Source organism: Mustela nivalis (genome assembly GCF_964662115.1).
Source record: "Mustela nivalis genome assembly, chromosome: 1".
NCBI classification, from domain to species: domain Eukaryota; kingdom Metazoa; phylum Chordata; class Mammalia; order Carnivora; family Mustelidae; genus Mustela; species Mustela nivalis.
This window is the reverse complement of record NC_139020.1, coordinates 55,002,544-55,259,427: the sequence shown is the minus strand read 5'-3', so window position 1 is coordinate 55,259,427 and position 256,884 is coordinate 55,002,544. Positions and strand designations below refer to the sequence as shown.

General features: G+C 36.9%; 3 protein-coding genes across 27 annotated transcripts; 2 read left to right on the top strand and 1 right to left on the bottom strand.

Moving 5' to 3' along the window:
• The first annotated feature begins 41,139 nt into the window (after window positions 1-41,139).
• Window positions 41,140-43,223, top strand: RETNLB (resistin like beta). The gene is made up of 4 exons (XM_082697459.1): window positions 41,140-41,474; window positions 41,678-41,820; window positions 42,290-42,367; window positions 42,958-43,223. Exons 2-4 carry the CDS (start codon window positions 41,697-41,699, stop codon window positions 43,083-43,085), a joined length of 330 nt encoding a protein of 109 aa, XP_082553585.1. The 5' UTR covers window positions 41,140-41,474; window positions 41,678-41,696; the 3' UTR covers window positions 43,086-43,223.
• Window positions 43,224-95,472: 52,249 nt separating this feature from the next.
• DZIP3 (DAZ interacting zinc finger protein 3) lies at window positions 95,473-218,274 on the bottom strand. 24 transcript variants are annotated; one of them, XM_082697172.1, is made up of 34 exons: window positions 218,137-218,224; window positions 215,136-215,182; window positions 208,751-208,806; window positions 202,495-202,594; window positions 191,747-191,819; window positions 184,984-185,139; window positions 179,335-179,451; window positions 176,285-176,365; window positions 175,837-175,961; window positions 172,932-173,046; window positions 167,048-167,167; window positions 165,297-165,398; window positions 163,210-163,302; window positions 162,382-162,434; window positions 153,052-153,128; window positions 150,750-151,367; window positions 148,965-148,997; window positions 147,880-148,049; window positions 147,024-147,068; window positions 136,099-136,124; window positions 133,260-133,425; window positions 131,745-131,840; window positions 131,464-131,591; window positions 117,426-117,494; window positions 114,951-115,047; window positions 113,389-113,492; window positions 110,892-110,979; window positions 109,109-109,210; window positions 103,836-103,961; window positions 101,163-101,302; window positions 99,742-99,862; window positions 99,136-99,279; window positions 98,946-99,047; window positions 95,473-97,235 (listed from the first exon to the last, which is right to left on the bottom strand). In XM_082697172.1, the coding sequence occupies exons 4-34, from the start codon at window positions 202,524-202,526 to the stop codon at window positions 97,125-97,127; spliced, it is 3,630 nt and encodes a 1,209-aa protein (XP_082553298.1). In that variant the 5' UTR covers window positions 202,527-202,594; window positions 208,751-208,806; window positions 215,136-215,182; window positions 218,137-218,224; the 3' UTR covers window positions 95,473-97,124. The 24 variants fall into 24 exon arrangements, with proteins under 24 accessions (XP_082553298.1, XP_082553301.1, XP_082553304.1 ...); XM_082697175.1 differs by lacking the exon at window positions 218,137-218,224 and adding an exon at window positions 216,781-216,801; XM_082697178.1 differs by lacking the exon at window positions 208,751-208,806 and having other exon boundaries at window positions 191,747-191,816; window positions 218,137-218,274.
• CIP2A (cellular inhibitor of PP2A) lies at window positions 218,272-255,511 on the top strand. 2 transcript variants are annotated; one of them, XM_082697350.1, is made up of 21 exons: window positions 218,272-218,385; window positions 222,927-223,074; window positions 225,119-225,231; window positions 226,058-226,152; window positions 226,702-226,798; window positions 227,552-227,674; window positions 227,824-227,969; window positions 231,838-231,913; window positions 235,116-235,334; window positions 236,319-236,478; window positions 237,999-238,140; window positions 239,205-239,304; window positions 241,052-241,170; window positions 243,971-244,166; window positions 244,650-244,724; window positions 244,820-244,930; window positions 247,294-247,490; window positions 249,485-249,598; window positions 249,847-249,929; window positions 250,646-250,785; window positions 251,801-255,511. In XM_082697350.1, exons 5-21 carry the CDS (start codon window positions 226,727-226,729, stop codon window positions 251,969-251,971), a joined length of 2,244 nt encoding a protein of 747 aa, XP_082553476.1. In that variant the 5' UTR covers window positions 218,272-218,385; window positions 222,927-223,074; window positions 225,119-225,231; window positions 226,058-226,152; window positions 226,702-226,726; the 3' UTR covers window positions 251,972-255,511. The 2 variants fall into 2 exon arrangements, with proteins under 2 accessions (XP_082553476.1, XP_082553475.1); XM_082697349.1 differs by having other exon boundaries at window positions 218,339-218,748.
• The last annotated feature ends 1,373 nt before the right edge of the window (window positions 255,512-256,884 follow it).

The window sequence follows — 256,884 nt, the reverse complement described above, 5'->3', positions numbered from 1 at the left end:
GATAAAATCAGAGAGAAAATGAATAAGGATATAGAAACGTTGAACAACAGTATTAACCAAAAGGATCCTAATTGACATTTAAAGAATACTCTCCACGTGGCAACAGCAAAATACACATTTTCAAACATACACAGAATAATCTTCAGGATAGACTATATGCTATCCTATAAAGCAAGTCTTAAAAAAATTAAAAGGACTGAAATAATACAAAGTACTTTTTATCATAACAGATTTATTAAATTAGAAATATTATGTAGAAAGGTAATTGAAAATCCCCCGATATTTGGAAAATAAATCACAGACTTCCAAAAAAACCTGACGGTTAAAGAAGAACTCACAAGGGAAATTGTACAATACTTTAAACCAAATAAAAATAAAAATACAATATATCAAAATGTATGAGATGTGGCAAAAGCAATGCTTAGGAGGAAATATAGGTCATAAAGTGCTTACACAGTTAAAGATGAAAAATCTAAATCAAAACTTATCTTCTTCCCTGACAAGCAAGAAGGAAATCAAACTCAAAGTAAAAAGAAGGAAATAATGAAGACCAGAGCAGAAACCAATGGAATAGGAACAGGAAAACATGAGAAAATGTCAGTGGAACCCCAAACTGTTTCTTTGTAAAGATCTATAAAATTGATACATGTGAGTATACACCTTACAGGAATTACAAGAATTCTAAGGAAATATAAACAACTTTATATGCCTACAAATTTAACACTTTGAAGAAATAAATTCTTAGAATGATACAAATTACCAAAACTGACTTGAGAAGTAATGGAAAGTCTGAATAGACTTCTGCAAAGGAAAGAAGACAAATTAGTGATTAAAAGCAAGAGAGGAGGGAAATTGCAGTGGAGAATTTACTTTGTAAAATGCTATACATTATTTCAAGCTTTTACAATGAGAATATAGTCCTCAATTGTTTGTGTGATAACAGAATGTCTGTTTCTGCTGGCTATAGTTTTACATTTCAGCTTAGCACACATTAGGCTTGACCCAGCACCAAATTTATTTCCTTTTAAAAAAGCAAACAGGATACAGTGTAGCCCACAGAACAACCTAGCCATGGACTTGTACCTCCCAGGCACGGCTTGCAATGTTCCTGCCACACTGCTTACAGAACATGCATGATCATAAGAAACGAAGCTGAAAATGTGCATGCAGCCACAGCTCAGGGAATCGTTAGCTCTGGGAGCCTTTAAATTTTTATTCCTGGTAAATCAGCTAGCTCTCTCAGGTGTGTGCAACCACCCCCAATTCTCTAGGACAGCTCTGCCTCATAAATACCAATGATTCATTACTTGGTCGCAAGAAGGAGGTGTGATTTGGTCCTATACCTAGTCCTTGGCCAGATTCTTTTTAATACAGATTTTTTCAGTTAATAATGCAAGGAGGATCAAACATGGGTCAGATCATCAGACTGCTCTTGAGACTGAAGGAAATGTCAAAGAAACAGCTGTTAACTCCCTTTTTTAATGAACTGTTTTTCTCCTTATTTTTAAAAAATTTTTAAGTTCAATAATTAACATGTATCATTAGTTTCAGAGGTAGAGGTCAGCAGTTTATCAGTCTTACATAATACCCAGGGCTCATTACATCACGGGCTCTCCTTAATGTCCATCACACAGTTGCTGTTAACTCCTTTTAAAAGTCTGGACAGATGTCACTCAAAGATTAATAACAGATAGGTGGTAAGATTATAGGTGATTTCTTTTCTTTTCTACTTATATTTTTACTTGTTTTTATATCTTAATTTTTTTACAATGAGCAGTAATTCATTTAATATTCAGAAAAATAAACTTTTCAAAAATACATTGTTTTTACCAAGAAAATCACATATCTGTTCAACTGGGGAAATGAACAATTGAGGCAGATGGCAAATATCTTCATATTTGCATTCACTGCCGAAATAACAGAATGTCGTTGGCACGTGGTCGTCTTAAAAATTACATTTTCACTTTAAGAACTCTGATTTTTAAAATTACATCCTTTAAAAATGCCATATAAGCATCAAAAGTAAAATAGAGAAAGGAACATGTTTTGACTACATGTAATTTCCTTTTTTTTTTTTTTTTTTTTGCAGCAGGTTGGGCTCTCCAGGAAGGAGACTCGGAGACGGACCTTGGCAGGCAGGACGTTTCCTGGAGGGGCACACGGCATTGAGCACACCTGTGGAAGAGAGGCGCGGAAAGCAGGATCAGGCAGACGGGAGGGTTAAGCTGCGATGCAGTCTCCACCCAACCTTCAGCAGACCACCAGCTCTGAAGAGGAGATGCCCTTCCAGTGCGGTTGGGAATATGGGAAGAACAGCGGGAGAGAGAGGAAAGAGGTAGGAGAAGTCGTGGGGCGGGTGTGGGAGGTGGGGGCGGGGTTGAAGGGGCAGAGTTTCTGGTCGAGCCTCTGCAGGTTCATGTCCATGAAGATGGCGCTGGGAAGGGGGTGAGTCCTTGGTGAGGCGACTGTCTCAGTTGGGACGATACTTGCAGGGATCTGATCGTTTGAGGCCTGCCTGCCTTCGAGCAACTCTCCCAGCCATGGGGTGATCAGTGCTCTGTGCCGGAGGGGCGATCTGGGCAATATTTTACAGTGTGCCTTACAGTTTGAAAATGACAAATGACTTGCATGAAGTGTGTCTTATAACACAGTCTGTTGAGAAGACACTGTTAGTTACCCAGCTGAGATTCAGCTTCTTCTCCTTGTGGTCTAATTTGTTTGAAACAACAATGTGCCAAGGCCAGGGGAAATGACACCGGTGTCTAAACCAATTCTAAGAATCCTGTTTTCTGCTTTCCTAGAGCTTCCACCTGTCCCACACACTCTGCGGTGGTTAGATGTGGTCAAATAGCCTGACGATAATAAGGTAATGAAACTCTAGGAAATGTCTGCTATAGGAATTCTGAAAAATGGTTGTTTTCCTTGTTAAAAGGAAGACATGAAGCTGATGTCCTCTCACGACCTCCCAGTTCCCTCTTCCTTGGCTCATACACAGCTGTGGTACTTGTGGCTGTTGAAGTTATTTTGCACCTGAGATGGAAAGGTCAAGAGAATTTTTATGAGTTTGTTCTGACATTTATGAACCACTGAATAAAACCACAAACCTACCTCTGGCTTTCTTGCTCTTTAATGAAAATAACTCCTAATTGTTTAAGTAGCTAAAATTGGATATTCTGTCACTGATAGTAAAGCATAATCTAAAATGAGTTGAGTTATAAGATGGGATCACGACTCTATTGAAAATGTAGAACTGGGGCACCTGGGTGGCTCAGCGGGTTAAAGCCTCTGCCTTCAGCTCTGGTCATGATCCCAGAGTCCTGGGATGGAGCTACACATCAGGCTCTCTGCTCAGCAGGGAGCCTGCTTCCTCCTCTCTCTCTGCCTGACTCTCTGCCTACTTGTGATCGCTGTCTGTCAAATAAATAAATAAAATCTTTTAAAAAATGTAGAATTGGCACATCTAATGTATGTGTGTGCTACCAAATTGTGGTGTATTTTCAGTAAGTTTGAAAATATCAAGTACAGTACTTCCCTTCTGGGGTTGCATACCGCATATTAACATGAATGATATTATTAGCGTTAAATGGTTCTGCGATAAATCTATTTCACTTTTTAAAAAAGATTTTATTTATTTATTTGACAGAGAGAGAGAGCTCGAGCGCACAAGCAAGGGGAGGGGCAGGCAGAGGGAGAAGCAGGCTCCTGAGGGGCTGGATACCAGGACCCTGGGATCATGACCTGAGCCTAAGGCAGATGCTTAACGACTGAGCTACCCAGGTGTCCCTACCATAAATCTGTTTTAAAGTTTATCCTTCTTATATGTATTTGACCAAAAAGTACTTCTTAAAATCCCTTCACCTACTTCTGTGAAATAGATTAAGAAACAGGTAGCATGTGCTCTGACCCATGGTTCACTCCCTGTTTCTGTGATTATTTTCTGCAGCAGTATTCTTAGGAGCATCCAGTTCAAGTTGGATTAAGCAAAAGCAGTCAAACATGGTGACTCATTCCCCCCCCCCCCCCCTCGTGACTATGACTGGATTACCCAAACAGACTAGCTGGGAAATATTGGTATGTCTGTGTTTTAGGATGTGGTCAAAGCTTAGCAGAGAAACACGTGGAGCAGCACATTTGCAGGTCACAGCCAACCTGCAAACTGTTTGCTGGTCACAATTAACATCCTGTGTCTCAATGCTAATTCTTTTTTTTCCTTTTAAATTGATGGGGGTTTTTCCTATTTATTTATTTATTTATTTATTTATTTATTTTCAGCGTAACAGTATTGTTTTTGCACCACACCCAGTGCTCCATGCAATCCATGCCCTCTCTAATACCCACTACCTGGTTGCCCCATATCCCACCCCCCTGCCCCTTCAAAACCCTCAGATTGTTTTTCAGAGTCCATAGTCTTTCATGGTTCACCTCCCCTTCCAATTTCCCTCAACTCCCTTCTCCTCTCCATCTCCCCTTGTCCTCCATCTGCCTGCAATTAGCCCCCTTTCACTCCTGGGTAGGCTTGCTTAATGCAAAAACAGACATAATGTGGAGACACCCGGCTTCTTATGCTGAAGAAGGAGGGCGTTATTTTGACACAGGAAGTAAGGGTTGTGGTCACTTCAACAAATGTCCTGAGTTGCACTTGCTCATATCATTTCTCACCCCAGCCCCTCTAGAGAGGGTTGAGGGACATTCGCCACATAGTCAGTCTAGCGTAAATGACTGGAAACTGGCCTTGCTTCTCTTTGACCTGCTTCAGAATGGTCTGGCTTGCAGTTACTCAATCATTCCTCTTCTGAAGGATGACTTGATGTCTCACAGACATGTCAAGCTAAAATGTTCTAAAACTGAACTTTTGATTCCTTCTCCATCTGCCACATTTTGATAATAGCACTATCATCAGCCAGAAACCTAGAATTCCTTCTTGCTGCCTTGGCCTTCCCTTCCACCCCCACCCAACATCCAATCTGTTTTCATGTCCTGACTTGAGAAGATGTATTCATTCATTCACACCATCTTTCTGCTGCCCCCTGTAGGCCAAGCATCATGATCTCTTGCCTCCAGCACTGCCTTCCTCCTTCTACTCTGATGACATTTATGATCTATTGCCCACCCATCATCCAGGATAATATTTTAAAAACTGAATTAGACCGAGTCACTCCCTTGCTTCATGGGATCTCTCAATGACATTATATTGCACTAAGAATAAAATTCCAACTCCTTACTATGTATGCCCTCAGGCTCCACACTAGACTGTGCACGTTTTCTAACTTTAACATGTAACAACTTTCCTTTTGCGCTATAATCTAGAGCAGAGCAAATTACAACCCGTGGGGCAAATCCCCCATCACCTGTTTTTGCAAATAAAGTTTTGTTAGAACACAGCCACACTCAATAATGTAGGAACATCTGTTGCTGCTTATGTGCTGCAAAGCAGAGCTGAGTAGTTTCCACAGAGACCACATGACCCGAAAAGCCTAAAATAGTCACCGCCAGACCTATTAGAGAAAAAATGTGCCAAGCCCTCCTCCAGAGCCTCACCAGCCTTTTTTTACCCTCTTGATCAAGATAAGCTCAATATTACCTCCAGCCTTTGCACTGCTTAGAGAGGGTAAAATGTTTCTTTATAAAGCTTCTTTTATCTACTCCTCAGTGGCTCAGCTCAAATTTAAATATTCAGAACATCTTCCTTTCCAACTCTAACTGAAGTAGGCCACTCATCTCCCCAGGTCTGCTCTACTCTATGATATCCTATTTCCTGTGTGACACATTAGAAAGGAAATTACTTGGCTTATGTTTTTGTTTATGGTCTACTTTCCTCCACATGACTCTGAGCTCCAGGAAGTCGGTCCCCATGTCCATCTTCTGCACTGACTCCCCCCTACTCCCACTAGTGCCTAGAAAGGGACTGCACATGGCAAGCGCTCAGGAAATATATGTGGATTTTAAAAAAGTAACTACCATTAACCAACTTTCCTGAATGACAGTCCTCATTTAGTTTGACATCCAGTGTAAATTCCCCATGGGAAATACAAAACCGCCGGGAATGCCTGAGAGGATAACAACAGTTATTATGACTGCTGCTCCTAGAAGCAGTTCAGTTCATCTTGTACCAATTCATTCATGCATTTATTCACTCAACAAACAATTATTGATTGCCATCTGTGGGAAGTGTGAGGTGACATGGATTTAATAGGCTTGGCCAATAAGCAGAAGTGTGATTATTGCTATCTAAATTTGACTAAGAGATTTTGAAAGTTAAAGAGACACCATTCTGCGGTTTCTCCAACCTGCTACCCTCCTCATCCAGAACGGTCACTTCGAAGACTCAGCGAGCTGTTAACCCCAGAGTGAGGGCAGTCAGCATAAGGTCTTATAAGACAGGGGAAACTGTCCTGTAGAACTCAGTCTGATGGATAGATGTGGCTGAAGCATTCTATAAGCTGGGCTAAAAAGTCACTGGTGTTCCTTGCAGTGATTAGGAATCTGGTTAACGACGAAGAAAGGAGCAGTTTGAGATGGAGGACTTTTCTGGAGTTCAGTGATAATGTACTTGGATGTGGCTCTGTAGTAGGGGGCTATGGGCACTGGATATTTATGGGACTAGACAAAATGTCATCTGATAGCTAAGGATCAGGGTGGAGAAAAAAGCAAAAGCATCATTTTTCTGCATTATGACAATTGCCCCATGTCCCTCTGCCAGTCCTTTCTCTTTAGCCTTGGCCACAGCTTGCAGGTCTTGCCTTATTTGTCTTTGTACCTCTCAAAGTGCCCAACTCAAAGATTTCACACCGTATTCTCTTAGATATTTGCTAAACTGAATAGTAAGTACAGTTCAAGAGAAGGGATTTTCCCTATGATTTCACCTACAATGAATGCACCGAAAGTACTTGCGTGGTTTGTCACTAGAGTAAGGCAGGTGTTCGTGCTACTAAACCCATTCAATTTCTGAAACTCTTTGTAAACTGTATGCATAGGTGAATTTGCAATGGCAGTCCTGAAAGATAGTCCTAAGGGCTTCTGGTGTCAAGAGATAAAGCTGCCTGAAGTCAGCCATCCTGTTTGGAAACTGCAAAGGGATGGGTTTTAGGATGATTAGCAAGTTGTAATCTCGTTAACCTGCCCCTTAAAATCATTTTTACTACAAACTGCAAGATGGATTTCCTGTGGGAAACCACCACTCTGCCCCTAAGCCTCCTCGTCCCACCACCAAGTCTTAACTGGCATCATTTCCAAGAAAGCTCAGTAGAGTTAGCAAACATCAACAACAATGATGATGATGATTTTTAAGTATCCACATTTCTAGACAGAAAAATGGAGAGAAGAAGGGAGGAGCATAAAAGTGTTATGTATACAGCTGCTATTTGTTTAGTCTTACTGAAGTGCTTTGCATACATTGGTACAAACCCTTTCAACTTTAGCCTGTTCTCACTACAGAGAGGATTACAATTTTAAAAAGGCTCTTTTGCCCATTTTCACTTTCATACTTGAGAGCCATTCCTTGCTAATTATTCTAGTAAATACTCATACACATTGTTCCTATTTGCCATCATTCTTCTGTCAGTGAAGAGGTTGTATTAAAAATAGCAAAACAAATTGCTAGCAATCGATGATGATTATACAAAAAGCTCAATATTGTCCTGTCATTAATAAAAGCAAAACTATTTGGGTGGAAGAGGTTACAGCATAAGGATATCACTTTGCTCAGAATCTATGTCCTCATTTGATACCAAAAAGCTGCCAGTTTGAAGCACGTAAAACCATCCAGACAAAATAAAAGCTAATAAATCATTTTGAGAATCGTGGCTAAGGGTAAATATTGGAATTTCACAGCTGTTTCAGAAACCTCCTTGTGTTTGAATAACACTGAATTAATTATGTCCACAAGAAAAATGAGAAAATAGTTTTAGTCAGGTAAGGAAATGCAAATAAATTCTTAAAAATCAAATAGTGCTACTGATAGCTCAATGTCAACTCAACTACCATGTAGCCGAGAAGAAATCAGTATTGTTTCTCACAGGTGAAGCACACAAACTCACTGTCCAGCAAAACCCCATCAGGCCAATGTCCAACTTATTTAGTGGCTCTATTAGTATAAAAAGAATTTGGATTTTTAGGAAAGGGTAAATACTATAGAAGTTGTATGTAAAGGCCTTTAAATTGTATTATGTAAACTTCTTAGGGCAGAAGCTGTTTCTTATGCATTTTTATGATTCTCCATAATAGCTGAAATGGTTCCATACATGTCCGGTGTTCATTTCCTAACAGAATGGACTTAGTGCTAAATCAAACTAGTAAACCTAGACAGTCCTAAATCGTATGGGAACATATCCACATTTTATACTTAAGTATTGTGAAGGACTTCATATTGTTATAGACTTTTGTATTTTTATCTTTCCTAAAATTCAAATGTATATAAATGGGTAAATTAGTATCAGTTCTTGGTGAACAATAAGCAGACTGGTTTTTGAATTATATATTCTATCAGCTTGATCATTCATCATGGAGGGCGGTGTGGCAAGCTAAGAGATACCATGATCTTTAAGATGCATATTTCAGAGCAGTTTCTTTTCTTTTCTAATTCAGAGGTATTTTATTTTTATTTTTAATTTTACATTTAACTGTCTTGCCTACATTTAACACTGAACTGTACATTTAACTGTTTCTTGTCCAAAGAATTTATTATAGGCCTATTTTTTAACAAAGTTTCAATTTTTGAGGGCTTTTAGATTTCTCCATTTCTTTACTTCTGAACAATCAGTGTCTTTTTTTAAAAGCCAGTGTCTTTATATTTAAACGATTTCTCCAAGATCACATATAGTTGAGTATTGTTTTTTAATCCGCTCTGACAGTCTCTGTCTTTTAGTTAGTGCATTTATTTTTTTTAAAGATTTTATTTATTTATTTGACAGAGAGAGATCACAAGTAGGCAGAGAGAGAGGAGGAAGCAGGCTCCCTGCTGAGCAGAGAGCCCGATGCGGGACTCGATCCCAGGACCCTAAGATCATGACCTGAGCCGAAGGCAGCGGCTTAACCAACTGAGCCACCCAGGCGCCCTAGTTAGTGCATTTAAACCATTCACATTTAGGGCCACCTGAGTGGCTTAGTCAGTTAAGCATCAGACTCTTAATTTCAGCTCAGGTCATGACCTCAGTGTTGTGAGTTTGAGCCGTACATGCAGCTCCATGCTGAGCATGGAGCCTAGTTAGGATTCTCTGTCTCTGTCTCTCTCTCACGCTCTGCCCCTTCCTGCCTTCTGTTTGTGTGCATGCTCCCTCTCTCTCTCTAAAACAGCACATTTTAAATGATTATTGAGATACATAGATTAATATCAAATTTTGGAACTATTTTCTATTGATTGCCAGAGATTTCTGTTTTTGCCTTCTATGCTTCAAAACATGTATTTTACAATTATTTTCTGTTTCACTCCTCTCTTTAGCATGTCAATCATACTTTTTAAAAATAGAACATACCATTTGTCCTAGTTTGTAATATACATTTTTAACTAAATCTGCCTTCGATAAAACTATTCTACTTTATGTGTAGTGCAGGAACCTTCTGACAGAGTTCCCAGTTCCTCCCCTTCACCCCTGGTGACATTGCTGTCAACCATTTATTTATCTGTGATGTAATCATTACCCCATATGCTGTTACAATTATTGCGCTAAATAGTTATGTCTTGGGTCAATTAAGAATAAAAATATTTAACCCACATTTATTCTTTCTTTAAAACTCTTCTTTTCTTGATGTATAAATCCAAGTTTCTGATTTATATGGTTTTCCTTCTTCCTGGAAAAATTCTCTAAACATTTCTTGCACAGTAGGTATGCTGTGGAGGAATTTATCCCATTTTAACTGGTCTGAGAAAGTCTTCATTTCTCCTTCACTTGTTAACTGTAATTTCACCACATATAGAATTCTAAATTGATGGATTTTTTTTTTCTTTCAACACCTTCAATATTTCATTATACTTTCCCCTGGTTTTCCTCTTTTCTCACAAGCCTGCTGTCATTCTCATCCTTGTTCTTCCAGAGGTAAGGTGTTCTTTTGTTTGCTTTTTTCCTCCTGCCTCCTTTGAAGATTTTCAAGTTGTCTTTGGTTCTCTGAAGTCTGACTGTGATATAGCGAGGTGTATTTTTTGATATTTATCTTGCTTTGTGTTCTCTGGGCTTCCTGAATTTGTGGCTTGATATCTGTCATGAATTTTGGAGAGTTCTCCATGACATTATTTCAAATAGTTGATTCCCTTTTCTTTCTTCTTGTCTTACAGTTCTTCAACATTCTGTTTCATTTTCTTCATCTTTTATTCTCTTTAAGTTTAAGCTTGGGAATTTTCTAGTAACCTGTCTTTAGACACACCAGTTCTTTATTCAGCCATCTCTAGACTTTCTTGTATTTCCTGTTGACTCTTAGAATTTCCGTTTATCTACTTGTATTATCCATGTGCTGTTAATGTTGCCTACATTTTACATTAGAGCCTTTAACATAACCATATTTATTTATGATGTTCTGATCATTCCAACATCTGTGTCATATTTGAGTCTGGTTCTGAAAACTTATCTTTTTTAAGACTGCTTTTTCTTGGTTTTTGTCATGCCTTTTTGAAAGCCAGATATGTTGTATTGAGAAACCTACTAAATAGGCCTCCAGTGTGAGGATTTTTGTTAATTCAGCTGGGAGTTGGGCTTTGTCTAATATTTTCTGTAGCTGTCAGAGGCATCAAATTTTGCTACTGTCTTCATGTTCTGTATCCCACATTGACTCTGGGCTTGCCTAAGTACTCCACCTCAAATGGAATTTGTGACTCATAGGTCTTTCAGCTGTAATCCACTCTAGTTACACTGGAATCCATGTGGTGTGGTGGTAAGATGTTGGTGGAGAGGGCATCTCCCAATTTAGTCTCAGCCCTTCAGTGAACTGCATCTTTGGCTTATGGCTTTCACAAGTGAATCTTCTTGTGTAGCTCTCCCTAACCCTACCACCTTCCTTAGGTGAGGCAGGAGGGCTAGATGAGGCTGGAGTGAGAGGAATGTCTTCTGCCACAGTTTTGGAACAGGTTGAACAATTTTGTTTTGTTTTCCCATGAGAAGTAGGTCCTTATTAGGAGGAGGGCTCCAGACAGGTGCATTCCACAGTAATTATTCTTCCACTGCTCTCTTTTTAAGACCATTACCATAAGAACTTGTTGGGTTTCCATAAAAGTGTGGAATGCCCCCTGAAACTTTGATCCCCAGGAGTTACTCTCACATCAGTCCATAGTCAAGGATGATGACCATTAAAATTGCCATTTAAGTATCCATTTTAAACTTAGGGGATGAGTTGTTACTTTTTCTTCATTAATAAAATGAAGAGTCACCATGGCAAAGGGTAAAACTAGGAAAGGTACATGAATTTATTTCTCACTTTTAGGATAAACACTCACGAGTTTAGAGTATTCACCAGATAATTTTTTTAAAACAATCCACTAAAATTGCCATTTAAGTATTTCGATTAGTTTATGCCATCAGTGCTGTCTAGGTAAGCAAATCTTACTGTGACGCTGGATTTTCCTATCTCTCCAAATGTCAGGACAGGGTTATGTGCTGCAAACTTGTTCTCTGATGGCTCCAAGAAAAGGTGTTGATTTTCTTGGTTCTTGGAGTGATGGCCTCCAAGCTCTTTAAATGTTGGAGCTGAAGCCTGCATTGGATTTCATTGGCTATCTTTGGCAAATGAAAGTTTCATACTTAAATCTTAAAGTATTTGTGCCTTTCTTCTTGAGAAGACATCAATGGCCACTGATCTGGATTTTTATCACCAGCAATAGAAGGCCACAGAGGCATTTTGCATCTCATGCTGCATGTCTTGCATTGATAGTGCTTCCTTTTTTTTTTTTTTTAAAGATTTTATTTATTCATTTGACAGAGAGAAAGATCACAAGTAGGCAGGGGGCAGGCAGAGCGTGAGGAGGAAGCAGGCCCTCCGCGGAGCAGAGAGCCCGACACGGGGCTCGATTCCAGGACCCTGGGATCATGACCGGAGCCAAAGGCAGAGGCTTTAACCCACTGAGCCACCCAGGTGCCCCAGTGCTTCCCTTAATTTTGCTGAAAATCCCTGGCTTCATGTCCTTTGGCCACAAATCTTAAATGTACAAGTGGACATGAATTACATCAAGTAGCCTTTTTAAATGTATGTATATATGGTTTTCTTATGTTACCTTTTTTACCTTTTTATTGTAAAATGCATATTCGTAAAGGGTACAAAGTACACATGGACAATTTAGAGAATGATTATAAAAGCATTACCCCCCCGTAGCCACCCACATTAAGAAATACAATATCGCTAGTTAAAAGTCTCCAGTATAATGCTAAATAGTAATAGAAATAATGACCATCCTTGCCTTTTTCCTAACTTTATTAGGAAACCCTTTGGAGTTTCTCCATTAAATAAAATGATTACTTTAAGTACCAAAGTATATACTCTTTATCATTTTTACTATTTTATTGAGAGTTTTTATTAAAAGGATGGATGTTCATCTTTTTTTCTCCAAAGATATTTCAACATGTATGGAGATAATGAAATGATTTTTCCCTTTTGGTCCATTAATATGGTGATTTAAATTAACAAATTCCCTATTATTGATCCTTGTATTCTGGAGATAAATCATACTTGGTCATCTTGTCTTTTTTTTTTTTTTAGTATGCTAATAAATTCTGTTAATTGTAAGGGATAATGAGGCCAGATGAGTCCTGATCCAATATGATTGGTGTTTTTATGAGAAGAGATTAGGATACAAACATACACTGAAGGGACACTATGTAAAGATGCAGGAAGAAGACAGTTTTTGCAAACTAAGGAGAGAGGCCTCAGAAGAAATCAACTGTGCCAACACCTTGACTTCTAGCTCCAAAACTGTGATGAAGTAAATTTCTGTTGTTTAAGCTACCCAGACTGTGGTACTTTGTCACGAGAGCCCTAGCAACTGGTACAAGACAGTATTTACTTCAGTGCTTATAAACAGTCAGGAAAATCATTATGCTGTGATGACTCAGATTGTGAAGCACAAGGATTTCAGGCAACTGTTAACAGAAATTTAGATATGTACATTTTTCTTGAGAAGTCATTTTCTTATGTCACATGACAGGCTAACAGAGTTGCCCATTTTTGTTCCATCGATCATTCTCTTTTAACCCATCAAAGCAATATTTTTCGGTCAAGACAGATGTGACTAACCAGAGTACTGTTTTTTAATCCAACCCTGTAAATGAAGTAAGAGTCTTAAACAATCCATTTTCTCTCTTATCAAAACTCTTACCCAACTGTTAAATGTTTTCTGGTTTAAATTTGTTTTGTCTTATGCTGCTGCATAGTCACAGTGCATTGAAGTTATGTATTGAAGGTTCAACTTTTAAAAATTATCTGCTGAATAAGCTAAATTTGTGAGTGGCTGTTTATCCTAAAGTTGAGAAATAAATTCATGTATCTTTCCCAGTTTTATACTTTGCCATGGTGACTTTTTATTTTATTAATGAAGAAAAAGTAGCAATTCAGCTCCAAGTTTAAAAACTGTGACCAGCAACTTTTCCTGGTTACGAACATGTGTATCTTTGTGAAAAAATACTTTTTTAAAAAGAAGTCATGCGCAAGTCTTTTAAATTTATACTTTATATCTCTCTGTGGACTGTAGAAAGGCAGACTCTGAGGCAAAGTATCTTGAGTCTACATTCAGGATGCTCAGTGGCCATGTGAGCATCCACTCAGGGAGTTTTGTTTCTGTAGATTTGACTCCCAACTTTCCTCACACCTGTACATATGTTCCATTCAAATAACAAACTCAATAAAACTGTTGCTGAAAATTTCACCCATCATTTTACCACCAAGCACATTATAAATTAATCTGAGTTCAGATGTTACTTTATAAATGTAGTGAATAAAAGCAGTGAAGTGACCATATCACGAATGTCTATATTTTCATCCAGCCTCATGGTGAAGGCTCAAGTTCACCTTTATCTCTCAGCTACATCTTTGAATCCAGCTTTATCTACAGCACAGTGCTTTATCAGATTTTGTTTTCTTACAGGAGGCCCACCTTCCAAAGAAATCCCAAAACTGAGTTTAAGGGAAAATATCAGGCAATTTTATTCTCTTGTTTGTGCATTTCATGGGATGACTCCTTGTCAAGGTTCCTTTTCCTTTTCTTTCTCTCTTTCCCTTTCCTTATTTCTTTCTTTTTTTTTTTGTTTGTTTTGTTTTGTTTCAAAATGTAGACATTTTACTGGTGAACAAATGATTAATTCCTGAGCATTCACAATTTTAATCCTTCCTCAAGGATTCCAAGGATTTTGTGTTTTGAGTTACCTCCTGAGAACTAACTCTAAAGAAATAGATGATATTAATGGTATTAATGTAGGGATATTAAGTGGAACTAAAAGTTACATTTATTTGAGAAAAGCATCAAGCGTTGGGGAAGGGAGAAGTTTGGGAGAGTTAAAGATGGGAAAGAGAATTGAAGGGAGAAGATACTTTTGGGGTGGAAGATGTAGAGTAGAGGGTGATGAGGAAAGATTTTTAAAGATTTTGCTTTGCTTTCAAATAGAATTTCCTTTTACATGATCCATTGAGAGACTGATTAAATTATTAAATCTTTTAAATTACCTTTTAGCTATCAAAAACAGACAATGTGGACCATAGGATTGGATCGATTTATACTGGATTGATTTTTAAATGTCACCTCCAAAAGGACTGCTTCATGTTATTACTTCTCAGGGCTTCTTTCACACAAGAATCAAAAGAATAGAAAATGACAGAAGATAAACTCTTCCCAAGGACATGATTTGGCTATGGGTGTTTCTTCACCAGCTTGTTTCCCTTTGAAACAAACTACCAACTCCTTACCATTGCATTTGTGGTTCCATTAAGTTTTTTTTTTTCTTTTCTGAAAAGCCTTCCCAGAGAATCTTAGGAAAAATTCATTACAAGTAGGCCTTTTTTTTTTTTTTAATTGAGAGACAGAGATAGTGACAGAGAGCACAGAAATAGGGAGGAGAAGGAGAAGCAGGCTCCCCGCTGAGCAGGGTGCCTGATCTGGGACTCAGTCCATGTCATCTCAGGACCCTGGGATCATGACCTTAGCTGAAGGCAAATGCTTAAGCAACTGCACCACCCAGGTGCCCCCCCACCCCATTACTTCTTAGATAAATCAATTCATTAATTTTTTTGATTTTTAAATTTTTTAAAAAGATTTCATTTATTTATTTGACAGAGAGAGAGAGCACAAGCAGGGGGAGTGGCAGACAGAGGGACAGGGAGAAGCAGGCTCTCCAGTGAGCAAGGAGGCCAATGACTCCGGGATCATGACCTCCAAATCAATTAATATGAATTGATATGCATCTGCCTTTTGCTCTACCCTGTTCATTTACCATTTTTATAGGAATTTATTTTAGAATTCTTCATGAGAATTCCCATCTGTCACTCCCATGATAGAATAGAGAGGTCTGTAGGTAAGTGGGGTGCTCCCACCTAGGGACTGAATTAGACATGAAGCAGCTTAAGCAAACAAGTGTCTCCTCTCCAGCCCCCAGTGACAAACTGCTTCTCAGAAGCCTTTCCAAAACCACTGTGCCAATTTGGGCTAGAAAGTCTTCAGGAGACATTCCCCCAACCCTGTTCCAGTCACAGTCACAGTGCCCTGGTGAAAGGACAGAATCTGAGTCTAGCACATGCATAGATAGATAGACTACTCTGCTCCATTTTCTCAGAGGCAGCAGTGCTACTGGGCCAGCTGAATCTCAGTTGCACAGGACAGCTCCCAGAAAACAAGTGAAAATGAGTGTAGGTGGGAACACCTCCAACCACACTGGCATATGAGGCAGATGCTGTTTGTGCCTCTGCACCTGAGTGGCTTGTCTAGATGCTGTAGTTTGGTCAGTAGGGGAATAGCGCTATGTTTTGTAGCTGGGCCTGTATTTACCTACTCCTTGTCAACTCCAGTCTACATTCTCCCCTCAGTTGCTTTTAACTTTGCTCTCTGATGCCATTTCCTTCATAAATGGGTCGTGATAGAGTACTTCAGGTAAGTGGACAGCTTTGTTTTATTTTTTAAGAAGATTTTATTTTTAAGTAATATCTATATCCAACTTGGAGCTCGAACTTACAACCCTGAGATCAAGAATTGATGTTTTACTCACTGAGACAGCCAGGCACCGCAAATATACTATTTTAAGGAAAATTAAATTCTCCATATAATGGGTCTGCTTTAGGCTCAAAGTGTTAGCCCCTGAGTAGACTGGCTTCTACCCAGTTATGCCTCATCTTCACAGATGAACCTCCAGAGATGAGAGAATGTTTTTATTGTTGTCCCTGCTCTATACTGATAAAGAGGGTTATACCTTCACTGACACACTATCCTTTCCTTCAACAATTATTATCAGAGTACCCACAGCCACCATGTATTAGGCCAAATACTGGGGATACAAAGATGAAATTGCTGTTGCCTTTGTAATCTATCACAACCCAGACATGAAAATAATCATTCATACCAGAAAGCACAATGAAATAAGTCTAGGACAAAGACATAGGTAAGATACTATGCTTAATCCTTATGACAAGAAGGTACCACTGAAAAATCATATCTGAGGAAGAACTTAAAAATGAGTAGATGGAGAAGCAGGAAAAGACTTTCTAAACTAATGGAACATTATAATTTGAAGCAAAGAGGCATCAAAGAGCATGGCATCTAAGTACTATCAATGTAGCTATTAAATCAACTAGATTAATTATTTTTAAGTCTTTTATCATTTTGAATTCTTATCATCATCACCATTATCTGTCATTTGAAATATCAACATCTGATGGAGGAGTGTGTCTGACTTGAAATATGATGTTTTCTCCTATTTTCCTTTTATTTCTATTCATTTTTAATTATGTATTTTTATGCTATGTTAATCCGTATATGAACTTTCATCACTTTTATGTTCTTGATGGATTAAATTTTATGGATATAAATTAAATTAGCCATCTTTATCTGGTTTACCATTTTTGGCTTAAACTCCCCTTGATCTAGCTTATTAAATTACTTTCATTAAATGAAGTAGCTGAATCTGTAATAATTGGATCCCAGTCTTCTGCCTGGGCCTTGAGAAGGAATAATGCAACAAGAGATGAGCCCAATCTCCAATCTCAGTTTTGAGAATAGTAATCAGTGAAGACATGATTTTGGTATATAAGAATTAGTGAAATAGAAGAGGGAGAATCTGTAAAAGACCTGAGTCCTTGACAGATACCAGAGCCAATAAAACTAATGACATTCACTTCCTTTTCATACTTCTTTGAAACCTAATCTCACTTTTCTACCTCTTCTAAAGTTAGGAAATTTCAGGGCTTGTAAAGTTGAGTTGAGGGCCAGGATAAACCATGGATGCTTTCTGGACACCCCATAAACTACATGTTCTCTCAAAAGAAACAGTATTCTTCAGTGAAACCATTCTGCCATGGGACCAGAATGGGAAAATGGGAGAAAAGGCAATTAGTTACACTTTATCTTTGTTCATAAATAAATGTGCCTCCTTATCATTTTTGGTTGAATCATGTGGACTAAGAAGAAGTGGGAGAGGAAGAGAGAATCTTAAGCAGATTCCTCACTGAGCACAGAGCCTGATGCCGGGGCTCAAGCTCATAACACTGACATCACTACCTGAGCTGAAGTCAAAAGTCAGACACTTAACTGACTGAGCCATCCAGGCACATCATTCTTAGTACACCATGATAAGAAAAGTGCAAGCTCGTGAAGAAGAACATGAGTGTTGCAATTAACAGCTCCATCTAGCTCCCATCCAATGGCCAGCAATGCAAGTGGACCCTCCTAAGAACCTTGCCTAGTTCAGTCTTTGATGTCAACATTTGCCTGCAATTGCATGAGCAAACTCCATGTGAGAACCATCGAGCTGAATTCACAGAGTGTAGTGAACCATGAAAGATAATACTAAAGATGGTTGGTAGTCTTAAATAGACATAGTACTGACTCTGTTGTTCCATAGACAATGAAGCTGTCACAAACTTAATCTGCTTTTTCCTCTTCCTTTTCTGAACATTACAGGTGCCAAAAATAAAAATGTTTGTTCTTTTTCTATCCCTTTTCCTCCCACCTTCCTTTCTTAGAAATGTGATTTCTACCAGTCAAAGATTGTTTTCACTATCTGTGGTTTCTATTTACCTTTAGATTCATGCTTAATTCCTCCGTTTCTAAGAATTCACTGAAGAACTATATCGTTTTTCTTTTAAACTTTTCCATCATATAGCTTTGCAGTACTCAAGAAGTGAGCCCCACAAACTCACTTCTCAGTAGCACAAGTGTGAAGGGAGAGAAATTAGGTGAAAGCCAAGTGGATTTGTCCTTATATTCTATGTCCTGAATATCAAGAACTTAGAAAAGCACTACAATCAAGAAAAAATTCAAAATTATATATATACTTATATAAAAATATATATAATTATTGGATATCAGCATTGGTTTTACTAAAAAAAACTGAGAGAAGTGGAATAGAGATTAAAAGTTTTCATTCAGCAGATATTTATAAGGGTATTTTTCCATTCTGTATTAGATTTCTATTCAAACTATAATCAGTCATGGCCGTTTGGTAAGGATTCAGTACATTCACATGATTTCTGGTGACATTTTATAATGAACAACATACCAGCCTAGCTTGATGAGAAAGGATGCTTTCCTGGCAAAACTGGAATGCATTGATAAATTGAACCTTTCTCTCACTTCTTAAAAAAAATCATCTTGACAAACTGTTCAGTCTCATTTAGTGAGTTATGTGACGAACAAGTTATGTACAGTTTCCCAAATGTAGGATGAGTTTTAAACAACAGATGGAAAAATTGGAAAAAAAAAAAAAAAAAGAAGAACAACTGATTTAGGGAATGCCACCGGAGACTGAGATGTAAAGTCAGAGTAAGTGCTTTCATGATGAAAAGTAGAAAAACTATACTGAAGTATTCTCACAAGAACATATGAAAAACTTGGTACTTTCAACTTCTCAATTTTCTGCGAGTAGAAATTATGTAAGTTGAAGTACTGCCTACTAATCAAGTTTAAATCCATAATGTCCACTATTTTTGATAGAATAACCATAAACATAAAATTTAATCAATTATAAATATATCTATATATGCTATTAACTAATCATTCATAGATTTAATTTAATATAGAATACTGTAGTAGTTGCCTCACCCTTATCTTACTCAAAACTCCACTCTTTATTTTTTATGTTATTTTAATCACCATAAAATACATCATTAGTTTTCCAAAATTTAATTTAATTTATTTTTTTTCAGTGATCCAAAATTCATTGTTTATGCACCACAGCCAGTGTTCCATGCAATACATGCCTTCCTTAATACTCACCACTAGGCTCACCCATTCCCCCATCCCCATCCCCTTTAAAACCCTCAGTTTGTTTCTCAGATTCCACAGTCTCTCATGGTTCATCTCTCTCTCCGATTCCCCCCAATTCACTTGTCCTTTCCTTCTCCTAATGTTCTCCATGTTATTCCATATGTTCCACAAGTAAATGAAACCATATGATAATTGACTATCTCTGCTTGACTTATTTCACTCAGCAGAATCTCCTCCAGTCTCATCCATATTGATGCAAAAGTTGGGTATTCATCCTTTCTGATGGCTGAGTAATATTCCATTGTATATATGGACCACATCTTCTTTATCCATTCATCTATTGAAGGGCATCTCAGCTCTTTCCACAGTTTGTCTATTGTGGACATTGCTACTATGAACATTGGGGCACATATGCCTATACTTTTCACTACATCTGTATCTTTGGGGTAAATACCCAGTAGCAAAATGTAGAAGAAATTGGGTGATTTTGAAAACCTTCTTTGAAGAACTGATGCTTGGCATTTTTGGACAGTAGAAAATACATGAATTTTGCAACAAAAGCTGTCTGGTTGGGTAGATTTCATGTGGATGAGGGTAAATCACAGCTTTTTGAGACTGAGTTTCCTCATTTTAAAAATGAGAAAGAGACCTTATCTATTGTGAAAAATTATCAAAGTACATAACATGCTCCAAGTTGTAAATCTCCAACCTCTTTCACCCATCTGGGTTAGGTGTCTCTCTGTGCCCTTTTTCATCACCTTAAATCCAACTCACTGTATAGTATTCCATCTGCCTAATGAGTTATCATCTCACATGTTCCTGATGGGTAGGGGCAGTGTCTCCCCTAACATTGTGTACCCAGTGCCTATGCATATTACCTGAACCAAACTAGGCTTTCAGTGAATGAATGAGTGAATGAATGAATGAGAAAGACATTTAAGGTGGTATACTTTTGTTTGAATTTATATATTGTATATTGAGCAGTACAGATATTACAGAACATCCCCATCATCACAGAAAGTTTTATTGGACAGCAACACACTAGATGCAATAAATAATAATAAACTAGATGCAAATAAACTAGATAAATACTAAACAGTGCTACACTAGATGTAATAATAGATGTAACCAGATCTAGTTTTGGATGAAGAAAAGATTTTTTTTTACAGAAAAGGTGCAAGAATTACATGCTCTGTTTGTTTAAATATGATATAATTATCTCCTGAGAATGTGCACATTCTCAGGAGATGTGACTTAGGAAAGTCTTAGATTTTTCAGGATGTGTGACTTAGATACTTCAAAGTATGCCAACTTACCTTTTTATTATAAGTAACAATAAGTCAGCTTCATGGTGAATGTTAGAGAAGTCTTTTATGTCTGTAAAGGGTAATGTGACCAAACCAAGAGCTCCTAGAACAAGTTGACTGGTAGTACGAACACAGTGGTAAATGTAAGTGCTGAGAGAGATCCAGCTGACCTATTTGTGAATAATTTTAAATCAAGAAGAAAGTTGGCCTAAAGCTTTGAATCCTCTTTGTCCCCCCCCCCAAGATTCTGTGATTTTATAAATAGTCAAATGCTTTAACAACTATCCTCAGGGAGACCGTGTGATATTCAGCTAAGTGAGAGATACAAAGCTGGTGATATCCCAGTTATGGAAATAGATTCCCAAATATTTTTTTTTTCTAATAGAAGAGGAAGATATTGAACTTGATATTCAAATGTCATGCTAATGTTCATTCCTTTTAAACACTGAGAAAAGAATCTCACACAGATGAAAGAACATGAGATCATTTGACACTAATCCGAAATCTCTTGCAGTTTCTGGGGACATTGCTTCCAGGAGTGGGCTCTCTAACCACTCCCCCCCCTCCCCCGCCCAGCTCTTTTTCAGTACCTGTATCTCCACACAAGTCCTGCCCTGGTTAAAATCTAGGAGACAATACTAATTCAACATAAATAGTTCAATAGGTCATTATTTTATTTTCTAAGACTTGAGCTAGCAAGGAAAGAAAGTGTATGTCAGCATATAAAACATTCTTCCAATTGATTTTCCTGTCCCAAGCAATACTCTTTACCTTTTGACACCCAGCTTGTTTGCTGTTTTCACTGTTCTGCTTCTCCAGTCAAAACGAACTTTTGTATAATTTTATTAAAGGAGAGAACCAGGAATATGGTGGGGTACAAGGATCCTGACCTCACCTCATCCCACAGACACAGCAAGGCAACAACTACCCTATACAACTTACTCTGAAATTGACCGAGTGACTGGCAAAACAAACCTCCATGGCTATTCATAGAGAGAATTCCACATCCAAAAGGGTAGGAGGGTTGGGGATGTAGTTGGGAAGGGAGTAAACCCTGCCTTTTAGCACACCTAAAACTGTGACACACCAGCTAATAATCAGACAGCTGGGCTGACTGGCAGCCCTGCCCACCAACCCACCATGACAACTGCAATAGTCCTCTCAATAGATAGGGAGGAAACCCTGCCCAGTGTGCCCATAACAAGCAAAGCAGTTACAGCTCAGCCACAACAGGAAGACACACAGTTCACATGGGAACACCCCCTGTAGTGTGTGGTTGTGGTGATCACAGAGATGGCACTGTAGGACACCATAAGACTTCTACATAAGACCATTACTTTCAAAGTCAGGAAATATTGTTGAGCTATCTAATACATAAACACAGAGAAATAGAAAAGAAATGAGGAAACAGAGGAATATGTTTCAAGTGAAAGAAAAAAAATCAGTAAAAAAAACTAAGTGAAATGGAGATAAGCAATATGCCTGATAAAGAGTTCAAAGTCATGATCATTAAAAATACTCACTGGACTTGAGGAGTAGATGGACTCAGGAAGTACCTCAGCAAAGACATAGAAAATATTAAAAAGACCAGGCAGAGGTGAAGGATTCAATAAATGAAAAAATATGCTTAGAATGAATGAACAGCAGATTAGAGAATGCAGAAGAATGGATCAGCAATCTGGAAGGCCGGGTAATGGAAAGCAACTGAGCTGAAGAGAAAAAGAAAAAAAAAGAATAATAATAAAGGGAGAATAGGCTGAAGGAACTATGTAACATCATCAGGCATAATCTCATTCACTTTATAGGGATCCCAGAAGGAGAAGAGAGAGAAGGGGCCAGAAAATTACTTAAATAATACTGAACATTTCCTAATCTGGGAAAGGAAACAAACACAGACCTAGGAATCACAGAGAACACAGCAGGTTAACACAAGGAGGTCCATACCAAAACATATTATAATCAAAATGGCAAAAACGTAATGGCAAAGCATTTTAAAATCTTTGAAAGGAAACAGTTACATACAGGGGAAACTCCATAAGGTTGTTTGCTGATTTTTCAGGAAAAATTTTGCAGGCAAGAAGAGAGTAGCAATGTATACTCAAAATGGTGAAAAGAAAAAACAATAAAAACCTACAATTAACTCTATTCAGCAAGGTTATCATTTGAAATTAAAGGAGAGATAAAGATTTTTCAGACAAACAAAAGCTAAAGGAATATATCACCACTAAACCAGCCTTACAAGGAATGTTAGAGTGAATTCTTTAAGTGAAAAGAAAAGGTCATACTAAAAGAAAATTAGAAAAGGAAAAAATTTCACCAGTAAAAGCAAACACACATAGTAAAGGCAGAAGATTAATTATTGGTAAAGCCAGTATAGAGGTTAGAATTCAAAAGTAATAAAATCAATCATATCTGCAAAATTGGTCAAGAAATACACAGAATAAAAAATGCAAAATATTTCATCATATACATAAAACATGCAGAAGAGAGTAAAAATTTAGTGCTTTAGCAAGTGTTCAAATTTAGGCCACTATCAGCTTAATAGAGACTGTTATATACATAGGATGTTATAGATAACCCCAATGGTAACCACAAATCAAAATACTAGATACACAAAAATAGAGAAAGAAATCCAAGTATAACTGTTTGAAGAAAGCCAACAAATGACAGGGAAAGAGAGTAAGTGAAGAAGAAAGGAAGAGAGAAACCCCACAAAAATAACCATAAAACAATAAACAAAATGGCAATAAGTACATGCTTATCAACAAATATTTTAAATGTAAATGGAGTAAATGTTCCAATCAAAAGCGATAGGATGATTGAATGGATAAAAACAAAGACCAATATACATATTGCCTACAAGAAACTTGCTTCAGACCTAAAGACACATATAGACTAAAGTAAAATGGTGGAAAAAAATGTTTCATGCAAATAAAAGCAAAAAAAAAAAAAAAATCCACAATAGCAATGCTTATATCAGACAAAACTGACTATAAAACAAAGACTGTAACAAGAGACAAAGAAAGGCATTCTATAATAAAGGAATAAATCCAAAAAGAAGATATAATAATTATAAATTATGCATCCAACATAACAGCACTTAAATACATAAAGCAAATCTTTTTTTTTTAAGATTTTATTTATTTATTTGACAGAGATCACAAGTAGACAGAGAGGCAGGCAGAGAGAGAGGAAGAGAAGCAAGCTTCCTGCCGAGCAGAGAGCCCGATGCGGGACTCGATCCCAGGACCCTGAGATCATGACCTGAACCGAAGGCAGCAGCTTAATCCGCTGAGCCACCCAGGTGTCCCACATAAAGCAAATCTTAAACTGACAACATAAGGGTAGAAATTGATCAAGTATATTAATATATCTAAAAAGGAATTATTATCCAAAATATATAAAGAACTTATAGAAGTCAATACCAAAACAAATAATCCTATTTAAAATAGTTGGGGTCAGGGAGGCCGGCAGCACATCCTTCATTTAGCTGTAACTCAACTAGTTAGGAAAGAATTAGATGAAACTGGATTTACATGTCAAATTAAAGGGCGTCTTTGGTTATTTCTAGAGTACTCAAACAAGCTGCAGAACCTGCCCAAGACTTCATCCAAAATGGAGAATAACTAGGCACAGACAATTAGGTTTGAAGGGCCAGGGGAAGAAAGAGAATTGCATAGTAATTTTATCCTACCAAACCCTGCTCATTCAGTAAAAGAACTAGGAAAGATTTTGTTTGCTACAGATTTGCATTTAGGAAGCATTCCCTGAGTACCATGTGGGGATGAGTGAGAGAGAGCAAAGACACCCTCAAGGAGACCCTTGGGGGATCAATAAGCCTGGGGAAAGATGACAGAAATCTGGAGGACGGTTGACAGCAGGAGAGTTGAAAAGAAGTGCAAATACGCAAGGTGCAAATATAAATACATAAAAACCAAAACCTGCTTATGAATTTGGTGACATTTTTAAGTGTTTGTGTTTTTTATGCTAGCATCCTTACACAATGGGAAAATAGTAAAACACTTTGTGGTATTTTGAATAGTCTGAGCTGCTGCTGCCAAGATTGGATTCGGCACCCCCAGAGTTTTATTAGGGGGAAGGCCCAAGGAGAAGAAATGAGGGCCAAGCACCTGGGGAGCTGTGACCTGGAGTGCAAGTCTGACCCCAGGGGTGAAGGAGAGAGTTCCAGGAGTTCTGTATAAATCTGTATGGAATAATAGAATAAGTATAAGTAGGTATAGATTTTATGTATCTGTGAAGGAGGTGAGTTTAAGATCTTCTTATGTTTCCACTTTGGAGCAGCACACAAAAAGGGCCCTTCAAAGAAAGAAATTGCTTAGAAAAACTATTTTTAGCTCCTTAAAATGGTGACACTAAGGCCAAGCATGGGCTTTTACACATTATTTCTCCCCAAAAAACAGGCTCATGTGTGTGATTTGGATGAAAGATTTGGGGAACAAGAAAATCACAATATGAAATAGAAACAGCATCAGGAATGCCAGAATTCCATTTTCTCAAATCTCCATTTTCTCCATTTAAGTCCTTGACTTAAACAATAAGCATTCCTTAAAACAAAATCTCAGAGAAAAGGGAAGTGAGTGTCTTTTGTACTCTAGCCAAGGCTTTGTGAAGAAAATGGAAATTGAAGACCAAGAAATGCAAACCTGAAATGAGTACTTTCCTCTGGTAGAAGTGCTTGGAGAGAAAGCTCCAGATGGGACAGCTCCCCTACCTGAGCTGAGGGCCCACATGGTACCTCAAGAAGAGATGTAAATTTAGATTTGAATGTGAAATATCCTACAGTTTTGTGAGGACAACTAATTTGGTTTTTTAGAAAAAATAGTGACAAACTCTTCAGCCAAAATTTGCATCCTTTGTGTTATTACTCTTTCTTCTTTTGCTCCCAGTTACGCTTTTAGCCCTCATTTTGTCTCAGGGCCTGCTCAACTCCTGACTTCTTGGGTTCTGACTTCTTCTTTGACCTTAATGAAAAGTTTCTCCAAAAACAAGGGGTGAATGAGGTTACAGGTTTTCCAGTTCTTGATCTACATATTGTCCAGACCTCTAATCCTACCACCAGACCTCCAGGCCAGGCCCCAAGAACAAGTAGATACGACTTCATGCCAAAAAAAGTGACAGCCCCCAAAACAGCCTGGGGCCTTGCCAGATTTGTACAAACATAACTTATTATCTTGCTGGCAGTAGAGTGAGATAAATGAGAACTCAGAGGACCAACAAAAACTGAAGGCTGTCAGGACTAAAGCAAACCCAGACATCATGGAGCATTGGTCCAAACCTGATGCCAAAAAGAGAGTGCTGAGGTCACACCCCAGATGTCTTGGTTGGCATCAGAAAACTCCAGAAAGAGCCAGTGATTTAAATTCTTCCCTTCATTCTGGGCCAGAAGTTCTTAGTTCCAAGGAGGAAGTATAGTAGAAAGAAGGAAAAGACCTCAGAGCAGAACTAACTCCTGGACTCTTATTTATGGGCACGACTGTCATATTGGGGCATGTGGCAATAGATCACCATTCCTGTATTTGCTGACATGGTTTTGAAACCCTCATCCCCACCTCTGGGCTCCTGGCCAGGGCTCAGCTTTGAAAAGACAAAATAATAATGGGGACTGATTGTGGAAGAATATGTCAGTGAGTGTGACATTCATGAGGATTACATTTGGGGGAGATGAACTGCAAGCAATTAAATATTGAAACTAAGAGTTGTCAGAATTCTTTCCCCCAATCCACATGTTCCTGCAAAGCTTTATAATAAATCACAATTACCCAGAAGGAGAAGAGTGAGTCAATAGCCATCCCCAGACATCTGGCTTTGGAAGCACCTTTGCTGTAAAGAACACAACCTATGCAAGTGGATCTAGACAGCCTTTGTTCTTGGTGGTCTCGAACATCCTTGCCCCCAGAGAAAGGAGTCACTGGCATTTTATTTTATGGTTTCATTATATTGTTGCATAAAACATTTTGGCTCTATGACTTTCTGGACTTTCCTCTTTTACAAGCAACAATCCCACTGAAATGTGAAATGTATCTACAGTTAACAAAGGCAATGTCTCATCCCGCCTCTCTGATCTCACTTAGGGGCTTGCAGAAGTGACACATTATCATACAGAGTACAAAGCAGAGAAACAGAGAGACCTGGGTTTGCTCCCAGCTTTGTGCCCACATAGTTGCTCATTTGTGACCTAAAGTCAGCCACAACTGTTGTCTCTGTCTTAAGACGGAGTTGTTTTTTGAATGATGGGGTAGAATTAGATCATCTCTAATGGCCTGTTTGCTCTATCACTCTACTGATAAACTCAGGCTGACATCTGAGACAGACTCCTAGGACTTATCTTCAAGTTTTCATGCCTATAATGAGATGTGGATGACTGAGGGGTCGAATTGTTTGGAAGATATCTTGGAAATTTCCCCATATAGACATCAAGAGCAAAGAGTTCAGCGTCTTTTTGTACTGTTTCTGCTGAGTATTCCTTATTTCTCTGGACAAGAAATAAAGGTTTTGAGAATATCTTCAAAAATAGTATAGCACTCTCCTTCTTCTCTACCCCTGGAGTTTCCACTGGGTAACAAAGTTCTGAAAGAGATGTAGGAAGCTGGCCAAGCACTGCCTTCAGCAGCACTCAGAGGAAGGAGGATTCAAGAATCTGCTGACAGCCAGCTGGGGGTCCATTTTGAGCCATCTGCAGATATTTTAGAAAAATTGTGCTCTTTGAGTGAGGAAAAACTGCACGTATACAAAAAACATACTCACTACCTATTTCCTGACTCATTGCAGAACACCAGTCTCTTTTCACCAGTCATTCTTCCCAAGCAGAAACTGTACAATGGCAGCCATAATGGTTCCATTTCAAATTATGAGGCAATATTTTCAAGATTCATGGAAGCTAGATTGACATCCACCAGACTAAGACTTCTTCCTCTTCTTCTTCTTCTTCTTCTTCTTTTTCTTTTTTAACTAATGGTTATGTGCCTATTTCATATTTATTTCTGGGTAGCAATTTGCCCCAAAACTTAGTGCTTGAAACAATGATTTATTATTATTCTTATGGTTCTGTCTGTTGATGGGAATGTTTTTCTGCTAGGCTCATATGGCCTCACTCATTTTATTGCATTCAACTGGAGAGAGTCCCTGACTCCTTCACTGATGTCCGGCTGTTGGCCCCTGGCTGTTGACTAGAGGACTTTGGTTCTCCTCCGAAAGGCCTCTTATCTTCTAGTAGGCTATATTGGTTTCCTTACATGGTGGTTTCAGAGCAGCACTTCAAGGGAACAAAGTGGAAGCCACAGGCTTCTTAGAGCCTAACCACAGAAGTTCTCCATTATTTCTGCCACATCCATTGGTCGAAGTAAGTCACAAGTCCAGATCAGAGTTAGGAGGTGAGAAAATAGACTATCTCTTGATGGGAGGCACAGCAAAGTCAGAGACATGTGTGCAGGAATTAGAGGGCTGTTTGCTGTTTTCTTTACCTCCACCTACTGTAGATAACTTTTAAAATTATTTTAAAAAGTAAAACATTATAACTGGAAACAGTGGAAAATGTAGCAATAATTATAAATAAGGAAATAAAAATCACCCTTACTCTCACCACCCAAGAAAATGACTGGTACTATCATCAATGTATGTACATCCAGCATTTTTCTATACATCTTTATGTCAGGTAAAAAAACTCATACTGTTTTGTTCCCTGATTTTAATCCTAAACATTTTCTCATAGTGTACCTATATCTCATATTTAATGTTCATATTTCTATATTTTGCGTGTTTTTGCTACTTATAAATAATCATATAGTGAACTTCTTCATATAAATTTTTGTGCACATCTCTGATTATTTCTTTAAGGTTAAGTTCATAAAGTAGAATTGCTGGGTCAGAAGAAATATATTTCAAAACTTTGAACCATGAGAGACTGTGGACTCTGAGAAACAAACAGGTTTGTTCCCCACAAGGTGGGGGAATGGGTGAGTCTGGTGGTGGTTATTAAGGAGAGCATGTATTACATGGAGCACTGGGTGTGGTACATAAACAATGAATCTTGGAGCACTACATCAAAAACTAATGTATGGTGACTAACATAACACAATAAAAAATAAACAATTAATTGAAAAAATAAAAATAAAACAAACTGAGGGTTGCTGGGGGGAGGGGGTTTGGGAGAAGGGGGTGGGATTATGGACATTGGGGAGGGTATGTGCTTTGGTGAGTGCTGTGAAGTGTGTAAACCTGGTGATTCACAGACCTGTACCCCTGGGGATAAAAATATATGTATATAAAAAATAAAAAGTTAAAAAAAAAAAAAAAAAAAAAAAAAAAAAACCTTAAAAAAAAAAAAAAAAAAAAAAAAAATAAAAGTAAATTTTAAAATTTCAACAAACTAAAAAAAAAAAAAGACAACTTTGAGATATTTTGCCAAATGACCTCCCATAAAAAATTTAAAATAATTGTATGTTCCCAGCAAAATATAAGGATGCGAGGCTTGGGTTAGCCTTGTGGTGGGTATTAAGGAGGGCATATGTTGCATGGAGCACTGGGTGTGATGCATAACCAATGAATCTTGGAACACTGAAAAAATAAAGTTCTTGAAAAAAGAGAATATAAGGAATTCCTGTTTTCCGCTTTTCCATAATCCTGGTGAATCTGAGAGGTAAAACTGACATTCGTAGCTATCTCAATTTGTGTATCATTGTCAACAGCGTTGAACATTTTTCCCACTTTTATCAGCCATTTATATTCTCTGACCAACCCAGTCTACTGTTTGTCTCTCTGGAAATATCAAGAAGAAAAAATGAGGAAGTCATATTCCTTGCTTATTCTTAGTAGTGGTGCCATAAATGACTTAAAGTGTAAGGACCTCACTGTAGATACATTGTAAGTTCATAGTCTAATAATTAGGCATCGGTAAGTATCTCTGCCCTGCCCAGTTGCTTCTCTTCCCTGACATCTGATACCTTAATAGATTTTAAGTATTTTGGGAGAAAGAAAGAATCATTTCTTATTTCTTCTCTTTACCTCCAGCCCTTACATAGTAGCTGGCACATGGCAGATGTCAGTAGTTTTTGCTTGGCTGGTTGAACAAATGAGTGGATGAATGTTGGCCCAAGAATTTATTTTACCTTTCTATCTGGTTCTGTCCTGCTTCAAGTTGAGAGCCAAGCTAGAGTTTCTCATGCTGCTGAAATATATTATGTTACTGAAATATGCCGTGAGGATATTTCTGTTAACTTTATAAGGACAAGCACTGAGTTTTGGTGTAAAAGTATCAATCCTGGCATACCCCAAATGCAGTAGCGCATTATTTCAAGTAGTGGGTTGCCTAATGTCCCTGGCCCTTATGCCTCATGTTCTCCTCATTTAGCTCTACACCAACATCCAGAAAATATTAATTTTTCTAAGCCTTTCTGATCCATTTCTGCCATAACATTAATTCTAGTTTTCTTTCCCCACCTCTCCTCTACATTCTCTTGAGCATATAACTTTTTTTTCCTTTCTTCTTGTCCTTTCCTTTCCTTTTCCCTTCCATTTTCCTTTTCTTTCCTTCATTCTCTCCCTTCCCTGCTCTTCCCTCCCATTTCTTCTCCCCCACCAGACTTGGTCTCTTTGACTTGCGAGACATAATTATTTTATCACTTTTAAGTGCTCACATTTATAGTAAGTACTTGCCCATAGGATAAAGAGACTAATATGATGATAATTAAGGAAAGGTCTTTCCATTAAGACTCTTTCTCACAGACACAAAGAGACAAAATAACAAGTATAGAAGAAAGCACTGAGCTAGGATGGCTGCAATGACAGGTGATCCCAGGGTGAATCTAATAGTGCAGACTTGACCTATGTCACCTTTAAACCATTCCACCAAATGCTGTCTACTTTCAGGAAAATCCACAGGCCTATGCCTCCTTTACCCTCCACCATGCTCACAACCTCTTTCTTTTCACCTCCTTTTCTCCATTCTCTTCTCCAGACTCTCTCCTTTCATTATTCCCTCCAGTGTCCCTTTTGGCAACCATCTCCACCCAGAATCTCTGTCTCTCACCTCTGCTTTTGTCCACACCCATCAGTTAAGTCTGTTAGCCTAGCATTACCACAACTAACTTAACAACAAATGCCAAGAACATACTGTTACCTAGTAGACATTTCTACCATTCGAAGGACCTCGATGTTCCAGTTACTGATCCTTTGGACAGATAAATTCACAGGGCCACTCAGGGATACTTTTTTTGGACACTGGAATGTAAATTTTCTTCTTACAACTGACTTGCACTTGAGTGGAATCTTGATGAGTAAACAGATTTTGGTTTCACAGCTAATTGAAAGCATCAACACATCAAGTTTTATAGAACCATTTTTCCCCTTCTGTTTGATGATGCAGAACTCTGCACTGTTAGAGTTACCTCTATAACCCTTGAGCAGATTCCAAGATCATTTTTGAGAAATGTATTGCCCTGTCTCGAAGTAAATCTGTGACAAATCTCTGCTCAGGGTGGGTCACACTCTCAATTTTTTAAAAAGTTGTTACTTAAATTCCAGGTAGTTAACACACAGTGAAATATTATTTTTAAGTGTACAATTTAGTGATTCAACACTTACTTATAATACCCAGTGCTTCTTATGACAAGTGCCCTTCTTAATCCTCCTCACCTGTTTAACCCATCCCCTCCACACCTTCCCCCTGGTAACCATCACTTTGTACTCTATAGTTAGGAGTCTGTTTCTTGGTTTGCCTCTCTCTCTCTCTCTCTTTTATTTTTTCCCTCTATGCTCATTTGTTTTGTTTCTCAAATTCCATGTGTAAGTGAAATCATATGGTACTTGTCTTTCTCTGGCTGACTTACTTCACTTTGTATTATACTTTCTGGCTCCATCCATGTTGTTGCAAATGGCAAGATTTTATTCTTTTTTATGGCTGAATAATATACCTGTGTGTGTGTATTTCTGTGTGTGTGTGCCACATCTTTATCCGTTTATCTGTCAATGATCACTTGGGCTGCTTCCATAATTTGGCTATTATAGATAATGTTGTTATAAACAGTGGAGTGTTTTTATCACTTTGAATTAGTATTTTTATATTTTTTAGGTATTTAACTAGTAGTACAATTGCTGGATTGTAGTTCTATTTTTAGCTTTTTGAGGAATCTCCATACTGTTTTCCAGAGTCAGCATCTCAATTTTTATCTGCATTTAAGTTTTGTTTGTTTAATAGGTTCCAGGCCCTGCATGGCGCCCAATACTGGGCTTGAACTCATAACCCTGATATCAAGACCTGAGCTGAGATTAAATGCTGGATGCCCAGTGACTTAGCCACCCAGGCACCCCTGCATTTCAGTTTTTACATTTAATATTAACCTGATTAGTTTTTCACATAGTGTCTAAAGTATATGACTCCAAAAGTTGAAATAGTAGCACTTCCATACCTCATCAAAGAACTTTCCACCTCAAAAAACAAAGAGCTAGAAACTTGTGTTTGAAAGACCTGCAAACTTCCTGTAGCTATTGGTTTTTCTGATCTCCTACAATTTTTGTTTTGTCTTATGGTATCACTTATCTCTTGAATTCTTCCTTTGTGAGCCAATAGTTGTTTATCTCTTTTGCTCAGCTTCTTTATTCTCCATCATTTGGTCTTCTATATCACTAATTCTCTCTTCTACCTCATTTATCCTAGCAGTCAGAGCCTTCTTTTTTTATTACACATCATTAATAGCTTTTTTAATTTCAGCTTGGTTAGATTTTAGTTCTTTTATTTCTCCAGAAAGCGCTTTTATTTCTCCAGACAGCATTCCTCTAATATCTTCTATGCCTTTTTTTAGCCCAGCTAGCACCTTGAGAATTGTCATTCCGATCTCTAGATCGGTTATATTACCAGTGTCCATATTGACTAGGTACCTGGCCTTTGGTACTGCCTCTTGTTCTTTTTCTTTTTTTTGTGGTGAGTTTTTCTGCCTTGTCGTTTTACCCAGATGAGAATATATGAACAAGAGAATAAAATACTAAAAGAGTGGCAAAGACCCCAGAAAAATGTATGCTAAACAATTCAGAAGAGACTCCAAATTGTGGGGAGAAGAAAGGGGGTAAAAAGAAGTTAAAAAAAAATTTTTTTAAATTAAAAAAAAATAATATATATATATATACACACACATACACACACACACATATATATATATATATATGTGTGTGTATATATATTTTCTTAGACTGGTGAATAGAACAGAGCCACCCACTTGATTTTGGGTATATTTTGGTCCCTTAGAAAAAACTACTTCCCACAATTTTAAAGAAAGAAAATCATATATGTGTGTGTATATATATATATATATACACACACACAAATAAGGGTAAACATGATGAAGGGATGGAATATGACTGTAAGGATGAAAATTTAAAAAAAAATTCTAAAAAAAATGAATTGATAGGATAAGTTGGTTGGAAAAAGAAAGAAAAGAAAGTGGAGAGAATTTCCTCAGGCTGGAGACTAAAACAAAGCCCTGTGCTAGATTTAGGGTATATTTTGATCTATTAGAAGAAATTGTGTGCCAAAATTTTTTTAGAAGAAAAATCCCTATATGTTATACAAAAAATAAAGTTAGATACAATGAAGGATAAAATAGACTATAATAATGAATGTTTAAAAATATATTTTTAGAAAGATATTGTTTAAAAACGTTAAAAGAGGAGATGAAAAGTTAAAAAAATTAAAATAAGAAAATAAAATGCAAAAAATTTTATTAACTTTGCAAGATTAAACGATCATGGGGAAAAAGCCATGAATTCTAGGTGTTGCTTTCCCCTAGCTCTGGGGTTCAGCTATTCTCCTTGATTGGTGAACCTGGTCTTGGCTGGATGTTCTTGCTGATCTAATGCAGGAGGGTCCTGTTGCAGTGATTCTCAAATATCTTTGCCCGAGGAGGAACTGCACCACTCCTGCCAGGGGCCAGGCTAAGTAATCTGCTCATGTTCACTCTCGGAAACTTTTGTCCCCTGAATGTTTTCTGTAGAGCTCTGGAGGACAGGAATGAAAGTGGCAGCCTCCCAGTCTCCAGCCCAGAGGTGCCAAGAGCTCAGGGCCCCACTCCTCAGTGGGCCCTCAGAGAAAAGTGCTCAGTCACTACCATCTCCCTGGTCTCTGGCCGTGCTCTGAGCTCACCCGGCCTGTGACTGAGCATTTCTTTCTATGGCACACAATCCTGTTTGGAGTCTCCAAATCCAGCAGGTTCCTGCCTCCAGAGAAGGAAGGTGAGTGTCCCCATATCTGCCACTGGTGGAGTCCCTGCTCAAACAGCAGTAGTCTGACTGTGCCGCAGGTCACAGGTACCCCGGGCTGAGAGCTCACTCCTAGGCTCTGCCTCTGTAGTCAGCTTCCCTGCTCTGATACTTGCGAGCTCTGCTGCACTCAGACACCCCCGATCCTTCTGTGACCACGTGGGACCTGACACCACACTGTCCCCACGAGGGCTGGATCCCTGCTTAGCCTCTAGAGCAATGTCCCTCAATGGAGCAGACTTTTAAAAGTTCAGATTTTGTGCTCCATTGCTCTGCCACTTGTCAGGAGCTGGCCCCTCCCCATGCGGTCTATCTTCCCATCGCTTTGAATTCACTTCTCTGCACATCCTACCTTTCAGAAAGTGTTGGGTTTTCTGTTCTAGAATTGCTGCTCTTCTTCTTTTTGATCTCCTGTTGGGTTTGTAGGTGTTTGGAATGGTTTGATAACTATCTAGCTGAACTCCTGTGACCTGATACCATCTCAGTCTGCTACTCCTCCACCATCTTGACTCCTCTATCTCTTTTACACTCCTTTCTTAGGAAGGTTGCTTCAAGTTGTGCTCTGACAAATTCAAAAGGTAAGCCAAGAACTAATAAGCAAACAGTGGATCCAACCTGATGGTGGGGTGATCTGGAGTGGGATGTGTGAGGTCTAGAGGGTGCGTCTTGCTCCCTGACAGTGAAGAGAGGAGGAGCCATGGTGCAGGAGGAACCAAGGATGGTCTAGAGGCCATTCATGCAGGCCACACCCACTTTGGTGTAGAAATAGGGGAAGGAGAGATAGAAGAGATAAAGTGTTGTCAGAAGGCAGAGAAAGGGTTCCAGGTTTCAGAGCTCAACCTTCATTTTTTTTTTAATCAAAATATAGTTCACACAATGTTACATTAGTTTCAGGTGAACAACATAGTGATTCAACAAGTCTATACATTATGCTATGCTCACCACAAGCATAGCTACCATCTTGTCACCATGCAACACTATTATAATACCATTGACTATATTCCCTATGCTGTACTTTTTATCCCCATGACTTATTCACCCTGTAACTAGTAACCTGTATGTCCCTTTCTCCTTCACCATTTTGCACACCCTCCCCTTTCCTCTGACAACAGTTCGTTTGTTTTTTCTATTTATGGGTTTATTTCCACTTTTTGTTTGTTGGTTTATTGGTAGATTCATTTTGTTTTAAATTCTACCTTTAAGTGAAATCACATGGCATTTGTCTTCTTCTGACTGACTTGTTTCAATTAGCATTATGCCCTCTAGATCCAACCATGTTGTCACAAGTGGCAAGAGCTCATTCTTTTTTATGACTAATATTTCATACACACACATACACACACACACACACACACAGAGTACATATACACACACACCCCACATAAGCTTTATCCATTCATTTATTGATGGACATTTGGGTTACTTCCATATCTTGTTTCCTGTAAATAATGCTACAGTAGATATACAGATGCATATATCTTTTCAAATTAGTATTTTATTGCCTTTGGATAAATATCCAATAGGGGAATTACTGGATTGTTTAGCATATCTATTTTTAATTTTTTGAGGAACTTCCATACTGTTTTCCACAGTGGCTATACTGATTTACATTTCCACCAAGAGTGCACAAGAGTTCCCTATTCTCCACCTCCTTGTCAGCATTGTTATTTCTTGTGTTTTTGAGTCTAGTCATTCTGACAGGTGTGAGATGATATCTCATTGTGGTTTTGACTTGCATTTACTTAGTAATTACTGATGTTAAGCATCTTTTCATAGGTTTGTTGGCCATTTGTATGTCTGTGGAAAAATGTCTACTCAAATTCTCTGTCCATGTTTTTATTCAATTGCTCATTTTTATAATATTGAGTTGTATGAGTTCTTCATACATTTTGGATATTAGCCCTTTATCATATGTATCAATTGCAAATATCTCCTATTCAGTAGGTTTCCTTTTTGCTTTTGATTTCCTTCACTGTGTAAAATCTTTTTATTTTGGTGTACTCCCAATAGTTTATTTTTGCCTTCATTTCCCTTGCCTGAAGAAACATATTTAGAAAAACATCACTAAAGCCAATGTCAAAGAGATTACTGCCTATGTTTTCTTCTACAAGTTTTATGATTTCAGGCCTCATATTAGGTCTCTAACTCACTTGAGTTTATTTTTATGTATGTTGTTAGAAAGTGGTTCAATTTCATTCTTTTGCATGTAGCTGTCCAGTTTTCTCAACATCATTTATTGAAGAGATTATCTTTTCCCATTGTATATTATTGCCTCCTATGTCATAGGATAATTGACCAGTTGAGCATGGGTTTATTTCTGGGCTTTCTATTGTCTTCTATTGATTTGTGCATCTAGTTTTGAGTCAGTACTATATTGTTTTGATTATTATAGCTTTGTAGTATATTTGAAATCTGGGATTGTGTTACCTCCATTTCTGTTCTTCTTTCTCAAGATTGCTTTGGCTATTCAGGGTCCTTTGTGGTGCTATGCAAATTTTAGTATTATGCAGTTCTTAAAATGCTGTTGGTATTTTGATGGGGATTGCATTGAATTTGCAGATTGCTTAGGGTAGTATGGACATTTTGGCAATGTTAATTCATGAGCATGTAATATTTTTCCATTTTTGTTGTCTTCATCTTACTTCATCAATGTTTTATACTTTTTGAACTATAGATTTTTCACCTCCCTGTTTAAATGAATGCTAGGTACTTTATTCTTTTAGTTGCAGTTATAAATAGATTGTTCTCCAGATTTCTCTTTCTGCTACCTTGTTACTAGTGTGCAGAAATGCAATTGATTTCTGCAACTTAACTGCAACTTAACTGAATTTATTGATTACTTCTAACTTTTCTGGTGGAGTCTTCAGAGTTTTCTATGTATTGTGTCATGTCAACTGCTAATAGTGACAGTTTAACTTGTTTCTTACCAATTGGGATGCCTTTAATTGTGTGTGTGTGTGTGTGTGTGTGTGTGTGTGTGTGTGTCTGCATGTGTGTGATTGCTATGGCTAGGACTTTTAGCAATATGTTTAATAAAAGTGAGAGTAGACATCCTTGTCTTGTTTCTGATCTTAGAGGAACTCTCAGTTTTTCAACATTAAGTATGATATTAGATATGGGTTTATCGTATATGGTTTTTATTATGTTGAACTATGTTCCCTCTAAATTTACTTTGTTGAGAGTTCTAATCATGAATGGATGGATGTTATACTTTGTCAAATGCTTTTTCTGCATCTATGGAAATGATCATATGGTTTTATCCTTTCTCTTGTTAGTGTGGTGTATCATGTTGATTGATTTGTGAATATTGAACCAACCTTGTATCCCTGGAATAAGTCCCACTTGATTATGATGAATTATTTTTTAACGTATTGCTGAATGTGGTTTGCTAATATTTTATTGAGGATTTTTTTGCATCTATGTTTATCAGGATATTACCTGGTAGTTTTCTTTTTTCTATAGTATCTTTATCTGTTTTGGTATGAGAGTTATGTTGGCTTCATAGAATGTATTTGAAGGTTTCCTCCCTCTTCTGTCTTTTGGAATCATTTAAGAATAGGTATTGACTCTTCTTTGACTACTTGGTAGAATTCACCTGTGAAGCCATTTGGTCCTGGACTTTTGTTTGTTGTGATTAATGATTCGATTTCATTACTAGTTATCAATGTATTCAAATTTTCTATTTCATCGTGACTCAGCTTTGAAATATTATATGTTTCTAGGAAATAATAACATATATCAGTTTTTTCAAGGTAGTCCAATTTGTTGACATATAATTTGTTTTAGTAATCTCATTATCCTTTGTCATTCTGAGGTGTCAGTTGTTACTTTCCTCTTTCATTTCTGATTTTATTTATTTCGGTCCCTTCTCTACTTTTTTTTATGACTCTGACCAAAAGCTTAGCAATTTTGTTTACTTTTTCAAAGAATCAGTAATTTTTTTAAAAAGATTTATTTATTTATTTATTTGAGAGAGAGAGAGAGATAGTTAGAGGAAGAGGGAGAAGCAGACACCTTGCTGAGTGGGGAGCCTGACAGGGGTTTGATCTCCTGTGTCATGAGATCACAACCTGAACCAAAAACGAGTCAGAGGCTTAACCAACTGAGCCACCCAGGTGCTGAATAAAGAACCAGTTTATAATGTTATCGGGTTTTTTTCTATTTTTTTTTTCAGTTTTTATTTCATTTATTTCTATTCTAATCATTATTATTTCCTTCCATCTACCAACCTTGGGGTTTGTGATATGCCTTCATTTCAATCTTTACGGTAAGTTCATAACACTTCAGAAACATTCACATTTGCCTTTGTGTCTACAGCTTCTATCCTGCTATGTATTCCTGCAGTTAGTTTAATCTAAATAAGTAATGATAAACCAGTGAATGTAAAGAATAATTAATGGTATTTAAATTACATCAATTTGGTCACTGTATATAATTATGTGGAGTTTAATTGTGTTTAAAATTTTAAACCCAAAGAGTATGCAAACTGAGTGGTATAACATTTTTTTTGTTCAGTAAGTGAAAATTTTAATTCACACAAAAATATTATCCTCAATTTAAACATAAGCTTTAAAATTGACATCTGTTCTTTGAATGTTTTTTATTTGTTTTAAAACTAGAGAATGAATTAACAAATCATTATTATTGCATAATTATTACTGGAAATAATTTTGTTATGTAAGGGAGAGGAGTGTTAGAGTGATCCCCTCTGTGTATCAAATGTGCTAGGCATGGTGCTGACTACAACTGTTGCCCAGAGGTTATGTTCACTCTCCGTGTTGCCCACGCTCATTGTAACCCAAACATACTCTTTTGTGATCCTGTTCTCTTCTCTTTCCCTGCCATTCTCAACAAACCCATTAGTCAATGCAGTTCAATTCAAATCTTAAATCAATATTCTTTCGGACATCTGCCTCCCAGTCTATCACTTTCTTGACTCTCTTAAAAAAGTTTTCACTCTTAATTAAATTATCTATGCTACTATATTCATCTGTGGATTGATTTTTCTCAAATTTATATCTCTGACTCTCACCTTTCCCTCGAACCCCAGATTTATATACTCAAATCCTATGCCACAGCTCGAAGCTGGATGTCTAATAAGCATATTAAATTGACTATGACCAAATATGATTTAATGTTCTTGCCATATCTATGCTGTCCCAAGGGGTCCCCATTTCAGCAAATGGCATCATTCTTCAACAAGTTATTTAAAATATAACCTCAATCTTTCATTAGGCTCTTTCACCTATATGTCATACCCAGTGCATCAGTAAAACTGAAGAGGCTCAACCTTCTATATGTAATGAAAATTTATCCAGTTATGACTACCATTTGGTACCCAGAACTGTGCAAAACTTTGCTGCTGGGTTTCCTTGCTTACCTCTTTTCCTCTGTCTCTTCCAGAGCAGTGGCCTTAGTAAGCTTTATAAAACATAAATGATCTTATATAAATAAGCCATATCATCACTCCTTGAAGAAAATGCTCCAATAATTTCCCATCAAATTTACAATAAAACCCAGAGCCCTTATTTGGTTTACAAGTGCTGTATAACCAACCTGACCCCAGTTGTGTTTTTGACCACTTTCATCACTTCTCTTTGCTTTACTTATTTTACTCTCTTTGGCCATACTGCCTTTGTTACTATTCCTTCAACACACCAACCATCTCCCTGCCTTGGGTTCTTTATATTTGCTTGCCCCTTAGCCTGAAACATTTGTCCCAGCTTTTTCTATGGTTTACCCCACACGACTACAGGTCATTGTTTACAAGTTATCTTTTCTGAGATGTCTTCTCTGAACACACTGCATTATATGCAATAGTGCAGAAGTATATCCAATTGCCTTGACTTCATTTCTTTTTTTCAAGGCATTTTTTCAATATCTGACATATTATATATTTATCTTCCACCTTAGAGTGTAGTATCAAGGGGGCAAAAAATTCTCTACTGCTGAGTCACCAGAGCCATAATTTATATAGAGAAGAATTATAGTCACTGAATTAACAAATGGGACAACTGTACCCAACTTTTTTTTTAAATTAATTTTTTATTTTTTATAAACATATATTTTTATCTCCAGGGGTACAGGTCTGTGAATCACCAGGTTTACACACTTCACAGCACTCACCAAAGCACATACCCTCCCCAATGTCCATAATCCCACCCCCTTCTCCGAAACCCCCTCCCCCCAGCAGCCCTCAGTTTGTTTTGTGAGATTAAGAGTCACTTATGGTTTGTCTCCCTCCCAATCCCATCTTGTCCATCAACAGATGAATGGATCAAGAAGATGTACCCAACTTTTATAGTAAACACAAGTCTGTGCTCTTTCCTGCTCTTTATCACTCTTTTGTCTCCTCAGCTCCTACCTGGGCTTTAAGGAAACATCCTTGACTTTTTCTAGTGTCATGGAGCCCCATTCTCAAAGTTTCCTGAGAGAGATATGTTGAAGAAATAGCTGGTCCCTGGAGGCATCTTTAGGGAAAGAGGCAGTGAGGACCACGACGGCAGCAGCAGGGCTGGATTTCCCCACCTGACTGCCTCCAACAATGGTGATCCAACAGCCATTCTCTGCTTCATCTTGCTTTTGAATCATGGGATTCAATTCTGGTGACCATGTGCCCTATCCTAGAAAATAAATGACCTATGAGCCCAAGGGTCTTATATAAGGGATTGTAGAAATCTACTCAATTTCTCAGCCACACTAGAAAGGGAAATCATGTGACCCAGAATGGAACAATGAAATATAAGGGGAAATCTGCTCGAGTTTCTAGGGAGAAATCTTGCTTTGAAAATGAAAAGGCAAAGCCTCCAAAGAAAATGGCTTTACCCCAGTCCTTCCTTCCTTCCTGCTCAGGATTTTGGCTGAGGCTGTCATGATGCCTGCCACCTTGGGACTATCAAGAGAGTGATCAAGGATAAAAATCCAGTGAACTGAGGATTGTAGGAAAAAAGGAGTAAAGTTCAGGCTGATTAATGACCCTATTGAATGAACCTCCAACAAGAACCTTGCAATCAAAGACTATGCTTATGGTTAATTAAACAATAAACTTCCCTGTTTATAAACCAGTGCTAATCAGGTTTTCTGTTACTTTCTCACAGATGGGATTAGCCAGGGACAATAAAATGATGTTTACACAGGTAACAATTAGGGCTCTGCTGAGATCCTAAAGTCACCTCTTCCTGATGAAGAAGCAAACAAAAGCCTTTTAATATGGGGATGTTAACAGAAGGCTTAGGTGCTGGCCTTTTGGGGTTGCCAAGAAGAAAGGAAAGGGAAGAACAGAAGGAGGAAGAACAGAAAGCTCTGGCTGAGAACCAGAGCAAAAGCAGTTGGTCCTTATCATAGACACACTGAATTTATCACAGTTGTGTGTCACACCCTAGCAGGCATTTCTTTGAAGATAGTACATCTGGGGAGTGTATTTTTATGTTGTTCTTGCTTGTGTGTTGAGGTTCCAGGTCAATACCACAGGATATATAAAACCACCTTTCCTGATCAGTCTTTATAGACCATTTCTGAACTTCTCGGTGAGTGAATTTGCTCTGCAGCTACCCTCTAATTCTTCAAGCCACTTGGGAGAGATCTAAGCTCTCCCATACTGATACTGATACTGATACTGATGTTCCTCTGTCTGCTCTCTCTTGAAACTCTCCATGTGCTTTTTTCTCTTCCTTTCCAACCATAGTGGAGCTCAGAGATGTCAGCATTCTATTTTTCCTCCCATCCCCAGGACACTGCCTTTCAACAGGATGAAGTCTACCTCTTGCATTTTTCTCCTTCTCATCCTCGTCCAGCTGATGATCCCAGAGACTGCTCCGTGTTCCTTAGACTCTATCATGGATACAAAGATAAAAGAAGTTCTCAACGGCTTGGGTAATTGACTGGGGGCAGGGAGTGGGATAGAACCCCTGATTATGCCTCCTATCCCTAAACCTAACTTGTTTATTCCATCCTCAAATACTCAACTTCTATTAAGTCCATTCAAGCTTAACCTTCCTGCCCTGAGCTCTACTCCCAAATCATTTTTGGACTCCTGGTTAAAACTGCAAGTTTCCCTGATGATAATAGCTTGATGATGTTGGTGATGAAGAGGAAGATAGTTATAACTTATGAATACTCATTATGAATGGAGTATAATGCAAACGTTACCTAGATTACTTAATATTCACATTAGGAAGTAAGTACAACTGTTACTTTCATTTTACAAATGAGGAAACTAAACTTTAAAAGCTAGTGAGTAGCATGATTATGGACATTGATACCTCTCAGGTAAAAGGAGATTTGGAAGGGGATTATGGGAGATAGATATCATGGGCAATATCCCTTCTTCTCTCCTATTCAGAGATAAGTACTTCTCCAGCAAAAAAGATGACATGTGTCAGTATCCAAAGCTCAGGCAGACTGTCCTCGTGCCCTGCAGGTAAATAACTCCATGAGGAGGAATGGTGGGTAAGATGCCCTATGCTCTCCCCTGACCATCCCTTTCCCCTATCTCACGTTTGTGTTATCCTGGGGCTGGGTCGTAACTCTTGGTTCCCAGTGATCTCTTGCCCATTCTCATTTCCCTTAACAAGGCTACCAAGAGCTCTTGAGTTTCTTCCTCTTCCCTTCCCACCTCCCTTTCATGACTTCACACACCAGCCTCCCTTCCCTCAGTTGTCCTGTTATGATCTGTCACCTACCATTTCCCCCTGTCATTCATCTCCCAATCTATTCCCTTGTTTGGGTGGGTAGGGCTAGCATAGAGGTAAATAGATCATAAATCTAAGGAAAGAAATGCCCAGGCCCCTGAATTTCACAGGTCTCGTCCATGGCCCTATACCTAACTTGGTATTAGTAGTTTTTGTATTTTTTCTCCTTAAAGAGGGCTCTTAAAACTGAATTACCTTTTCAGCCCTGCAAAACTTATATCTATCATTGGGCTGCACAGAAATGAAAAATGGTAGGAGTATTCCTCCCTCACCTCAAAATCCAAGCATTCTAATTTCTGTGTCTCATGTGCCCATGTAGGGATGGTTGTCACTGGCTGTGCCTGTGGCTATGGCTGCGGTTCCTGGGATATCCGGGGAGAAAACACATGCCACTGCCAGTGCAGCACAATTGACTGGACCACTGCTCGTTGCTGCCACCTGACCTGAGGTGGAGGAGGATGAGAACCCAGCTGTGTGACCATGACTGCAATGAAACCATACGCCAAACAGGAAAACTGACTCAAACTGTCCCTTTCATTTGTTACAACCTGCTTCTTGGGTAGTAAAGACAATGTTTGCATCTCTCGTGGTTGTATTTTTGATGTTACTGCCCCGGCTTAGAATTGCTCTAGCCAGGAAATTTCTCCAGCATCCTAATTACTCCATTTCAGCAAGGATGAGGAAAAATACGGGGGAGAATGGGAAAAAGTGAGATTGATACTCCAGTCCCCTAGTTCCCTCATGTTTAACAAAAGGATGATGACTGTGCCAGGCATTTTGCTTGGCACTTGAAGTGCAGAGAAAGCAAATAACGTGCATGTACTCATGGATCTCACTGAGTAGAACACTGGGCTCCAGACTAAGTGCAGGCAGACTTTCCAAGGTGGGGACAGGTAACGACAGTTTTAAAAAGAATAAATTTCTAGATCTCTGCTTTGTGTATATACTGTTTCCTAAACTTTGTGTCAGAGAACTATTTTGATCAAAGTGATGAATTTGCCATTGTCTTTCTCTCCCATAACAAAAGAAAAATACAGCCTTTACCTAACATAGAACCTTACCACGATTCATCAGCTTAGGGTACAAATATCTGTAGGATGAAAAGGAATGATTCAAAATATTGGCATGAAGGTTGAGTGATCTGGTGACTGGGTAACAAGTCCTTTTAGAAGTTGTGAGACTTCTAGTGTTTGACACAATATTGAAGAAGGATATCATCTAGTTATCGATTGGTAGACCACCAAAAATATTTTTAATAATAAGTTGCAGTACGATTTTTAACAAATAACTCAAAAGGAATTCAATGAAGTGAATATTACTACAATATAATTTTTCCCTCCCTGCAAACTTAATTATGAAGTTGTCATCTCAAAGCTTATAACTATGAAAAGAAAAAAGAAAAATACACTTGGCTCTAAATCTCATCTCTCTCTAGGATTATTTGTGGATATAGAAACTACTCAAAGGAAAAAAAAAAGCGGTTCCATCTCTCTCATTAAGAAATACATTTCCAAAATATACCTTTTGTGTTTATTACTTATTGAAATTAGTTATAAATGTTTTGTTCAATTGTGTACTATTAGTTGGTGCAATAATAACTCAATACCCCACTATGACAAGTAGAGTGAGTTTCTTAAAATAAAAAACAAAATCATGTCATACGTCTGTCCAAATTACACATTCTAGTGGTTTCTCATTACACAGAAAATAAAATCCCAATATTTATCATGGCCAACATGATCTGCATCTAGCCACTGGAAATATATCCAACCTCATTTCTGATCCTTCACCCTGGCCACATCTGAATTCTTGGTGTTCCTATAAGCAATCGGCACCCTCCCACCTCAGGGCCTTTCTAATTCACATCCTCCAGGTAGTTACAGTTCACACACAAGGTCAATCATCTTTATTTCAGAGAAACCTTTCTGGGATGCTCTATCTCTTGTCCTTTTCTCCTCCCTCTCCTCCTCCTCCTCCTCCTCCTCCTCCTTCTTCTTAATGCTTTTTAGTCTGGACTTCAAAATACATATTTATCTGACACTGTAATCAATGAAAGATGAAACTTTGTCTAACTTGCATATCATTGAATCCCCAGTGCTTAGAATGGCACCTGGCCCATGGAAGAGCTGCCATGAACAAATGAATTAGTCTACTATCAAGTCTGAGTCAGCTCCCTCTCATGCCTTCTATCCCACTTCCTACAGTCGGTGAGGGACAGGCATTGTTTTAATGGTCCCTGGCACCCACATTCAAGGTGACTGTGGAAGAAATAATTGTACATCAGAGGGCACATTCATATGTGTTTATTTGTTTATTTGACACAGAGAGAGAAATCACAAGTAGGCAAAGAGGCAGGCAGAGAGAGAGAGGGAAGCAGGCTCCCTGCTGAGCAGAGAGCACTCGATCCCAGGACCCTGAGATCATGACCTGAGCCGAAGGCAGAGGCTTTAACCCACTGAGCCACCCAGGCACCCCAGAGGGCACATCTTTTAAAGAAAATGTCAGGTTGAAGATGGAAGCCAAAGAGGTTAGCAACAGCAGAAGCAGAAATTGGATACTGTAGCTCTGGCTGATATGGTTGCCCACTGAGTGGACAATATCCCCTTTCTCTGTGTAAAGAGCATCCTGGTTTCACTCAGAATAGTAATGTTCCCCATGCTGAGAGATGAATCACTGTTGAGGTCAATGGTGGACCCTCTGTTCCTCTTGGCCAAATATTCTCTTTCCTAGACAACTTTGCATGGGGTGGAGTTCGAACATGTGACCCAAATCAGGCCAAGAAGACAGAAGAGGACTCTGCTTGGGTCTTCTGAGAAAGAGTTTGCTTTCTGGATGAAGAGCAGAGACTCAAAACTGTCCATAAAAATTTCGTTGCTTTGGGTTTGGGTTTGAGAATGTGAGGTGTGGAGCTGTGACCATGGACTTAGTCAACTATCCTGTGATATTTGAGGAAACTGTAAGGATGATGAAGAAGGAGGGAAAGAATCTGAAGCTTCCAGAACATAGAATTTTTAAAAAGTCTAGAATCATCAAAAGCCCATTTGTTTATAAGTGAAGAAATCAGTTTGTATTCATTCATTTTTACAAGTACTTATTGAGTTCTGCTGTGTGACAGGCAGTAAGATATAGTGGTGACTGAAATGGGCAAAACTTACTACATTCATGAGCTTCCATTCTTTTTTCTTTTTTAAAATTTTTAAACATTTATTTATTTATTTAGAGAGAGAGCGCAAGCAGGTAAGCAGGGTAAGGGGCAGAGGGAGAGAGAATCTCAGATTGTCTGCTCAGTACAGAGCCCAATGTAGGGCCAGGTCTCACAACCCTGAGATCATGACCTGAGCCAAAATCAAGAGTCTGATGCTTAACTGAAGGGAGCCACCCAGGTGCCCCAGTGGAGCTTCCATTCTAATTCTAGGCTTCCACCAGCTGGGATTTTTGTTACTGTCCCAAGGACAGAATTAGTCAAGGACAATGTAATAAAAACCGGGCAGATAACAACCAGAGTCCTAAGACCACACATTTATTTATGCCTATTCCTGTTGAAAGAATAAACAAAAGGTCTGTAATGTGAGATGTTAGCAAAGACTTGGCAATTCTTGGCAAGCTAGCTGTAAGTTTGTGAGGCTGCCAAAAGAGAGGAGGTCGGTGGGGAGAGAAGGGTGGAAAGACTTACCCAGCAGAGAACCAGAGCAAAGGCAGCTAGTCCTTTCAGCCTCTTTCTGAAGGCTGGACTCTCCCCAGCTGCCTGAGATCCCAAGTACTCTCTGTGTTTGTTGGTGGCGATGGACAAATGCCCTTGACACATGCTGCCAGGGTGAAATCGTCCCTGCCCTCCCAGCTTTAGCAGACTTTCCCTAAACCTGGCTGTGTGAGTCTGAAGCAGAGCTATGTTCCCTCACATCTCTCTCAGGAGTGCTGCAAAGGCATCCAGGCTCCCCAGTCCAGTTCTTCCCTACTGTCCTTTCCCATCTCTCCGCTCTGGACCCCAAAATTGTTTCATCTTCTCTCCACATGTTCCTCATGGCAGGATGTTGTCTTCCAACAAGATGATATCGTCGTCTCACCTCCTCCTCATGACCGCTTCCACCTCATGAGCTCAGAGGATTCTTTGTGCTACTTACACTTTGGTATAGATGAAAAGGTAAGAGCTGTTCTTGGGGCGTTGACCGCCTTACACTGGAAGGGGAAATGGAAGCAGGGGCAGTCATATCCCAGATTCTCAACCCTGCTACTAGACTCCACCGCATTTACTAATCCATCTTCAGATGGCAACCTCTAACTAGAAGATTCATCCCCAAATTCTGCCTTCTCTGCCTTATGGGCTCATAGAGCTGCTGGTGGCTCAGTGATGAACTCTACACCTAACATTCTCAAGCACTTACCATGTGTTAGGCACTGTTAGGCATTCTATTATTATTTTATTAACTACTCACTACTATGAGATAAGCGCTTTTATTTCCATTGCGCAGAATACTGAGGCTTAGACAAGTTACATAATTCATCCAGCAGCACACAGCACACAACTATCATCATTCTGTGGCTCAATCCTGGATACCTTGACTCTAGCAGCAGGGTGATGTAGAATTTAGGGGAGGGGAATGGTCAGTGTAGGCCCTGTCTTAGCTCTTGATCTCTCCCAAAGAATGCAAGCCCTCAGCTCTGTTCTAATAGTGTCACTAATGAAAATAGCCTGTCCTCCTTCCTCAAATAAGCTATTATATGAAGATGGAGGTGTTTGCTCACCCCTTGCCCTTTCTCATGCACCTGGACTCAGGCTTTCAACCCCTTACTATACCAACAGCTTTTTTCCAAACTCAGGATTGTAGTGTCATTGGGTTGGGTCGCAACTCCAATACCTTCCCTCCCAAGGGGCTAATTAGGGACCTAAGGTTTCTTTCCACGCCCTTCTCTCTTCCTTAATCTTCCCTACACCAACCTTTCCTCTCATCGATGCTCTACCATATCACCTCCTTCCTCTTCGACGTCCTCCCTCTTCCCCCCCAATCTAATCCTGTGCTGTTTCTGCTGCCTCTGAAGGGAGGAGGCGAAGGATAATGGGGGAGGGTTTGCTCATGTGCCTGTGCCTGTGGCTCTTGGGATGTTCAGGGGGACACCATGTGCCCCTGTGGTACAGTCCTGCAGGGTGCATGGCCCGCTGCTACTTCCTCATCTAAGTGAAGGAGGTGAGATCTCAGCCTGGGGATGATGAAGCCAATAAAACCATGACCCCAACCAGGAAAACTCTACCACCTCTCCTTCAAACCATGACTTCTCAAGTACCCTCTGCCTGTGACATTCCTGCCTTACCAGTAGTAAAGATAGTCCTTTCACCTCTCTGCTTGTGTTTTTGGTGTTACTATACCCTACTGAGGTGCTAGGAGAGGGCAGAGAGCATAAAATTGGTGGTGGGAGAAAGACACTGTAGCTACCAACCACAGACTGTGACTAGCTACAGAGGCAGAGACATTAGAAGCTATGTTTGATGTTCGTTGTTTCTTATCTTCCCTTTTTTTCTCTCCATTAACTTTTATGGAGAGCACTGGGTGGTAGCTAATGTTTTTGGTTTTAGTTTTCAGGGAGGAGGAGAATATATAGCCAGGCTCCTTTCACATTGAGTCACTGTGTTCTACCAAGCCAGAGTTCCTATCTTAACAAATATTTCTATTTTTTTTTTCTCTCCTGGCTTCAGGATCTGCTCCTTCTTCTGAACTTTTGTTGGATTCTCCTTAGTTACACCTTACCTTGGGTGTGCATCTATCTCCTGCTGCAATTCTGACAGATAAAATCACCAGTAACAAGCCTGTCCCTCCTCCATGACTTTGTACTTCAAGGAGTACAAGGGGGTTAGAACCTTCATAGAACTTATATATTCTAGATAATCACATATTTTTGCCTTGACTGCTCTCTCTGTTGATAAAAGCTCATACTATTGGCATCATTTCTATTGCAGTGCCACAAACTAAGCCCAGGCTCCTGGTCCTTTGAGAAGCATTAGCACGTACTAACAAACCACTATTTACCAAGAGCTATGGCACGAATTTTACACACACTGTATCATTTAAATGTCACAAGAATGGCAAATCCACTCTACTCATTGCTCATGTCAACTATATTGGAGTCCTCCCTGATACCTTTCTTTTCCTTACCTGTCACATGGGGGTACTCAGTAAATGTTTTTAATGAATCAATAAACACTTCTGTGGTAAAGGTGTTACCTATATTTTGCAGTAGCAACTGAGGCTGAGGGCCACTGAGAAACTGTTTAAGTGACACAGCTAAGTCAGACCTGGGAGACTCTAACCTGTTCTGTGTGATTCTGAAGCCAGCTTTCCCCTAGACCAGGCTGTACCCCATACGGACCTCCACATTAGCCTGTGTCTGCTCTTTCTGATCCTGCCCCACCTGCTGCAACCTACTGCGCCCATTTGTGTAAGATTCTCTCCTGAAATCATCTCTTGTCAAATCACTCAAAAAAATTCATGGCTCCCCCGCCACTGCTGCCTGGTGTACCAAGTTTACAGTCTGCAGCTTAGCTCCAGTCCACTCTTCCTACCTTGTTTGCTGCTCCTCCCCAGAAGATCTTCACTTTATTCAAATGTGTCTATTCCTGGTAGCCATAATCCACTCCCCACACTTCTTCTTCCTCTATGCCTTTGTACAATCCTTTTCTTCTACCCCAACTGCCACACCACTGCCCAAGCCCAGTTCCCCATTCCCCATCCCAACACTGCTCTATAGAAAGCCTGTCTTTCCTTGAAGGCTAGGAGCAGACCTCAACTCCACTGAAGCTGTTTATGACCAACCCCATTCCACAGCGACCACAACTTCCTCTTGCTTCCAATATCTGTCTACACCTTCATTTTGCACTTGCAGATTGCTTCCTGTAGTGTTGATTATCTCTTCCTGTGTTATATCTCATTTCTTCTGCTATATTGCAAGTTATCTGTATAGCAAAGGCAATGTCATATCCATCCTCCAGAGTGCTTAGGACAGAATTTTACATAGTGTAGGAGTTTAGTATCTGTTTCTTATATGTCATAGCATGCTCTGGAATTTAAATGAAGTAAAAACTAGATCCTAGACTGATTACTCTGTAATCAGTTGTTTTATTTCAGAGATAGGAAGTACATGCTGTGTATAGAACATTGGTTTTAATTAGACAGGTGGACCTTCACACCTCATCTCTTTCACAATCTGCATGAACGTGGTTGATTCTGTTAATATCTTGGAATCTCAGCTCCCTTTTTTGTAAAATGGTGTTAATATAACCTTCCTCATAGAGTTGTCTTAATGATTAAGGGAGGTTACTGTGCTAAATGCCTAGAAGAGTGATTGGCAGATAGAAAACACTCAGTAAGTGGTATCAATTACTCTGGAACCATCAGGAGCATGTGAGCTATTATCATAGAATCAGAAAATTGTGTATCCAGGAAGCCTCCTAGCCACCATCCAGTCCAGTCAGTCCTCTACTTTCTTCAGGTGATAACTGTAGGGTGAGGGGCTTAATCAAGGTCAAAGAAATCGTTAGGAAGACGGCAAGCACCAGCAGTCAGATCTTTGATTTCCCAATCCTGGGCTCCTTCTGCTTTATATCCCGTTTCTCATGACCAAGGCATGTAGTATTTAGTAAGTACTTAAACCTCATTTAATTTTTTCCAAATAAACATTGTTTCTCCTGAAAATTTTATTTCTAAACTTTTGCATCAGTTGAAAATTAAACTCTAGAGGCTAATCTTTAAAACAAGAAAGGAACACTGGGCGTGATACATAAACAATGAATTTTGGAACACTGAAAACAAATTAATAAATAAAAATTAAAAAACAAATAAGAAAGGATATAGCATTGTGGTACTGGCTTAGGGATATAGAAAGCTGGAATGAGCATTACTCTTATACCTACAAGAAAAAGGGAAGATAAATAGCAAGTTCATGACTTTTTTGGAGTCTACCAGAGGGTAACCCAAATCTGAGGAACAACAGCTTCTGAGGGAGAAATGGTATATAAGCTGTTGTTTAACTGGGGCAGGAACGGCCAGTAAGAAGAAGTTGAATCATTTCTGTAGTCTTAAGGCTTTTCCCTCTCAAATACTTATTAAGTATAGAGGGAAATATAGTAACTGTACAGTAGATAAGCCCAGAAGACATCACCTTAAGTCCATGATCAAAGTAAACATCACCAGTATACCCTCATATGATATACTGAAGCATGTACCTCTCTTCTGTGGTATTCTCACCCAAAATGCAAAACCTCAATCTGATCATGAGAGAGCATCAGACAATCCCAAATGGAGGTACAGTCTTCAAAGGAATTGGCCAATAGTCTTAGTAGTGCCAAAGTAAAAAAAAAGGCTGAGGAATTATCACAAATTGAAGTATACTAAGGTGACATGACAAAGAGATGTAGTATGGGGTTCAATACTAGATCCTGGGAAAAACAAGATTTTAATAACAACAACAATAAAAAGCAGAGAAATCAGAGGGAAAACAGTTTATTTATTTATTATAAAACTCTTTATTTATTACATTGATGTTTATTTCTTAGCTTTCATAATTCCGATTATATAAGAAGTTAACATTTGAGGAACCTGAGTGAGGGTGTAGGAGAGCATTATTATTTTTGTAGCTTTTCTATAAGTCCAAGATATTTCAAAGTAAAAGTTTTTTTTTTTTAAAAAAACATGTAAGTCATGACAGTCATAGATTCTCAAAATTGAAAGGGAAATTTCAGTGTCATTTAGTTCACTTTTCTTTTTTTTTTTTTTTTCCCACTTTCCACCTAAACTTACATATTGCTGATTCAGGCATCTACATATATTTCTACTAACATCTATAAGCAGTCTGTTTTCAGTCTGTCTGCTTTGGGAAGAAACAAAGTAATTGTGAAATATCAGGCATCAGAATTTCATTTTAGATGGACAAAAAGGAGAAGCCCAGAATGAACCCTGAAGCCATCTCCTTTTTTCTCCTGCTGGGATGAAAATCCGTCAGACCACTTATGAATGAGTTACTTCTTATTTGGACAGAATACAAATATATTCAAATATGTTAATGTCCTATTTAGATAAACTAAAGAACAAAATACCAAATTATCAAGATGCTTACACAAACATTGATCTTGGCCCTGGATATTCCTTTTTTTTTTTTTTTAAAGATTTTATTAATTTATTTAACAGAGAGAAAGAGAGATCACAACTAGGTAGAGAGGCAGGCAGGGGGGTGGGGAAGCAGGATCCCTGCTGAGCAGAGAGCCCAACACAGGGCTTGATCCCAGGACCCTGAGATCATCACCTGAGCCAAAGGCAGAGGCTAACCCGATGAGCCACCCAGGCAACCTGGCCCTGGATATTCTACCAGAGCTAATCTATGTAACTAAATTAAAGAAAGCCATCATAAAGGGTTGATTGTCTTGCTTTTTCATGCCCAGTGAGAGAGAGAGAGAGAGGCTTTGTAAGTTAGGACCATAGTCCCCATAAAAATTTAAATGTAAGGAGTAGTCAGCAGGATGGTGGACAAGGAAGTCTCTCGGCCCTCATTGCTCCACAGAAACACCAACTTGACAATGATGTACATACCACAATACCTTATGAGAAGTCTAAAATCCAGTTAAGAAGTTGTAACACGCCAGATGACCATAGAACTGAAATGGGTAAGAAGAGCAGTTTCACTTTATGCACATCAGCCCCCTCCCAAGCCAGCACAGCCTCAGCACCAAGAGAGATGGCTTTAGTCTGCAATTTCTCCCTGCAGCAGAGGGAGGGAAGTGTGTATTCAATTTTTAGCATGCTGCCCAAAGGGCTGGTTTCTGTCTCAGCTCACCCAGACAACTGATGAACCCAGCACCTAAAAACATAGAAAAGAGAAGGATGGCTTGCTGCACCCAGCCTGGCTCCACAAATTTGGGGAGAAAAAAATTCACAAGAACTTGAGGCTTCTCCATAGGGAAAAAGAAAGGAGAGGAGTGTGGCTCCAATGTCCCAACAGCCGTCAGATACCAGAAGTAAGAGATTGTGGACTCCTGAGAAGACACCAAAAAAATCCCTGAAATTAGCAATTTACATGCAGAAGTCCAGGGAAAACATATTCATAGAAAAGGTTTGAGAGGCTCTCAGAATCTCTGTTAGGGCAGATTAGTGAAGGTTTTCTGAACCTGTCAAAGCCAGTCCATAAAGACTGGCAGAGGTGACTAGTTCTTCCAAAGCTTAGGCACCAACACAAAGCTACAAAGAACATGAAGACTCAGAAACAAAAAAAAAAAAAAAAAAAAAAAGACTCAGAAACATGAAATCAAAGGAACTGCAAATAACTCTGTGGCAACTAGTCCCAAATAAATAGAGATCCGTGAACAGCCTGACAAAGAATTCAAAATAATCATCTTAAAGAATCTCAGTGAGTAAAGGCTTTAGCTTTCCCCATTGTTACAAATAATGCAAGCAACGGTGACTCAGGCCATGCTTGGATATTTCTGCCAAATATCTCCCATAGAGTTGTTCCTGATTAAGGCTGGATTCTGACTGGCAGCAGCAAGACAAATAGTCATATAGACTCCCAGGGTAGAGGAAGAAATAAACTGCATTTTAAAAGGTAATGAGTTGAATAAGTACTTTGATGGGGAGAGACCAGGTATAAAATAGCACAGCTTTTCAGCTATGAGTTAGGGAATATGGGGGTTTGGGGGGGTGGTAAAAATCTGACCAAAATCTTTCTCTTTTTATAACCTACAACACCAAAGGCATTAGAGCACATCTAAGGTAGATGGATCTTTTTGCAAGGATCTTGCCCTTACCTTCACAGGAACTCGGAAGGACCTCCTGTATCTTGGCCTCAAGTAAGGCTGGTTCTTTAGTAGGGTAGATCTCTGTGATCATTTAAAATCTCATCATTTATGTTTAAAGGGCATAACTGGAAGATGGTCATGTGATGACAGAGCTGTCTGGAACCAGCACAGCTGGAAAGATTCATTCTCCTTGTTGCTCTTCATCAACCCTCCCCTCTACCCTGCAAAGTAGGCTGATAAACACCATGTTCATTGAGGTTATGAGTGTCTTCTAAATAAATTTATAACTTGGGTCCCAACAAATGCCAAATAATCCTGACTGAGAGAAATGCAGACTGTTAGAATGTTACAGTGGATTGGGCCTGGTTAGAATGAACGTGAACCATTACCCAGACCTAATAAATAACAGATTTATGAGGGCCCAATATATACTGCATTTAGCATATCCACTGACAGACTGCTTTACAATCTATATCACTGTTCACCATATCCATTAGCCCTTCCAGCTCAGAGGAAGGGTGACTGATGTATAAGTCTGGGGTGGTACCATCTTCCAGACACAGCAAAGGAAACTGCACCTGAGCAAGTGAGGTTGAAAGGTTACCTGGGCTCAAATATGTATAAATCATATTCTTGAGTTTGGAAATGTTTCTACTTACTGGGTATTGACCTAATGTCTTACATACATGACTAATCAGGAATTAGACTGGCTAGGTTGCCATGACAAAAAATTAAAACAAAATATAACAAAGTACCTCTTATCTAATTGCCTGAATGCTTACCTTTAAGGCTATGAAAGCATTAATCTAATATTCCTTTGTACATGGAGTAATAAGTGCCACAGAACATAAAATAGTACCAACCCCATTGATTAACGGTGTTGAGGTAGAATAAGTGTTTAGATCTCTTTCTCTATCATGAACTTGTTTGTGACAGGTAAATTTTTGATTGGATCCCAGCTTAATTACTTCAGAATAATGGTTGGCTATTCTGTAATGTTCCCAGTACCTGGGCAGCTGAAATCACCACCTGGTTGTAAATCATAACCATGTCTAGCTCTTCAGATGAAACTGGGCTCTGGTGCAAAAATTTGTCAGTCTGGGATACATGTCATACCTAAAAAGGTCTGTGACCAATAAAAACATTACCATTGTGAAAATGAACATTAAACCTCCATCCCTTGGGTAATTCTCAGTTCTATGACCAGACCACAGTTTAGATCACAGCAACAAGAATGACCATAGGACGTAATTATAACCATCTGGCAATTACAAAGAATGTCAATAAACAAAAAACACTGAGCTTAGGAGAAGCCTTGGCAAAATGTCCTATAGTACACGGGCTTAGACTGATGTTTTTTGCTTCATGTTTTGTTATGTTTTATCATATGATTTAATTATTTGTGGTGCCGCAGGTCTTTGACTTTACGCCCTATTGAAATAATTCTATTGCTGTATCATATTTTCCTGAAGAATGACCAAGGGATCATTTTCCATTGACTACTTTGAAATAAAATATAAGCAAAATTATAAGCTAGAGATAGCTGGAATGTTACAGACTTGAAGGAAAGATATTAACTGCAAATCATATACTTGATGCTCAAGACAGGGGATGTACTGTGCTTCATAGTTAGATATGCCAAACTCTTAAGTAAGAAAAATTTGAACAGGCTAAACAATAGAATCTGCCTAGCAAGTTACCAGTTTAGGTCCCATGTAGATTCCCATTTATGTCATGAAAGAGGACCAAGTCAAGGCAGAGGACAGTGAGCTGCCCATGGCATACATGCAAGTCAAATGCTATCTGAGGCAGTGATCCCAGAAGTTGATCTTACTCAACATGGAGTGTTAGCTTAGCTTGATGACCCAGAACATAAGGAGACCAATGGACAATTGTTCTTGCCTTGAATTACAGAAGAGTCTTAAGAGTTTTGTGCAGCTGTGTGGCAAGATGGGGCTGGCCTGAATAGGAATTTCTGCAAACATTAAGAATGAACTCGGGAGAAAAGGGAACTGCTCTGCCTGAAGGGAAGCTTTAGAGCCAGTGTTCATCCTTTGTGTATTCTGAAAAGGTGGCTTCCACCTGTACATCAGAATGAGGCTCCCTCTAAAAGACCAGTAGGCAAGTCTTCCTGCATTTTCTGTGGCAGCCCCCTCTGAAGCTACTCTTTGCAGAGACTATTGCACTGGTAGGAAGGTACAAAGGAGAAGAGTCTTTGTGTCTTCATCTGAAGCCATATATAGAGTCTAGGCTGCCCAAATCCTGCAACTTTTAAAAAAAGATTTATTTATTTATTTATTTATTTATTTGAGAGAAAGAGAACACAAGCAAGGAGGAGGGGCAGAAGGAGAGGGAGAAGCAGACTCCATACTTCTCAAGGAGCCCTGATGCCAGGTTCAATCCCAGGACCTTCGTACCATAACCTGAGCTGAAGGCAGATGCTTAACCAACTGAACCACCCAGGTGCCCCTATCTTGAGCCTCTTTAACAAGACCTGGTGACATTGTATTTTCTTCCCATTATTTTTTCTTCTTCCAGCTGTGTCCTGGGACCTCAACCTGCTATAATCTGGCTGCAAGCTTTCTCAGTCCCTGTTTTTCCAGGAGTATCCACATACCCAATCTCCTGGGATCTTTGTAGTTTTCTCTTCTTTTCCTGTTTTGTTCCAGAACATTATTTACTAGGCAGGAAGAGAAGGACATTTTCTCATACTAACGACAAGGACAATACCCTTAGCAATTAGAAAGAGGCCTCAGGTGTCCCTAGTTGGAGGAATGTCCTTACCTCCCCTTCTTCACTGCACTGGGATGAGGTGAAAACACCTCAAAAAAATAAGGATCCCATATTTATCCAGGAGAGTAGCATCCAGGGAGATTTCTACTCTGAACATGGTGAGGAAGCAATGGAATCCGTGTCCCCAAAGGGGCAGAAGAGTTGGGACAACTCTGATCTTTTGGTAAACAATTGATGATCAAAGGAGATCTTCCCATTTCTTGGCTTTATATAAGATGCTTACTCCACTGTAAAGTGGGTAGCCCAATAAAGAGTGAGGTTGAATTTCCTATAGGCCTGAAAGAAAGAGGACTATAAGTCAAAGTTAAGCTGACTTAGAGAACATAAAGAATTATGGAACTTCTTGCACACTCCCATTTGTGATCATGGAGGATGCTCCCAGCCACATTTCTTTCTTTTTTTATTTTTTTATATTTTTTTAATTTTTTTTTTTTTTTTTTTTTTTTTTTTTTTTAAAGATTTTATTTATTTATTTGACAGAGAGAGATCACAAGTAGGCAGAGAGGCAGGCAGAGAGAGAGAGGAGGAAGCAGGCTCCCCGCTGAGCAGAGAGCCCGATGCGGGACTCAATCCCAGGACCCTGAGATCATGACCTGAGCCAAAGGCAGTGGCTTAACCCACTGAGCCACCCAGGCACCCCCCGTCCACATTTCTTAGATCCCAAGTGTTCTCAACTCATCTCAGGGGTGATTGTGCTCTGGGAACCAAGATAGAAACCCCATGAAACCAGCCCCCTCATTATTCCAAAAGTCTTAACTGAGCTTTGTTCTGAGTACTATCTAGGCTTCAGGGGCACAAAGAGTAATATGAACCAGCAGCAGCCCCAAGGCCAGTGAGGTTCAGGGCACCAGGGCTGGTTTTACCACAGCTCACATCCTGGTTTTTTGTGTGTTGCTGGTCACACCTGCTGCCTCACCACCACCTAAGGTAAATAGGGTGTTTCTCCTTATCAAACAGTAACCCGGCCACAGCCCCACCCATATTCCTTGGGGTAACTCATTAGCCCTCACCAGTTAGGCAGACCTTTGGCAGGCCCACCTTCTCACATTATCAGGATTTTAAAGTGCAAACAATACACAGCTAAGCAAGCTGCTTTCAGTCCCAGGAATCTCCTTCAGTCCCAGGAATCAGAGCCCATCCCATCAGAGCAATGAGGGAACACTCAGAAAAGGATTGGTAGGATTTCTATATCTTAGACAAGGAAAAGGTGGGTCCAAAATAGAGATTATTTCTTCAACTTCACTTTTTCTTTTATAGGGAGTAACTGAAAGTTCAAATCAAGAAAGCTATCATGAATTTTTAAAATACTTGCTGATTATAACAAATATTTTTTAGGGGCACCTGGGTGGCTCAATCAGTTTAGCGTCCAGCTCAAGTCATGACTCAGGGTTATGAGACCAAGTCCTGCATTGGGTTTTGTGCTTAGTGCAGTCTGCTTGAGATTCCTTCCCCTTGTCTACGGCCATACCACCTTGAATGCGCCCGATCTCAGGTGGGGCCTGGTTAGTACTTGGATGGGAGATTCCTTCCCCTCCCCCACCCATGCCTCATTCCTCTCCCCCTGTTTACACATATTCTCCTTCTATCTCAAAATAAATAAATAAAACCTTAAAGTTTTTTTTAACCAACATGCATTTAGTATCTATGGTGTACTAGACATTTTGGCAAGTATTAAGTATATGACAATATGATAAAGATATGGCTGGTGCTCTTGAGTATTCATAGAGCAGTCAGGATGATAAAAATATAATCTCAAAATAATGCAGTAAGTGCTGGGTGGAAGGGGTGACCCTTGTAGGGGCCTATTTAGCCAAAGCGACTCCGTCTCGGTTAAGCAGCCATTTTGTTGTTTGTGCAGTAAAACTTAAACTGACCCTGTCCTCCCCTGCCCTCCCCCACGAGGAACTTACTTAAAAGCAAGTCTGGGAAACCAGTAAAATATGGTCGACCAGTTCCTGTTAACAGAGCCCAAATACAATGACTGGTCAGGTCAGGTGGAGATAACAGAACCCAAAAATGCAAGGATGAGTCAGGCCAGATGGAGACAATCTCACTGGCCAGGCTCAACCACATAGCCTTTGCTAGTCTGTGAAGCTGGGGTGGTCACTCTCTCCGTAAGAGACGGCCCTGACCGTTCAGTTTGATTCTCGGTGCTGGTGCGCAATAAAGCTTTGCTTGACCTTCACTTTGCATCAGTCTCACTCCATTGTTCATGGAACCCATCAACCCTGATACAAGAGAAGCACTTATTTAACCACCTGAAAGATGCTGAGAAGCTGAGAAAGAGTTGAGGTGAGGTGACTAGTAAAGCCCCTCACATAGTAAGTTCTCAGTTAGCAGGAGCTCTTACTGTTCTCTCATCAGTTCGGTGGACTTGGGGGCACATGGGCCCAGGTGTCGTGTGATGAAGCAAGTGGCATTCATACTTCCACTCTCAGGGCCTCTACTACTCGCTTGGAACATTTTTCAAAATATTTGTAAAAGATTTTCCATTTATTAAAGAAAACCTAAATGGTCTGCCTGTCTCCTGTCCGAAAGGAAATGAGAGCTTTTGCCTGTTCTTGGACATTTTGTTTTTTGCTTTGGTTTGTTTTGTTTCATTTGCAATGGAGCTGTAAACAGGCAAGCAAATGAGAAGAAATCCCATTTGCCTTAGTGACCTGGAACTGACCATTTTTTACTTTATGTTTTTTCTCATGTTTCTCTGTTCAGAACCACTACCAAAAAACTATAGTCAATGTGAGGATTAAAAAGCAAATACCTAAAGTTAAGAAAAAGCATGAACTTGAGATAGTTGTCTAATCTCTCTATGCCTCTGTCTCCTCATGCATAAAATCGGGATAGTAGTAATACACACCTCGTAAGGATGTTGAAAGATTGACTAGATATCATATATAAAACATTACATAAATCTTTGCTTTAATTGTTTATGCAATGAAAATATCTTTAAAATGGCTTATCTAAAGTACCATTTCAGAGCCTAGTACATAGTAAGTGCTCTAGAGTATTATTTGTCTTGCCAAAGGTACAACTTCAAAAACATTACTCTCTGCCATTGACATTAATCTCTTTCTTGTCTACACCAAATCATCACTTTTTCTACTGCAAACAGTAGTGAATCTGGCAGAATAGGCCTTCATCCAAAGCAAGGAGATCAAGCAAAGAGATGGGGAGCTGTGCCAAGGATCCATCCATTTATCATTCCAGAAAAGATAAAGAAGACATTTCTGAAGCATTAACTTATGAGCCTAGAATTCTAAATTATATCACCCATAAATCCAAGCTCCCTCTCAGTGAGACTTACACCTGACCTGAGAGCTGAAGAATAATGGTGTTATTTATCTGCTGGGGCCCCGTGGATGGCAGAGGTCCCAGAATTGACACTGATAATCAGGACTGCTGAAGAAGGGCTGACCACTCTAACTCAGCCCGTTTATTTAATCTGGCAACAGTCTCTGTCATAGAATTCAGACAATTAAAATTGTCATAGAATTCTCAGGAAACTAGAGCGCCATCAGCAGGAAATTCTCTGGTCATAGTTTGAACTGCTGGCTTTGGGTGGGTTTAAAAGGGGTGGTTTTTCTTTTCCTCCCGTCATGAGAAGCAACTGTAATTAGCAGGACTTTTTTTTTTTAACTCCTCACTTGTGGTTTTAACCTTCACGTTCCTCCTTCTTCAAGAATTTAACATCCCACAGTGGTTTAAATGTAGGGTTTACATTTTAGAAGAAAATTGGAATTGCTCATTAGTGTTGGTTATGGCAGAAGACATTTTTTTTCATTTTAGATTAAACTGTCTAGTTACTGACTAGAAGAGAACAAAGGACTTTTTTTAAAAAAATGCCTGCTCTCTAAGGACAAATACTATAGATTTTAATGATGTTTAAAAAAAATTTTTTTTAAATCACCAAATGAAGCTCAGACCAAATTAAGCATACTCCAAATCACCTAGGGACTATTAAAGGAATGCTCCAGAAGAAGAAAGGAGGAAAACCCATTTTTGTTTTTTTACTTCAAGTTAAACTAACAGCATATAACAAGTAATTTCCTAATGCTCTGCTTAAAAATGTATTTTATACAGTCAACAAAGGCACACCACTTCTGAGACGAGATAACTAGAAATGTGCCTTGATTTTTGATGTTCTAAAAAGCAACCTGCTGGGAGATTCGAAAGGGGTTTCAGTCTGGGAAAGATAAGAACTGTAGCCAGAGCATTGAGAGAGATATTTCTTCAACGTTCCTGGTCCTAGAAATGCCATCTTAGACACAACAATGATGCAAAGATCAACAGAGGATAGCCTGACTTCTCCGGGAGAAGAAAACTTCGACAGCTATAATCAACCCAACGGCAGAAATTCAAGTGGAAACTTAAGAGCAAGTTCAGAAACAAAAGGCAACATTTCAGTCCAGATCTGAGGTGACCAAAGTCACAGGAGATAATGATACAACGACAAGAAGAAAGAAGACAAGGAGGAGAAGAGATGGTCCTGGCTCTGCCACTAATTCGTTCTTGGCTTTGAACAAGTTCCTGAAACTCCTGGACTTCTGGTCCCTGTTGTCGAGAGGTAAAAGGTAGGGATGAAGCGTGAGCTCACCACAGGAAAGCAAATTTAGTTGTCCTGCTGGGTGCCAGGCAGCCCTCTTTTGATGCATTGCAAGATATCTCTAAGAGACTATATCTGTCTTAGAATCCAAAGAAAATCGGACTTTCTGGAGGTGAAAAGCAAAGTAAAATCTCTCCTGTCTGGGCTTTCACTGACTTACGGAGAAGAAAAACTTTTACTACTTAAGCACATAAAAGGCACATAATAAATGTCGAAGTGAACAGTTTGTTGTGATTCATGCTAGTTCATTCGCCATGATTCCTTATCATAGAGGGACATGCAAGGATGCTGCATTTATTTCCTATTAAATGGAAAAATACCTGCCTTGACAATAGCTTTCAGCCTCACTGGTAATTAAATGCAAATTAAAGTAAGATAACATTTTCATTTATCAGACTGGCAGAGATTAAAAGAATAGAATTATCCAGTGTTTGTGTGAACATATAAGGGAATGGGCACTTCCACATATTGCTGTTGGGAGTAGAACTGATTGTTCTTTCCAGAATGACAATTGGACAATGCCATTTTCAAAAGTCCTTTAAAAAAGAAAATAGTTTAAAAACCAGCATTCTCATTTCTAGGACTTTGTCCTGAGGAAACAAGAGTCCCAAAATATATACAAGATTGTTCCTGTAACACTATTTAAAATAGTGGGAAACAGACGCGCCTACCTCCCATCCTGGGTGAGTCTCCCAAGAGGAGAGTCCATTTCCAGCTCCACGTTGGATCTAGCGGATTGGCAAGGCCCGCCTCAAGACTGCCAGCTTTCCAACTGGAATTACAACATTCGCTCTCCCAGATCTCCAGCTTAACAACAGCAGCTTCTGGGGATTGTCAGCCTCTGTAATCAAGCCACATTGGGATACTGCAGCGGTGTCTGAGGAGAGATCTTTGTGAGGCATCATGGGCATCTGTGGTGACCGCAGAAGCTTGCAGGCTTCACGGTGGAGATGGAGCCGCCATTTTTGCAACCTCCGGCTGAAAGACACACTCCAAGCATGGTGGAGGAGGAAGGAAAAAGCTCTACCCCTGAACTAACCGCATCATCCTTGAGTTGTTCACCCATGGTCAGCTTGTTTTAATAAGAGAAACAATGCCCTCATGCAGTGAGTGCTTAAACCCTAACAGTCAGGTTTCTGTTATATGAAACTCATCTTATTTGTTAATGGAACTTAAATGTTAATACGCCATCTTACACGTAAGTCCTTATAAAGTCTATTTCCAACTTGTTCTGTTGAGTTGTCGTGTCAAGTACAGTAACAGTGACACTCATAAAATCATTGCACCATGCAATAAATTTCATTATTGGATGGAGCTAGTGCACCTTATTACCTCACTTTTTTTCAAAATGTCTTATCTATAAACAAATATTTATTCTTCCTGGTGAACTTTAGAATTATTTTTCAAGTTGGTCTAACCCATTTTACCTTTTGAATGTAACTGTATTAAACCTATAAAGTAACTTGGAAAGAATTCATATCTTGACATTTCATCTTTTCAGCTTGAGCATGGTATACCTTTTCATTTTTTCCAAGTCTCTATATCTCTGAATAAAGGTTTGTAGCATTCTTTATATATAATTTCTGCACAATTCTTTCTATGGTTACTGCTAAATATTTTTTTTAAGATTTTCATTTATTTATTTGACAGACCGATCACAAGTAGTCAGAGAGGTAGGCAGAGAGAGAGGAGGAAGCAGGCTCCCCGCTGAGCAGAGAGCCCGATGCAGGGCTTGATCCTACGAACCTGAGACCATGACTTGAGCCGAAGGCTGAGGCTTTAACCCACTGAACCACCCAGGCGCCCCACTGCTAAATATTTTATGGTTTTACTGCTATTGTTTATTTTCTCTTATATCGTAAAAGTGGTTAAGGGTAGCATATAGAAAAATCATTAGTTGATTCATTTGTTTTCTAGGTATGCAATTGTATAATTTGTAAATAATGATAATCTCATCTTCTCCTTTTTAATAGTTAGACCATTTATCTTTTTATGTATTTTATTGCATTGAGCAGAACAATGTAGAAAAAAATGGAAGTAGTCATGCTTGTTTTACTCTTGATTGTACAGGAATCTGTTGTGTCCACATACATACATTCTATTGTTGTTTTAAGATAAGTATTCTTATTATGTTAACCAATATTCTCTATTCCTGGTTTTTAAAGTGTTTGTAAAAATTTAAAAAATAGTGACAAATATATAAGCTAAATAGCCATTAATAAATTGCTTAAATAAATTTAAAACATATGTAACATGGAATAACACACACCCATTAAAAATAAAGATCAACATTAAATTATGTATAAACCATCCTGGGTCTGTGGATGATAAAATTTGTGGTGGTTCTAGATTTGTTTTTCTCTTTATGCATTTTTGAAATTTTCTACAGTGATTCAGTCACCTGAAAAATGCTGAAAGAATGAGAAACAGTTGAGGTGAGGTGACTAGTAAAGCCCCTCGCATAGTAGGTTCTCAGTTAGCAGGAGCTCTTACTGTTCTCTCATCAGTTCGGTGGACTTGGGGGCACATGGGCCCAGGTGTCATGTGATGAAGCAAGTGGGATTCATACTTCCAGTCTCAGAGCCTCTACTACTCGCTTGGAACATTTTTCAAAATATTCATAAAAGTTTTTCCATTTATTAATGAAAACCTAAGTGGCCTATATGACTGTTGTTTCAAAAAAATGAGTGCCTTAGCCTCTTCTTGGACTTTTTTTTTTTTTTTTCTTGCAATGGGTTTATAGGCAAGCAAATGAGAACAGCCACCATTTGCTTTAGTGACCCGGAACTAACCATTTTCCTTTGTGTTTTTTCTCAAGTCTCTGTTCAGAATTACTACCAAAACCTCCTTTACACCCAATGAGAGGATTAAATAGCAAACACCTAAACATTAGGGAAAAGCAAGGTATTTGAAAGTTATTTCCCCTAGTTTCAGAATTTGAATTAAGAAAACTGAAAAACGGGGCGCCTGGGTGGCTCAGTGGGTTAAAGCCTCTGCCTTCGGCTCGGGTCATGATCCCAGGTTCCTGGGATCGAGCCCCACATCGGGCTCTCTGCTCAGCGGGGAGCCTGCTTCCTCCTCTCTCTCCCTGCCTGCCTCTCTGCCTACTTGTGATCTCTGTCAAATAAATAAATAAAATCTTAAAAAAAAAAAGAAAGAAAACTGAAAAACCACAAGTTTCTATATGATTGTGTGAATCACATTCTAGAAGTGCAGGATCTTTTGATAAAAAATGAACTCCACTGATGCTTAATAAGGCCAATAGGTCACAGGACACCAACTCCCTGCCTTGGGCAGACTTTAATAATCTGAAGACAAATTAAAGAGGAGTATTATCTCTGTCACCATTAAGAATTCCTAAGACAGCTTGACTTTGTCTCTTGATTATTTATGTTCTCAAAGAATTGGATTCCTCCCTCCCTCACTGACTCTTTCCCTCCTTCCATTCTGTTACCTCCTTTTGTTTCTCCTCACTCCCTTCTAAGCTCCTCCTTATCTGCCCTGTGCTTGAACCTGCGTTCTCTGAGAGTCCTGTGAACAGGGGTCAGATCAGCAATGCGCATCCGTTACCTGTCAGTCTGTCTTCACATTTGAAGCAGACTCAGTCCTTCACTGTAGATTCTAAAAATAGCTTATCATTGACATTTTCTTTCTATATAAGTAAAACATGGAAATAACTAAATAAAGAACTAGAGTCAAGCAAAAAAAAAAAAAAGAAAAGAAAAAAAGAAAGAAAAGAAAATCTAAGAATCTGTAATCTACCACCCAGAAAACCACTGCTATATTTAGAATGTATATTTCCTGTGTGTTGCTACGTATACAAAACACTTTTTTTTTCAAAAACTAGATCATAATCTCTATAATTTTCAAACATGTTACCTTTTCACTTCATCAATATACAAATTTTTCCATGTCATCCAAAATTCTTTAACACTTTTTCCCATTTCAATATAACAGACATTTCTTAATCATACTTCTGAGGAAGTTTTTTTTCGGTATTTCTTTTTTTTTTTTTTTTTCCAATTTATTTGACAGACAGAGATCACAAGTAGGAAGAGAAGCAGGCAGAGAGAGAGGAAGGAAAGCAGACTCCCTGCTGAGCAGAGAGCCCGATTCAGGGTTCCATCCCTGGACCCTGGGATCATGACCCCAGCCGAAAACAGAGGCTTTAACCCACTCAGCCACCCAGGCACCCCAACAGACATTTCTTTAGAGCTGCAATATGCAACACTGTTACCCAATGCAAACCAGGGACAAGCAAGACAAACACAGCTCTATTTGCAGATATAAAACAAATACAAGTCAGGTGTTAGAAAGTAGGTAGACATGTTGTAAAAGTAAATACCCAGGAGATTAAACCTTGACCAGAGCTAAGAAAGATCTCCTGAGGGAGTGATTCCACCTTGTAATGACAGTGCAGGTATTCTGGTGTATCTCTGCTCCTATCGGAGGCTTTCTCACCTAGTTGGGTCTTCCAGATGTTCCTTTACATTTTAATATTCTTTTTCATAACTCCTATGAGCCATCTGTGTGTAGATAGGCTTGTTTCTTTGGCTTTGCCAATCAAGACTGTATTTGCTATCTAACAGGTGTCTCCTAGGCCTTCGATTAAAACAGGTTTAGAGAGGACAAACAGCAACTGAGTATTTCTCTAGTCTGGCCTGAACCTCAGAACTGCCTGCTGAATGCACTGCAGGTACATGACCTGGATTTCAACTCCAGACGAAAGACATTGGGGAAAGTTTCTCTCTAACCTTTCTGAGCTTCTTTTCTCATCTGTAAAATGAGGGCAATTATACCAATTCATTCATCTGTCATGGAGATCAAGTCAGAAAATTTATGTGATTATCTGGCTTAAAGTTAGCGTTATATTATTGATATTATCAGTAGTAGCAGTATTAACTTACCCATTTGGCTGACAGTAGCAGGAAGGGAGAGAAATGGAAGCCTGATGTCTCATACAACTTCATATTCCCCAATGACTAGTGGTTTTCAGTCACAAAAGTGGTTTCCAGATTGCCCCTAGCACCTCTGGAATGGAGTACCTCACCAGCATCACTCTCCTGCTATGCTCCCGACCACTTCATTGCCTGAAGGGTTTTCCTTCTTTCTTGTCTACTCTGCATCATATCTTCAGATTGTCCCTACTCTCTATACAACTGGAATTCACTCCCTTTAAGAAATACTCTGAGTAGGACCTCTTGGGATAAAAGCACCAAATATTTTTGACATCAAAGAAGTTCCAGAATCTCTTCCCTAAACCAGACCTCTGTTATATGCCCTATTTGGTCCCTCCCTCTTCTGCTGGCAGAATCCAGACCCATGATCTCACTTCTCCATTTCTGCTGTGTTTTGTGGGACATCTTACTTACATTATATATTTTCTCTGACTAAATTTGGAGTTCAAGTGCCCCTGTTTTTTGCTGTCTAGTAAATATCCACCTTTAATTTTATATTTAGAGAGAAAGACAGAATGAGGAAAACATATATTGAAATATGCAACTCAGGATAGCATTCAGGACTTCGAATTATGCAGGAAGTCCCCAGTCAAATATTTAGGTCAACAAATTTCTTACTTCTCCAAGAGGAAAAGGTTATATTTATAACTCTAATCATTGGAGTAAAAGGTCTTCTGCTTTGATATGGAGATGTGGGAAAGAAGAGGAGTAGTTTACTGCTTTTTAGTATTTTTGAGGGGTAGGATTTTAACTTAAGAGTCTCAGAGCCTTAATGTCCTCATCTAAAAACGGATCGAATAGGACCTGCCTACAATCACAGAAATGTCATGAGGCTCACACCGTATTTGTAAAAGTGACTTTCAAATGTCCAAAGTTTTTAAATGAGCTGGCTCTGAGTATAGTATCTTAAGAAGTTGGAGGAGATGTTGTAAATTACCCTCTAGCAAATTTCACAGGTATTTAAGAAATAAGATGTAGTCCTTTCAGATTTATTTCATGTATTCCTGTTGCCAGGTATCTCTAGGATGTTTCAAATTTGGTTGTGAAATTTCACAAAACACCTAATAATATTTAACAGACTTAATCTCATCCATCAATTGAAGAGAGTTTTTGTGTGTGTTTCGTAATTTTAATCTTTCATGCTATAACATTAGCACCTCTGATATTTATTCTCTACAGATGCAAGGCTGGACACAGAAGCAGATGGCAGGTACAATTGCTGAGATCTGATGTCTGGTTTCAGCAAAGCTGGTATTGCAGTGATATAATTTGCTTCCACTGACCTGCAAGTCTCACTGTGCAACCATTTGGGGGAGCAGAACGGGCATACCTTTTGAGACAGATTGACCTGGCTTCAAGTTTTAGCTGGGTCTTTTCACTTAAGTTATTTTCCTTCTGCATTTTTAAATTTTTTTCCGTTTTATCATTATTTTTTAGAATCTTTCAGCCATAGACAGTCCTAATTTATAGCATATTTGAGGACTAAATAAGATGAGGAGTATTTAAGTAACAAACCTGGAATTTAGAGATGTTTTTTAAAAACTGCTTCCTTTCTTCTTCCTCCACCTCTAAATTGATTCTCTGTACCTTCAGCCGCATCCCCAGCCACTTTCCTTGAGCAAAGTGAGGTTCAGGTTAGCATTGAACTCAACTGCCTCAGGTCCTCCATTTGGAAGTATTCTGCTGTACAAGAATATTTCCTAGGTAGGGTGCTAATTGGTTGGTCATATGGAATATAAATGAATTCATATCTGTGTCTGATGAATGCCTGCTCATTGAATATGCACGTATTTATTGTAGGATAGCAATGACAATTTTTCTCAGAAAGAAATGTTTCTGATTTACATATATGTGGCTGATGCATTAAGTGGGTTTTATAAATCACTATGTCATCACCACCAAAAAATGCCCTCTAGCCATATTAAAAAGAGCCCATGACAAGGGGCGTATCAAATTGAATGGAAAGGCCATAAAACCATCAGTTCATTTGACATAAAACTGATATATTATGTGATAATGCTTCAAGTAGAACGCGGGACCCCATTCATCACAGAGTCTGCTTATTGGCTAGGTTCTGAGCTGTGTGTTAATGAAACCGTCACGCTCTGCTCAAACTACAGATGGCAGGCCCCAGTCAGCACTGGGGACCTACACACCAGAAAATGTTCCCATTGAAAATATGTTTTGCTCACCAGTGAACTTTCCTGGGAGAAAGTTGTATCAGGACAGAGGTCACACAGCTTCTTGGGGTAGTGTCTTCACGTGTAAAGGGTGAGACTAGAGCCATGGTTCTCAGTAAGAGAAGTGCATCAGACTCATCTGGCAGGACCCGGACATCCCCAGCTTTGAAAAGATCTCTCAGTGATTCCAATGATCACCCTGGGTTTAGCCTTTAAAAAAAATTGGGGTACCTGGGTGTCTCAGTGGGTTAAAGCTTCTGCTTTCGGCTTGGGTCATGATCCCAGGGTCCTGGGATCGAGCTCTGCATTGGGCTCCCTGATCACGAGGGATCCTGCTTCCTCCTCTCTCTCTCTGTCTGTCTCTGCCTACTTGTGATTTCTGTCAAATAAATAAAATCTAAAAAAAAAAATCCATTTATTACCATGAGTGGTGGGGGCAAAGAGAGGGGAGGGGAGAATCATCAAGCAGTCTCCCTGTGGAGTGTGGAGCCCAATGCAGAGCTTGATTCCAGGGTCCTGAGATCATATTATGAGCCAAATCAAGAGTCCAGTACTCTTACTGAGCCACCCAGGTGGCCCTCTGGGTTTAGCCTTTTTTTTTTTTTAAGATTTTATTTATTTATTAGAGAGAGAGAGAGGGAGAACATAGAGGGAGAAGCACTGAGTGGATAGCCCGCCCAACATGGGGTTTGATACCAGGACCCTGAGATCATGACCTGAGCCAAAGGCAGACACTCAACTGACTGAGCCACCCAGGTGTCCCTGGGTTTAGATTTTTACTCAGTGTCATTATAGCACTAACAGCATCAGCATATACTGGGAGCTTATTAGAAATGTAGACTGTCAGGGTGCCTGGGTGGCTCAGTGGGTTAAAGCCTCTGCCTTTGGCTCAGGTCATGATCCCAGGGTCCTGGGATTGAGTCCCGCATCGGGCTCTCTGCTCAGCAGGGAGCCTGCTTCCTCCTCTCTCTCTCTGCCTGCCTCTCTGCCTCTCTGCCTACTTGTGATCTCTCTCTGTCAAATAAATAAAATCTTAAAAAAAAAAAAAAAAAAAACCCTCTAGGAGTGGAACCCAGGCATCAGAGTTTAACTCCCCAGGTGATTCTAATGTGTAGCCGTGCTTGAGAACTATTATAACCTCATTTAGAGTTTACACCTGAGACTTCAGTTGGTCCTGATCATGTGACCATGAGTTCACTATGCAGAATCACTGATTTAAGGAGGCAGCTCCAGGTAGCAGCAGAAAGGAGAGAGGTATTATTTTTTTTTTTACTGAGTTTCTCCTTCAGCCAGGTAATGTTTCATTATTTTATAAATATCTTCAGGAAAACAATCTATAGTAGGAATTGTTAAATATTTTTAAAATGAGAAAACTGTGGCTCTGAGAGGTAAAGTGATTTGCCCAAGGTTGTATAGCTAGTGAACGGTGTGCATCCCACGCTAAAAGTCCTGCTCACTATATTACCCCCCCCCCCAGGGTTCCATTGCTCCTCTCTCTCTGTACCTCCCAGGATATATTAGGTTTTTGTTTGTTGTTTGTTTTAATGGGAGCACAATTTCAGAAGTGATGGGTAGAAATATGATGATTGCTCTTTCCAGGATTATCACTTTTTTAAAACTATCATCAGAATGGAATGTAGAGAAATATCCAAACTCAAAGCTTTTAGGGCTAAGATAGGTAGAAACCTGGAGGAGCCCAGATACACTCAGCTAGGTGGTGGTGCCAGGTGGGACCTTATCTAAGTGTCTTTACTTCAATTGACTAATGCAATCTCCTTAGAGTGTAATGACTACACTGTTGTGTGAAATTTAGTGCTCACTTAAAAAAAAAAAAAAAACAAGAACACAGCTTGAGATATAATTGACATACAATAAGCTGCACATATTTGAAGCATATAATTTGATAAGTATGGATGTATATATACATTTGTGGAACTATCACAAGGTTATGAAAGTATCTCAAACTTTTCTGATTTTATTTATTTATTTATTTATTTGAGAGAGAGCATGCATGAGAGAGAGTGAGAGTGGGAGGAAGAAACAGAGAGAGAGGGACAAGCAGACTTTGCACTGAGAGCTGAGCCCAAAGTGGGGATAGATACTGCAAACCTGAGATCGTGACCTGAGCCAAAATCCAGAGTTGGCCATTTAACTGACTGAGCCACCCAGGTGCCCCTCTGAATTTTTCTTTGTGCTTCTTTGTAATAACTCCTTCCTGTCCCTCCCCACTTCTAGGTAACCACTTTTCTGCTGTCAGTAGAGATAAGTGTGCCTTTTCTGGAATTTTATGCAAATGGAATCATACAATGTTTACTCTTTTATTAGTCTGGCTACTTTCAATAATTATATTGAGATTCATCCAAATTGTTGCATGTATCAAGTGTTTGTTCTTTTTATCATTTACCCATTTACCTGATGAGGGGCTGTGATACACTAAGAAATATATATTTGGTTTTTGTCCCTGGTTCCTGACACAGAAATTTTTTTTAATTTTTTATTTTTTATAAACATATATTTTTATCCCTGGGGGTACAGGTCTGTGAATCGCCAGGTTTACACACTTCACAGCACTCGCCATAGCACATACCCTCCCCAATGTCCATAACTCCACCCCCCTTGTCCCAACCCCCCTCCCTCCAGCAACCCTCAGTTTGTTTTGTGAGATTAAGAGTCACTTATGGTTTGTCTCCCTCCCAATCCCATCTTGTTTCATTTATTCTTCTCCTACCCCCTTAACCCCCCATGCTGCATCTCCACTTCCTCATATCAGGGAGATCATATGATAGTTGTCTTTCTCTGCTTGACTTATTTCACTAAGCATGATACCCGCTAGTTCCATCCACGTCATTGCAAATGGCAAGATTTCATTTCTTTTGATGGCTGCATAGTATTCCATTGTGTAATATACCACTTCTTCTTGATCCATTCATCTGTAGATGGACATCTAGGTTCTTTCCATAGTTTGGCTATTGTGGACATTGCTGCTATAAACATTTGGGTGAACGTGCCCCTTCGGATCACTAGTTTGTATCTTTAGGGTAAATACCCAGTAGTGTAATTGCTGGGTTATAGGGTAGTTCTATTTTCAACTTTTTGAGGAACCTCCATGCTGTTTTCCAGAGTGGTTGCACCAGCTTGCATTCCCACCAACAGTGTAGGAGGGTTCCCCTTTCTCTGCATCCTTGCCAGCATCTGTCATTTCCTGACTTGTTAATTTTAGCCTTTCTGATTGGTGTGAGGTGATATCTCATTGTGGTTTTGATTTGTATTTCCCCGATGCCGAGTGATATGGAGCACTTTCTCATGTGTCTGTTGGCCATCTGGATGTCTTCTTTGCAGAAATGTCTGTTCATGTCCTCTGCCCATTTCTTGATTGGATTATTTGTTCTTTGGGTGTTGAGTTTTCTAAATTCTTTATAGATTTTGGACACTAGTCCTTTATCTGATATGTCCTTTACAAATATCTTCTCCCATTCTGTCAGTTGTCTTTGGTTTTGTTGACTGTTTCCTTTGCTGTGCAAAAACTTTTGATCTTGCTAAAATCCCAATAGTTCACTTTTACCCTTGCTTCCCTAGCCTTTGGCGATGTTCCTAGGAAGATGTTGCTGTGGCTGAGGTCAAAGAGGTTGCTGCCTGTGTTCTCCTCAAGGATTTTGATGGATTCCTTTCTTCCATTGAGGTCCTTCATCCATTCTGAGTCTATTTTCATGTGTGGTGTAAGGAAATGGTCCAATTTCATTTTTCTGCATGTGGCTATCCAATTTTCCCAACACCATTTATTGAAAAGGCTGTCTTTTTTCCATTGGACATTTCTTTCCTGCTTTGTCAAAGATTAGTTGACCATAGAGTTGAGTATCTATTTCTGGGCTTTCTATTCTGTTCCACTGATCTATGTGTCTGTTTTGTGCCAGTACCATGCTGTCTTGATGATGACAGCTTTGTAATAGAGCTTAAAGTCTGGAAATGCGATGCCACCAACTTTGGCTTTCTTTTTCAATATTCCTTTGGCTATTTGAGGTCTTTTCTGGTTCCATATAAATTTTAGGATTATTTGTTCCATTTCTTTGAAAAAGATGGATAATACTTTGATAGGAATTACATTAAATGTGTAGATTGCTTTAGGTAGCATAGACATTTTCACAATATTTGTTCTTCCAATCCATGAGCATGGAACATTTTTCCATTTCTTTGTGTGTTCCTCAATTTCTTTCATGAGTACTTTATAGTTTTCTGAGTATAGATTCTTTGCCTCTTTGGTTAAGTTTATTCCTAGGTATCTTATGGTTTTGGGTGCAATTGTAAATGGGATTGACTCCTTAATTTCTCTTTCTTCTGTCTTGTTGTTGGTGTAGAGAAATGCAACTGATTTCTGTGCATTGATTTTATATCCTGACACTTCACTGAATTCCTGTACAAGTTCTAGCAGTTTTGGAGTGGAGTCTTTTGGGTTTTCCACATATAGTATCATATCATCTGTGAAGAGTGATAGTTTGACTTCTTCTTTGCCGATTTGGATGCCTTTAATTTCCTTTTGTTGTCTGATTGCTGAGGCTAGGACTTCTAGTACTATGTTGAATAGCAGTGGTGATAATGGCCATCCCTGCCGTGTTCCTAACCTTAGCAGAAAAGCTTTCAGTTTTTCTCCATTGAGAATTATATTTGCGGTGGGTTTTTCATAAATGACTTTGATAATATTGTGGTATGTGCCCTCTATTTCTACACTTTGAAGACTGACACAGAAATCTTAAAACCCTTCTGAGGGATGAGTGTGTTTGGAATGCTAATGAGATGACTCTTGGCTAAAAAGATCTTGGAGAGCTTCAGGATGGAAGCTGGTCCCAGAGAGATCAAAGCATTTTGGAACATTCAGTCCTACCTTCCCTTCCATCTCCAGGGAGGGGAGAGGACCTAGAGATTGAATTAATTACCAATAACCAATGATTTAATCAATCATGCCTGTGTAAGGGAACTTCCATAAAACCTCCTGAATGATGAGGTTCAGAAAGCCTCCAAGTTGGTGAGCACATCAAGGTCCTGGAAGGGTTATATACCTAAAAAAGGAACAGAAGTTTCCTGTCCCTTCCCTATACCTTGCCTTATTCATCTCTTCCATCTTTCTGTTTGTGAGTTATGCTGTTTATATTAAATTGATCATAGTAGGTAAAGTGCTTTTCTGAGTTCTATGAGCAATTCTAGATAAGTCTCAATCCTGAGGAGAGGGTCATAAGAACCCCTTTAGTCTAGTCAGTCAGAAATACTTCCGGGGACGTTTAAAAGATTTTTATTTATTTATTTATTTGGCAGAGATCACAAGTAGTTAGAGAGGCAGGGAGAAAGAGAGAGGAGGAAGCAGGATCTGCTCCAAGCAGAGAGCCCGATGCGGGACTCAATCCCAGGACTCTGGGATCATGTCCTGAGCCAAAGGCAGAGGCTTTAACCCACTGAGCCACACAGGCACCCCTACTTCTGGGAACTTTTGAGTGGAATTTGAAGTTGGTGAAGTCTTGTAGTTCTAAGCCCCTACCTGAGAGGTCTGTGTTAACCCCAGGTAGTTAACTTAAAGTTGAACTAAATTGTAGGACACCCACTAGGTTTCCAGAGAGTTGGAAAACTCATGGTGGTATGGGAAAAAAAAAATGTCAAAAGTATTGTGAGTAGGGGCGCCTGGGTGGCTCAATGGGTTAAGCCGCTGCCTTCAGCTCAGGTCATGATCTCGGGGTCCTGGGATCGAGCCCCGCGTCAGGCTCTCTCCTTAGCGGGGAGCCTGCTTCCCTTCCTCTCTCTGCCTGCCTTTCTGCCTACTTGTGATCTCTGTCTGTCAAATAAATAAATAAAAATTATTAAAAAAAAAAAAAGTATTGTGAGTAAAACCAGCTCAAACAGCAGTGTTTGTATTACACCAAAACTGGAAAACCCAAATGAAGTTTCTGTGAACATTAGGTATGAGTCATATATTTTCATTTCTCTTTGATAAATATCTAGAAGTGGAATGCTGAGTGATATAGAAGGTGTATGTTTAACTTTATAAGAAAATTCCAAACAATTTTCCAAAGTGGTATGTTATATTCCCAAAAGAAGTACATGTGAGTTTCATATGTTCCATATATTTACCTACATTTGGTATGTTCAATCTTTTAAATTTTAAATATTCTAATAAATCTCCTTGTGGTTTTAATTAGCTTTCTCTAATGACAAATGAGCATCTTTTTCATATATTTATTGGAATATGTGTGTGATCAATTCTAATTTTTTGTGCCTTTTTCCCTTCTTATGGAGTTGTTTCCCTATTGCATTTTGAGAGTTCTCTATACATACTCGATAAATGCAATTTATGTGATCTAAAAATATTTTCTTCCAATCTATGGCTTATCTTCTTTTTAAAATTTTATTTATTTTAGAGAGAGCACATGTATGTGGAGTGCTGGAGGGGCAGAGAGAGAGGGAGAAAGAGTTTTATTTTAAAATTAACATATAATGTATTATTATGTATTATATATATATATATATATATAAATAAATTAACATATAATGTATTATTTATTTCAGGGTTACAGGTCTGTGACTCACCAGTCTTACACAATGTGTACTCACTGGAGCACATATCCTCCCCAGTGTCCATCACCCAACCACCCCATCCCTCTCCCCCACCTCCACATAGTAACCCTTAATTTGTTTCCTGATTAAGAGTCTCTTACAGTTTGTCTCCCTCTCTGGTTTCAACTTGTTTCATTTTTCCCTCCCTTTCCCTATGATCCTCTGTCTTGTTTCTCAAATTCCTCATATCAGTGAGATCATATGATAATTATCTTTCTCTGATTGACTTATTTTGTTTAGCATAATACCCTCTAGTTCCATCCACGTTGTTGTAAATGGCAAGATTTCATTTTTTGATGGCTGCATAATATTCAATTACACACACACACACACATATAATCTCCTCATCTTCTTTATCCATTCATCTGTTGATGGACATCTAGGTTCTTTCCATAGTTTGGCTTTCCATAGTTTGACATTGTTCTTATTTATAAACATTTGGGTGCATGTGCCCCTTCGGATCACTACATTTGTATCTTTAGGATAAATACCCAGTAGTGTGTTTGCTTGTCATGGGGTAGCTCTATGTTCAGCTTTTTGGGGAATCTCCATACTTTTTTCCTGAGTAGCTGCACCAGCTTGCATTCCCACCAACAGTGTAGGAGGGTTCCCCTTTCTCCCTATCCTCGCCAACACCTGTTATTTCCTGACTTGTTAATTTTAGCCATTGTGACTGGTGTGAGGTGGTATCTCATTGTGGTTTTGATTTGTATTTCCCTGATGCCCAGCGATGTGGAGCACTTTTTCATGTATCTGTTGGCCATCGGGATGTCTTCTTTGCTGGAAATATCTGTTCATGTCCTCTGCCCATTTCTTGATTGGATTATTTGTTCTTTGGGTGTTGAGTTTGATAAGTTCTTTATAGATTTTGGATACTAGCCCTAGCCCTTTATCTGATATGCTGTTGGAAATATCTTTTCCCATTATGTCAGTTGTCTTTTGGTTTTGTTGACTGTTTCCTTTGCTGTGCTTTCTTTTGATCTTGATGAAGTCCCAATAGTTCACTTTTGCCCTTGCTTCCCTTGCCTTTGGCGATGTTTCTAGGAAGAAGTTACTATAGCTGAAGTCAAAGAGATTGCTGCCTGTGTTCTCCTCAAGGATTTTGATGGATTCCTTTCTCACATTGAGGTCTTTCCTCAACTGGAGGCTATTTTCATGTGTGGTGTAAGGAAATGGTCCAATTTCATTTTTCTGCATGTGGCTATCCAATTTTCCCAACACCATTTGTTGAAGAGACTGTCTTTTTTCCATTGGACATTCTTTCCTGCTTTGTCAAAGATTGACCATAGAGTTGAGGGTCTATTTCTGGGCTCTCTATTTTGTTCCATTGATCTATGTGTCTGTTTTTGTGCTAGTACCATACTGTCTTGATGACAACAGCTTTGTAATAGAGCTTGAAGTCTGGAATTGTGATGCCACCAACTTTGGCTTTCTTTTTCAATATTCCTTTGGCTATTTGAGGTCTTTTCTGGTTCCATATAAATTTTAGGATTATTTGTTCCATTTCTTTGAAAAAAATGGATGGGATTTTGACAGGGATTGCATTAAATGTGTAGATTGCTCTAGGTAGCATAAACATTTTCACAATACTTGTTATTCTAATCCATGAGCATGGAACATTTTTCCATTTCTTTGTGTCTTCCTCAATTTCTTTCATGAGTACTTTATAGTTTTCTGAGTATAGATTCTTAACCTCTTTGGTTAGGTTTATTCCTAGGTATCTTATGGTTTTGGGTGCAATTGTAAATGGGATTGACTCCTTAATTTCTTTCTTCTGTCTTGTTGTTGGTGTAGAGAAATGCAACTGATTTCTGTGCATTGATTTTATATCCTGACACTTTACTGAATTCCTGTACAAGTTCTAGCAGATTTGGAGTGGAGTCTTTTGGGTGTTCCACAAATAGTATCATATCATCTGCGAAGAGTGAGAGTTTGACTTCTTCTTTGCCAATGGGGATACATTTTATTTCTTTTTCCTGTCTGATTGATGAGGCTAAGACTTCTAGTACTATGTTGAATAGCAGTGGTGATAGTGGACATCCTTTCTTTGTTCCTGACCTTCGGGGAGAAGCTCTCAGTTTTTCCCCATGAGAATGATATTCGCTGTGGGTTTTTCATAGATGACTTTGATGATTTGGGGGTATGTACCCTCTATTTTTACACTGTGAAGAGTTTTGATCAAGAAAGGATGCTGTACTTTGTCAAATTTTTTTCAGCAACTATAGAGAGTATTATATGGTTCTTGTTCTTTCTTTTATTAATGTATTGTATCACATTGATTGATTTGAAAATGTTGAACCAACCTTGCAGCGCAGGACTAAATCCTACTTGGTCATTGTGAATAATTCTTTTAATGTACTACTGAATCCTATTGGCTAGTATTTTCATGAGAATTTTTGAATCTGTGTTCATCAAGGATATTGGTCTGTAATTCTCCTTTTTGAGGGGGTCCTTGTCTGGTTTTGGGATCTAGGTAATGCTGACCTCATAAAATGAGTTTGGAAGTTTTTCTTCCATTTCTGCTTTATGGAGTAGTTTTAGGAGAATAGGTATTAGTTCTTCTTTAATGTTTGGTAGAATTTCCCTGGGAACCATCTGACCCTGGGCTCTTATTTGTTGGGAGATTTTTTATGATGGCTTCAATTTCCTTACTGGTTATGGGTCTATTTAAGTTTCCTATTTCTTCCTGGTTTAGTTTTGGTAGTTTATACATCTTTAGAAATGCATCCATTTCTTCCAGATTGTCTAATTTACTGGCATATAGTTGCTCATAGTATGTTATTATAATTGTTTGTATTTCTTTGGTGTTGGTTGTGATCTCTCCTCTTTCATTCATGATTTTATTAATTTAGGTTTCTTCTCTTTTCTTTTTGATAAGTCTGTCTAGGGGCTTATCAATCTTATTCTTTCAAAAACCAGCTCTTAATTTTGTTGATTTGTTCTACTGTTCCTTTGGCTTCTATTTCATTGATTTCTGCTCTGATCTTTATTATTTCTCTTCTGCTGGATTTAGGCTTTTTTGCTGTTCTTTCTCCAGCTCCTTTAAGTGTAGGGTTAGGTTGTTTATTTGAGAATTTCTTGATTCTTGAGAAAGGCTTGTATTGCTATATACTTTCCTGTCAGGACCACCTTTTCTGTGTCCAAAGATTTTGAATAGTTGTGTTTTCATTTTCATTTGTTTCCATGAATTTTTAAAATTCTTCTTTAATTTCCTTGTTGACCCATTCATTCTTTAGGAGGATGCTCTTTAGCCTCCATGTACTTGAGTTCTTTCCAAATTTCCTCTTGTGGTTGAGTTCTAGTTTCAAAGTATTGTGGTCTGAAAATATGCAAGGAATGATCCCAGTCTTTTAGTACCAGTTGAGACCTAATTTGTGGCCCAGGATGTGATCTATTCTGGAGAATGTTCCATGTGCACTAGAGAAGAATATGTATTCTGTTGCTTTGGGATGAAATGTTCTGAATATATCTGTGATGTCCATCTGGTCCCATGTGTCATTTTAAGCCTTTTTTTCCTTGTTGATCTTTTGCTTGGATGATCTGTCCATTTCAGTGAGGGGGTGTTAAAGTCCCCTACTATTATTCTATTGTTGTCAATGTATTTCTTTGATTTTGTTATTAATTGGTTTATATAGTTGGCTGCTCCCATGTTAGGGGCATTGATATTTGAAACTGATAGATCTTCTTGTTGTACAGACCTGTTAAATACGATGTAGTGTCCTTCCTCATCTCTTACTATAGTCTTCAGTTTAACATCTAATTTGTCTGATATAAGGATTGCCATCCTAGCTTTTTTTGATATCCATTAACAGGGTAAATTGTTTTCTACCATCTCTATTTATTTATTTTTTAAAGATTTATTATTTATTTATTTATTTGACAGAGAGAAATCACAAGTAGGCAGAGAGGCAGTCAGAGAGAGAGGGGGGAAGCAGGCTCCCTGCTGAGCAGAGAGCCTGATGCGGGACTCGATCCCAGGACTCTGAGATCATGACCTGAGCCGAAGGCAGCGGCTTAACCCACTGAGCCACCCAGGCACCCCTCTACCATCTCACTTTAAATCTGGAGGTGTCCTTCTGTCTAAAATGAGTCTCTTGCATATAGCATATCATTGGGTCTTGTTTTTCTATCCATTCTGATATCCTGTGTCTTTTGATTGGAGCCTTTAGCCCACTTACATCCAGGGTAACTATTGAAAGATATGAATTTAGTGCCATTGTATTGCCTGTAAGGTGACTGTTATTGTATATTGTCTGTTTCTTTCTGATCTGTTACTTTTAGGCTCTCTCTTTGCTTAGAGAACCCCTTTCAATATTTCCTGTAGGGCTGGTTTGGTGTTTGCAAATTCTTCTGTTTTTTATTTTTCCTGAAAGCTTTTTATCTCTCCTCCTATTTTCAATGACCGCCTAGCTGGATATAGTATTCTTGGCTTCATGTTTTTCTCATTTAGCACTCTGACTATGTCATGCCAGTCCCTTCTGGCCTACCAGGTCTCTGTGAATAGGTTTCCTGCCAATCTAATATTTCTACCATTGTAGGCTATAGACTTCTTGTCTCACGCTTCTTTCACGATTTTCTCTTTTTCAGAGACTTGTAAGTTTTACTGTTAATGATAGGGTGTGGACTATTTTTGGGGAGGGATCTCTGTGCCTCCTGGATTTTGATGCCATTTCCTTCCCCAAATTAGGGAATTTATCCACTATAATCTGCTCCAATATACCTTCTTGCCCCCCTATATTTTTCTTCTTCTTCTGGGATCTCAATTATTCTAATATTTTTTCATCTTATGGTATCACTTATCTCTCAAACTCTCCCTTTGTGATCCAATAGTTGTTTATCTCTCTTTTTCTTAGCTTCTTTATTCTCGATCATTTGGTCTTCTATATCACTAATTCTCTCTTCTACCTCATTTGTCCTAGCAGTAACAGCCTCAATATTTTTTTATTGCACCTCATTAATAGCTTTTTTGATTTCAACTTGGTTAGATTTTAGTTCTTTTATTTCTCTAGAAAGGGATTCTTTAGTATCTTCTATGCTTTTTTCAAGCCTAGCTAGTACCTTTATAGTCATCATTCTGAACTCTAGTTCTCACATCTTACTAATGTCCCTATTGATTTGTCCCTGGCAGTTGGAACTGCTTCTTGGTTTGTTTGTTTGTTTGTTTAAAGATTTTATTTATTTGACAGACAGATCACAAGAAGGCAGAGAGGCAGGCAGAGAGAGAGGAGGAAGCAGGTTCCCTGCTGAGCAGAGAGCCCGATGTGGGGCTTGATCCCAGGACCCTGGGATCATGACCTGAGCTGAAGGCAGAAGCTTTAACCCACTGAGCCACCCAGGCACCCCCCCCTTTTTTTGAGGTGAGTTTTTCTGCTTTATCATTTTGTCCAGAGAAGAATAAATGAATGAGAGAACCAAATGCTAAAAGGGTAATAATGACCCCAGAAAGATAGACACTAAACAAATCAGGAGAGTCCCGAAACAAGGGGGAAAAGAAAGGGGTAAAAAAAAAAAAGTGATCAAGCTGGTGAATAGAACAGAGCTACACACTTGACTTTGGGTGTATTTTGGTCTGTTAGAAGAAACTCTATCCCAAAATTTTAAAGAAAGAAAAACTTATGTGTATACAAAAAATAAAGTTAGATACTATGAAGGGATAGAATATGACTGTAAAATGAAAATTTAAAAACTTTTAAAATGGTATTGATAGGGACTCCTGGGTGGCTCAGTGGGTTAAGCCTCTGCCTTCGGCTCAGGTCATGATCTCAGGATCCTGGAATCGAGTCCCGCATCGGGCTCCCTGCTCAGCAGGGAGCCTGCTTCCCCCTCTCCCTCTGCTGCTCCCCCAACTTGTGCTCTCTCTCCTTCTCTCACTCTCTGTCAAATAAATAAATTCTTTAAAAAAAAGGTATTGATAAGATGTTGGTTAAAATATGAAAGAGGAAAAATTTCAAAAACTAGGAAATAATTTTTTTAAATTTAACTTTGAAAGACTAAAGAATCATGGGGGAAAAAAAAACCCATGAATTATGTGTGTTGCATTCACCTAGCTCTGGAGTTCCTCATTTCTTATTGATCAGTGAACTTGGTCTTGGCACGATTTTCTTGCTGATCTTCTGGGGGAGGGGCCTGTTGCAGTGATTCTTAAATGCCTTTTCCTGGAGGTGGAATTGCACTGCCCTTGCTAGGGGCTAGACTATGTAATCTGTTCCGTTTTGCTCTTGGGAGCTTTTGTTCCTTGAGTGATTTCTGCACAGTTTTGGAGGATGGGAATAAAGTTGGCAGCTTCCCAATCGCCAACCCGTAGTAGCCAAGAGCTTGGGGCCCCACTTCTCAGTACACCCTCAGAGAAAAGCAGTAAATCACTCTGTGACCTTGGTCTCCAGCTGCACTCCATGCTCACCCAGCCTGTGACTGAGTGTTTCTATCTCTAGCACATGGCCCCGTGTGGAGTCTCTAAACCAGCAGATTCCTGTGGTATGCTCCCACACTGCTCCTCCTGGTGGAGGAAGGCGGGGGGGGGGGGTGTCTCTCTCCAGATCTGCCATTCCTGAGGTCCCTTCCCAAAAAGCAGTGGCCTGGCTATACCTCAGATCATAGTTTAAGGTAACCCTGAGCTGCGAGTCCACTCTTCAGCTCCTTCTTTTCAGCTGGCTTCCCTGCTCTGATACCTGGGAGCTCTGCCACACTCAGAGACCCCTGGTCTTTATGTGTCCCCTCAGGTCCTGAGACCACACTGTCCCAGTGAGGATTCCACCCCACTTTTGGCCACTGGAACTATGTCCCTCCATAGAGCAGACTTCTAAAAGTTCCCATTTTGTGTTCTGCTGCTCTATCATTTGCTGGGAGCTGGCAGATGGGGGCTCCCTCCCACTGCGGTCTACCTTCCCATTATAGCATTGGATTCACTTCTCCACATGTCCTACCTTCCAGAAAGTGGTTACTTTTCTCTTCATAGAGTTGCTGCTATTTCTTGTTATTTAAGGTGGTCCTGTATCACTATAAACTTTCCTCTTAGAACTGTTTTTGCTATGTCCCGTAGATTTTGGAGAATTGTTTTCATATTCATTTGTCTCATGATATGTTTTTATTTCCATTTTGATTTCTTCTTTGACCCAATGATTGTTTAGTAGCATGTTATTTAGTTTCTGCTTGTGGTTTTCCTTTCTTTCTTTTTTTTTTTTTTTAATTTTCTTATAGCTGATTTCTAGTTTTATACTGTTGTGGTCAGAAAAGATGTTTAATAAGATTTTAATCTTAAATTTATTGAATTGTTCTTGTGGCCTGATATATGATTTTTGCTGGTCATTTGGGTCTTTTCTTCTTCTTCTTCTTTGAGAGAGCTCAAACAAGAGTGTACACAACTGGAGGAGGCAGGGAAGAAGTTGAAGCAGACTCCTTGCTGAGCAGGGGCCACTGATGCCGGACTCAATCCCAGGACCCCATGATCATGACCTGAGCCAAAGGTAGACACGCAACTGACTGAGCCCCCCAGGCACTCCCCGACCCTCACTTTTGTTTTTTAAAAAGGAGTTTGGAGATGGTGGTGGGGTTATGGACATTGGGAGGGTATGTGCTATGGTGAGTGCTGCGAAGTATGTAAACCTGGTGATTCACAGACCTGTAACCCTGGAGCTAATAATACATTAAATGTTTATAAAAAATTAAAAAAAAAAAAAGGAGTTTGGGGCACCTGCGTGGCTCAGTTGATTAAGTGCTCAACTCTTGATCTCAGCTCAAGTTCTGATCTCAGGGTCTTGAGTTCAAGCCCTGCATTAGGCTCCATGCCTAGCATTAAAAAAGAGGTAGGGGCAGTTTGATGTCAGGAATCTAGATTAGGATCATGGCCCTACTACTTAATAGTTGTGCAACTTGTGTAAACCACTTTCTCAGTATTCTGGTCTCCTAAGTGGAAATGGCATCTTCCCTATATACCCTTAAAATTTTTAGTTTCCTAGATCATTGTCTGTTTCTCAACTTTGATAGACAGTATTAAAAAGTATAAAAGTTCATGTAATTCAAATGAATCAATCAAATGTTATAGGGTATAATAATTTATGTAACAAAATTACTTTTTAACATTCTATTGCTATGTAAAACTGGAAGTAGAAGTAATGGTTACATTCTCTTCTCCCTTCATATCTTTTAAGAGAATTTCAACATTTTTTCTATTGAAATATATTTGACATATAACATTAGTTTCAGTCATACAATGTAATGATTTGATATTTGTACATTTTATGAAATGGTCATCACAATAAGGCTAATTAACATGTCATACTTCATAGCTACGAATTTTTACTTGTGAATTCTACTCTCTTAGCAACTTACTAATATGTAATGCAGTTTAACTATAGTCATCATGCTATACATTACATCCCCATGACTTATTTTGTAATGAAATTCATACCTTTTGACAATCTTCACCCATTTTGACACCCCCCATGCCATACACACATACTAGTACCAGTCTGTTCTCTGTAGCTATGTGTTTGTTTGTTGGCTGGTTGGTTGTTTTTTTTTTTTTTTAAGATTCCACGTAGAAGAGAGATATACAGTATTTGTCTTTCTCTAATTTCATAGCATGATACCTTCAAGGTCCATTTATTTTGCTACATGTGCCAAAACTTCATTCTTTTTAATAGCTAAGTATTTTTTTTTGTGTGTGTGTGTGTATCCTCTCATCTTTATTCATTCATCCATTGGTGGACACTTAGGTTGTTTCCATAAATAACACTTCGATGAATATGGGATGCATATATCTTTTCGAATCAGTGTTTTTATTTTCTTAAGATAAATACCCAGAGTGGAATTGCTGGATCATATGGTAGTTCTACTTTGAATTTTTTGAAGAACTTTCACACTGTTTTCCATAGTGGTTGTACCAATTTACATTTCTACCAATAGTGTACAGAGTTTTCTTAATCTCTACATGAATGCCAGCACTTATTTCTTATCTTTTTGATACTAGCTATTCCTACATGTGTGAAATATCTCACTGTGATTCTGATTTGCATTTCCCTGCTGATTAGTGATATTGACCATATCTTCATGTACCTGTTGGATATCTATATGTCTTGTTTCAAAAAGTGTCTGTTCAGATTCTCTGCCAATTTTTAATTGTTATTTTTTATTGTTTTGAGTTGTAGAAGTTCTTTATATGTTTTGAATAGTAGTTCTGTAGCAGATATGTGATTTGCAAATATCTTCTCCCATTCAGTTTGTTGCCTTTTCATTATGTTGATGGTTTCCCTTGCTCTGCAGAAGATTTCTGGTTTGATATACTCCCACTTGTTTTTACTTTTGTTGCCTTTGCTTTTGGTGTCAGAAAAAAAGGTTCATTGATAAAATCAGTGTCAAGGGGCTTATTGCCTTTGTTTTCTTAGGGTGTTTTGGTTTCAGGTCTTCAAGTCTTTAATAATTTTGAGTTAATTTTTGTGTGATGTAAGGTATGTGTGCATGTGTCTGTGCGCGCACGCATATGTGTAAGAAAACTTTTTTTTTTTTTTTTTTTTTGAGTGGGGCCTGGGGATTGAAAATAAGTCCCTTTGGGCTTTCAGACTCTTGGTGGTGATTTTGTCCTTTTCAAAAGGGTAAATGTGAACAATGACTCCCATGCCTCACATTGCATCATGGTCCACACATTCAGCATGACTTGTGATATGGTTTCAAGCAAGTGCTCTGGATTCATGTTTGACTCCATTCGTTTATTGCACATGCTGCTGTCCACAAAGTCACCATGGGGTAGCTGATGAGATGTAGAGAGCAATGAAGGGCTTAAAGATATTTGGGACCAACCCAAGGTGTAGTATTGGCCAACTGTTTCTCAGAGGGGGTTAACCACTATACTCATGAGGATATAAGGCTTGATCTGCCAACCATATCTTAGCTCATACAGGTTCATCCAGAACTTGAGGCACTGGGCAGTAGTCTGGACATTGATGGTGAGTCCAGCCAGTTTGATATATAGCCAGTCAGGCATGAGAAAGCTCTTCTGGAATGCTGTGGTCACCACCTGGGCCTGGAATTAGGACTAATAGTTATATTAGTTTTATTTGTCTTATTATTTTTTGAGGTATAATTAACACACAATGTTATATTTAGTTTCAGGTGTACAAGATTGATTCAAGAATTCTATACATGATACCCACTGTGATTGTTGCAGTCACTGTCACCATACAATGTTATTACAATATTACAATTGTAGTTTACTGTCTTGTTAAATTTGGCCATTCTAACTGGTATAAAGTGGTATTTCCATGTGGTTTTGATTTGAATCTGCCTGATGGCTAATGATGATGAACATTTTTTTCATGTGTCTGTTAGCCATTTGTATGCTTTCTTTGGAGAACTGTCTGTTCATGTCTTTTGCCCATTTTTAAAAAATTTTTTCAATTGATTTATTTTCAGAAAAACAGTATTCATTATTTTTTCACCACACCCAGTACTCCATGCAATCCGTGCCCTCTATAATACCCACCACCTGGTACCCCAACCTCCCACCCCCACGCCACTTCAAACCCCTCAGATTGTTTTTCAGAGTCCATAGTCTCTCATGATTCACCTCCCCTTCCAATTTACCCCGACTCCCTTCTCCTAACACCCCTTGTCTTCCATGATATTTGTTATGCTCCACAAATAAGTGAAACCATATGACAATTGACTATCTCTGCTTGACTTATTTCACTCAGCATAATCTCTTCTAGACCCGTCCATGTTGCTACAAAAGTTGGGTATTCATCCTTTCTGATGGAGGCATAATACTCCATAGTCTATATGGACCACATCTTCCTTATCCATTCGTCTGTTGAAGGGCATCTTGGTTCTTTCCATAGTTTGGCGACCGTGGCCATTGCTGCTATAAACATTGGGGTACAGATGGCCCTTCTTTTCACTACATCTGTATCTTTGGGGTAAATACCCAGTAGTGCAATTGCAGGGTCATAGGGAAGTTCTATTTTTAATTTCTTGAGGAATCTCCACACTGTTCTCCAAAGAGGCTGCACCAACATGCATTCCCACCAACAGTGTAAGAGGGTTCCCCTTTCACCACATCCTCTCCAACACATGTTGTTTCCCATTTTTTGACATGATTATCTGTTTTGTGTGTGTTGAGTTTGAGGAGTTCTTTATAGATCTTGATATCAGCCCTTTGTTTGTAGTGTCATTTGAGAATATCTTCTTCCATTCCGTGGGTTGCCTCTTTGTTTTGTTGACTCTTTCCTTTGCTGCTGTGCAGAAGCTTTTGATCTTGATGAAATCCCAAAAGTTCATTTTTGCTTTTGTTTCCTTTGCCTTTAGAGACATGTCTTAAAGAAGTTGCTGTGGTTGATGTCGAAGAGGTTACTGCCTATATTCTCCTCTAGGATTCTGATAGATTCCTGTCTCACCTTTTTATCTTTTATCCATTTCGAGTTTATCTTCGTGTATGGTGTAAGAGAATGGTCAAGTTTCATTCTTCTGTACATAGCTGTCCAATTTTGCCAGCACCATTTATTGAAGAGACTATCTTTTTTACACTGGATATTTTTTCCTGTTTTGTCGAAGATTATTTGACCATAGAGTGGAAGGTCCATATATGGGCTCTCTACTCTGTTCTATTGGTCTATGTATCTGTTTTTGTGCCAGTACCATGCTGTCCTGGTGATCGCAGCTTTGTAGTAAAGCTTGAAATCAGGCAAATTTTGTTGTTAGTCCCAATAGTTCATTGTTGCTTTTGTTTCCTTTGCCTTAGAGAGATGTCTAGAAAATATTGCTGAGGCTGATATCAAAGAGAAAATGCATACATTTTCTTCTACAAGTTTTATGATTTCAGGTCTCACACTTAGGTCTTTAATCTACTATGAGTTTATTTTTTGTAGGGTATAAAGAAGTGGTCCAGTTTTTTTTATTTTTATTTATTTATTTATTTATTTTGCATGTAGTTGTTCAGTTTTCCCAACACCATTTATTGAAGAAACTTTTTCTCACTGTATATTCTTGCCTCCTTTGTTGTAAATTGACCATGTAAATGTGGGTTTATTTCTAGGCTCTCTGTTCTACTGATCTATGTGTCTATGTGTGTGTGTGTGTGTGTGTGTGTGTGTGTGTGTGTGAGATACTGCTTTAACAATTATAGATTCGTAGCATATATCTTGAAATCTAGGATTGTGATATCTCTAGCATTATTGTTCTCTCTCAAGATTGCTTTGGCTATTTGGGGGTCTTTTTTGGTTTCATACAAATTTTAGTAGTATTTTGGTTCTGTGGAAAATCCTGTTGGTTTCTTCTCAAGGTTGCAATTGCTTTGGGTATTATTGATATTTTAGCAATACAAATTCTTTTAATCCATTATTATGGGATATATTTCCATTTGTGCTATCTTCAGTTTTTTTTTTCCCCCATCAATGTTTTATGATTTTGAGAGTACAGGTCTTTTACTTCCTTGGTTAAATATATTCCTAGGTATTGTATTCTTTTTGATGTAATTACAAATGGGATTATTTTCTCAATTTCTTTTTCTGCTATGATTCTGTATGTTGATTTTGTATTCTGCAAATTTACTGAATCAACTTATTCTCATTTTTAATTTTTTTCCTTTATGCTGTTCAGCTTGGTTGCTTTTGATTTTCCTGTCTTCCAGAATCCTGATTCATTCCTCTGCATACTCTAATCTGCTGTTATTCCCTCTAGTGCAGTTTTAATTTGTTGTTGAATTCATCTCTTACTTTCTCATTTTCTACTTGCTGAAGTTCTTACTGAGTATAAACATTTTTAAGTCCATTGACTATGACCATTTATGACCATTACTTTGCACTCTTTATCAGGAATATTGCTTTAAAAATTTTTTTATTTTTATTTATTAATTTATTTATTTTCAAATTTGCAGATCTTTTATTTCTTTTCTACTGGGAAAACTTTTCAAAACTTTTATGAGCCTATAAACCTCCAACATTAAAACAGTACAAAAACAACTGAGATAATAAAATTAAAATAAAATTAACACTTTCTACAGCTGAATACAATAGTAGTGTTTTGTGCAGATTTTTTAGCTGGATTGAGTTGCTAAGGAGTTTTTTTTTTTTTTTTTTAGGTTTTTAACTCATTTTTTAATTTTTTAAATTTTATTTTTCATTTCTTTTCAGCGTAACAGTATTCATTGTTTTTGCACCACACCCAGTGCTCCATGCAATACCAACCACCTGGCTCCCCCAACCTTCCACCCCCCAACCCCCTTCAAAACCCTCAGGTTGATTTTTGGAGTCCATAGTCTCTCATGGTTCACCTCCCCTTCCAATTTCCCTCAACTCCCTTCTCCTCTCCATCTCCCCATGTCTTCCATGTTATTTGTTATGCTCCACAAATAAGTGAAACCATATGATAATTATGTTCAGCTACCAACATATAGTACATCATTTGTTTTCGATGTAGTGTTCAATGATTCACTAGTTGCCTATAAGACCCAGTGCTTTCGATTTTTATTAAGTCTCAAAAGTTTATTTTCGCTTTTGTTTCCTTTGCCTTTGGAGACATATCTTGAAAGAAGTTGCTGTGGCTGATATCGAAGAGATTATTGCCTATGTTCTCTAGGATTCTGATGGATTCCTGTCTCACGTTGAGGTCTTTTATCCATTTTGAGTTTATCTTTGTGTACGGTATAAGAGAATGGTCGAGTTTCATTCTTCTACATATAGCTGTCCAGTTTTCCCAGCACCATTTGTTGAAGAGAGTATCTTTTTTCCACTGTATATTTTTTCCTGTTTTGCCGAAGATTAATTGACCATAGAGTTGAGGGTCCATATCTGGGCTCTCTACTCTGTTCCACTGGTCTATGTGTCTGTTTTTATGCCAGTACCATGCTGTCTTGGTGATCACAGCTTTGTAATAAAGCTTGAAATCAGGTAACGTGATGCCCCCAGTTTTATTTTTGTTTTTCAACATTTCCTTAGTGATTCAGGGTCTCTTCTGATTCCATATAAATTTTTGGATTATTTGCTCCAGCTCTTTGAAGAATACTGGTGGAATTTTGATTGGAATGGCATTAAAAGTATAGATTGCTCTAGGCAGTATAGACATTTTAACAATGTTTATTCTTCTGATCAAAGAGCATGGAATGGTCTTCCATCTTTTTGTGTTTTCTTCAATTTCTTTCATGAGTGTTCTGTAGATCCTCGAGTACAGATCCTTTATCTCTTTGGTTAGGTTTATTCCCCGGTATCTTATGGTTTTTGGTGCTATAGTGAATGGAATTGATTCTCTAATTTCCCTTTCTGTATTTTCATCATTAGTGTATAAGAAAGCCACTGATTTCTGTACATTGACTTTGTATCCTGCCATGTTGCTGAATTGCTGTATGAGTTCTAGTAGTTTGGGGGTGGAGTCTTTTGGGTTTTCCATATAAAGAATCATGTCATCTGTGAAGAGAGAGAGTTTGACTTCTTCATTGCCAATTTGGATACTTTTTATTTCTCTTTGTTGTCTGATTGCTGTTGCTAGGACTTCTAATACTATGTTGAACAAGAGTGGTGAAAGTGGGCATCCTTGTCTTGTTCCTGATCTCAACAGGAAGGCTGCAAGCTTTTTCCCATTGAGGATGATATTTGCTGTGGGTCTTTCATAGATAGATTTGATCCCTATACTTTGAAGCATTTTAATCAGGAACGAATGCTGGATTTTGTCAAATGCTTTTTCTGCATCAAGTGAGAGAACCATGTGGTTCTTCTCTTTTCTCATATTAATTTGTTCTATCACATTGATTGATTTGCAAATGTTGAACCATCCTTGTAGCCCAGGGATGAATCCCACCTGGTCATGGTGGATAACCTTTTTAATGTGCTATTGGATCCTGTTGGCTAGGATCTTGTTGAGAATCTTAGCATCCATATTCATCAGTGATATTGGTCTGAAATTCTCCTTTCTGGTAGGGTCTTTGCCTGGTTTGGGGATCAGCGTAATGCTGGCTTCATAGAAAGAGTCAGGAAGTTTTCCTTCGGCTTCAATTTTTTGAAACAACTTCAGGAGAATAGGTGTTATTTCTTCTTTGAAAGTTTGGTAGAATTCCCCAGGGAATTCATCAGGTCCTGGGCGCTTGTTTTTTGGGAGGTTTTTGATCACTGCTTCAATCTCGTTACTAGATATCGGTCTATTCAGGTTGTCAATTTCTTCCTGGTTCAATTTTTGGAAATGCATCTATTTCATCTACGTTGCTAAGCTTATTGGCATATAACTGTTGATAATAACTTCTGATGATTGTTTCTACTTCCTTGGTGTTAGTTGTGATCTCTCCCTTTTCATTCATAATTTTATTATTTTGGGATTTCTCTCTTTTCTTTTGGATTAGTGTAGCCAATGGTTTATCGATCTTATTGATTCTTTCAAAAAACCAGCTTCTAGTTTCATTGATACGTTCTACTGTATCTCTGGCTTCTACCTCATTGATCTCAGCTCTAATCTTGATTATTTCCCTTCTTATGTGTGGAGTTGGTTTGATTTGTTGTTGATCCTCCAGTTCTTTAAGGTGTAGAGACAACTGCTGTGTTCATCAAAATCAAAAGCTTCTGCACAGCAAAGGAAACAGTAAAAAAAAAAAAAAAAAAAAAAAAAAAAAAAAAAAAAAAAAAAAAACCAAAGAGGCAACCCATGGAATGGGAGAAGATATTTGCAAATGACAGTACAGACAAAAGGTTGATATCCAGGATCTATAATGAACTCCTCAAACTCAACACACATAAAACAATCATATCAAAAAATGGGCAGAAGATATGAAAAGAGATTTCTCCAATGAAGGCATACAAATGGCTATCAGACACATGAAAAAATGTTCATCATCACTAGCCATCAGGGAGATTCAAATTAAAACCACATTGAGATATCACCTTACACCAGTTAGAATGGCCAAAATTAACAAGACAGGAAACAACATGTGTTGGAGGGGATGTGGAGAAAGGGGAACCCTCTTACACTGTTGGTGGGAATGCAAGTTGGTGCAGCCTCTGTGGAGAACAGAATCTCAGAGAATCTTGAATTCCTCAAGAAATTAAAAATAGGGGCGCCTGAGTGGCTCAGTGGGTTAAGCCGCTGCCTTCGGCTCAGGTCATGATCTGAGGGTCCTGGGATCAAGTCCCGTATCGGGTTCTCTGCTCCACGGGGAGCCTGCTTCCTCCTCTCTCTCTCTCTCTGCCTGCCTCTCTGTCTGCTTGTGATCTCTCTGTGTCAAATGAATAAATAAAATCTTTAAAAAAAAAGAAATTAAAAATAGAACTTCCCTATGATTCTGCAATTGCACTCCTAGGTATTTACCCCAAAGATACAGGGTCGTGAAAAGAAGGGCCATCTGTATCCCAATGTTTATAGCAGCAATGGCCATGGTCGCCAAACTGTGGAAAGAACCATGATGCCCTTCAACGGGGACAAATGGATAAGGAAGATGTGGTCCATATATACTGTGGAGTATTATGCCTCCATCAGAAAGGACGAATACCCAACTTTTGTAGCAACATGGACGGGAATGGAAGAGATTATGCTGAGTTAAATAAGTCAAGCAGAGAGAGTCAATTATCATATGGTTTCACTTATTTGTGGAGCATAACAAATATCATGGAGGACAAGGGGAGTTAGAGAGGAGAAGGGAGTTGGGAGAAATTGGAAGGGGAGGTGAACCATGAGACTATGGACTCTGAAAAACAATCTGAAGGGTTTGAAGTGGCATGGGGGTGGGAGGTTGGGGTACCAGGTGGTGGGTATTATAGAGGGCACGGATTGCATGGAGCACTGGGTATGCAAAAAAATAATGAATGCTGTTATGCTGAAAACACACACACACACACACACACAACCCAGTGCTCATCACGTGTGGCCTCCTTAATACCCATCCCTATGTTACCCCATCACATCATCTCCCTCCCCTCCACAACCCTCAGTTTGTTTCCTGGAGTCCAGAGTCTCACATGGTTCATCTCCCCCTTTGATTCCCCCCCTCAATTTTCACTCCTTCCCCTAAAGTCCTCTGTGCTATTTTTTTTTCTCAACTTTGTGAAATTATAGCTTTATTTTTTATTATTTTAGTCACCATACTGTATTGTCATTAGTTTTTGATGTAGTGTTCCAAGATTCATTATTTACATATAATACCCAGTTCTCTGGGCAATACGTGCCCTCCCTAATACCCATATTGCTTATCTCAGTAACATTTTGTTCTTTTCTCCATTGTCTTGTTTTTTCAGCTGGCACATATTCCTCTCTCATTTTGCTTAACTTTGTTTCTATGTATTAGGTCATCTCCATCTCCTTGTCTTGAAGGTAGTGTCCTTGTGTAGAAGAGGTCCTGTGTTCCTAATTATCCCCAATCATTAGAACCAGGCACAGCAGTGGTGTCTCTTATGTGGGCTGCTTTTGCGGCTAATCCACTTTATCTCAGCCTGTTGCAATGAGCCAATGACTGCTGTGGGCACACTGGGCAGGGTTTGGTGCCTGTACTGATGAGAGGCCTCTTAAGGCCACCATGTTGGATAGGGTTGGCAGTCAGGGTGGCTGGCTGCAGTTAGCCTCTCTGCCAGTTGCAGGCACACCAAAAGGCAGGGCTTGCTCCCTGTAAGGCCAACTGAGAGGCTTTCATTGGTGGGTTGCGGTCAGATTAAGCAGCTGCAGTTAGCCTCTGCCACAGCTACAAGTGTAAAAGTGGTGAGTTTGCTTCCTGTGCAGCCAGCTAAGAGGATCAGTTGGTGAAACTGGGCACACTGGTGTGTGGGGTTATCTCCCCAACTCCTCAAGGCAAAAGTCACTTTGGAGTATTGCTGATCCTGGTCAGTGGGGATTACAGGGTGTGAGATGCCTACTGAGGCAGGTGGATTAGATGAGGTGAATCTACAGGGAAACCCGAAGGCAGGGTGGGCAGTGTGGTGAAGGGAGATGGAAAGTCTTAACACTGGCTCATACAAGTGTGAATTTCCTGGCTGGAGAAGAGAAAGGTGCCTGCCAGGTTTTTTTTGTTGTTGTCATTGTTGTTGTTTTTCCCTGGCAAAATCCCATGAGGATCCCTGTCCTTCCAGTGCACATTCTGAAATTAGTAATTTAATCTCCTTTACGTATACCCAAGGCTCTTTTCAAAGGCAGCTTTTCTGCTGTCTTGGGTGAGTTATTAAGCTGGTTCTTTATGGGCAGAGAATCAGTTTCCTTGCACCTCTGCTCTCCGAGACTTAAGGTGGCTAATTTTAAAAGTATGCTAAGCCCTGCTGATTTTAAAAGCTCCTGGAGTTAAACCCCACTGGTTTTTAAGACCATAGGTTATGGGCACTTGCCTTCCCAATGTGGGTCCCCTGTTCCAGGGGTGCATGGCGTGAACTCTGATTCTTTTTTCTTCTCCATGCTTGTGGTGTCCCTCCCATTTGTGGTTAGTTTCACAGGGGTTTTTGGTTCCCAACCATTTTCCCACTCCTCCCATCTACCCTTTTTCATGTGGCCTCTTTACAATTGACTATGAAAGGTCTGTTCTGCCAGTCATCAAGTCATATTCAGGGGTAGTTGCATAGGTACAGCTGCTATCTTAGCGGTCTGTGGGATGAGGTGAGCTCAGGCTCCTCCTACTCTACCATCTTCCCTGAATTTTTTCTCCTCCATTAATTTTAATAAGAGTAGTTGAAGATAAAAGAACTTTTAGGATTTTATCAAGAAGTGAATTCCAACATGTTGAATGGCTAATGGAAGGTTTGCTACTGTGGAAATGAAGACTAATAAACGTTCATTTAAGAACAATAACTCTGTCAGGCAAGTAGTCTTTTGCCCCATTTTACAAAAGTTTTGATTGGTAAAAGTAGTTCATGATTTCACACCATTCCAAAGATGGGGGTTCAACAATTCAAACATAGATCTGCCCGAGAAAGCCACTTTCTTCTACACCAACAGTTTTCAAATTTTAGCATGCTTCAGAATACCTGGCATGCTCATTCCAAATGTAGATACCCAAACGGCTTCTTGGAATATGTATTGTTTATAAACAGAGCAGGTAAATGTGATGTGGTCCAAGATCCATACTTAACAGGAGTCCATTAACTGAAAACCTGCCTACCATTATTAACTATTTGTTATTTTCATCTGGCTATACATCATATTCCTTAGCTACTGTAGTTCTAGAAGTCTTACCCAAGAGGCCATATGATTGATAAGGCATCTCAGGAAACTTTTATAAATGTAGAGAATTCTTACTAAAAATATTAAGCTCATCTTCCCTGAATTAACTGTAATATATAATTCATCATCAAGACTGGGGCACTGCTGTGAGAGGGGGCACTATTATGTCAAAACAATAGGCATTAATTGGAACCACCCCAAACAAACCAAGAATCTGAAGGAAAAGTCAGTATATATTTTTTATATACTCAATACCATGTTCCTACTCCAAAAATATTAGTAGCTTTAGAAACTGTTTCATTTTTGGGGTACCTGGGTGGCTCAGTGGGTTAAAGCCTCTGCCTTCAGCTCAGGTCATGATCTTAGGGTCCTGGGATTGAACCCCACGTCAGGTTCTCTGCTCAGCGGGGATCCTGCTTCCCTTCCTCCCTCTCTCTCTGCCTCTCTGCCTACTTGTGATCTCTGTCTATCAAATAAATAAATAAATAAAATCTTAAAAAAAAAAAAAGAACCTGTTTCATTTTATTTTGACAAGTATTTACAAGAAGAAAAAAACTACTTTTCTTGTTTGCAGAAAGTCAATCCAAAATGGAGATAAGTGTCGCTTTCGCCAGCAAGAACGACCAGGAGACCTCAGCGAAGCAAGCTTTATTTCTGCATAGCTGTTGGGATCTCTCTCTCCCCCCCTGCCCGTGCATGTCTATATATACCAAGGTTGCACAACCAATCACTCGCAGCCACATAGATACAAAATCCTAAGTTCCGCCTACTGGCTCGCATCCAGCCGCCATCTTAATGGCGTGTTTACTTTTGGGCACTGAAAAAGTCGTGCGGCGGTCGCCCCCCCCCCCCCCCCTGCAGGCCCAGCTGGAGCAGCTCCGCAACACGTTGCCACCCTGAGGCGGCAACGGTTTGAGGCAGCGGTGGCCGAGGCAACGAGCGGGCATGGCGGAGCCCAGAAGCATCACCGCACATGCGCTACAAGCCGCTCGGGGCACCGACAGATATGGCTCCTAGCTACTAGAAGAGAATACTAGCTAAGGGACAGAACATCTGCATTAAAATCCCAAAATGCCACTCTGTGGTTATAACCTTTTTCTTACTTGGGCCTTAGTTTTATCATCCTTTAAGGAACATCCACTAAACATGCACTTTAGAATTGTCAGTGGATCAAATGAGGTAACAAACACATTTGAAATAATCTCATAATAGCTGGAAAGTATTATACATATATATGGACAAAATAAATTTGAGGGAAAACATTACAAGATATATCCTTTTACAATATCTGCAATAATATCACTAGATGTTTATAGATTGTTTTTGGTATAAATATTGCCTCGTTGCATTTCTGGGAAGGATGGGGTTCTAGATTTGTCAGCAGCCACAGGATTGACAGTGAGTATTGTTTGCACATCAATAAGAAATAAAACAATCCCATTATCTTTAGTAGCTGCAGAATTGGACATCACTTTCAAAAGTACAATCCTACTACCTTCTCACTACATATCAGCTACTGTGTTGAGTCCTCAGGCCCTGTCCTTAGGGCCAAGAACAGCAAGATCACTACCGATAAAACCTTACAGCCTGATTTTGTGTAGAAAGCATGTGATCAAGTGCCAGGACCTTAAAGAATTAGGACTGGCCCAGCCACTAATTGACTATGTGATCTTAGGTACGATGTACTTATGAGGGACAGTCTAGTGGATCATTAAAGACCCCATAAGTTCTGACATTCTATGATTCTACAAGTCTCCATGACTGTCATCTTGGGTATTTTCCTACTCTTTGTCATAACAGGAAAAAAAACAAAAAAACACAAACAAATATAGATGTTTTAAACAGATTTAAAATAGTTTCAGGATACATTTAAGCTTATATACAGATAAAATCTTTCCCATGTGGAAGTGAAATCATTGATGTAAACAAACTAAGAAACAATTGTTTTATAAGATAGTTTGCTGTAAGATCATGACCTCAAGATGTTAGACAAGATAATTACTGAAGGCCTTATAGTTTCTTAATTTTTCAATTCTGAGACATTCATGGCATTTTAAGTGTCTAGAAGACTGCCTTCCTTTTTGTTTTGTTTTGTTTTGGATATTTTCCTCCATATTTTCCAGTCTATTGTCATTACAGAAGAAAACATTTAGCATACAATTACAGAAATAGCAGTTTTAAATAGAGATTTAAAGTAACTTCAAGATACATTTATACTTAAATATACAGATAAAATAGAGTCAAAACACTTATTCACAGTATCATTTTCATTAGTTTATGGAAACATATGTGAACCAAATAACATCTTACATGGTAAATGAATTTAGATTTTTTTAGAGACATGTACAACACTTACAGCATTTACACAATACTATTTTCAAAATGGGTTTTTGACCTCTAAATAAGTTCCTACTGACAAGCTTTAGATAGCAGCTTAGCCCAGTAAATGTTAACTTTGTCATAAGAAGCATATACATACAAATAGTACCCCATACCCTGCAGCATGACAAAGTGAAATTAAGAAACTTTTAAGGCAGAAAAAAAATTCTTCAAGTATAAGATCCAATGACAATGTTCACAAATGAACATAATATCTCAATTATTCAACTGAGCAAGTGACTTAATTTATATATTAACTCATTTCAATTTCCTGATTTGATTCTGGGAATATTTATGCTACACGTACTGTGCAAGGCATTGAGAACACATAGGAGGACCAGACAAGGTCCCAGTGGCGTACTGGCAAATGTTTAACAGCAAGTTCTTGGAAAAAGAAACCCTGACTTATAACATTTACAAATTTCTATGGTGTAAATACTCCTACTATGCAGATTTCAGGCTATGAACAATTTGATCACTGGCTCACAAAATTCTTGAAACTTCAACAGTCACTTTTCACAAACTATTATTAGCTAAGCTCCAACACACCACTGTATCCACACCCTCAAGTAGCTCATAATCTCTTCATGGGCACATATTTAGAGGCCGTATTTAGAAGGGAAGATAGGGATGAAGTTTAAATAATTCAGTTGTGTACTTTGTAAGCAGTTTAAAAAGTTAAAAGAAAAAATAAAATCTGCAATGTTCCTGTTTGCTATTCTACTTTTCCTCTTAAATTGACTTCAGGAAATTAAGATGTAGCATATATTGAGAGACAATAAAGGATACGTGGAATAAGAAGGAAAAAGACAAAAACATCATAAGGTATGTGCTAACAATGATGTTTACATTGGAAGAAAATGCTTACTAATATAAGGGCAAACGTAATGTAACTTTTAAAATTTTATCCCTTTCAGTTCAGCTCTAAGTCCTGAAAATGGGTCCTGTCCTCTTTGGCTGTAGCTCTGATGAGATTAACTAGCTTCTTTTTTGTACAAAGCGCACACTGCTTCACACCACTCACACTGTCAGCTCATAATAAAAGGCAAAACTAAATTCTGGGATCTGATAACTGAACTTCCTTTGCATAATCATCCCCTTGGATCAGATCTTTGGCAAGTGCCGGCTGGGGTGACCCAGAAATTCTTCTGGTAACAAAACATGGAGCCTGCAGGTTGGGCATGTCCCCTGTTGCATCAGCCAAGGTCTAATGCACTAAGGAGCAAAAATATTCATGTCAGTCTCTCTGATTTAGCCTCGAAGAGGCAACTTTTACGTATATAATCAGTTACTTTCTAGTAAATTGCCAAGCCAACTACTCAGTAATGGCACCTTCTCTGTGATTCACTGAGTAATATAGCTGGTAACAGCACAACACCTTTCAGCAAGTTCATTGGATTAGGATCCTTTCCCCAGCCCTAATTTTCAGGATGACTTAGCAATTCTTCCTAACAAGAAGGCTAGGAAATCTGCTACATATTTTTCTTCTACTTTATTATATATTGTTCTCATGTATAATCTAGAAAAAAATAACATACAAAAGTCACCAATGCCCTGTATTAAGTGCCTATGGTGTTTTGAAGTTAAAATCCCCAGATAATAGATATACTTTTCAGATGGCTCTTTGATGACAATGATAGTACTCTTGGGCTATGAGCTGTTATGTCATTTGCTTGAATACTAACTCTCCCAAAACAAATCCATTTTACCTGTATAAATAATGAGAGCAAGATCAGATGAGAGAGGATTGAGAATAGGTCTATATATTAGGGCCGCTAACTGTAACCCTAAAAGGTAACCTGAATCGGTTAGCTGCTTTCTATTCTATGGGCAATGGCAAAAATTGTAAGTTTCATGAACCAACTTCAAATGACTAAGTATCTTTCTTGATATTTTAGGATTAGCCATTCTGTGTCTATTTCTTAATATCAGAATAGATAAAAAATATAATTCTGTAGTAGGTATCACATATCTTTGAAATTGCATTTTACAGATATAGTTTGAATGAGCTGGCCACTATTCATTTCGTGAGACTTTCTTATGTAAGATTATCTTTTCCTGGGTCAAATTACATCTTTGCACCAGAAGACTTGGATCATAAATTGTGTATCAATACCATTTGCACAGCAACAACACCAGGACTTAAAAATGCCAAGAATCAACAAAAGATATGCCAGTCTCCTGTTTTTCTAACATCAAAACTGAAACCTGAGCATCTAAAGAGCAAATACAAGAGCCCAGACAGCCAGTTAAGGCAAATTTTATGCTTTGTAATGGTAGGGTGCCATCAGTACATGGAGACAAAGGACACTATCCATTATTTATAGCAAATCAGGATGAAGTGACACTGTTGCTAAACTGCCACTGAATTGCTCTGTCAATTAACATTCCTTCCATTTCTAGTCAAGGGAATTACTCCATACTATTTCAATCTCATTGTCTCCTCTTTTCCTGTAAGGTGTATGGAGATCTGAGAAAGCACAGTACAAACTGGGGCTAGGAATGGTAAAAACAGGTCTAAATATTTCTGTGTGGTACTCCAATGCCCCAAGTTATAGTCTGTGGAACTCATGCTACAGCAATATCTGATGATACATGCATATGATTTCAAGTAAGGCAGCATGAATCTTGCTTAACTGATTTAACAGCAAGATATTTAAAAAGGTAGATTTCTTTAAAAAAGGAAGAAAAAAGCTAGACTTTCATTACTTATCTATTAGTACTGTTTGAATTTTCAATTGTCTAACTATATTAACCTTACTTTGAATTTTGAGGTTTCAGGATAGTTGTACAGGTCATTTTTCTACTATTTCATATACTTCTCTGTATTAAACTGGCATTGAAATGATACTTAATTTTTTAACTGAAAAAAATCAGTAAAATTTAAAAGTAAGAAAATTAAAAAAGACAAGTTTAAAGAGTTACCTGAGAATGGAATTTGTGAGCACAAGGTAAAACAGAGAGGTTTTCTGGAACGAGATTCTCATGACAGATCACACAAGGCTCCTCTTCTTCCTCCTCATCATCCTAGAGAAAATACACATAAGGTTCAACTTAGCTCGTTTTTTTCCCCCTCAAATTTAAATGTACTTAGAATCAACAGTCTCAATCTCACCAAATTATTGGCTCCTTCCCATGAGGCAGGCCCTTGTGAACTGAGGGGCCTCCAGGCTGGTTTTGGGGTCTGGGCAGTATTAGACTGTGGAGGTGTGTGACTGGGGGAAACACAGTTACCATTCGGCACAGACTTTCCTGGATTCTGAAAACAACAACATTACACTTTTTTTCAGAAGTGTTTTAAAACAGGGATAACTAATAGAATATCACAGAAAATGGGTTACAGGGATACAGTGAGAATTAGCAAAAGGGTATAAAGTCAATTAAATGCACAAGAAATCTTGAAAACAAAACATTAGCAATATTACTTGTATACTCAAAGCCAGGTAAAGAAAAAAAAATTATGTACTCTTTAAAATTAGAAAAGAGGTCTTCCTTTAGAGTGAAAGCAACCTGGAAGAAATTTCAAGAGGGTCAGTTTTAACAGAATGATCAGGTAGTATTTCAAAAATACTTCCTATGCCATTTGTTAAGTTGAAGTTGAACTGTTAATAGACAATTTAATATAATTACAGGTTATTGATTTACAGACATGTTATAAACATAATTAAGACCACTCACTACTACCCAGAAGGGCAGGGAAGTATAGGTTTTTTGTTTTTACCTGTGCTCTCTTGGGATCAATAAATTGGGAAATCTTGTACACAATTTCATCAAATGTCAGTCCAGATAAGGACTTCCCATGAATATCCTTCAATTTCCGTAAGAAATCTGTGAGCTCCTTTCTAGGAGAGATCAAGGAAAGAGCAGTGATGATTTTTTTCCTACTGCCTTGAAGGTGTGCCCTCTACACAAAGCACAAAATCCCATTCTACGATATGTGGCAGCATATAGATGTGGCCCTTTAGAGCTGAGCTAACATCTATCTACATTTATATTATACCAAAACAAAAATCCTAAAGTTTAATATTCTTTCCAAAAAAAAAGTTTAACTGTTTTTGAAAGCTTGTATGAAAACTGAGTTTGTTACCTACTTACTTATGTAATGAGCTCTTTTATTGTGTCTCTGCTTTTAATTAGGACTAAAATACTCCTTTTTAACTATGTCACTATAGGTCTATCTCTTTTCTATGTTAATAATTGTACTTTTGTAAAACTCAAATAAAACAAAGATTACACAACAGAAAAGCTAAAAGACACATTAAAATATTTCTAGGTTTCTTTATCATACAATTAATCAATATGTTCTTTTTCTTCTCTTTCAGTTCTCACAGTCCCTTGACCCAAAGCCTCTGAATGTGTTTTTTGGTAGAGAGAGCAGAATGAAATAGTTTCTTTCCCAAATGAAGTGTCAGGTCATCAGCCTTGTAAAACTACCTTTGATTTACTATTCATTTCATACATATATATAACAACTGTATTACTTTTCTATTTTCATTAGCTATTCACTATATTTATAAAACCATAATCTAATCCTGAAGCAAAACAATATGTCCATTAAATAAAAGTATTAGGTTTTATGTGAAAATATTGGTTAAAAACTAGATTTTCTTGAATACAAAAGTAAAGATAAAAAAACTTCATTTCTGGAGAAGAAACATTAAATATCTTTCTGCTAAAATCAGCACTGTGAAAAGCACAGTAAAATCATTGTTTCTTGCATTTAACTGTGTTCGCTAACAAAAACTAAGAGCCCTTAATAACATTAAGGAAATAGAAGGGTAAAGTCTGATGTTTGGGCTTGTAGAGCATATAATCAATTTAAAATTCACTTTGGAAAGAAGTTATTAAGATAATTATTGCAGCTGGTGGCATTAAAATTGGATAGGTTTATGACTTGTTGCACTTTTAATAAAGGAGCAAACCTAAATTTAAAAACCTATTCTCTCATAACTTGAGACTAATAAATTTAGTGAAGAGGTTTGGCATTTATATTGAACACTATTCGTTTAAATTTCATTTTCCTTACCAAGGCCATATTAAGATAATATATTTGTGTGTTTGTATTTGTTTCACTGTCCTAATTACGGTTATGGAAACTATAGAGTATGATCTGTACTCACAAATAAATAAAAATTAAGATACCTGGTTTGTTGTGGAAAAGCAGTTTTCAGCCTGTCTGTAATCCTCTCCCAATTCATCATGGGGGGATCACTTCCCAGACCTGCACTGGGAGACACAGCCTCTCCTACAGGTGCCGGCAGAGTCCAGGCTATACCAGTCACCTGTAAGGAGCACAGTTATAACACATCATCTTCAGTTATTAGGAAGTAACATTCCATGACAACACAGTATTTCCATACTTCAGAAAATGGGTAGAATGAAGAGGAATACTGACCTACACATTCCCCTTTTGGAGTTTTATTAACTAGCACAATAATATTTCTTATTTTTTATAATTACTTTATTTGTAAAAAGGGGATATGTGAGTTTCAGTAATTGCAAATGTATAGAAATACAGAGCATAAGGAATAACACAGAGGACATTGGGAGATGCAGAGGAGAAGTAAGTTGGAGGAAATTGGAGGGGGAGACAAACCATGAGAGACTGTGGACTCAGAAACAAACTGAGGGTTTTGGAGGGAAGGTGGGTGGGGGTTGGGTGAGCCTGGTAGTGGGTATTGCATGGAGTACTGGTGTGGTGCATAAACAATGAATTTTGGAACACTGAAAAGAAATAAAATGGAAAAAAAAAAGAGGAAGTGATATTGCTGTTATTTTAAGAAACTAGATATAACTTAGTCTGCCAATAGGGGAATTATAGCATCACCAATCAATCCTTAAGAACAGATCTATATATTGGAGTATGAGATGTCCATGAAATGTTTCATTTTAAAAAGTCTGTGGTATAATATTTGTGGTATGACTCATTTTTATATTAAATTTTTATAAAAGATTTTATTTACTTATTTATTTGACACAGAGAGAGATCACAAGCAGGCAGAGAGGCAGGCAGAGAGAGAGAGGAGGAAGCAGGCTCCCTGCTGAGCAGAGAGCCTGTTGCGGGGCTTGATCCCAAGACCCTGAGATCATGATCTGAGCCGGAGGCAGAGACTTAACCTAAATATATGTGCATAGAAAAAGGTCTCAAGTTATAAAAAATCTGTAAACAGTGATTATTTCCTAGGATTCAGTTGCAGGGTAATTTTACTTTCTACTTGATATATTTCTATGTTATTTGCTTTTTTTTTTTAAAGATTTTATTTATTTATTTAACAGAGATCACAAGTAGACAGAGAGGCAGGCAGAGAGTGGGGAAAGCAGGCTCCCTGCTGAGCAGAGAGCCCACTATGGGGCTCGATCCCAGGACCCTGAGATCATGAACTGAGCTGAAGGCTGAGGCTTTAACCCACTGAGCCACCCAGGCGCCCCTGCATTTTTATAATTTTTCTAAATATGAAAGTAGTTAATGCTAAGTTTCAATTTTCAAAGGAATAAAGATGAGACTACTACTAGAATGTCTGCCCAATGTCTCATGAATGTTACAGACAAAAGTGGTGTGGAAGTTGTAGTGACATCTCCAATCCAAGAAACCATCAAAGTTTTGACATATCTTAGGGCAGTTTCTTCTTAGAAGCTTTGAGATTCTAATTAATATCAGCCAAGTGAATATTTTCACCCGATTACTAGGATAATTATAAACATGACAACTTTTACCTAACATTCTACAGGTTATTTTCAAATATAAGATTACTCATGAAAAATTAGCTATGACTAATAGCTACTGAAATAACTCATACAAAGTTTACTAAGTCAGAGGAGAACACTGCCCAGAAACCTCGGTTTGCCTCAGTATCAAGCTTTTCCCAAGGAATCAGAAAGTAGTACTAGGAGGCTGAGATACTTTAAAGTTTTCAATAAAGTTTTATATATGTAGCTCCTTATATAATAGTGCAGGTGTAAACCACATGAGCAACACTGTGAGATCATGGGGATAAGAAGATGTGGTTATCAGTTAACATGGTAAGGCCTATACACATATTTGTTTGCAGAGGCAGCCTCTACAAAAATGAGTCCATCTGACTATATTTCAAAGGGAGAGTGTTTATAGGTACAAAAAAACTGGTGAGAATGTATTATGGAAAAGTCAAGTTAGAGAATTTTTCATTAATTATATTTAACATTAGTCTTCGAGGAGAAGATTTTTTTTTTAAAATAAATGTTGACCACCTTTGCCAGGATTACAACTAATAATCCTGGTCATTTAAAATTTCTCTATTACCTCTTCAATTTTGGATAAGGTTTATATGCCTAGTTGTAGCTAGGAAGATTCATAATTTTATAGTGTAATTTATTCCAAGATGATGCTATTTATATTGTTTTTATAGATAAAGTTGAAACACTATCCTATTATACCTATGTGTGTCTATGTTTGTGTAAATAAATTTTTCTTTAGATTTATGGCATAATTTTCTTTGCTTTTTAATCTACCCATCAAACATGCTAAATATAAGTGATCTATTAAAAAATGTCATTTATCTTGTATTGTTGCCTATTATAGAAGCAAAATCATAAAATCCTGTAAGGATTGTCTACTATAAAAATGTATGTATCTTATATCCCAAAATGGATTATCAGTTAATGAAATGATGTATGTAATGTTCCCAGCACAGTGCCTTAAATGGAACTATTCATTCAATTATCATTCAGTTTTCCTCCCTCCACTATTATCACCACCATCACCACTAATCAAATAAATAGAAGACATTCAGTCAGGAAGTCTACTATGAAGATAAAAAACCAAAAGGAAGTCTGTACCAGAGGGGCTCTAGGCTGGCCATGCGCAGAGATGACTCCAGGGCAAACAGCAGGCATCTGAGGAACAGTGAGTATGGGTCTAAAGAAAGATTCTTTCACCAGGGGTCTTCCCAAGAACTGCTGCATCTAAAATAGAAAGGTTAAAAAAACAAAAGCTTCACACACTTATAAACTTATGTAGGCAAAAATCTAAACTCAGAACAATGGCTGTTGAGGGGAAAAAACTCAATTTGAAATCTAGATACAAAACCCTAGCAGTAGAAATGGTGTTGTCATAACAATTAAATGTATGAATATTTGGAAAAGCAAAGGACTGTCAAATATACTAAAGGCCACAGAGAAGAGAAGTGAGTTCCAGTCTCACCTTCTTTCCCCCTAGCTGGGTAACCATGGATGATGCCAGGTTACTAATCTATAAAACAGAGGGTTAAGTTAGGTGATTTCTTTAAGGTTCCCTTCCAACTATAATAATATAGGGTAATGCAAAGGCACACCTCATTGAGTACTGGCCATGTTGATGAATAAAAGAACCAAAGTTGCCTTTAGAAAACATTACTTTTCCTGATTATGTATTGGAGGGAACTTGTACTACCTGATGGAGTTTTGATTTTGTTTAGCTCCAATGAGAGGAGAAAGCTGAAGTGAGTGGGCCTGGGGCATAAACCCTCCTACAGTGACTTGTAGACACATGCTTATTATAGGTGTTACTGCATCTCCTAGAGGCTGGTGGAAAGCTAGCCCTTCTTAGCATCTACCAATGGGATGGATACCTTACTGACTAGGCTACAGAAGGGAACAGATTAAGTTTCTACCATGTGCCAGATTTAGCACTAGCATAAAGTAGAAGTTCAACTATTTTTTGAACAGATTAAAAAAAAAAATGAACAGGGACGCCTGGGTGGCTCAGTTGGTTAAGCTGCTGCCTTCGGCTCAGGTCATGATCCCAGGGTCCTGGGATGGAGTCCCACATGGGGCTCCCTGCTCAGCGGGGAGTCTGCTTCTCTCTCTGCCTCCACCTGCAGCTCTGCCTAATTGTGATCTCCCTCCCTCTCTGACAACCAAATAAATAAAATCTTAAAAGAAAAAAAAAGAACATCAGCACAACCCTTTTAAGTAATGATACTAAAACCAGTAGCTGAAAGGTTAGTGGGGAACATTAAAATGGATACATGAGGTCCACATTCCTTATTTAATAACATTACCAAAAAAAGACATTGTATACATCACCGTCTATAAAGTTATCTTGCTAAAAATACTGAACCCGATTCTAAGCAACCCTCCAGATCTAATGAACAGTTTTAAGAAACAGTAGAAGATATACAATGATTATCATAAGGTTACAATCAACAATGTGGGAAACTGAACCAGATAAATAACTCTTTTAAACAAATGACATAAAGGAGAAGGAAGTCAGGTAGCTGTTACAGATTTAAAGAACAATCAACCAAATACAAAGTATAAACCTAATGTGGATTGTTTTTAAAAATAAGTTTCTGAAATGTACTGTTGAATCCTATTGGCTAGTATTTTGTTGAATATTTTCGCATCTGTGTTCATCAAGGATATCGGTCTATAGCTCTCTTTTTTGGTGGGATCCTTGTCTGGTTTTGGGATCAAGGTGATGCTGGCCTCATAAAATGAGTTTGGAAGTTTTCCTTCCATTTCTATTTTTTGGAACAGTTTCAGGAGAATAGGAATTAGTTCTTCTTTAAATGTTTGGTAGAATTCCCCAATAGCCAAACTATGGAAAGAACCTAGATGTCCATCAACAGATGAATGGATCAAGAAGATGTGGTATATATACACAATGGAATACTATGCAGCCATCAAAAGAAATGAAATCTTGCCATTTGCGACAACATGGATGGAACTAGAGCGCATCATGCTTAGCGAAATAAGTCAAGCAGAGAAAGACAACTATCATATGATCTCCCTGATATGACGAAGTGGTGATGCAACATGGAGGCTTAAGTGGGTAGGAGAAGAATAAATGAAACAAGATGGGATTGGGAGGGAGACCAACCATAAGTGACTCTTAATCTCCCAAAACAAACTGAGGGTTGCTGTGGGGAGGGGGTTTGGGAGAAGGGGGTGGGATTATGGACATTGGGGAGGGTATGTGCTTTGGTGAGTGCTGTGAAGTGTGTAAACCTGGTGATTCACAGACCTGTACCCCTGGGGTTAAAAATATATGTTTATAAAAAATAAAAAATTAAAAAAAAAAAATAATAATAATAATAAGTTTCTGAAAGAGTAATTGGGGGTGCCTGGGTGGCTCAGTGGGTTAAGTCTCTGCCTTCAGCTCAGGTCATGATCTCAGGGTCCTGGGATCTAGCCCTGCATCGGGCTCCCTGCTAAGCAGGGAGCCTGCTTCCTCTTCTCTCTGCCTGCCTCTCTGCCTACTTGTGATCTCTGTCTCTCTCTGTCAAATAAATTAATAAAATCTTTAACAACATCAACAAAAAAGTAATTATAACCAAACTGCAAATACTGCAAACTCGGTAAGAATGACATTTTTCAGACAATTGGAAAATATAAATTTTAACTGGGTATTAGATATTAAAATTTTTAATTTTCTTAAGTAAAACACTGGTATAATAATTCTATCCAATAATAAGTCTTCATCCTTTAGGAATATATACTGATTTATATATGAATGAGATTATATGATATATACTTTAAAATATTCCAATAGGAAGAAGAGTATGACATGAAACAATTTTAGTAAAATATTGATAATACTGAAGCTGGCTCTCTTGGTTCACAGAGATTCATTATACTATTCTATTTTTATGTATATTTCAGTATATAAAATTTCAGTATGTAAAACTGTAAATTTCAGTAGGTAAAATGTATATTTCAGTATGTAAAATTCAGAATGTAAAATTTTAAAAGAATGAACGGATGATGGGTGTAAGTCAGTATTCCTACTCTCTTTGCAGAAAACTATTTCCTAACATTTCTTTGAGGATTAGACAGCTGGGGTACAAAACTCAAGATATAGTAGGACACATAAAAATACTGGGTTATGCTGTGAAGTGTGTAAACATGGCGATTCACAGACCTGTACCCCTGGGGATAAAAATACATTATATGCTTATAAAAAAATAAAAAAATTTAATAAAAAAATTGTACACAGTAACATTTAAAAAAAATACTGATTTAAACTGGGAAGAGTACCCATTATTTCAGACTTCTGAGATTAGACTACATTTAAAGCCTGGTGACTGTTCCTTAGAATACTAGGATCTCAGAGATGAATGGATTTTCTTTCTTTCTTTAAGTATGTTTCAAGTTTTTATTTAAATTCTAGTTAGTGAACATAGTGTGATATTTGTTCCAGGAGTAGAATCTAGTGATCAGCATTAAATACAGCACCCATAGATGGACTTTAGTACAGTATAATTTCCTAGTTTATACAAGGGAAAACAAAAGTCCAGAAGAGTTGATTTTCTAAAGACGAACAAGTTATTCACAGATTCAGGACTTAAAACCCAGATCTCTAATTTGTTTCCATTGTAACAACCACCTCAATTTATGGTGAATATCATTGTTATATTTCTAGCATTAGTGTTCTCAAACTATTTCACTAATGTTCAATGGTTACTGTTAACACAATTGTTAGCTTTGATCAAGCACAGCAGTGACTCTGGTTAGGAAGCAGGAAAGATACACATGTACCTCTCAGATGTTAGCAGAAGGATGCACAGAGCCTAACTGCCAGAGCATTTTGCCCTTTACTAAACCCTTGTAAGCCCCACCATACTTAAGAAAGCCTCCAAAGTGATGAGGATCTAGAGGTCAAGGTTTAACCACCTATGTCGACTATGGAGTTATCACTGGTATCAGACAGGTTGTGCTGATCTGGTTTTAAGAAACTCCATAAAACATCTCTGTGTCTGGCTTCTGAGTCTCCAAAGCTATTTTACATTTAGAGTCATGGGAGATTTAACTACAACATACAGACAGTCGTTTGAACATGGCCTGAAGACACAGGGTTTCTAAAAATCATACCAGAGTATGTGTTACTTCCTTTAGGACTACTGGGACCCTTTAAACTTCTCTGTTAGTGACATAATACATTCCTTATCAGGGTAGTTGGGTATGATAAAGTTCCAAGCTTGGAATAATTATGTCTGTAATATCATGCTCCTATAAAAACTGAACTGACCAAAAATATAATAGGCAATATTGCATTCTAAAGACCATGGTATATACCATATAATGCTTTTAGTTTTGGATTCTGCTTTTGAAACATAGTGTAACTCCCCACAATTCACATAATTCTTAAGTTCTCTGATACACTCAACTGTTTACAGAAATAACATTTTCAAAATTCTACTAAAAGCAAGAGTACTGATGGCAAAAAGTGATCTGCTGCTAAATAGCTCATACCTTTCTCCTTTTCCTATTCTCAGATCCGTTCTAATAATAAAAATCATCACCTGGGGTGCCTGGGTGGCTCAGTGGGTTGAGCCGCTGCCTTCAGCTCAGGTCATGATCTCAGGGTCCTGGGATCAAGTCCTGCATCAGGCTCTCTGCTCGGCAGGGAGCCTGCATCCCTCTCACTCTCTCTGCCTGCCTCTCTGCCTACTTGTGATCTCTGTCAAATAAATAAATAAAATCTTTAAAAAACAAACAAACAAAAAACCTTTAAAAATCATCACCTGATGGTGCTGTCCTAAAAGTTCTTTTGGAAAGCTGTCTGAATTTACTGGATTAGGGCACTAGGTTTCCCAGAAGGATAACATAAATAGTGTAACAGAGAAATATCTCATTGAGGCTCACTGTAATAAGCAGGAGAGGGGCATCAATGGAAGCTGTTAAAGTTAAAATAGAAGATAAAAGTTAAGGAAAAGAATGTCAAAAATAGAAGTAGAAGGGTAAAGTCTAGTTGTCTAGGGTACAACGCCAAGATGTTTTAGTCACTCGGGTAACCTGAGTGCATTGGGAATTCTGCACATTTGCCAGTTTTCTCCCACACTGCAGGTGAGACTGACAGGATGAAATGAGGATACATTACCTCTTTACATACCAAAGGCATCACGAAAATCCAGTGATACACCTAGGCACTGGCCTCAGCGAAGCCAGCCAACTAGTTATAGCGTCTGGAGATAATATAGCAAGAATGGATGTAATTACAAACAATATGCACAACATGTGCCTGTTCTATTGTGACCACACATGAAACATATTGAATATTCACTGCTTTACAGCCCTTACCATTTCATCAAGATAAAGATGGCAATTTTTCAAAATGTCATATTTCTTACCAGTATCTCAGGACTAGGTGGTGGTGGAGGAAGCTGGATTGGAGGCAGAGTACTCAAGGCAAACCCTTGCTTCACCTTGTTAATTTGTTCATTGTACTGTGTCTAGAAGAAGACAAACAATATTTTAGAGCAAAATCAACTTCAAAGAAACTGCATATGGGAACATTTGGTATTGTTTTTAATAATAAAACATATAATAGTTTTTCTCAACTTAAGTCAGGAATAATATAAAAACAGTTTTTGACATAAAAATAATTCTATAACACACTATCCTCAAATGTAAACAGTTGTATCTTTCCAAGTTCTGTTGGTTGGCAAGATATAAAGAGACATAATTCACAGACCCTGTGATAATTCCTCAATATCTCCATAATTTCCAGCCCCCAAATGGGAACCAATCATAAAAAGTGAATAGCATCTAAAGATTCAAGAAGCTGTAAATAACATATAAGCTGATAATTATAGGAAAAATGTATGTGTAATGAGGAGTTGAGCTATTTGCAAATGTTCACTGCAGGGGAAATTTCAGGAAATACTCACTAAATATCCACATTTTGTTTATTTTGAAGTTATACCTTTAGCTTTCTCAAGTACCACATATATCTTTGTTTTATTTTCTTGGATTTTGCCAAAAGTAGGATCCCAATCACTGAAGCTTAACAACATGCTTTCAACATTTTTGGCACTGTCCCCATTTTACTTTACAGTATTGTTTTGTAAACAACCCACAGAGACTGAAAAAGAAATGCTTAAGAAACAAAACATTTAGAAACTTTCCACAGAAGATATGTCCTTAAAATAAAACAAGGACGGAGAACCGGGGCAGGCCATACTGTGAATAAACCCAACATAAATGTTAAGCATCACTAAAGACTGAATACGAAAGAGGCTGGGAGAGAAATAGTCAAGACCACCAGTGGAAAAGCTAGGTAAGAAGGTAATGCTTTGAAGCAGAGCTCACAATTAAATTTCATTATTTTGCTAGCAGTGTTGTGAAATCATAAAACAATGAACATTTTATACTTTTTTGGGGGAAAGATTTTATTATTTATTTTTTTGAGATTTGAAAGAAACAGCATGCACATGAGCAGGAGAAGCAGCAGCTTCGGAAGAGGGCGAGGGAAAAGCAGGCTCCCAGCTGAGCTGATGTGGGGCTCTATCCCAGCACCCTGAGATCATGACCTGAGGCAAAGGCAGATGCTTAACCAACTGAGCCATCAGGGGGCCGCTATATATTTACTTTAAGATATAAATACAAAAATATCCTAAAGCCAAATGAAGAAATTAATAATCAGTGGGTTACTTGTTTAGATTACCTTAAGCATAGTCCTAATTCTATTAAACCAATAATGAATAATTCATTATTTTGCATTATGAAAGTTACATAAAAATTTAAGATTGAAAGCTAATATAGGTCTGCTTGATCTTCCTTTTAAGTTTATAAACACATAATTATTCAGACAAAGTTCAACATTTATTTTTGACTGGAGCTACATTAGCTTTGGAATTCTAGGAAAATTAGGTGTAAAGCACAATTTTTGAGTTTATTATTTACTGTATGAAGGATGTGAGAGACCTGAAAAGACCAGGTCTAGGATTTTGTCTACAACTAACCACATGGAAGTAATCGATCTCAAACCTTAAATAGGCATAAACTTAAGTAACTGAGAAAAACATGATCTTCCCTAAATTTCTCAGGTAATTGTTTTTAATGTTAGATGTTTTAAGTCTATACCACCTACAACATTCAGTCAATTTACTCCAGAGATACTTCACCACTTACCCTGAGGAATGCAATCTTGTTTCTAACATCTGTTACGATGGCATTCCAACTCTCTACTGCAGCCTTTAATTGAAGTGATTCCAGATTGCTGGTGTAGGAAAGGAGACACAAGAGAAAGTTCTTCTTTTTATATACCACATAGGTCTCCACAAATTTCCATTATATTCTTTAGCATATATGTAAATAATATAAAACAACAAAATTACCTTCATCACCAACAATAACCTCAAATGGGCACAAAGTTGTGTGGAAGTGTTTATTAAAAATAAAAAAAGGATCACTCGGCATCAGGGAAATACAAATCAAAACCACAATGAGATATCACCTCACACCAGTCAGAATGGCTAAAATCAACAAGTCAGGAAATGACAGATGCTGGCGAGGATGCGGAGAAAGGGGAACCCTCCTACACTGTTGGTGGGAATGCAAGCTGGTGCAGCCACTCTGGAAAACAGCATGGAGGTTCCTCAAAATGTTGAAAATAGAACTGCCCTATGACCCAGCAATTGCACTATTGGGTATTTACCCTAAAGATACAAACGTAGTGATCCAAAGGGGCACATGCACCCGAATGTTTATAGCAGCAATGTCCACAATAGCCAAACTATGGAAAGAACCTAGATGTCCATCAACAGATGAATGGATCAAGAAGATATGGTATATATACACAATGGAATACTATGCAGCCATCAAAAGAAATGAAATCTTGCCATTTGCGACAACATGGATGGAACTAGAGCATATCATGCTTAGCAAAATAAGTCAAGCAGAGAAAGACAACTATCATATGATCTCCCTGATATGACGAAGTGGTGATGCAACATGGAGGCTTAAGTGGGTAGGAGAAGAATAAATGAAACAAGATGGGATTGGGAGGGAGACAAACCATAAGTGACTCTTAATTTCACAAAACAAACTGAGGGTTGCTGGGGAGAGGGGGTTTGGGAGAAGGGGGTGGGATTATGGACATTGGGGAGGGTATGTGCTTTGGTGAGTGCTGTGAAGTGTGTAAACCTGGTGATTCACAGACCTGTACCCCTGGGGATAAAAATATATGTTTATAAAAAATAAAAAATCAAAATAAATAAATAAATAAATAAATAAATAAAATCTTTTTAAAAATTAAATAAAAAAATAAAACAAAGGTTGGGAACGTATAAAATTTATTTTTTCAAGAACAAATATAACTTCTGCTTCCAGAACATCAAGTGTTCTTCTAACTTGGCAATACTGTTTTTTAGGACATGTAAAACCTTTACACAGAAATCCCTCCAGTGAACTACGAAGGCAGAGAAGGCCAAACAGAGAAACTGCCCTAGCCATCCAATGCAGGAGCATTCTCAAAGATGCTAAATCCTCCTGCAAGCAGGTTTTGGACTATCTTCACCATAACCCTGACATCACAGCGCTATGGTTGGCCCATCAGCTCTCTGCAAATTAGAAAAATATATTCCTTATGGGAGGGCAAATCAGAAAGAAGTACCTCTTCTGGGAGGATCAATTAGATTGATCTGCCTCTATGCAGTACCTAAATTGCACAAACACAAGCAGCTCTGCCAAACATGCCCTCCAAATAACTTAAGTAGGAACAGCCTGAGGTGTTAAGGTCTGCTATCTCCAAAGACAGATTTCATGAGGCCTTTCAAAAGGCTCTGCTGTAACAACCCCACCCCAGTATCACCCAGCATACCAGCTTTGAAAGAGCAGAACAAGTTATCACTGAGATTATCTTATACAAAGAGGCTTGATAATGTTTTAGTTTATAGAGTGCCCCTTCTCCCTCTAGCAAGCAAAGATAGACTGATCACTTACAACAGTGCTTCCTGGACCTGAATGCACATCAGTATATCCTGGGAATCTTGCTAAACATCAGAGATTCTGATTCTTTAGAATTGAAGAATAACAATGATCATTACAATGATCATCATTAAAAAATAATGATGCCTTGGTCCCAGAAATTCTAATTTAATTAATTCACTATGAAGATATAAAATTACAAATTTAAAGATAATCTCATGCAACCTGCCCAATATTTGAAAATCATTCATTTATTATAACACAGCAAGAAATTTCCTTTAACATATGATTTTAGGTGTTAATACTGATTTTTTCCCTCTACGCACTCCAAAGGTAGTTAAAATCAAGCATTAGATGAGAAATTAATTGTAAAAAGGATTTCCACTTAGAATCCACCCTGTTTTGTAAATGTCCGGGCTTCATGCATGTTTCTGAGATTTTTTATCTATTTCACTAGTGAAAGGGAAATATCTGTCTTCAGCTATTACTGTGCTCAGTAGACTTCAGTGCTTCAGCAGAAGAAACCAAGAACAGCAGCAAAGTGACTAAATGACTTTTGAGGTTTAAAAAAAATAAGGGTTTGTTCATTTCAAAGACTCTGATGTCATACATGTAAAACAGATTCTGTTCAAACTTAAGGACAAATCTTGTATCTTGTATCTCTGAGATGAAGATGCATTAAGAAAGAAGGAAATGTTACCTTGCTGCCATATGAGTCACCCGGGCAAGCTGACTGAGGCATTCCTTTTCAGTCTGCTCTAGATGAAGCAAACCAAAATCTCTACGACACTGTAAGAAATACACCTACAGATTTTTGAGAAAAAGACAAAGAAGTTGAAGATGCCTTGTAAATGAACACATCCTTTTCTCAATCATTTCAAGTAAAGTTGAGCTATTTTTCAATCTCTTCCAGCACCTGAGCTTCTTGACCATCCATAATACATTATAAAAACTCTGATTAATTCTACAATTCTAACTTTTTTACTCAATGGTTACTGGGTTAGTAAGCATTCCAGATCATTAGTTTTCAAACTTGAACATACCCTGGTATCATCTCAAGACTCTTTAAAAATTTATGCCATGGTCCCAGAGATTCTAATTTAATTGATCCCAAGTGCTGCCCAAGTAGTGGGATTTTTAAAAGTTCTCAGGTAACTATAATATTCAGCAAAGTTTAAGAACATTCCCAGAAGTCCCGTTACTTGCTTTTTTTTTTTTTTAATTGATGAAGGGATAAGAAAATAATCAGACCATGCAGGAGGACCATGCAGTCCTAATGGGCCTTGCGAGGTCATCGAGTCTGTCTCCCCTTAACAGGAATTCCCTCTGCCCCATTACTGTTGCATGCTCACTTGACCTCTGTTTTTTTTTTCACACTAGTCACTCAATATTCACTGAAAATATATTCTTGGACAGCATTAGGTGTTTCTAAAATTAATAGTGGAAGTAGAAGGAAACGTTCTGACTAAAAGCAGTGAGAAACAAAAATATACAAACTTGAGCTCTTAAAGTAATCTGAGGGTTTTGTTTTTTCAGTTATAGCTAGCATTCTACTAATCTCCAGGGATTTTTGGTTCAGGTATCATTCCTTGATTATTGACCTCTGGATTCCCAAGCATTCTGCTAAAGTATACAGTTTACCCATGACAGATGTGGGAAGGTTTATAATTCTTTTAATGTTAGTGAGCTCTCTAAATATCTGAATCTTATTGTATATCGTTTGGTTATCTCTAAGTAAAAATTACATATATACAAATAATCATGTATCTTTTGGAAGAGACCCTAGCTGTGGTATTCTGTTAAGTTAGAAGAAACATTCTGGGAGTCTAGAAGGTAGGCTGGTTTTTTAAATTCGAGTGTATGATGTGTATGTGCTTTGGGAAGATCTATGTAGAAAGTAACAAAAAAAGACATTATCTTCAGCAGCAGTAAAATATTAGAATTCTTAGAAATTTGGCTTAGTGACCTGGTTTCATGAGAATTATCCCAAAGTGTATGTATTTGCTACACATACTGAAGCAGACCAATTTCCTGAAGTCATTTGGGGAAAAACAACATAAGATCATCAACACTGAAGTAATCATGTACAAAATTCCAGTGAGTCAAAAAAGCACAAGAGTTTAAGCTATGTTCTTCTGGCTGGTCCTAAGATGACTTATTTCTGTTCATTTAGAACAGTCTTTTTTCAATTCTTTAGTATACTAGTACATGAGCAGAACTTCAACCCAATTTTTCTCTTTCTTTCTTTTTTTTTTTTTTTACCTCAGCTGTTAAAGCTCTGCTAGTTTCTGCATTCAGTTTGTTTAAGTATGTTTTAATTGTGCTTTCCAGATTATGCTTCTCCATTTCCCACTGAGATCTGAAATATATGAGCATTAAAGAGTCAACAACGTTGCAACAAGGACAGACTTTTACACTTTATTCAGGAGAGAGAAAGACTCAAGCTATTTAGTGAGTAAGAAATGATTTCTTGTAAAAGTTTACAGCATACAAAGGCAAGAGAAGACATTACTTGACCCTTCCAGTTATCCTGTACTACCAAGAGTGCAGAAGTTTTAAAGTCGTCAATGTAAGGGCTAGGATTTAAAACTTGGCTCTGAAATAAAGTTGTCTGAGGATGAATCTGAGTTCTGAAACCTTGAGCAAGTTCCTTAACTTCTCTATACCTCAGTTTCTTTACATCTGAAAATGGAGAACACTGTACTATTGACCTCAAAGATCTATTGCAAAAACACATTCATATAATATATATAAAAGCATTGTGTTTAGTACATATTAAGCATTAAATAAATGTTAGCTATTATCATTAAATTTCACATAAAGTTTCTACAAGCCTTTCTGTATTCCCAAAATAGCAACTACAAAGGTTTTTTGTTTTTTTTTTTAATCATCCCTGCCCTCACTGCATTAAAGCTAAATCACTGCATTAAAATATTGCACTGGTTATCTCAGTATCTCAGCTCACATCAACATCTTAGAATGAATACAAATCTTACAGCTTGAAAAGGAGAGAGGGAGATGATAAGGACATTATTTATGAAGGACATTATAGAGAAAGGCTACCTATGAGGTCTCTCTTTTTTACTATCTCATTTCAGCTTCCTACACCTGAGGCCCAAACTTTAGGGCATACAAACCAAATTATATCTTTAAAGGAAACAATTAACTGGAAATATATTGTAATAGGGACTTTTACAAAAGCTATCCTCAATGTTTTATTAGAAACACTTGGATGCTTGCACACTTGACAAATATTGATGAGAAGCTTGATAAAACAATATGTTGTTAATACCACTATACCCAGAGTGTTTCAAGGGAAAAAATATTCAAGGACATATATGAATTCAACCAAGAGGAATTATTATGCTACTGAATACTGTGCAAAAATTGTACAAAACTGCTTATAAGACTAAGAGAAAACATAACTTAGACTCCAAAATTTAAAAATCATATATCTGATAAAGGACTTATATCCAGAACATGCATAGAACTCTGAAAACTCAACAAAAAACAAAGAACCCAATTTAAAAAGTGGCCAAAGATTTGAATAGCCATTTCTCTAAGGAGATACACAAATAGCCAAGAAGTACTCGAAAAGATGTTCAACATATTAAATCATTAGGAAAATGCAAATCAAAACCACAATGATCTTGTATTTCACAACCATTACAATGAGTAAAATAAAGACAGGTAATCCAACAAGTATTTGTGAGGATGTGCAGAATCCACTGCTGGTGGGATTGTAAGATGTGCAGTCACTTGGAAAAGTTTGGTAGTTCCTTAAAAAGTTAAACAGAGTCTCCTGCATGTCTCAGCAATTCCACTCTTACATAACCAAGAGAACTGAAAACCTTATGCTGTATAAAAATATGCTTACAAACGTTCATAAATGCATTATTCATAATAGTGAAAAAATTGAAACAAATCAAATGTCCATTGATAAAAAGATAAACAAATAGTGGTGTATTTATACAGTGGAATATTATTTACCTATAAAAAGGAATGTATACTGAGATATGCTACGATATGGATATACAATATAGTAGGTGTAAGACATTAATCACAAGAGGGTACTTATATGATTATATTTATATGAAATGTCTGGAAAAAGCAAAACCACCAGGACAAATAATAAATGAATGATCACCAGAAGCTAGGGGAGGGGCGAATGAAGAATGCCTTCTAATGGATCCAGGATTTCCTTAGGGTGATAAAAATGTTCTGGAATCAAACAGAGGTGAAGGTTGTATACCTCTGCAAATATCCTAAAAAGCCAATGAAACGTATAATTTAACACACTGAGTTTTATGCTATATGAATTAGATCTCTAAAAAGTTATTTAAAAATTACCTACAGGCAAAAATATGTGAATCAGAATAAAATTCAACCAGTTTCATAAATCAGTAACACTTAGCAGTATTGATTAGGGCAAAGAGATGAGAACACCTAAGTCTGGTCCCTGCCTAGCTTGCTGTGGGACCATAACCTTGCTGATCTAATCTCTCTCAGCAGTTTTCTAGGGCCAGAGCTAAGCTGAACATAGCCCCCAATCTGCCTAGGTCACTTCCATTTGTAACTGTTGTCCCAGTCTAAACATTAATAATGTTCAATATCATGCTCAAAAGTACCCCAGTTTGGATAATAAATTATATGGCTACCCTGGTCAGAACATGCTGAATGAATATACTTAGAGTTTCAGAGATGTATACTCAACCAAAGCAACAACTAAATTTGTACCTTTTCATGGAAAGTTGCTCTTTAAGATTCTTGATTTCATTATCTTTAGCATGGCTCTGACGCTGTAATCTAAGGAAAGATGAAAGGGATAAGTGTTAGAAATGATTTGTCATTAATACAGTCAATACAGCTCTCTTGTAGCTGAAGAGGAGGGACTAAGTATGACCATTTTAGGCCACAAAAATTGAGTCTGAAAATAATTAGTCTCCTACACTTACACCTTCTGGAATTCATCTTTCTTTCTCTGATGTCTGATTTACCAACTTCCCAAGTTCAAATCCCATCAATTTGAAGCCAAAGAGAACTTGTATCCCCACTTCAAAGTCTCAGAAATAGGTCTTTAGCCCTTTCTACTATAGTTTACCCACTAGAAAACATAGATGGTATGTTCTGATTTCCTAGGCCTGTGGTAGGATTGAAAACTTTAAAATTTTCTTAACAAGTTATTATATCAAGTCATATAAACTATTAAAGGGTTAAGGTCTGAAAGAAATCAGGTATTAAATATAGGCACCATGAGGCTGTGTACACATAGGAATTTTATTTTTTTTTTAAGATTTTATTTATTTATTTGAGAGAGAGACAGTAAGAGAGAGCACGAGTGAGGAGAAGGTGACAACTCCACTGTGGAGTTGGAAGCCCAAAGCGGGACTCGATCCCAGGACTCCAGGATCATGACCTGAGCTAAAGGCAGTCGCTTAACCGACTGAGCCACCCAGGCGCCCCACATAGGAATTTTAATTAAAATAGTAAATTATCACCAAGGAGTCACTCACATGATCTAATCAAGGAAAGACCAGGCAAAAATTCTATGTAAATCAGAAAACATAGCCTGCAATTGGTTTAAAAATTAGTATGCAAGTATCATATGGTTCTTGTTCTTTCTTTTATTGATGTGTTGTATCACATTGACTGATTTGCGGATGTTGAACCAACCTTGCAGCCCTGGAATAAATCCCACTTGGTCGTGGTGAATAATCTTTTTAATGTACTGTTGAATTCTATTGGCTAGTATTTTGTTGAGTATTTTCGCATCTGTGTTCATCAAGGATATCGGTCTATAGCTCTCTTTTTTGGTGGGATCCTTGTCTGGTTTTGGGATCAAGGTGATGCTGGCCTCATAAAATGAGTTTGGAAGTTTTCCTTCCATTTCTATTTTTTGGAACAGTTTCAGGAGAATAGGAATTAGTTCTTCTTTAAATGTTTGGTAGAATTCCCCCGGGAAGCCATCTGGCCCTGGGCTTTTGTTTGTTTGGAGATTTTTAATGACTGTTTCAATCTCCTTACTGGTTATGGGTCTGTTCAGGCTTTCTATTTCTTCCTGGTTCAGTTGTGGTAGTTTATATGTTTCTAGGAATGCATCCATTTCTTCCAGATTGTCAAATTTATTGCCGTAGAGTTGCTCATAGTATGTTCTTATAATAGTTTGTATTTCTTTGGTGTTAGTTGTGATCGCTCCTCTTTCATTCATGATTTTATTTATTTGGGTCCTTTCTCTTTTCTTTTTGATAAGTCGGGCCAGGGGTTTATCAATTTTATTAATTCTTTCAAAGAACCAGCTCCTACTTTCGTTGATTTTTTCTATTGTTTTTTTGGTTTCTATTTCATTGATTTCTGCTCTAATCTTTATGATTTCTCTTCTCCTGCTGGGCTTAGGGTTTCTTTCTTGTTCTTTCTCCAGCTCCTTTAGGTGTAGGGTTAGGTTGTGTACCTGAGACTTTTCTTGTTTCTTGAGAAAGGCTTGTACCGCTATATATTTTCCTCTCAGGACTGCCTTTATTGTGTCCCACAGATTTTGAACTGTTGTATTTTCATTATCATTTGTTTCCATGATTTTTTTCAATTCTTCTTTAATTTCCCGGTTGACCCATTCATTCTTTAGAAGGATACTGTTTAGTCTCCATGTATTTGAGTTCTTTCCAAACTTCCTTTTGTGGTTGAGTTCTAGCTTTAGAGCATTGTGGTCTGAAAATATGCAGGGAATGATCCCAATCTTTTGATACCGGTTGAGTCCTGATTTAGGACCGAGGATGTGATCTATTCTGGAGAATGTTCCATGTGCACTAGAGAAGAATGTGTATTCTGTTGCTTTGGGCGAAATGTTCTGAATATATCTGTGATGTCCATCTGGTCCAGTGTGTCGTTTAAGGCCTTTATTTCCTTGCTGATCTTTTGCTTGGATGACCTGTCCATTTCAGTGAGGGGAGTGTTAAAGTCCCCTACTATTATTGTATTGTTGTTGATGTGTTTCTTTGATTTTGTTATTAATTGGTTTATATAGTTGGCTGCTCCCACGTTGGGGGCATAGATATTTAAAATTGTTAAATCTTCTTGTTGGACAGACCCTTTGAGTATGATATAGTGTCCTTCCTCATCTCTTATTATAGTCTTTGGCTTAAAATCTAATTGATCTGATATAAGGATTGCCACTCCTGCTTCAATAAAAGAAAGAACAAGAACCATATGATACTTTCAATAGATGCTGAAAAAGCATTTGACAAAGTACAGCATCCCTTCCTGATCAAAACTCTTCAAAGTGTAGGGATAGAGGGCACATACCTCAATATCATCAAAGCCATCTATGAAAAACCCACCACAAATATCATTCTCAATGGAGAAAAACTGAAAGCTTTTCCACTAAGGTCAGGAACACGGCAGGGATGTCCATTATCACCACTGCTATTCAACATAGTACTAGAGGTCCTAGCCTCAGCAATCAGACAACAAAAGGAAATTAAAGGCATCCAAATTGGCAAAGAAGAAGTCAAATTATCACTCTTCGCAGATGATATGATACTATATGTGGAAAACCCAAAAGACTCCACTCCAAAACTGCTAGAACTTATACAGGAATTCAGTAAAGTGTCAGGGTATAAAATCAATGCACAGAAATCAGTTGCATTTCTCTACACCAACAGCAAGACAGAAGAAAGAGATATTAAGGAGTCAATCCCATTTACAATTGCATCCAAAACCATAAGATACCTAGGAATAAACCTAACCAAAGAGACACAGAATCTATACTCAGAAAACTATAAAGTACTCATGAAAGAAATTGAGGAAGACACAAAGAAATGGAAAAATGTTCCATGCTCCTGGATTGGAAGAATAAATATTGTGAAAATGTCTATGCTACCTAAAGCAATCTACACATTTAATGCAATTCCTATCAAAGTACCATCCATCTTTTTCAAAGAAATGGAACAAATAATGTAAAATTTATATGGAACCAGAAAAGACCTCGAATAGCCAAAGGGATATTGAAAAAGAAAGCCAACGTTGGTGGCATCACAATTCCGGACTTCAAGCTCTATTACAAAGCTGTCATCATCAAGACAGCATGGTACTGGCACAAAAACAGACACATAGATCAATGGAACAGAATAGAGAGCCCAGAAATAGACCCTCAAATCTATGGTCAACTCATCTTCGACAAAGCAGGAAAGAATGTCCAATGGAAAAAAGACAGCCTCTTCAATAAATGGTGCTGGGAAAATTGGACAGCCACATGTAGAAAAATGAAATTGGACCATTTCCTTACACCACACACAAAAATAGACTCAAAATGGATGAAGGACCTCAATGTGCGAAAGGAATCCATCAAAATCCTTGAGGAGAACACAGGCAGCAACCTCTTCGACCTCTGCCGCAGCAACATCTTCTTAGGAACAACGCAAAAGGCAAGGGAAGCAAGGGCAAAAATGAACTATTGGGATTTCATCAAGATCAAAAGCTTTTGCACAGCAAAGGAAACAGTTAACAAAATCAAAAGACAACTGACAGAATGGGAGAAGATATTTGCAAACGACATATCAGATAAAGGACTAGTGTCCAGAATCTATAAAGAACTTAGCAAACTCAACACCCAAAGAACAAATAATCCAATCAAGAAATGGGCAGAGGATATGAACAGACATTTCTGCAAAGAAGACATCCAGATGGCCAACAGACACATGAAAAAGTGCTCCATATCACTCGGCATCAGGGAAATACAAATCAAAACCACAATGCGATATCACCTCACACCAGTCAGAATGGCTAAAATCAACAAGTCAGGAAATGACAGATGCTGGCGAGGATGTGGAGAAAGGGGAACCCTCCTACACTGTTGGTGGGAATGCAAGCTGGTGCAGCCACTCTGGAAAACAGCATGGAGGTTCCTCAGAATGTTGAAAATAGAACTGCCCTATGACCCAGCAATTGCACTATTGGGTATTTACCCTAAAGATACAAATGTAGTGATCCAAAGGGGCACATGCACCCGAATGTTTATAGCAGCAATGTCCACAATAGCCAAACTATGGAAAGAACCTAGATGTCCATCCACAGATGAATGGATCAAGAAGATGTGGTATATATACACAATGGAATACTATGCAGCCATCAAAAGAAATGAAATCTTGCCATTTGCGACAACGTGGATGGAACTAGAGCGTATCATGCTTAGCGAAATAAGTCAAGCAGAGAAAGACAACTATCATATGATCTCCCTGATATGAGGAAGTGGTGATGCAACATGGAGGCTTAAGTGGGTAGGAGAAGAATAAATGAAACAAGATGGGATTGGGAGGGAGACAAACCATAAGTGACTCTTAATCTCACAAAACAAACTGAGGGTTGCTGGGGGGAGGGGGTTTGGGAGAAGGGGGTGGGATTATGGACATTGGGGAGGGTATGTGCTTTGGTGAGTGCTGTGAAGTGTGTAAACCTGGTGATTCACAGACCTGTACCCCTGGGGATAAAAATATATGTTTATAAAAAATAAAAAGTCAAAAACTGAAAAAAAAAACAAACAAACAAACAAACAAACAAAAAAAATTAGTATGCAAAAAAATCTACTGAGAGAATGCAAAGTAATATTTTTTGATTGATACATGTTCACAAATCATGTCTGATGTTCCTTCCTTGTGCTGCTATATATCTCCTCAGAACCAAGTTTTTATACTGACATTAATTTGCTATAATATGAAGAAGTTCACAGGAAAAGCACATTACTCTTTAAGTTTTGATATGTTCAGACACTTGGGATACACAGGTATTTGGGTCAACAGGAATTTGGAATGGTAACCTTAGAACAATGACTTTAAATGTGGCTAGATTGCTTACTATCAGATTTCAGAGATCACCTACTCAACCTTTACTCCAAGCTTCTTAGAAGCTATTGAGACTTACAATCAATGTTTATTGAACTGAAAATGCAATGAAAAGAAACCACATCTGTTTCTCCACAAAAGAGATCATGTTCTCAAGTAAAGAAGAAGAAAGATAAGCTTTGTTACTATGGTATGCAGGAATATGCAGAGAGATTCAAAAAGGAGGTCTCACAAAACAAACTGAGGGTTGCTGGGGGGAGGGGGTTTGGGAGAAGGGGGTGGGATTATGGACATTGGGGAGGGTATGTGCTTTGGTGAGTGCTGTGAAGTGTGTAAACCTGGTGATTCACAGACCTGTACCCCTGGGGATAAAAATATATGTTTATAAAAAATAAAAAAATTATAAAAAAAAAAGGAGGTAGTAAGATTTTTTAAATTGACATTCTGTTTTCCTTTGAATGCTTCCATTATTTGAATATTTTACCTAGCTGCAGTTTAAGAGTGGGCAATGAAGAGCTGACAGAGGCAGTGGGGAATTCAGAAGACCTGGATTCTTAAATAATAGAGGATAAGGTAGGCATTGTTCCTATCATCCAGCTTGGACAGGAAACAGCTATATTTGTTCAGGCAGTCATAACTTCTTAGTCCTATTTTTCTTTTGAATAACATGAGGGTAGGATTAGACATTCTTTTCTGAAAGATCTACAGTTCTCAAGTTTACTCGGGCTGGCTATCAAGTTTATTATGTGGATTTTACTGACAGTAATTACTTTAGATTTATTAAGTGCTAATTGTTATTTGTTCAAAATATGTTGCTATTATAAAAATCTTCTTTGTTAATTCTTCAATTATCAACAGCGAACATTTACCAAACATTACTATAGGACTGACATTGAACTAGGGCAAAGAAAAAAAGATTTTTTGCTTCCTAATAAAACCCAAATAAAAAAAATCAGCATTTTATAATTTAAAAATATTTACATTTTTATCATATACTCTTGAGACATGTTCAAATGAATTGAACAAAGGCTTAAAAGCTATATGAGAACACATACAGTGCCCTCTCAGCCTAGATGCTCTGTGTTTTCTCCAATCTCATCCTATATAGCTGAGGTTCAATACTGTCTTCAATGATGTTCTTCCTTACCACAACAATCACAAGTACTCTTTTTACCCTACAAAATCCCTATTAGGTGCTGTTTGACAGTTATTTATTGTACAGTTGGCCTTGAACAATTATAGGGGTTAAGGACACTGACGCCTACCTCCAGCAAATGCAGGTGAAAATCTGTATATAACTTTTGACTCCCCAAAAGCTTAACTACTAATAGCTTACTGTTTACCAGAAGCCTTGCTGATAATATAGCCAATTAATACATGTTTTGTATGTTATATGTATTACATACTATATTCTTACCTCCTCGAACTGAAATAAAATATTACTATGAAAACCATAAAGAAGAGAAAAATACATTTATAGTACTGTACTGTATTTATCAAAAAAATCTGCATATAAGCAGACCCATAGTTCAAACCCTTGTTGAAGGGTTAACTGTACTTAAAAAAAAAAAAAACCACATTAAACTTTTGAGATATCGAATTCATAGATTAATATGCAGGTGTAAGAAATAATACAGAGAGATCCCATGTACTCTTTACTCATATTCCCTCAATGTTAACGTCTTACAGAACTATAGTATAATAACCAGGATGTTGATAATGATACAGTCAAGACACTGAAGAGTTTTATCACAATATTTCATTTTGCTCCCATTCCCATTTCATCCTCCTAACCTTGAATCACTAAACTGTTTTCCATTTTTATGATTTTGTCATGTTAAAATTTTTGAACCTTTGTCATTTCAAGAATGTTATAGGAATGAAATCATACAGTATATAAGCTTTGGGGACTGACTTTTTTCACTCAACATAATTCTCTGTCTGCAAGGTCTGCAGTATTATCACTCTTTCATTCCTGATGGTGGTATATGTATCTCCTTTTTGTTTGTTTTGCTAGAGGTCTGTCAATTTTATTGATATTTCCAAAGAAACAGCTCCTTGTTTCAAGAATTTTCTTTATTGTTTTTCTGTTTGTAATTTTATTACTTCTAATCTTGATTAATTCCATCTGCTTGTTTTCAGTTATTTTGCTTTTTTTTCCTCTGGATTCTTGAGGAAGGAGCTTAGATTAGATTTGAGATTTTTTTTAACTCTTACAAATGTGTACAGTTAGTGCAATAAAACTTCAAAGAACTACTTTAGCTGGTGTCCCACAAATTCCGATATATTGTATTTTAATGTTAATTCAGTTCAACACATTTTTATTTCCCTTTAAATGTTTTTGGACCCATGGATTAATTAGACGTGTGCTGTGTAGTTTCCAAGTGCTTGGAGATTTTCTTGTTATCTTTCTGGTATTGATTTCTTGTTTGACTCCATTTTGTTCTGAGTATATGTTTTGTATGATTTCAATGCTTTTAAATTTTTTGTTTTGTTTTATGGGCCAGGATATGTTCTATCATGGTATACTTCCTATGGCCACTTGAAAGCAAATGTATTCTGCTGTTGTTTGGTGACGTTTCTTATAAATATTGATTAAATCCTGTTGGTTGATGGGGTTGTAGAAATTCTACATCTTTGTTAATACAGAATTTCTATATCTGCTGCTATAGAAATTCTGTATCTTTCTATCTAGTAGTTCTATAAATTACTGAGAATATGGGTTGAAATCACCATTTATAACTGCAGGTTTTTCAATTTCTCCTTATAGTTCTATCAAGTTTGCTTCACATATATTGAGGCTCTATTGTTGGGTACATACACCTTTAGGTTGCTATGTCTTCCTGGTGAATTGGTCCTGTCATCATTGTGTAATGTCCTTCTTCATCTCCAGCAGTTTTTTGCTCTTAAGTCCATTTTATATAGCCATTCCTGCTTTTTATTTTTTAAAAGATTTTATTTATTTATCAGACAGATGGAGATCACAAGTACACAGAGAGGCAGGCAGAGGGAGAGGAGAAAGCCGGCTCCCTGCTGAGCAGAGAGCCCGACTCGGGACTTAGTCCAAAGACCCTGAGATCATGACCCGAGCCAAAGGCAGTGGCTTAACCCACTGAGCCACCCAGGCACCCGGTATTATAATTTTTGATTCAAGCATCAAGTATGATTTAAGAAATTAATGAGAAATAGGATGGACTCTTACTGTTTACCCCCCTCTTTACTCATTCTGATGTTCTTCCTGAAACTCCAAGCTTCTATTATCATTTCCTTTATGGTTACAGACCTTCCTTTTAGCCACTATTTAATGGTACCTTTAGTAGCAACAGATTCTTATAGTTCTCCTGAGACTTGTCTTTATTTTCCATCTTCCTAAAGGATACTTTTGCTGGATATAATATTCAAGATTCTTGTTTTCTGTTAGGTTTTTTTCTTCCAGTACTTAAATAATGTGCTACTTCCTTCTGGCCTCCAGATGAGAAATTTGATGTCATTTGAATTAGTGTTCCCACATGTGTTCTCTGGTTCTTTCAAGATTTTTTGTCTTTAGTTTTCTGTTTAATTATGTGACTTAGCATGGACTTCTTTGGGTTTATACTATTTGGGATTCACTCAACTTCTTGAATTTGAAAATTTATGTATTTTACTTCATTTCTTTTAATTACCACCCCCTCCCCCATCTCTCTTCTCTCCTCCTGAGATTCTGGTAAGAACTTTAACTCTTTTATTGTCCCACAGGTCACTGAGACTCTGTTTTGTTTTGTTTTTTTTTTTTTTTTAAATAATCTTTTCCCTGGTTTATCTCCTCTCTGCTCTTCAGATTAGGTAATGTCTTTTGATCTGTCTTCAAGTTCACTGGTTTAATCCTCTGTCAACTTTAACTTATTAGTAATTATATCCAGCAAAATTTTCAGTTATTGTATTTTTTAGTGTTAGAATTTCCTTCCTTTGTCCATTAGCACTACTGCTATTCAACATAGTACTAGAAGTCCTAGCCTCAGCAATCAGATAACAAAAAGAAATTAAAGGCATCCAAATTGGCAAAGAAGTAGTCAAACTATCACTCTTCGCAGATGATATGATACTATATGTGGAACACCCAAAAGACTCCACTCCAAATCTGCTAGAACTTGTAGAGGAATTCAGTAAAGTGTCAGGATATAAAATCAATGCACAGAAATCAGTTCCATTTCTTTACACTAACAACAAGTCAGAAGAAAGAGAAATTAAGGAGTCAATCCCATTTACAATTGCACCCAAAACCATAAGATACCTAGGAATAAACCTAACCAAAGAGGTTAAGAATCTATACTCAGAAAACTATATAGCACTCATGAAAGAAATTGAGGAAGACACAAAGAAATGGAAAAATGTTCCATGCTCATGGATTGGAAGAACAAATATTGTGAAAATGTCTATGCTACCTAGAGCAATCTACACATTTAATGCAATCCCTGTCAAAATCCCATCCATTTTTTTCAAAGAAATGGAACAAATAATCCTAAAATTTATATGAAACCAAAAAAGACCTCGAATAGCCAAAGGAATATTGAAAAAGAAAGCCAAAGTTGGTGGCATCGCAATTCCAGACTTCAAGCTCTATTACAAAGCTGTCATCATCAAGACAGTATGGTACTGGCACAAAAACAGACATATAGATCAATGGAACAGAATACAGAGCCCAGAAATAGACCCTTAACTCTATGGTCAACTCATCTTTGACAAAGCAGGAAAGAATGTTCAATGGAAAAAAGACAGCCTCTTCAACAAATGGTTTTGGGAAAATAGGACAGTGACATGCAGAAAAATGAAATTGGACCATTTCCTTACACCACACATGAAAATAGACTCAAACTGATGAAGAGAAAGGAATGTGAGAAAGGAATCCATCAAAATCCTTGAGGAGAATACAGGCAGCAACCTCTTCGACCTCAGCTATAGTAACTTCTTCCTAGAAACATCGCCAAAGGCAAGGGAAGCAAGGGCAAAAGTGAACTATTGGGACTTCACCAAGATCAAAAGCTTTTGTAGAGCAAAGGAAACAGTCAACAAAACCAAAAGACAACTGACAGAATGGGAGAAGATATTTGCAAATGATGTATCAGATAAAGGGCTAGTATCCAAAATCTATAAAGAACATATCAAACTCAACACCCAAAGAACAAATAATCCAAGCAAGAAATGGGAAGAGGACATGAACAGACATTTCTGCAAAGAAGTCATCCAGATGGCCAAAAGAAACATGAAAAAGTGCTCCATATCACTGGGCATCAGGGAAATACAAATCAAAACCACAATGAGATACCACCTCACACCAGTCAGAAAGGCTAAAATTAACAAGTCAGGAAATGACAGATGCTGGTGAGGATGCAGAGAAAGGGGAACCCTCCTACATTGTTTGTTGGAATGTAAGCTGTATAACCACTCTGGAAAACAGCATGGAAGTTCTTCAAAAAGTTGAAAATAGAGTTACCTTACAACCCAGCAACTGCACTACTGAGTATTTACCCTAAAGATACAAACATAGTGATCCGAAGGGGCATGTGCACCCAAATGTTTATAGCAGCAATGTCCACAACAGCCAAACTATGGAAAGAACCTAGATGTCCATCAACAGATGAATGGATAAAGAAGATTTGGTATACATATACAATGGAATACTATGTAGCCATCAAAAGAAATGATATCTTGCCATTTGCAATGACGTGGATGGAACTAGAGGGTATTATGCTTATTGAAATAAGTCAATCGGAGAAAGACAACTATCATATGATCTCCCTGATATGAGGAAGTGGAGATGCAATGTGGGGGGTTTGGGGGGTAGGAAAAGAATAAATGAAACAAGACTGGATCGGGAGGGAGACAAACCATAAGAGACTCTTAAGCTCACAAAACAAGCTAAGGGTGGCCAGGGGGAGGGGAGTAGGGAGAGGGTGGTGAGGTTATTATGGATATTGTGGAGGGTATGTACTATGGTGAGTGCTGTGAAGTGTGTAAACCTGGAGATTCACAGACCTGTACCCCTGGGGCTAATAATACATTATATGTTTATAAAAGAATAAAAATTTAAAAATGAAAAAAAGAATTTCCATCCTTTATTATAACACTTTTTTTGCTAAGATTTCCTAGGTTCTCATTTGTTTAAAGATAATTCAATTTTCTTGCTGAAGCACTGTTATGGTGGTTGCTTTAAAATCTTTGTCAGACAATTCTCAAATCTGAATCATTTTAAAGTTGTCTTTTGTTAACTGTCTTTTCTCTTTCATGTTGTGACTGTCCTAGTTCTTTGTATACCTAGGTATTTTGGATATTATGAGACTCTGGATTTAATTTTTTTTTTTTTCTTTTAGCAGGAAGACCCCTCTGTGTAGTGTGAGGGCTGAGTGGGTGTATATGTTTAGCTTCCCACTCAGCCCTGCTAACAACATCCCACCAAAACTGGACACTGACATTCTGCCTCAAGGCAGATGAATGGTGTAGAAGTTCAGTCAGTCTCTCTTGGGTCCCACTGACACTTCCCAAGAAAGTGGTGCACCAACTCACTCTGCTTTTTGCCTCTGTATAAGATCAGCTTCCTGTTGGGCTCTACTAATACCAGGGAAGCAGAAAGCAGAGGGCTGACTCACACTGCTTTGTTGCTACAGGGTGGAGAGCAGGAGATCCATGTTGGGCCTCTCTGGCATCAGCTGGAAAGAGGGGAGAAAACATAGTGCCAACCAGCCCCAGGGGTAGGAACTCAGCTCCCCATGAGGAGGTAGAGGTGAAACCTAGTATTGACCAGTCCCACCTCAGATTACCCTAAGTCTCTCTGATGCTGGGCAGAGGTAGAGGCTTAGCTTGCTACTGGATCACACCTATACTATCCTGGTAGCCGGAACACTACCTGCTTTTGTCTGGTGGGGAATAAAAGACAAGCTGGATCTCAGTACTGCTAATACTGCCCCAGCAAGGAGACCTGGTTTCTGCTATCTGCCATTGTTGGAACACATTAAGTAGTATGGAACCATTGGTGCTTGAATAGAATAGGTGAATACTGCCAAAAAGGCTTTCTGTTGTTACATCTCCCTTTTCCTGATCCTTTGGATAGAGACAATAATAAGCTTTTCTCAAAGGTTTATCCCTACCAGTTGGCTGTTCCAGGTTGGTGATTTCTTCGGTACCCGTCTATGATATACGGGAGACAATAACAAAAAGTCACTGTTCAATCATTCCTCATGTACCAAGGTCTCTAGACAGTTTGTTTCCATCTACCATTTAAAGTCCTTCTCTGCTTGTTTGTTCTGTTATATTCAAGGTGTTTTAATTTTAAGCAGGAGTATTTGCAAGGAAGAATACTATTTCTTGCTAGAACTAGAAGTTCCTCTGTTTTAAGTAGTTTTAACAAATTTATCTGTATTCTCCATTAGCTCACAACGTGACATGTTTTGGTATCTTCTACATGTGCCTTACATAATTCTTCTCACATAATGAGCCCCTGATAAATGTCTGGTGAATGCTCCTTGTATGAAGACATATGCATCCCCTAAAATAGTCTGTTTGTAGTCTCAAGCATAAAAAGGGCGCCTGGGTCAGCTATCAGAGTCGAGGAAGGATATCCTCAGATGGTAAAGGAGAGAAGCAGCAGCTCATCTGCATGGATGACATTACTTTTCTGATCACTGATGTTATATAACATACACTTGGATTGGTCATTGCCATCCAAGCTAAAAGACAATGTTTTGAACCCCAAAGTGTGGATTCTTAAGTGACTATAGTCAGCTTAAATTTGCCAAAACCATCTTAGGTCCTTACCTCCTTGAACTTGAGGGATCTCTCTGACTCCACGGGATAAGCCAAAGTGTTTTTAACTGAGATTATGTTGTCAGCACTACAGCATCCAGTTTTCCCCCAAAATTTCTTCAAGGTTGGAGGACATCATATATGGAAGAAAATTTAAGACCTAAGTCTCTGCCAAATATTTCTCCAATTTCATAATTAATATGATGGACTCCTTACTCTAAGATACTCTCTAGAACTTGTCTATTCTCCCTATTAGCAGTCTAAGAACTCATGGATTTCAAATTAGACTTCATGGACAACTGGTATCCTGTAGCTATTTATTACTATTTATTAAAATAATATGTTACAGGGGCACTTGGGTGGCTCAAAGGGTTAAGCCTCCACCTTCGGCTCAGGTCATGATCTCAGGGTCCTGGGTTTGAGCCCCACATCAAGCTCCCTGCTTGGCAGCGAGCCTGCTTCCCACCCTCTCTCTCTGCCTGCCTCTCTGCCTACTTGTGATCTCTCTCTGTCAAATAAATAAGTAAAATCTTTAAAAAAATAAAAATAAAAAAATAAAAAACAATATGTTACAAATCATGTTAGTATCTCAACTGATATGATTGGAGACAGTGGTTAGTACAAAAAGAATAAAATGAGACACTCATTTTCCCCTATTAAGTCAGAATTTTTAGTCTTGGGCATTTACTACTTAAGAATATTAAGGGAATGTTGGAAGGGAAGAGTCTTCAGGAATTTGATTCATTTTTAATCTCTTGGTCTTGGAACACAGAAACTCTGAGAGACCAACATAAAAAAGCATTCAAATGATTTCATGGGTGTCTTTGAGAAACATATTCCTCACATGCTATAAAGAAACACCAAATCATTGGTCATATTTTTATAATTTAGAATCATGACCTGAAAGTTAATTATATTTCTCATGTAATTCTATTATAATCACACTTGTTCAGCCAATACATGTAAAGCTTGATATACAGAGTGAGCACTTGCTTATTTCTCAGTCCATCTGCCAAGGCAAATTTTTAACCAAGTACAGGCCTATAGTTGGCAGTTCTTAATGTGTGGTTATACTGCCACCTAGTGGCTACACAGGGATTATCTTTTAAAGATCGTGTTCATTATGGAGCAAATCCAGAATTTCCTGTTATCAACAGATTTGCACTTACTTGGAAACTTTATTGATTCCAAAAGCCACTTGTTGGTTCAGAGATGCAATGATTTTGTCTTTCTTCTTAATCTGCATTTGGTTTTCTTGCCACCGAAAAGTCACTGTTTTCAACTGTCTTTTGAAATCCTGATCAATGAAAATGTTACTTCATAGTTAATTCTGTTCAAGTCACCACATATTAAAAGAAAAAAAAAAACAGGACCTTCAAAAAAACTACCATTAAATTGAACATTTCAACTACTTCTGACTGGCTTCAGATAGAATGGCAAAAGTACTTACTTCACATTGATAGTGCAATTTATAAAGTTGCCTCTGCCGAGCAAGCTTTTCCTTCTCTGTTTCTCCATATTCTGCAGTCACTTTGCTGGTTGAGCCCTAATGAGCAAATGGAATATGAATACCTTATTTTCCTCTAAAAAACCACTAATTCTTTAGTTAAAGGGGATTTAAAGTTGCCATCTAACTCCTATTCATGCTTTATGTTTCTATGCAAACATCACTTCTCTGATTAGTGCAGATAAACCTACCTCTCCCTAATTACAGCATTCACTAAATAATTCCACAGTTACTGGTCTATTGCTACTACCACTAGATAACATTACCTGCATGGTTACCATATTTTTAAGCTTTTTTTGGTAATGCCTTTGTTGTTCTAAAATCTGTTCAAGGTAGGCACTTATTATTCCCATTTTAGAGATGATAAAACTGAGTTAAGTAAGTTACCCAAGGTTACAAAGAAAAGTGGAGAAGCCTGAATTCTAACTCAGACAGCCATAAGTGCCCAAACACTTAATTATTACTCAGTACCACCTTAGCTTAATATTCAACTTCTCCACTGGATTGTAAATACTACGATCACAGGGACCATGTCTTAACAGAGTTCTTGACATAAAGTGCTAAATATTTTTTGAATAAATGAGGGTATAAACATTTTCCAAAATGTGTGTCATACTTGTATTTTGGAGCCCTCATAGCTATTGAATGAAAACCAAAGATCCTATATTTAAACTTTAGTCTGACATCCAAAGCTAAGAACATGTCATTTCAGTTGAAATATATGTATCCTATTATTATAATTGGAAAGGCGAAATGAGATATGGCAATTATCAGCCAGGGAATCATTTTTACTAAATGTACCCTTAGACAATCAATATTCCTACATATTATGGAACAGGTTATCATTAAATTACCTTATCATAAAGTGATCATTAAATTACCTTAGTATAGAATTCTCATTTAAATGAAGTGATTTTTTAAGTCATGTGCTTTGTCTGATTTAATCACTTTCATGAGTACTTATATACCTATGTACATCATTCCCAACAGTGACTACTACTAGGAAAGGAACCAAAGGGGGGAAAAACAAAACAAAACAAAATAAACCACTGTTGTACATTAATATTTCTGTAGACATATCATGTCTACAACCAGTTTAATTTTTTAAAAATGAAAGCACCTTAGTTTTACAAATTAAGTCAATGGGATTAAGCCACGTTTTTTTTTCCCTTGTGGTACTTGAAAACCTTTCACAAGGAACGCATTTGTATTTAGCACTGTTTAATAGTTAAAGCCAGGAAATGGTTTGAGGGCTAAAGAGAAAAGTTTCAGCTCCCAAGGTTCTTTTTCCCTCTATCTACTCCTGTCCCTGGTCCTTCCTGTTTATATTTGCTCCTCACAAACACAACACAGACCACTAGGCTGACATGTTGTTCAAAGAGTCATGGGAAAAACAAAGGTTAACAACTGTTTCTGGAAGAAGGAAGGGAGAGCTGTACCTTTTTCAGTCAGACTTACCTGCTCTATCATGTCCAGAATATGCAGTTCATCCAGGCTATAGAACTTGTCTTCAGTTGCAGAATCCTCTTGAATATCACTTACATCATCTTTCATAAATCCATTAACTGGGTGTAGATTTACTTGCTCTTTCTTCAACTGCTCTTCCTTTCCTATCATATTTGGGCTACAGTGGTGACATAATCAGTGTAATCTTTTATAATGATTGAGTGTTTTTCCTCTAAGCCATTGCTTCCCAAATATTGTATTGGTCTCATGTAATGTTCAGCATCAGAAGGGTTTATGGCTAAAGAAAGTTTAAACGTGCTCATATTGTATATTTCTCTTGATGATTCATAATGAATTTATTAAGCATATTTGAGATAGCACTCAATTGAGGTACCTATTCTGTTCATCCCAGTGTCTTCAAGAATTAGGAGAACATGGAGTTCATTTTTCAAATAATAACTGTTAACACCAGTTACTTTTAAGGAAACAACACTTTGGGAAATACTGACAAGCCTTTCCACCTCTGCTGTATTATTTTATCATCCCAGCATTCTTGACAAGTAGGTTGGTTAATTTGATTAATTTCATTGTTTAGGTCCAGTGTACATAGCTGCCTTCCAGTGTACATTTATTTTTTTATTTTTTTAAAGATTTTATTTATTTATTTGACAGACAGAGATCACAAGTAGGCAGAGAGGCAGGCAGAGAGAGAGGAGGAAGCAGGCTCCCTGCTGAGCAGAGAGCCCAATGCGGGGCTCGATCCCAGGACCCTGAGACCATGACCTGAGCTGAAAGCAGAGGCTTTAACCCACTGAGCCACCCAGGCGCCCACAGTGTACCTTTAAATAGAGGATTGCAAATAGCAACATAAAGTAGATTTAAAAATGGAGGTTTCTTTGGGAATAGGACTTAACAACAACAACAAAGAAACTGCAGTAATATGGATTTCAGTAACTAGAAAACCACTAAAAAAAGAATGAAAATACTATAAATGCAATGACAATTAGCTCAGTTCTATAACTGTCTAAAAGTTTAAATGCATGCTACTCTCCTTTCAAATTGGCCTGCTATTTATAAATTTCCTTCTTTTTTTTTAATTAATTTTTTATTTTATAAACATATATCACTCTGGAAAACAACATGGAGGTTCCTCAAAATGTTGAAAATATAAATTTCCTTCTTAATCTCATTAAATGATAACAAGAAATAGTACTTTTACTTGTAACATAAATGACTTGATTAGTGAATAGAAAGAAAGTAGATAACTCTAGGATGCATTATTACTTCAGGCACTGAGACCTGGAAAGCAAAGGCATCTAATTCTTGCACAGTAACTTGTAAAACACTATAAAATAGCATTAGGTATCACTAAGGTATTCTAGAATGATTCAAACTTTTGGAAAGTTCAATGAAATCAATTGCCTGTGTAGACCACTGGTTCCCAATTAATTTTTCAAATTACCTGAAGAGCTTTTTTAAAATTATTATTTTTGCAGGTACCCTGGCAACTGTAAATACATAGAAAAATCTGTATTTTTGGAAAGCTCCAGAAGATTATTCCTAAATTTTTAAAGTTTACTAAAAGGATTGTGATAATACAGGAAAATGTTCATATCAGTAAGATGCAAACTGAACCATGTAGAGGTAAAATTACGTGAAATTTAGGATTGAAAACACTTCAACAAAGAAAATTGCTAATCACAGACCTCTACCCCTGGGGCAAATAATACATTATATGTTAATTAAAAAAAAAGAAGAAGAAGAAAATGTTAAGGGAAGTATGAAGCAAATGTGGAAAAACAGTATCATTGCTGAATCAGGATAACAGTTACATATATTAATGTAGATGTATATAATTCTCTTTACTTTTATGAATATTTGAAAATTCTCATATGAAAACAAAGGTCCCTGGGTAATTTGATAATCATTCAGGTTTGGGTCCACACTGTAGGTAAAATAAGCAGAATGACTGCTTTTGTAAGTTATTCTTATGGCACCTAGAGCTGACTTGAAAACAACTAAAAGCAAAAAACTATTGTTCTAGTATTGTTTTGCTCAATTTGTTGCCTTGACACAGAGCATGAAAACCCATCTTGGATGATGAACCATTTACTTATCAACCAGATCACTCCATTATCAGTGAGGAAATATCATGATACTATAAGTGAGGACTTTAAAGTTAAAATGTGTTGTTGCTGCCATTTTAAAGATATCTTAATAATTTATGTCCTCACATGAATTTTCTAAAGTTATCAATTTTCAATTATCAAACTTTTTGGTGGTTATAATGAATCTCTTCACTACTGTCATCCCTACTTCCATCCTCTAATGCACTGTCATGAATCACATAGTTGTATAATAACAGCGACCTTCAGACACTAAAAGGTTGCCAGTGTAAAGGTTCAAAATTCATGGTTAACAGTTGGGATTAAAAACAACAAGCTATGCGTTAAATAAACAAACCAAATCAAAACAAACTCTTCTGTAAAAGAGGTCATTAGGGCAAATAATGATCTGTTCTTTAAATCTTACTTAAATTTAGATTTGGCTAACCACAATCTAGACTATATTTTAAAAGATTTCTATGCTGGATCCAAATTAATCTTTGAATAAAAAAGCAGTTAGTATTGGGTGACTCTTGAGTAGCCTTGAATAAAAAGGGTGAGAGATTCTATTCTCCCAAAGTAAATGATAATTGAACTTTTTATCATTCTGTTAAAAAGTGGTAAGTTATAAGATGAGGGATTGTACTTTCTTATTTTAAAACACTTTCCAAGGCAAGGCTGTGTCATACTGGCAAAGCAGACTTTGAAAACAGTAAGAAAAATTTAAAAATTAAATAAATACTTACCCTTGCTCTTCTTTTGATTCCTTATTCTGAAAAACAGCATCAGGAATTAGTAATCTATATGAACTATGTCTGTACAGCATAGTGATGTAAACTACATTTAGATCAGTGTTTCTCAAACTTTTTTGACCACAAACAAAATAAAACATTTCACATCATAATGTAAATGCACTTATATACAGAACTTTATACCTAAGTATAAAACTGAAATTTAAGTTCCACCAAATAAACTTTACCCATAGTGTATGTGTTATGGAGTGCATGTCTGTGCCCTAATTCATATACTGAAACCCTAATTCCCCAGTGTGATGGTAACTGGAGGTAGGACTACTGGAAAGTAATTAGGTTTAGATGATGCTATGAAGTCCTCATGATGGAATTAGTGCCCTTATAAGAAGAGACCCAGAGCTAGATCTCTTGCTCTTGTATATGCTCTCTTTCTCTCCACAATGTAATAATACAGCAAAAAGTTAGCCATCTGCAAACTAAGAGGGCCCTCATCAGAGACCAAGTCTTCTGGTACCTTGATCTTGGGACTTCCCAGACTCTAAAACTGTGAAAAATAAATAAATGTTTGTTCCTTAAACCACCTAGTCCATGGCAGTTTGTTATAGCTGCCTGAACTAAGACACTATGTGATGAATTCTGAAGCTTTTTTTATTCCTACTAATTCTATCTTTTTATACAATGGTAGTTGTGACCCACTAAGTTGATTTTGTAATCTACCACTGAGTCACGAAACAACTTAAAAATTAGTGATTCAGATATTGGAAATAAGTACTGGAGCTGTTTGCACCTACTGGTAATCTTGGGACAGAGTATATGTAATTCTCCTTTATAGAATACTATACTAACTACAAGAGTTCTTGAAAAATCTACACATAAGGTAAAAGCAGACTGTTATATTAAGAAATCTTAGAGAAAAAGAAGTGTTAGGAAGATCACAATGTTAAAAAATGTTAAATGTTAAAAAACCCTGAACTTTAATTTCATTAAAGTAAAATTATAAAGGCAACATAATATATAAAGGTAAAATCAATAATACATACTAATTAAGAGTATTAATTACTTTTATATATTACCCTTCTATTAAGAGTTTAATTACTTTTATATAAATTAGAGTATTAACTCTACTACTACCTCATTTACAAGAAACTTCAGGGTCTTCCCCACAAATTTCACGATCTGTTTTGCTTTATTTCTTTATATTAAGAGAATTTTTGCATTTCAGTGTCTGATCTATGTCCAGTGCCAATCTGATTCTATGATTTAGAATTATCAACTCCCACCTTGGTTCCAGTGTACCTGAATAACTGAATGGAAAGACATCTGGTTGTTCATAATGAACAGCTAGTATAGCTGATTAATTTCTGGAACTTTTTAGGTCTTCCCATGACAACTTTTTGTCAACACATTCATCAGTCTATTCGACATTCATCTCAGCAACTTCTCTCCTGTAGAGAGTACACCCAATTTGAAGGGCTAGATTTACTTCCTGCCAGGTTTCTTTTTTTCCCACAGACTTCTATTCTTCTGCCATCTGCTTTACTTCCCCTCTCCATCCTTAACCCTTAATTCCCCTGGATGGGAGGTGGGAATAGGAAGGAGGACCTACTTAACTCCCAAAAGACTTATTTATAATTTGAATATATTAGAGGCTGAATATGAAATTCCTAAATGAAGAAGAGTGACTACAAAGTCTATCTACTAGTTACAAGTTATCTGTACTGTCCCCTCTATTTGCTATACAAATTTTACTTTTTATCATATTCTTCCAGAGTCTCTGACAGATCTTTGTAGGACTTCAACCAATGTTAGGTAGAGATATTGCAAAACAAATCAAAACATATCATTAACAGAGGACACATCTTCATTCATAGGGACTTTGTTCTTATTTCTGCTTAACACAAGCTAATTTCTGCTAGAATTTTTCATGAGGAAAACTCCTGATTAGAGAATGTGATTGAGTTAGGTTTTTACAACAGGTTGCTTACACTGTAGCTAGAAAATTCTTTGTACCTATAATAACGAAGTATATTAATAGGACAATTTCTGTAAAACAGTCCTATGTAAAAATCTCAGCATTTTTAGGTCATATACTTTAAAATTTAGATAAAGAAGATATAAGATCTCTCTTTTAATGTTCAAATCTTATCTTGATAAAATTATCTTCAAAGTATCTCATCTTCTTCGAATAAAATAAATTGGAGAAAAAAACTTGGGTTGTTATAAACAATAAAAAAAATCCTGACATTTGGAGTGCCTGGGTGGCTCAGTGGGTTAAAGCCTCTGCCTTCGGCTGAGGTCATGATCTCAGGGTTCTGGGACCGAGCCCTGCATCAGGCTTTCTGCTCAGCGGGGAGCCTGCTTCCTCCTCTCTCTCTTTCTGCCTGATTTTCTGCCTACTTGTGATCTCTGTCTGTCAAATAAATAAATAAAATTAAAAAAAAAAAAACAACCCTGACATTTAATAAGATTTTCAGTATTACTAGCATGTGAAGTTCTGAGCTGTGTTTCCATTTATTTCCATTTGTGTTTACTCCCTGTTTAATTTTAATTTGACATTAAAGTGGGACTTTCTACATTTAACTAAAATTGAGAATCTGAGTAACCATATTTTAATTTTTTGGAAGAAACAAACTATCTACCTTTGGTCTGACAGCTGTGCATTTACTTGGCCAGCTTTATGAAGTATTAGACCTGTATTAGTATTAGTATTAGACCTGTATTAGGCCAGCTTTATGAAGGATTAGACCTGGATTTATTAATGTTTGTCAAAAGTTTAAAAATATCAACTAAAATAACAGACCAGATTGTGTTTTGTCATACAAGAATTGCCTAAAGAGATCTCTCGAAGATGGCGGAGAAGTAGCAAGCTGAGACTGCTTCAGCTAGCCGGAGATCAGCTAGATAGCTTATCTAAAGATTGCAAACACCTGAAAATCCATCGGCAGATCGAAGAGAAGAAGAACAGCAATTCTGGAAACAGAAAAACAACCACTTTCTGAAAGGTAGGACCGGCAGAGAAGTGAATCCAAAGCGACGGGAAGATAGACCCCGGAGGGAGGGGCCGGCTCCCGGCAAGCGGCGGAGCAACCGCGCACAAAATCAGGACTTTTAAAAGTCTGTTCCGCTGAGGGACATCGCTCCAGAGGCTAAACCGGGGCGAAGCCCACGCAGGGTCAGCGTGGCCTCAGGTCCCGCAGGGTCACAGAAGGATCGGGGGTGTCTGAGTGTCGCAGAGCTTGCGGGTATTGGAACGGGAAAGCCGGCTGCAGAGACGGAGCCGACAGTAAGCTCACAGCTCAGTGTTACCTTGAACCGATCGCAGGCTCGGTGAGCTCGGAGCGCGGCAGGAGGTCAGGCAGACGGGAGTAACTGGGCACTGTTCTCTGAGGGCGCACTGAGGAGTGCGGCCCTGGGCTCTCGGTCCTCCGGGCGGGAGACCAGGAGGCCGCCATTTGTGTTCCCGTCCTCCGGAACTCTACGGAAAGCGCTCAGGGAACAAAAGCTCCTGAAAGCAAACCCGAGCGGATTACTCACCCCGGCCCCGGGTAAGGGAGGTGTAATTCCGCCTGGGGCAAAGACACTTGAGAATCACTACAACAGGCCCCTCCCCCAGAAGATCAACAAGAAATCCAGCCGAGACCAAGTTCACCTACCAAGGAGTGCGGTTTCAATACCAAGGAGAGCAGCAGAATTCCAGAGGAGGAGAAAGCCAAGCACGGAACTCATGGCTTTTTTCCTGTGATTTTTTTTTAGTCTTGCAGTTAATTTAATTTTTTCTTTTTCATTTTTTTTTTTTTCTTTTTCTTTTTCTTCTCGCCTTCGGGTAAAATTTTTTTTTTTTTTAACTGTTACCTTTTTCTTTTTTAACGATTTTTTACTAGTCTATCTAATATATATATTTTTTCTTTTTTACATTTTTCTCAGGTGTTTTCTTTTTTTAAAAAATTTTTTTTTTCTTTTCTTTTTTTTTTCTTTTCTTTTTTCTTTATTTTTTTTCTTTCTTTCTTTTTGAACCTCTTTTTATCCCCTTTCTCCCCACTCACGATATTGGATCTCTTCTAATTTGGTTAAAGCATATTTTCCTGGGGTTGTTGCCACCCTTTTAGTATTTTACTTGCCCCTTCATTTACTCTTATCTGGCCAAAATGACAAGACGTAAAAATTCAATGCAAAAAAAAAGAACAAGAGGCAGTACCGAAGGTTAGGGACCTAATCAATACAGACATCGGTAATATGTCAGATCTAGAGTTCAGAATGACAATTCTCAAGGTTCTAGCCGGGCTCGAAAAAGGCATGGAAGATATTAGAGAAACCCTCTCGAAAGATATAAAAGCCCTTTCTGGAGAAATAAAAGAACTAAAATCTAACCAAGTTGAAATCAAAAAAGCTATTAATGAGGTGCAATCAAAAATGGAGGCTCTAACTGCTAGGATAAATGAGGCAGAAGAAAGAATTAGTGATATAGAAGACCAAATGACAGAGAATAAAGAAGCTGAGCAAAAGAGGGACAAACAGCTACTGGACGACGAGGGGAGAATTCGAGAGATAAGTGACACCATAAGACGAAACAACATTAGAATAATTGGGATTCCAGAAGAAGAAGAAAGAGAGAGGGGAGCAGAAGGTATACTGGAGAGAATTATTGGGGAGAATTTCCCCAATATGGCAAAGGGAATGAGCATCAAAATTCAGGAGGTTCAGAGAACGCCCCTCAAAATCAATAAGAATAGGCCCACACCCCGTCACCTAATAGTAAAATTTACAAGTCTCAGTGACAAAGAGAAAATCCTGAAAGCAGCCCGGGAAAAGAAGTCTGTAACATACAATGGTAAAAATATTAGATTGGCAGCTGACTTATCCACAGAGACCTGGCAGGCCAGAAAGAGCTGGCATGATATTTTTAGAGCACTAAACGAGAAAAACATGCAGCCCAGAATACTATATCCAGCTAGGCTATCATTGAAAATAGAAGGAGAGATTAAAAGCTTCCAGGACAAACAACAACTGAAAGAATTTGCAAATACCAAACCAGCTCTACAGAAAATATTGAAAGGGGTCCTCTAAGCAAAGAGAGAGCCTACAAGTGGTAGATCAGAAAGGAACAGAGACCATATACAATAACAGTCACCTTACAGGCAATACAATGGCACTAAATTCATATCTCTCAATAGTTACCCTGAAAGTGAATGGGCTAAATGCCCCTGTCAAAAGACACAGGGTATCAGAATGGATAAAAAAACAAAACCCATCTATATGTTGCCTCCAAGAAACTCATTTTAAGCCCGAAGACACCTCCAGATTTAAAGTGAGGGGGTGGAAAAGAATTTACCATGCTAATGGACATCAGAAGAAAGCAGGAGTGGCAATCCTTATATCAGATCAATTAGATTTTAAGCCAAAAACTATAATAAGAGATGAGGAAGGACACTATATCATACTCAAAGGGTCTGTCCAACAAGAAGATTTAACAATTTTAAATATCTATGCCCCCAACGTGGGAGCAGCCAACTATATAAACCAATTAATAACAAAATCAAAGAAACACATCAACAATAATACAATAATAGTAGGGGACTTTAACACTCCCCTCACTGAAATGGACAGATCATCCAAGCAAAAGATCAGCAAGGAAATAAAGGCCTTAAACGACACACTGGACCAGATGGACATCACAGATATACTCAGAACATTTCATCCCAAAGCAACAGAATACACATTCTTCTCTAGTGCACATGGAACATTCTCCAGAATAGATCACATCCTCGGTCCTAAATCAGGACTCAACCGGTATCAAAAGATTGGGATCATTCCCTGCATATTTTCAGACCAGAATGCTCTAAAGCTAGAACTCAACCACAAAAGGAAGTTTGGAAAGAACCCAAATACATGGAGACTAAACAGTATCCTTCTAAAGAATGAATGGGTCAATCGGGAAATTAAAGAAGAATTGAAAAAAATCATGGAAACAAATGATAATGAAAATACAACGGTTCAAAATCTGTGGGACACAATAAAGGCAGTCCTGAGAGGAAAATATATAGCGGTACAAGCCTTTCTCAAGAAACAAGAAAGGTCTCAGGTACACAACCTAACCCTACACCTAAAGGAGCTGGAGAAAGAACAAGAAAGAAACCCTAAGCCCAGCAGGAGAAGAGAAATCATAAAGATCAGAGCAGAAATCAATGAAATAGAAACCAAAAAAACAATAGAAAAAATCAACAAAACTAGGAGCTGGTTCTTTGAAAGAATTAATAAAATTGATAAACCCCTGGCCCGACTTATCAAAAAGAAAAGAGAAAGGACCCAAATAAATAAAATCATGAATGAAAGAGGAGAGATCACAACTAACACCAAAGAAATACAAACTATTATAAGAACATACTATGAGCAACTCTACGGCAATAAATTTGACAATCTGGAAGAAATGGATGCATTCCTAGAAACATATAAACTACCACAACTGAACCAGGAAGAAATAGAAAGCCTGAACAGACCCATAACCAGTAAGGAGATTGAAACAGTCATTAAAAATCTCCAAACAAACAAAAGCCCAGGGCCAGACGGCTTCCCGGGGGAATTCTACCAAACATTTAAAGAAGAACTAATTCCTATTCTCCTGAAACTGTTCCAAAAAATAGAAATGGAAGGAAAACTTCCAAACTCATTTTATGAGGCCAGCATCACCTTGATCCCAAAACCAGACAAGGATCCCACCAAAAAAGAGAGCTATAGACCGATATCCTTGATGAACACAGATGCGAAAATACTCAACAAAATACTAGCCAATAGGATTCAACAGTACATTAAAAAGATTATTCACCACGACCAAGTGGGATTTATTCCAGGGCTGCAAGGTTGGTTCAACATCCGCAAATCAGTCAATGTGATACAACACATCAATAAAAGAAAGAACAAGAACCATATGATACTTTCAATAGATGCTGAAAAATCATTTGACAAAGTACAGCATCCCTTCCTGATCAAAACTCTTCAAAGTGTAGGGATAGAGGGCACATACCTCAATATCATCAAAGCCATCTATGAAAAACCCACCGCAAATATCATTCTCAATGGAGAAAAACTGAAAGCTTTTCCACTAAGGTCAGGAACACGGCAGGGATGTCCATTATCACCACTGCTATTCAACATAGTACTAGAGGTCCTAGCCTCAGCAATCAGACAACAAAAGGAAATTAAAGGCATCCAAATCGGCAAAGAAGAAGTCAAATTATCACTCTTCGCAGATGATATGATACTATATGTGGAAAACCCAAAAGACTCCACTCCAAAACTGCTAGAACTTATACAGGAATTCAGTAAAGTGTCAGGATATAAAATCAATGCACAGAAATCAGTTGCATTTCTCTACACCAACAGCAAGACAGAAGAAAGAGAAATTAAGGAGTCAATCCCATTTACAATTGCATCCAAAACCATAAGATACCTAGGAATAAACCTAACCAAAGAGACACAGAATCTATACTCAGAAAACTATAAAGTACTCATGAAAGAAATTGAGGAAGACACAAAGAAATGGAAAAATGTTCCATGCTCCTGGATTGGAAGAATAAATATTGTGAAAATGTCCATGCTACCTAAAGCAATCTACACATTTAATGCAATTCCTATCAAAGTACCATCCATCTTTTTCAAAGAAATGGAACAAATAATGCTAAAATTTATATGGAACCAGAAAAGACCTCGAATAGCCAAAGGGATATTGAAAAAAAAAGCCAACGTTGGTGGCATCACAATTCCGGACTTCAAGCTCTATTACAAAGCTGTCATCATCAAGACAGCATGGTACTGGCACAAAAACAGACACATAGATCAATGGAACAGAATAGAGAGCCCAGAAATAGACCCTCAACTCTATGGTCAACTCATCTTCGACAAAGCAGGAAAGAATGTCCAATGGAAAAAAGACAGCCTCTTCAATAAATGGTGCTGGGAAAATTGGACAGCCACATGCAGAAAAATGAAATTGGACCATTTCCTTACACCACACACAAAAATAGACTCAAAATGGATGAAGGACCTCAATGTGCGAAAGGAATCCATCAAAATCCTTGAGGAGAACACAGGCAGCAACCTCTTCGACCTCTGCCGCAGCAACATCTTCCTAGGAACAACGCAAAAGGCAAGGGAAGCAAGGGAAAAAATGAACTATTGGGATTTCATCAAGATCAAAAGCTTTTGCACAGCAAAGGAAACAGTTAACAAAATCAAAAGACAACTGACAGAATGGGAGAAGATATTTGCAAACGACATATCAGATAAAGGACTAGTGTCCAGAATCTATAAAGAACTTAGCAAACTCAACACCCAAAGAACAAATAATCCAATCAAGAAATGGGCAGAGGACATGAACAGACATTTCTGCAAAGAAGACATCCAGATGGCCAACAGACACATGAAAAAGTGCTCCATATCACTCGGCATCAGGGAAATACAAATCAAAACCACAATGAGATATCAACTCACACCAGTCAGAATGGCTAAAATCAACAAGTCAGGAAATGACAGATGCTGGCGAGGATGTGGAGAAAGGGGAACCCTCCTACACTGTTGGTGGGAATGCAAGCTGGTGCAGCCACTCTGGAAAACAGCATGGAGGTTCCTCAGAATGTTGAAAATAGAACTGCCCTATGACCCAGCAATTGCACTATTGGGTATTTACCCTAAAGATACAAATGTAGTGATCCAAAGGGGCACATGCACCCGAATGTTTATAGCAGCAATGTCCACAATAGCCAAACTATGGAAAGAACCTAGATGTCCATCCACAGATGAATGGATCAAGAAGATGTGGTATATATACACAATGGAATACTATGCAGCCATCAAAAGAAATGAAATCTTGCCATTTGCGACAACGTGGATGGAACTAGAGCGTATCATGCTTAGCGAAATAAGTCAAGCAGAGAAAGACAACTATCATATGATCTCCCTGATATGAGGAAGTGGTGATGCAACATGGAGGCTTAAGTGGGTAGGAGAAGAATAAATGAAACAAGATGGGATTGGGAGGGAGACAAACCATAAGTGACTCTTAATCTCACAAAAGAAACTGAGGGTTGCTGGGGGGAGGGGGTTTGGGAGAAGGGGGTAGGATTATGGACATTGGGGAGGGTATGTGCTTTGGTGAGTGCTGTGAAGTGTGTAAACCTGGTGATTCACAGACCTGTACCCCTGGGGATAAAAATATATGTTTATAAAAAATAAAAAGTTTAAAAAAAAAAGAATTGCCTAAAAATAAGCCTTTTTTTAAAAATTTTTTTCTTTTTTTTAAAAATTTTTTTTTAATTATGTGGTTAGTCACATATAGAATATCATTAGTTTTTGATGTAGTGTTCCAACATTCATTGTTTGAAAAGTAAGTCTTCTTATTCATCTTTTAAAAAATATAACTTAATTTTCAAAATAATTTTTGAATAAAATGGTAAGTTATAATAAATGCTGGTTACAAATATGGAAATAATAATGATATTTTATTGATCAGAGCATAAATAACCTTTATTTTGTTCTTCACCAAAGTGTTTTATAACTTTCCCTTCATTGTGTTAAATTTCATTTATGATTAAAATCTGTATATACTCCCAAAAGACTAGGTAATAGGGGCTTACAAGATTGTAGTTGGGCAAATATTCTCACTGAATTTATTATATAATCTACAGAGTACATCTAGATTTTAAGTAGATGTTTCAGCCCAGAAAATAACACTTTTTTTTTTTCACTATAAAGTTTGCAAAGCATAATGGGTAGCTCTATGCTTGATAAAAACAACAAAAAAAAACCTCTTGAGTCCAAAATCATAGAAATCTACAAACATAAAGAGTGAACCAAACTGTAAAGGAACTTTGGCAATCATGATATGTCAATGTAGGTTAAAGAACTATAACAAATGTACCACTCTACTGGGGGATGTTAATAATGGGGAAAGTTATTCATGTGTGAGGGTCAGAGATACATGGAAAACCTCCCTTCAATTTTGCTCTGAACAACAACAATAAAATCGCCCCAGAAATATAGTCATAGTTAAATAAAAAATTAAGCCAAAAACAAGACTCAACTTTCCTTTGTAATTAAGAGTTTTTTGCTAAAACTGCTATAACAAGAAGTTGTTTTTTGCTAAAACTGCTATAGACAGTAACAAGAAGTTGTTTTATTTTGCAACTGGCAAAATAAAGAAAAGGAATGAATGAAGCTTCCTGAAGAGTTAAGAGTTTTTTGCTAAAACTGCTATAGACAGTAACAAGAAGTTGTTTTTTGCTAAAACTGCTATAGACAGTAACAAGAAGTTGTTTTATTTTGCAACTGGCAAAATAAAGAAAAGGAATGAATGAAGCTTCCTGAAGAGTTAAGAGTTTTTTGCTAAAACTGCTATAGACAGTAACAAGAAGTTGTTTTATTTTGCAACTGGCAAAATAAAGAAAAGGAATGAATGAAGCTTCCTGAATTTGTTCCATTTTTATACATTATTGCATTATTGAGAGTCTTGGACACAAAAAAGAAAATCAACATTTATTAAGGTTTTGAAAAATGCATCTGAATGTATCATTAAAAATATGATGAGAAGCAGTTTTTCAAACACTGAGAAGGCATTTTTTAAATGAGAGTGGTATGCAGAAATTAGTGAAATTTCCAAATAACGACTTCAGTTTCTCATTTGTATATTTAAATGTGTAATTACGATTTAGTCAAGTGAAATAGGACACACTGTGAGTTTAAATCAATCAGGATCTAATATATATAGACCTCTCTATAGCCACATATTCAATAAACTCTTGATATTTCTAAGTTATTTATGCTATATGTCTACTTGAATTAATTTTAAGTTCTAACAGTGAATCCATGTATTAAATCTAAGTGTTCATAATTAGACATACCTCTATTATAATGCTAATACAGTCACTTACCTTTTTATTCTTAGTCTTTTTCTTTTTCTTTGGTTTACTCTTAACCTGACCCCCCCAAAAAAAATCAATTAATATACAATTCAAAATACACAATAAGTTATTTTGCAAAATATATTTCTCTAACCACTGAAGTCTTTTATTTTCTAATATTAAATATCACATTCTCTTCCTAGATTCTACAGAAAATTATTTTCATTTTCACTTTGATTTGAATCTCAGTCTCCTGCTCTTGAGAATTCTTTTATCTATAAAGGGATAACATATCAATGGATAGGCTATAGAAGAAAAGCTCAGAGGTCCTCATTTGCATATGTGCATGCATGAGCAACAAAGGAGGAAAGGACTTTAAAAAAATCAACATATTCAAGTCCATAAGAGGAAAAATTAAGTCTGGGAGTAATTTAGTGACCATATAATAACTGTTGAAGAAATACAGTAATACCATCCTGCATGATTTTAATTCTACCCTCGTGCAAATGGCATTGAAATATAAATATCCCTGTTTGCTTCTTTCTCTCTTCTTCTATTCCCCATTATGCTTTCTTCTACTTTCTATTAACTCCCAATTACTCAAGATGAAGAAACATGTTCATAAATCTAGCATAGTGTCCGGCACATAACAAGTGGTCAGTAAATGCTGGCAAAATAAACGGTTAAGGCAGAAAAAAAAAAAAAAAGGTTAAGGCAGGAAAGATTTTGGAAAAAGTACCAGGGAAAGAAGCATTCCAATTCAAGCTCTATGTAAACACTATGATAAACATAAACTAAAATCATCTGGGATGCTGTAAGTATAGCACATGCAACAAACTAAAGGCCCTGATTAAGTTCTAATTTAAATATTAATGAGAGCTTATACTTCCTGGAGATCTTTAACAGATTCTGTTGAAGATTCACTGGGTATTGATGCTCCATCTTTATTCATTTCTGCTAACTGTATTTCAGGGTTTGATTTCACGTTTATATTGTACTCCATGAGGGGTGGACTTAGTTCTTCTTCCTCGTTCTGTAACTCTTCTATTTCAATACCTAAATGTTACAAATAAAAACACTCAAAATCGGGCTGCATACAGTTTTTGCCTCATCACTGTGATAAACATATCTCTCCCCCTAATAAAACACCATCCCAGGAACAGAAATAGAAGATATCTTACTCTGTTCCATTACTAGATGAAAAGGAAATGCCCATTTGTCAATGACCAGATAGGTACAGATACTAGCCTAGAACCAATCAGTACAAACCCAAATGCTAAGATACTTTACTATTATCTTAAAAAGACTCTAAATATTAGATAATCTAGAACTTAAGTTGACTCTAAATACCAAGTTTTTGAGGATCCTGACATTGACCTTAATACTGCAACAAGTATAATTTTAGGATAATGAACATTCTTTATTTCTAACTTAAACATTTTTATTGTTTAAGTATAATTTTACTCCAAACAAAACCCATGGTGTTGTTTTCTCATGTATAATTTTACTGGCACAATATGAATTGCATTAAAAAAACACACACGCACAAAGAGCACAAAAATGGAAATGTAAAAAATCAGCAATTTACCACTTGGCAAAAAGAGTATATATAGTTTAACAATGGATAATTAACCAGATAAAAGCTACGTAAGCTAAAGAGTAGCATATATGAGCAGGTAGAGCAAGCAGGTAGACATTTCTGCCTGTGTAAGTATCCAATGTGTTAAAAAGTTAACAAACTATATTGGGTAAATCCTGCAGCACATGCACTAAGACCAAAGCAGAGTAAAAAGGCTCATACTACATTCAGCTGACCAGTAGTTATATGACCACATGATTTTCCAAGCTTATAACAACAAACAATTATAGTTTATCATATAGTTTATCTGACCAAATAAAATGCCTATAAGTATCCCCTAGCTGTCCCAAGTTGAAAGGTCACCCAGGCACTTTGTTTATAAACATACTTACGTTGACTGCCTGTTATTGACTGTAGAGCAATTCCTATGATACATAAAGAAAAAATTTAAGATGTACAACTGCAAATGCAACCAAAAAATATCTGACTGGGACTAAAAAAAGTCAGAAGATTTTTACACTGCACCAATAACTTTTATAACTAACTGGAAGCTAATTATAACATGAGGTTATAAACTCATGTTTAGAAAAAGAAAACAAAATTTTTATAGTTCATAGTAGATAATGCACATTCTTATCATTTAAGAAGTCTAAGGTAATGAAGTAATAATAGTGAATTATGAAGTAGACCTCTGTTGAAAGTTTGAGCATTTTTTTTTTTAGCAATATGAATTATCCTGATCGGTCTTCTCTCTTTCTTGCCCATTAATATTTATTAAACACTTACAATGCATCAGGCCCTATTCGGCTCTAGATATTGAATGATGAAGAAATAAAACAACCTTTACAGTGATTTAGTGGAAACAGTGGATATTAACCAAACAAATGAAAATAGCAATTGTAATAACTACTAGGAAGAGACAGAAGATACTAGGATAGCCTCTATTGAAAAGACTTGGAAGTTTTTCAGTCTACAAAAGTGAGAACAGACTGCCTGAAATGCTTCGAATTTATTCAGTGCTCAAGTATTTCCCAAATATTACCTTTATTCTCATTTGTTATTAAAAATCTCAATAAAGTAAATGTAAAAAAAAGTCTCTTATTTTAAGTCAAGGGTTCTTGCATGACTTTCTCAAATCATGAAAGTCAGCATTTTCTTCTTTTATGCTCAAAGAAAGCTTTTAAAGGATTAAGCAGGAAAACATAATGGTATCCCAGAACCTTAGTAAAAGGATTGTTATTGGGGCCTAGCAATTATCTCTGCAGAAAATCTGGACCAGTTCAGCAATTACTAGACACCTACTAAGCTGTATGGTTACATAATATTAGTGTGGTCATCAGCTGCTCACTAGGTAATACAACTAATAACCTGGGACTAGGTAAAGTCACCCAAAATAGCACAGTACAGGTTTCAGTGATGCTGAGATGCCTTGAACTCAATTCTCCGTGATGGCAAATGAGAAGCTATCCAGGAATGTTGAAGAGGAGATACAAAGTCTTTCCTATATCAAGAGACAATGTCCGGGAAGGGCTATTGCTGACCTTGAATACTTGCATAAACATTGTTTGTTTGTTTGAAATTACTCATGGGCATGGCCAATGGACAGCTATCAAACTTTTAAACTAAATATCATGGTTCTGCTGGAAAGGAGGAGAAAACATATACCCCCGGTGTATCCTTGAAACACATGGAACCTGTTTTCCATGGTTTTCCTTAATTTTATAGTAGTGATAGCCTTCAACAATTCCTTTCTAAAAACAAAAACTCAACAAGTCAAGAGAAATCCTCTTGAATTGTTAACTTTCCCCTACTTTGATCTCAATAAGGCAAAACTTTTTAGTTCCTGCATTATAATATATTTCTATGTTTCTATACCTTTATTCTTGTTTCCTTCTGAAATGTCCTTCTCCATCTTCTTCACTGGGCTAATTTTTACATGTCATTTAAAAATTCTTTAAATATTACACTCTCCAGGAAGGTTTTCTTGGACTCTCTTAGGGTAGGATTTCCCATGGTATTCTGGAACATTTCTAGCACTATGATTTTTATGAGTTTCTTGATGAGTCTATCCTCCCAAGAATGTGAATTCACTGAATCTCCTGCACTTAGCCCTGTGTCTGGCACATGGCAGATACTCAGTGAAGATTTACCAGGTGAAGTAAGTAATTATTTTGTACCTTGTTGATAGCAGGATAACATCCTCTGGATGATTTCTGGTACTGGTATGCCTAGGTAGATAGACAGTTGATGGTAATCGAGGGAGATATTCTCAATGGGATTCTCCTTCACTTTCTCAATATCCTCTTGCTTCATCCCAAGGCGCAGAAGAATATCTGAAACTTTTTTCCAAATTGAATTGAATTGTGACTCAGTGAGACCATTCATCAAAATCTCACTAAGGAGGATATCCCTGTATTTGCACAGCCTCAAGATGTCTGCAGACTTAGAGAGATCAGAAGATGTTGGTTCCATATTCCAGCCTTTTTTGGGTGCAGGGAATACATTCAAATGCTTTATGAGAGCTAAGAGGAGGTACAAGTCAAACTGTTTGGACTGTGGTAGCTCCTTGTTTGGGGGATAAAGCAGATGCCATGCTCCACCCAAAGGGTGATTGGTCCAAAGATGGTTGTAGTAGGGTTCCAGCACATTCTTGTGTATAAGAAGCTCTTTTTTCAAAAGAGGGGGTGGCATAGCCTCATCAAATATTTGCCGGACAATGTCAGTACCAGAAATGATAATTATATGAAGCAGGTGATAGAAATAATTATAATCAAGTTTGAAGATAGGCATTTCATCTGAAAATGAATTTTGAGAAGTCAAAACATTCCACATTAATGCTCTTTTTCCATGTGGTCTCTTGTATTACATCCTAAGCTCCTGTAGGACAGGGACTATTCCAAAAGAATGAAGTACAATACAGTGCTTTGCCATAGCCAGTGCTCAATAAGCATGCTGCTGTCTAGCTGTCAAAAAATCCCAACAAAAACAATATATTCCCAAGCAAAAGTAATCACAAAGACTAATCACACAGAAGCCTTTTAACCATCCAGGGTTTTGTTCAAGTAAGTGAGCTTTGGCAACCAAATGGCATAAAAAATATTAAGCCTTTGAAAATTCTGAAGACTCTCAAGAATGGTAACTGCCAGTGTTTAATTATACTTTATTTAAGCAACTACGTTTTATCTTAATCAGCACTGTCCAGTAAAACTTTCTGTGATAAAAATGTCTTAAGATTTGGTCTACTAGCCACTGAACACCAGAAAAGCTGCTTTTTTGACAAAGGAACTGAAACTGAATTTTATTTAATTTTTATTAATTTAAATAGCCACATATGGCTAGTGGCTACCATATTAGACAGTATAGAGCTTTATCAAAAAATATAAAGTGACAAAAAATATAAAGTGACTTAATGCCTTAATGCCTACTACTGGAAGTGTAGTCCACAGGCCAGCAGCGGCATCTGTAAGGGAGCCTCTTAGAAATTCAGAATCTTAGCATCCCTCCCACCACCACCCCCAACCCAGAGCTACTGAATTGGCACCTGTGTTTTAACAAAATCACCAGATGTTTTAAATATATATTAAAGTTTCAGACACGCTGACCTGATGATGATGTTCTTACCCTCTCAAAAAACAAATTAATGACTAAGTTTATTAAGTTTATTATTAAGATATTTCATCAATGAAATACTGAACTACTTTGTATTTTCCTAGTTTAACAGCACCTCCAAAGAAGGAGAGTAGACTGAGATGAATTAGAAAGTAATAAGAACTTGATATAAGATAGTATATTTTTATATAAGTATCCAAATATGTATTTATTATAAAATGCAGCTTTATTATTTTATCCTTCATGATTCTATGTTTTTAGAAATTTTAAAACTAATATTCTTGTTTGATGTACTTGACACACTGTGGAGGCAAGCAAGGTTACAAAGCAAAAGGCCCAAGGAGCTTTCTCTCACTGGCCAAAGAAGACACTAACTGGGATCAAGAACGTTCATTTCCCCCTAGCAAGAAGGACTGGCACCAAACTATTCTTCCATGGGAGTAGGAGCCCGAAAGTATCCAAGTGCTAAATGGCTGACATTTCTTAGCATACTGCTGAACAGCTGGCACCTAAGTTTAGACTACTTGGCTTTGAGCCCAAAATTTTAGCTCTATTAAAAGGGAATGCAACAAGAAGAGATGCTGGAGGGTAACACCTGCTGGAGTCCAATCTTACTGGGTAGTGACAGTTTTATATACACTAGACCTAACAAACTTCTCTACAGGATGCCAAGGTAATATTAAACCCACACACCTGCTGATTTCTGTCCATGAATTCCAGCCTATGCCAAGTGATGCTTACTTAGTGTAAACCCAAGCCCAGTGAATGACAAACATAAGCACATGGTTGTTAATGGCACGATACTGTACAGAACAAGTCAAAACTTTTAATACGGTTTTCAAGAGGAGGCATAGAAGAATAAAACAGTACCTTTTGTACTAAATTTTAAACTGATCTTCGGTCTTATATCAGTATCAGTAATTTTCAGAGACATTAACTTTTTATAACTGCAAGTAGAAAAAAATTAAGTTACAGTTAATAACAAAATCGGTCAAGATTTCTGGCATCAGCATGGCTAAGTAAGTAAGCACTTTCTTTCCCTCCTTCTCCTGGAAAAACTTAAAAACAAAGGAGAAAAGGGAATGAACAAACAAAATGCACCAACCCCACATTGTCATTTTCATTGGAATTATGAGAAAAATAGATTTGCTAGATTTCACACCAAAAAAGAAAAAAAAAATCATGAGACTAGCTTATTTGTAAAAAGGCTGTATGGCAGCAGAAACATTGCTAAAAAAAAACAGCAAATCTATAGCTCGGTTGGGACCCCTCTCCAACATAAGATCTTTCTACCAATCATTATTCCAAGGAAATTCAAGTCATTCAATGACTAGTGATATAAAAAGAAAAAAAGAAGGCAGCAATGAAGAAACCAGCATAACAGCAATACAAATAACTAGAAAAAAAATGAGGTTAAAAGTAGCAAAATTTATTAAATAAATTAAACACTAAGTAAATGTTGCCATAAAACAGATGAGAAACTTGAGACTTGGCACTGAGATGAACTTTCCCACAGAAAACAAAACAAAAATGGGACAATGCCACCACAGAATGTTCAATGAGGACAGAGATTTTGGTGGTACTTGCTGTTAACTACTTTATCTCCAGCACCAGAACACTGCCAACCATCCACTATGCTGGAAACATTTTTAACTCTAACAGTATGAATTACTGGTGAAGACACTGAGTAAAAGGAATTTTGGTGGTAGGAGTGTCAATTGGTAAAACCACTGTAGCAAACAGTTCAGCAAAACCTACTAAAGATGAAGAAAAGGACAGAGGACAGAGGGCCTAACCAGTTCTACTCCTAGGTATAAATTCTGGAAAACTTTCTGTACATATACATTTGGACACATGTCCAAGCATGTTCATCATAGCCCTATTTGCTACAGCTGGAATTCAGAAATAACCCATATATCTACCAGTGTAATTAAAGTAGTACAGACATACAATAAAATTATAGCAATAAAATGGAAAAACTATAAAAAGAATGCATCACACAAATAATGTATAGGTAAGCATAAAAAACATAAGTGTTTAAATGTATATAAAGTTTAAAACAGAAAAAAATTAAATTATAAGTAACAATATATTATGGAATTTATATCTAGAAATAAAACATGATAACATTAACACAAAAGATGGGAAGATATGGAAACATATGATAAGGTTCATACATGCTCTGTGATATAGTTTTTGAAAATGGACTTTGAAAAGTTAAAAATGAAAGCAAATTGGGGAAAATCAGAGGGGGAGATGAGCCATAAGAGACTGTGGACTCCAAGAAACAAACTGAGGGTTTTAGAGGGGACGAGGGGTAGGAGGATGGGTGAACCTGGTGGTAGGTACTAAGAAGGGCACGTATTGCATGGAGCACTGGATGTTGCACATAAACAATGAATCTTGGAACACTGCATCAAAAACTAATGATGTATTTTATGGTGACTAACACAATTTAAAGAATAGTTAAAAATGTGTATCATAGGTCTTAGATCACAAGAAGAAAGCAAGAAAAGGAAAACACCCAGGAAATAAAACAGATGGGGAAAACTGAAAACAACCAGGATGATGATAGATTTGAATCCAACCATATCAATAACTATAGCAAATTTAAGAGTCTCATGCTCTACCGACTAAGCTAGCCGGGCACCGCTCAACTATAGCAAATTTATATGGAATATATATTCCAATTTAACAGACAGATATTGTCAAGTTGGATATAAAGAAGCAAGTCCTATGCTGTCTATAAAAACTCTCTTTAAATACAGATATATGTAGGTTAAGGTAAATAAATGCAAACATATTAATCCAAAGAAGATATAAAATGACTGACAGGTACATGAAAAGGTGCTCAATATCATTAATCATCCAGAAAATGAAAATCAAAACTACAATGAGAGATCACCTCACACCTATTAAGAGTAGCTATTATTAAAAACACAAAAGATAACAAGTGTTGGCCAGGTTATGGATAAATAGGAATCCTTGTGCACTGTTGGTAGGAATGTAAATTGATACAGCTACTAGGGGAAACAGTATGGGGGGGCCCTCAAAAATTAAAAACAGAATTGAGCCAGCAACCTCACTGTTGGGTATATATTATACACCCGAAGGAAATGAAATCTCTAGCTTGAAGAGATATTTATTTCCCCATGTTCACTTTAGTATTACTTACAATAGCCAAGACATGAAAACAAACTGAATGTCTATCATGGATGAATGGATAAACATAATATGATTTATACACACACCACACATACACATACACACACACACAGGAGTACTATTCAGCTATTTAAAAAAAAAAAAAGGAAATCCAGCCACTTGTGACCACATGGATGAATCTGGAGAGCATTATGTTCAGTGAAATAAGCCAGACAGATCAAATACTATATGATCTCACATATATGTGGGAGCTAAAAATCCCCTGAACTCACAAAAACAGAAAGTGGAATAATGGTTGCCAAGGATGAGGATGTGGGAAAAATGAGAAAGAGGGTCAAACAGTATAAACTGGGGATCCAATTCCAGTGTGCAGCACAGTTACCATAGTTAACAATACTGTTTGTATACTTGAAAGTTAAGAAAGTAGGTGCCTTTTTTTTTTTAAAGATTTTATTTCTTCATTTGCCAGAGAGAGAGAAAGAGAGAGAGCGCACAGGCAGGCAGAGTGGTAGCAGAGGGAGAGGCAAGCTCCTCGCTGAGCAAAGAGCCTAATGTGGGACTCGATCCCAGGACGCTGGGATCATGACCTGAGCCGAAAGCAGCCACTTAACCAAATGAGCCACCCAGGCGTCACCCATTTTTTTTTTTAAGATTTTATTGATTTATTCTAGGGAGAGAGGGAGCATGCATGTGAACAGGGGAGAAGCAGAGGGAGAAGGAAAGAGAGAGAATCTCCAGCAGATTCCACAGAACCCAACATGGACCTTGATTCCATGACCCCCAGATCACAACCCTCGCTGAAACCAAGAGTCTGATGCTCAACTAACTGGAGCCACCCACGAGCCCCAGAAAGTCAATCTTAAAAGTTCTCATCACATACACACACACACACACACACAATGTTAATGCATCCATCACCTCACACAGTTACTGAACCTTACTGTGGTAATCATTTCACAATATATATGTGTATCAAATCAACACTTTGTACACCTTAAATTTACATAATGTTATATCTCTAAAAAGCTAGGAAAGGGGCAACTGGGTGGCTCAGTTGGTTAAAGGTCTGATTCTTGATTTCAGCTCAGGTCATTATCTCAGGGTCCTGGAATCAAGTCCTGTGTGGGGCTTCACATTCAACAGGGCGTCTGTTTGAGATTCTGTCCCTCTTCCACTGCCTCTGCCCACCAACCATCCCATGTATGCTCTAATAAATAAATCTTAAACTTCTTTATTTTTAAGATTTCTTATAGGAAAAAAAAGCAGCAATATGTAAAAGATAAATAGATCGTGAGCAATTGTTATTTATCCCAGGAAAGCAAGGTTGATAAAGCATTTCAAAATAAGTGCATGTACCCATGCACTTGGTGATCCCAGCTTTGTAGTAAAGCTTGAAATCAGGCAATGTGATGCCCCCAGGGTTTTTTTCTTTTTCAACATTTTCTTAGCAATTCAGGGTCTTTTCCGGTTCCATAAAAGTATTCTTTGGTCAAATAATCTTCGACAAAGCAGGAAAAAATATCCAGTGGAAAAAAGACAGTCTCTTCAATAAATGGTGCTGGGAAAATTGAACAGCTATGTACAGAAGAATGAAACTCGTCCATTCTCTTACACCATACACAAAGATAAACTCAAAATGGATAAAAGACCTTAACATGAGGCAGGAATCTATCAAAATCCTAGAGGAGAACATAGGCAGTAACCTCTTCGACATCGGCCACAGCAACTTCTTTCAAGATATGTCTCCAAAGGCAAAGGAAACAAAAGTAAAAATGAACTTTTGGAACTTCATCAAGCCTGAAAGCTTCTGTCCAGCAAAGGAAACAGTCTAACAAAACAAAGGCAACCCACAGAATGGGAGAAGATATTCTCAAATGACACTACAGACAAAGGGCTGATATCCAAGACCTATAAAGAACTCCTCAAACTCAATACTCAAAAAACAGGTCAAAAAATGGGCAGAAGACATGAACAGTCACTTCTTCAAAGAAGACATACAAATGGCTCACAGACACATGAAAAAAATCTTCATCAACATTAGCCATCAGGCAGATTCAAATCAAAACCACATGGAGATACCACCTTACACCAGTGAGAATGGCCAAAATTAATAGGACAAGAAACAACAAATGTTGGAGAGGATGTAGAGAAAAGGGAACCTTCTTACACTGTTGGTGGAAATGCAAGTTGGTGCAGCTGTTTTGGAAAATAGTGTGGAGATTCCTTAAGAAATTAAAAATAGAGCTACCCTATGACCCTGCAATTGCATTACTGGGTATTTACCCCAAAATACTGGCTATTTACCCCAAAGATGTAGTGAAAAGAAGAGTCATCTGTATCCCAATGTTCATAGCAGCAATGGCCATAATCACCAAACTGTGCCCTTCAATAGATGAATGGATAAAGAAGATATGGTCACGGATTGCATAGAGCACTGGGTGTGGTGCAAAAATAATGAATACTGTTATGCTGAAAATAAATAAAAAAAAAAAAAGAAGAAGAAGATATGGTCCATATACACAATGGAGTATTATGCCTCCATCAGAAAGGATGTTGAAATATGTTGCAATACCCAACTTTTGTATCAACATGGACAGGTCTGGAGGAGATTATGCTGAGTGAAAAAAGTCAAGCAGTGAGAGTCAATTATCATATGGTTTCACTTACTTGTGGAGCATAAGGAATAACATGGAGGACATTACAAGAAGGAAAGGAAAAGTGAATTGAGGGGAATTGGAGAGGGAGATGAAGCATGAGAGACTGTCGACTCTGAGAAACAAGCTTAGGGTTTTGTGGGGAGGAGGAGGAGATAGGTGAGCCTGGTGGTGGGTATTAAGGAGAGTACATATTGCGTGCAGCACTGGGTATGGTGCAAACAATGAATCCTGGAGCACACACACACAAGGAGATACACAGAAAAAAAAAATAAGTGTATGTAATTCAGCATATTAACAAAAAAAAAGAAAGAATAAGAAAAAAAAACCAATGATCATTTCAATGCATGCAGAGAAGCATTAATTCAATACCAATTCATGATGTGACAGAACGAACCTTGACCCTTATGTCACACCATCTGCAAAACTTGAAAATGGATAATAAATCTGTAAAACCTAAAAACTTAAAACTTAGAAAAAATATAGGAGAAAATCTTTTGATTTGTGGGTGGAAAAATTTTTCTTAAAACACAGAAAGCATTAAGCATAAAAGAAACATAAGACTTTACTGAAATTATTAATTTGTGCTTTTTGAAAGATACCTCTTAGAAAATAAAAAGACATGCCATGGACTGGGATAAAATATTTTTAAAATACATTTTAGGTAAAGAACTTTTATCTGGAATATATAAAGAAATCTTACAGCTAAAAATAAAACAAACAATCCAATGAAAAAAATTGGCAAAAAATTAGAATAGATAATTCATCAAAGAAAATATATGGGTGGCAAACAAACACATGAAAAGATATTCAATTTCATTAGTCATTAGGCAAATGCAAATTAAGACCACAATAATATACTATTACACACCTGCAGAGAAACTAGAACTCTCCTATATTGCTGGTGAGAATGATAAAATGTACAGCTGCTTTGAAAACCATTCGGCTTAGTTTCTTTAACCTTAAACATATACCATATGAATCAGTGCTCCTGCTCCTAGGAATTTGCACAAAAGAAATGAAAGCATATGTCTTTATGATTTCATATATGTGAGTAGTTATAGTGGCTTTATTCACAATAGCCCATACCAGAGACAACTCAAATATTATCAGCTGTTGAATGCATAAATAAGTTGTGGTACATCTATACAATGGAAGACTACTCAGTAATAGACAAAAATAAACTATAGTGATACATGCAATAACATGGATGAATCTCAAAAGCATTATGCTAAGTGAAAAAGTTCAGTGCAAAAGGTTTTCCTACTAAAGGACTGTCAGTAAAAAGCGTATTATCAGAACAGACAGCATACAAATGGTTACCCAGGTTTAGAGGTTGGGAGAAGGGAATGACTGAAAAAGAGATTTGGGGGAAACTTTTTGGGAAGATAAAAATAGTCTGTATCTTGACCATGGTAGTGGTTATCCAACTGTATACAAAGAAACTCATTTAAATGTTTATTTCTAAAGAGTTAATTTTACTGTATATAAACTGTAGCTTGAAAAATATGACCTATAAAAAGAACTTCAGTGTTTAGGGCCCCTGGGTGGCTCAGCTGGTTAGTAACTGGTTAAGCAACTGCCTTCGGCTCAGGTTATGATCCCGGAGTCCCGGGATAGAGTCCCGCATCAGGCTCCCAGCTCTGTGGGGAGTCTGCTTCTCCTTCTGACCTTCTCCCATCTCATGTTCTCTCTCTCTCTCAAATAAATAAATAAAATCTTAAAAAAAAAAAAAGAACTTCAGTCCTTAGAAATGCACTTATAGATGACATTTTTTATAAAAAAGACCAAGAAAGGGATGACTGTGATGGTCAGGATAACAGTTACCTAGAGAGAAGGTGAGGAGTTGAGGAATGGGGAACAGCCACAGGGAGTGCTTCTGGAGTGGTGGCAAAATCCTACTAACTTGGGTGGGGACACAAGAGTGTTTGTTGTATAATAACTATTAAACATTGCATTTATATTTTGTGAGCTTTTCCTCAAATATATTTTAATAACAATAAAGCATCTTAGAGTTTAAAAAAAAATAGCCATCCTATTATTCATGCATAAAACCCCATGAAGTAGCTCCTCCAATTTGGCAACTGAGATCCAGTTACCAGAGGATTCTCCCACAGTAAACAACTTAAAACCTGGGAAAATTACAAAAAGCAGCTCCCTGAGGCACTGAGAGTAGAAAGAAAAGACCAACTTTGCTGAGAGGGTACATGCTCAGGGTAGAGGAGGAGAGAACTGGATGAAATGTCAATAGTTCACCTAGTTTAGAGCTTTTAACCTGGAGCTAGGTATAGTCTGGTGGAAAACAAGTCTCCCAGACTACAGGGACCAGAAAATTGAAGCCAGGGAACTATGGCTACTTAAGAGAGTGGGGGGAATCCCAAAAGGGAAAGAGTCAGAGAAGAGATCTCCAAAAGTTTCTAGTCAGACCTCTGACTGATGAATTATCTATGGATGGAACAGACTCAAAGCAGCTCAGATGAAGGTAAAGATCTCAACTGAGACTAGAACCACTGCCCACCCCCAAAAGAGTTCACAGTTCATATCCAAGTTAACTGACTGTCAAAACAAAAGTAACATACCCATTGCAGAATTAGGAATGCAGAACCTCTATATCAGTCATGTATTTATTGGGTGCCGGCTATATGTCATGTTCTCTTTCTTATGATTTTCTTAGTAACATTTTTTTCTCTAGCTTACTTTAATAATATAGTATATAATATATATACAAAATATGCGTAATTGGCTGTTTATGCCATCAGTAACGCTTCCAGTCAACAATAGGCTATTAGCCTGTTGGGTTTGGGGGAGTCAAAAATTACATGCAAATTTTTAACTGTGGGGGGCAGGCAGGGTCAGCACCCCTAACCCCCATGCTGTTCCATGGTCAATGGTAAATTTTTTTTTTCCTTCTTTTTTTTCAAAGATTTTATTTATATATTTGACAGACAGAAATCACAAATAAGCAGAGAGGCAGGCAGAGAGAGGAAGGGAAGTAGGCTCCCTGCTGAGCAGAGAGCCCGATGCAGGGCTAGATCCCAGGACCTGGGGTCATGATCTGAGCCAAAGGCAGAGGCTTAATCCACTGAGCCATCCAGGTGCCCCAATGGTAAATTTTTTGATAGAAGTAAAGGGAACACGTGATTTAAAAAAAAAAAAAAAAACACCTAATCTAATGAAAGTTAAGGGTTTCCAAAAATTTTAATTGGCAAAGCCGAAGGAACAGAATATCCAAGCAAGGCCTGGAGGTCAAATAGATGGCATACCTAAGGAGTAAAAGAAGCCCAGTATAGTTGGTGCACATATAGTAAGAAAAGAATAATGAGAAATGACTCTAGTGAGTATAGCAGTGACAAAGGTGTCTGAAGAGCCAACCTAAGAAACTGAACTAAATTAAGAGCAATGAGAAGCTTCTGAAAAGATTTTTAAATGAAGTGATATAGTTCAATTTTCATTTCTGAGAAGTGTTCTTGATGTCTATGTGAAGAACAGAAGTGAAGAAAGGTAAGGCTAGGGACAAAAAGGCCAGTTTAGAAGCTGTTTAAGAATTCCAAGTGAGAAATAATAACTTCATTTAGTTTAATGCAAATGTTGGAGCAAAAGTAAGGGAGGCATTTACAGTATTTTTAAGAAGCTGAATTGACTAGACTTAAAAAAACTTACAGAGCAGTGTTGGGAAGAAAGACTGCAAGTCCATTTGTGGGAATGTTGAACAATGGATATTTTTGGAAAGCAAAAGTGGAGCTATTTAGTATGCCAGTAGATAGATCTAGGTTTTAGGAATGGAACCTGTGCTAGAGAGAAAGACTTTTCATTAGCACATGGAGGAAAACTGATGTCTTAGATATCAATGCCAGACTGAAGAATAGTTGAAATTTATACTTGCAGTAGAAGAAAAGAGAATCAATGAATTAGGAGAACATTTTATATGAAATCTCTAATTTCAATAGCAATAATGCTCTTTACCTCTTTTGAGTTCCCAGCTTATACTGTATCTTCCTCTGCAATATAATTTTCTCATCCAAGAAATTGGAGAATTCTAATTGTCAGACAAGCTTGGATGAGTTTTGAAAGCTAGGAGAAAGTTTTCATACCCAATCAACCTAATTTAAATAGCTTTAAGAAAAACATCTTGTTTTTAGAAAAGGATTATATTCATACTTAAAGGAAAAGTATCCATATAATTTATTCTTTACTTTAGAATTTAAAAGTCTACAAAGTGGGGAAAGAGTGGGAAATAAATGTCAACCAAATACAATTTTTTCATACAACTAATACTACTTTAAACTTAATGGAGCTCCAACAAGTTAACAGAAACAGAAAAAAGCAGCAAGTGAAAAATATATACATGCTCAGGAAAAAGAATATTTTATTTCAAGCTTACCTTGCTCCTAAATTTTCAATGGTTATATATTCATCCTTTCTCACAACTTCAAACTGCAAGTGATAGAAAAAAAAATAGCCCTAAAGTAGTTCAATTTTCAAAATTCTTTAATGTTACTTCTTAGCCTTAATATTTAAAAAAAGATAATGAGAATGAAACTATAGAGACTTTAAAACAAGTAAAACAGAAGTAACAAGGTGAGCCATAAGCAATCCTAATCAAACAAAAAACTAGAGTTGATCTTAAAAAGCAATTCTACTATATATCAGTATAGGACTTAAATGCTCAATCTGAAACACAAAAATACACATATGTAGGGAAAAAAATAATACATATTTCTAATTTTAGTCTATTTACATACATACTGAGAATTAAAGATATTTCATTGAATAGAAAAAATTAAGTGGATACCATCTGAGTATATACCACATATAGTATGTGACGTTCTATAGATAAATTCATGGGAAGATGCTCCCAGACTCTAAGAAGTTCAGAAAGTCTAAAATTATTTTTAAGCTTTGATGGAACAAAATTAGATTATCATTCTTGGTTTAGGACAGACTTTCTTCATTGGTACAGCCATTGCCAGCTTTGTCTCTCTGCCTCCCTCCCCCTCTGTGTCTTTATTTTTAATTTTTTTTTTATTCTTAAAGACCACATAAATAGTACTTTGGAAAAATCAAATAGGAAGGTCAGAGAGCTTGATCATCATCAAAGAGAAAAAATATGTCTAGAATGCCATTATTATGATTCTCAAATCTGTTTGAAGTAAAAAATGCCATTCCAGTGAAAGCAAGAAAAAAATAAGAAAAAGATAAAGATACTCACCAAAATTTTAACAATTCCAGGTACATCACATTGTAGCATCCTTACCATGTCACCTGTACATCCTTCCTTCAAACATTTTTTCCCACTAAAGGCCTAAAATTATCAATAGAAAAAACAAATCGCTAATAGAAAAAATATATAAAAAATAGAAAAAAATCATTAATCTGCAAATCTGATTAAAGTTAAAAGCTGATGTTGCTAGATGATAAAACAAAAGATGAGAATAAACATTTGAGAGTTAGCTGTTCAAAGATAGTCCATTTCTAAGATGTGGTATACATATAAAATGGAATACTATGCAGCCATCAAAAGAAATGGAATCTTGCCATTTGCAATGATGTGGTTGGAACTAGAGGGCATTATGCTGAGTGAAATAAGTCAATCAGAGAAATATAATTATCATATGCTCTCCCTGATATGAGGAATTTGAGAGGTATTGTGGGGGTTTTGGGGGGTAGGGAAGAAAAAAATGAAACAAGATGGCATTGGGAGGGAGACAAACCATAAGAGACTCTTAATCTCACAAAACAAACTGAGGGTTGCTGGGGGGAGGGGAGTAGGGAGAGGGTGGTAGGGTTATGGACATTGGGAAGGGTTATGTGCTATGGTGAGTGCTGTGAAGTGTGTAAGCCTGACGATTCACAGACCTGTACCCCTGGGGCTAATAATACACTATATGTTAATAAAAAATAAAAAACAAAAGTAAAAAAGTAGTCCATTTCATGTATCAATGGATTTCCGATTTAAAATGCATGATCACACTTTTCTCTCTCATCATTTCTACTTCAAAGTCTTCAAGTACCAAAAACAGCCTAAATAAAATGTGCTCACCATCCCTAGGTAAAGCAACGTCAAGTGAAATGTACTTTAATTAAGCAAATGTAAAATACTGAATTCTATCAGATATATGAGGGTTCTGGGGAAAAGAACAAAAATGCTGATTCCTTTCTCTGGCTCTAAACTTGCTATTTCCCCTGGTTAAGTTACTCAGTTTTCTTGTACTTCTTTTTCTGAGGTTGAACTATACTGATCGCCCTAACAATCAAAGAAAATGAAAAGTATTCACATGTTGCTTAAAAAAATGAGTAAGACTTCACACAATGATTTTTAGTGTATAATGCAAGTTCATGTTTTATCTATTAATCTTCACAATGATCTTAAGAAGTAGGTATTACTATTCTCACTTTATGGTTTAGAAAACTGAGTTTCTGAACGGTTAAATCACCAAGATAATGTAAACAAAACAAAACAAAACAAAACAGTAAGTGGTTCAATCTGGACTTGAACCCAGATCACCCAACTCTATATACAGTGCTTTTTGTACTATGCCACAATTGCTTTATAATGGTTTTCTGTTATATGCACAATATAAACACTCTAGAACCAAACAGTATAAACCCAACATATGGCCATTAGCTCACTAAAAAGTAATCAATATAGAATCGGGCTTTGGTATTTAATTTAGTTATACTACTTTAGGTAAATATAAATAATTACAAATATATGATTGAAGACTATAACATTTATTATTTTTCTCTATCCCTTAAAATAGAAACTATCCTTAAAATTATATGTGTCCTTTCACTTTTTTTGTATATAGCAAGTATATTCTTTGATTCTATGTCCTTTATGTGAGTACACACGCAATCTATTTTTTTTTTTTTAATTAGAAAGAGAGAAAGAGTGTGAGCACAAGCAGAGGGAGTGGAAGGCAGAAGGAGAAGAAAACCCCCCCATGGAGCAAGGAGTCCAAAGTGGGACTTAATTCCATGACCTGAGCCAAAGACAGCCACCTAACTGACTGAGCCACTCGAGTGTCCCACAATATTTCTATTTTTAAGAGCATAAACTTTTGAAAGGGAGGGAAAAGATTGATAGAAATCACTAACCAAAGCAACTAGTAGAGTATCCCCTGAAAAGATGTTTATTAATAAATGGTGATGATGAACAAAGAATAATGAGGAAAAAAGCATGAGATAAGAGCAAAAGAAAACTAGAGCCAGAAAAAAAGCAGAGAAGGATGTGAACAGGAAGTAATGGGATGGATAAAAGAAATGCTGTAAAGTTTTGAAGGAAAAAACAAATACCTGATCATTTTCACCTGGATATTTTAAATTCTTGAACTTTTTCCAACAAATTTTATGGAAATAAACACAGCAGCTTTTACTACACATTAACTGAAAAAATCCCTGGAAAAGACGAAAGAGTATGCTGTTGATATGGAAATAATAATTCATATAGGTATAAAAAATACTACTGTAAGTCTCATTCATCCATTCACTTATTTGGACATGAACACCTTAAGTGACTTTCAAAATTATGCTATAACTAGACGAGTTTGACATGGCATTCAAAATTTATCAACAGATCACTGGTAATCAACTTTCTAAGTTATTTTTATAAGTCCATTTTTACATCACTAAAGACAGAAGTATAAGGACAAAAAGAAAAGGTAATTATTGGATTAAGCCAATGTAATATTTTCCATATACTGACACATATACTGTTGTTCTGTTACAACAAAATATGAGAAATTTGGTGAGTGACCTTTTTAGAGGAACATGTTTTCTACCCCTCTTCACCTCTATTTTTACATTTCTCTTTTCCTCCTGCCCCAATTCCATACCATATTCCCCTGGAATCTCTGTTAACAATCACTAGACCTGATTTGCAATGTTAATGACAGATAATTACTGCATTATCTCAAGGTATAAATTTCTAGTCCTTCCCAGTATGTACTCCCTGGGCACTATAGTCCTGCTTCCTTTAAATAGGTAAACTGCTTGGATGACAAAGATCTGAATTTTGTGGCCAGGACTTTCTGAGGCTACATGCTGTCCATGTGACTAGAACCCTGGAAGCCTCCCTGGGAAACCTTAGGACCATATCACCTAAACCAGACCAAGTTGCCACCAACCCTGAACAGCCCACTTCCCCAGGCCTACTTTCCATACCTGTATTAATCTAATGAATACATTTTGGATTTCTTCCCCCAACACTCACTGTATACACATCATGCTTTGCAACTGGATTTCCATTATATGATAGAAATGGTGTCAGACTGGCACTGATGGTTACATCTCATCCTATCTTGTGATTTCCCACAGCCTTATTTTGATATATTCAAAGAGAACTAGATTTGATGTACTTTGTTGAATTTCTTCATATCCAGGCTGGTTTCACTTTGCTTGCCCAAGAACCATTCAACAGAAAATCATCACTTACTTAGTAACAGAATTCTTGAAGAGTAACACTTTTTCTCCTTAATAAAATGCTGATATTTTAAACCTACAACATTTCTAACTGTAAAGAATATTCCACATAATTTTTACTGCTATAATTGCAGAGACATTAACTATAACTACAGAGACATTTGAGTATTACAAAATCCCTAGCAAAATTGATTTACTTTTTATTGACTCCCATATATATATAATTCCTGTTCACTATGAATTTAAGTTCTTAGAGACAGTCAAATTTTTTTTTTAAGATTTATTTATTTGAGAGACAGGTAGGAGTGTAGGTACAAACTCGAGAGGGGGAGGGGCAGAGGGACAGAGAGGGAGAGAGAGAATCTCTGGCATACTCCCTGCTGAGTGCAGAGCCTGACCCAGGGCTTGATCTCACAACCCTGAGATCATGACCTGAGCTGAAAGCAAGAATTGGATGCTTAACCAACTGAGCCACATAGGTACCCCAAAATATTCAACTTCTTAACTGGATTACTACTATAATTAAACCAAGTACTCTTTTTAAACAATATTTTGATGCATAACAATAATTTGTATGTAAGTTTAATTTTATAATTTCATTTTTAAAAAGTTAATAATTATATTACCTTGTAATTGGTGTTCTTTAAAATGTCAGCTTCGCAAGATCGTTCACAATCTAGATAACTGCAAATGGTCTGCTTCATTATATTACTTTCTGTTGTCTTGATAAAATCTTTAAGAAGATCCTAGATTTAAAAAATTTTTTAAAAATTATGTATTATTAGTAACAAGATTGAAATACTTCCAATATTTTACCTTAAATAATATGTCCATTTTATTATCTCCCTTTTTGAAGGCACTATATGTTTTTTACTAAAACAGCAATAGAACATTTTTTCCTCATTCAAAGTAAACAACATATGGAAAGGTCCTAAATTAGAAATACTGGTTTCTTACTGAACATAAACATAGGAGAAAAGAGTCTGTGTTTGAAGCTGTACCTCTCTTTACCATCCCAACTCATAGCATAATACCTGACGTGTTCCTACTAAAAACTACTTGCTCTGATACACACACACACACACACACACACACACACACACACACACACAGACAACAAATCACTGGGAGCCCAGGAGGGTCTGCTAAAACTGATTCTCAGAACACTATGTTGGCAGTGGGACTCCTAGAGTAGAGCAATATGCCACTCACTGCCATTATGGGCAGAAGCAGCATACAGAAATATGCTTTCAATATTCAGAGTTGTAACTTGGAATGCAATTTCCTATTTTCAAATGCTGATTAAATGTAGGTGAAACCCATAATGAAGTCTATGTTAAACAGGTCTTTAGACCAAGTCCTTAACGCTTATCCCTTAGAGAGAGTATTATAAGATTTCAAATAGTAGTATATTTTTTTAAGATTTTATTTATTTATTTGACAGACAGAGATCACAAGTTGGCAGAGAGGCAGGCAAAGAGAGGGTGGGGGAAGGAGGCTCTCAGCAGAGCCCAAGGCAGGGCTTGATTCCAGGACCCTGAAATCATGACCTGAGCTGAAGCTTAAGCTGAAGCTTCAGGCAGAGGTTTAACCCACTGAGCCACCCAGGCGCCTCAAATAGTAGTATGTTTAATATACTGAGAATATACAACATGACAAACAAGTTGCTATAGAGTGTTTGATAAATCTAGTTACCATTCATAACATTCCTTTGATAGCATTCAGAATTTTAAATTGATGGCTGATATTGAAGAATAAAGATGTTTTGACCAAGGCAACAAAAATGTTTTAAATATCAAGATAAGAGAGAAAGAAATGAGAGGCATTTAAGGACCTGTCAGTATAAAGGTAGTATATATATCCTTACAGCATAGCAAATAGCCAAGTGGAAATGGGGAAAAAAGAAACAGGCTCACAGAATGTATATAAGTACTACAGTTTCAAACATCTCAAACTTACTAGTTCAATACTGACCTACTGACACTCCCATCAAATATATGCCACATATATACATATGCCTATATGCAGCTACATGAGTATATATCTGTGTTCTTCATTTTCTCTACCCCACCTCTGTCTCCTTCAGAACACTAACTACAATTTGTAACTACTTTATTAGGGTTTTTTCCCTTTTTAATCCTTTTAATCCTTTTGTTCCTTCTTCTTCACCCCTTATCTCTTGCCTCTTGTCTTTGGCATTCATTCATTCAATATATTTACTGAGTACCTGTTAGAAGCCAGGTTGTTAGGGAAGTTAAGGGATGTTATGGATGTTAAAGACACAGAAGTAAACTTAGCAGGGCCATGGGACCTGCTCATCTACCACCATCTCATTTATCAGCATCTTTCAGCTTCAAGCCAGAAATCTTGAAGTCATTCACTGCATAATGGATTCCATCACCCTTTGTCTGCAATACATCATCAAGTCATTGTGTTGTTTCCCAAAATACACTGTAAATCCTTCCATTTCTATCTCCATTGATAACACTCCATCTTATCTAGATTATTAGCTGTAATAACCAGGTGCCTAACTGGTATACCTCTTCCCCACCGACTCTGCTCCAAGGTACTCTCTATACAAAAGCAAAAGAGTCAGTTCCTTGCTTAAAATACTTCAGTGGCTTCCCACTGTACCTACCTAAAATAGTCTTAACCCTTACCAAGCATGGACTGCAAGGTCCTGCAGAACCTGCAGAACCTAAATTCAGTATATCTAGCCATCTCTTTGAATTTGTCTCTAGCCTTGCTCATTAAAAAATTCATATGGTTTTGCATTTTCAGTTCTTCAAACTTGTGTGTCAAGGCCTAAGGGCTTTCCCACACTCTTTTCCATTTACCTAGAATGCTCTTCCCTCAGTCTTTACAGAGCTAGTTCTATTCTCAGCCTTCTGGTTCCCATAAGACCTATCACCTCCCAGAGAGGCACACATGTATATGTGCATATATATACACATAGATAGATGTATACAGGTATATGAGTGTGTATCTGTCTGTTCTCTTTTATTATAATTTGATTATATCATTCCAGTGTTTAAAAGTCTTCAGGGGGTTCACATTAACTTCAAGAAAGGGTCTGAACACCCATACTTGGCTTATATAAGGTCTTCCATGATCTGGCTGACATTTACCTCTGACATGTGTATATATGTGTGTATATATAAAAGAAAAAAGGAAACATTCATAATGGCAGAAACTCCTAGTAGATAATAGCTGAAATAATCATTAAAATTAAAAACTCAGTAGAAGGACAAGAACAAGGGTAATGTTAAAAATAACCAGGCACTACCCTGATAGGGTGCCAGCATCTCTAGGGGTGCTATATTCCCCCACCAGGATAAGTTTATCTAAGGGGATATATGAAGGTAGGAGCAAATGGGGTAGGGTAGGTCTTTGGTAGAACTCACTTAGGATAAATGGGTATAGGTCAGTCGTCTAAATATCCTAAAAAAAAAAAATCTAATCACAATGTCTGCGAAGCAAGATTTTGGGTGGGGTGCCAGGCACCAATCATTACAGATTAAGAACATGCTGGCCCACAGCCAGGATCACTGAAGCATTCTACCCTACTAGACATTAAATCTTTATTGGATTTTAAAGCAGCATAGGGAGGGAAGGCTGGTGGAAAGTCCAAAGCAGCTGGAATGGTGGCTGGATGCCCAAAAAACCCCTGGCAGCAACTATTTTTGAAACACTACATAAATATTTTAACACTATAACAACTAACATGATAGCACTAGTGTGCACTGGCTGAGTATCTGCCCTATGCAGAAAGCTAAAGTTAAGAAAAATCTCCTCTAGAAAGTAAAACAAAAAGATAAAATGTAACAAATAGGGTAAAAAAAATAAGAAAATCATAGATTTAGTCTAAGATATCAAGTATCTAACAAACATTCCATAAATAAAATGAAAAAAAAATCATCTAATGAACTTTTTAAATGTCCCAGAACATTTTCAAAATATAAGCTCAGAACACTAGGGAGCACAGAATATCCTAAGAACTCCCAAAAGGAAAAAAATTAAAACAAGTTATAAGCAAAAGATCGAGAATCAGATGATTAGATTTCTCAAAGGAATATTGGAAGCAAGGAAATAATAGAAACACTCGGAAAATAATTTGCAACCTACAATTCTATGCCCAGGCAAGATATAAAGTATTGAAAAAATAAATTATTTTGAAGACTTGAAAGGTCTCAAAAAATTTACTTCCCAGACTCACCCTTCTCTATGAAGCTGCTGCATGACTTGTAACACCAAAACAAGGGAGTAAACCTAAAAAGAGGAAAACGTGAGATCCAAGAAACAGAGTATTCTACATAGAAGGATAATCCAAGGAATAAAGGAAAACCCTAAAGCAGATTAAATAAAGATGTATAACTACTGGTAGAATGGGGAAAGAAAAGTGTATGTGTAAAGGGGATGAGTTTAATAAACCCTCCTCATCTACCATAGAGGGAAGTCAAAAGATATTATCTACAATGGAGAAATATGATAAAAAAGCAATAGATCTTTTCAAAAGATATAGATATATCAAATAAATACGCCTAGAGAGCTGGAAGAAGGTGTCTCTAGTTAGGAACTACAATTAGAGATGATGGACCACAGACTATTAATTTCGAGTCTTTTAATATTATTTTACACACTGTATATGTGTATTATTTTCCTTGAAAAAATTCACTAAAAATGTCTGGATAACAAAGAAAGATATTTTAAAAGGAGGAGGAAAAAGAGAAAACTAAGACCAAGTAGGGACTGCTTCACGCAAGCTCAAAAGTTTAATGTTAAAATATATAAAATCACTTTTAAGTCTTAGGTTTGAAGTCTTAGGTTTGAAGTGTGATTTTCCTGACAAATGTCAAAAACTGTCTGCTTATTCTACTGATTACTGAAAGAGCTATAGTAAAATAGTACTCTGTGATTGAAGACTTTTCTATCTCTCCTTCTAGTGTCACCAGTTTTTGTCCCATATGTTTTGAAACTGTTTTATTAGGTTTATACAATTTGAGCTGCTATAGCTTCTAAGAAAATTGAATTTCATAGTTTTTCAGAATATCCACATTGAGGAATGGATCTGGCTTTCAACTCAGTCAAAATATAAGGACCCACAAAAGCTTAAAGTAAAAGTCTGCAGACAGGTTATTCAAACACTAACCAAGAGAAACCCACTAAACAAATTAAAAAGTTACTACAATATGGCTTAGAAGAGGAGTAAAAATTAACTCAAAATTAAGAATACCAAGAAGATAAGGGAAATGGAAACTTTCATACTTCATCTTAAGAATAAAAACTGGTGGGGTGCCCAGTTGGCTCAGTTAGCTGAAGCATCTTACTCTTGATTTTGGGTTTGGTCATAATCTCAAGGTTATGAGATTGAGCCCCACCAGGGGCTCCTTGCTCAGTGAGAAGCCTGCTTGAGATTCTCTCCCTCTCCAAATCACACATGCACACATGCGTCTGCCCCTCACTCCCTCTAAAAAAAAAAAAAAGAATACAAACTTTGAAAAGAAATATGAAGATAAATATCAACAACTTTGGACTTGATTCACAATTCCACCTTTAGAAATTTGTCCTATAGGAATTATGTGAGAAATGCACAAAGATCACTTTACATAATAATGAAAAACTGAAATGTTTACAATAAACTAAATTTTCAATAGCAAGAAACTGGTTACACAAATTAAAGCAGTTATACGATGGACCATAAAAAAAAATCATACTGTAGAATAATCTAACTACTGGGAAATTCACAGTATATATTTCTAAACTACACATCAATGTGTATAACATCATTCCAATTTACTAAAAATTAAGGGTTCAAGTGTTTATACATGTGTTTCTAGAAAGACATAAATGAAAATACTAACAATAGTTTCTCCATTTGAAGAAATATGGATGAATTTTATCTTTGAGCACTTTTATATCTTTCAAGTTTTCTGAAATAAGCTTTTCAAATTTTCTTAGTATTTTTTAAATTTAAATCAAGAACAAAATAATGGTAAATATGATTAGAAAAAAAAAGAATTAACTATTACACTTAGCTCCAGCTATGTGAAGTACTGGACTAGTATAGCATTTAATCTTGTTTTTAATACTAACAAATCTTGTTATTTACTAACCCAGCCACCTCACTCCTCTCTATGTGCTGAATCTTATATTCTGCACTAGGTAATGGAATCAATGTTGTTTCTTATACAAAAAGCTAATTTCCAACAAAAGAATGTGCTTGCTATAGAATATGACAAAGTTAGGGGCACCTGGGTGGCTCAGTTAGTTAAGCAACTGCCTTCAGCTCAGGTCATGATCCTGGAGTCCCAGGATCGCATCCCACATCAGGCTCCTGGCTCAGCAGGGAGTCTGCTTCTCCCTCTGACCTCTCCCCTCTAATGCTCTCCCTCTCCCTCAAATAAATAAAATCTTTAAAAAGAATAGATATGACAAAGTTAGCATAGGCCACACTTCATCAAAAATGATTCTGATTAGTCACAGGTGAAATGTCCTTAAGCAATTTCTTACTTTAAAAGTTGTAGGTAAATCTTCATCTTCTGTAGGATCTATGTCAAACCAATGATCATTTGTATCTCCTATTTCTTGTAAACTTTTATGAAATTCTAGCAGTCCTCCATTATATCTGCAAGGCATTTTAAAATAAGGTCAGTTTGAATGGGACTCTGTAACTAGATAGTTTACCAATGAGACAATAAGCAACCCTTCTTTTTTTTTTTTTTTTTTGTGGTAAGTAGGGTGGTGAAAACCTCTGGCATGCTATAGAAATACAAATGCTAGGACTCTCACCTGTGGTAGATTGGGATGAAATACAGGTGGAAGGGGAGGCAATAGATTATGTAGTAGCTCAAGCTTGAACAGAATAGGGGCCATGGTAATTAAAGGGATTGTAGAGTTGGTTGGCTTTTGTCTACTGTCTTGGAAGCCTTGAAGAAAGAGAATGACAGGCACAGGTCAGCCAACTGTTGACTCAGGGCACACTGTGAAAGACAGAGGACTCTATGGCAGCATTTAAAAAGGCTCTAATCTCCTACATCCATAACAATAATCTGTACTGAAAATCAGGCCAAATTTAATCACAAGGTGAAACAAACTGCAAAAGAGACCAAATGCACCTCCTTGACAGGACTATTACCAACTCAGGACACTCTGTGAAAGTTAAAAGGTCTCTATGGTAATATTTAAAAAAAACCTTTACCAAGTCTAACCTTATAAGGGCATACTGTGCTGGAAATGGGGCCCTGTATTTAATCACAAGGGTAGAAGAGCAGAAAAGACTAAACACACTGCCTCAGCGGGACTGTTATGCTAAAATGAGGGCTTTGACAGGGAACAAGTAGACCATAAGATCTGAAGTGGGGACATTTAAATGAAACCCCTAAAGTGTCCTGAACTCCTCTGGCTGATAATGACCTCTTTCTTGCTAGAGGAGTGCAGAATCCATTTTCTGACCAAGCCAAAATATCATCTAAGGTGCATATATCAAAAGATGATGCCCTCCCTTCTCAAGATCCTCTCCTATCTCGGCTTGTTGCTCATGGACCAATAACTCTGGAACTGGGTATAAGCAGAGTCCAAGTAGGAAACTAGAGTCCCCGCCCCTAAACGAAAAGCTGATTCACCATAAGAACTGCGGAATTTGCCTAGTGTGTACTACTGTGTACAGAAACATATGTGGGAGTGGATCTTAAGAGTGCCAAACCAACAGAGACACAGCTGGATAGGGAAGTGTATGCTGATTTGGGATGACTCCTCCACAGTTCAAGATTGATTTTCCTAACAAGGACACCTGAGCCACCTGAGCCAACATGCTGCTGAGAAGGCTACTTCAAGCGTGGATCCAATAATGGCTATAGTAATTGAGGTGGAGATGCTGGAAATTTTTTGGCAGGGTACTGAAAAAGCCTAGGGAGCTAAGGATGTTAGAATGGACTTCCTACACAAGACCAAAGAAGCCACCACTACACAAGGTTCCCTGAAAAGGTCCAGAGGACAGTCCAGAGGTCACAGTGAGAAAGGAACCAGCGTCTTTGAGCAGCTCAGTGGTGACACATCCTCTAGGCCAAGGATGAAAGTAAATGATGCTGTCCTGTGACTGGGCTTTCTCTTATCAATGATAATGGAAAACAGATTCTCTCCAATGCCCAATGGTCAAGAGACTAAAGAGCAGTTCACACATCTGAGGGAAGGACAGCAGAATACATTCTTTGTCCTGTCTCACAGCTATGTGAATTCTCTCTACAGTATAGACTAAAGAGATTCTGACCATCCTAAAATTCTGTAAAACATCACAAAAGCCCATTTATATTGATGGCATCATGCTACTAAATGGGAAGCAGGAAGTCTTCTGGGTAGCCTAGTAAAAAATAAGCATGCCAGAGGATTGAAGATAAAATCTTACAAAAGAATCAGGTAACTCCCACAGAGGTGACTCTTTTGGGAATCCCATGGTTGGGGCCAGTAGTAATCCTGCATAAGGATTGGCACAGCTGCCAATTTCATCTTTCAAGTCTCAGCCAAACATTATTTCCTCAGGAAGACTTCTGATTCCCAGAACTGGACTGGGTGTCTAGTGAAGGCTACTTAGTTTTTCACTGCATTTTTCTTCATAGCTCTTTATCCTATTTCATAATTGATTATTTGTATAGCTGATTATTTGATTAAGGTCTATAACTCTCACTATACGGTCAGTTATATGAAGACAGGAACGATCTATTTTGCAAACTATCATATCCCTAACACTCAGCACACACAATCTTCAGAACATGCCAAATTCTGAGCAAATAAAATTAATAAATTATGCTATAATGGCTAAGGACCTCCATATAGGAAGTAAATAGTCCATAAAGGTTCCCCCACACAATTTCACTAACTGTGTGATCCCCAATATTTCCCAAACCCAGACTCTGGACCCTTTCAGTGCTTTAGAAACTCATTTATACCTTAAACATCTATTCCCACTGGTGATCGTATTAATAATTATAACCATCATTTGTTTATTAAACCTAGCATTTCTGTGTTCTGAGAGCTTATTTAATCATCTACAACATCCTTGTTGCAGGTAGGGACTATTATTGGTTCCATTTACAGATAGGAAAAGATAAGGCTGAGTAACATAACATTTCTCAGGGTCATAGATTGGGTACATGGCAAAAAATGTATTTAAACCCAGGTCCGTCAGACTGCAAGGCCTATGTTCCTCATGTCTTTGCTACACTGTCTTTTATTGCCATGACCTGTTAAGTTTGATATTTAATATCCTCAAAAGCATTAAAGAAATTATTATCTACAGGAACAGGTGAAGAAGAACCAGTAGAGCACAAATGTCATGATACCTGGTATACTACAAAAACTATCCCATTTCACAATGCTAAAAGGTGAAAGGCAAGATCTGTCCATTTATTAAAATCCTTACCTCTTCTGAGCACATCGAAGCAAACCACGTCCAAAATAAACTAAACACATAAAGTTCTCACATATTTCATTCTCTTGGATCACCATCTTCATCACTAGAAATTTATTCTCCGCTTCTGTGTAATCCTGTAGGCACATAAAACTAGATTTGGCTGATATAAAAGCATTTGTTCTTTTTACAATAATTATTTTCCAAACTGGAGAAGTCAGAGCAGCTTTCACATTGATACAGTCATGTAGTTGTTTATTCACATCTCTAATCCTAGCATCTGTTTGTGATCACACAGATAATATACTCAATGATTAAAATACTTATTTATAAAAGAACATCTTCTATAGCCAATGTTTCAAAATGAACATTTAGGGAATTTCTAAAATCAACATTTTGTCAAAAAGTAGTCAGTGAGTGTGAGAAGATTTACAATGGGCAAATAACACATGCTACATACCTCTTTCTTTCCTCTTTCAGTAAGTGCCACTCCATACAAAAACAGTAATGTCAAATAATAACCAACATTAATCTGATGTGCCTAAAAGAAAAAAGAATTAATTGGTTATTTACACTAAGTTAATTTTCAGCATACCAAAATTAATTAAATATCCTAGGCCTATCAAAAAAAAAAAAAACTCATCATTTACAACAACGTGGATGTAACTAGAAGGTCTTATGCTAAGTGAAATAAGTCAATCAGAGAAATATAATAATCATATGATTTCACTCATATGTGGAATTTCAGAAACAAGAAAAAGGATCATAGGGGAAGGAAGGGAAAAAGGAAGGGAAAAAGAAAAGACAAAATCAGAGAGGGAGACAAACCATAAGAGACTCTTAACTATAGGAAAAAGACTAAGGGTTGTTGGAGGCGGGTAGGTAGGTGGGGTGATGGTGTAACTGGGTGATGGTCATTAAGGAAGGCACTTGATGTAATAAGCACTGGGTGTTATATGCAACTGATTAATCACTGACCTTTACCTGTGAAACTAATAATATACTATATGTTAATTAATTGAATTTTAAAAAATAAATATCCTAGGCCTACCCAGCAATTATTAAAAAATAGTAAAAATTATCATCATTATATTTTTAACCATCTAGTAAGAACAATAGCAAATAAATTTTAGATGTATTTGACAATTTGACCCTAAAAAGAAAGGATAGTCAATAATCTTGAAATAAAATATTACAGTTTAATAAAAAAAATGAAGGCCATCAGGATTTATTGTCTCTTTCCCCCTCCTACTCCTACATGCTACAAATGGCTAAGATCTCCAGACAGATGTAGTAATAAGTACAACTATATTCTGAGTCCCATGAGTCCTTCTGAACATGGGAGTAGGTCTTGGAGACTTCAGCTATAACACTCACTGTAGAAATGCCAACCTCCTGGTTTTGATAACATAAATTGTTATGTAACAAATAACTATTGAGGGAAACTGAGTGAAGGGTATGCCAAGATCTCTCTGCACTTTTGTATTATACAGCTTTATTTTTGCAATTTCTGTGCATCTAAAATAACCTCAAATAAAAAGTTTAAAAATTGTCCATGGAGAAAAATATTATACATTCTGTTCATAAGCACTCTACTAACTGAAAATCATAACCATATCTTTTGTCACATTAACTTTTTACAATGAGACTGTTCCATACTATAAACAAGATTTTTTTCAGGTACAGAGGTACGATAAGCATCTACAGGATGTCTTATTTTTTAGTGATCTGTGTTCTTTTACCCAGAATACTTCTCATGGCCAACGGTACATATTTATGAAGTAACTGCTTTGAGTTAGAAATTTGGCTTCAAACTGATCTCAGTGGAAATAGATATGTGTGCTTGCTTTCAATGAACCTGTGTAACATCTAACTGGTTTCTATCTTAAGATTCCCATCTTTGCAGAGGTGGTAAAATGCAGTTCACAGAATAGACACTAAAGCCTAGATTACATGGGCTTATATACGGATTCCACTACTTACCACCTAATGAATTAAGAAAGTTATTTAACCTCTATGCTTCAGTCTTAAATCTATAAAATAGGAATAATGAAGTGGGGTGCTTGAAAAGAGTAAATGAGCTAATCCTTACAAAAAGTATCTCTCATATAGCAAACATTAAGTAAGTGCAAGCTATTATTTTGTAACTTAAAAAAAAAACTGGCTTCATAAATAATATGACTTGAGCCTTTGGCTCATACAACTCTAAACAGAACACTTTGAAAACAGGATAAAATGTGGAATTGTGGTAATGCTACAATTACAAATACAAGGTAAAGAACTCAGGAATTTAGAGATATAAGCATTACATTGCTAACCAATATGCTCTGGCCTTTCTTCCCTACCTGCTCCCCGAAGAGTAGGGATCATTCCAAGTATTGGAACTAAATGGATATTGAGATACTGGCAACTGCCCTCTTCCCTCATGCCACCTCCTAGAACAATGTTGCTCCACCTATCCTCAGTAGCCTTAAGGAAGAGGGAGAGCCATCTGGATACAACAGTAGGCTGCTCTGATCATGACAATTCCAATTCTGTTCAACAATGTTACCAAGAGAAGGATCTCCTCCTTTTCTTTATGTAAGACTCATCTTTGAAGTAATGTCTAAGTACAGTAGGCTAAGCAATCAGCATCTGTTAATGTTGATTTTATACTCATTTATTTTATTGCTTGGCAACCTGGTCAGTGGGAGAAAGAGCAGATCTTTAGCATCCCAGAAATTCTGGGGAATACTTGTTAATGCAAACTCCCTTTTGCTACCTATTTTGCCTCCATGTAGAGCTCCTTTAGGGTGGTATACATCACCACTTAGAACCCTCATCCTGAGAATACTAAACTAAAATGATTTCTCCACTTTCTTGTAAATCTCAGAGATTTGGTGTCTTTGGCTACCTTAGTTGTACCCAGGTAGCCCTTTCTTGAAGATAACTCTAATCCATCTTCTACATGTGTGTGAAATTTAGTTTATGTTATGAACCCAAAGTATTCAAAGAACTGATTTTTTTCCTTGTACTGTCCTGTACTATTGGTTCTGATTTTTGATGCCAGGTTTATTTTTCCTCAGATTTTCTATTTATTTCTAAAGTGTCATTTGATACTGAACATATAAATATATCTTGTCAATTTTATCTTGCATAACCACTCATTAGCAGATGACAGAAGTTCCAATTTTTACAAATACAGAAATATCAGTAGTTGATTAATAACTAGGAGGAAAGGAAGGAGTAATTTCTGAAGTTCATATCTCTCCATTTCTAATAAGAAAGCCCGTGTTTACTAGTTCAAGTTTTTCTTCATTTTAGATGAACAATTTTATGGTAGGGAAAGGGACTCGTAGATTAGGCTCATTACAGAGATGCAGTATTGAAGTACAAGAAATAGGAAGGTAATCAGTTTATGCATACCTTTTCTCAAGAGGTAAAAGGAAAATACAAATTGTACTAGCTACCCTCTCATTGGAAAATGTTATCCAAGTCCATTATTTCAAACTTTCAAAAGAAAACACTTACAGTATAATTAGTAGCCTGAATGTTCCTAAGAGCTGCTTCCAGTTGTGTTATCAAGAAACGTAAAGTCAAAACAGGAACAATTTCCTCCCCGTTCTGGCCGTTAGTTGCAACTTCTCTCTGTGGAAATAATTGGTCAAAATTTTCTATAAGTTAAAGCAAATATCTACATACATTTTTATTATACAAATAATACATGCTAGTTGTAGAAAATCTGGAAATGATTTTTTAAAAATCCACACCACTGGGGCACCTGGGTGCTCTGTCAGTTGAGCATCTGACTTTTGAGTTCAGCTCAAGTCATGATCTCTCATGGTTGTGGGATCCAGCTCCAAATCGTGCTCCCTACTCAGTGGAGATCTGCTTCTCTATCTCTTCCTTTCCCTCTCCCCACTTTCTCTCTCTCAGAAAGAAAGAAAGAAAGAAAGAAAAGAAACCTACACCACCCAGATACAAATGTTCTCTCATTTATTTGTTTTTAAGTAGTCTGACAAATCTTTGTTAACTATTTCCTCAAAACACTTAAAAAGCATTCTTATGTCTGCCAAGAATTGGCCACGTCCACTCCTACTTCAGAGGAAAGTGGTTATCCCAGTTCATTATCATACATTCTATTCTCTAAGCATGCTAAAATCTTTCTGGCCCTGACCCTGCAAGAATTCTGGCTTAATTCCAACACTAGGTCAAGGTATCTTAAACTATAATCTGATTGGAACCAAACTAATACAGGGTTTATTTTATACCATACTTTGTTACATTATATGGATGAAATGAAAAGGAGGTCTATGTCTTATCTTTGTGTTCATTTCTCAATACCTTGTACCTACAAGTGCTTCCCTTAAATTCCACTATGTGTTTAAAGATGTATTATCTGTGTGAAAAGTTTAACCTATACTTTTTTTTTAAGATTTTATTTATTTATTTGACAGACAGAGATCACAAGTAGGCAGAGAGGCAGGAAGAGAGAGAGGAAGAAGGTTCCCCACTGGGCAGAGAGCCCAATGCGGAGCTCGATCCCAGAACCGTGGGATCATGACCCAAGCCAAAGACAGAGGCTTTAACCCACTGAGCCACCCAGGTACCCCTAACCTATACTTTCTTAAAATGGTTTCTAATACACAATATTTTTTTTTATTTTTCTCCTAAATAGCTAGGTATTTTTTCTCCCTAGCACTCATTTACTGAACTTCTTCTCCATCAACACAGAGTAATCCACTGTCATGTTTTTAAAATGTCTATATATGGACAGTTTCCAAATTTGTTTTCCAGCTCAGAACTATCACTTAAATTTCAGACTCATTTATCCAACCAGTTACTCAACAATATCTCTTGGATTTGAGTAAGCATATAAAATCTAACACTGAAGGTCCACCTACTTTAGAACTAGAAAAGCTGGGCAAAATATAAAAACCATTTTTTGAAAGCAACAGAAAGCTACAAAGGCACTGTAAATCTCTGGGGTCAACATTCAGAGAGAAGGAAAGCCTAGAGACACAAGACTGACTCTTGGAGTCACTGTTTTCCTTAAGATAACTGCCATTTTCAGTTGTGGCTGTGAGGCTGAGATGCTAGACAGAGTTTTTAGTCAACGTACAAAGTTGGGGGAAAAACAGAATGCACTACCTATCGAGGATGAGGGACCCTGGAAAACACTACATCCTTTGGTCAGGACCTTGAGGAAATATACTCCTAGAGTAAGAGTGTCAGTTTTGGTTCCAGCTTAAATGCAATAGTTTATTTGGGAGGTGGAGAGAACAATGGTAGGGAAATACAGATGTGATACAGGGAAGGGAAAGCAGGCTTTAAATTAATTGTAAATTAATGGGTATGGTTTTTGTTTGTTTCTTTCTTTCTCTTTAAAGAGAGGGAGGTGACGGGAGAGGGAGAAAGAGAATCTTAAGCAGGCTCTAAGCCATTGTGGAGCCTGATACAGGGCTCAATTTCACAACCCTGAGATCATGACCTGAGCAGAGATCAAGTGACAGACACTTAACTGACTGAGTAATCTAGGTGCCCCAAAGGATGTGTTATTTAGTTATTTACAATGGACAGCTGGGGTTAAGACAACAGAGAAACTCAGTATAACAGTGAAAAACACAGTGTTATTCAACCCAAGGGAGAGAAAACTGAGAGATTTGCAGAACTCCCAAGGCTTGAGTGGTGATATAAGAGTATTAATTCCTTGGGACTTCTGAACTACCATGAGAAGTACAGCCTTCTGTAGATCCAGGGGAAGCCTTAAGGCATAGAGATAAAGACACTGAATATTAGAAATTGTCCAGAGCATACTGAAATAAGAGGCCAAGAGGCTAAGGATTATGTGCAGGGCACTGACAGTACCTACCATAAAAGGTAAGCCATAAATAGACCCTTTGTCACAGAACAGAAGCTTAGAACCATTTCAATCCCCAGATGAATTAAGTAATCTGCCAGGAAAGCACATTACTAAGCAAAGACTTTGTCCAGTTAAGAAGGGTTGCTCTAAACCAACTCAGGCAGCCACTGCAAGTAGCAGAATTCTCTATCATCCTTTAGATGACTATGGAATTCGTTTTGATATTTTCATTTTCGCTCATGATTTGGGTTATTTTTGCCTTTTTGAAGATTCTTACCAGGAATTTCTCAATTTTACTGATCCTTAAAAAGTTTTGGCGTTATTGACTTTCCCTATTTTCTTATTCTGTTTCAATGGACTTAGATATCTTTATTACTTCCTTCTTTTGACTTTGTTTCTAATTTGTTCTTCCATTAATTTCCTGAACTTTATGCTTAGATGATTGATATTCAAATTTGCTTTTTATAATATTTGGATTTCAAGCTATAAATATTTTTGAAGCACATGTTTTACTAATAACACAGACTTTGATATGTATTTTTTATTCAGTTGAAAAATTTACCTAATTTCCATTGTGATTTCTTTTCTTACCCATAGGTATACCTAGAGGTCTATCTTACAAACAATGATTTATTATCTTTCTGTATTGATTTCTAAATTCATGGTACAGTGGTAAGAGAACATGCTCTATATGTTATGATTCTTTGAAATTTGATGATACCTGCTTTGTGACTAGCACATAGTAAATTTTTGTAAATGTTCGGTGTGCACTTAAAAAGAATCTATCTTATGCCACTGTTGGTTGTAGTGTTCTGTATTTGTTATGTGTGTGTATGTGAATTATATCAACTTTGCTATGGTTCCGCTAATTTTATGACGATGTTGTGTCACTTATGGGATCATGTTAAAATCTCCTACTGGGATTGTTAATTTGTCCAAGTCCCTTTAGTATATCAATTTTGTCATCATATACTAACAGTTCTGTATACATTTGGTCAACTTCTGAAATTTCTCCATTTTCTAGATGTCCATAGAGTCAAGAGCAAGTAATACAATCTTGTAGTTATAAGAGCTTCACAGTAAGTTTTAATATCTGAGTGGGCAAATTCCCAGCCCTTCTCCCCTACACTTCTCTTTATTCCTTTCATTTCCCATCTAAACTTCAGGATTAGCTTTCAGTAATTACAATAAAAAAATACCCTCCTGTCACTTTTTGATATGTGATATTTATAAATTTTAATTTAGGGAAAACTGACAACTTTATCACACCATGTCTCCCCATGTGAATTGCTTTCTATTTGGTCTTCTTTTCTTCCCTTTATTAGAGCTTTTTTTTTTCCTTTATTAGAGTTTTATAAATCTTCATTTATAGTTTCAATATAGAGTATTGATTTTGAAATTTAATGTGAAGAAAATCAGCATGTAGATACTTGCTAAAATGCAGATTCCCACACCTACCTCCAGAGATATTGTTTCCTTAAGACTAGTATGGAATTCAGATACTCTCATGTAGGTGGCCTAGGGAAACTATGAGAATTACTAGTCTGTATCTTGTATATTTCTTGTGTGTTTTCCTAGGTATTTTACTTTTTTGGAAGGTAGCTATGCTCACCACTATACCACCAATGCCCGCTTGTATTTTACTTTTTTGGTTGCTAATATTCTTCTTTCATTTTTACCTTCTAATTGGCTATTGTTCCCATATAGAAAGGCTACTGATTTCCATTTCTTGTTGTTTCTGGGTAGTTTCCAAAAGATAAAGAAGGGAAACAGTGGCATTATTCCACAGTCTCAAACCAGAATTCATACTGCTCAATTATCTCAGTTAAGGTTATTAATTGTATGTGAAGTCTTTGGATATTTTTAGAGTTTGTTTGAATTTTAAATCATATCCTATGGTGCTTTGTCCCCAATTAAAGGCTACAAAGAAATGAGTAGAACATTTTCTTTAACTTTAAAAAACTCCATTCATTTAAGAACTGATACCCATCTTGTGCTGAAAGTTTCAAAAATTATTTAAAAAAACTACTTCCAAGATAGAAATCTACTGTATTTTTTTAGAGTATTTATTTTACTCATAAATAAAAAAATTTTGGACATTGTTTTTATCTTATGTTTTTAAAAAATTTGTCAACATTTTACAAATTAGAAAAACCAAAAGCAATTCCCTGTCCCAGTGTGACATGCTATCGGTTATTAGTAGAATAAGAATAAACACTAGACCATATAGTCAATGATGGCTTACTAGCTATTAACCCACATTCCCACCATTATTCTTGAAAGACCAGCACCAACTAACTCTATTTAATAAAAGTCTACAGTCAAAGCTGACACCAGAGACCTTCACAAAAAGATGGAGATTTCAAGACTTTAGCTACACTATTGTGGGAAGAAAGGGAGGGAAGGAAGAAAAGAGGGAAAAAGTCACTGTGAAATAATAAAAACAGATACATTGATATCTGTTCCTAGTTCCTGGTTCTATTTGGTCTTTGATCCTGGTTCCTGACACAGAGTTCCTAAAACTCCTCAAATTTCTTGAGTATCTTTTGTTCTAATGAGGTAACTCTCAGTTGGCCCCTGGATAGGGGCTGGTCAACAGAAACAACAAGCCATGATTAGAAGCTTGGAGCTTTTAGCACTATCCCCATTCCCAGATGGGGAGGGGCTGGGCATTTGAATTAATAATTGATCATGCTTATATGAGGAATCCTCCATAAAAATCCTTCAAGTATGGGGTTCAGAGAACTTCCAATTTAGTGAACACATCCACATGCCAGGGGAGTGGCACACCCCAACTCCACAGAAACAGATGCTCCAAAACTTGTAACCCTTCCAGACCTTGCCCTATGTATCTCTTCATTTGGCTGTTTTTAAAATCCTTTATCATAGCCTTTATTATGTAATAAATTGGTAAATATCAATTAAGTGTTTCCTGGAGTTCTGTGAACTATACTAGCAAATTATTGAACCCAGGAAGGGGTCATGGGAACTCCAATCCATAGCCAGTAGGTCAGAAGTACCAGGGACAACCCAGGACTTGTGACTGGTGCCTGAAGTCAGAGCAGATTTGTGGAACTGAGCCCTTGACTTGTGGGATCTGATACTAACTCTAGGCAGATAGTAACAGAATTTAGTTGACTTGTTGGATACCCAATTAGTGTAGAACTAGTTGATGTGGGAATAAGTCCACATCTCTAGTGTCAGAAGAGCTGTCAGTATAGTAGTAGTATGAGAGTAAAGGAACATAATGTATTTTCTCTGGACAGCCATAAACAAAGTGCTGTACTTCCACCCCAAAGAACTAATTATAATCTTACCTGCATGATTTGGAAGGAAAAATTTTCTTGTAAGAACTTCTTAATGTGAGGGACCACACCTTTTGGTAGAGTATTAATTGCAGTCAGTAATTTCTTCACTTCTACTAGTAAGTTAACAGGGACAAGATCAGCAGGCGTGTCCTTTTCCTGTTTACCCTAGAAGAAAATGATTATTAAAAATTTACACAATTATACATATTCTTATTACTCTAAATATTAAGACCAGAAAAAACATTAAAAAAAAGAACAAAGACTAGGGCACCTAGGTGGGTCAGTTGGTAAAGTATCCAATTTTTTTTTTAAAGATTTTATTTATTTATTTGACAGAGAGATATCACAAGTAGGCAGAAAGGCAGGCAGAGAGAGAGAGAGGAGGAAGCAGGTTACCTGCTGGACAGAGAGCCTGATGCAGGACTTAATCCCAGGACCCTGGCATCATGATCTGAGCCAAAGGCAGAGGCTTTAACTCACTGAGCCACATAGGCGCCCCTAAGTGTCCAACTCTTGATCTCAGCTTGGGTCTTGATCTCAAGCTCATGAGTTTAAATTCCCACTTTGGGCTCCATTAACAAAGTGCCTGTACATACTATGTAGGTAACTATGACAAAGTGATAGAAAATCCAAATAAGAATAAGACATTCTCGGGCACCTGTGTAGCTCAGATAGTCAGGTGTCTGCCTTCGGCTCATGTCCTGGGATTAAGCCTCACATCAGGCTCCCAGCTCGTTCAGCGGGGAGTCTGCTTCACCTCTCCCTCGGCTCTTCCCCTGCTTATGTACCTCTCTGCCCTTCTCTCTCAAATGAATAAGTAAAATCTTTTTAAAAATATTTTTAATTAAAAAAAAAGAATAAGACATTCCCTCTGCTTTCAAGGACTTAAAATATAGCAGGGAATTTAAAACCAAAATTCAGGAAGCTTTAATATACAGAAGACTTAAGATACAGAAATAAATATATAAATTCATTTGGAAGTTATAAATATTCTAAAATAGGAATAATTATACCACTTTTAACAGGTAGTGGAATGGGAAATATCTACAATTTAAGGCTTAAATGTGAATTAGGCCTCAAAAAATGGCTGCCCTACAGAAATACACAGATTGCATTGAATTGACCCACTTAAAGGCATAAAAAATGCTAAGCTTAAAGTATTACATAGATTATTCTACATAATAATATGAAAGCTAGATCTAAGAGTACTTTTTACATATGTGACTGATGCTTTAGTGACTAAACACACAGCATATTGAAAATAAAACTGTAATAATTTAAATTATAAACAAAGTAGTAAAACAGAATGACTTAATTCAGTCAGATCTAAGTCATAGTAATCTTGGGTCTATAGGAACTCATTTTTACGGACTTAATAAGCCATCATTAATGTCTAATCAATAGCTATATATAGTCAAGTCCTGTTGGACTATATATTAACATTAGTTGGGAGGAACACGTGGGCAACAGAAATGGAGAAGCACCTAGAACACATGGATGATGGACTTCCTTCAAACCTTAACAAGATACCACAGTTCCTATACCATGTTTAAACTTTGGGAATATGAGTACATTGATGCTGACCTCTGAAAATCAGAAAAGACAGCTTCTTATTATGGAGGCCATGTAAAGCTTAAGTCACTGAAAATGCCTTGGGGATGGGGAGGAGTTGACTCTCTAACCATCAGTCAGGTCTTTCAGACTGCAATTACCCAGGAAAGTAACCAGGACTCAACATGATAGGACTACCTGCCTACTCTCTCCCCTTCTGGGTTTGAGTCTTTTTTTTTTTTTTTAATTTTACTTAATTTTATTCTTTTCAGTGCTCAAAAATTCATGGTTTATGCACCACACTGAGTGTTCCATGGGTTTGAGTCTTAAATTAAGATTCCTCCAGGAGGAAGAGTCAAGATGGCGGAGAAGTAGCAGGCCAAGACTACTTCAGCTAGCCGGAGATCAGCTAGATAGCTTATCTAAAGATTGCAAACACCTGCAAATCCATCAGCAGATCGAAGAGAAAAAGAACAGCAATTCTGGAAACAGAAAAACAACCACTTTCTGAAAGGTAGGACCCGCGGAGAAGTGAATCCAAAGCGACGGGAAGATAGACCCTGGGGGGAGGGGCCGGCTCCTGGCAAGCGGCGGAGCAACCGCGCACAAAATCAGGACTTTTAAAAGTCTGTTCCGCTGAGGGACATCGCTCCAGAGGCTACCCGGGGCAAAGCCCACACGGGGTCAGCGTGGCCTCAGGTCCCGCAGGGTCACAGAAAAATCGGGGGTGTCTGAGTGTCGCAGAGCTTGTGGGTATTGGAACAGGAAAGCCGGCTACAGAGACAGAGCCGACAGTAAGCTCGCAGCTCGGGGTGACCTTGAACCGGTTGCAGGCTCAGTGAGCTCGAAGCACGGCCGGAGGTCAGGCAGACGGGAGTAACTGAGCGCGGTTCTCTGGGCGCGCACTGAGGAGTGGGGCCCTGGGCTCTCGGCTCCTCCGGGCCGGAGACCAGGAGGCCGCCATTTGTATTCCCGTTCTCCGGAACTCTACGGAAAGCGCTCAGGGAACAAAAGCTCCTGAAAGCAAACCCAAGCGGATTACTCACCCCGGCCCCAGGTAAAAGCGGTGCAATTCCGCCTGGAGCAAAGACACTTGAGAATCACTACAACAGGCCCCTCCCCCAGAAGATCAACAAGAAATCCAGCCGAGACCAAGTTCACCTACCAAAGAGTGCGGTTTCAATACCAAGGAGAGCAGCAGAATTCTAGAGGAGGAGAAAAGCACGGAACTCATGGCTTTTTCCCTGTGATTTCTTTTAGTCTTGCGGTTAATTTAATTTAATTTTTTTCTTTTTTTTTTTTCTTTTTTTTTTTTTTTTTGCCTTCTGGTAAAAAAATTTTTTTTAACTGTTACCTTTTTCTTTTTTAACGATTTTTTACTAGTTTATCTAATACATATATTTTTTTTCTTTTTTATATTTTTCTTAGGTGTTTTCTTTTTTTAAAAAATTCTTTTTTTTTCTCTTTTTTCTTTTTTTTTTATTGTTTCCTTTTTGAACCACTTTTTATTCCCTTTCTCCCCCCTCACGATTTTGGATCTCTTCTAATTTGGTTAAAGCATATTTTCCTGGGGTTGTTGCCACCCTTTTAGTATTTTACTTGCCCCTTCATATACTCTTATCTGGACAAAATGACAAGATGGAAAAATTCAACACAAAAAAAAGAACAAGAGGCAGTACCGAAGGCTAGGGACCTAATCAATACAGACATTGGTAATATGTCAGACCTAGAGTTCAGAATGACAATTCTCAAGGTTCTAGCCGGGCTCGAAAAAAACATGGAAGATATTAGAGAAACCCTCTCGAGAGATATAAAAGCCCTTTCTGGAGAAATAAAAGAACTAAAATCTAACCAAGTTGAAATAAAAAAAGCTATTAATGAGGTGCAATCAAAAATGGAGGCTCTCACTGCTAGGATAAATGAGGCAGAAGAAAGAATTAGTGATATAGAAGACCAAATGACAGAGAATAAAGAAGCTGAGCAAAAGAGGGACAAACAGCTACTGGACCACGAGGGGAGAATTCGAGAGATAAGTGACACCATAAGACGAAACAACATTAGAATAATTGGGATTCCAGAAGAAGAAGAAAGAGAGAGGGGAGCAGAAGGTATACTAGAGAGAATTATTGGGGAGAATTTCCCCAATATGGCAAAGGGAACAAGCATCAAAATTCAGGAGGTTCAGAGAACGCCCCTCAAAATCAATAAGAATAGGCCCACACCCCGTCACCTAATAGTAAAATTTACAAGTCTCAGTGACAAAGAGAAAATCCTGAAAGCAGCCCGGGAAAAGAAGTCTGTAACATACAATGGTAAAAATATTAGATTGGCAGCTGACTTATCCACAGAGACCTGGCAGGCCAGAAAGAGCTGGCATGATATTTTCAGAGCACTAAACGAGAAAAACATGCAGCCCAGAATACTATATCCAGCTAGGCTATCATTGAAAATAGAAGGAGAGATTAAAAGCTTCCAGGACAAACAACAACTGAAAGAATTTGCAAACACCAAATCAGCTCTACAGGAAATCTTGAAAGGGGTCCTCTAAACAAAGAGAGATCCTACAAGTGGTAGATCAGAAAGGAACAGAGACCATATACAGTAACAGCCACCTTACAGGCAATACAATGGCCCTAAATTCATATCTCTCAATAGTTACCCTGAATGTGAATGGGCTAAATGCCCCTGTCAAAAGACACAGGGTATCAGAATGGATAAAAAAACAAAACCCATCTATATGTTGCCTCCAAGAAACACATTTTAAGCCCGAAGACACCTCCAGATTTAAAGTGAGAGGGTGGAAAAGAATTTACCATGCTAATGGACATCAGAAGAAAGCAGGAGTGGCAATCCTTATATCAGATCAATTAGATTTTAAGCCAAAAACTATAATAAGAGATGAGGAAGGACACTATATCATACTCAAAGGGTCTGTCCAACAAGAAGATTTAACAATTTTAAATATCTATGCCCCCAACGTGGGAGCAGCCAACTATATAAACCAATTAATAACAAAATCAAAGAAACACATCAACAATAATACAATAATAGTAGGGGACTTTAACACTCCCCTCACTGAAATGGACAGATCATCCAAGCAAAAGATCAGCAAGGAAATAAAGGCCTTAAACGACACACTGGACCAGATGGACATCACAGATATATTCAGAACATTTCATCCCAAAGCAACAGAATACACATTCTTCTCTAGTGCACATGGAACATTCTCCAGAATAAATTAAGTTTCCTCCAACCCCATCAATATCCAACAATCTTATACTTTATTTCATTATATGAAAATTATATCCAAAAATGTAAGAAAGTTTTATTTCAAGCATTGTTCTTGCAACTTTTCTATAGGTTTGAAATTTTCCAAAAAAGTTTATAAAAACAAAAATCTTCCACAATGTAACTAGACAAACCCTTCAAAAGAATGACCACTGTCAGTAGAGCATACATTTCAAACTAAAGGTCAGTTATGCAGTCAAAAGTTACCACAAAATCATCTAATATTAATTACCAAATTGATACACAAGCAAGATTATGGCATGAATAAAAATTTTTAATAGGACATACTATAAGCTTCATGCTTACTAAATATTTTTCTTATTATAAATATAATTTTTTAAGTTAGTGGTCATAAATTATATAACTGCAATTATTTAAGCCAATTATTAAAATATTTGATGCTCAATCCATTTCACAAAATTGATTTAGCTTCTAAACCAAACTCAGGTAAAAGTTTTCACCTCCTTTAACTTTTGTATTTCCAATTCTGTATTTAGAAATTCACTTTCTAAATCTAATCCCTGCTGGCTCAAGTGTACATCCCTATGTATATCTGTATATATTGTATTTTCTCTGAAACATTTTTTACAGTGATAACCTCATGCAGTTAAATAATATGATTATTTTTTATTTCTTTTCAGCGTAACATATTCATTGTTTTTGCACTACACCCAGTGCTCCCTACAATACATGCCCTCCCCAATACCCACCACCTGGGTCCCCCAACCTCCTACCTCCACCCCTTCAAAACCCTCAGGTTGTTTTGCAGTCTCCATAGTCTCTCATGGTTCACCTCCCCTTCGAATTTCCCTCAACTCCCTTCTCTTCTCCATCGCCCCATGTCCTCCATGTTATTTGTTATGCTCCACAAATAAGTGAAACCATATGATAATTGACTCTCTCTGCTTGAGTTATTTCACTCAGCATAATCTCTTCCAGTCCCGTCCATGTTGCTACAAAAGTTGGGTTTTCATCCTTTCTGATGGAGGCATAATACTCCATAGTGTATATGGACCACATCTTCCTTATCCATTCGTCCGTTGAAGGGCATCTTGGTTCTTTCCACAGTTTGGCGACCGTGGCCATTGCTGCTATAAACATTGGGGTACAGATGGCCCTTCTTTTCATGACATCTGTATCTTTGGGGTATATACCCAGTAGTGCAATTGCAGGGTCATAGGGAAGCTCTATTTTTAATTTCTTGAGGAATCTCCACACTGTTCTCCAAAGTGGCTACACCAACTTGCATCCCCACCAACAGTGTAAGATTATCTTATGTTCATATATTTTCTCCTGTTACTAGATAATCTTTATAAAATTTATTAACAGTGGACATAATAATCACATAAAACTATGTGTAAGTTAAAATTGAACTAAAAAAAACCCAGATAGATCTTCATCCACCCTTCATTAAATATAAGTACATGTGATATATATGTATGTATATATACATATACATATTTTTTAAGCTACCACAAAATATATTGTCACTGGCAATATAATCCTTATAGTAATGTATATTTGATTCTCCTTCATTTTGAACTGGAATTTCTAACAGGAAAGAGAATTTCAAAACAACTCTGAAAATTTCTTACTAAATAATTTTCTTTGCATGTGCGTAGTTTTCATTTTGTTTGGATTTTGCTTTAAAGGACAAGTAAATGATTTCTTAAAATTGATTGTTTTATTTTTCTGGACAAGTCAATTCAATCACCTACAAGTTTTAACTTACAGTGAGAATTGGTACTTAAAATAACATTGAGACAGAAGTATCAATTATCAGAGATTTAATTATGACCATAATTTTACTTATGAAGAAAAAAAGTAGAGTCACCTCTAAATTCTGAAGAAATAAGTAAACTGACTAGATTTAAAATTACACTGTCATAATTACTTATTAATTCATTCATAATTAACAAAAATTAACTCTTACCAGTTGGTCAGTAGATTTTTCTACCTTATTCTTGATTTCCTCCTTAGTCTGCTCCTCCACAGTTGGAGCCCTACTTTAAATGAAAAAGAAAGAAATGTGTATTCAGAGTATCTCCTTATAAAGAACACAATTAAATTGTAGTAGTAAAGAATCTAACAAGTGAATTTATCATAAAGTTCGAAAGTGTAAACAATATATAGCAAGACTGATAACAGTGGTAGGTGTCATATCTTTAGGGATGCAAGTTAAAGGAAAAAAAAAAGTATGCTCTGCCTTTACTGGAGAGCGCTAAACAAAAATGAAAGCAGATATAAAAAATTTTCTTGGACACAGAATATACCAAAATCATGGAAAAAAATTAACTTAATAGCACTGCTTCAATGTAAAAAAAAAAAATGGGTCTTAAAAAGGCTGAGGTTTATGAAGATAATAAAGGTCTTAAAAGGGCTGAGGTTTGGAATGGATCTATCTTATGCAGATGCTTTTATTTTTTTGTTCCAGGTTTCTGGCCTTATAGTTATCCATTTTTCCAAAATGATTTTTTAAAATTGAGAGAGAATGTCATATTTAAAAATTAACTATTTTTGTAAAATAGTTCATTTGTAAATTGTTAAGTTTTGCTTCTGACATTGGTTCAAACTGTGAATATATGCAGTGTTAAACACAGAACTGAAAAACTATAAAATTGCTTTTGTCTACATACAGAACCATGATATAGGGCCCATAATATAAGAATCATAACATAAGACCATATAGGATTTATATGATCTTAATTCTATACACTAGCAGAGAAAAAACTGAGTGAGAAACAGCAATGGATCTACTCAGCATTGTGCTTTATAAAAATCATCCTATCTTATTTCACATATATGTATTTATTTCTTAGACTATCATTTACCATCCACCACGTGCCCACTGATCTTGTCAGGGAAAACTGGGACCGATAAATAGTACAGTATTTCACATGATGAAAGTTTCAATGGAAGAGATTTATACACAGAAACAGTATTTCACAAGATGGTTCTCAGTGCTCTTTAAAATGTCATGGCAAAACAAACAGAAAAAAACCACACACACACACACACACACACACACACACACAAACACAAAAAAAGCCTCTTAACTGTCTTTTCATCCACTTCAAAGCTCCACTCCAAAAAGTAACACATGGAACAGTCTTGTGTTGTCAAGGAATGAAAAATACTATAGCAGTATGCTGAAGTCTCCAGGTTGTATAAGAGTATAAAAAATTGTCACATGTATACCTTTCCAGCTAACTCTATTTCATGATCATTCACTCCTTGGCCCAACAGTTCTCAGTCCCAGATGCACACTAAAATCACCTGTGAAACTTCTGAATCATCCAGGTGTCCAGACCCTACTTTAGCACTTCTTAAGTGTGGAACGTGGGCTGCTATATTCACCATAGTTTCTCTAACAATTTTTGATATAAACTTAACTAATTCTCATTCCCTCCCCAACATTAAAATTGCTCTAATGAAGGTTACTAATGAAATCCCACTATTTATTTCAATAGCTTTGTCTTTGTTCTTCATTCTACCTGTATTTCTGCATCATTTAACATTGCCCATCGTACCTTCCAACCGTCCTTGAAAACCTCTGTCATCTTCACTGCTGCTGGTTCTCCTCCTAGCCCTCCACTTCTTCTACTACTGGCTACACCTCTTCCTCATTTGTCATATTCATTCATTATTTTAATAATATTTAAAACAAACTATGTATCCTGGTATATTAGTATAGGAAGATATACAATCAGTCATCTATTACAGTCATTTTATATATTAAAATGATTAAATTGATGTCTAGAGAGGTTATATAACGTGTTTTTAAGTTATACACCTAGAAAGCAGCAAAGATAGAACTAGACACAGAAATATTATTTTTCTTTTGCTATTTTGTTGCTTTTACCACCTATTGCGTACTAGGAGCTGAGGTTTTGCTATAATAATATATCCTGAAATATACATAATATATATACGAATGTTCCATTTCTTAGAAGATTTATTTATCCATTTAAGAAAGAAAGAAGTGGGGAAAGGAACAGAGGGGAAGAATCTCAAGCAGACTGCCTGGCAACTGGGTAGCCTGACATGGGGCTCAATCCCATGACACATTAGCTGAAACCAAGAGTCAGACACGTAACTAACTGAGCCACCTAGCTGCTCCACTAATGTTCCATTTTTATCTATTTTCTTACATTTTCTACTAAAATCAATTACATTTATGCCCACATATAAATAAATTCTCTCAGATAGGAATGAGGCCCTTCTAATTCATTATGTAACCTCCAAGTCTCTATCCCAACATCAGACATAAATTCATCAAATATTTATTGATGAATTAAAAAATAAGCAAACTTCCATGAATTCTAACAGCACCCATATTTTTTTTTGAATTTTATTTTTTTCAGTGTTCCAGAATTCATGGTTTATCACCACCCAGTGCTCCATGCAATACGTGCCCTCCATAACACCCACCATCAGGCTCACCCAACCCCCCCCAAAACTCTCAGTTTGCTTCCCACGGTTTGTCTCCCCTCCAACCTTCACCAACTCCTCTCCATCTCCGAATGTCTTCCATGTTATTCCTTATGCTCCACAAGTAAGTGAAACCATATGATAATTGGCTCTCTCTGCTTGACTTAGTTCACTGAGCATAATCTTCTCCAGACCCATCCATGTTGATACAAAAGTTGGGTATTCATCCCTTCTGATGGAGGCATGATATCCCATTGTATATATGGACCATATCTTCTTTATCCATTCGTCTGTTGAAGTGCATCGTGGCTCTTTACACAGTTTGGTGACTGTGGCCATTGCTGCTATGAACATTGGGGTACAGATGGCCCTACTTTTCACTACATCTGTATCTTTGGGGTAAATACCCAGTAGTGCAATTGCAGGTTCATGAGATAGCCCTATTTTTAATTTCTTAAGGAATCTCCACACTGCTTTCCAAAGCAGCTGCACCAACTTGCATTTCCACCAACAGTGTAATAAGATTCCTCTTTCCCCTCATCCTCTCCAACACTTGTTGCTTACTGTCTTGTTAATTTTGGCCATTCTAACTGGTGTAAAGTGGTATCTCCATGTGGTTTTGATTTGAATCTGCCTGATGGCTAATGATGATGAAGATTTTTTCATGTGTCTGTATGTCTTCTTTGGAGAAGTGTCTGTCCATGTCTTCTGCCCATTTTTTGAACTGTTTTTTGAGTGTTGAGTTTGAGGAGTTCTTTATAGATCTTGGATATCAGCCCTTTGTCTGTAGTGTCATTTGAGAATATCTTCTCCCATTCTGTGGGTTGCCTCTTTGTTTTGTTGACTGTTTCCTTCGCTGTGCAGAAACTTTTGATCTTGATGAAGTACCAAAAGCTCATTTTTGCATTTGTTTCCCTTGTCTTTGGAGACATGTCTTGAAAGAAATTGCTGTGATCGATGTCAAAGAGGTTACTGCCTATGTTCTTCTCTAGGATTTTGATAAATCCCTGCCTCATGTTAAGGTCTTTTATCCATTTCAAGTTTATCTATCTGTATGGTGTAAGAGAATGGTCAAGTTTCATTCTTCTGTACATAGCTGTCCAATTTTCCTAGCCCCATTTATTGAAAAGACTCTTTTTTCCACTGGATATTTTTTTCCTGCTTTGTCAAAGATTATTTGACCACAGAGTTGAGGGTCCATATCTGGGCTCTCTACTCTGTTCTACTGGTCTATGTGTCTGTTTTTGTGCTGTCTTGGTGATCACAGCTTTGTAGTAAAGCTTGAAATCAGGCAAAGTGAAGACCCCAGTTTGGGGTTTTTTTCAAAATCTCCTTAGCAATTCAGGGTCTCTTCTGGTTCCATACAAATTTTAAGATTATTCCAGGACTTTGAAAAAGGCTGGTGGGATGTTGATCAGGATGGCATGGAGAGTATAGACGGCTCTAGGAAGTGTAGACATTTTAACAATGTTTATTCTTCTGATTCATGAGCATGGAATGCTCTTTCATCTTTTTGTGTCTTCTTCTATTTCTTTCATGAGTGTTCTGTAGTTCTTGAAGTCCAGATCCTTTACCTCTTTGGTTAGGTTTATTCCCAGGTATCTTATGATTATTGGTGCTATTGTAAATGGAATTGATTCTCTAACTCTTATATATTTTCATTGTTAGTGTAAAAGAAAGCAACTGATTTCTGTCCATTGATTTTGTATCCTGCCACATTACTGAATTGCTGTGTGGGTTCTAGTAGTTTGGGGGTGGAGTCTTTTGGGTTTTCCATATAAACTATCATGTCATCTGAGAAGAGAGTGAGTTTGAATTCTTAGCCAATTTGAATACCTTTTATTTCTCTTTGTTGTCTGATTGCTGTTGCTAGAACTTCTAATACTATGTTGAACAACAGTGATTAGAGTGACATCCTTATCATATTCCTGATCTCAAAGAGAAGACTGTCAGCTTTTCCCCATTGAGGATGATATCTGCTGTGGGTTTTTCATAGACAGATTTTAAGAAGTTGAGGAATGTTCCCTCTATCCCTACCTATACTTTGAAGCTTTTTAATCAGGAACAAATCCTGGATTTTGTCAAATGCCTTTTCTGCATCAATTGAGAGAACCATGTGGTTCTTCTCTCTTCTGTTATTAATTTGTTCTATCACATTGATTGATTTGCAAGTGTTGAACCACCAGTGCATCCCATGGATAAATCCTACCTGGTCATGGTGGATGATCTTTTCAATGTACTGTTGGATCCTTATTAGCTAGGATCTTGTTGAGAATCTTGGCATTGAAATTCATCAGGGATATTGGTCTGAAATTCTTCTTTTTGGTGGGGTCTTTGCATGGTTTGGGGATCAGGGTAATACCGGCTTCATAAAAAGAATCTGGAAGTTTTCCTTCTGTTTCTATTTTTTGAAATAGGTTCAGGAGAATAGGTATTATTTCTTCTTTGACTGTCTGGTAGAATTCTCAGGGAATTCATCAGGTCCTGGGCTCTTGTATTTTGGGAGGCTTTTGATCACTGCTTCAATCTCGTTACTAGATATTGGTCTATTCAGGTTATCAATTTCTTCCTGATTCAGTTTTGGAAGTTTATAGGTTTCCAGGAATGTATCCATTTCATCCAGGCTGCTTAACTTATTGGCATACTAAGTGTTGATGATAATTTCTGATGATTGTGTCTATTGTCTTGGTGTTAGTCGTGATCTTTCCCCTTTCATTAATAATTTTATTAATTTGGGTCCTCTCTCTTTTCTTTTGGAGTAGTTAGGTCAATGGTTTATCGATCTTATTCTTTCAAAAAAACCAGTTTCTAGTTTCGTTGATGTGTTCTACTGTATCTCTAGTTTCTATCTCATTGATCTCTCTCTAATCTTGATTATTTCCCTTCTTGTGTGTGGGGTTGGTTTAATTTGATGATTCTCCAGTTCTTTATGGTATAAAGATTTTTTAATTTTTGGATTTTTAAATTTTTTTTGAGGGAGGCTTGATGGCTTTGAATTTCCCTCTTGGGACTGCCTTTGCCATATCCCATAGGTTTTGGACTGAAGTGTCTTCATTCTCATTGGTTTCCATGAATTGTTTTAAGTTCATCTTTGATTTCCTGGTTGATCCAAACATTCTTAAGCAGGGTAGTCTTTAGCTTCCAAGTGTTTGAATTCCTTCCATCCTTTTTCTTGTGGTAGAGTTCCAGTTTCAAACCACTGTGGTCTGAAAATATGCAGGGGCTAATCTCAATCTTTTGGTATCAGTTAAGCCCTGATTTGTGACCCAGTATGTGGTCTATTCTGGAGAAACTTTCATGTATACTTGAGAAGAATGGTTTAGGGTGGAATGTTCTGTATGTATCTATGAGGTCCAACTGGTCCAATGTGTCATTCAATGCTCTTGTGCATTTATTGATTTGCTGCTTGGATAATCTGTCTGTTAATGGGAGTGATGTGTTAAGATCCCCTACTATTAATGTATTCATATGAATATGATTCTTTATCTTGATTAACAGTTGTCTTAAGTAGTTTGCTGCTCCTGTACTGGGGGTATAAATATTTACAATTGTTAGATCTTCTTGGTGGATAGACCCTTTAAGAATGATGTATCCTTCTTTATCTCTGACTATAGTCTTTAGTTTACAATCTAATTTATCTGATATGAGAATCACTACCTCAGCTTTCTTTTGAGGCCCATTGGCATGAAGGATGCTTCTCCATCCCTTCACTTTCCATCTGAATATATCATTGGGTTCCAAATGGGTCTCTTGTAGACAGCATATGGATGGGTCCTGTCGTTTTAGCCAATCTGCAACTCTGTCATTTTATGGAAGTGCTTAAGCCGTTCACATTGACAATGATTATTCAAAGATATGTTTTTAGTGACAACATATTGCCTGTGAAGTTCTTGTTTCTATAGATTATCTCTATAAATTACTGTTCTATGACACTCTTAGGTTCTTTCCTTTTTTAATAGAACCCCACCCCTTAATATTTCTTGTAGTGCCAGCTTGGTGGTAACATACTCTTTTAAACCTTGATAGTCTTGGAAGCTCTTTTATCTCTCCATCCATTCTGAATGTTGACCTTGCTGGATAAAGTATTCTTGGCCACATGTTCTTGTCATTTAGTGTCCTGAATATGTCTTGCAGCCTTTTCTGGCTTGCCAGGTTTCTGTGGATAGGTCTAACCTCATTCTGATGGACCTTCCTCTGTATATAAGGATCTCTTCCCCCTAGCTGCTCTCAAAAGCTCTTGTCTAAAATTATGATTCTTTAGTCTTACAATCAAGTGCCTCGAGGTCTTTCTAGATTCATTGATCTTGGGGGGCTGTTCTTTCTACCTCTAGAGCATGAACGCTGGTTCCATTCCCCAGATTGGGAAAATTTTCCCAATTTATTCAACTATATCTTCTAGTCTCCTTTCTTTCTCTTCCCCTTAGAGATCCCAGTAATTATGATATTGGAATGTTTCATGGCATCATTTATTTCCCTAATTCTGTTTTCATGGCTTCTAAGCTGTTTGTTCCAGGCCTCCTCCTGACCCTTTTTCTCTAGCAGTTTGTCCTCTAGATCACTAATTCTATCTTCTGTGTTGGTTACCCTAGCTATTAGAGTATTTAGATTAGATTGGGTCTCATGGATACCATTTTTAACTTCTTCCCGGTCGGCTTTCACTTCTGCCCTAATTGATTCTATGTTGTCACTAATGGTTTTCTCCAACCTAGCTATTGCCTGGTTAATTGTTATCCTGAATTCCCTTTCCAAAATACTGTTTATGTCCACATCCAATAGCTCTGATGGAGAGGGCACAGTCTCTGAATTTTTCCTCTGAATTTTTGTTGGGTGTTCCTCCTCCTAGTCCTTTTGGTGAGAGGAGGTTGAGGGGATGTGTAGCTAAATATATCAACCGTGATTTAGGCAAGGTGCACCCTGGAAGGCTTCTGAGCAATTCCATCACCACCAAAAAGAAATAAAAAAGAAAGAGAAAGGGAGAGACAAAAAAAAAAAAAAGGAAAAGAAAAGAAAGAAAGAAAAGCCCCAGCCAGAATGGGCCCCAAAGGTAAGATTTATAAGATATAGAAACAAAAATGGATGGGCAAAAGACGGACTAAAGTAAATTATAAGAAAAAAAAAAGAAGAAAGAACCCAGCCAAAATGAACCCCAAGGGCAGGATTTATATAATACCAGAACAAAAATAAATACACAGAGGGGTGCCTGGGTGGTTCAGTTTGTTGGGGGCCTCTGCCTTTGGATCAGGTCATGATCTCAGGGTCCTGGGATCAAGCCCCGCATGGTGCTCTCTGCTTCCCTTCCTCTCTCTCTGTCTGCCTCTGCCTGCTTGTGATCTCTTGTCTGTCAAATAAATAAATTTAAAAATAAATAAATAAATAAATAAATACACAGAAACACTGACAGAAGAAAAAGACAGGATAGAAGAAAAATGTGGGTGAGGAAGGTTATTTTGATTCTTCGTGGGTGTATCTTGGTATCTTTGTTAAAGGACTCAACTTTCCAGAGATAAAGGAAAATTAAAACTGGATTATATATAAGGGTAGTATTGACTAGGGAAAGAGGATTACCTTGAAGCTTATACCTATATGCATAGTTAAAAAATAGAAAAAGGAAAATACAAGTATATGTATGAAAAAAGTTCAAGTTAAAAGGTTATTTTGGAATACATTGTATTAAACCTCTAGTTGTAAGGGTAAGTTGTTTAAAAAAAAAGTTAAGAACAAGAATAGTGAAAACAAAACAAAAAAAAGTTGTACCTATGAAACAGAAACAGGTTTTAGAGAAATACTGGGAGCTTAATGTATTGTTTTCCCCTAATATTGGGGTTTTACAGTTTTATGGGGTCCCTGCAGTGGCTGTCCGTTCATTATTTTCGCTGGCTTTCTTGGCGGGGAGGGGGTGGGGTGGGGGTGGGGGGGCGGTCGCCACATTGTTTTTCAGTCAGGCTTGCTTGAGTTGAATCCTCCTGTCCCCTATCAAGGGGCTGGGCTCTGTGGAAATTGGTTTTTCAGGCTTTTGCTTTCTGGAGACTTTTGTTCTTTGGCAGCTTTTGGGGTCTTTTTGGAGGTTTCATGGAAAGCAAACTATACCCAGACCTCCCTCTCAGGGAGAAGCCTCAGTCTGCTCCCCTCTGGGTAATCCAGAACACACAGACTCCCCCTCTGTAAACTCCACTGAACCACGCAACTTCCCACAGGTAGTGCATGTCCCCAGCCACCAACTCAGGGGTTGCCAGAAGCACCCACTTGTCTCTGCACTGCCGTGCTGGTAAAACTGCAAGCGATACTGGTCCAGGGAGCCCACTTCCAGTGGCTGCCCTTGCTGGGACTGCTGTCTGGGGTTCAGACCTCAAGGTTTCATAGGTTGCTGCCTGTAGAGAGCTCCCAACCAGAGATTTCGCTGAGTTCCTGGGAGTGTCCAGACTCTCAGTGGGGCCTAGAGATCACCCAGCTAGCGCCTGCAGAGAACACTCAGGTGCGGGTGGGGATCTCAGTTCCAACAACAGTCGCACAGTGAGCGCAGAGTGCAAAAGGCTGTGGTTCTAGAAAGTGCCCCACCAGACTCCCCCATGAGGGGGTGGGAGTGTGCCCCAGCCAAGCCCAAGCAGTGGTGCAAGCCTCGCAACACTGGGGGCTTCGGGACCAGGAACTGGAGGCTCTACCACTGCACTGTGTCTGGCATGGGTGGTCGCTGGCAGTGTCTGTCCTGGGGCCATGGGCTTAGGCCTGTACCCATGACCGCCCGACTCCACCAGTTGCCCCTTAAGATCTTTTGCTCTTTTTATGTGCTTTTAACAAGACTCCAAGTTAATGATGGTCCCCAATCATAGGGCACTTTCATATTGGGGCATTACTTTCCAAAGGGTCACTTCTGGTGGCTCCTTCCCCCTTCTGTTTATTCTCTGATATCAGTCCAATTGTTCCCACTCTGCTTTTACCTCTCTACTGGTGTCTTCTGCACACCCCCTCCCCAAGAGATCCAGAAGTGTATAATCCTACATCTCAGGCTGATTTCATGGGTGTTCAGAGTATTCTGGTAGATAATTAGCTCACTTTAGGGGACAGGTTGAAACACGGTCTCCTACTTCTCCACCATCTTGCCCCTCCTCCTAATAGCATCCATTCTAATGACCATTGAATCTATACTTTCAGCCTTGCTTTTTGACACTACTACAAATTTCTAACCATCTACTCAACAACTTATAACTTAAGATATTTTACCAACACCTCAATTTCCTCATGTCCAAAAATGATTCATCATCTGTCCTCTCTTTCTCATGCACACATTAAAATAATGTACACATATAAACCTGTCTCCCTTTTTTAGCCCCATATTAGTTAATGATACATATCTTCTTCCGGTCCTTAGAAACCCTTGAGTCATCTTTCTCTTTTGCCACTTTTTTCATATTTAAGCAGTCATGTAATTCTGTTGATTCTAGTTCTACAAATTCCTTCTGTTTTCTACTCCTAACACTGCAAGACTTCATCAGCTTCCTCCTGAGCTATTACTAGGTTGTATTTTGTTGTCTCTTCCTTCCCATCACCAAGAAATATTCTTTCCAAAATACAGTGTAACATTTCCTTTTTTTAAAAAAATGTCATTGGTTCTGCACAAAATAAAGCTAAACTCCTTAGAAGACAGTTGAAATCCTCCCAGTCATTTATCTTAAGTACTTTTTCTTGTTGTTTCCTTCCATTTCTACATACATCAAAATGCTTCTTATCCTTTAATGTTCAGTTCAAGTGTCATCTGGTGGAAACCTACTCAACCCCAGTCAATCATTATTGTTCCTTTCTACATATAACCATGCATCATGCATGCACTTTGCCTAAAAATATAACTTTTTATATATTTTCCTACTACACTTTAATTCTAAGTACCCAAAATTTTGTCTGTCTTTATTCTCTAAGTACCAAGGAGGTACTTTACATTACAAGCATTATAGTAAATCCTCATAAAATAAATTAATAGATCACATTAATCTATTTGGCGAGAATGTCCACATGTAGCAAGCTGTAGTACATTTCTCAACTCTTAACTCTTTAGACAGAGTGTGGCCCTTAAGAGAAATTTTCTGTAATTAGATTTCACGCAGTCTATATCCCCCCCTAATCAAAGTCACTAAATTACCTCCAAACATAAGGGTATCTCAATCACACTAGCTTCCCAAAGTTATGTGGAAAGAACAAATGTTGTATTTTCAAAATGCAACAAATGTGGTTGGTTTTCTCACCCTATCACTTACTTACCTTGTAAAAAACTCTTCTGATAGAGAATCCATGCTCCACAATGTTGTTTTGCAAAAGTCTTATTCCAATGCTTGCAGACTTTTACTACTGATGCTTAAAGCTGTAAGAAAAGTATATTTTTAGTGGGAAGGTAAAAGGATTACATTCTTTTTCCCCACAATAAAAATATACATGATAATTGAAGAAAATTTTGAAAGAGGTATAAAAGAAAATGAAAATTACCTGGTTTCACCATCCAAATATAAGTCACCGTCTACACTTCAATATGCTCTGTCCAAGCATAAGTATATTTTACAAATTTGTAAGCACACTGAATAAACAATGTTCTACAATTTTCACCACTGAACACTGTATCAAAAGCATTTTGTTATTTTATACCCCTACTTTGTATTCTCACCCTATCAACACAAAAATGTATCAACACAACTGGTTGACTGGGGTTTCCTAGAACATTACTTTATAGATGGACATTTAGTCGGTTTCCTATTTTTTCATTAATTAATTTTGTGATAAACTCACCATCCATAAGCCTTTTCTGTATTTATGATTATTTGCTTACAAGAAATTCTCAGAAGCAAAATTTCTGTAATTTCTACAAGAAATTCTCAAAAGTAGAATTTCTCAATCAAAAGACACAAATATTTTAAGTCTCAGTGCATATTGCTAAATGGCTTCCCAAAAGGTTCATACTAATTTATTTTCTAGAGTGTATGAGTTCCTATTTAACACAATCTTCAATAACACTAATTGTTCTGTTTTCTTTTAGTCTAAAAGTTAACAGTCACTTTCCCCCAATAGATGTGATTCGGTATCTTCATAAAATAGGAAAGGTAGAATGTACACTTTCTGGTTCAAATATCAATGAACACTGTGGATGTTTCCTCAAAAAGAAAAAAAGCCTGCTGGGCGCCTGGGTGGTTCAGTGGGTTAAGCCGCTGCCTTCGGCTCGGGTCGTGATCTCGGGGTCCTGGGATCGAGTCCCACATCGGGCTCTCTGCTCGGCAGGGAGCCTGCTTCCTCCTCTCTCTCTCTGCCTGCCTCTCTGCCTACTTGTGATCTCTCTGTGTCAAATTAATAAATAAAATCTTTAAAAACAAAACAAAACAAAAGCCTGCAGCAACACACACACACACACAAAAAAAAAGAGTGTCCATTAGAATATCTATTTATATAGCTCTCTACTTAACTGTCCCAAAAACAATTCTTCTAAAATTAGTCACATTTAGTCCCTGATGTTTATAGCTGCACAATATACAATAGCCAAATTATGGAAGAGCCCAAATGTGCATCCATAGATGAATGGGTAAAGATGTGGTACACATGTATGCAACAGAGTATTATTCAGCCATAAAAGAGAATGAATCTTGCCATTTGCAATGACATGGATGGAGCTACAGAGTATAAAGCTAAGAAAAATGACCAGAGAAAAGCAAATACTATAAGATTTCACTCATATGTGGAATTTAAGAAACAAATGAGTGAAGGAAAAAAGAAAGAGACAAACCAAGGAACAGACTCTTAAATAGGTAACTGATGGCTACCAGAAGGGGGACAGGGGTAGAGGATAGGTTAAATAAGTGATGGAGATTAAGAAGTGCACTTGTGGTGATGAGCACCAGGCGATATATAGAATTGTTGAGACTCTGTACTGTACACCTGACATGGATATAACACTGTATGCTAACAGGAATTAAAATAAAAACAACAAAAAAAGAAACATATCTTAATGAAAGATGTTACTGGGAAGAAGGTATATACACAGTGTAGTTTTGGCTTCTCCCGTATGCTTCTATATATAACTTTGTATATTCTTCTATCATAATGAAGGATTTTTTTTTTTTAAAGATTAAGAACAGTGTAATTTCAGTAAGTTGAACACACTATTCTCATATGCTTCAACACATAAGTTTACAAACATATAATGAAAGAAGATGTTACTTAAAAGAAGGTATATACTACAGTGTAATTTCAAAGGGTTAAGGTTAAAACTCATTTGTTTCTACACATAAGCTTATATTTATATCTCAAAAAAATTAAATTAAATTAATCACATTTGTTCTGTATTTTTTGAAAATTCAAGCCTCCAGACTCCATTGTTTCCTGCTAGGCTGATTTCCCTTTCTAATCCCTTTGTCTGAACATCAGGAAGTATTAGAGCAAACATGTGAAACTACTGTTCAGTATTCTGGGACAGAGAAAGAAATGATGAAGAAAAAGAAAAGAAAGTGATAGCAACAGCACAAAGAAACCAGACCTAGAGTGCCTTGCTGCCAAGCCCAAGACTAGAAAAAATTTCCCATTTCTTGCCTCTAAACCACTTATTTATCCTAATAACTAGATAGCCAGTTTCTCTAATAGCATAGCCCTAAGTTAGATTGTAGAGCTTTCGGAGGCCCATTATTAAAAACGCAATTCAGCATAGGTAATTCCTAAATCAAGAAAACATGTTCTACAAGATCATTCCCAAGTCACTTATTAAGAATTCAGATTGCATTTACTCAAAGAAACACTATTTTACCTGATACTGACTCTCCCTAAATGCCAGAAAAGACAAGACATAGAAAAGAAGTATCAGCAAGACCTGACCCCTCATAAGCCTTGAGGTCTGAGCATCCTGTCATTAGTGAACTGGCAACTCAGTGCCTGGCTAAAAGAAGTCCCAAATTGGTATTCCTAATTATGATATTGCCTGTACCTATATTCTATGCTTGACTTACACCAGCTCTAAATTACACAGATAAGTCTTGAAAGACAAGGGTAACTCTCCAACAATTCAATGGATACTTCTTAATCAAAACACAAATAAGCAAAATAAGTCAATCAGAGAAAGACAATTATCATATGATCTCTCTGATATGAGGAATTTGAGGCAGGGTGGGGGGTCCTGGGAGGCAAGAAGGGAAAAAATTAAACGAGATAGGACCAGGGAGGGAGACAAACCATAAGAAACTCTTAATCTCAGGAAACAAACTGAGGGTTGCTGGGGTGGGGAGGGATAGGGTGGCTGGATTATGGACATTGGGGTGGGTATGTACTATGGTGAGTGCTGTGAATTGTATAAGACTGATGATTCACAGACCTACACCCCTGAAGCAAATAATACATTACATGTTAATAAACAAACAAACCACAAACATTTACACACACACACACACACACACACACACACACACACACACACTTCTATCTAAATTTCCTCATCTACTAACAAGTATTGACGAGGTTGTGGAAAAAAAAGGAACCCTCATACACTCTTGGTGGGAACAGAAATTGGTACAGCCCCTGTGGAAAAAAGTATGGAGGTTCCTAAAAATATTAAAAACAGAAATACCATATGATCCAATAATTCTATTAAGTACCCAAAGAAAATGAAAACACTAATTTAAAGAGATGCCCCTATTTATTGAAGCATTATTTACCATAGCCAAGATATGGAAGCAACCCAAGTGTCTGTCAATAGATGAATGGATGAGGAAGATATAGTATATATACATACACATAATACAATGAAATATTACTTCATAATAAAAAAGGATGAGATCCTGCCATTTGTTAACAAGATATGTGGCTCTAGAAGTATTCTGCTAAATGAAATAAGTCAGACTGAGCAAGACAAATACCTAAAAACAAAACAAATGAATAAACAAACATAAAGCAGTATCAGACCTATAATTACAGAGAAGCGATGGTTGCCAGAGGAAAAGGGGTTGGGACACAGGGAAAATGAGTAGAGGAGTAGGAGATACAGGCTTCCAGTTATGAAATGAGTAAGTCATGAGAATAAAAGGCACAATATAGGAACACAGTCAATAATACTATAATGATGTACAGTGACAGATGGTAGCTACACTTGTAGTGAGCATAGCATAACCTATAGAAATGATGAATCACTGTGCTGTACACTTGTACACTGGAAATTAATGTAACATTGTATGTCAACACTTTTAAAAAGTTTAAAAAAATAAATTTCTTCATTTAAACACCTCTTAGCTTCTCCTCCATCCCTAACAAAGTTATGTCTTGCCATCAGGATAACTCACCTATGCAGAATCCAGTTCTCCTAGGTAAATTATTTTATAGTTTCTCTTATTTTCAAAAACTCAATAAGCAGAATCCTATAACTATTTACATTTGCATTCCCTGTTCAATACCAGTGAAAGATACAATCTAATGTTAATAATGAAGCAGAGCGATGTTATTCTTTCACATTAAATCAGCTCTACTTCATCTCTTCAATAAAGCTGTATAGAAAAGCACATAGATTTAAGAATTCTAGGATTGTGATCACACTGTTTTTCTTTTATGTTTTCTATAACCTCCCAGCTTGTATTAATAAAAAGTAAGTCAGGCAGTATCTCACACACAGCATTTCTAAACACACAAGCTTTTTCTAAACAAAGTAATCACCTCATTTCCAGAATTTAAAAGCCCAGACACAGATACCTCTCACTCTGATAAGCTTTCCTTCAGCCAGTTGTTTACACAGGTCAAAGGGAGCCTGAAAAGGGAGGAAAATTCTCAGGCAATAAGGTAGAGAAGGCCTCTAGTAAGCTATTCAGTGTTCAGCTTGAAAAAGAAAAGGGCATATTAAAAAATCAGAAGATATTTGGATCCCAAATTAAGAGTTAAGAAAAGCTAATGGCTTTTTCAATCTGCTTAGAAATACAACCTGAGCTGAATCTCTGCGATGAAAGGTTTTTCAGGAGAGTATCAGCAACCCCATCATTTCCCAGGAGCTAAGCAGATCATGTGTGGCACAGCCCACTGCAAACAGCAGCAGGGACAACAGCAGCACTTTACAGCCTCTGTAGGGAAGGAAGGTGTCAGTGCCTAGCAACGGAAAGGAAGTAGCCAGCCTGAAACGTTAACACTGTGCTTCTAAAATAATCCAGAGTCATCATCATTCTAGAAGAGGCTAAAGGAAACCTTTAAAGTAAGAGTTAACATAGGAGAAAGGATGGATCTGGTTTCCCGTGGGGTATTAAATTTTTATAAAGATATTTATTTACTTGACAGAGAGAGAGAGAGAAACAGAGGTAGAAGCAGACTCCCCACTGAGCAGGGAGCCCATTGTGGGGCTTGATCCTAGGAACCTGGGATCATGACCTGAGCCCAAGGCAGACGTTCAACTGACTGAGTCACCCAGGCACCCCAGTTTATAGCACACCTTTGTCCACCAAGTAAAATGATTTTATCCAGGGGTTATTCTACTGGTTGAAAAATAAGGTATTACCATCTGTATCTTTACAACAGTAAGAAGCCTTTCTTATTGCTCCCCCTGAGCTCCTAGCTCTCCCACTTTCCCTCTTATCTCCTGAAATTAGAGTAAACTTTTTTTTTTTTAATGGCAAAGGATTTTCCCATTTTTAAAATGCTATTCAATCAGAGAGGACACAGCTTTTGCTTACAATTGTTTAATCATCGTTCAATGTTTACTTTGTAGCACTCTTGTCATCTCCCCAAACAGTTTATGAACACACTTTTTTAAATCCACTCAAGTGCTCATCTTAATCACCCAATCACCCAATCAAGTGATAAAGTTAGGGGCCAAACAAGTTCATGTTTCAATGTAGATATCCTATGAATTCGCTACCCTTCTGGCCCTTACAGATCACACAATACCAGACAGAAAAGGGGAGTATCAAGTGTGCAAAAACAGTAAAAATAAAACTCACTTTTCTCAATGCCATTAGCTTAAAAACAAAATAATATACTTGGTATTTTTCAGAAAAGAAATTCAGTTATGAGAACTTATTCCCACTTATGCCCACTAAATCAGGGTTCCTCAATCTTGGCACTATTTACATTTTAGGTTGGATGGGTTTTTGTTATGGGAAGATGTACTATGCATTTTTTAGGCTATTTAGGAGCACCTCTGCCTTCTACCTAACAGATGTCAGTAGCAAACCTATCCCACCTCTCGGCTCCATTGTGAAAAGCAAAAACGTCTCCAAACTCTGCCAAATGTGTCCTGGGGGACAAAACACCCCAGTTGAAAACCACCTAACTGATTAAAAGTGACAAGATTAAGTAAATACAGAACAGATTGCTCTGAGGAAGAGCAGTAAGACTATCTGGGGTTTATGCAGCATGTACAAATACAAGCAAATCTTTGTCTACAAGAAAGAAATGACATAAAATATCTTATTTAGATTTCATCAAGGTCAAAAGTTGAGAGATTGCATAGCACTGGTAGTTTAGAGCAGAGAAACACTGGAGTCAGTCTGCAAGGATATATAGAACTGCTCTGACACACCTTGGCTGTGCAAATTCGTTTGAAACTAATCAACATCTGTGCTTCAGTTTCCTCATCTGAAAAGCAGGGAGAAAGGTGGTCCCAGCTTCACAGGTTATCAAGATTAAATGTTTAAAACATAGAACAGTACCTAGGACACAGTAAGCACTATATAAATGTTACTATCATTATCACCATCATCAAATCTTGTTTAAATTTGTAGCACAATCAGTTCACTTTTCTTCCAATTCTCTACTTCGATGGAGAATTGCTATTATGGAGAAGAATGATAATAATGAGCTTAAGAATTAGGACAAAAAACCACATTTATCAAATATATCCCACATGGCACAAAATGGCAGCTACTATGCACATTTGGCACCTTGCATTTTTCACATCAGGACACATATATATATCTCCAACATGGCATGATATGCCATTTTACCAGACAACTATTGATAAACACTTCCTCTTAATTTCTCCTTTTTTCCTTTTGTTATTACTAACAATGCTGTAATAAACAACCTTGAACATGCAACTTGGTAAAATTTTTATAGCCATTTTCAAAAGCTAGATTTACTAAATCAGCACTGAATTAAGTACACTTAATAGAAGTTCATGGGTCTATTAGCAAAACAGACTCCGATAATGCTTTTTAACACTTCTGCTAGATTTTTTTTTTTTAAGATTTTATTTATTTATTTGTCAGAAAGAGAGAGAGAGACTACACAAGCAGGCAGAGGCAGGCAGAGGTGGAGAGAGAAGCAGGCTCCCTGCCAAACAAGGATCCTGATGTGGAACTCGATCCCAGAACCCTGGGATCATGACTTGAGCAGAGGGCAGCAGCTTAACCCACTGAGCCACCCAGGCGTCCCCACTTCTGCTATACTTTATCAAAAGAATTCTAAATTCCTTGAAGCTGAGATGTGAGATGTTTTGATCTGTATGGGCAGTAATTTTTCAAGACTTTAAAAAAATATGAGAAGGACACTTTCTAGGAGTAAACCAAGACATTTGCGATAGGAGTGCCTTAAAACCAACATTTTTACTATTATTGATCTGATGATGTCTGCTAGGCAAGCAGCAACAGCCATTCCTATGGCTTTTTCTTTTTTAAGATTTTATTCATTCATTTGACAGAGAGAGAGATATCACAAGTAGGTAGAACAGCAGGCTCCCCGCTGAGCAGAGAGCCCAATGCAGGGCTGGATCCCAGGACCCCGAGATTATGACCTGAGCCCCTAAGCTGAAGAGAGAGGCCCAACCTACTGAGCCACTCAGGTGCCCCTCCTGTGGCTTTTAAAGTCATAAAGTAGGTGCTCTGTGGCTTTAACAGTCCAAAAGTCTTAATTTCTCAAGTGTGAGCTCCAAGTAGACTAGAATGGCTATGACCATTCATTCAAGTTAGACTCAGATTATACGATTATTTTGTTACTAGATGTGTTTAGAGTGAACAAAATATATGGATTATTTGGTTTTCTAATTTTCCATTAATTTCTTCCATTTTTACATTTGTTCAACAATGTACCTAGACACAGGCAGCCAAACATTATTTTACCCCTAAGAAAAAATGATTTTCTTAAGCAAACTTCAGGAATGATGGATGATGGTTGGAAAATCTTTATAAAAGTTATGAGAAACTGAAGATCCTTCCTGCCCCCAAAAGATCAGGGCATTCACTATCTCAGCTCTTGTCATTTTGCAAAAATCATTATTAACCCTGTCTGGCTGCTGGTCAGAAAACAAGAACCCTGCAATGTATACACAGTATCCCTTATAAATCTGCCAAAATAGGACATATCTTTGCCAAAATTAGCTTGTCAGAAGTGGGTTTTTAATTCTCTTCAGATCTAGCCAGTCAGTTACTTCTGGACTTACACAACAAACCTATAGAATATATCTTAATTTGTTTTCAGTATTTGGAATGTACCTACAATGAATATGCACAGGTTAGGACTTACCTAGAAAAAAAATCCAGGTATTAAAATACCCATCAGTTTCAGTTTATTTATAGGTAGCACTGCCAAAACCACACTGTTCAGAAATGTAGCTAGAAACCATTCAAAGGAGTACATGTTACCAGTAAGCAAATTTTCAAAGTGGAATATTTTCAGTAATGTTGTTACTGTTGTTAGACAATAATGAAAAGAAAAGAAAAGGAAACAAAACAGAATGTTGAGAAATGACAAAGGTAGAGATGATAATCAAGAAGGAAGTGGAGGGGACACCTGGGTGGCTCAGTGGGTTAAGCTGCTGCCTTCGGCTCAGGTCCTGATCTCAGGACTTCATTGGGCTCCTTGCTCAGCAGGGAGCCTGCCTCTCTCTCTGCCTCTGCCTGCCTCTCTGCCTGCTTGTGTGCTTTCTCTTTCTCTCTTTCTGACAAACAAATAAATAAAATCTTTAAAAAAAAAAATAAAAAAGAAGAAGAAGAAGGAAGTGGAGGACACAATATGCACTTGACTTGCAACACCAATGACAAAGCCTACAATACCCAAATCCAAACTGCTCTACCAATGTAAGAACACTGATGGGCTCCCATTATCTCAGAAAGAAATATGTTTGTAAGAAAGATTTAGTTGAGAAGGTAGGTCAAACTTTTGGTTATGAAGAGTTTTATGTCATAAAATTAATTGGGTATATGCTTTTATTTCATCAAAAATAAGATTAATTTTCATCAGCTTCGATGTGTGTAGCCAGCCCTAGGCTGAGTACTTATGTACAGTGAATTCACATTTGTGTGAATACCCAACTCCGAAATATAAACATTACTGTAATCCATTCTTAAAAGTAAGAAACTGAGGGTTAGAGAGTTCATATTGCTAATAAATTAATAAAAGCAGAAACTCAGGCCCAAGTTCACCAACGACAAATTCCATGTTCTTTCCACTATGTCTCATTAAGTGCAGTATGTAACTTTATATAAGCATGGTGTTCAATTATGAGCTGAACTAAATAATGTGCATGAAGACTAATTCTCAAAACTATTTACATGGTCTTACTGGTTAGTAAATGATGCTGCAAAGATAAAACAAATTAACATTTCATAATACACTATTCTTGTCAGTTTTTGCTAAGAGAATCCATTTGTTCAACAAAACAATTCAGAAAAATGCCAGGGACTACATGTGGCACTGAAATGAACAATAATTATTGAATGTCTTAATGCTCTGTTAAGGTTAATGATTTTGGAAAAGTCTCTAAATTTTTTTGATCACATGTATCTAAAGCAATAAATCTAGGAATATACTGAAAATATATGAATAGAAGCTCATTTATGAATTATATGCAGGTATTACTGTAATATAAAACAAAGAATGAGATTAAAAAAAGTAAAATATTTGAATATTTGCTCCCATACTCTGACAGCTTCACATATCCCAAGGCGTGCATATTCTACTTTGGAAAGTGGAGAACGACTTCACATTTTACTTCAAGAAACAGTTATCTACCCCTTCCATGAACTTAATAGTATCTACTTTCTGAAAGACTAGAAGTTTTAAAATGGCATATGCAAAGGACTTTCCTCTGTTCAAAGTAGGTCTTCAATACTAGTTATAATTAAAAATGATTACTGTACCTTATTTTCAAATAAAATTATATCACTTATCTTTATCTAAAAAACTGGATTCAGAAACAATTGATAATAGTTGTGTTTAAAAAAAAAAAAAAAAGGCAACCTTCTGCTACTAGGATATTTAAGATGTAAAAATGGGGCAAAAAAACACTATTATCCAAACCATGTATTCAGACTAAAACTGAATTCTGTAAAATGTACAGAAAAAAAAAATCAGGGATTGTTTGAAAAGTGAAAAAGTTAATTTTACGGTTTGGCAAATCATTTAAAGATTCAGCTGAATTTTAATAGTTGATTGGGAAAAGAAACAGGAAGAATAAATGAAAGGAGGATAATTCGGGCTTACTTAATAGGCCTTCACCTTTGTGTTGAATGAAACATTTCTGAAAAATGAGAGCTGAAATTCTATAGACTTTGTTTTCTGGCTCGGCATAAAGGGCAAAAGTGATTTAATATTAATATTTGAATTGTTTTAACCACAGTAAGACAAGGTATCTAAATAACCCCATGCCTAGACCTCTGCCAATTTTCTACCACTAGATTTCTTTCTTTGCCTTGAATTTTGAGAACCTTGGCCAATAGAACTTTTGTTCTACCTGCTGTTTATTCCTACAATCCCCTACTTTATATCTGGCCTCATGTCCCCACTGAATAGAAGCCCCCCAAAGTCAGGAATTTTCTTTTTCTTTTTTTTTTTTTAATCCTTCTGTTTTATCCTCACTGCCTACAACAGCATCTGGCAAACTTTAAGCATTCATTACTCATTTAGAGAATGAAACTATCCATCCTTCTGCACACGGCAAGTCCTCTGAAGGACTCTGCCAATCTAGAGTTCTCCTTTAGAGGAGGCCAAAAGTAGCCCACATATTATTTTAAGACTGATCACCGCAGATAACGACAGAATAAAGACATGACCTCTATCTTCCGGCAATTACTTCTCCATGTTCTTTGTTGGTTCCTCTAAATATTTAAGTACCCTATGGTTCAGTGTTTTTATCCATACTCACCCTTGATAATTTAGGCTCAGGGCTTTAAATTTTTATCTTCAGTCTTATCCTTTCTGTTAACATTAAATAATATATTCAACAGCCCATTCGGCATCTCCTGGATGTCTAGTAGCAACATACCTGAAACTGAGCTCTATATAGTACCCTCTACCTACAAAATGGCTGAAGTAGCCTCTCAGCCAAGTCAGGTCTAGATCAGACAACTGCAGTCAAACCCACAGAAATAAATGCTTATGGTTTTCACCACTGAGTCTGAGGTGATTTGCTATGCAGCAAATACTGAACAGTATGCTATACTATCTAAAATTCCAACACTCTATCCTGATTGATACCTCCGATCCCTCTTTTTGTTCCTCCACAGCACTTACTACTACTTTCATATATTTTACTTAATAGGTCTTATTTGTTGTCTATATCTCACATTAAAATAAAAGGTCTAGTTGGGTAGAAATTGTTGTCTGTTTGATTCACTATTATAACCCCAGCACACAGAAATGTACTCACCACTCAAGCACTCATTAAATGTATGTGGGTGAACCAACAATCAGCTCTGTGTTCACACCTCTGGTATAATTCTCATATTACAACATTTAGTATTCTATACACTCTGCACTTCTGTCAAAAATTTGTTATCTTCATTCAATCTGATTTATCTAACAGAACTTAAGCCCTGGCATGACACAATAAAAATTTCCATTTTACTCTTCAGTACTGAATACAAGTTAAGTTTTTCCAAAAGAAATAAAGAAGGTAGACAGCCCTAATATTGAGTTGTAGAATCCTAACCACGTTATTTTTTAAATCCCTTTAATGTGTTTCTAGAACTACAAATTAAGGAAAGTATCTCTGCAAATATAAAGGACAGCAATAAAAATTTATGGAGAAAAGGAATTTTAGGCCAAACTTTAAGATACTGATTGATATTCTGCCCTAAAAAATATCATGTGTTCCTAAAACTAACCTATTTCTCCCAACAGCACTTATTCTGGTTTGTCTAACAGAATCTAGCTCTTTGAATATGAAGGAATATTAGTATTTTTTAAAAATTGTATCCAATTGGTTAAACTAATTTAACTTTTCTTTTTAAATGAAATACAGATGCTCACCTTAGCTACTGTGTCTTAAAATCTGAGGGCATGAAATAAATGTTCTTTATAAAATATACATATAGTATATAAATACTCTTAAGCCTAAAACTTTCAAAAACTATAAAAAGAATAAAGGAAGAATCTGTTATGGATAGAATTAATAAATATAAAAGTAAAATTAATGATTCTGACAAAAAGAAAAACAATAAAAAAATCAGAGCTGGTTCTTAAAAAGCTGAATGCAAGAGACAAACCCCTAGAAAGCCCAAATAAGAAAAAATACAAATAACATTACAATGAAAAAGGAAATTTAAAACTACAATGAAGAGATTAAGAGAATTACCAGAATCCTGAAGAACTTTCTATCAAAACATCTATAAATCTAGAGAAATAGTTGCTATGCTAAAATAAAGTTCTATTTCCAAACTTAACACAAGAAAAGATAGAAAAAAGTTATCAGACCTATAATCATTTTACAAATCTAAGTATTTTCTAAAGATCTAACATTAAATAAGGTATCAAGCTTCATTTTTATAGGCCAGTTGTATACAATCTACAAGGATCAGATGATTCCAAAGTGATACTCATTCTATAGCATAGAAAATAGAAAAGCTTCTGATTCATTTTTCAAAAGTAACAAATTCCAAAAGAATTTAAAAAATTAATAAAAAATTTCAAATATAAAATCCTAAATAACATATTTGCAGCATAGCAAATCCAAAGCTTGTTACTATTACCTGTATGACCTTGGGCAAATTATTTCACCTCTCCTTAGCTTTTTCACCTGTAAAAAACGGAGATGGTAATAGTACCTAATGCAGGAAGTTGTTATGAAGAGTAATTAGTAAGTATAAAATTCTTAGAATACCACTTGGCATATAATAAATGCTCAGTAAGTGAGCATTTAATAAGAACAAAACAGCAACACAATACATTGCATTATCATGTTAAACTGGAAAATGAGATCTCTAAACAAATATTTGACAATTTTTTTAAGTAGACATTCTGGAAAATCTTTAAATAAAACAGGTATAAAAGGCAATCTCCTAAACATTTGAAAGTCTATTTACTACAAGCCAATAGCACAAATTATACTAAGTGTTAAAATACTGGCCATTCCAGCTCAACGAATAAAGACTAAGATGTTCAATATCACCAGAATTATTCCATTTTTTTGGTGTACATTAATGAAATGAAGACAGCAAATACTGGAAGAGATGAAATTATTATTTGCAGATGAGATGCAGCTAGAAAGTCTAAGAAAGTAAGCAAAACTCTATTAAAATTAATAAGAGATTTTAGTTAGAGTCTGGATAAAAGATGTATCAAAAATCAGGTTTTTTTTTTTTTTACAGTAATAGTAAATTAAAATTTTAAAGGAGAAAAAGAGAGCCCAGTCACATTAACAAAAATTATATAATGCCCTGGAAGAAACTTAATACACTATATGATAAACTATATAAAATTTCACTGAATATAAACCACAACATGAATACTATTAACTACCTCAGCAATATCTGTATCTTCTCAATCACCCAAAGTAGAAACTTGAATTCCCATCCTTCACATCTGAAGTAAGAGTCACTAAGTCCTGCCAATTTCACCTCATATATATTTTCCGTATTTGTTACCTCCTTGTTATTTCCACTTCAATTACCCTGGTAATCCTTTGGAAAGACTGCAGCAAATTAAACATTCTCCTTACTTCTAACTTTATCCATCTCAAAATCATAGCCCACCCAGCTGCAAGAGTAATCAACCTAAAGCACAAACCTAACTATATTAGGCCCCATTTAAAAACTAGAAATAAAAACAAACAAACAAACAAAAAACTAAAAATCACCACTGAATTCAGGATCAAGCTTCATCCCCTCTTCCTCCTTCCCCCTTTTTGGGTGCCTAAAATAAGGCTCTGTGTTTCTCACATTAGAAAATGTATTTCTGCCTAAATACATGGAGGGCTTCTCACAGCTACTATCATTGTACATCCTACTAAACTTCCAACATCAATTTTTAAAGATTTTTTGATAAAGACATTATATTATGTTAAAATGAATATTTTACAGAAGAGAAAACAAAATTTATATAACTGCTTAAGTTAAAATGCAGGATTTAAAGGAAAGATGGCATTTACAACTAGCAGATTTGACCTTTTCCCTTGGCTCAGAATGAGTGTGAAGATGTCACATTTGCTATTATTAGTGAAAAGTCTAACACTAACCAAACTGCTATCACTGCATTTGCCAATGAACCAAGATGTAAATAAAACCTGCTGAAAATGTAACCATCCAGGTAACTACTCTAAATTTATTTAAATTGATTAACTCATTTCACCATGGTTTACACCACCGGACATGACTTCATTTTTACTGCTACTCTCACCTTTGCTCTCTACTCCAGTCATAGTGGCAATCCTTGCTTTTCCTGAAAAACTTCATGGTCCCACTTCAGGACCTTTTCCCCAAGACAGTATGGCTCTCTCCTTCAATTCCTTGAAGCACTTCCTCAAATACTGCTTTCTCTATCCCGACCTCCCAATTCTCTTCTTCCCAATCATCATTACTCTGAAAAGGAATTCTGCTAGTTTTTCTTTCTCCATCTCATTCTCCTTAAAAACTTACGGGTTTTTTTTTTTCCCCCTACCAGAATGTAATTTCCATAACATAGGATTTTTTATTCACTAAATCTCTAGTGCCTAGACAAGTACCTAGTCTACTGTAGGCTCTCAACGATCCACTGAATAATTTATTGACCATATTAAACAGGTACTAATGTTAGCCCGATTTTATCTAAGGAAGAAACTGAAGCAGTGAGAATCTGCCTTATGGTCACATAGTAAAAGGTGCAACTAGTTTGTAAGCACAGTCTGCCTTCACTCTTTAAATAACTGCATGGTGCCTCTTACTTACATGAATTCCATATGTACTACCTATTTAGTACGTTTCTCTAATTAGACAGTTGCTTCCCAGCAGGGGATACTTCTTCATCTTTGTTCTCTCCTGACTTCTAACCCGTTTTACAATCAACACTTGTTTACAGAATGAACGAAAGCATAGATATATTAATTACCCAGTTATTTCTACACGTATGTTGCAGCTGGCTAGATTATTGTTAAGTTTTCAGATTTAACTAATTTTTTTTAATATAAAAAGAAAACCTCCCTTTAGAAATGTAGTGATGTAAAAAAGTATTTTTTCATTGACAAAACATGATTAATGACGAATGATTTAATTAAAAGGACATGGACTCTCCTCTTACAATTTTCTCCAAACTGGTTTTTTAAAGCTAAATTCACCATTAGCATACATTAAGCAAAACAAAACGAAAAACCTCCAGAACCAGCTACGCGGCTCATTATACACACATGCACAATAATTATCTTATCAAAAACCGCAAACGACAGTGCCATATTCATAGACACCGAGATTCAGCAAACATTTGATCATGCCAGATAAAAACAGATTACCTTCACTTACAAAAACTGACGCTAATGAGAACACCCTCCGCAGCAATACCTGGCCCAGAAGTCACCAGGACCTAGCTTTCTGAAGTAAGTTTGATGACTATCTTAAGGGCATGACTACCTGGCCCCAGAATCCCGATAGTCATAGGCTTACTCTGAAAAACCAACATTCCTGGGTGGAAAGGGTGGACACAGGAGAGATTTTTTTTTAAAAAGAGGACCCTCCCAGGCCGCCTCAAAATCTAGAGCCCAAGATTCTCCTCAGAGCTCCTCACCGTGTCTAGACTAGGGGGAAGCGACCATTTCTCAAGGAGCGGTTCACGCACAAAAGAAAAACCGGCCAACCAGCGTGAAGGCCGAAGACGCAAACACAAACTGAGAGCTCTGACGAACAAGGACCCCCCCGCCCTGCGCCTAACCGCCCCTTCGCAAGTTGAGCCGCAATTAGAGTTCTCGCGAGATTTATCGTCTCCGCGCGATCTCGAAGCTGAAACCTCGCGGCTTTATAGCTAAGCGAAGACACGGTGGGTCGTGGGAAGGGGGTTCTGGAAGGACAGCTCCCAACCCCCTTGGTGAACCCAAAGATTTCCTCTACCCTCCTCCCCACTTCTCCCCTTTCTTCATTGAAAGCCGTTTCCAGGGAGGAAGGGACTTCCGGAGCTCTGCCGGAACCGGAAGCATCGGGAGTGAGGGGGGAGGAGCTGAAAAATCAAAAAAAGCGCGGCGAAGGCTGGAGGCCGGAGCTGGCTGGTGGCGGACCCCAGGAGGGGTTGTGGAGGATGCCAATGGACTCCACTGCCTGCTTGAAGTCTTTGCTCCTGACCATCAGTCAGTATAAAGCCGTTAAGTCGGAGGCGAATGCCACCCAGCTTTTGCGGCACTTGGAGGTGAGGGGCTCTGGGGTGAGGGACTAGACCGGCTTCCCTGTAGAAATTCTCAGTTCACGGTGTGGCCGGAGTGTAGCGGCCCTTGCCTAGGAGAGGAAGGACTGCTCCTCGCTCCTTCAGGTGTAATTTTGAATTAGTAAGGAAAGCAAGTGTCAGCCTTGAATTCCTACCCATCTTCTTGCTCCGCCCCGTGTCCCTCCACGTTCAGCTGACTTCAGCTAGAGCGAAGAGTGACAACTCAGAGACCTAGGAAGAGGGGAAGGTGTGACAAAAGGGGAATTTAAGCTGTGTTTGGGATTGGTAGAGGAGAAAGTTCGGAGCTGTATGTTTTCCTTCGTTCCATCGCAACAGAGCCCTTACAGAATAGAATACACAGAAATTCTCGGTGGCGGAGGTGATGGGAAGCGATGATTACACTTGTTTTATTCTTTGTCCCTTAGGCAGTTTACAATATGAACCAGTTGCTTACTTCTTTTCTTATAACTCATGTTGAACTAAAATTTGAAAAAGAAAAAAATTTAACTTTATTGAGTTAAGAAGGAATCTCACCAGTAACCATAATCCCATAATCCTTTTTTTTTTTTTTACCAAAATATATTGCTCACAGTTTTTCAAGTCTAAGTTGCTAAATAGCTTTTACTTTTTCTTAGTTCCATTGATTTGTGTCTAGGTCACTTATCCACAGCTTTCTGTGTTCCTGTTTGTTTTTAGGCTTTTAATCTGTCATTTATTACATGTTCATGGAATTCCAACAAACAATGACCTCAGTTTAATAAACAATTTAGCTCAATCGAAACTTATTTTAATTCTCTCTCAGCTTCTGTTAAGGTAGAATTGAAGATAACTTTAAAATATATTCTCTTTGTTGTATTAACAATGATATAGGATATAGGATATGAAGCTAAATTACCGAAGATTAGCAAAATACATACTACAGAGAGAAGACAATTGTAGCATTAAATATGCCTTCATTTTCTCTGGCTTTACTGATACTCTTCCGCAGGATTTTGGTGCCCACCCTTCCTGAGTACATTTTCTTTTTTCATTCATTATTTCACAAATCCCTGCAGACCTAATAATATGATGCTAGCTGTTAAATGCTAAGGCTTTGCTTCTCAGTTAGAATAGAACAATGTCCTAGGGGGCTCCAGAAGCCACAGAATGAGCGGTTTTATTTAAGTAGTAGTACAGCATTTTGAATAATAATTTGAAACATTACTTCTCTTTGAGAAAAAATGGGTATGCCTTGAATCTGAGAGCCATGTTAGAGTGAATTGAAGGAGACTCAGAGAAATTTGAGGCATAGAGACTGACTTCTTGATACTGCACTCCAGAACTTTTAAGGCGTTTTTACTGAAAACTTTTCTGCCATTTAAAGAGGTAATGTACATACAGGGCATAATGTGCATTAATCTTAAGTGAAGAGTTTGAGTTTTTAACATACATGTACAGTACAAGTAGCTACCACCTGTTCCACAGTACAGAATATTTCCAGTCCCCTACAAGGTTTTTTCAGTTGTCCCTTCTCATAACGTTCAGATAAGTGGATTCATAAGATATGTACTTTGGTGTCTGGTTTCTTCGATTCTATAAATCTGTGAAATTTATTCATTTCGCACATGTGGTAGTATTTATTCTTTTTTATTTCTGTGTAGGATTCCACTGTATAAATGTACTATAGCTTATAGGCTTATAGACATTCTCCTATTGATGGGCATTTAGGTTTCTAGGTCTGGGTGGAATTTTGAATAAATCTGTTGTAAACATTTTCTTACTTTTTTTGGATATAGGCTCTCATTTATGTTCCTAGGAGTAGGATTGATTATGGTAGGTTGATGTTCAGTTTTAGTCGAAATTGCCACAGTTAGACCATTTTTACCTTCCTATCACTAATACATGAAATTTGCTGTCACTCATCCTGATAGATTCTTGGTGTTTTCAGACTTTTAAATTTTAACCATTTTGGTGGGTGATGTTAATGGTAAATATATTTGTGCATACTTCATGAGAGCAATATCTGAGCATACAAAGAAATGGTTACCATGTAAAAGGAGAAGATTGATTTTGCTATTATGCTGTACTTCTGCAATATTTTTTCTTTATAGCCCCATGCAGAACCTGAGTTTTGAAATTTTTTATGATTGGCAGAGCTGAGCTGGTCTCGTTCTTAATGGTTTTTTATAGCACTAATGTTACATAGTGATTATGAGCACAGATTCAGGAACGATTACTTTCAGTTACTCTGCTGTCTTGGTGTATGCCTCGGTTTACTCAGCAGCAAAACAGCACCTAGCATATAGGTATTGTGAAGGTGAAAATAATTAACATATATAGAACAATGCTTAGGCCAAAGTAAGTGCTAAAATATTAGCTATTACTAAAATAAATGCTATTTGCATGGAAACGTCCAAGTAAAGAAGAAAATTTTTAAAGCGATTTTTACATTTTACCTTGTAATAAATATTACATGGCAGAGTACTTACATTGTTGACATACAGGTCTCTTACCCAGGGAAATTGTATTTAAAGCAGAAAAATGTCTTAATTTTGGAGGTGTAACTTCATAAGTAGTCAAAAGAGCAATCAAAGTATTCCTTACTCCCCAAATATCTACTGTCAATGTGTAATTTCACCATTGGACCTGTTTTTTTCTTTTTAGATTTTAATGTTAAAATACATGCTCCTTGGGAACAGATACTTAGAAACTCCCCCTTTTTTTTTTTTTTTTTTTTTTTAAGATTTATTTATTTTAGAGAACAAGAGGGAGAGTGAACATGAAATGAGCGGCAGCTGAGGCGGGGAGAGAGAGAATCTCAAGCAGACTCTAAACTGAGCTCGGAACCTGAAACAGGGATGGAACCCAGGACCCTGAGATCATGACATGAGCTGAAACCAAGCGTCAGATGCTTAACTCACTGTGTCACCCAGGCATCCCAGATGTCAGCAAAGCTTTAGAAGAAAAACTGGTATCTGGGGAGGGAATAAAAGAGAGATACAGAAAGGAAAGTTTAGAGGGATATTGAAACAGCCTGTTTAGACCTCATCTTTTTAAAAATAAAAGTGTTTGAATCAGATTTTATCTAGTTCTAAGGTAACTAATTGTTTTTCCATCCTTATAGAAAAGATAATTTGTTTTATAGAAAAGTTAGGCTTTTAATAAAATGCAAAAAGCCTTTTGAAAATACGTGGCTGTCAAGGTGCCTGTGTAGCTCAGTCAGTTAAGTATCAGACTCTTGATTTCTGCTCAGGTCATCATGATCCTAGGGTCCTAGAATCAAGCTCCCCATTGAGCTCCCCACTCAGTAGAAGTCTGCTTTTCTCCATCTTCCGTCTTCCTCTTCCCCTCCCCATTCTTGCTCTCTCTTTCTCTCTAAAATATATAGTAAAAAAAATCTTAAAAAAAAAAAAAAAGAAAAAGAAAAGGAAACAAAATACCTGGCTCTCTGACTACTGATTTTATTTTGGTTTTCAATCTCAGCTTTACCTTTTCACATGGGAAAGGGAAGGGTGGTTTATAGAGTTATAAGAAAGGAGTAAAAGTGAAATAACCAAAAATAAAAATAAAATTTGTGCATGTATGACCTGGCTAATTAAAAACTTTTTTTTATACTTCTATTTTTGTAATCTCTAACTTCTAGGCTCAGCTACTGTCTTTAGAGGGAGCAAAAAGAATAACTACATAGTTGGTCCCAAAGCTAAACCTTTGGATTTAGCTACTTTTTACTTTGCATTACCTCCCTCAAAATAGGTGGAGTGCACATACTCGAGCTTATTTACTCAATAATTACTCAATAAATATATTGCAATAGAGTGTTGATTTATACCCTATGCCTTCATAGGGTGTTCAGTGTACTAAAGAGGATAAATATTGCTATATTGTCAAAGTTTGTCAGCTCATAAAATTAAGTATAATGTGCTATAGGATAGTGTAATAGACAAACCTAACCTAGTTGGTGAAAGAGGGTCAGGAGGAAACAAATTAAAACTTGGATCTGAATGATTACATTAGCTAGGTAGAAAAGGTATAGGTAGTCTTCCAGGAAGAAGGAATGGCATTTGACTTTTCTAAATTGGAAAAAAAGCATGGCAGGGGCACCTTGGAAAACAGTTCTTATTTGCTTGGAGAAGGGATGGAAATTGCCAATTCTTAACTAACACATTTTAATTACTGTTTTGTAGGTAATTTCTGGGCAGAAACTCACACGATTGTTTACACCAAATCAGATATTACCAAGTGAATGCTTGAGTTGCCTTGTGGAGCTACTTGAAGACCCAAGCATAAGTGCACCACTGGTCTTAAGTATCATCAGCTTGCTATCTCAACTAGGTAATGTATTTCCTTTCTCTTTCACATTTTTTAGAAGATGTTGAGTTTAATATATTTGTAAAGGGTGTATTGAGTTATAGTATCTTTTGGAGAATGAGTCACATTCAAAAGATTTTTTCATTGCCGGATCTTTCAGAACTTTTTGCATTGTGGATCCTTTATAAAAAGAATATTGTTCACATCCTTTCTTCAAATTATTGGAACAAAGAATCTAAAGCATAACAAAGGTTCAGGGGTCTACAGAAAAGAATGTGTCTTGGGAAATGCTGGCCTACTTTTGAATTAAAAAAAAAAAAATACATGTACATAATGCCTGTATTAAATACATCACTCAGAAAACTCATAGCTAGTGATTTCTAAAAAAAAAAATCCTTTTTTGATAGACTACACCAAACAGAGCTAAGGGTAAAAATGCAGGTGTTGCTTTTTCTACTTTTTTCTACCTTTAGTTTTTAAATTTTCATTTCATGGGTACCTTTTTCCTTGATGTGTGCTTGGGAATAGAGGGGAGTTATTCCCTCTATTGTGTATGATAAAGTTAATGCATACTTGTCATTAAAAAAATCCCAGGGATCCAGGAATATTAACATAGATCATCATATCCAGTGGAGCGTTCTGTGATAATGGAAATGTTCTGTATGTGTATTTTCCATTATAGTAGTCATTAGCCACATAGAACTATTGAGCATTTGTACTGAAAGTAGTAAACTAAAGAACTAAATCTTTAATTTTTAATTGATCTAAATTTAAATAGTCTCTCTGGCTTAGTGTCTAACAAGTTAGCACAGATACAGAGTAAAATAGAATGTCTTTACTCATCACCACCAATTCTTCTTATCATTTCCACTTTGGTAGATAATATTTCTTAATGGTTTGATAGGTGTCTTTCTAGATCTTTTTTAATGCTATAACAAATTATTTTAGATCAAATAAACTAGCATACTTTTTTAAAGATTTTATTTATTTGAGAGAGAGAGAGCGTGCATGGTGGGAGAGGGAGTGCAGAAAGAGGGAGAAGCAGGGTCTCCACCAAGGAAGGAGCCCAACTCCTAGGCTTGATCCCAGGACCCACAGACTATGACATAAGCCCAAGACAGACACTTAAGCAACTGAGCCACCCAGGTGACCAATTACAAATAATTTTGGTTGTTTTTAAAGAAATGGTGTTGCAAAGCATCAGATTTTTTTTTTTTCCACTCAACATATGTTAGCTATCTTTCCATATTGGTGTCTTTTTAATAGCTGCCTTGAACCATATTGTAGAGTACTATAATTTATTCAAGTATTTTCCTAATGGTGGGTACTCATGTATGCTCTTTTTCAAGTTTTTGCTATCAGAATCAATATATTTTTATGTATTTTTGCTCAAATATTGGTGTGTTTCAGTTGAATTAATTCTCAGACTTTTCAGGTCATTTTTCAGTTCGATGGCCGATACTAGAAAGTTTTATTTTTTTAGTTAATATACTTACTCTTTTTTTCTTCTTCTTTTTTTTTTTTAATGATTTTATTTATTAGACAGAGACAGGGGGTGAAGGAACACAAGCCACGGGAGTGTGAGATGGAGAAGGAAGCTTCCCGTTGAGCAAGGAGCCCAATGTGGGGCTCAATGCCAGGACCCTGGGATCATGACCTGAGCTGAAGTCAGATGTTTAAGGACTGAGCCACTCAGGCACCCAATAGACTTATTCTCTAGAGCAGTTTTAAATTACGAAAAAATTGAGATGATTATCTCTAAATTGCGAAACTTTTCCAAATATGTAAAGCAAGTTTTTTCCTTTAAATTAATTTAGTCCACATAGAAAAAATGTTTGTTTATTGACAAAAATGGAAAAGCTCATATTCCCTTTCGTTTTCCAGCTCATACTATTTCTGTGATTAAACTTCTGAATTGGAAGGTAATTATAAATAAAATAGCCATATCATACTTGGTATTCTTAAGCACAGTAAATTTAATATGAAATAAACTTAAAATTATTTATCTTTTATCCATGAAGATCATATAGAAAAATTATATTTGGTGCCATTTTATCTTAATTTACAGCTGTAGACAATGAAACCAGAGACTGTCTTCAGAATACATATAACCTGAATAGCGTACTGGCAGGAGTGGTTTGTCGGAGCAGCACTTGCCATAGTGATTCGGTGTTTTTGCAGGTACACACACCTACACAGTACTCTTCACTTATACTTGTTTTTCTTTCTTTATTTGCATATCAAAATTGACAGTATGTATTTTAAATTGCTAATTTATGGTGTATATACCCACATAATTCTGCATGAATAGGTCAGTTCTTGCCATTAATAAATTTAAGAGCTGGTTAATCACACATGTACTACTATTTAAAAGTTTCTAGAGAAGGGAAGCTTATCTACATCTACAATTAGTTTTGAAGAAAAGCAAATCTAATCACTTTGACAGACTTAAAAACACAGATGTAAACATTTTGAGATATAAGCTATTCGTATTAAAATCGCAAATTGAGTTCTAGTCCCAGTCTGCTGAGGAAACATTCTACAAAAAATTAAAGCTATAGATTTAGTCTCCTTTTGCATAGACTCAAAGGTCTCATACAGATATTTTGTTGAACCTAAAATGCCATCAGCTGCAAGAAAGGAAACCATCACCAATTAATCTGACATGTGGTTTTAAAGATGGAAAAATATGAAAAATATATATATATGTATATGTTTTAGTGTGTGTATATGTTTAATATGGTTAAGTGAACCAGGTTGATGACAAGATGCTCTGTTTGAGACAGATTATATAGAAATGTGTGTAATCAGGAGATGAGCCCTAAAATTCTTAGTAGTCTCATTACATTATGTTTAAAAAACAGAACCATTTTAAGAAATAGAAAAATTCTTGCTCAAAACTCTCTTCCTAAAATGGTGACATGCTCAGAATGTGCTTAGAAGTCCATACTTAAAAGCAAAGAGTATATTTTTATATTTATATTCACTAGTATTTTCTTATTCTCAGTGCATTCAGCTTCTGCAGAGATTAACATACAACGTCAAAATTTTCCATTCTGGTGCCAATATAGATGAATTAATTACCTTCCTGATAGATCATATGTGAGTACGCAATCAAGCAGTAACGAAATAATCTGTTGATTTATTTTTAAAGTAAAACTATAATAATTTGGTTTTTCTTAGATAATATTTTCCAACTTTTTGACTGAGTCACCCAGGCGTCCCAATATTTTCCAACTTTTTAAATTGAGTGGGACTCCAATTCTTATTTACTCTTTTTAGATGATTTCAGGGATCAAATTGTATTAACCAGCTTTAATTATTATGACAATAATTTATGAAATGAATTGATTTGAACAGAAAAAAAACTGTTGGAACTGAAAATTTTATGCTTATGTTTAATCTTGATAGGAGAATATATGAATGAGATAGAACATGGTCATTCTGACAATTATCTCCTTATTTCTATGCCATAATCGAATAAGATCACTTAGTTTCAGAATATGAAATGAATGGTCAATATTCAAAGCTTGACTGTCTTCACATGTTAATCATTTTTGCATAAAGAAAGGAGTTTAAATTACTATAAAATAGAGTAATTTAGAATGAACTTAATGCTTTTATCTTCTATTATCTTCCTTAAAACAACAGTCAGTCTTCTGAAGATGAGTTAACAATGCCTTGTCTAGGATTACTGGCAAATCTTTGTCGACAGAATCTTTCTGTTCAAACATACATAAAGACTTTGGTAAGTTTTGGATATTCTTGGTGTGTTCTATGCTTAAAGAAAATGATGTCCATATTTTTCTTTAAAAAAAATTAAGAATTCTCATGTCTCATCCATCTGACTCATCAAACTTAAGGAACAGATTGACACATAATTAACTTGACGTGTTCCAACCTTTGCACATGTTGTATTTAAGATGGTAAGTATTAATGAAAATGTTGAGTACTAGAAGTTTTCCTTCTCTACAGCATCCCATTATTTCTTACGCTGAATAATTCAAGATATGCTAAAGTATTTTGTACTAATAGAAAGGACAGACATCGCTAGCAATCCCATTTGCCTCAGAACTTATATATCCACAAAATCAATGGCACCTCCACCAGAAAGATCCATGAATAAATCACTACAACTACCAGCACTTGAAATGAGTGAAAGCACACAAGTTAGGTTAGCTGAACCAGTGTTAGAAATACGTCAAATCAAGAAAGTTCATTGATTCTCTAAGGTACTTTGTGAACAATTCCCCTGCTGTGCAATATCCAATATTACCTGTTTATTTCAAATTAAACAGTATCTCATTTGTTTATGTATTGGAGGTACTTTGGAAGTGGAAGTTGTCTTGAGCCATAGAAGTGTTTAAGTAATATCTTAAATTGATAAGGATGTTTAATAAAAGTTTACCTATTCTTTTAGAAAAGTTTACACTTTCTAAACCAAAATATAAAACTAATTATTTTTTATTCTAATTTATTTAAAAATTTTTTTCTTTCTCAGAATAATGTGAAATCTTTTTATCGAACTCTTATAAGTTTCCTGGCCCATAGTAGTTTAACTGTGGTTGTGTTTGCACTTTCAATATTATCCAGTTTGACATTAAATGAAGAGGTTGGGGAAAAGGTAAATATGATTTATTTTTATTATTTTTGAAAATAGTTTTGAAATTTATATTCTCTGATATTTTTAAAGTTACTGAGACTTTGTTAAGCTATAGAATGGTGTCAACTTAAATTTTTTGTGTGATATACTTTCCCTAATTTGCTTTTAAGCTGTTCCATGCTCGAAACATTCATCAGACTTTTCAGCTAATATTTAATATACTCATAAACGGTGATGGCACATTAACTAGGAAGTATTCAGTTGATCTACTGATGGATCTCCTTAAGAATCCTAAAATTGCTGATTATCTTACCAGGTATGGCTCTCTGACAAATTTTAAGACTTGCTTTGTTTTATTTTTCTTTTCAATGAACCAAGATATGTTTGTGAGGAATAAAACTGCCTTTTCAGATTTAGTAAACTGGGATTCTACTAACGAACAAGGGACTCAATTGAAATGTTTTGATGTGCTTTATTTTCATTCTTTTTGCTTTTCTGGCCTGAAATGTATATAAGAACATGGGGGAGAGGTGTGTTTCAGTCTTTGTCTTAGATAAATAATGTTGTATCACTCTCTGAAGTGTATACATCTTGATTAATCTTTTCCAGCATTGGATTTAAATCTTGAACATTACAGTTTTTGGAAAGACATTGTTATTATAGGGACATTCATGTCAGTATGTCAGTATATTTGTCTTTTTTGCATAAAAATGAATAGCATTTTCTTCATCATGTGCCTCTCTTCTGTCATAAGGTAGAATGAGAATATATGTTTATATGCCCATTCTATCTCAGTGGCATTTCATGTGATCATTTATCTTTTGAGATCAGTTATCAACTGTTTTCCAAAGAGCTCATGGCCATTTAATAGCTTTTATTTTTTAGGGATAGGGAAAGGGCAGAGGGAGTGGAGAGAGAGAATACCAAGCAGTCTGTACATCCAGTGCAGAGCCCAAGAAAGGGCTAGATCTCACAACCCTGAGATCAGGATCTGAGCCGAAGTCAAGACTTGGACAATTAACTGACTGAGCCCCTCAGAAACCCGTAGCCTTTTTATACCTTAAGTTAAATTTTCCCAGTGCTTCTGCTGCTTTGTGGTCATGGGTCAGGAAATTGTAGAAATTGCTTCAAAAAGTTCAATTAATCATTCACAAATGAGAAGATAATTATGGAGCCCCTGCTGTGGTCAAGTACTGGGGGAGGTGGGAGTGTTAGCAGAGACAGGAATTTGAGCACATAGCCCCTAATCTTTGAAGAACATGGAATCCAGAAACTGTACAAAGATATAGTCCTAGATTTTAAAGAACATAGAATCTAAACATTAAAAAAGCAAAAGCTAACCACTAGGAGAAGTTTGACCACTACCCATATGGTTAATTGTTTTACAGAACCAAGAAGCATTCACATTAGTAATGGATAGTTAGGAAAAAGGCAGGCAGGGACAAGGGGCCCTGCCCTAAGAGGAAAGGATTTAAACCATCCTGGAAGTAGCTTCTCCACTGTTTCTACCGTGATAGGTAGATGACAAAAGTCCTGATTGGGTGACAGGCTCATGGAGGATTAATCAGATTAAAACAGCCTGCCAACAAGCCCATAAAAACTATTAGACTTAAGAAATCTGGTTGCAACTCTCTTGGGTCCCCTCCCTCTTCCAGAGCTTTGTACTATCACTCAGTACACTTTGCTTTGCTGTCCATAACTCTTCATCTGGTCTACCTCTTCATTCTTTGAAGCAGCAGGAACCAAGAACCGTGAGCACTAAAGGAAAAGGAATCCTACAGCATTGGTGGATAAGAAAACATTCTTCCAGAGTGCCCTTCCTTAATTGTCCTCCCTTTATCTGTTCTAGGAGTCCTCCCAGTATATTCTGTGTAACACCGGTCTGGCCACCAAATAGTGCTTATTTAACAAGTTCTAAGTAAACAGGGTATACCTCTGCAGGAGGACCAAAAATATAATCTGATTTAGCCTTAGTAAGGGATGCTTAATCCCTTCTTCTGTAAATCTCAGCTCCATTATCTGTTTTCTTTTTTTATCTAGCCTGGAACTCCAGAATCACCTCAAGAAAGGAAATGTTAAATAGTGTTATCTTCTTGTTTATTTGCTGTACCATTTAGCAAAATATTCCTAAATCTGTTCCAAAGTCTAATGTAATGTCTGGGTCCCTAGTCAAAACCTGAGAAAATCACACTTCATGAATTCATATTCTACATATTCACTATCTCTAACTTTATCTGGACAGCACTTCTTATATTTATTCCAAGCTTTTTTTCACATTTCATACGGTGGCCCTTTCAAATATTTACTACTTGGCTCTTGCCGCTTTTCACTCAGAAGATGACCTTATCTTTGTTTCATGGAAAAAAAAGTCAAACTGAATCCTATCTGATTGGAATTCTTTCAAATTTTTGCTCTTGTTAGTGTCATCTTATTTTGCTTATAAACACATACCTTGGGGTGCCTAGGTGGTACAGTCGGTGAAGCAGCTGTCCTCAGCTCAAGTTGTGATCTCAGGGTTCTGGGATCAACCCCGGCACTGGGCTCCCTGCTCAGCATTGAACCTGCTTCTCCTTTTCCCTCTGCCTGTTGCTCTGCCTACTTGTATTCTCTATCTCTCTGTCAAATAAATAAATAAATAAATACATCTTTAAAAAACACATCCCTTTATTCCATACATTAAGTCTCATTCTGTCCTATTTTTTTTAACAGTATCTTTTGTCTCTTCAATGTCTCCTATCCCATTGACTCCCTTCACTTTAACTTGACTTTCAACATTTCCCTCAACCATATGTCCCTTCTACAATCTATGATCTTCCCATTGCATTCAAGGTAAACAAAATTCTCAGTATAGCCCTCTAAAATCTGATCTCTGGGAACCGCTCAGCCTTTTTTCTTTACATTTTCTTATCTACTTTTCCCTCATCACTTCAGACAGTAAATAGAATCTCCAACTTGCTAGAAATGCCTTTTGTGTCATGTGCTATTTCCTCTGAAGTACTTCTGCTGGAAAGCTGGAATAATTTTTGCTTTATATGTCTAATTCCTGTTTATTTTTTAAGATTCAAGTGTGGGAAACCTCATCTGATCAGGCCTGGCACACTGAGTCTGGATTCAATATTCATCCTCCTAGCATTCTACATATTTCTCCATGATAGTGTTATATTTCACATTATATAATATTCTATGTTTCCGCCTTCGTTCTTAGACTGTTAGCTCTCTCACAGAGCATCGTTCTCCCAAACACAGGATGCACTAGTCACATAGACAATAATGTGGGTAGTACCTCTAGTAGCTCTTAAAGAGTTCTGTAACACAGGGCCCTGCTCCTTACCTCTCTATCTGCAGAACCTGATATAATATCTAGCTATTCTAAGTGCTTTATAAATAAATAGCTGCCTAATTTATTAGAATATTTCATGTTCTTTGAATTTTTACAAACTGAAAGTAGCTTAAAAAAAAAAAAAAAAAAGCAGTCAGGGCACCTGGGTGGCTCAGTTGGTTGTTAAACAACTGCCTTTGGCTCGGGTCATGACCCTGGAGTCCCGGAATTGAGTTCTGGGATTGAGTCCCACATCGGGCTCCCTGCAAGGCAGGGAGTCTGCTTCTTCCTCTGACCCTCCCCCTTCTCATGCTGTCTTTCTCTCATTCTCTCTTTCTTTCTTTCTCTCAAATAAATAAATAAATAAATAATCTTTTTAAAAAAATCAAAGTACTGAAAGTTTCAATGATTTATTTATTGCCACATGAATCATTGTTTTTTTCACTGTTCAATAAAAAACAGAGTCAATTTATGTATATCATAGTGGTGGAATGTTTTAAGTATAAATTTTTCGGGCGCCTGGGTGGCTCAGTGGGTTAAGCCGCTGCCTTCGGCTCAGGTCATGATCTCAGGGTCCTGGGATTGAGTCCCGCATCAGGCTCTCTGCTCAGCAGGGAGCCTGCTTCCCTATCTCTCTCTCTCTGCCTGCCTCTCCATCTGCTTGTGGTATCTCTCTGTCAAATAAATAAATAAAATCTTTAAAAAAAAAATAAAAAGTATAACTTTTTCAACGGCTGTTCTATATTAGAAGCTCAAAATAAATAGATGAAAGAAAATATACTTAAGTTTTATATTTATTTTGTATATAAATCCTTTTGATGTGTCAGTTTCATAATTATCATTTGATGTATATTTTTAAACTTAGGTATGAGCATTTTTCTTCATGTCTCAATCAAGTACTAGGTCTTCTTAATGGAAAGGATCCTGATTCTTCTTCAAAGGTACATAAAATTATGACTTTTGTTTTAAACTTTTGAAAACTGTAATGTGCAGAAAAATCTTAAGTTTGCAGCTCTCTGAATTTTTTACAAATTGAACACAGTCATATAACCATTATCTAGATAAAAAAATATAGCATTACCAGTACTCAGAGCCCTTCTCAAGTCTTCGTTCACCGTACTAAAAATTGTTTCACAGTGCCTAATGAATATATGTGTACCGTGACACAGCAATTCCACTCCTAAACCACGTAATCAAGACAAACATGTCCATAAGCTCATCAAAAGACATGTAGAAAATGTTAAATAGAAAATGCAGTTTTAAAAATGATACCATTTTTGGATTTTTAAAAATGTCAGATGCTTAGGGATAAATCCAACAAAACACATACAAGTTCTCTACTCTGAAATTATAAAACATTGAGAGGTATAAAAGACCTAAATAATACAGATATATCAAGTTCATAGATTAGAAGAGTTTCAAATTCATACCAGGTTTTAGTGTTTTTTGTGTTTGTACTTGTTTTGATTTTGATGTATGTGGACATTGGGAAAGTCTAAAAATAACTAATGCTATCCTGAAAAAAATGAAGAATGTTGGAGGACTTCTAAATACTACCAGAATACCAAGACTTACTATAAAGCTGCAATAATTAAAACAGTGCAGTACTGTCATAAGGATAGACAGCTAGTCCCCTGAAACAGAGTACAGTTTAAAACCAAACCATGACATACGGTCTCCTGAATGTTAACAGTGCATTTCTGAAAGTATGGTCATTTCAGTAAATGATACTGGGTCAACTGAATATCCATATGGGAAGAAACTGGATTTTGTTTCCTACCTCACATCAAATGTGAAAATCAGTTCCAGAAAGCCTGTAGATTTACATCTGAAAGGTAAACAGTGAACTTAGAGAAGAAATGCCTAGCAGAATATCTTTACAGCCTTGAGAAAGACAAAGATCTTTTTAAATAGGAAACAAAAGCACAAGGTATATAAGAAAAAGTTGATAAAGACTGCCAGTAACACAGTGGAAGGCAACCCACAGCATGGGAAAAGGGACCTATGATACATGTATACAACAGAGTACTCTGATCTAAAATATATGTAGTTATTATTTTATATATATTTAAAAACGTGTATTTGTAAATCAAAGAAACACTGAACTCAACAGATAATCTGAACAACAAAACGAATTGGTCAATAAATATGAAATTGCTGTTCCAACTTTATTAACCTACAGGGAAATGCAAATTTAAATGATAATGTGATGCTACTATGTGCCCACCAGGTGGTTAAAATTAAAAATATGAATAGCATCATATTTAGATATGAATATAAAAATCCCATAAGGTTGTCGTACTCATGGGCTGAAAATTGGCCCAACTACTTATGAAAATAGGTATTATTTAGAAATTTTGGACATGCATAGAGTATGAGCCAGCAATTTCACTCACCCAAATAATGAAATACATACATTCACCAAAGGCCGTGTATAGCTATACTACTCCTATAAGGCAGGAATTAATCCAAATGCTATTAATAGTGGAATGGGCAGATAAATTATGGCACGTCTGTATATTAGAAAACTACACAGCAATTAGGATGAGTAAAGTGCAACTGTGTGCAATAATATGAATGAATGTCAGTAACCTGCTGAGCTCAAGAAGTCAGATGGAAGGAAGGGTATATGCACTGTAAGATTCTATTTATTTATAAAGTTCCATGTGACTTGTTTTATATAAACTGGCAAGCTGATTAAAAAGTGTAGAAATGCAAAGATGCAAGAAAAGCTAAGATAAAATTAATCTACAGTGTCAGAAATCTGACGAATTTGACTGAGGCATTGTCTGGGAGGTACACCAGGAACTTCAGGAGTTTTAGTAGAATTTTCTTGATCTGGTTGCTACTTACACAGGTATGTTCACCTTGGAAAAACCATCCACCTTTGTACTAGTGATTTATTACTTCTGTACATTATACTTAAGAAGTGTATATGAGAAGGTATTTTCTTACATGACATATTACATATTGCATATTATATGACATATTACATACCTTACATGGGTATAATGTGTCTCTGATAAGAGAAAAGAGAAACTGATGACATTGCTTGCCTTCAGGGAGTGTAGCTAGAGATCAGGCTGCTTTGTTTAGCCATGGAACCAAGTAAATGTATTACCTATTCAAAAACAGGTACTATGGGGCGCCTGGGTGGCTCAGTGGGTTGGGCCGCTGCCTTCGGCTCAGGTCATGATCTCAGGGTCCTGGGATCGAGTCCCGCATCGGGCTCTCTGCTCAGCGGGGAGCCTGCTTCCCTCTCTCTCTCTCTGCCTGCCTCTCCGACTACTTGTGATTTCTCTCTGTCAAATAAATAAATAAAATCTTAAAAAAAAAAAAAAAACAGGTACTATAATCTATATTTGAAAATGAATAAATCAAGGATTATCATTTGTTATATAGTAAATGTTAATGGGCTGAATTCTATTAAAATCAGATGCTGTCAAGTTGGTCAAAACACAAATCCCAATTATATGTCATTTATAGAAATACAGATAAAGGTAGAAAATAAGTGGATAGACAAAGAGATGCCAGTGATTTATTTTAAATGATAGGTTGGTAGTATATGAAATGAGGTAGAACTTAATTAGCTAATAAATATGTTGGTGTGGGATGTTATGTGATGTTATAAAGGCCCAATTTATGATGTAAAGAACTGAGGTGTAGAATAGAGGAGTTAACAGCTACAATGTCAAAAGCATGCACACAATGTAGAAATAGCCATACTTAAGGTTTTAAAGCTTAGGAATACCACTTTTCGGTATTATCCTAAAGTATGCTTTATAGGAATTCTCAAATCTCAGCATGATTGTAGGTAGTTTCTAACTTTTTTTTCACTGTAAAAACAGTATATCTGTGCTTTGAAAAACAAAAACAACTAAGTACTATAGAAGACATGATATTAGTTGAAGTTGCCCTCCTTTCTTTGGCTCTCACAGCTCTGCTTACTAGGAGTAACTACCATTAACAAATTTTGTAACCTTGCATTTTGAAAAATGTTACTTAAAGAAAAATTGGAAGCTGTCTTTAATTTTTGTTTTAAAGTATCTTCTTAAAAATGTCATTTTCAGCTTGATCACTTGGTTGTTTTGTACATTAAAGGCCAATGAAATTGACATTTAACAAAGACTTTATATTGCACAGGTTTTAGAATTACTTCTTGCCTTCTGTTCAGTGACTCAGCTGCGCCACGTCCTCACTCAGATGATATTTGAACAGTCTCCATCTGGCAACACCATTCTGGGAAGCCGTTCTAAATGTTTAGAACCTACAGTGGCTCTACTTCGTTGGTCAAGCCAACCTCTGGATGGGTCAGAAAACTGTTCTATTTTAGCCTTGGATTTGTTCAAGGAAATATTTGAGGTAATATAATAATAGACAAATTGACTTTTCCATTTAACGATTCTCAGTGAACAGTTTACTTTCAAAAACATCCACAATAAACTAATTGTTTATACACTTTAGGAAAACATTTAGCTAACTCCCTTTCTTTCAGTCACTGAATTTCCCTTTTTTGGACAAAGTCAGGAACGTTGTGTTTTCTTTTTTTGCACTAAATAACTTATATATACTCCTTTCAGTGTAATAAGTAAAAGTATTTGCTGAGATTTTACAGCTTGTTGTCTGCCTATACTTCTTGCAGTAGTCACATTCTGTTCCTCCATCTTGGTAGATACTGTCTGCTGTCTTTATTAGCCTATTGACTGGACTAATATAGGAACATTGGATTCAGTCACTAAGATGCAGTGAAACATGTCAGACACTGCTAGGCACTTGGGATATAGACAAAAATTCTTTCCCTAGAGGCCATTACATTCCGCTTTATTATACTTTCTAGCTCACTTAGCATTCTGTACTATTGTCCCTGTTTTTGTACTCATTCTGCCTACCACAGTATCTTAGAGTATTTCCCTCATGACTGGATCTGATGGACAAATTACTCTGTTTTATGTTGGTCTTAACTGTTAATCAGTTTTAGCATTTAAAAAAGTCTTCAAGATTCTGATGGAAATTATTCATGATTGTAAAGTATTAAGACCAGTGATAGTTATTTAATTATTGTAATTGCACTTAACAAATTCAGGATTCTTGTTTTCAAATCATGGACACAATCCCTGGGAAAGTCTTGTTTGCAGTTAAGTAGCTTAAAACCTTATTGTTTCATTTAAGAAAAAGGTCATCATAGCCATCTAAATTGGATAAAAGGGTAGGTTTTAAATAGGAGACACAGGTCAATTAAATATTGAAGTAATTAGAAGAGATTTGATGAGAATGTTGCTGCTCAGTGATGACTCTGTTCTGTATTCCATCTTTATTTTTCATCACTGGTGGTGGTTAATTCTCCAGGACGTTGTAGATACTGCTAACTGTTCCTCAGCTGACCGTTTTGTGACCCTTCTGCTGCCTACAATCCTTGATCAACTTCAGTTCACAGAACAAAATCTAGATGAAGCCTTATTAAAAAAAAAATGTGAAAGGATGGTCAAGGCCACTGAAGTTTTGTTAAATATCCTTTACTGTTAAAACATGGAAACTAGCCATTCATTTTTTTCTAGCATCACTTTTACTGCAATTTTGTCTTTGTTTGTAAATGTGTCACTTCTCATACTTATCTCATACTTATCAATTCAGGATTATTGAATTGGAGTTTAAACTATAGAACTAATTCTCAATGAGGAGTCTATGAAGAAGTTGTCCAGAATTTTTTCCCTTATTTTTCTAGTAAAACTTTTAAACTAAAGAATATTTCATAATTTTTAACTTTTTAAACTTTTTAAACTTGATTTGTACATTTTTACTGCAATTTGAGATTAAGAGATACATTCTAAAATAACTGCTTTATTACTATCTAATGCTAATTGCTTTCTCTGGATGATTTCTGGGGCCATCACTGGTTCATTGTATCAGAGAATAAACAAACATTGGTAAAGTTGTTAGTATTTTAGCTTATATTCTAATTTTTACTGAAAGTTAAAGCCTCTAGAAATATTTTAATAAAGGTGATATACTAGGTTATAAAAAAAGACACATGTCAAGACAATTTCATTCATTACAAAAAAAGAAAACCTTGAGTTCAATTTGTGTCACCGCCTAACTTTTGTATTCAGGTTTTCTTAGGTCTTGTGTTTGCTCTTTTCTTTTAGATCAGTTAATTCTAAGCCTTTTGAAGCCCAAGTCCCATTTTTAAAAAATATTTCATTAATGTGTTTTTATTATTATCAACAAGAAACCTTTATATCTCAACCAGATCTTTTATCTTTACTTGGTCAAGTTTCCTTATATCTCAGTAGTAAGAATTTGCTCAACTTCGTCCTGCCCTAGAGCAAATTCCACATCTATTTACTCTCTTCTCAGAGTTACTGCTCCTTAATTTTTCTCTTCCCTACAGCAGTGATTCTCAATCCTGATTATGTATTAGAATAACCTGAAGAACATTTTAAAAATCCTGACACCTGAACCTTACTTCCAGCAATTCTAACCTGATTGGAGTAATCTAGAGCCCTGGTGTGTGGGCAGTGGGGAGATTGTGATTGATTGATCAAACTACTCACATGATTCTAACATGCAGCTAAAGTTGAAAATCACTGCTGTAGAGACACATGATTATTTTGCTTGATTGTTGATATCTATCTATAATATATGCAGGCCTCAGAATTGGTATGGTTTTAAGCCAAATTTGATACTTTTTAAATGATACTCAAGTTAACTTACAATATTACAAAATAGAAAAAAATGACTTCCCTTAGTTCAGCAAATATTGAACCACTGTAATAAGCTTCTAAGAAAATACTAACATCCAGCAGAGTAACAGACATGGTGTCAGTCCCATCTCTTGCCACTTACCAGGCACTTAAATGCTCTAAGCTTTAGTTTCCTAATCTGTCATTGAGCTAATGTAACGATGATTATATGGAAGTGCAGTGACAAGATAATTTTTATGGAATCACTCTTAATACTGTGAAGTGCTATACGAATATAAGGGTTTTTTTGAGAATTTTTTGTTTGTATTCCTTAACAAAACTTAACCTCTGTGTGGAGATGATTCTCTAAAAATGCATGTTGCAAAAACTCTGACTACTATCAAATGTACCACTTTGATAGAACAACAATTTACATACGGCAAGATTGATCTGGGGTTTGGAACAAAGGTAGCAGATTCTGAATTGTGGTGAGTATATAAAATCCAAATGGCAAAATGGTAATACCAAACATAATAAAAATCAAAAGATCTAGTGATTCTCTCCTCTTGGAGGTAATCCTTGGGTATGCACTATTAACTCAAGGTGTAGCAGGGAATTAACAAGTTTTTTCATAATTTTTTAAAAATTCATTCAATTCATAGATTACATGCCTTGAAGAAAGGATAATCTTAACATCCATGATTTGTTTTTCATTGTTTAGGTTTGTTTTTTGTTTTAATTTTTGATTATCCTGAAGTGTCTTTCATAGTTCTTTTCTGGAGGTTCTTTCTGACATTGCCTCAGTAATTTTGTGTTTTAAACAAAAAGGCATGAAAAAACAGAAGGTCATTTTTTTTATTACCAGGAAATCAGTTACTACTGAAGGTTTCCTACTAAAAAAGACAGTTCTTTTCCTAAGCATGTTAAGACTTATGGTTTAAAGGTGAATTTTCACTGATAGTGATGAGAGAGATAGATTATTTTATTGCTCCTTTTCCGCATGAATTAAGTCCATTAACAAATCTTTATTGAGGACCTGAATGCTAGACATTGATTTGTTCCAATTTCCATAAATGACATAATTGTCAATAATTGTGCTCCTCAAGAACAAGGATTACTTTTTTTTTTACTTTTTTATACTCCTTTTGTGGTATGAGGCTAAGAACATGGCTTAGTATAATTTATTTGATAAATGTAAGGTATTCTGTATTGCTTAAGGTTGCCCTTTATTGATATTCCAGTGAAAAAGCTAAAAATTAAGTAGGTCATTTTGCTGATGCTGTTGGTAATTTGGCTCAGAAAGTGGAAGCTCAGTGGTATTTGAAAACACTGTCTGAATTTAGACTGTTAATGCCAATTTGTTCTTTTGGGGTGTTGGGTTATAAGGATGCTGGTCTCTGTTATATTTTTACTTCTCAAAAGAAACAATACTTTATCTTCCTGAGGTTTAAAAACAAAAGTGTTGGTTTTTTCAGAATTTCTGTAAAATCATGGACAGAAATAAAGTTCTAAGCAACTTTTTGGTTATCTAATTTAAATATTTATTTTTAAGCAAACTTGCTGCTGATGTAGTTTTGAAAACTCTTGATTTGATGAACAGACTTAAACAGTTGGTTCCTGGTATGGAAGTAAGCTTCTATAAAATCCTTCAGGTGAGTGTAAACTCTTCAAATATTGAAGTTTATTCATACATAAATGCTTCCTAAGTGTGAGTTTCTGTTTTAATTATTTTGAGGTTTAGAAAGTGTTTATCTTAGAATTGGCTATCAGAAAAGAGTTAATTGCCTTAAGTAGCTATTTTATTCCCAGTACACTGTAATTTTACGTAGTTTTGCAGGAATTGAACATAAATGCTTGTGACTATAATGTATAGGATGTTCATGATAGTAGAGCTTCTTCAGCCTTTTTCCTTTCTTGTGCCATACTTTAGGTCTTTTTGTTTATTTCTAATAGCACTGCAGTGAAGGGGAAGTGTTAGTTTTGGAGTTTTTGTTTTTGGTTGGGATTGATGATGTCGAGTGTTAAGGGGATAAGGGACACATCCGGAAGAAAAGGACATGATTGTGAGTGATAGTAAGACCAGAGAGGGTATGCAGAGAATAGCTGACTCACGAATTTTGATGATGGTAGCTGAATAAGAGCTCTAATGTTTACCTTGATAGCCACAAAACCTGACTTAAAATAGATACTTAGCAAACATGTGTGGGGGGGTGTCTGGGTGGCTCAGTGGGTTAAAGCAAACATGTGTGAATTGAGTTACTATAATAAACAAAGATGGTTCTGGTCTATATAGACAGGGTAGAAGTCAAAACTGAAACCTTATACAGGAGCCCCTTGTATGCTTTGGAGAGCATAATGCTGAAGAGATGGGCTTCAGATGTTGACTCCACCAGTCAGTCAAGTCATTGCAGACTTGAGCAAGCTATTTCACTTGTCTGAGCTCTAGCTTCCTTAACTACAGAATGAAAATAATGAATTCCCCTCCATGGGAGCAGTTATGAAGGGTTACAATGAGGGTTATGGAGATAAAGCCCAGCTTTTGCTTTTTTTTTTTTTTTTTTAAGATTTTACTTATTTGACAGAGAGAGATCACAAGTAGGCAGAGAGGAAGGGAAGCAGGCTCCCCGCCAAGCAGAGAGCTCGATGCGGGGCTCGATCCCAGGGTGCTGGGATCATGACCTGAGCGGAAAGCAAAGGCTTTAACCCACAGAGACACCCTAAAGCCCAGCTTTTAACATGGTTCTGTGGCATAAGATTATACTTGAGTACTTACAAGACCCTCAACATTGTAAAATGTAAATAATTATAAAGGATTCATATTTTAATATTTGTTCTCTGTTAACAACTTAAAAATTGGGTCAAACTGATTTTGTGTCAATTAGGAGATTTTTTTCAGAATAAATGATTTGGAGCTTACAGTACTAATGTAAAATATTTACTGACATGAAGGACTTGTGTGTTAAATATAATTGTTTCATTGACAAAATTAGAATTTTTCTAGTTAATTTGAGTTTTACTTTTTTTTTACTTTTATTGGAAATGATTATTTGTTCTTACAGTCAGATTTTCTTTTAAAGGTAGCTAGAAAAATAAAACAGTAATTCAAAATATCAGTCAGTTGTGGATCATATTTTAAATTCATCATAATATGTAAGATGTGATTTTCATAGGTACAACAAAACTTTTGCCAGATTTTTTCAAAGCTAGTGTTCATATTGACTGCATAGATAATTATAACAAAGTAAAGGCTAATGAATACATTCAAACAGCAGATAGAAACCTTTCAGAATTTGCCTGGAATTATTTTATGGTTTAGCTCTGTTTACTCACCTTGCTTTAAAAATCCTGACATTATTTATTCCTTGTGCCTGTTGTTTTTTGGTTTCTTGATTTGCTTAGGATCCACGCCTGATTACTCCCTTGGCTTTTGCTTTAACATCAGATAATAGAGAACAAGTACAGTCTGGACTGGGAATATTGTTGGAAGCTGCTCCACTGCCAGATTTTCCTGCTTTAGTGTGAGTTGTAGTCATTTGCAGTGTATCTCTTGTGGTCCTGGAATATCCTGCTGTGTTTCTTTAATAGTCCTCAACACAGAGAGATTAGAAATTCTGTGAATCAGAGACTTCTGATGTTGGTAATTTTTCAAGTGATTAAAAGAAAATTTGATTTCAGTACCTGAAAAGACCAGGTGTATATTCAGGGAAAAACTAGCTTCAGACGGGTTAAATGTTTTTCAGGCACTATGCCTCTCTTTCTCTCACTTCCTCTATTTGATATAATAGCTTCTGGACTATGCTTATATCTTACCCAGTTTAGTTCTTACATAGAATGAGCTTTCCCTGTGTCAGCTATACGCCCCCCTCCCCTAAAAAAAAGACGTTCAGATTAGATGTGAGGAAGAATATCTTCAGCTTAAGGGTTTGCCAGAGGATAAAATGGGAAACTGCTCTAAAAGATTAAACACTTAATAAACAACATGGCTTTTAGGACTAAAAAACAACCAACAAAAACAAAACAGGAAAGAAAACAAAAAGCTTCTCTTCCCAGTTATTTAAATAAGTATTTTTTTTTTTTAAGATTTTATTTATTTATTTGAGAGAATGAGAGAGAACATGAGAGGAGAGATGTTCGGGGGAGAAGCAGACACCCTGCTGAGCAGGGAGCTGAATGTGGGACTGGATCCTGGGACTCCAGGATCATGACCTGAGCTTACCTGCCCCAGGTGCCCTGTTTAAATAAACCTAAGCATCACTTTTGTTGACCTAATCTGGGTCATTTGCCATTGAAGGACCTTGGCAGATAACAAGGGTTCAACTGTGAGAACTACATGAAGTGAAAGTTAATTTGGGGGCAGTGGGAGGATTTAAAAAAAAAAAAAATTTTGTGCTTTTATCAGAAAGTAAAATAGATAGTGGCCAGGCAGAATTGCCCACTATTCTCATTGATTTCAATCATTAGGAGAATATTTGCTATTTTTCTGTTGTTAAAGAATTTATTTATTTGAGAGAGTGAGAGAGAGCGTGCGCAGAAGTGGGGGGAGGGGCAGGAAGAAGCAGGCTCCCTACTGAGCTAGGAGCCCCTGACATGGGGAGAGGTGGGACTCCATCCCAGGACACTGGGATCACGACCTGAACCAAAAGCAGATGCTTAACTGACTGAGCCAGGAGTCCCTCTGCTATTTCTTTTAACTGACTTAGAAACTTATTTTTCAGAATTAATAATTTAGTCATAAATTAAGAGATTAAGAACTGTGGAGAATAAGACCTAGAGACCACATAATCAGAATTCTCTTCATTGTAAATATTTTTAAACAAATGGACAGATAGGGAGTTTCTCAAGTTAAGATCTGGAAATGATCTATGAAGCTGCTTCATTCATCTGGAGCTTGGTTGCTCCAGTTGTGGTAATCTGACATAAAGGAAAGCCCCTGTGTTTCAGAATGGAATGCTTCAGCTTCACTGAAAGTGGGAGTCTCATCCTCTGACCCTGTATATGAGATCTTCCTACCATTTCTTTATATCTTGGCTGCCCCTGTCTTACTGGTGTTACATAATTTTCTCTTTAGAAACTGTCAGGTGTTCATTTATTTTATGTCTTTTTATGCCTTTGTTTATATCATCTTAGTTTAATAAGGTAAATTTATATGTTAGATGGGTGGGTGGGTACATAAGTACGTTTTTTGGTGTACATTTCCATCTGGTGAGGGCCAAGTATGTGCCAGGCCCTCTTCTAGTCATTTTAGATATTGCAGTAAATTAGACTGGGAACCTCTGTCATATGGTTTATATTCTAGTTGGGAGACAAGTTAAAAAAAATTAAGTTTCATAATGTGCATGTCAGTATGGGTGTAGGGGGCTCTCTGAGAAAGTGAATTTGTACTGAGCGCTGATAATAAGATGGAACCAGCTCTATACAGATCTGGTAGGAAGAATATTCTAGTAAAGGAACAGCTCATTGAAAGACCCTGTGGCAGGAACAAGACACGATAAGTGGGGCAGGATGGGAGTCAGGTTAGTGAGAAGATTCTGAATGAGAAAGGGTAAGAATGAAGAACATAGGTGAAGGACAGGTGATGTTGCCCATGGTAAGAAGGATGTTCTTACCAACAGCAATAACATTGTACTTAAGTTTAACAAATAATCCATACTTACAGACTAGTTCTAATGTCTCCAGAAAAGAGGTGAGATTGTCATTATAAAGGATTGTAAGTAGAAAAGCATTTACTTGACAGTATTTAGGGTATTTTCCAAAATGTGGCTTCATCATAGATCCAAGATTATTTCAAAAATATTTGAAGGCGTATATTCCCCAAAAAGATCCATTCTAAATATTCTCTAATTCTATACTAACTACCCTTTCCTCTATTTTTTTTTTTAAGATTTTATTTATTTATTTGACAGAGCGCACAAGTAGGCAGAGACGGGGAAGCAGGTTCCCCGCCAAGCAGAGAGCCTGATGTGGGGCTCAATCCCAGGTTCCTGAGATTCTGACCTGAGCTGAAGGCAGAAGCTTAACCCACTGAGCCACCTAGGCACCCTCCTCTATTTTTTTTTTTTTTTTTAAGATTTTATTTATTGAGAGAGAGTGTGTGGTACAAGTGGGGTGGGGGAGCAGACAGAGAGAGAGAGAGACAATCTCAAACTAGTGCAAAGCCCGTGGCAGGGCTCTATCTCACAACCCAGAGATCATGATCTAGGCTGAAATCAAGAGTTGAACCCTCAACTGACTGAGCCACACAGGCTCTCCTTCCACTATTTTTTTGTAATGCATCCATCCATTCATTCTTTCTTTCTTTCTTTCTTTCTTCCTATTCAGACTTGGAGAAAGTATAGCAGCAAACAATGCCTATAGACAACAGGAAACAGAACATATGCCCAAGAGAATGCCCTTGCAATCTCTAAATCACAGTCTTCCAACATCAGTAAAATGTTTAACTCCTCCACTTTTGAAAGCTAGAGTTCCAGGATTGAACATTGAGGAATTAATAGAGAAACTTCAGGCTGGAATGGTGGTGAGTGGTAAATAACCATTATAAATGGGATTCTGCCTGGTACATACCAACTAAATATCACTCCTGATTATAACATTTATTTAAATAACTTAAGATGCCAATTTGATCAATGAAACCTTATCTTTTAATATGAAAATAACAACATTCTAGAAAGTTTGGAAAGAAAGAAAAAAATTAGCTATAAAATTCCCACATTTTAACACCAATCATTTTCCCCCTAGTCTTCCCCCAGTTAGTCCACCCTCATCCTCTCCCTCTGTTTAAGAAATATATCCCACAAGCATATCAAGTCCTACCCAGATACTCTTCTGCAATAGCCAGGTTAGTGAAATGTTTGTGAACTGCCTAATACAGGATTATTTTTTTTTACTTTGTTACCATTAAGTTTTAATGATTTGGTTTCACACTAGGCATTTTTTTTTTATTGTGTTGAGTGTTAAAATTTCTGATTTTCTGATTTTTGACTGTTGTATTAAAACTTAGGTAAAGGAACAAATTAATGATGTGAGAATATCTGACATAATGGATGTATATGAGATGAAACTGTCCACATTAGCCGTGAGTACAAGCTTATTTTAACTATACATAACAGTTGAGCTTTAATAGATGTTTTTCTGGTAAGTGATAAAGATAAATGGTTTGTCTTCTTACAGTCCAAAGAAAGCAGGCTACAAGATCTTTTGGAAGCAAAAGCTCTAGCCCTTGCACAGGCTGATAGACTGATTGCTCAATATCGCTGTCAAAGAACTCAAGCTGAGACAGAGGTGTGTACAATATAAAAACTTATCTGATATGTAGAAAAATAAATGAAGCAGAACATGTACGAAATTTTAGTTTTATTTTTGTTAGTGTTTGAAGTAAACTGTTCTCAGCGTTTCACTACTCTCTCCATCTTGAAACCTTCCCCCTTTAATTTTGGTCACCCCAATATCTTCTGATTTTCTTTCTACGCTAAATGGATATTCTTTTTCTATATCCTTTAAGGACTTCTATTCCTCCACTCAACCCTTAAATGTTGGGTTTTCCTGGCATTATGTTCTAAGTCCTTTGCCCTTCCTTAAATAGTCCAGGGATTCAGTCATTACCAGAATGTTAATGTTACCAGTTTTATATGCTGAGCCCAGATACTTTCCACTAAGCATTAATGCTTCCTGTATAGCTCTTTTTAAATATATAGCAAATACTTCCCATTCAGTATGAACAGTCCTGAACTCATCACCCATTTCAAAAATTTACTCTTTTTTATATATTCCATCTTGTTCTGAAGAGTTCTAGATAAAAATCCTGGAAATCATACAGTTTACTTCCTACAATTAGTCATTCACCAAATCCAGTTGATTCTACCTTCTAAATATTACCTTTTCCTGCCTGTTTCTTCTTGCTACTATTTGCTACAGGTCAAATTCTTTTCATTTTTTATATGAATCATAGCAAATCCTCCAGTTAGTCTTTTTAACTTCAGTCTGGAGCCCTCTTTTCACCCACCCTCTACGTGCATCCCAAGTCATCTTTTTGTATTTGGTTCCACCCTCCCTTGTTCCCCTAAAGTGATTTCTGAGGCTGTAATCTGATTTTATTGCTTCTGTGGTATATACCTGTAGTGGCTTACCATTTTACTCAGCAGATGATTTTAAATTCCTTAGTTTGGCACATAGGATTCTAAAATTACTTTCATTCCTCATCTCCTTGCATTTCTGTGCATTCTCTGCGATCACCTATATCAGATTTCTTTGCAGTTTCTTATGCAGTTCTATTGCTCTGCAGTTAGTTGACATACTCAGGTTTCTCTGTCCTTGTATTTGCTCTTCCATGTCTAGAACACCTTTTCCTCTTTCTCTGCCTAACTCCTAATAAGCCTTCATATTTTAGTTTAAATACTTCCATTTCTTAGGAAGCTGTCTCTTGTCTTCTCCTTCCCATACATGTGAAAATTATACAACCCTGCTCCCCACCCTTGATGTTCGAGATAGTTTCGGTATCTCTAGGCCCCAGCAAGCACAGTACTTGGCACATGGTAGGTGCTCAGAAAGTCTGACATTGTGCTGTGCGCACATATACACACAATATGTACATTAGGAGTGAGAGCTTACTGCAGTAATATGAAATTCCTAGCAAATATAAACAGAGTCTCAACAGTTTGATATCATTTATGATGAACTGTAATAAAGTCATTTGATTTTTGAGAGGTATTAAAGTCAGTGACACATAAAATACCTTTAGAGTCTTCTCAGAGTATTCATATTTGAAAAATATGAATAAATATAACCATGTTTTCCTTTTCTCCTGTTGACGTGGATTCATTTGTCTTAACAATGTATTGGATTTATCATAAATTTCAACAAAGAAAATTAGTGATATTAAAATCATTTTGTCCTTTCCCTTCCCATAGCATTTTCTTATATTCTATGTCTGTTGGACATGTCTTGCATTTTATTGGAGAATTTAATGTTTTATCTGTTTTACTGGAAAGGTTTCTTATAAAAAATAACGCTAAATAATGGGGTATTACTGCTTTATAGACTGTTAAAAAAAAAGAGAAGGGCTTAGGTTTTTATGTGGCATTTCAATATAAGAGTATTTTTCAGGCTAAAGGGTGTTGGGGGGAGTTCACTTCTCATTCTAGTGTTCTGTTTCTTTAATGTTTCATGTCACAAATACTTTCATATTAATTTAGGCTGTATTCCCTAATTGTGCTAGCTTAATTTTAAGTGTTGCTTAAACATCTGTGATACAGTTAAGATCTTATTTTTAATATTTACCTGAAATGGGAAAACTGATTTGTGTAAACTTTATGGTTTAGTGTTGATGGCTCGCCCCAGGGACCACACATACCCTTTTAATTAAGTACAGAATGTAGACCTACTTTCTTGTTGTTATAATTGTGCTAATTTCCTTGCGTCTGGTCATGCCGAGATTTTTCTAGTCAGGACAATCTCTTAAGTAAAAAAAATGTAACAGTGTTAGATTTATTAGAAGTAGTTAATAAGTATATGTGACTAATAAAACTTTATATAACCAAATAGATGCTTGCCTCTTAGATATTTAGTAAATCTTTTAAATTGTAGAAATTGAGCCAGCAATACACATGGAAGTAGAAAAGTCTGTGTTCTGTTTGGTTTTGTTTTAGGCACGGACACTTGCTGGTATGTTGAGAGAAGTTGAGAGAAAAAATGAAGAGCTTGGTGTGTTGCTAAAGGCACAGCAGGTTGAATCAGAAAGAGCCCAGAGTGATATTGAGCATCTCTTCCAACATAATAGGAAATTAGAGTCTGTGGCTGAAGAACATGAAATACTGACAAAATCCTACATGGAACTTGTTCAGAGGTAAATTAATAAAGTAAAATTTTCTGTGTTAAGTTAGGAGTGTAGAATGAACACACAGTATTTCTTTTCTGTGGTGCTAAAATCCTTTTGTAAACGTTTACATATTCTGATAATTCCATAAGTTAAGGAGTTGACAAGAAACTTACATCACAGGTAAATGAAGTATTGCTTACTCAAACTTAGGATCAAAGTCAGAAATAGAATACAGGTTTCTTTGTTTCTCTCCAGTCGACACTGCTTCTTTCATGTATTCATGCAGTCCTCAGTCATCTGGGGTTTTAATACCACAAGAACAAGTTGATCTGCTTTGTTCACTGACAAACCCCTATGGCCTGCAGCAGTACTCAGTACACAGTCAGGCATTCCATAAATGTTGAAGGACCTTAGTTGTCATAATTTGTGTTAAGTTGAGCCATATGAATTGGCCATTTCTGTACATCAAATGTGTTGAATATGAACAATTTCATATTCAATTGAACATATCCAATTTCCAGTCTCATAACACGGGAATTCATGTGTTAGTGTTTAAAACATCTCTCAGTTTGTACTCATTATTTCTCCTTAATGTCACTGAATATGGTTTACTTATATATGTGACTTTATCTGTGGAATAAATTCTTAACAGGTGAATTGTTGGGTTAAAGAATATGTGCTCTCAGGTTTTTGATGGATTGACAAGTTTCCTTTCAAAAAGGCTTACATGCCTACTAACAAAATACGAGATTGATCATGCTTTCCTCCTTTGTCATGCTTTCCTTCTTTTAATCTTTTAGGTCAATTTTAAAACTGAGATATAAAGAAGACCTGGAACAATTACAGATTCTCTACCAAACAATAAAAACATTCCAGTTAACTTGTTCTTTTTTTAATTTATAATTTAACGTTGATTAAGATTTGAAAAAATCTTCTATCTATGCTATAATATAGAGATCTAGAAGATTTTAACTCTGTAAGATCTATATGCTTATTTGCCAATCAATAAAAATGAAGGGTGGAAAACATATACATCTAGAAAATTTGTGACATTAAAATTTCCTAAACAGGATATTTTCTCCCAGCAATAACTTTCTCCAAAATCTGTTTTAGGCAGCCCTGGTAGAGTGAACTATTGGTGTTAAGTCAGGATGTGAGAAAAAGTAATAAGCATTGGTCCCCACAGAAATACGGGGTTTCCAGGAACCACGTGTACATCCCGTTGATGTTCCAGAGAGTGAGTGAGGGGCCAAGAGATAAAATTCCTGCCTTCTGGGGCCAGACAGGACAAATAATGAAGTTGGCTGGGGGAAGAAAGGTCATCGCTAATGGTAGGGACTATTTAAAGGCATTCAGATTCAGAATTGTAAAAACCACATGGGACAGATAAAACACTTCTAGGCAAATTTGGCCAGTGCTACCAGTTTGTACTTAGTGAAGTAAAAAGGACATTTTATGCCTAAAATACTTGGGCGTCAAAGTATCACTTTAGAAAGTATTTCTGTGTTTACTTTGCTAGTAAACTAAGCAGAATTGTTAGATGCAGAGCTCTGAAGAGGCAAGTGAAGTTTAGTATCTCAAACTACATCATTAATTTGACATTTTTAATTAAACATACATTATGCCCAAGGGGCTAACAATAGCAGATTTAAGTTTTATTTTTTAATAAACTACATCCTTTTACAGAAGTTTTTAAAAATTTTCTGGATCTAACTATGAAAATAACTATAATATATATAGCAAATTATGTAGAGCAATATTATCCATAAAGCTCTATCTCCATAAATATGAGGTAAATGCCCCGCACTTTTCCTTTTTATAGTAAATATTACCTCCTAAGTCAGCCAAAATAAATCTTTATGTCTTTTAGAGTTCATCTTTCTTTATGGCCTGCTTGTTCATGACATTCCTCTTCTTCAGTGTATGCAGTTTGGTTTGATGAGATAATAAACGACACTGTTTCTTTTTTCCATTAAATGTTTGCCTCCCTAAAAATATCAACTCATTTTGTCTTTTTTCAGGAATGAAACCAATGAAAAGAAGAATAAAGATTTGCAGATGACATGTGATTCTCTGAATAAACAAATTGAGACAGTGAAAAAGTTGAATGAGTCATTCAAGCAACAAAATGAAAAGTAAAATCTCTAGTTCTTAATTCTAATTATTTTGGATTATTTAAAAACAGTGATTCTCTTTATACAGAGCATTGTTTTTTATAGATAAAGTTAATAGAATTACCACTTATTTTAGATATAAAATACATATTTGACAAAATGTAAGGTAATTACTCTTCTTATTAATTTGCTCTTAAAATACTTGTTGGAAAGAAAAAGAAATGAAATACTTCCTTGATGTGTTCTTCTATATTTTTTTATAACTTCAGAACTATTGCCCAATTAATAGAGAAAGAAGAACAGAGAAAAGAAGTACAGAACCAACTAGTAGACAGAGAATGTAAGCTAGCAAGTAAGTTTTAACTTCTTATTTAATATATTGTCTATATTTTTTAACATATCTTATGTTGGTAGAAGAATCAAAGCATGATTTATTTTCTACTTCTCTCCCTTTTTTAAAGCTTAAATCACATTTTAAATAACTTTTCTTTTCTTGCCATAACATTTTACAGAAGAGTTTAGTTAGATTGATTAAATTGAAAAAGCAATATATATTTTTTTTAATCTGGGAATTCGAGGAAAGGATTGTCTTTTCAAAAGAAAGAGTTTTAAAAGAATGTAACAGCAGGTGGCAGTGCTAGGTAACTTTTAGTTACCAGCTTCTAATGGCAGTAGCTCTGAAATGATCCACAAAAACATTTTTGTTCTAACTCACTTGCCTTAGACATCTGCCTAAATAATTTTTTATATTTTTTTTATATCTTTCTAACCCTTGATCTATGAGGATTGTCTTTCCCCTCATAACTATGCATACAATATCAGGGACAGAGGAAGAGGGAAAGACATGGAGATTTGGCATTTTCTATAGAATACTGGCCCACAGGAAGAGTTTCATGGTATTTTCTATTCATCAAAACTGTGGAACTTTTATTTTCAACAAGGCATTTCTTCATCTTCCCAGTTGTCGTTCTTTTGCTCTAATTACATAGTGGTTAATTAACCTTTTCAGGGTAACATCAGTATGCAACCTCTAACCATATAGCTGACTGTTTGTTTGTTTGTTTTAAGATTTGCAACAAAAAACAAAAGTACAAGAAGAAAAAATTAAAATCTTGCAAAAAGAAAGGGAAGATAAGGAAGAAACCATTGATATCCTTAGAAAGGAATTAAATAGAACAGAACAGATAAGAAAAGAACTGAGCATTAAGGTAAGAATCTGTTGAGTTCTCATTGGTAGTAGATGAATAAGTCTGATTTTGTAAAAGAGGTGAATTTGGGTAAATTAAAGTTCTGGTTCGTTAGTAATTTTATTTAGAAGATATTATAGTCTTAGAATTGACAGTTTTTTAGTAAAGGCTCTCTCGCAGTGTGAAAACCTGATTTCCTAAAATCATGAAAAACCTATTAAATATATATTGTGTACCAGCACTTACTGCTTTTTAGTGGGCAAAGAATACATGAAGGGGTTCCCAGATCTGAAGGTCACATACAAGTGGCTGTGTTTGGCTGCCTCTCCCAGCTTTTAGGGAAAGGAATAATAATAGGAGTTCCTATTTGTTATGAACTTTATAATTTGCCAAGAACTCTGAAACATTTTTCTTAATACTCTTCTCCTTAGCAAATATATTAATATATAAGTTTCAAATGTTTTCAACCTACAAATGAAACTGAGTTTTGAGTTACTGAGGGTGTGTCACAAAGCTAATTCAGTATTCTGAATCTAAGTCCACTGTTCATTCCACTTTATCATGGTTGTTTGTGTGTGTTAGCTATCAATAGCACTTTCTGGCCCAGCTGCTGCTAGAAAGATGAGAACACACCAGGATTAAATGACCATTTGAACAACTACAGAGCACAAGTGAAGAAGAGGCATAAAATCTAATGCCACGTTTACCGATTTCCTGGTTCTCCTTTAATGTGGTCATCTTAATAGTGATTCTAAATTGTGATGTGTACTGTTTTCTGCAAAATTTCAGCTACTAATATTGACTTAAAAAGACAAATTGAATGTGTCTTTCCAATTTGTATTATATTGTTTAATAATTATTTATCTTAAGCTTACCATAAAATTTAATTGACTAAGATATAAAACATATTTGTAATGTGTCTTTTGACATAGTTGTTTTACAAATGAAAAATAAGACATCTTAAAATATCTGTGAAAGGAAGACATACTAAGTTTGTTTTCCTGGATTCCTTCCTTCCCCTACCCCCAATTCCTAGGCTTCCTCACTAGAAGTTCAAAAGGCCCAATTAGAAGGTCGTTTGGAAGAGAAAGAGTCATTGGTGAAACTTCAGCAAGAGGAGTTGAACAAACACTCTCACATGATAGCAATGATCCATAGTTTAAGTGGTGGAAAAATAAGTCCAGAAACTGTGAATCTCAGTATATAGAGGTTGCATATTTATCTTCCGGGGGAGGTGTGGTAGGGAAGGTAATTTGTGACTCCGAAACAATAGCAAATTATTATCTAATTATTAATTTAGTAAAGAATCTGATCTGATAAATATTTTTATTTGGTCTTAAAAGTTTTACTTACGGTTTCTGGCTTTCATTGCTTAAAGCTTTCTTTGGTTCTTATATTAGAATATTCTTCTTGACCTACATTATTGTTTTTCTAAGGTTTTTCCCTTTTCCTTAGTTGCTTTCCACTCCCTTCTGCTTTTTAATTTATTCTCATTTGTGATTAGATTTCAAAATCAAACTTTCTTGATGTAACAATCCTAAAGATTAAGAAATTGAAAGTAGTTATTAGTATAAAAAGAGAAAGTGTGGCATTGCCTGCAAAGTTTTTCTCTAAATAGCACAAAAGAATTCAGTAACTTTAAAATAATTTTATTTTAAAATGCAATTTAAAATTCAGTAAGATATATGGTATAAGTTCTAAATTTGAAAAAATGCAAAGAGTAGAGAAATAATGTGAAAAAATTAGAAAATATCAGATGTATTAAATGAATACGTTGTCACATTTAAAAAGTGATAATTTGTAGAATTATTTGAGATAGCCTTAGTTTTTTATTCTTTTTAAAATGTACCATGTTCTGTCCATATCATTTCTAATCAAGAATTTCTTTTGATTTGCACCAGGATAACTTGGATTCCACAATTGCTACATATTCAGACATTTATTATTTGTTAATTCAAATGTGAATTGCATTTAATATATTGTCTTTTGTTTAAATAGTTTTTAATTTGGCCATTTAATTTTAAAGCATAGGTTGAATATCCTTATTCATGTATTCTTTTAATGCAAGGGAATTTTTCAGTACTTTTCATTTGAATCAAATGGTGTAAGTAGTGTTAAAGAAGAGTTTTTATATTAATATTTTAGTTGATTTTATTGCTAGTTTCCAACCATTAATTTTGCTTGGTGTTTTCTGCCCTATTTGTATCTTCATGTGACTTAAGTGAACTTAGATTTACTTCTGTTTTTCAACTATAGTGTATCTGAATTTATGTTTAGAAATTAGACATATTTTCATAATTTGCTAATTATGTTAGGTATCAAACTCATAGTTTTATTATATACTTGAATACATTTTGTATATTTCTGCAAATTTTTTTGAAAAGCATTGTACAGAGTCACATTTTAGATTGCTACTTGTTCTATAAGGGGTTTTTTGAAATTGCAGTCATTTTCAATTTTATATGAAAAAATATTTAAATGAGTAGATATGACTGAAGAACAAAAGGCTTTGTAAAATAAAACAAGAAGTTCTGAAAAATAAAGTAATGAACCAAAACCTATAGGGAAAATCAAACTATCTATACAATGTAGACACTTTTAAGAAGACACTGAGCCTAGCCCACTGCTGCCCAGTAGAACTTCTTGTAATGTTGGAAATGTTCTATAATACACTGTCCAGTATCATAGCCTTTAGCCATAGGTGATTTTTGAGCACTTAAAATATGATTAGTTCAACTGAAGAATTTAGATTTTAACTGCCAACCTGGGGACAGTGCAGATCTAGTCCGTTCTTGTAAGTATGCATTTATATAAAACATTCAATTTGCCTATTTTTGAAGATCTATGTAGGTAGAGACTCCACATATTTGTTAGCAACCTTTTTTTTTAATACAACAATTTTAATGTGTCATTCTTGATCTCTCTAAAGAGAAATAAATGTACTTTAGCTTTAAAGGTGAGTACTAATCAACATCCCCTTCATTTTTTTCTGTTTATCCTAGTCTGTCTCTTATAGCATCTTTCATATTGTCCCTTTTAGGCTTGTGTACCTCAGGTTAAAATAACAAAGAGTGTGTGTGTGTGTGTGTGTGTGTATTTTCTTTTTTTAAAAACTTTAAGTTTGAGCCACACCATAGAGTTTTACAAATGATTTCTGTGTGTCTATGTGTGTATGACCATTTCCTAATGGAGAAAGTAGAACTAAGTAAATGTATCATTATATTAGAATTGTTCAAATTCTCTAAAAATCTTGCTATGAAGAGTTTGTTCAAGTGTACATTAGCACAGTTCCTTTTGCCATTTACATTTGCCACTTGACTAGATACAGACTTCTCTTAAATTGGACTGATTGAAGTTTATACTAAACTCTCTTTAATGTCAGGGCAAAAACAAAACAAATAATCATTAAAACTTAATGCTGTGTTTTGGGGGGAAATTGTCAGATTAGTATCCTTTTATTTGTATTTATTTGTTTTAAAGTCTAGTTATTTATGTTAAGGATATAACATAAGACTCTCTTGAGTTAGGACTCTTAGTTAAATGAGAATGTTTGACTTCCAACTTCTACCAGAGGCTCATTCACATATGTTAAGGTACTTCTAATCAAGTTATATTCCCTAAAACTCATAACCTTTAATTTGATCTGTTTCCTCTTTTCAAATAGTTACGAATTGTGTTACGGCCTTACTTCTGATTTACATACTGATGAACCAAACACATGCCCTGTTTGTGACTTAATTTATAGGAGTCAGCAAACATTTTCTATAAAGGGCCAGATAGTAAATATTTCAGGCTTTGTGAGTCATCGTGTCTCTCTTACAACTACTTAGTTCTGCAGTGGTAGCAAGAAGCAGCCCTAGACAGTACATAAATAGGCATGACTCTGTTCTAATAAAACTTTATTTACAGAATCAGTCAAGGCTTTGCTATTGGGTGTTATATCTTACGGATTAATTGGCCCTTTTATCATTAAGAAAGATGTCTTTATCTCAGTAAACTTTATCTTTGAAGGTCTGAGGTCTTTTTAAATTGGTATATGAATATAGCCACTCCAGCCTTTTTATGTTTTCTGTTGTCCTCGTATATATTTTTCTATCCATTTACTTTTAACCTGTGTCGTTATATATAAATTTACAACTGTAAATAATATATAGTTCGGTCTTGCTTTTTTTTAAATCTATCTTGACAATCACTTCAAAATCCACTTAGAGTCAATATTATACTAGTTAGTATAAAATGTAGATGCCCCGTAACTGTCTTGGTCCTTTTATGTTCTCCTCATCCTTCATGTTATAGCTGACATATATATCTATATATATTATTGAACCTGAAAACAATGTTATAATTTTTGCTCTAAATAATTATTTGGAAATACCCTGGCTCTCAACATCATATTTATACACAACAATACACATAAGTAGTATCTTCATTATAACACTATTTTTTTTTTCTTTTGAAATAATAAGTTAACTTGTAGGGAGATACTACAAATACCCTGTTTCTTCTTTCACCCACGAGTTTCAACCTCCATTGATAATTCTTGCTTGAATCAGTTATTACTCTGATGGCTGCCACTTTTGTTTCAGAAACTTTTGTTGGAAGAAAATGTAACATATTACCCATAATGATAAATAAGTGTTTTGTATTAAGAAACAAATTGTATATTTTCAGCGTTCACTGAGTTTACATTCAAGATAATTAATTTTTAAAAAATGAACAAATAAAAATATGACCTATGCCTTTAAAAGGTAGATGGTTTATTTTTTATAATATGGATAATGATTGTGCTAAGTACTTGAAATTGTATGCTTCTGTCATCCATACTTTGAGATGAAACAAAAATTTTTAAAAATCATGGATTTCTTTGAATCTGCAAATCACTTTAAAACCTTTTTTTTTTTTAAAGATTTTATTTACTTATTTATTTGACAGACAGAGATCACAAGTAGGCAGAGAGGCAGGCAGAGAGAGGAGGAAGCAGGCTCCCTGCTGAGCAGAGAGGCCGATGCGGGGCTTGATCCCAGGACCCTGGGATCATGACCTGAGCCGAAGACAGAGGCTTCAACCCACTGAGCCACCCAGGCGCCCCCGCTTTAAAATCTTAAAGTCTTACGCTGTTCAGCATTTTGTAGTTAATTGACTTTCTCCCTGTAATGCAAAGACTGAGGCTGGTTTTGTTTATATTTGCATTCATGTAAACATTTCAAAAATACCCTAAGAAAACTTAATTATCACCATGACTAAGCGGTACCATAATTATCAGAAACCAGCTTTTCTTCACATTGAACTACAAATAGCCCATCATAAACATCGTTAGATGTGAGAAGTAACTTTCCTCCCAACTAAATACATATTTTTAGTTATCTTAATTCCCCAAGGACCTAATGTTTAATGTTCTTGGTATCTCCAAAAAAAAAAAATATATATATATATATATATATATATATATATATATATATATATATAATCTTGGGATATACAGCAAAGGGCTTTTTATGTAAGGTCTAGCCAGTGCTGCATAAGAAAGTGACATTTTCAACGTCAATAGAGTAGGTTGGGTTACAGTTTTATTATGTTATTAAAAACTAATTTTCCACTAAGTAGCTGGGCATTTGGCAGGGATTTAGTAGTGAATATGATTCTCCCTCTCCATTATATTATCTACAGTACTCCAAGAATTATATTTCATCTCACTAATCTCAAAGAGCCAAAAGATAAAGGTATTAGAGTAACCTTATGCTTTCCTCAAACTTCAAATAAAAAGGCTTATGATTAGCCCTAGGAAAAGACAACACTGTTCATGTTCAATTAGGCAGGGTTTTCATTTACCCACAAATAAAGACTGGTATTAACTACTACACACTAATTTATATAAAACCCACAGTTAGTCAGAGCATGTTAGAGCTGAAAGGATTCTTAAAGAACAGTAAAGCCAGGCCCCCTGTGTTTCAAAAAGATTTAAACTTTATATTACATTTTCAGAAAAGAAGTCTGGTGATTTAAACATACTGATCAAACTACATAATGAAAAAATAAACATGGATTTTGAGCAGTTTCATTTCTAGTATTTTGTCTTAGGATGTACACTAAGAGGATATACATTACAACATGTTATTATAA

Bases quoted from the DNA above. Each gene is read 5' to 3' on its own strand.
- RETNLB (XM_082697459.1), top strand. From the start codon at position 41,697: ATGAAGTCTACCTCTTGCATTTTTCTCCTTCTCATCCTCGTCCAGCTG. The intron at 41,821-42,289 runs GTAATTGACTGG...TCTCCTATTCAG, and splicing joins AGAAGTTCTCAACGGCTTGG to AGATAAGTACTTCTCCAGCA. The intron at 42,368-42,957 runs GTAAATAACTCC...GTGCCCATGTAG, and splicing joins ACTGTCCTCGTGCCCTGCAG to GGATGGTTGTCACTGGCTGT.
- DZIP3 (XM_082697155.1), bottom strand. From the start codon at position 202,526: ATGGATTCTCTATCAGAAGAGTTTTTTACAAG. The intron at 153,129-162,381 runs GTAAGCTTGAAA...TTCTACTTGCAG, and splicing joins ATTGAAAATTTAGGAGCAAG to TTATAAAAAGTTAATGTCTC. The intron at 148,998-150,749 runs GTACAAAATAAT...TATGTATCATAG, and splicing joins GTTATCCTGCTATCAACAAG to GAATTGCTCTACAGTCAATA.
- CIP2A (XM_082697349.1), top strand. From the start codon at position 218,641: ATGCCAATGGACTCCACTGCCTGCTTGAAGTCTTTGCTCCTGACCATC. The intron at 247,491-249,484 runs GTAAATTAATAA...GTCTTTTTTCAG, and splicing joins TACATGGAACTTGTTCAGAG to GAATGAAACCAATGAAAAGA. The intron at 250,786-251,800 runs GTAAGAATCTGT...CCCAATTCCTAG, and splicing joins GAAAAGAACTGAGCATTAAG to GCTTCCTCACTAGAAGTTCA.